The 243993-nt window shown below is 36.5% G+C and overlaps 3 protein-coding genes, 1 non-coding gene and 2 pseudogenes across 10 annotated transcripts; 3 read left to right on the top strand and 3 right to left on the bottom strand.

Moving 5' to 3' along the window:
• Positions 1 to 10361: 10361 nt before the first annotated feature.
• On the bottom strand, positions 10362 to 10435 carry TRNAI-AAU (transfer RNA isoleucine (anticodon AAU)). The gene has a single exon. It is a non-coding gene; the product is annotated as a tRNA-Ile (tRNA).
• Positions 10436 to 30525: 20090 nt separating this feature from the next.
• ZNF839 (zinc finger protein 839) lies at positions 30526 to 68478 on the top strand. Of its 2 annotated transcripts, XM_074213145.1 has the most exons (8): positions 30528 to 30902; positions 43291 to 44172; positions 45020 to 45250; positions 49255 to 49347; positions 54283 to 54432; positions 56428 to 56565; positions 59925 to 60060; positions 62906 to 68478. In XM_074213145.1, exons 1-8 carry the CDS (start codon positions 30543 to 30545, stop codon positions 63808 to 63810), a joined length of 2895 nt encoding a protein of 964 aa, XP_074069246.1. In that variant the 5' UTR covers positions 30528 to 30542; the 3' UTR covers positions 63811 to 68478. The 2 variants fall into 2 exon arrangements, with proteins under 2 accessions (XP_074069247.1, XP_074069246.1); XM_074213146.1 differs by lacking the exon at positions 49255 to 49347 and having other exon boundaries at positions 30526 to 30902.
• Positions 36268 to 37919, bottom strand: LOC141506391 (peroxisomal biogenesis factor 19-like; annotated as a pseudogene).
• CINP (cyclin dependent kinase 2 interacting protein) lies at positions 61726 to 87433 on the bottom strand. Of its 2 annotated transcripts, XM_074213152.1 has the most exons (5): positions 87135 to 87222; positions 80921 to 81089; positions 79991 to 80120; positions 76901 to 77030; positions 61726 to 69910 (listed from the first exon to the last, which is right to left on the bottom strand). In XM_074213152.1, the coding sequence occupies exons 1-5, from the start codon at positions 87139 to 87141 to the stop codon at positions 69711 to 69713; spliced, it is 636 nt and encodes a 211-aa protein (XP_074069253.1). In that variant the 5' UTR covers positions 87142 to 87222; the 3' UTR covers positions 61726 to 69710. The 2 variants fall into 2 exon arrangements, with proteins under 2 accessions (XP_074069253.1, XP_074069252.1); XM_074213151.1 differs by lacking the exon at positions 80921 to 81089 and having other exon boundaries at positions 87135 to 87433.
• Positions 87312 to 237128, top strand: TECPR2 (tectonin beta-propeller repeat containing 2). Of its 5 annotated transcripts, none has more exons than XM_074213140.1 (21): positions 87313 to 87449; positions 90892 to 91057; positions 117401 to 117681; positions 122061 to 122189; positions 124085 to 124216; positions 129496 to 129653; positions 132458 to 132770; positions 134585 to 134717; positions 140668 to 140976; positions 143075 to 144063; positions 147028 to 147211; positions 153756 to 153929; positions 163831 to 164011; positions 164635 to 164776; positions 166304 to 166544; positions 167590 to 167679; positions 173942 to 174175; positions 198707 to 198855; positions 230997 to 231138; positions 233670 to 233819; positions 234672 to 237128. In XM_074213140.1, exons 3-21 carry the CDS (start codon positions 117463 to 117465, stop codon positions 234830 to 234832), a joined length of 4230 nt encoding a protein of 1409 aa, XP_074069241.1. In that variant the 5' UTR covers positions 87313 to 87449; positions 90892 to 91057; positions 117401 to 117462; the 3' UTR covers positions 234833 to 237128. The 5 variants fall into 5 exon arrangements, with proteins under 5 accessions (XP_074069244.1, XP_074069245.1, XP_074069241.1 ...); XM_074213142.1 differs by lacking the exon at positions 90892 to 91057 and adding an exon at positions 115643 to 116072; XM_074213141.1 differs by lacking the exon at positions 90892 to 91057.
• Positions 124229 to 129471, top strand: LOC141506390 (purine nucleoside phosphorylase pseudogene; annotated as a pseudogene).
• Positions 237129 to 243993: the final 6865 nt, after the last annotated feature.

The following is a 243993-nucleotide window of genomic DNA, read 5'->3' on the forward strand; positions in this document are numbered from 1 at the left end:
GCTCTCACAGCCAATAAATATCAAGTATCTGATGCCACATTTGAACTCAGGTCCTCCTGACTTTGGAGTCAGTGCTCTATCTGCTATGTCACCTAGTTGCGCTCTCTTCCTGGGAATTTCTTAAGTCATTGCTTTTAGAATTTGCTGATTTCTAAAAAGAAAACTTTTATTCCTTTGCAATTTCTGGCTTTTAACTGACTTTTAACCATGCTAGCAAGACCCTGAAATCTTAAAAATAATGATAGCCTAACTCAGATGCTAATTTGCTACTGATTATTTTTACAATTGCCTTCTAACAATTAAATCCATAACCTAAAAACATAAAAAATGAGTTTACAATTTATAACATTCTTTCTAATAAAATTATCAGATTATTCTTAGGCATTATCCTTATGCATACATAACTAAAGTAACTTGGAATAATAATAATGAGTCCAGAATAAATTGCACTTGGATCTATTTTTCCATATGGTGTTACACAGAATCCATAGCTTACCAATTAACTTATAGCTCTCTATAATTTTTTCTTGATTTGTCATAATTTCAGTGTTCCTTAAATGATGGATGTATCAAAAATCCTTTAAAGGTGCTTTTAACCTTACAGAAATCTTTTAACAGTTTATAAAATTTGGTCTATTCAAGTTATAGTCAAGTTCTGGTATATTATTCACAAAAGAAGCGACAAAACATTTTCAAGTAACCTTTTTAAATATGCTCATCTTGTATAAATGTACTGTCAAGACACCAAAAGACATAATAGCACAGATACAAGAACACAAGACAAAGGATTTAGGAGTGATGCTTGCCAATCACATGAAGACCTGAATGTTTCAGGGTCATTCAGTCCTAAGTACCCATGGGGAACAGACACACAGACAGAAACAAAGACAACAGGATAACAACTAAACTTTTGTATTTACATTTCCTATGTATATGTCTATATGTTGAGGTAAGGGCGTCTCCTTTTTAAGGTCTTGGAGGCTGAATTTGTCCCAAGATATAGTCTAATGGCAAGTCTGTGGTACTAGAAGATTGTCCCACAAGCCCAAAACCACTAATTCCCTTTCCTAGTCACTTGTCTAAGTAGGGCATAATCCCCACTCAGAGAATGTTGGGATGGTGCAGAGTCTCTTTAGCAGACTGCAGGGACCCCTGAGCTTCCCTCATCCTATCCCGGGGCAGGTGAGCTGCCAGTTGAGTAAAGGGAATGAGCTTATCTTATGTTGGATGGAGTGAGAGACAACCTCATCCAGAGCCACAAAAAATGTTGAGGTTCAAAAATTCTTAGCTTCAGGATGTAGATCATCCATTGAAAGAATTCATACTCAGGCTTTCTCTAATTCAACTGAAGGCATTTATTTGGGGGATCACACTCCTCAGGAGCAGGGTGGTCTCCCAAAAGGAGATAGCAACTCAACTTAGGGGAGGGTGCCCTTTTATAGGGGACACAGATTTGGGAGGATGAGGTAATTAGCTCAAAGATTGTTGATAGAAGGCTTGTCCTGTACCTGGGGCAGGGATTTTCTGAGTCCTTGCCAGGGTACAAATTCCTTCACTGAAGCTCAAAGACTTCAACACCCAGGGGACCCAACTGGATATTGCATGTGACAAAGAGTTATGTCTAGAGTTAGACCTTGTAATTTCAATTTGCATTACCTCCCTCACAGGGATGTGTACAAGTTATGATTTCAGAGAACAAGCTAGGGCACTGAGCAATTGAGTCACTGGTCTCACATATACGTGTGTGTGTGTGTGTGTGTGTGTGTGTGTGTGTGTGTGTGTGTGTGTTGTATGTGTGAGAGAGAGAGAGAAAGACAGACAGAAGTTTCAAATCTAAGGCTTCTTTAGAACATGGAACTTTTTTAAATTTATTTTTATTAAAGATATTATTTGAGTTTTACATTTTTCCCCCATCTTCCTTCCCTCCCCCCCTCCCCCTTCACAGAAAGCACTCTGTCAGTCTTTACTTTGTTTCCATGTTGTACCTTGTTCCAAATTGGGTGTGATGAGAGAGAAATCATATCCTTAAAGAGAAGAGAAGTCTAAGAGGTAACAAGATCAGACAATAAGCTATCTGTTTTTTTCCCTAAATTAAAGGGAATAGTCCTTGCACTTTGTTCAAACTCCACAGCTCCTTATCTGGATACAGATGGCACTCTCCTTTGCAGACAGCCCAAAATTGTTCCCAATTGTTGCCCTGATGGAATGAGCAAGTCCTTCAAGGTTGAACATCACCCCCATGTTGCTGTTAGGGTGTACAGTGTTTTTCTGGTTCTGCTCATCTCACTCAGCATCAGTTCATGCAAATCCCTCCAGGCTTCCCTGAATTCCCATCCCTCCTGGTTTCTAATAGAACAATAGTGTTCCATGACATACATATACCACAGTAGAACATGGAACTTTTAAACTTTAAAATTAAACTTTTAAGCCAAAAGGCAAACCTTTAAGTCTATTTAATTTAATTGTTTATTAGATTCTATATGAAAATTTTTTTCTTACATTTTTTAAAACTATGCCCCCTAACATTGTAGCTTAATGATGTAAAAATTTCAATTTGTGAATAGCTTAAAAAAAATTTTTTTTAGTTAATCTTAAAAGACTGTAGAGGACCTTTATATCAGAACAGAGAGGGAATCTACTTTTCTACCATGCAAAAAAATTCACCTGGAATATCGTATTCAGCTTACATGTTTAAACAGAAGGAGGAGAAATGAAATAATTTTAAACAATTTAAAAGAGAAAGGGGATTAAAAAGGAAGTAATGATGTCATTATGTCAGTTAACTTCACATGCCTGCTTTCTCTTTAAGTGGTCTTTTCTAAATAGCTTCTAAGAAAGTACAATTGAAAGGTTATAAGGACCTGCATTAAAGTGTCAGTGAGAATTAAGAGATGGGGACACTGTTACCTCCTCAGTCCATAATGATCTTTCTACCTTCTCTGAATTTCTTAAGGACTAAATGAAGTATTTTGGCTAATCTAGACTAATTTTAAAAGTTTTAAGAGGATGTGGTTCTAGCACAAACTTTTAACACTTAACTGTATACCTAATGGGAAAAACAATTGTGAAGAAAAAGAAAAAAAGTATGCCTACCAACTCTTGTATGTATTGCAGAAGCTAGACATCCTGTCATTTGGAGGTCTAAGGTTTTTGTCATACAGCTGGATGGCAGAGCCTGGTTTAGGAGCTAGTTCTAATTCAAAGTTCAGAACTCTATATTCTACCACACTATGTCCATATAGTTAGCAAGTATGCCTAAAAACAATATGCAAATTTTAGAAATAGAGTTGTTTTTTTTAAATTCTCCTAGATAAGCTGATTGATTGCTATATAAGAAGCAATTCCTGAAAAACTTTCTGTTTTACCAGATTTACTTTGTATTGTTTCAAAGTTATGACATAATAGTACATATTGTATAGTTATAGTTAACCATTTCATTCCTTTTTAGGGAGCTGATGGGCAGAACTCAGTATTTAAGTAGCTCTTATCTCTAGTAGATTCTCTCATGACATTACACTAAAATCCAATTACAAGAATATTTTTCCTCTGACTTTTAATATATGACCTGAATGAATTACTAAATTTGCCTCAATTTTCTTCATCTATAAAATGAGGGATTGCACTAGATAGTCTTTAGGCTTTCTTCTTGCTGTACCTCCCTGATCTTATGAATATATGACTTTTATTTTGCTAATGAATTAATGGTATAGTGGAAAGAGTGTTGCCCTGGAAATCAATCTCACCTGGGCCACTTCTGTATGTCTTTGGACAAAACATTTTACTTCTTGTAGAATCTGAGCCCCAAAGTTCATTGCTTTGGGACTGTCTCTTCAAGGGTGGAGATCAATGCCCTGTGCTTCTGAGAGGGCCTAAATAAGAGTTGGTGAGAGCAGGAGAGGGAAGAGATCCAGTGCTTCTAATCTCTTCTGACTTTCAGCTTTGATGGCAACGATGGCCACTCAAACCCTTTGTTAGATCAAGAGAGGAAAAAGACTGGGAAGAAGCTGACAGAAGAGAAGCTAACAGCCTCTGGCATGTTCTTACTGAGTTTGCTGCACCAGACATTTTAGGGTTGAATAAAAGAAGTCAGAAGCCAGAGGGTACCTAAGAATTAATCTAAGGTTATAAGTAAATACTAATTTGGGCAACTACTGATAGAATGTTGGACCCAATGTCAAAAAAGCTTATCTTCCTGAGTTCAAATCTGACCCTAGACACTTACTAATTGTATGTTCTTGTACAAGTCATTTAGCTTTGTTTGCCTTAGTTTCCTCAATTGTAAAATGAGCTGGAGAAGGAAATGACTAACCACTCCAATATCTTTGCCAAGAAAACCCTAAATGGGGTCACGAAGAGTCAGATACAACTGAACAGTCATGAAATATATAGATAAATGTAATATACATATATGTATAAATAAGAAAAATAAAATTACAAAATACATGATAATCAGAAACATAAACGTATTTTGTTGTTCATTCAGTCATGAACATGTATGTGTGTATACATATAAATATATGCATTACATGGACATTATACATATATACATATATAAACATATAATAAACAGGAGGTACTCTCAGAGAAAAATTCAGCAGCAGTGTTTGGGAACCAGAAAAGGCCTCTTTCAGAAAGAGGCAGATGTGAGGAGAAGAGAGCATTCTGAGTATGCAAAAAACATAGTCAAGAGATAGATCATTATGCCTGAAAAAAAGCCAGAATGTCATTACTGCAGATCCACAGAATATGAAGAAGAGAATAAAGGTTATTTGTCATTGATGCCATTCACAGCAAAAGTACAACAGCAATATGTGCAGTATACATAGCAATAATATGCTTTTTTTGTAAAAAAAATATTGTTTGATAAGTAATTCTGTAACTACAGATTACAGGCAGAACATATTACATGGACAGATATCAGCAGCACATGTATATCCATAGAATACAAGCAAATGTATATTACAATATGCAAAAGTAAAGCTGTTAATAGCATCAATAGGACTGCAAAATAACAAAATATGCAGAAATAGCAACATATACACAAACTGCAAACCCATGCATAATTAACAGACTAATGCAGATAAAATATCTGTAGTCTACAAAATCAAACATAAACAAGAAAATATTAAAACAGAAGCATATCTAAAACAGAAATCAATGAACATTTTTAATTATAGACAAGGAACACATTACAAGCACATTACACATTGGTAAACATTAGCCTTATTGTTGGATATATGTATGATCAATTCTCCACTCTTCTTTGAGTGATCACAAGTTAATCTGGTCACTGATCAAAATGACCTCCCTTTCTTATGACCTGATGACCCAGGGGTTGGGAATAATGTTTTCCTAACTCATTCCAGGATGCATGTTAGACTAGTTTTTATTTTTCCCTAAAAGGTACTGAAACAATCCTCAAGACTTGGTTTGATCAGGAGATTGAAGGCTCAGGCTATTAACATCACACTCCAGTTACTTGAGGACAAAATTGCCACAAGGTCAGGTATACAAGCCAATAGATGACTGGTGGAACATCTCTTACACAGTAGTGGGTTGGGTTTTTTGTTTGTTTGTTTTACTGGTCTTCTCATTCTTCTTCCAATTTCAAGAAACTTCATCCTGCACTGTGAAAGAACCAATATCAACATTTCCATCTGTCAATTTCCTGTGAGGGTATTTTTGTTTTCTGAAGCTTCATTAATCTACTTTTCAGTAACAATTTGTCAGTTCTTGGCAGTTCTTCAGTTCTTCCTTTTTCTTTGTATTTTGGCACATCTGATAGGTTTGAATGAGTTTTTAAATGTTTGACTTCCCCACATCAGTAGCCATTAAAACGTGAACTTTAAGAACTACTTTTGCAAGTTTCTTTGGAATAAATATCCATTCTTTAAAAAAATATAGAAGTAAAAACACAACAAAAGTCAATAATGAAGCATAAGTTTATGAAATGAAATTTAGCCTTCAACTGACAGAAAACTGATTAAAGGTGGGGAAACCAACACAGAGGAGAGCTCTTGATCAGCCCAGATGTACTGAGTCAGGTTAGTATCAGAAGAAGCAATGTGACCACTAGGATCACAAAATGAAAATTTAAAATTTTTTAAATTATTCTTTGTCCCAAGTAATTCACATACCACTGTGTTTCTGTCCCTTAGTTTCTGTAGGTATGAAAATGTACTTTCCATCAAATAATTCATCTTATCCTTGTTTGATGCCAATATCACAAAAGCTCCTTAGAATATGAGTGCATATCAGCCTACATCTCTCTGAATGTTCTAGGAGGAAAGATTTGAGTACCAAGAATGTTTCTTTGTTGAACATATTTTTTGTGCTATTAACAAGAAATCTTGTTTAAGATCTGCTCACACTTAATGTATTGGTAAACTTTCAGAAACTATCTTGGCTCACAGAAGAAATGCCCGATTCTGGAGCTAAGGATCATGCCTCAGTTTCCTATACATTTTGGAACTCTAGCATATTCACACACCCGTACTTAATTGTGCTATGTCATCTCTTGATAATTTTATTAATATTGATCAATATAATATTATAATATATAATAATATTTCTAAATTTTATGACATAACATAATATTAATATTATGACAATTTTTCTACAATACTTCTCCATTACTGAAAAAAAGGGCTATAAACTATCTTCTAGGAACTGTCCTCTACCTGCATTTTGTCAAGTATTGTGAATGATTTTTTGTCAAGTATTTTGAACTGAGTCTCCAATTCTTAGAGTACATTGTTCAGTAAGTTAACTTGGCTTTATCCTTGCATAAACAATTCTGCAATATCTTACTTCAAGACTTTTATAACATTTATCTCTCTCTCTCTCTTTCTCTTTATCTATCTATCCATCTATCTATAAGAGATATCAGTGAATAAAAACAACTTATCCAATGATATCCAAGACTCAATAAGACCCATAAGATTACAGTACTTTTCAATTATGACACTCATATTTTCATGTTACTGATCTACAATACTAATAATTGACCTATCACCAAAGGAAAATAAAAAAAATAATGAAATTATAAATAGAATTAAAGTTCTGGAGGAAGAAAATTGAAAGGAAAAAATATTAGAAAAGAAAATGGAAAAACAAAGTAGTGAACTCCTGAAAAAAATTTTTTTCTAAAAATTAAAGAGAATGAAGGTATAAAATGTATGAAAAACAAGTGATCCAAAAAACTGATTAAAGGGAGATAATTTAAGAATCATTTCATGCCCTCAAAACTATGACCAAACAAAAAAATTGAACACCATATTTCAAGAAGTCCTAAAAGAAAACTTCTCAGATTTATTAGAATCAATGGACAAAGGGGCATAGTGGATGAAGCACTGGCCTTGGAGTCAGGAGTACTTGGGTTCAAATCCGATCTCAGACACTTAATAGTTACCTAGCTGTGTGGCCTTGGGCAAGCCACTTATTCCCATTTGCCTTGCTAATACCTAAAATAAATAAATAAATCAAGTGATTTGGAGCATCTTTTCATATGACTATAAATAGCTTTGGTTCCTTTTTAAAATTAACTTTTGGGGGATTTCTTCTTCTGAAAACTGCTTGTTCATATCTTTTGACCATTTATCAATTGGAGAATGGCCCTTAATTTTATTTATTTGACTCCATTCTACACTCATATATATTTGAATAATGGAACCTTTATCAGAGAAATTTTGCTCTAAAATTTTTTTGATGTTGCTTCATTATCTATGGTACTTTTTTTTTTTTAGCATAATGTAGTTTCCCTGATTATCTCTTTTAATTAGGTCTATTTTTGCTTCTGCTTTGTCTGGGAGCATGATTACTGTTTCTGTCTTTTTTAATTTAACTAGAGAATATTAGATTCTGCTCCAGCCCTTTACTTTAGCTGAGATTTTTTTAAAAGCTAAATGAATCATACTTTGACAGTAATTTTCAATCTAGAAATGAGGAATTAGCTAACATTTTCATAATGTTTTATGGTTCAAAATGTAATGTACTTTATATTCATCATCTCATCCAGTCCTCTCTTCAACTAAAGTTGGCAGTGACATATTATTATTCCCATTTTTCAAAATAAAGTAATGGGCTAGGAAGAGAAGTAGCATTTCCAAGGAAAGGTCAGTAGGTGTAGATGCTGGTTACAAAATATCAGAACTGAATGAAATCCAAGAAACAAGAATTCTACTTTTCAGAAAAGGAGAGTCTTTTGTTCAATTCTTTTTACTACTGGAAGGAATATTGAATAAGATCTTCTTCCATATTATTTAAGTCTCCCTAGCTAATGGATTCCTCTAACTCAGTTCTTTCTCAAAATGTAAATTAAAAGCACAGTGAGCTAGAAGGCATTCCACAAGGTAAAGGTCTGTTGGGGTCTTTGTTCCAGGGACCTCTAGTCCTGCCAGACCGGGGATGCCCAGGGAGCCTCTACCCTCCAGTGAAACTCCAACCATGTCCAACCAGCCTTACTCTTCAGGCAGCCTTGACACTTTCAGTTGCAGAGGTACCACTTCTCCAACCAACTTGGACTTTTTATTCTTCTTCCATGTCTAGGGTAGAATTAAGATTCATTTGAAAGGTTTTGGAATGGTTGTAAGACTTATTCACTCAGCTCTAGCCTCCATCCTCGGTTTGTGTTGGAGTGGAGGGAAAATAATCTTATGTTATTTTACAGTGTTTCTGCTCACTGTCCCCAATCCCAAACTTCAATTCCTGTATCCATAAACTGACACATAGAGCACCGCAAAAAAAAAATAATAACTACAAAAACAGATATATAAAGTTTCCTTGAAGCACAAACTAACATGTGAATAAACATATAGAGGCACAGCTGTGCTATTTTCAAGTTACACTATCCCCAGGAAGGTGTGTTTCTTGTTCTCAGCGAGGTAAATTCCTCATTTGGTCTTATTCCGTTTCAACTTCTGGAGACTGCCCTCTCTGTCTTCCTTATTATCAGAAAGATCCTTTACAAGGACACTCTCCACATCTCTCTTAAGAACATTGACATTATTTGCATGAACTGATGCTGAGTGAGATGAACAGAACCAGAAAACACTGGACACCCTAACAGCAATATGGGGGTGATGATCAACCTTGATGGACTTGCTCATTCCATCAACCAGGGACAAGCAATGGAGAATACCATGTGCATCCAGAGAAAGAATTGTGGAGTTTGAACAAAGACCAAAGAACCTCCAATTCAGAAAAAAAAAAAAGTTATCTTATGTAATTTTGCTATCTCTTATACTTTATTTTTTTTCCTTAAGGATATAATTTCTCTCTCAATACATCCAACTTAGATCAATGCATACCATGGAAACAATGTAAAGACTAACAGACTGCCTTCTGTGGGGGGGTGGGGAGGGAAGGAAATTGTAAAACTCGAAATAAATAAAATCTTTGTAAAAGAAAAATAAAAACAAAAAACAAAAACAACAAAAAAAAGAACATTAGCATTGATTATGCAGCATGAGAAGATGCTGCGGTCTAAGAGAAAGGCAGAATGGAAGTAGCTCAAAGGAAATAGGGAGACGCTCAGTGGGAAGAGTCCACCCCAGGTGTGCACATGGACTACTTGTGATACCACAAAAATTTCTGCTTGGTGAATATGTAGCCTATCTTTGGCCGGTGATCTCAGAGTACATTCCTAACAATACTATCTGAGTCAAAGGGTGTATTTTTTTGCACTTTATTTGCAAAAATTCCAAAATGCATTCCAGAAAATGGTTGTACCACTTCACTCACAGCTACACTCACAGTTCATTCATAAGGTGAATTCTCGCATCTCCTCCATATGCTTTCTTTGCCAATTTCCTGGCTGCCGACCATTTATTAAGCACCTACTATATGTTAAGCTCTGGGGATAAATAAAGATAGTTCCTGCCCTCAAGGAACCAACAAGTCGAAGGAGAAAGACTACATGCAAACAATTAAATTTCGAGAACATATAAGATAAATTAGGTCCTTGAGAACAGCAATTATTGATTGCTTTTATTTATCCCCAAGTTTTTATGAGTTGTGCGGATTTTATAGTATGATCCTCACAGAGTGGGGATGTTTTTGCAAGGGGGGAGGGGTCTTGGGGACTGGAAGAATGGGGCAAGGTTTCTTGTCTAATAAGGGCAATTCGGGGATAAGCAGATACTAGCCCATGCGTCCCAGGGCTGGAGATCATTCAGAAGCCTGCATGCAGGATTTAAACTTCCAGCACCTTCTTCCCCAGAGCTATTTTTAAAGAACACCGGCCGTAGCTAAACCTGGAATATTTTGCTTTTAAATTCTAGCTCTCCCTATACCTTTTCGTTCATTTCTCTTTTAGTAGTGATTTCAGAATTTTAAAAAGAGAAAAAGTTGCCTTGCGCCCGTGGCCCGTACGGGGATCGAACCCGCGACCTTGGCGTTATTAGCACCACGCTCTAACCAACTGAGCTAACCGGCCACTGCTCGCGAGCTCGCCTCTTTGGTCTTTAGTAGAAGACGCAGCCGCTCGGGTTCGGGCTTTCCGCTCATTTTTTGGAGATTTTTGTTGACGTTCTGAATCATCCCGGTCTCGTTCGAGAGTCTTTTGGAAAAGAAGCGGCTGCTCCGGCCCGGAAGATGGAAAACGGAGGCCGGGGGGGCCCGGGGAGCCCTTCAGGAGCTCGGGGAAGGCGGGGGGCAGGCTCCGATGCCCCGACGCAATGCTGCGCCTAGAAGCCGCCCCGCGCCATCCCCCTGCCCAGCGGACGCGGGCACCACGGCGTTGGAAGTTTGCAGCTGAAGCTTCGCACTTGGAAAGGTGGCACCGACTTGGCAGGCAACGAGCGCTTATTAGGCGCCTGCTGTGTGCCGGGTCTAGGGGGGCTGGCAGCCTGCGAACCAGCGGTGTGTCCGGGGGGGCAGAGTGCCACCTGTTGCCCTTCTTGTCCCTGAAGCCCCGGTGCCTACGGGCGTCCTCGGGCTTCCACCCCGCATGACCCATTGGGGGCTTTCTTGGCAAAGTCACCGGGGGGTGGCTTGTCCTTCCTAGGTCCTTTTACTTATGAAACGAGGGTGAGTGACTTGCCCTGGGTCACACGCGGTCTAAGGTCGCATTTGAACTCAGGACCTAAGAACCTGCCTTAGGTGCCTAAACATCTAGGCACATGCTTAGTGAATCTTTATTGACTGACCGGCTGGCCCTAGTCCAAGTCTCTCAGCAACTCCCTCCGGGACTGGGACTCTGATAAAAATCTCTCAGTCGGTCTCCTTCCAATCTGCCTCGGACCCAGGCCACCTTCCACCTGGCTTCTTGCCGGGCACAGCGGTGACCAGCTGCCTCACCTGTTCACAGAGCCTGGCTTCCCCTGGCCTCCAGGATTAAAGTACACACTCCTCAGCTTGACTTTTAAGCAGGCTACGAACCAAATCTGGACCTCCATCTGTTTTTGTACCAATTAAGAGCTAAGAATGGTGTTTGTTTTTTTTTTCCATTTTTAGCCGTGACCTGATTTGTCCCAAGTCCATTTTAAGGACACTAAAATCCATTAGAGGAATTACTTTGTGTTACTCTTTCCCTTAATTCATTAGTGAAGTTTTTTAATTTGGATCTTTTCTTCAGGAAATTGAGAGGAAAAGGGTCCTATGATATTCTCATCTGAGACTAATGGAAATTAAAGTTCCTCTGAGTTTAGGCTTAGGCTGGTGGCAGCAAGAGAGAAAGAATGAAGAAATCTCTTGGGATTCAGTGGCAGAAAACTTTGAGGCATCACCATTAGGGTATCCACAAAAGTCAGTCCCATCAGTTTGAAGAAGCCAGTTCAGATGACTCCTCTATGGGATGTAGTCCTTTCAAAATTATCCTAATAGCTTGTGTCTCTAATGAACTTTCTCTTTTGTATTATGTCTATATGCATATTAATTTAAACTGAGTTACACCTCTCTTATTGAATTATTCTCTTACATGGGCTCCTCCACACCCTCCACAACCCCTAGATCTTCGAGAAGATGTTTAGAGGTCATTTAAATACTCTGATACAGCTGAAGAAGACAAAAACCTGGAAAGACAAAAAGAATGACAAGCAAGAGTGATTTTATAAAACACTAGAGATGCACTAGGAGGGGCTGATAGTGAATGAGAAGCATGCTGTCCAGGCTAATAAGAATAGCAGAAATAAGCCACTACAGACTAGCCCTAAACTGACTTGAAATGGAAAAAGAGAGAGACAGAGAGAGAGAGAGAGAGAGAGAGAGAGATTTGCAAAAGAAACAAGAAAGAAGAATTTTCACAACTACCTAAGGAGATTCTTTGTGTGAATTGTGGTGTTATAGGATATGTACGTAAAATAAAAATTTTAAATAGACCAGAGGCTCTGAAGACCCTGGAAGGGGCTTGCTATAATGAACATTTCTAGCATTATATTAAATAGTAATGGTGATAACAGACATTCTTGTTTTGCTCCTTATCTTATTGAAAGAAGTACTCACCAATCTTTTTAGCTCTTAGTTTCAGATATATATTATTTATCATATTAAGTAAAGACTCACTTATTCCTATGCTTTTCATTTTGAACAGAAGTGGCCATCAAATTTTGTTAAAAAGCTCTTTCTGTATCTACTGATTAATCACTCAGTCTTTGTTTTTCAATTAACAGTGCCTCCTAATATGGAAACAACTGCATTCTTACTCCAAATTCAACCTAGTTTAAGTGTATATTTTTTGATTATATAAATATTTTGTTTTTTCAACTACATACAATGGTAGTTTTACCAATCTTTTTTTTTTGCAAGATTTTTGAGTTTTACAATTTTTCTTCCTCCCTCCCTCATCCCACCACCCCACAGAAAGCAATCTGACATAGGCTTTACATTTGTATCCATGCTAAACACAGATCGAATTTGAACATGTTGTGAGAGAAGAATCATATCCAAAAGGAAGAAAGAAATCATTAGAGATAATAAATTTTCATAATACATAAGACAACTTTTAAAAACTGAAGATAATAAGCTTTGGTCTTCATTTAATCTCCACAGTTGTTCCTTCTCTAACTACAGATAATATTTTCCATTGTCTTTAATTATTGTCTTTAATTATTGTACCACTGAACTGAAGAAGTCCATTAGGGTTGATCATCACCCCATGTTGTTATTAGTGAGTATAATGTTCTTCTGGCTCTGCTCGTTTCACGCAATATCAATTCATGCAAGCTTCCCCAGGCTTTTTTGAAATCCTGATCTTCCTGATTTCCCACAGAACAATTGTGTTCCATCACATTAAGTGTATATTTTTAATATATATATATATATATATGAAACTTTTTTGGTATTATTTTAATCAACACTTTTGCATCAATATTCATTCATTAGAGTGTTCATAGTTTTCTTCCTTTGCTCTGTCTCTCCTTGGTTTAGGTACCAAGACCATATTTGTCTCAGAAAGAATTTGGATATGATCCTTTCTTTCCATTTTTTGCAAATAATTTATGTAATACTTAATTGTCATTTGAACATTTGATAAAATTCACTTGTATATAAATAAAATGTCTTGGTATTTTTTCTTTTAGAATTCCGTTATGGTTTGTTCAAATTCTTTTTCTAAAATTGAGTTCTTTTTGTTGGCATATAATTGGCCACGATAGTTTGTAATGATTTCCTTTATTTCTTCTTCATTGTTGGGAGTTTTCCTTTTTTCCTTTTTGATTCTAGATAATAGATTCCCCTTCTTTTTTTTTAGCTAATGATTCATTTATTTTATTGGGTTTTAAGAAACATTTTGAATTTTATTTATCAATTAATAATTCCTAATTGTCTCAGGAAAGGTCTACTGGAAGAAGACCCCTCTGGCTTTAAGGGTGTCTTAGTTGTATGTGAGTAAGGAAAGAATTATTTGGTTTTGAATGAGTTTTTGGAAATTGTATTTGGGCATAGTCAGTCATTTGAGAGATGATATGAAGGATCTTAACAGAATGAAAATGCAAACCTAGGGAGATTCTAGAATTTTAGTTTTGTCTAATAATTTAAGAAATTATTTGATTTGTTTGTTTTTTAATTTGGCATCGATCATTGTGTCATGTGAATTTTATCGTGATTTTTTTAGTGCAAGACATCAGGGAAAATACTTGAAAGGACATTGTATAATTCTCATCAGAAGCCCTCAATCTTTTAAAGAATTGGGGATAGTGACAAAAGTTTGAGGCTAGACAGGTATGCTATATTAGTTTTAAGTTTCTGCTTAGAAGTAGGTGATCCTAAGCTGGACATCTCTAGTCTTGGGTGGAAGCTTTATCGGTTTAAGACATCAGTTGCTGCTGAGTTTCTCGGTGAATACCAACTGGCAGCAGGAGAAATTTCCTGCATTGTAGAGGATGATCAGTGACAAGAGAAACCCACGGTCAGGCATGCTGATCCTTTCCTTGTGGCACTTACTGACCTAATCAATTATGGTGGACTAGGCTGGGATAGTTCCACTGACTTGCAACCCCCAGCCTCCCAGAGGAGGGGACAGCCAGCACCACCTAGCCTTCCTGGTGAGCATAGGAGGATTATGGTAGCTCAGGACCACAGGCACCATTGGCATGTTGAGGAGGTAGGAGTTAGTTCTCTCACAAGAGAACTCAGACCTATTCCCACTATATATTAGCATTGAGAGAAAAGCTAAGTCACGTGTAGTGGCGGTTGTCTGATTCTCAGCACAGAGGGAGAAAAGTTGACTTTGACAGAGTGGGTAGTGGGCACAGATATAAGCCCCAGAGAAAAATAAACAATGAAACAGTACCCAGTGATGGAAGAATGGGCAGTGGTATGTGCAGGGGCAAAAGGCAGACCCCAATGTAGCCCACTACTTGTAAATGTAAAACTCATTGGTATCTGCAGGTTGCTGTCTGTAGAACACAGTGATCATTCTTCAACATCTTTCCAGGAGGGATTGGAGAACCAATTGGTGACTTGCTTTTTTTTTTTTTTTTTTTTTTGCAAAGGATCAGGGTTAAGTGGCTTGCCCCAGGCCACACAGCTATGTAATTATTAATTGTGTGAGGTCGGATTTGAACTCAGGTCCTCCTGATTCCAGGGCCGGTGCTCTATCCATTGCACCACCTAGCCGCCCGTGACTTGCTTTCTTGCAACAAGAAGGTGAAGGTGTCTAGGCCCCATAAAAGAAGGGAAGCAATTCATCAAAGGACTCTCTTAAGACAAAGGTTTTTATTCTGCAACAATCTTGGGACTCCTTGGGAAAGGTGAGGTCTTCATCCCAGTAAGTCTGCTGATGGTACAGGTCAGTTCTCCCTAATCTAGGACTACATAGGAAGTCTCATCATCTTTGCTCAAATCCTGACATTCCTGGTGCTACTCTTTCTAATAGTTATCTTTTTTAATATGAAAAGACCTATGGTGAATTATACATATTTAGCATCCCCTATCACCTGGACCTGATCATTTAGAGCAGGAGCTCTGATCTTTCTGGGATTCTCCCAGATTCAGTCACTTTCAAAGAATCATGACATTGTTATATTTTTGCTATGTTGCTGTTATTGTTTTTCATATCCTCTTAAAGTGCAGCCTCTATCAGGCTTCTTTAATATTGAAGGCTGGGATGAACAATTATAGTCCTAAATTCATTTAAGTGGTGGAGGGACCTAGTACAGAAGACCTTAAAGATAACAAATTAAAAATAGAATGTGGTAGGAGCAGGGACCCAACTCCTCCTATGCACATTAGACTGGTTTTTCCTTGAAGGGTATTGAAATACTCCTTTGAGTCTTGCTTGACTCTAGGGCTAAAAACTTAGGTTGTTGGCGTTCTTTTCTGGTTGCCTGAATACAGTAGCTCCTTAAGTTCACTGATGCTTAGCTGGTGGGAAATGATGGACACCATGGGTAAGGAAGCTTAACTTAGCTGAACCACTGCATGTTGTCTTCAGAATGTCTGCAGAATATTTTTTTCCTGTTATGGATAATTAGATCTTTTGTTAAATCTTGAATGATTTATGAATATCTCATTTTATTCCAATATTGAACCCAATTTACTAAGGGATGGGTAGAAATCTCAAAGAAATTTATCTTAACTCAATGTTTGTGAATTTCCTTATGGTATCCACAAAATCATAAAGTAGGCATTCACTCCAGAAGAAAGTATCCCAATGTGTAAGGTGCTTTCTGGGTCTTTAGCCATTACAATGATAGCCCAGGAGTTCTTGTTGATGTGTTTAACTTTTTTAAAAACATAAATGTATTTATTTAGTTTTCTAATCATGCAAAGATAGTTTCCAGCATTCATTTTTGTAAGATTTTGAGTTCCACATTTTTCTTCCTCCCTCCTTCCCTTTCCTTCCCCTCCCCCTGACAATGAGTATCTAATATAGGTTATTATACATGTATAATTATCTATATTAAACATATTTTCATATTAATCATGTTGTGAAAGAAGAATCAGAACAAGAAAAATGAGAGGGAAACATAAAAACAAAATAAATTCTAAAAATTGAAAAATACTGTGCTTTGATCTGCATTCTTGCTTTCTCTAGACATGGATGGTATTTTCATCATAATTCCTTTAGAATTGTCTGATCATTGTACTGCTGAGAAAAACAAATCCATCCTATTTGATCATCACACAATGTTGCTGTTAATGTATTCAATGTTCTTCTGGTTCTACTCTGATATGTTTATCTCTAATTTATCTTTAATAATCAGTCAAAGAGTATACTTAATTAAAAAATAATGATAAGAAAAGTAGAAATAAAACATTCCTCATAAACCTTGGGAACACTATCCAACAAATATAGATGTCATGAGAATATACATGAAGAGGAATACATAAGGGTGACCTAGGCTGCCTGAATGGAGGGCCACAGATTGAGGAAACACACAATGCACAACTACAACTCTGACTATTGGGGATAAATATCCCTACTTGTCTCTGCCAGACATCTGGTCTCTGGGAAACACAACTGCTCCCTTGGTTATATTATTTTGACCAGATTCTGCTTCGCTGGACAAGTAGTTTCTACTGAATGTTGGTAGGGCCTGCCTTGCCACGAGGCTGTCAAACTTCTTATTTCTTGTGCAGCTCAAGTCCTTGGCTACAGTCTCTTCCTGTTAGAAGACTACAATGGTCCTTTAGTTCAAAACCTGTTTTAGGACAGCAACTTCATTGGCTATGAACCAACAAATGCATGGCTTCCTTGGGAGGGGGGAAATCCGAAATCTTTGCAGTTTTTTAATAACTTGGGCTCTTCACGTTTTGGCTACAGAGGACTCTCAATTTCAGCAGAAAAGTCTTAGCCTCAGGCACTTGGGGTTTTGTAGTATTAGGTGGTTTAGGAATCTCTATCAGAGAATTCACCCTAGGTAATAGTGAGTGAACATTACTGATTTGAATCCCTGAAACCTAGACTATCCCTGATTATTACTTGAGTAAGGATATATTCCATCTGTTGATTATCTGTCCATGGCTGTTTAAACAGTATCCTGGTCCTCACTCCCTAGAAGACCAGGTAAGTTATATTTCCCCATTTTTACACCATATGCTAGACTCTTTTCTCTTGACCCCAGCCCCTACCATGGTGTTTCTTAACTGTAGGGAATGGTCCCCCAATCTCAGCTCTATTAGTCATAATAGTCAGATTAGCTTTAATATAGAAATACTTGCTTCAAAAGATAATCAAAAATATTCAAATATACCACCCCCCAAAACTTGCAGGAGGCATGATACTCCTCTCCCTGCTTACAATGCCTCAGTCTCTAGGGAAGAGAAAAGAATTAAGTTTATAGTTTAGTTTCCACTGAACACAGTCGCAGTTCCATGTTCAAAAAACCCCCTTGGTCTCAAATATTTTTAAAAAATATGGAATGCAGGTTCAAGCTGACAATGAGCATATTTCTTCATTGATATCTCAAGTGCCTCAAGTTTCTATCCACTCCAATCCAACCTTCACACAGTTGGCAAAATAATTTGCTAAATCTGGGATTTTTTTATTCTCCTAATCAGTAAACTCCAGTAAACTTCAGTGACCACCATTACCTCCAGGATCAAATATGACTCCTTAGTTCAACATTTAGATCTCTTGACAACCTGGACCCTTCTTATCTTTCCAGATTTTTTTATACGTTACTCCCCTTTCTTCATTCTAGAGTCTAACTATACTGTTTTGCTTATTATTTCTCATACTCAAAGTTCCAGGTTTTATCTTCTGGACATTCCACTAGCTGTAGTATATCTGGAATGATTTTCCCTCTAATTTCTGCCTTTTGGATTACCCAGATGTTTTTAAGACTTAGCTCAAATATTACTTTCTACAGGAAGATTTTCCTGAATCCCCTAGTTGCTAGTGCCTTCTCTGAAAGTGTCTCCTTCTTATATACAACAACTTATATTATATATGTATATGTATATAGTCTTCCCCCACTAGAATGTAAGCTACTTCAGAAAAGGTACTTTTTTTGACCTTTTTTGGGGGGACTGGGGAGAGGCAGATCTCAATCATTTAGTACAGTCAGTGCCTGGTACACATAGATACTTATAAAGTGCTTATTGATTTATTGATATTAAAATCTGAATGAAAGGCATTTTATTTTATAGCTACTTGGTTTTCTTTCAATGAGTAGTTATGAATTTTTTTTTTATTTTTTTGGCTTTTGCAAGGTAATGGGGTTAAGTAACTTGCCCAAGGTCACATAGTAAATATCAAGTATCTGGTTGCAGATTTGAACTCAGGTCTGTCCTCACTCCAGGGCTGGTACTCTATCCACTGGGCCATCTAGCTGCCTCCAGTATAGAAATTTTTTGAGTTCTTAAAGATCTCATTTAGGTTGCTCTGCAATCTCCTGGGGCTTTATATAAGCAGTATAATGTCATTTTCAAATAGGAACACTGGAGACTCTTACTGGAGACTCCATTCTAATTTGAACTTCAGTGTTCTCCATAACAGTGGCAAATACACATGTCAAATATGGTCTCCTTGTTTTATAAGCAGATGGTCAACAAAGTTATTCCTGTTGTTAAATCCTTATTTTAAAAACTTAGATAAGCATAGCATATGCATAGGAGATGTTGGAGAAGAAGAGTTATTTTTTTTTTTTTACAAATCAAATATTTTTTATGGCAAACACAGTAGAATCTTCAATTAACTACATTTTTGTCAATTGTCTGATGTGAACTCTTGTAGAATGGGCCTGCTGGCCTCCTACTTATTTCTTCATCAGGAATGGCTTGATTATAGAATGTATTAATAAAAATTTTATAGAGGTGAAAAAGGCATAAATATCAGTAGTTACTAACATTTTCTCAAATGCCTTTTAAAATTAATAATAAATGAATGTAAAAAGCATTGATTAAAAATTTACTATGTGTAAAGCTCTATGCTAAGTACTAGGTATACAAAAAGAGAACAAGATAGTCTCTGATCTCAAAAAACTTAAAAAACCCATAGGTGGTTTTTGCTGCAAGTCAGATGGAAAGGCCCAATGATTCATAGGGTGCTGTGGCAAAATAAATGGTAACATGTCTTCCTTAATGGACTTTTCATTAATAAAACTTTGCTTCCAGTATTGAAACTCTGGGTCCTGGGCTGGATCCACCAAGATCTGAGAAGTGTTTCCCTGATTTTTTCTAAGTATTTAGTATCCTTTTCTCTTATAGATACCTGATAAATTGATGGTATCCTTTGGTGCTTTGAAATTTGTATCAGCTCCATTCTAGAAACTTTTTATTCATCTTTGATCTGTTTGCATATTTGTTTACTTCTATTTCTACTTTCTCATTTAGGACATCAGTGACTGTGATATTAAGGTTCAAATATAGTAGCACCCCTAAAATTGATGGAGAAATGAGTTTCTCAGAAAAAGATAGAGAGCATTGTGAGATAGGAATAAAAAAGTGATCGGAAAAAAGAAAAAAGTACCTATGTGTTCTAAAATATTTCTAGCCACTCTTTTTGTGGTGGCAAAAAAACCTCAGGAAATTGAGGGGATACTCATCAACTGGGGAATGGCTGAATAAGCTGTGGTATAATGATGTTTGTCCTTTATTCTAGAAGACCATTACATCAGGAAGGTGATGCTGTGACAAGCAAGTGAATTGGATTTGAGTGAGGGGTCTCTGTGCTAAGTCACCAGCCTTATTTTCTCCTCCAGAGCCAACTGGATCCAGTGGCCAGATATGAATCAGGATAACTGGAGATGACCGTGGGTGTGAGGCAATCAGGATTAAATGACTTGCCCAAGGTCACAAAATTAGTGAATATCAAGTGTCCTTAGAATCAAGGGGATGGGAATTTGAATCCAACCTCAGATACTTGGCAGATCTTTTTGATTTTTTTATTTGTTGTTACTCTCCTGGATACATCTTATCTGACTCAATTAGTTTTCTTACCAAGCTTTCTGTAAACTTGTTTTTTCTTAGTATTGTAAACTTGTAAACTTGCTATTTTGGGGGCAATACAGCTCATATATTTTTATGATCTTCCTTTGGAAGATATTACAAGTGAGTTTATGCTGTAAACTGATATTGCTCTTGGTTGACTTCACCACTTGACAAGAGAGAACAATTGTTTATTGTCACTGGTTTTATCTAGGCTCTTTTGACTTTCCTATTTTGGTAGTTGATTTACATTAGTTAAAATTCCTTTAAAAATGGTAATGGTTTGTGTCAATTTTTTTAGTACACTTTTGTATTTTTGGCATAAACAACTTATTTAAATTAGTAAGGTTGGAGTTGCCTCAATTGCATATCATATCTTCTCATTTTTACTTTTATAACTTGGTATGGTTTTTATTTTTGTTCTCATAAATCACTGTCTATAAAACAGCTGACTTGAAATAACTCCCACATCTTAATTCATTGTAAGTAATACAGCAGCCTCCCCAACTGGTAAAACAAGAAGCATCAGGGAAGCTCAAAAACCCATGACAGGAAGCTGAGTTATCTTGTTAGAATTAAGACCAGGAGTACTTGACCAAAACTCATTTCATGGTAGAAGGGAGTTTGAATATCAACTAGTTTCCTATTCCGTAGGAATCTTCCCTTCCCTTCCAATAACATGAATCAGAACCAGTCCTCAGACTTTGGACCCTTATTCCCTTTCTCTAATCTCTGGTTTCACAGATAAATACCCTATATAAATCTACCAGATTTAACTGGTTTGGGAAAGGGTACTAAGAAGAGTACTCAGTTCTATTGGACACTCAGCAGATCTGATTGATTGCCTTTTCATTTTGTGAATATCTCCTTTTTTTTTTGGCAAGGTCAATGGGGTTAAGTGACTTGTCCAAAGTCACACAGCTAGGTAATTATTAACTGTCTGAGGCCGGATTTGAACTCAGGTACTCCTGACTCCAGGGCCAGTGCTCTATCCACTGTACCACCTAGCCACTCCCTATTGCATGATCTTAAATATTGTTTATTGTAGAATTAGACCTTTAAGCCTAATTTCTGCTATACTACTTTACTGTTTTCCCAGTAATTATATCAAATCGGAAGTTTTTTCATAAGTAATTTGCTTCCCAATTGATCAAATGTTGAATTAAATTTCATTTTTTCTATTATATATCTTAACTGTTTTCTTAGACTATTTATTTATTATTTCTCTTTTCTCTAACAAGCACCAAATAGTATTGATGACTCCTGTTTTAGTAATATAATTTGAGGTGTGAAAGTGCTAATCCAAATCATTCTGAATCTTTTGTTTTTCTAAGCAAATTTTGTTATTTTATTGTGTTTTATAAAGTGCCCTTTTTGATAGTTTGATATGCATTAAAACTATTAATGAACTCTTTCAGTATATCATATTCTTTTATCTTTCCATGTTTTAACTTTCTGTATACACATACACATTCTGTATATTGGTATCAATATTTCTACCTAGCTAATTTATCCATAAAAATTCCAATTTGGTCAGTGAATCCCGACTACTTTTGAATCAATCTCTTCTTCATTGGATTTATTTTCCATTGTGATTTCAGAGTTTTGTTTTTGAGAGTTTTCCATCAGTTCTAGGGAGTCTGATCTTATTTGGCACAAATGGAGGTCTTGGAGTTGCAGTATTTGAATCAAACAACTACTTTTACTGAAGCACAATGATGGATCCACATGACTCGGCCCTCCATTATCTACAAAGGTGTGACCCCACAAATCACAGGTTGAAGTAACCTATGAAGTTCGTCCTCAGACCTGATTAGCTTTGGGTAGGGCAGATGAATCAGCCCTGGGAAACCTTAGATTCAAGATTTGCCTTAGCCAGTATAATAAATGCTTAGAAGACTCTAAATGCTAATTACATCTTTATTAGGATCTTCAAAGGATACATGTACATTAGGAATTTAAGGATACAAGGTCAAAGTCAGATGCCAAGGGAGAATAATAGCTGACCAACCTTTTAGTTCCTCCAAGAGGCTCATTAGAGCTTCTCATGGCAGCAATGAATGAATCATGGAAGCTTTGACAAATCAGAAGAGGAACCATGCTGTGACCATTTCATCCTTATCAATTTTCTCAGACTATTAGCAAAATCCATGATTTGGAAGTGATATGGTTCTGATTGTTCCCTCTCCTTTGTTTTACAACTTTATTTCTGCCTGCTCTTTCAGTGTTAAAAACCTCATTTTCCATAGTTAAATTTCTATTATCTTGGGAGTATTTCCTTTTACTGATTGTATGAACACAACTGGAACTTAGTGGAAAGCATAACAAGGCCTAGCAAAAGCACATTACAAGAACAATTAAATTCTTCCTATTAGATACTAGAAGGTCTTAGTGCCTTTTGCCATTCATCTGTGAAAAGATCTATCATCAGTTGTACCTGATGTTTATTTCCTACCTCACCACTGTAGAATACTGCATCATTCTTCCTGGTCTGACTTCTTTTGAATTTCATTCATAGCACACTATTCATCCTTCCTCTAACTCTTTTAAAATTCATTTTTCTAAAATCTGTTGTGCATGCAGTGGTGCATATTGAATCTCATATATGTCTTTTTATTCTGTGTGACTTAGCCCCATCCTCCTATTGGTGGGTTCCTGTCCTTCATTATCAAAGAAGATCAAAACGACATCACTATGCTTGAGACAAATTACAGCATGTCCAACTGATCAGACCAATATTAGCTGGGAATGCTCTACCACAGGTTGGGCACAAATAGTTCATGTGAACCCCTGGGGTGGGTCCTCTAAACTGACATATCTCACATCTTTCTGATACCTCTTTGGGATCCCACCCAATGACCTCAGTTTTCTTATTCTATACTGCATATCAGTATAGGATATAGGCTGTCCATTTGTTGTTCCTTATTCTTGTTGTGTGACCTCTCTACCTCCTCTTTTGGTTGAGTATCTTTGTTTTGTTTTTGGCAAGGCAATGAGGTTAAATGACTTACCCAAGGTCACATAGCTAGGTAATTATTAAGTGTCTGGGGCTGGATTTGAACTCAGGTCCTCCTGACTCCAGAGCCGGTGCTCTATCCACTATGTCACCTTAGCTGCTCAGGTTGAGCATCTCTTGATGATATTGTTGTCATTGTTTAATATGTTGCAGTATCTTTTTACAAAGGAAGAAACTGAAGTAATCAGTGATTTGAGTGATTTGCCAAGGTCACAGAACCAATAAATATCTGTGGTTGGATTTGAATTCAGGTCTTTTTAATTACAAGCTCAACAGTCTATCCACTGAACAACCTGGCTGCCTAAGTGTCTGAAATGGTATTTAATTCATGATTTCCTGATTCCAAGTCCAATCTATCCACTGAACAAACTAACTATCCCACTAGCATTAAAGGGGAATCTGTAAAAGTTACTTGCAGAAAGTATGATTTTGAAGCTTGAAGAAGCCAAGACATAGGAATGAGAAGGGAAAGAATTCTAGTGGGGAAACAGCTAGTGAAAATGCTTAGAATCAGGAAGGAATGTCTTTTGGGAGGAAGAATAAAGAATACAATGTCACTGGATTGGAGGTTAGGTTGGGAGTGAGGGGTGGGAAATAAAGTGTAAGAAGATTGGAAAAGGGGTGGCTAGGGGGTGCAGTGGATGGAGCATGAGCCCTGGAGTCAGGAGGACCTGAGTTCAAATCTGAGCTCAGACATTTAATAATTACCTAGTTGTGTGGCCTTGGGCAAGCCACTTAACCCCATTGCCTTGCAAAAAAAGAAAAGAAAAGAAAAGAAAAAAGACTGGAAAGATAAGAAGTGAAGGATTTTAAAAACCTCTGACAGATTTTCTGTTTGATCCTAAAGATTAAGGAATCCCTGGATTTATTGAATTGTGCATATGTACGTGTGAGACGGCTTTTCTTTAAAAAAAAATCAGTCATCTTCTCCAGACCACTGGACCCCCATCCCACCCCCTTGGAATCTTTGCAATAAAAAAAAAACATAGCCAACTTAAAACAAACCAGCACATTCACCATATTTGATGCTATATGCCTCAGGATAACAGCCATCATCTTCTTCATTCCTCCCACTTTGGGTAGTGAGATCACAAATATTGTCCTGTTCCCTTGACAGTAGTAATAATTTTTATTAAAAGCTATCTATCTTTATGTGCAATTGTTGCTTTTTTGCACTATATCATAATTGGACACTGTATTGATCAGAATTTCGACTTTTTTTAATTATTATTTTCCTTTACATGTTTTTCCTGTAATCAGTATTGTTTTCTTGACTGTTTACTAAACAGTATTTTTCTTTCGGTAATTTTTCTTTTTGGCTTAGAATAATAGAACACCACAATGAGGAAGTCATTTAACCTCCTTAGGTGTCAGCTTCTTTCTCTTTAAAATGAATTTTTTTAGGGGTGGCTAGGTGGTACAGTGGATAGAGCACCAGCCCTGGAGGTAGGAGTACCTGAGTTCAAATCTGACCTCAGACACTTAATGATAATGTAGTTGTGTGGTCTTGGGCAAGCCACTTAACCCCATTTGCCTTGCCAAAAAAAAAAAAAATGATTTGTTTTAGAAAGAAGTTTAGAGACCTAAATAAAATTTGAGAAAAGTTACATATGGTTGATTTCTGGTGAATAATGAATGGAATATGCATATCTCAGCTATGCATGGAACTCTTACAAAGCCTGATGACAAGACAATGTATACACACGTTATTAGACACAAAGGCAGAAAAGCAAACACACATTACTGACCACAATATAATAAAATTTATAATAAATAAGGAATATTTTAAGAAAGAATTAAAATTTAAATGGAAATTAAGTTATTTGAGTATTAGTGAATCAAAGAAGAAGCAATTATAGATAATTACAGTAAAGAAAACTACAATGAGCAAAAATAACAAAACTTTGGATATTCAGTTATAGTACTCCCAGGTGAAAATTTAACCCTTTAAACACTTTAATCAATAACAAAAATATAAAAATACTATTCAATATTGTACTGGATTCTATCCAATTTTGTACTAAATACTATTCAATATTATAGAGAAAAAAAAGAAATTGAAGGAATCAGAATGGGCAATGAAGAAATAAAAGTTAGTTAAAACAATTAATAATTTTAGAAAAGAGGCAGAATATAAAATAAACCCATATAAATCATCAGCATTTCTGTATATCACCAACAATGCTCTGCAAGAAGAACAGTAAAGAGATTCACTTAAAATAACCATACAACCATTGATAATATAGAATAACTGAGACTATATTTTAAAAGACATACCTAGGAGCTAGATGGACACAATTATAAAACACATTTTAAAGAAATAAAGTCGGATTTAAATAGAGAAATAGTAAATGTTCATGGGTGGACTGAGGTAATATAATAAAAATGACAATTCTACCTAAGATAATATACCAATTACACTACTAAAATTATTTTACTGAGCTAGAAAATTTTTTTTAAATTTATTTAGCAGAATAAAAGGTCAAGAAAATCAAAGGAATTAATGAAAAATTATAATAATAACAATACCAGATCTAAAACTATATTATAATTTAGTAATTATCAAAACCTCCTGATGCTGTCAAAGAAATAGCATAGTGGAGCAATGGAATAGAGTAGGTATATAATAGACAGTAGTAAGTATTTTGAGCAGCCTCATGTTCAATAAATGCAAAGATTAAGCTTCTGGGATAAGAATTAGCAAAAATTGCTGGGAAAACTGGAAAGCAGTCTGGTAGAAACTAGGTATAGAACAATACCTTACACCATTTACAAAGATAATGTATCAAAATAGAAATATGATAGATACATAAGTTAGAATAGCATGGGACATATTACCTATCAAAATATGTATAGGAAAATAATTTTTGAATAAAGAAAACATAAGGAGATTGTGAGATGTATTTTTTCTTTTTTTATACAAAATTATTTTTTCCAATTAAATATAAAGTTTATCAACATTCATTTTTATAAAATTTTTCCCTCCCCCCTTCCTTAACATATCAAGTAATTTGATATAGGTTATACATGTACAGTCATGTTACACATTTTCCACAGTAATCATATCACAGAAGAAGAATCAGCACAAAAGGGAAACGAGAAAGAAAAAACAAACAAATTTTAAAAAATGGAAAAAGTATACTTTGATCTGCACTCAGATTCCATAGTTCTTTCCCTGAATGTGGGTGGCATTTTGATCACTATATTGCTGAGAAGATCCAAGTCTATTATAGCTGATCATCACACAATGTTAAAATTGATAATTTTGATTACATTAAATTAAAATGGTTTTTATTAATAAAATCAATTTAGCCAAGATTAGAAGGAAAGTGAAAAGCTGAAAAAAATTTTTATAGCTAATCTCTTGGATAATAGATAAATATTTGAGTCATACCCACAATGACAATTGGACAAAGGATATAAACAGGCAGTTTTTGGATGAAGAAATCAAAGCTGTCTATAGTCACATGGAAAAAATGCTCCTAATCATTATTGATTAGAGAAATGCAAATTAAGACAACTTAGAGATATCATTCCACATATATCATCAGATAGATTAGAATGATAAAAGGGAAAAGTGACAAATGATGGAGGAGATATGGAAAAATTGGAATTGTTGATAGAATTATGAATTGATCCAACCATTTTCAAGAACAATTTAGAATTATGTCTATACCACTATTAGGTTTGTTTCCCAAGGAGATTAGGGAAAAAAGAAAAGAACCTATTTGTTTGAAAATATTTGTGGCAGTTCTTTTTGTGAGAGCAAAGAACTGGAAAGTAGGGAAATGCTTATTAGTTGGAGAATGACTGAATAAATTATGGTATATGATTGTGATGGAATGACTGAATAAATTATGGCATATGATTGTGATGGAATATTATTATTATGCTGCAAGAAATGACTGTCTTACAGCCTCCTCTTTCTCCTCTCCTGCAATCGGGGGGAGGGGTGGGGTAAGAGCTATTATAGTCCCCATTTTACTTTTGAGGAAAGTGAGGGATACAAGGGGTTGTGCAGTGTTCAAGGTTCCACAAGTCAAATCTGAATTTACTGATTCCAGATTTAGCCCTCTTATTATATGTTATATTCAGAAAACATGGACTTTTATGAAATAATGAAAAGTGAAATAAGCATAACCATAAAAACATTGTGTTCAATAATTTCATGTTGTTTGAAAAGTAAATGTGAATGACTAAGTACTGGGTAATATGAAGATTCAAGTTACATGCACAGGACTTTATGAATGAAAATACCATCTACCTCTAGAGAAAGAAATGATATATGGAAGTATGTATTATATGGCTACACATGTGAAGCTATATCATATATTGATTGGCCTTCAGTAATGCTGAATTGGGAGAGAGGAAAGGAGAAAACTTGAAACTCAAAATATAACCAAAAAAAGAGAACAAGAACAATTGTGAGGAAGAATTGAATGTTTTGTTTTCCACAAAAGAGGATAGTGCAAAAATCTCACAGATATTTGTGAAGATAATACATTACAAATGTCAGTATGTCTGGTGTTTGTGAAAGCCAAAAGATACAAGCCTGTTTACAGGAAGGGGAAAGTGAGACAAAAGGAAAGGTGATTAAAGAAATAACTTTGAGCAATCAGTCAGGTGAATGAAGCCCCCTCACCAGACATCAAGTTGCCTTACTGGGGAGAGGTCAAAAACAAGCTTCAACTAGTCGGGGATTGACCTAAGTCTGTGTCCTTGTCCTTTGTGTCTGCTCAAGGAGGTTCATGCATATCACTGTTCACTCCCCTGTGCTCATTAGTATAATGACCAGGGTGGGAAACCATATATGGATGAATGTATCAGATTGTGACCCGACCAATGAATGGAATGAAGGGGACATATAAGACTGGACATTGTCCTACTTCAGGGCCTTCTTTCATTTAGGAGAGAGGGTCCTTCTTTGCATAGAAGAGTTAATAAAAAGCCATTTTAATCGCTCTGGACTAAGTACTTATGTTTATGACCCATTGATAGCAAGCATGCAACTTAGGTAAAAAATTGACAAAATGAAGAAAATGTAAATATGTAAAATCAAAGCCCCCTTTGAATTGTTAAATAATAACTATAGCTAGCAGCTATTATATTGGGCTTTAAAGTTTGCAAAGCACTATACATTGCTTAATATGATTTCATCTGATAGATTAAGATAGAAGCTGTTTTAAAAAGTCTAATAAAACATATAAATCATTAGTTAATCCGATTTTTTTTTGGTTGGTTTTTGGAGGCAATTGGTGTTTAAGTGACTTGCCCTTGGTCACACCAGATTTGATTTTTTTTTACAAGGCAGTGGAGGCACACACTTAGGTAATTATTAAATGTCTGAGGTCATATCTGAACTCAAGCCCTCCAGGGTGGGTACTCTATCCACTGCACCACCTAGCTACCCCGATTAATTTGATTTTTTAAAAAAGAGAGGAAAACTCAATTTTAAATATAGTACTCTGGATTAAATTATAAAGCAGGTATAACAACATATAATAATAATGGAAAGGTAAGAAGGAGTAGAATAATAAAGAATTTTAAAGGAATTTATTTTTTTGTACTTAAAGACTTTATTTGAGTTTTACAATTTTTCTCCTAATCTTACTCTCCCACCCCCCCCACCCCTGCTACAGAAGGCAACTTGCCAGTCTTTACATTGCTTCCATGGTATACATTGATCCAAATTGAATGGGATGAGAGGGAACATATCCTTAAGGAAGAAACATAAAGTATAAGAGATAGCAAGATTAGACAAAAAGATATGTTTTTGTCCTAGATTAAAGTCAATAGTCCTTGGCCTTTGTTCAAACTCGACAATTCTTTTTCTGGATACAGATGGTATTCTTCATTGCAGACAGCCCCAAAATGTCCCTGATTGCTGCATTGATGGAATGAGTGAGTCCATCAGGGTTGATCATCACCCCCATGTTGCTGTTAGGATGTACAGTGTTTTTCTGGTTCTGCTCATCTCACTGAATTCCCATCCCTCCTGGTTTCTAATAGAACAATAGTGTTCCATGACATACGTATACCACAGTTTGCTAAGCCATTCCCCAATTGAAGGACATTTATTTGATTTCCAATTCTTTGCCACTACAAACAGGGCTGCTATGAATATTCTTGTACAAGTGATGTTTTTACCCTTTTTCATCATCTCTTCAGGGTATAGACCCAGTAGTGGTATTCCTGGATCAAAGGGTATGCACATTTTTGTTGCCCTTTGGGTGTAATTCCAAATTGCTCTCCAGAGAGGCTGGATGAGTCCACAGCTCCACCAACAGTGTATTAGTGTCCCTGATTTCCAACAATGATCATTGTCCCTTCTGGTCACATTGGCCAGTCTGAGAGGTGTGAGGGGGTACCTCAGAGATGCTTTAATTTTCATTTCTCTAATAAGTAATGATTTAGAGCAATTTTTCATATAACTATGGATCGTTTTGATCTCATCTGTAAATTGCCTTTGCATATGCTTTTACCATTTGTCAACTGGGGAATGGCTTTTTAAAGGAGTTTATAAAGGGAATCATTGGAGTCTATTGAATAGGTCATACCCACTCTTTAGGAATCATTTTGGCAGTTATGTGTGAAGCAGCAGATAAATATAATCTCCCTTTAGTTTTACAACCTCCTCTTTCTCCCCTCTCCCAATATGAGAGTGCGGCGGGGTAAAGGCTATTGTAGCCCCCCATTTTACTTTTGAGGAAACTGAGGGATACAAGGGGTTGTGTAGGGGTCCGGGTTCCACATGAGTGGAACTTCCAGATTCCGGATCTCTTCTTAGAATATAATCAATTAACTATCAGGAGGAGGCAAAATGGGTAAAATGAAGGTCCAGGAGGAGGACTGTGAGAATTTGTCGTGATGGAAATGATTCAAATTTACGTCTTCTTATTCTGAATGTAGTCTTTTGGGATTTGGGTCGGTCCTCAAGGAAAGGAAGAACAAACGGGGAAACTGTACGAATTAAAATTGGGGTCCTGGGGACTCAAACCATCTCAGCAATTTATTAGTTATCCGAAGAGGACCGTCTTCGGAGGAAGCTTGTCCTTGGAGGGACCCGTAGCCCAAGCCCCGCCCCCCATGATGCCCAACAAAGTCGCCATCCGACGGCTTGGGGCGCCCGGCGATGTCGTCACTCCTGTCGCGCCGGCGCAGTCCCCGGGTGTTGAGCTGGGGCTCGTGCCGCCCCCCGCGCTTTCTAGGCTGAGCCATGGCCGAAGCGGAAGCTGAGGAGAGCGGCGAAGAGGGCGACATCTTCCGGCAGCCCCCGGCGCCAGGTGCGGGCCGCACCGCCGTCCGCGTCCCAGCCCCGTGGGAGGAGGCCGACCGCCGACAGCCCGTCTCCTCCTCCCCTCCCGCGGCTCCCCTTGCGCCGGGGGACCGCCGGCCGGTTCTGGAGCAAGTGCGGGGCGCGCCGGCCCCCGGGCCTGCGGAGCGCGGGCCGTGCGGGCCCCTCGGCCTCGGCGTCGTGCGCGATGCGGCCCGGTGTCTGCAGGACGCGGCCCAGCGGGTGGCCCAGCGGTCGGGTCCCGCTTCCCCGCACCCTCCGCCTCGCCTGCTGCTGCCCAAGGTGAGGCCCCGCCCGTCCTCGGTCCGGGGCGGTGATGGCCGCGGCCCGAGCCCTAGAGTGGGGCTGCAGAGGCCCGCGCCCCTCAGTTTGATGGCAGCACCCCGAGAAGATGGAAGCCACAGCGCGGGGGTCACACAGGCAAGAAGCGGAACATCAGATCCTCAAGCGAAGTTGCCCACTGCTGAGCACATTACAAATGCCTCATTTGATTCGCACTAATTATTGTTATTATTATTATTATTACTATTATTATCATCATCATCATCTTTGGGAGGAAGGTGCTATTGTTGTTTACAGTTGGGGAAACTGAGGCATGCAGAGATGAAAAAACTTGCGCCGGGCTACTTGAGTCAAGAAGTGGCTGAGACCTATTTTGAGCTTGGTTCTTCCTCCTAGGTGCCAAGCCCTGTGGGCTAGCAGAGCTGAGTTTAGATTTCTGTACTCTAGTCCAGTTTTCATGTTTCCGTGGCAGAATCCGAAGTGATATGACCCAACTCCTATACTTAACCACGCGGAAAAGCAGTTTCTATTTTACCATAGAAATTTCCAATTTTTTATAATTGTAATATGCTGTTCTAAACATTTAGCTGAAATACAGCAAACATTTATTGTAAACCAGCGAGCATTGATCCTGAAGCATTCCAAAGTTTAGGTAAGATTGGAATCCAAGCAGTCTAGTAGGAGCAGGTGGCACAGTCAAATACAGACAACATTAGAGTGAGTGGCAATGAGTAGTTCCATTTCTGTCTGGAACATATAATTCTTAGAAGGTAATAGTGTAAGAAAGAGACTGGAAAAATAGGGTGACCAGGTTGTGGAAGGCCTTAATTTCCAAACTAAGGAGTTTGATCTTTAGACTGCAAAATAGTAGGGATGTTTAAAGGATAAAAGTTTGATGAGCAGGACTAATTTTCCTTCTTTGTACTGCTCAAAAAAGTCTTTTGCTCAAGGTTTTCCATGACTTCCCATTGCCCATAGATGGAAGTTTTTACCTTCTTAGATTTGTAGAATGTGTTAGAGATTGAACTCAGTCATTCTTGAGGCCAAGGTAATTAAACCCCTGGAAGATGATCAGATTACAGGGAGAGTCAGATTGAGTCAAAGGGGAGGGAAGAAGGAAGACCTGAAGAGAGAAAGGGAGAAAAATTAAGGTTCTAAGACAACATCTGTGGAAATACCCGAAGTTAGAGGGTATGATTTGAATGATGAGTCAGAAAAGACTGAGTTGTTAGACAGGTGGGAAGGGAAATGGAGAGTTGTCTTACTGGATTTGAGAAGAGGACAGTCATCCTTGTCAAAGGTAGCAGATAGGTCAAAAAAGGCTAAGGACTGAGAAAAGACCATCAGTTTTGACTATTAAAAGATTGTTGATAACTTTGGAGAGCAGTTTGAGTGAAGTCAGAAAGCAGATTTCAAAAGGCTGAGTGAGAAAAATGAGAAGTGGCGTCAGTGAGTCTAGATAGCTTTTTTAAGGCTGAGAAAAGGAAGAAAGATCTTGAGGTGATTCAAATGTCCGGTGTGGTTTTTTGTTTGTTTTTTAAAGGATGTGGGAGACTTCAGTGTGTTTGAAGGCAAATGGAATGGAACCTGAGTAAAGGAAGAGGTTGAAAATCAGAGAAAGGGGGATGGTTGAGAATGAAATCTGTAGAAGACGGGAGAGAAAGAGATCAAGGGTACACATAGAGGGATTGACTTTAGCAAGGAGATGACTTTTTGTCAGAGCTGAGGGGAAAGAGGAGAGTGGGAGATGATTGCAGGATATTTTGAGATGAGAAAGCTTACTTTTTCTCAGTAAAGTACATTCTTCACTTGAGAATGGGGGTGGGTGAGGAAGTTGGGGAAGTGTGAGGAGGGAAGAGAAGGTTTGTTAACAGTTTCTCTAGGGCATATGATAGGCATTTAGTTGAGGGGGGCAGAAATAAAAGGATTGTCTTGCTGAAGTGAGGTATTAAAGTTTAGTAAGTTGAATTTGTAATGTGTCTAGTTTCAGATGTCTTTCAGTTCTATTCTGTGGCTTATAAGTAAGAATTGATTTAGATAATAGGAATAAATCAGGGCTGAGGTCTAACAGGTGAAGAGGGATTTGATAGGAACAAGAAGGCAGAGGATTCACGAACAGAGCACTGAGTAGAACCTAATTAGCTACCTATTAAGTTGATATTGGAGAGGGAGGAAAGTTAAATTACAACAAACTGTAAGGAAGTACAGACAGATTATTGGTTTCCTGAGCATGGAGAAGAGATTTAAAAGAGGGGGAAGCATAGGGAGACGTAGAATGAGGGTTTATAGTTAAATAAGAGCTGGAGTTTCTACTTAAGTAGATGTGGTTAATTGTGAGGTCAAAATTTATAACTTATCCTTATGGCTAAGGTGGAATTGAGGTAGGATATGGGATTTAGGAAATTTAATTCAATTAAGGAATTTAGGTTAACTAGGTGGCACAGTGGATAGAGCACTGGCCCTGGAGTTAGGAGGACCTGAGTTCAAATTCAACCTCAGACACTTAATAATTACTTAGCTATGTGACCTTAGGCAGGTCACTTTACCCCCATTGCCTTGCAAAAACCAAAAAAAAAAAGTTAAGGAATTTGAGGGAGCAATTTTGTGGAACCAGATGCTGAACTTCTTGAGAAAGGGACAATGACCCAGGGGTTGTAGAAAATTTTGATTGAGTGGACTTCAAAGTTGAAAAACTTGTTGAGGGATAAGGTAAAGGAAGTGCTCTTGGGGAGTAATGAGTATTCCAACTCTCCTTCCTGGACAAGTATGTCATGGGTATGAGAAAAAGTACAACTTGTTAGAGAGGAACATAGGGGAATGTAATTTGTACTAGAAAACTTTGCTTCAAGCATAAAGGAATTTCTGACACATCTGAACTGTTACAAATGTTTCCTACCTTTCTTCTCAAACTTTCATCTAGAATTATGTTTTCAGAATTAAAATGATCACCAGAGGCCATTTTAAAATAACTTTTTATTATCTTTTATTTTTACATCATTTAAATTTTCCCATACCCTTTCCCCTCCCTCTTCTTAGAGAGTAATTTTTTTTAGAAACAAGACAAAAATGAAAAAAATCCTCAAACTATCAAGACATTAAAAAAAAATTGACATCTGCAATGTTCCACATCCATGGACTATCCCAATTGGGGAGGTGACTTCTCTCTTCTTTTGGGGGCCACACCTGGTAGATCACTGTAACTTTGCCATATTTATTTCTGATCGTTTTTTCCATTTTTAAAAGGTTTGAGAGACATGATTTTATGGATAATTATTTTATTAATAATTCCAGCATTTAAAAAAATGATCATTTGACCATCTTTAGACTAAAGAAGGGGGTGGGCTCTCATGGTTTATATACCCATTGGAAAAAGGATATTCCTTAGGGTGGCAATCAACTTTGATTGGTTAACAATTAGTGAGAGAATGAATGCTACATTGAAGGGCTGTCATGAATTCTGGTTATGTCATTTTTCTTAAGTAACCACCAGCCTTTGAACAGTCTGTTCAAAGAATTTATTTCCACCCAAATGTGAATGGAACACAATGATTTACCCACTTGGGTAGGGTCTGAGCAGAGGAGATTAGCTTAATTTTCAGAGACTGAGGTCTTGAAATGAGAATATAAGAAAAAGAAATCTGAATCTCTCCAAATCATTGGTTATTAATAATCATTTCTTTCAATTTTCATTGTACATGACTCTGCCTGTTTCCCTTGCTCTTGTCTTTCCTAACTTCTCTGTATTCATCACTTTTGCTTCTCATAGTTTAATGATAAAATCATTACATTCTTGTACTAGAACTTGTTACATCATTCTCCAATCAGTGGGTATCAACTTGTTTCCAGCTCTTTACTACAAATAATGCTTCTTCAAATATTTTGGTATACTTGTATGTGCAGCTTTTTTAATCTGTGAAAAGGTTATCTGTTGAATTCCTCCTGTTAACACTCCATGAAAAGTAATTGCCTAATTTTGCTTTAAAAGATCTTCAGTAATGGAAAATCCAGTTATATCTCGTATTTAACTGGAATGTATTTGCTGTTTGGGAAGGGCTTGCTGAGCCCTTTTCAGAGCTGCTTATCCACTATTGTGTACAGTTGGCACCTAACTTTCACCCATTGCTCCAAAAAGTTGTAGCTTGCACAATGACCACACTTTGGTAAACTGTCTTGGCAGAAAGGTTAAACCAACTTGAAGGTAACTGATAGGTTTCACACCCCCCCCCCCCCCCATCTATGTGTTAGTGGGATCTCTTTACCAAGCATGTGAAGACTTGCCTCTGGTAGAATGGGTGTTTGAGAACAATTTGTCTTAGTAGTCATGAAGGTTTAGTGGGCTGCTCAGAGTTTGGTCAGACATTGAAGACTCCCAAGGTCATTGATTGCATCTTGGGCCATTACCAGTTCTCTTGATTTTTGTCTTGACTGTGGACTTTGATGAGTGAGAGAAAGAGTGAGAAGAGTTTATATAACTTTACCTCTCTTAAATTCAATTTGGGAGTTAGGACATCATCCTAAATTGATGTTATTGGTCCTTTTCAAAAATAAAGGCAGTACAATCAATAACAAGAGACACACCAACACACCTTACCACTTTGCTTAGATTGTCAGCTCATTGAGATTACTGACCTCTTGTTTTTTTTTAATGTATTCCCATAATGTTTAGGGCAGTGCCTTGGACATTGGGGTTAAAGTGGCAGTGTAAGGACTAGAACAGAGCCTTTTCTGTTTTAAAAAGGGGTGCAAGGATAACCTAGTGGTAACTGGAACATGAAGAGCGTTGTGTAAAATAGTTTAGATCATAGGAGTCAAACTTAAGTAGACTTAGGGACAGCTAATCCATAATAAGGATCCCTGTAAGCCACATATTCACTTAGTTATAAAAATGTAATATTGTCAATTTTTTTTTTTCTAGCTTAGGATGTTTTATTACACATCAGCCAAGACATAGAGGACTACAGGAGAACAAGCTGCCAGTCTTCTCCCAAGCCACAGCTATGAATCGAATCAAGGTTTAGGATCTTGAGGGGATTGAGTCTCAAAACTACCAAAATCACATAAGGAGAGAGAACACTCTCCCTTCCCCAAGTCTGTTTATATATTTGCCAGGGGATCAGCTGTAGAACTAAATAAAAAAAGGGTCACTCAGTCACAGGTCAAGGAATAGAAATCTGAACAATTAAGTAGAGGGGAAAGGAGGCACAAGAAACAGTAGTACTGTGGGATAGTTAATATTTGGCTTCTCAGATTGGATCAGAAACAGAGGCATCTATTAAATTTAGGAGAAGAGCTCACATCTCCTTTCCTCAGAAGATACAATGTAATATGTGTGTCTAGGGTAAAAGACACATGATTGGCAAAACCAGAAAGATCCTATTCTTGCCAGGATAGACCATGTATCCCCTTTCTCCATTCCTATTGTGACCAACATTTCTGCTTTGAGGGATCAGACACTCAAGATTGGGTATTCAGAGCTAAGAAATCTCCCCTAGCCCCACACCCAGAGCTGGTACATCACCCAGACTCCAGAGAAAATAAGAAACAAGGCACATAGACCCTGGGAGTCAGAGGGAAACATCAGTGTAGAGATACACAATATTATCAGGGGAAAAAGGGGATGGCAAGAAAACATGGTCCATAAAGACAGTAAGCAGGTAACTTAACTAGCAGCAGACAACTGGGGTGATGGTGGTAAAAGACTCAAAGCAACTTGAATAATCAGTCCCATTACCAGAAACCATAGCCTCAATGGCTACAGTGGGACCATGCTGGTATGAGTAGTCTTGGATTGAGTGTTAGGAAAGAAAAAGGGAAGGGGCAGAAGAGAAGTGGGACAGGCAGCTACTCCACAGGCTCACCACCCCTCCCTGCCCCCATGGCTCTGCTGACTTCAAGTGTTCACTCGTGGCTGGGGATGGAAGGTAAGGGTGAAGAATTTCACATGATCAAACACTGCTCGGCCACTGGCACTTGCAGGGCCCGACAGATTCAAGGTGTCAAGGTCAAAATTGAAGCCAGGGGGCGTTTCCCCTGCAAGCTCCTTTGGGGGATGGCCCAGATCCTGAAGCTGCTGCATGAAATCTAGCACCATCTCAAAGTGGGCCTTCTGGGTAGCCTCGCTGTCTACAGCTGTCTCTTTTTCTTTTTTTCTTTTTTTTTTTTTTAGGGTTTTTTTTTTTTTTTGCAAGGCAAATGGGGTTAAGTGGCTTGCCCAAGGACACACAGCTAGGCAATTATTAAGTGTCTGAGACCAGATTTGAACCCAGGTACTCCTGACTCCAAGGCTGGTGCTTTATCCACTATGCCACCTAGCTGCCCCAGCTGTCTCTTTTTCATACTGCTCACAAATCTTGCTCATGATGTTGTGCTGTTCCTGATACTTCTCAAATTGTTCTGGGGACAGTTCTTCATGATGACTCTGCAGCCATTCTGGGTATTTCTCTGTTATTTCTTTTAGTGATGTATATAATACATCCTTAGATAATAGGTTCCGCATAATGCTTTGCATAATGGGGAGTATATTGCCTTCTCTTTCCCCTTCTTCTATGCCTATCCCCGCCATGGCCTTATTCAGCTCCTCTTCAGTCATGCCGGAGTTCTGAAGGTCAGTGGCATTCTTGCTAGTCCACTTAGTGTTTCCTTCAGGCAGGAAGCAAACTCTTTTGGGATGTTGTATCACTGCCCACTCTCCCTGCTACCTCTGAGAGTTTCTGGAATTGCTCTACTAGATGGGGTTCCTCCTCAGCCAGCTCCTTTATAGCCTTCTCAAACTCTGCAGTGGCTTGGCATGCTAGCTCACTGTCAAACAGTTCCTGAAAAAACTCTTGGGAGGCAAAGAGGGAATCTTTAGCTGTGTCTGCAGACGATCTCTTCTGGGAACCTGAAGCGTCAGGGGCTGTGGTGATAGGAGGGGGATGCTGGGGAGGGTTTGGCTTTATCAGAATCATCAAGGGCACTTTCCAGAAGCTCGTCCATCTCCGGGTCGGCGCCGGACATGCTCTCCTCTGCCGCCGCGGCCATCTTGCTGCCTCCAGCTTCAATATTGTCGATGTTGTATTGTATTTTTATTTATTTTGTTAAATATTTAACAATTACATTTTAATCTTATTTGGAGGCACTCAGAAGTTCGTTGGCCCAGCTTGTTTGATACATTGGTTTAGATAAGATGCTGTCCCTGGTCAGTATTATGCTTTATAAGTGTGATAGAACACAAATATAGATAACTGTAATGTATATTCTTGTACAAGTATTTTTTTTGTTGTTGTTGTTGTTTTGCAAGGCAGTGGGGTTAAGTGACTTGCCCAAGGTCACACAGCTAGGTAATCATTAAGTGTCTGAGGTCGAATTTGAGCTCAGGTCCTCCTGACTCCAGGGCCATTGCTCTATCCATACAAGTCTTTTGAAAAGTTGGAAATCAGTGCAATTTGATGTATGGGAAACTGGCAATTGTATGTATGGTAAAAGATTACCAACAGGAGGATCAGGGAAAACTTCCTGAAAGAGGTGATTTTTTTGAGTTGGGAATTCAATAGGGAGAGAAGGTAGAGGGAAGACAATCCAAGTTCATTATATTAGTCAAGACCAAGAGGTGGGAAAGTGTAAGTATGTTTAATGAGGGAAAGAGTAGTGTTGTTTTGCTGGAGTGTAAGAGTGCATGATGGGGAATAATGTGAACTAAGACTGGAAAGGCACAGTAGGATCAGACTGTGAAGAGCTATGAGGCAAAGGAATATGAACATTGAATAAAATTAGAAATATGAAGCTTGAAGTTTTGAACAGAGGACTGAAAAGATTAGATCCATGTATGTAAAAAGTCATTCATTATGGCACTAGGATAAGGGGTAACTTAGAAAGAGGGGAGTTACAAATATATTTGAGATACATTGTAATGCAGCTAGTTATACCATTTTAATACTTAAAAAAATGAAGACTTGGCTTATGTTGTAATGATGTTCTTTTCTGATATTCCCTCTATACAGAGGTTTCAGATATTTTCTTTGTATAAAAAAGTTACATATACAACTGGGAAGCTTTTTAGGTATATTTATAGGCTATCAGTACAAGTTCATTATTGTGCCAAAATGGCATTCATTAATGAACTAGGTAAATATGAAATAGCCTCTACTTATGTTAGAATAATCAGTGAACAAAGTTATTGGTAGCTTTTCTTTTTATGAGTAACATATTCTCTTTGGAGCCAGTGCACCAGAGATATTGTAATCCATTTTTTGCTTACATATATACCATTAAATGGATTTGCATTAATGTTTCTGTTTATATTATTGTATCTGTATGGCAACAAAACGTGAAATTTGACAGTTCCTGAAAAATTGAAAATGAAAATCACATCAAAGGGCATAATGTAGACCACATTGTGGGAATGCTTTAGGTTTCAATGTATAATCAATGTACAATTTCAAAAAAAGAATGAGAGTATAATATATCAGGAAAATACATAAAAGATATCAGATAGACTAGTCTGGTCAGGTGATGATAAGAGATGACAGGTGGACAGTCAGAGAGCACCTTTGGTTTCCTGGATATGTTGGGAAAAAGCAAAGAAGAACTTCAGCACATTGGGTGGCCCCCTTTCCAATGAACTTTGAAGAAGACATTGTCAAGAGTTGTCCAGAATTGGTAAAGTTGGGATCTCTACTATTTAAGGAAGCACCCATACATTAAATCACAGATCTATTTGAGTACAACTCAGTGCATAAACTATTAGTTTAGCATTAATTTTGAGTATATGTTCACTGTCTTATTTGAATATAGCCAAATTATATACTTTCCTTCTCTTCCAAAAAAGCAGCATCATATGGTGTGATACTCCAGTGCTGTTTAAAGAAGTCATGGTCCACCTCAAATTGTTATCCACTCTCATCTGGGATGAGTGCTAGATTGGGCCTGATTCAGACTTGTTTTTACCAAAACAAAATGAGATATTCTTAACTCATTCAACAGTTAACAAAAGAAAATTTACTTAACCTTTGCTGGATGGTACTCTTAAGTATGAGGATAAATTTTAAGGACACTTTAAATTGTTTAGCTAAGAAAAGTTCCTTTACCTCAGTTATTCACTGTGATTCGGCAGCCTAACCTCTGACGGCTTTTAATGAGGAAGTGTCAACAATCTGACAACATTTTTTTAAAGTTTTTTTTGTTTTGCAAGCATCAAAGACTCAAATAAATGTGAAGTATTATTATTAGCTAGAGTTTTAAGAGAAGGTAGTGAAGGGCCTAGAGATCATGCCATATGAGGATTTGTTGAAGAAAGCTTGTTTATTATAGGAAGGCTAAGTTAACTGCATTTGAACATTTGAAGAACTGCCATCTGGAAGAGTGATTAGACATTTTCTGCTTTTTTACTTCTAGACAGAATTAGGAGTAATTAGCAAAAGTTACAGAGAGGCAATTTTTAGGTTGATTAAAGGGGCAAAAAATAACCCTTTTCACTTCTCACCTGGACTATTTCCATAGCATCCTAATTGGATTTGTGGTGTCTAGTTTCTTTCCTCCCCAAAGCATCCTGTCTGCTGCCAAAGAAATATTCCAAAAGCACAAATCTGATTTCACTATTCATCTGCTCAGTAAACTTCAATTACCATTCAGACAAAAATGCAAATTCCTCAGCTAGTCAATTTAAACCCTTCACAATTAAATTGTATTGTATATACTTCCTATCATGTGCTTTCAAACTAGACTTCCTATACTTGGCACTCCATCTTTCACTCTCTGAAATGCATTCCTGAGTTACCTTCACAATTTATAACCTCTAGCTTTCTTTTAGTTTTGTTTCCTAAACTTTGCCCAATCCTGACAACTGTTTGCGTTCTCTCTCCCTCCTGAAATTATCATCTTTTTTAATGTGTTTTCCCTCTAATAGTATGTAATCTTCTTGAAGGTAAAAAAGATTAGATTTTTTTTTTATTCTACTGGTATCTAGCACATAGTAAGGATTTAATAAATGTTTGTTGGATTGGATCGGAAATTTCTTGACAGAGTGGATTACTTTCAAAAGTGTTGGTTTCCTTAGAAAATTGGTAACTGTTTTACATCTGATAAATTATTCTATTTGAAATCTTCAAGCAGAGACTGAATGACTACTTAGTGAGCTTTATTGTAGAGGAGGCCAAATAATTTTATGTGGATTTTCCATATAACAGGGGGTGTTGCATCCCTAAACCCTGTGATGTGGAAGGGAAAATTGTTTATACTGTTTCTAAATTGTAAGGGAATGTTTTGAACTAAAAAGGGCTATCCTTGTAAAAGAGAACTTGATTTATTTTTTAAAGAAAACACTGAAAAATCTTCTAAGTCTTTTCCCTCAAAGTACTCTTGTTTTGTGATAGGAAAGAAAGTTGTATAAACTTTAGCTGACTTGAATTTAAAAGGCAGTTCGTGCAACCAATTTAGGCCAGGCTGAATCAGAAATTTTTATAATGAGTACTTTCACTGCATTCTCAGTAAAACTTTGCTGTTTCAAAATTGGATTAATTATTCAAAGGAGTAATTTTTAGACTACCTAATGAATAAAAACAGCTTGAATATGAGTAAAAGAGTAATAGTTGACAACTATAAAACACACTTTAGAAAATAGTTTACATAAAGAAGTCAGATTCTCATAACTAGAAACTGCTTCAAAAACCTTAAAACCATTTATTGCGGGTGGCTAGGTGGCGCAGTGGATAAAGCACCGACCCTGGAGTCAGGAGTACCTGGGTTCAAATCCGGTCTCAAACACTTAATAATTCCGTAGCTGTGTGGCCTTGGGCAAGCCACTTAACCCCATTTGCCTTGCAAAAACCTAAAAAAAAAAACAAAAAACCATTTACTGCAACCATAAGGGTTGAACAAGAGTAGTCCCTTCTCTACAGTGTCTTAGATATTATGAGAGTCAATTGTAATTTTTAAGAGACAGTTTAATAGAACTGAATTTAACTCTTATTCTGTGGAAAATACATCCTGAGAGACTAAATTGCTATACAAGAGAAATGAATTGTTGGATTGTGATTCTTGTTTGAGGTAACTTAAGTTACTGCCAGTAGTTAGATGTGACTGTGATTTTTGCTTATGTAGATATAGCTATTGATATGTCATTATTCTAATAATATTTATCTTTATATACTTATAGGTAAATTTATCTTTATTTTCTGTTGATCAATGATGTAACCAGTAACACTGTGAGAGCGGGGTTTGATGCTGTGCAAATAAAAAGAATTTATTGGAAAAAATGTTATAAACTGGTGGGGATTCAGTGCTATTTAATTTTATAAGAGAGTTGTAGTTATTTTAATTTATGAGGAAATATCAAAACATAATTCTTGATTGCCTATGAATCCAATATGAGAGGATTAATAAACTAATGAATCAAGTATTAGGTTAAGGGGCAGAGAGGTGAATATCTTTGTCCCTGACATCACATTGACTGCTACATGTGGGTTAACAAAAACTCAATTACTATTTTTCAGTAGAAAAACAGGGAAGTGTGAGGATTAAGATTTTCAGAGAGCTACTTGTTTAAATTAAATACTACTTGGGCATTATTAAATCATTTTTTTCTATCTATAATGTTGGCAGCCTTTCAAATATGTATATATTCATTCACAATTTAAAAAGATCCATGATTATGTGATTCTTCCTTTTATTGATACAGATTAGAACCCCTCCATGATTCAATTAATAGTTTCATAAATTTTTGTGGGCAAAAAAAATCAATAATAATTTCCTGAGATGATGACCCCATGCTCCATACTTATCCTCTGGTGATAGCAACAGACAATATAGCTTGACCTGTACTTAAAACTTTTCCACCTTGACAGGACCTTCCAGAGGCTGACCACACAGAGTTGGTTACTTCCATATGGTGATGAAGTATCAGGGGAGGACTTAGGTGGAAGATACATGATGCATGTGTGTCTGTATATATTTTATTAGGTAATGTCCAGGGAGACAACATGATGTTATGAAAAAAGTGCTGGATATAAAGTGAGATGACTTGGGTTTGAATTTCAAGTTTTCTGCTTACTATCTTGGGATTATCCAGCAAGTCAGTTAATCTTTCTGAATTTCAATTGCTTCATAAAAAATAAAGAAATTGGAACACATGAATCAAATAAGGCTTTTTCAGCCCTACATTATTTGAACAAAATTGATACTAACTTTAAACTTATGTGGACTTAGAAATCTACAGGTAGTAGAGACTTTGGTTATAATATCTTTGCAGTGCTTATTTGGAAGTGACATGATTATGGCATTATTTAATGCTAATGATTATGGATTATTTAATGCTAAATGTTAGATTCAAGGTCATGAGAACTATGCTGTAGCAATTTAAAAAAGAGCATAACTTTGTATTCATAACATTTAAAAAAATTTTTCTGTGTTCAAGGAACTAGAAGCCATTCGTGTCAAGGTAAAATCCGGAGAAAGGCCAATGCCACCTCTTGCTGCAATTCGGCCTAAAACAATAACTTTGAGTCAGCCATACCACGGCAATACAGATTTGATAGGATTAAGTGTTGTTAATCCTTCATTTATTCGGATCCAGCCTCTTATGAGAACTGAACAACAGGATTTGGCAGATCTTTCACCTCCACCTCCTCTTCAGCTTCTTGTGCAGAGACCACTGCCCCCTCTTAGACCAGTTTCTGTGGAGAAGTTCATAGCACATAAAATGCTGAATGGACAAAAGGCCACATTTGTTCCTTTGTCTGCCTCTAATACTCCAACAATTACGTCGTCAGCAATTATGTCCAATTCAACAAATTTACTTATTTCCACACCTGAGAATGAGTGCAATGAGAAACTCAAAAAATCTTTAAAAGTGAAAACCCGATCAGGGAGAATTTCGCGACCACCAAAATATAAAGCTAAAGATTACAAGTTCATCAAAACTGAGGATTTAGCTGACGGGCACCAGTCAGATTCTGATGACTATTCAGAACTGAATGTAGAAGAGGAAGATGACAAGAGGGGCAAAGATACGTTATTTAATTCTTCAAGTGATTACCTAAAACCTAAAACTTTTAAGTGTCAGACTTGTGAAAAGTCATACATAGGACAAGGAGGACTAGCACGACATTTTAAACTTAATCCAGGTCATGAGCAGCGGGAACCTAAAATATCTGATAAGCCTGATGGAAATGGAGAAGTAGGAGATGGGACTGTGAATATAATGGCATCAGAACCATCTGTCAAAAATGCTTTAGATATTGAAAATACACTAGCTCCATGCATGACAGAGCCAGATTCAGCATGGAATGGGCAACAGGTAACACTTCTTTTTTCTTGAATTTCCTATGTCCTATTTTAACTTCTGTTATTGTCTTAAAACAAACTATTCATTCTTGAATACTATAAATGTTAAATTGAGTCCTAAAGTCTCCTCACAGTTTTTTCCTCTAAGACTCCCAGTCGGTAAGAGCCTGGAATCTATCAAGAGTTTATATGCTGCACTTTTAGGTGCTAGATGACCTTTAAACTTTTTTTTTTTTAAGTAGATCTGTTTAATAAATATTTAGGCCCCTATAAATTTCTGTGTTGTAAGCTCCTTTGTGATAAACTCCATGATAAACACCATGTCTTTTTTCCCCAAGTAGCTGATCCCAAATTATGACAATGTATTTTGAAGAGAAAAGGCCCCCTTCTTCCTCTCTCTCTCTCTCTCTCTCTCTCTTTCTCTCTCTCTCTGTTTTTGCAAGGCAATGGGGTTCAGTGACTTGCCCAGGGTCACATAGCTAGGCAATTATTAAGTGTCTGAGTCCGGATTTGAACTCAGGTACCCCTGACTTCAAGGCTGGTATTCTATCCACTGTGCCACTTAGCTGCCTCCACTTGATGGCGATTCCTGCCCCTCCTATGCATCTTAATATTATACATCTCCAGTGTACTTATAGTAGAGTATAGGTATTTGTTTTTTTTCTGGTATTTGTTTTTTTTTTCTCTTATTCTTCTAGGCTACAAATTCCATGAGAGCAAGGATTGTACCTTATCCATATTTGTATCTATTCCAGAGCTCATTCAGACTTTGAATGTTTCCTAGTAGAAGGACATAAAGTATGATTTGTAGATTTTTATTTATTTATTATTATTTTTTATTTTGGGTGAATGCTATATAGAATTGTGATTCTGAAGAAGTTGGAACATTATTGGGGGCGGAAGAAAAAAATGGAATTCACTTGGCACGTTGGAGATCCAGGAGGACCAGAGGATCAAAAAGAAGTAGAAGGCTAAGGGCATCCATAAAGTCAAATTGTTCAGGCAAACACAGCAGGTCACTTCAGCCTACTTCATGCACAGGTGTAGAAGCAGAAGAAAATGTAATGAGGAATAAAGCAAGACTCAAAGAGGTATGTCATTCCTGGAACCTTTTATCTTTCATAAAAACTTGTGTTTCATTGGATTCAGTTTGGGGAAAAATTTCTGAAGCCTATTTGCTCTTAGGTCATTTTATTTGGTATTGTAACAATTCAACTTGTGAAATGATGTTGGAAAATTGAGCATTAGCATAAAATCAAGCAGAATATCATTTATAAATGATAATATGTGTTTTATAGGTATACTTTTAAATATATATATATATATATATATATATATATATTTAAGTACACATATATGTGTGTGTGAGTGTGTATTTAAGTCCTAACAAACAGAACATTCTTTTTCATTTGCTTGTAGGTTGTTCTGACGTATATAGGTGTATCATGTTTCAGCTTATTATACTCTTTTGGAAAAGTTCCCTCTTCAGTGTAATATAGTAAAATATCAGGGTTTCATTTCTTTGAGAATGTATCAAAACTACCTTCTCCTAGAACTAACTCATTTGCATGGTAAATTGAGCTTCAACATGTTGTTTTCTGGAAATACCATACAACATAGATAATGTTAATTTCTTGTTTTATAAGTCAATGTGCTGTCATTAATAACTCTGAGTGTCTGAAAACCAGCCTGAGATGTGGTTCTGCCATTTTTCTGAATTTCTGGCTTATAGTGGGTAAATTCTTTTACTTCTTTGAACTTTAGTTTCCTGTTTTATATGATAAAGATAATGATTACCTTAACTTATTAAAATCAAATTTTAAAAATTGATGTAAATAAATCCTTCTTAAACTATAAAGTGTCATACAAATATAAATGGTTAATAATTCTGTTAAAATAGTGAATAATAGAATTCCTTAAAATAGAGATATAATGCAATGAGTGAGAACTCCAGATAATCTTTGTGAAGACTAGTACTAATCACTTATTGGATTAAACCATTAAACTCACTGTTAATCTTTCTGAAAAATACAAATGGAAAGAGTGATTTTGATATGATATTATTTTTGGTTTTGCTTTATTTTAAGGTGGAAATTAATGTTAGTGACATAGTTCTGAATATAAATTCAGGTGAATTTTCTTTAACCATAAACATACATATGGTTGAGAAAATTACTCATACAATTAAGAAGAAGGCTAAAGGCATCTGTAAAATCAGATTATATAGGCAAACAGTAATTCAGATCAACCTACTTAATGCACACATGTAGCAGCAAAACAAAAATGTAGTAAAGCAAGGCTTACAGGTATATATAATCAAGACTTATATTAAGACCCATATTCTAACAGATGAGCAGTATTAAGGATATAAACTGGCAGTTCTTAAAAGAAGAAAAGAAAATTGCCAAAAAGGACATAAAGAGTATAGTTTCTCTTATTTAATAAATGAAAATTAAAATAACATTGAGACAGAAATATCCATTTAACAACTTATACTGTTAACAGTGCTGGTAAAACTATAAATTAATTACAGCCTTTTGGAAAACTAGGTGGAATCACACATAATAATATAAAAATATGTATGCCCTTTGACCTAGTACCAGTACTTTGCAACCACAGAACCTCATCAGGAGCATATCTGAATTAAAATGGGGAGCAGTTTGGGCTAATAGCACTCCCTAACTCAAGGTATTTTTAGTGTCTAATTGTGTAGAATAGTTCTGCTACTTCTGTTTCAGATCAGAAACTTCCAAATAATACTTCTTTGCTTATGTCATCATTAATAATAAAGTATATAGTATTATATTCCCTTTGTATCTTTCCATTGATCCTTGAGTCAACCATAATTTGGATTTTTTTTTGAGATTTTGACGTTTTAAGATCTGTGACCATAGAGCATCACAGGCAGAAATTTTGAATTAAAAAGATGGGATTTTGGTTTGGAATGTAACTTAGTTACAGTTTTCCAAACACGTCTGTCTGGTTAAATTTTGGAAACCAATTCATCATCATATTAGATATATATATATATATATATATATATATATATATATATACACACACACACACACACACACACACACACACACACACACACACTACTCAATCAGTCCTAATAGGGTAACAGGCATCTTTCATACATTTAATTTTTATAGGTTGAAATATTAGTGGATTTCATTGAGGAGGTTCTATAAAGTTGAATTTTGTGCAGTCTGTATAATATCCACATATAGGACTATCTACAGTTCACTTAGTGAAATTTTTTTACCTAACCCTTCCTGCCTTCAACCCAGAAAACCAGCTAACTCAAATATCAATTGAGTCTGACATGATATATAGGAATTTATATTCTTAGTCCTATATTTCTTCAAAGAAGAGATGGAAGACCATCCTCATATCTCTTCTTTGGGGTTAAATTTGGTTATAATTACAAGTTTATTTTCCCTCTTTCCACCCTGATTGTTGTAGTTGTGTGTATATTATATTTCTGATTCTACTTACTCTACCTTGCCTCAGTTCATAAAAATCTACTCATGTTTCTCAGTATTTTCCATATTCACTGTTACTTACCAGTTCAGTAATGGTCCATTAAATGTACCAGTTTAGCCATATCCTTTTTGATTGGAATCTACTTTGTTTCTAGCTCTTTGCTACCATAAAAAAAGTGTACAGATGACATTTATTAGCATATTAATGCTGCAAAATTATTCATATACAGTACTTATTTGAGCCTCAGAACAACTCTTTGAGTTAGGGATAGTTCTTATACCATTTTGCTCTCCATTTTAATTCAGCTGTCCTACTGCTGAGGCTCTGTAATTGAAAATCTTGGAATATCACAATCTCTGAAGAATCAAAGTTGTGGGTGACCTAAAGGTCTGGTGGAGAGATGCATGGTAATTGTAAATAAGAAGTATTTTCTTATTAATGGTGACCTAATAATAAGAAGTATAATTTAGGATATGTACTATCAGAAAAGAAAGTTAACTGATTTTGTAATGAGAGTGCTGTAGTCACATCCATGCATTGTTAAAAGACTCAGAGGTAAACTCCCAGTATGTAAGATGAATAGTTTATTGAGGATTTTTAGAAGAATATGGACAAGATTCACAGTGATGTGAAATCATAGCTACAGGTACTCTGTGCCTGTGGAGGGAAATTTCTGTATCAATGAGACATAGATTTGTCAAAGTATTATTGTCTTGGAATTGTAAGAAAAATAGAAAAAAGTCCCTTAATATATTAGATAAGAAAGTTGTGGAAGAATATGAACAGGAGTTGCACATGATGAGAAGGTTGGGCTAGGATATGATGTGGACTGTTAGAGGGAAGTCTCATGTTCTAGTTCTTTCTCTTCTTTCCAGCAAATTGACATTCTCTTTGTCAAGAAGGATGGTGAAAAATTTGAAAACTTAATCTCATACAAGGAATAATTGAATGTATGGTTAGCCTAGAGAAAAAGACCTAGGATTATAAATTATAAATATAAATTATAAATATTTGAATGACTGTTATGTTTAAGAGAGAATAGATTTCCAGTTAATGGTGAAAGTAATAGGAAGACACATTTTCCTTATATTTAAAAAAGTCATTTCTAATGACTAGAACCTTTCATAAAAGGAATGTATTGCCTTGTTAAGAATGCTGAATAGAACTTCAAAATTTGCAAAGGATGTTATATACATCATCCCATTTGATCTTAATAGCGACCCTGTGAGGTAGGTACTACTAATATTTCCCTTTTTATACAGATGAGTAAACTAAGGTTCAGGAAAGTTTTGATACACAAATTCAACACTTAGAAGTGTTTAGAGAATTTGAAACCTAAATTATCTTGACTCCAAGACCAGTATTCTTTATTCATCTTTATACTGCTTTCTCAGTGTGCTCCCTGCCTATGAAGGCATATAAAGCAGATACCATTATCTACAGTATAGTATCTCTCTGAATCTGTAGAAGGCAAATTGGACTACAATTCTCTCTGAGACTGCTTTTAATTTTAAGAATATATAAAAGAAGATTTACTGTTGGCTTACTGAATATTTAGAAGCACATTCAGAGTTTTCAAAAGTTGCTAAGTATCATGTTTTGGTAGTTGCTCCAGCAGTGTGACCGTGAAGATTTAATGGAACTGGCTTTACCACGTCTAAGCAAACTTGTCACTGTCTATGAATTTCTTCTCATGAAGGTGCGTATTCTCATCATATACAAAGTATACTGCTTCGGATGATGAAACTTAATAATTTAGAAAGTTAAATTTTGTTTTCATTTAAAATGAACTAGGGTGTTTGGGATTTTCTGTGCAACAGATTTCCGCAAATATTTATCATATCTGTATTTGACATATATAAGAAGGTGTCTGATTATCTGTACTGATTGATGCCTGCAGTGATAAGAGACTGAATGGTATAGTAGATAGAGATCAGGATTTGGAGTTGGGAGGATGTGAGTTCAAATCCCATCTCAGGGGCGGCTAGGTGGCGCAGTGGATAAAGCACCGGCCCTGGAGTCAGGAGTACCTGGGTTCAAATCCGGTCTCAGACACTTAATAATTCCGTAGCTGTGTGGCCTTGGGCAAGCCACTTAACCCCGTTTGCCTTGCAAAAACCTTAAAAAAAAAATCCAATCTCAGACACTTTTTTTTTTAGCTCTGTGAACTTGGGCAACAATCAGTCATGAAGCATTTGGTAAGCACTTATTTAGATAGGCACAATGCCAAGCATTGAGAATACAAGGATATCAGAACCCCAAATAAACAAAAATCTAAAGCCCCAAAATGGCCCATAGAGTCCTTGTGGAGGAGCCCTTGTGGAGGCCTTGAGTATTGATTGTATCCCAGATAGGTATAGAAGATATTCATGTAATCTGAAAGGGGAAGAGTTAGCAGCTGATGGGGAAGGATGAACCTCCTGCAGAAGGTAGGGTATGAGCTGAGCTTTGAAGGGAGTCAGAGAAACTAGTAAATGTGAGAAGGTGGATCATTCCAGGTATGAGAAATAGCCATTGTGAAGACACAGAGTCTAGAAATCAAGGGTCATGTTTAAGGAACCATAAGTAGGTTAGTGTGGCTAAGTCATGGGATATGTGCAGTAGAGTAAGGTGTAGGAATGCTGAAAAAGTAGGATAGAGGGCAGTTTTTGAATAACTTTAAATGCCAAATAGGATTTTATATTTGATCCTGGAGCTCATTGAATTAGGGGCATAGAATGGTCATCCCTGTACTTTGGGTTTTTGCAAGGCAAACGGGGTTAAGTGGCTTGCCCAAGGCCACACAGCTAGGTAATTATTAAGTGTCTGAGACCGGATTTGAACCCAGGTACTCCTGACTCCAGGGCCAGTGTTTTATCCACTACGCCACCTAGCCGCCCCCATCCCTGTACTTTAGGTAAATTACTTTGGAAACTGAATAGAGGATGGACTGGGGTGGAGAGAAACTTGAGGAAGGAAGGAAGAATAATTAGAAAGCAATAATGCAGTCAAGGGGTAAGGAATATCAGAACTAGGATGATGATTCTTTGAGTGTAGAGAAAGGGAAGTATACTGAAGAGGTGAAAATAAAAGAAACAAAATTTGTCAATGGATTGTATATTTAGGATTTGTGAGGTGTCAAGATTTTTGAGTATGGGTGACTAGGAAAACGTTAAGAAAGTTTAGAAGGAAACAACTTTGGGATAGACTGGGGCAAGGGTTGTTGGAGTTTTGGGGACAAGAAAGATGAGGTATTTTGTTTTGGAGAGTGGAATTTGAAACAATAATTGAATCCATGGGAAATCATCAAATGAAATAGTACAGAGGGAGAAGAGAAGGCAGCCCAGGACAGATCCTTGTGAAAACACTAGTGGGTAAGTGAGTTAGACCAGAATAAGGATCCAGTAGAGACAAGAGAAAGCAATCATATTGGGGAACCAAGAGAGAATAATGTAATAAAAACCTAGAAAAAAAGAGTGTCCAAAGAGAAAAGGGTAATTGACAGTGTCAGAGACTTCAGAAGGGTCAAAAAGGATGCGCACTTAGAAAAGATGGCTCGTATGGCAGTTAAGAGATTGTTAATAATTCTGGTTTTTTTATTTTTCAGTTTCAAGTTTTCTGAGTTACCTATTGTAGACAAGAAATTAGTCACAAAATGGGGGAGAGAACTGACAAGGATAGATTGGGGTTTTTTTTTTTTGAAGATGGAGTCAATGTGAACTTATTTTAGTCAGTAGGGAAACAACCAGTAACAGATACAACAGAAAGGACCAAGGGGGATGAATATTCGGAAAAGGCTGTTAGATTTAGTCCTTAAGAAAAATCATTGGTAACTTTAGATAGGGAAGTCTCAGTTGAATGATGAAGATGTGTATAGAGATTGCAGAGGGTTTAAAAAAAAAGAGTGAGAGGCATGATCTTTTTTTTCCTCCTTTAGTTCTGGTTCTTCTTTTACAACATGATCAATATGGAAATATGTTAAACAGATTGTACATGAATAAACTCTTATCAGATTACTCACTGTCATGGGATGTGGGGAAGGAAGGAGGGAGGGAGGTAGAAAAAATATGGTACAAGATGAAAACTATCTGCAAGAGTTTGAAAACAATAAAATAAAAATAATATTGAGAAAGAGGGAGAGATGGGGGGGGGTGGGAAGAGGAGGAGGAGGAGGAAAAGGGCTGGGGTTAGGAAGACCTGAGTTCAGATATGATCTCAGATACTTGTTAGCTGTGTGACCTTGGACAAGTTACAATTTGGACAGTTTTCTTATCTGTAAAATAGAGATAATAATTGTACCTGCCTGCCAGGGTTGTTGTAATGATATAATTATGGCACAGAGTAAGTGCTGTCATTCTTAAAGTGTTTAGTCATGAAGGAGATGGAATATAGAAGATGGTAGTAAGAGGGAATTAATAATTGAGTGAGGTTTTTTAAGAGATAGAGGAAACAGGACTGTAATTGTAGTCAGTAGAGAAAGGCCTAGTAGATAAAGATTAGAGATAATAGAATAGTTTTATGATAGTGGGAATAAGTGCACAAGTAGATTGTTTTCTCTTACAAAAAGAACCTTTTCTTCGTTTGAAATATGAACTTCTCAGGTTAACCTCAGGTCCTCATCTGTAAAATGAGGGGTTTGGATCAAGTGATCTTCATGGTCTCTTCCAGCTCTAAATCAATGATACTGAATTTTTCCATCCTCTTGTGTCCATTTTGAGTCCATGCAGGAATAGTACAGATGTGATATTGTGTTTATGCCACTGACTGGAACTTTACTCTCCTTTTCTTCACTTTATCTTTTTCTCATTTTTCTCTCCATTCTCTATCATAATCTCCTCAGGCTTAATATCTTCTAAGTCCTTTTTTCAAAGAAAAAAAGTACCCAGCAGGCGCATAAGCACCATAATTTTGGCTTTTAGTGTGAAAAGAAGGGTTATATATTCTGAGTAATTAGTAGTCCTAACTGAATTCTTTTTTTTTTTAAGTTTTTTTTGCAAGGCAATGGGATTAAGTGGTTTGCTCAAGGCCACATAGCTAGGTAATGATTATTAAGTTTCTGAGGCTGGATTTGAACTCAGATACTCCTGACTCCAGGACTGGTGCTCTATCTACTGTGCTACCTAGCTGCCCCCCTAACTGAATTCTTGATGGGGCTTTTTATTTTTTATTTTATTTTTAATTATTAAAAATTGATTTATTTTGAGTTTTACAATTTTCCCCCAATCTTATTCCCCCCCCCCACAGAAGGCAATTTGCCAGTCTCTTTACATTGTTTCCATGGTATACATTGATCCAAATTGAATGTGATGAGAGAGAAATCATATCCTTAAGTAAGAAACATAAAGTATAAGAGATAGCGAGATCAGAAGATAAGATATCAGGTTTTTTTTTTTCTCTCTAAATTAAAGGTAATAGTCCTTGGTCTTTGTTCAAACTATTGATGGGACTTTTTAATAGACATTGAAAAACTAGAACCTAACCAAGAGGGCTAATCAGGATCATTGTTGTTGACCATGGACCAGTACTGCCTGTGGAGTTTTCTTGGCAAAAATACTGGAATGATTTGCTATTTCATTCTCTAGTAGGTTAAGGCAAACAGGTTAAATGACTTGCTCAGAGGGTCATACAATTAAGTATCTGAAATTGCATTTGAAGTCAGGTTTTCCTGACTCCAGGCCCAATCCACTGAACTACATGACTGCTACCAATTGGGATCATCTGACAACTTAGATGAGGAATGGGTAAAAGAAATAGGCATAAGTTACTTGGAAGATGAGAGATTTGGCAAGGGGAGGGAAGAAGAAGCATATTTGAAATTGTCATGAAGGAAATTTTGATGAGCAAAACTAGGACCCATAGGTAGAGATGTTAGGAACAGATTTTTTTCTCAGAATAAAGGAGGAATCTTTTAATATTTATCACTGCCTTGGCAATGGAATGGAAAAAGCACTGAACTTGTAGTCAGGTGTGTTTGAATCTTGACCTATTGTTGGTGATCGTAGAGAAACTTTCTGGGCTTAAGCTTTAATGATGATGTTTAATTAAGTGATTTATGTTTATATTAATGGTGTTGGAACTAGGTGATTTCTAAATCACTTTCAGTTTTAACCCTTATGAGTGGGGTGCTTTAGGAGGTATTGAGTTGCCAATCACTGGTGGATCCTCCCATTTCTCCCCTTCCCTTCTCTCTCAGCTAGGCCTAGAAGCAAGATTAATCTTTAATGACTTGAGAGATTATTGTAGATAACCTTTTACTACCCTCCTACTGAAGATTCTGTAATGACTAATTTATTCTAATTAAAGGTAAAATACTTAGCAATTTGAATTTGTTTTCAGGGAAGAAACCTGCATTTTTAAAAAATGAACCATTATCTTGCCTGTTTTTCCTCCTTTTGACAGAGAGATGGTGAGAGACAGTAAATGGATTGAAGAATATGTTTGATCTTTCCAATAACTTGCTTTAGTTTCCTTAACTATACTTCTTTGGTACAAAGAAAAGTTCTTTGGATGGGAGAGGAGTGGTGTTTAGGACTTTATTGCAAAATAACAACAGTGTTAAAATTTATCATTTTACCATTTACTTTAATAAGAATTATTGATTGTATTTTAAATATTTTTGTTTCATCTGTGATTTTTTTTTTCTTCTTCACTAAAGGTTGAAAAGAAACACCCAGCAAAACCTTTTTTCCCAGGTGTATATAAGGAATTTGAAGAATTACATAAAATGGTTAAGAAAATGTGTCAAGATTACTTCAATAATTCTGTTTTGAGTTCTCAGCAACAACTGGAAATAAAAAATAATGAGGTAATGAGCATAGGACAGGGGAATTGTGCATTCAAGTTATTTTTAAAAATGTCCTTTTACAAATGAATATAGGCTATATTTTATTCTTAACATCTGACCAAGTTTTTTGTAGTTAGCTTTTTGGGTTAACATTTCTTGATTTTGGATATCAGGATATTTCGTAATTTGATGCTAATTTTTCTGACTTATTTCCATACTGTTCTCTGTATTATATTTTGGCCAAACTTTGTCTAATGAATATGATTTGGCTTTGCTGCATCTCTGCTTTTTTGCCTACCATTTCCTATGACTTCCTTTTTCTCATCCTGTTGAATTTCTATCCATCAGTTAATCAGTAAACATTTATTATTCAGCTTTTAAAGTCCAGCATTAATGCTACTTCATACTTGCTGTTGATATTTGCCTTCTTGGATTTCATATAGCACTTGGTTGTAATTCTGTCTAATGTTGTTGGTATTATGTAAGTTTTTCTTCTTCTCCTACTTACCATTAAACTCTTCTCCCTCACTGTTGACCAAAGAGTTCCTCATTGTTTCAGTTTAACTGAATTGATGATTGGTCTCATATCTTGTCTATCTTGGCTATGCATTTTCATTCATACTAGTGTTTTTCATTAAACTTAATTGAACTAGAAAGCAAGATAGACTAATTTAGGGGCAGCCAGGTGGTACAGAGCATAGAGCACTGGCCCTGGAGTCAGCAGGACCTGAATTCAAATGTGATCTTGGACATTTGATACTAGCTGTGTGACCTTGGGCAAGTAGCTTAACCCCATTGCCTTATAAAAACAAACAAAAAAATAAGCTAAATATTGTTTAAATGCATTATTTTAAAAATATGTGGAGAGCATTTGTTTAGATACTATCACCTTAAATTTACTAGATGCTGTTCTTAGATGTCTTAAAAAAGGTTAAATATCATATATTAAGCAATTATGAATGCTGAAAAAGCACCCCTGAAAACAAGGTGGCTTTTAACATCCTGGAATGAAATTCTGGACTTACCTGTTAATAGTAAAAATTAGAACTTTATACATTACAGTAAATTAAACTAAATTTATAACAAGCAATTTGATTCCAAATTGGATTCTAATGTGCTTTTGTCTTGTTTTACTATCAATTACAAAGTGTGGATTTCATTCTTTTCACATGCCAGAATTTGTCTTGCACTAATGCTATATACATCCATCTAAATCCATCTTTTATAGGTAGCCCATCAGTGATGTAGCCTCTATGGAGAAATGACATTGCATCAGTTTTTAAGGGGACACTGTCAAGGTTGGTAGGCTCAAAACTTGCCTGAACCCTTTTTTTCCCCCCTTACTCTATTTTCTTTTGGGTTACATTTGAAATATCTATGTAGTTTCCCATTCCTCCCTTTCTATCCTCTGGATGTGAATATGACAATGGAGAAAAAAGCTCTTTATGTCCCTGTATGCATGAATACTTTTAAGGAAATAGTCCAGTGACTGTCCCTAGAAGGAAGCATCATGGGTACAGAGGCAGCTGGAGCGAAAGAGCCCCAGTCTTGGCTCTGATTTTTCCTAGCTATGTAATCTTGAGGAAGTTATTTCATACCTCTGAGACTCAGCTTCCCTATCTGTAAAATAGATTTTTTAAAAAAATCTTTGGGCTACCTCTCAGGGACTGTTGTAAGGAGAACTGGAATGTAAGCTAATATCATTAAGGAATCTGCTTTTGAAGGAAGTTAATTTCACAATAAATTTTCAGGCCCCATGGAAGAGAACCATGAAGTCTTAAGAAAACCTTTGCAGTGTCCTCTTCTAAACTTTGCTAACACCACAACTTTAATTTTGGGGAATAACTTTTTTTGTTACTGATACTCATTCTAATCGTTTATCTTTGTTCCCAACTGATTACATAGAGGAACTTTGTGTGCCAAATTGGAGTTAGTCATGTATGTAGTTAATATTTACTTGTCATTGAAAATTTGCTAATTACTTGAATGTTTCTTTTTTTCTGCCCTAAATTTTAGGTTGCTGAGTCACTGGGAATTACAGAAGAACTTCTACAGAAGAAAGAACTAGAAAGCAAAGTCATTTTACCCCAGTATATACTCAGTGAAGTTGAGGTGGGACTAGGTGAAATTCCTGGACAAAAAAGAGAAAATGAGGTAAGTGTTTGTAGTGGAAAAGTTATGCACTAATGTAGTGTCATTTTCTACAGGAAGCCTCTCCTGATCCTCCATCTCCTCTCTCTGGAGGTTACTTTGTATTTTTTTTTTTTTTTTTTTTGCAAGGCAGTGGGGTTAAGTGACTTGACCAAAGTGATTTGTCTGAGACCAGATTTGAACTCAGGTCCTCCTGACTCCAGGGCTGGTGCTCTATCCACTGCATCACCTAGCTGCCCCTATATTTTTTAAAAATTTAATTTCTTATGTTTCCACAGCAGAATGTAACATCCTTGGGGGAGAAATTGGAATTAAAAAACCTACTTTGTATCCCAGCTCTGTTCACTTTCCAGTTTGGTAACTCAAGAACATTGCTTGACTTTTCTGAGACAGGTTTTCTTATTTGTAAAATGGAGTTAGCTTATTCGATCTATCTATAATTAATGAATATTGATTAATTTCCTACTATGTGCCAGGCATTGTGCTTAGTACCAGGGGGCAAAAAATAGTCTTTGCTCTCAAGGAATTCCACAATGTAATGGATATTAATTGAATGAATTTATTAATTCAGAAATGTTGTACTCTTAGAAGGTCAAGACTATCTAGGGAATCCATAAAAAAAATTTGAAGGAAGGCAAATTAACATGTTATTCTCGAAGAATACCATGACATCAGGGAGGTGATGCCTGAATTTGATTGAGAGGGCTGTGTTAAGTCACCAGTCTCACTCTCTGTCCTCCAGAGCCATTGGGGGTCCAGTGGCCAGATCCGAGTAAGGATGACTGGAGGTTGTTCTGGAAGTGAGGCAGTCAGGGTTAAATCACTTACCCAAGGTCACACAGCTGTATTTGAACTCCTGTCCTCTTGACTCCAAAGCCAGTGCTTAATCCACTTCAGCACCTAACTGCCCTAGTTTTTACAAGTAATAATCATCAAAGCAATAATATACTAGTTAAAAAATAAGAGTGGTGGTTCAAAGGGATGGATTAGTTATACAATACACTAATGACTATAAATGACTATAGTAATGTCTGATAAACCCAAAGATCCAAGCTTTTGAGGCAAGAATTCACCATTTGACAAAAATTGCTGGGAAATCTGGAAAGCAGTTTGGAGAAACTAGGTATGGACCAGCATTTGCACAAATCACACAGTCAGTGATGTGTAAGGGGTAAGATTGTATTGCTGTCTGACTTTTTTGACTCTAAGGCCAGCCATTTTTCAGCCCATTATATAACATTCTCTAGCTAACTCATTAGGCAGGAAACTAGCAGTAAATATATGGAATGATAGGCTTAATAATCTTAATATATTATTTTAAAAGAGGAAAAAGGGCCATTTTATTAATTAATTGAATTATTGATTGAATTATATATCCACTAGCTATAATATATTTCCCCATGTATAAGACACACCTTAATTTTGGGGCTGAAAATTTGAAAAAAAAGTATTACATAAAGTTATTGAACTCATACATCATAAAATTTCTCATCACCATCAAAACTCCCATCCACAAGCTCATCCTCATCTGTGTTTGATGATGAATCCATGTCTTAAGAGGGACTCTGACTGCTCTCCTGCCTGTGCTCTGGTCTGTAGTTGACCACAAGCTCTCCTGGGCAAGTCTGGCACCTGGACACATGCTTAGTCTATTCTGTTTCATGAATCTGAGGCACCAGTCCTTTGAGCCATCTTTGTGGACACAGGAATTTCACTGGCCATTTGCTCTTCAATCCATCTCTTCACTTCCCTCTCTAACTCAGGCCATTTTTCTGACTTGCCTCTTGTCCAGGTGTTTTCAGTAGGGTTTCTTCTTCCTGTAGCCAGTCTTAGGTTGCTTTCTCCATTGGAGGAGAACCAAACTGACCTTTAGCAGCACAACTTCCATTCACTTTTGCAAATTGGATCACTTTGAACTTGAATTCAGCTCTAAACAAAATCTTTTCTGAGCCATTTCTGTGCTGAACATGGCAAAACATAAACCTAATATACTGTTAACAAATCCAAAACAATGAGTGCAAAGACAAAAAACAAAAAAGTGGGAAATGCAAGTAAAAAAATATACAATCACTATAAGATGCTCCCAGTTTTTGACCCCAAATTTTTTCAAAAAGGGGTGTGTCTTATATATGGGGAAATATGGTAGTTTTAGGCACATTCTATTATATGTTTGCTTCTGCTTAACACTTATTTAAATTCAGTTAAGCATTTATTAAGGGGGAAAAAGAAAATTAAAAATCCCAGTCCCAGTGCTCAAAGTTTCATGGGATGATAAATTGTTTACATGGATAAGGAGAACAAAATAATATGATTCAGGGGAGAACCCTGACAAGTAAGGAGATCAATCAAATGATCCCCCAACTTGTGCTGTATAGGAAGGTAATAATTCTTTGTGAGAATAGCCATGTGAGATAGCCTGGGCAAAAGACTGAGTTCAGGCATATGCCATTTTGACTGGAATATTGAATATGTGAAGGGGAAGAGACTTGTGAAATAAAACTTTAAAATAAGGTTGGAGCCACACTGGAGGCTTTAAATGTCAAATTGTGGAGTTTGTATTTTATTCTGTAAGCAACAAGGTTCTATCTAGCATTTTTGAGTGGTATTGATGACAAGAGAAAAATATTGCCTTCAGGGGTAACTCATAGACTAACTGACTCTGCAGGTATAAAAGGCATAGATTTTAATTTACTGGTTACTGCAAAGTTCACCTGTGATTACAGAAAGTTCGCAGGTGAGGCTTTCTGGAGAGGCAGCAAGATAACTAGCTACTTATAGGATAGGCTGAATAGCAAAAGTTAATACTAAAGTGCTTTAGGGGAAAAAGAAAAGGAAGGAAAGCAGATACTGATGTGATTGGCCTTAGTCCCATGTGAATCCAGGTTGGAGGAAGGGGCCAGCCAAACTTCTATGGGGAATCTAAGCCACCTCCTGTACAGGGAGGAGTCGGGGAGGGAGTCAAGGATTGACTCGTCCATAACTAACTGCAGTCAAGGCATCCACCTTGGAAGGTTGAGAGCCAGGAAGATGGAGAAGGGATAGAGGGGATGGGCTTTCTATTGCTTTCTATTGATAAATTTGCATCTGAAAGGATTCTATTAAACAATGGAAAGGGAGTCAGAGGTTCTCAGAAAATAATCAGAGAAGCACAGATAATACTTAATATTAAAAGGCTAGACTTACTGTGTGCAAATTGCTTTATAAATCTTAAAAGCATTACAGAAACGTGAATAGTTATTACTGTGTCAGGGTTGGTTACTCTTAGAAATACTGAATTGCTGTAGTTTTAATTCTTAAACATTTGACAAGTCAGAAAAAGAACATTTTTCATGTTGTTTAATGGAGTGGATTTTTATTCAAAGATATTTCAAGAAGTGCCGATGCCAGTCAAAAGAACCAGGATAGAAAGTGGATCCAAGAACATGAATGATAATTATGCCAGTCAGAGTGAACTCAAGGAGAAAACCAAACCTTTGTGTAACCAAGTCAGCACTGAAGGTAACATTTTTGTGGTGCTCAGTTGATTTCTATTATTCAGTAGAATTTTAGACTGTTTACAAATTTGTAAAAAGTAATCAAATACCTTCAGTGTTTGAAGGCTTTTTAGGATTTTAAGAGTCCTACTTAAAATGATATTCTCCTGAGGAAATCACTCACTTCCTCAGTAACTTTTTTGTAACTCCCTATTGCTAGCAAATATCATTTTTTAGACCCATTTTGAATGCCATGTCTTATATGAAATGTACTAGAATTTTCTCTTATACAAAAGCCAACCTCTTCCCAGTATATGATGTCTCTTGTCTCTTTTCTATAATAATAATAATAATAATAATAATAATAATAATAATAATAATAATAGCAAGTATTTATTTGGCACAGAATGCTATATATATATATATATATACATATATATATTTTCATGTTATCCTCTCAACAGCTCTATGAGGTGAGTGCTATTATTACCATTTTTCAGATAAGAAAACTGATACTGAGAGATTAAATGACTTGCCCATCAGACACACAACTAGTTAAATGTATTAGGTCTTCCTGATTTCAAACTTACATGTAGACTCCTTGTACCCTTTCTTACTACATTCTGTTTAGTTGTATTCTATTTAGTTGTATATATGTCTTATCTTTCCTGCTAGATAGTAACACCCCTTGAGGACAGGGGTATTATCCTAAAGAAACAAGGTAGACCCTTGAGTTGAGTTTTGAGCAAAACTGGGAATTCTCTTATGGAGGTTAAAAATGAATTTATTCCAGCCTTAGTGGTTAAGGAGTCACAGTCTATAATTTGATTGGTTTGAGTGTATAAAGGGGAGTAATATATGATAAAGCTGGAAAGTTATATTAAAGCCAATGCCTTTTAGTACCAGTATGGGGAGCTTATATTTGATTCTAGAGATAATAGAGAGCTACTGGAATTTATGAAACTGAGGAGTGTGACCTAGTCAAACCTGTGCTGGGAGTACCCTTCGTGTTACACTCATTTTTTTCTCTGTAAAATTAGGTGGCTGGATGACATGGTTTTTAAGGTCCCATATTCTGTAACATGACCTACCAAATTAGCCCTTTGACATGATTGCAAATCGTGTATTGAAAATTTTTTTTGTTTATTATGACATTAACAAACACCTATTTAAAATATGCAGAGTAGAAGAAAAAAAAGGATTGTACATGAAACTTTGATCCTATTATGTACAACTTGATTTTTAAGTGAGTTCAGCATGTAATTTTTAAAAAATAATTTTTTACTTTAAGCTTGATTTTATATTGACTACATTTCCCCTTTATCCCTCTTCTTGCCCCTCCCAGAAAGCTATTCCATACAGATATTTTTTAGAAAAAAGAAAAAATTAGTATGATGCATGCAATTCAACATGTATCTTGTAGAACTATCTCTTTGTGATTGAGTTTAGATTTCTTTTTTGTTCCCTTGTATTTTTAAAAAATGGTTATGTATTTTCTAGCTTTTTGTTCAATTGGTTTGATCATTTTGAGTGATAACCTTGCTTTGGATTCATCTGACTGATCAATCAAAGGTTAATAACCTTTCTTTCAACCTTATCTGCTATTCTGTTTGTCAGCAGTCTGCAAGCTAATGTACGATGTAGTGCTGAATGTTTCCTTTCTGTTTTGTTTTTTGGAATGGTTTCTTCTGAGAGAGAGAGAGAGAGAGAGAGAGAGAGAGAGAGAGAGAGAGAGAGAGAGAGAGAGAGAGAGAGAATGGAGTAGTACTGGACTTGGAGTCAGGAAGACCTAAGTTCAAATTTTGCCTCTGACAATAACTGTGACCATTGGCAAATCAATTAACTTCTCAGAGTTGCAGTTTCGTCTGTAAAGAGGGAATGATACCTGTTGTACAGAGGGTTTTTGGTAAGGCTGACGTGAAATGATATATGTCAAAGTTTTTCCAAACTTTAAAGCTTTATATATACCACTTAGGATAATAATGATTAGATTCAAATTAATTACTATAGTCCTCAAAATACTACTGTCATTTGAAAACTAACCTTTTTTTAAAGGCATTAGTGGCCAACACCAGAGCTTTGAGAAAATGATTTTTTTCAGCCATAGCAGTGCAGGGATATGATCTTTATTGGTATAGGTGTACAGATGAAATCACTCTTAGCTATTAAAAATTATTCTGCAAAACAAATTTTGCACTTAATCCCAATTAGCAAGATTTCATTTTTTAGCTTTTGCTAAGGGAAGTTATTACTTAATTTTATGATGAATAATTGTTAATATAAAATCAATATAATCAAGACAACTTATTCTTTTTATAGTGAAACATTAAAAATTTAATGCATGTCTTTGTGCAGGCAACTGTGCTTGGCTCGCAGAGAAATACAGAATTTAAATAAGATCCTGTTCCTCCCCTATGGAACTGAATGTAACACAAGGATAAGACACAAGCATAAATAAATAGCATGTATTGAATTTTAATTCAGCATTTTGAGATATCAGTGGATTTATGATCTCATTGATGGGAGTACTCCTGAGTATCTCCTGTCCTCGTTCTTTGTCCACACTAGTCTTTGGAGAAGCTTTCCTCTGCATCTTTTAATATATTTTGCATACCATTGTGTCTACTTGGGTTGTCTGTCAGTTATCCTTTGCTCTCACCACATGATTTGACTACCTCTTCTGATTGTACATTTTTTGGGTGATGTATTTTATGCTCATTAATTCTTATTTCCATTGCATTTTGAGCATTTGAAATTGTGATTATATGATAAAGAATAAGTGACTAGGGTGGTTTTATTATATATGTTAAAGTTAGTGTATTGAACAATCATGAAATGTTTATAGCTTCAATTTTTTTCAAATGCTTTAGGTTTCAACCTCCAGCTTAATGGGACTACCTCTCAGTTTTCAGAAGAAACTTACAATGTGGCAGTCACTGATATTGGGAATCAAATGTTAGATGCTGGACAGATGTCTAAAGCATTAGCTGATGTAGAAGGCAAAAACGAACCTGCAGGTCCTGTCGTCCTATACCAGGCTGTTAAAGCAATACAAACTTGTTCCCAGTTAGAAAATCCAGGTAGCCTGCTTCAAGAACAAACAGAGTTGGTTCCAGAATATGTTCCTAATCTCTCCCCTGACCAAAATACTTTTGATGAATCTACCATTTCCAATTTCTGTTGTACCACGTTATCTGATAAAGATTCCCCATGGTCTGTGCATGAGATTCAGAATAGAAGAGAGAATGAAGAATGTAAATCTCATCGGGAATTTTTTCATCCAGGTAATGAGATTCATGAGATAACATCACAGCCTGAAAAGATTTTGTTTACAGATGAGTCCATAGACAGTTTATGCCACACTTCTTCAGAATTACAGCATCACCCTTTACTAGAATCATCTTTATCTACTGAGAGCATTCTTGAAAATCCTACTGAAAATTTGGACAAGTTTCCTGAGTCCTTACAAGATGTCCAAAGGGAACAGGAAAGTGCAGTTGCTGTAGGTGAAACTCTGGCCTTCGAAATTACTGATGAGAGCCAGGAGTTGTCTCAGGGACACGAACAGATTTTTATTCACACTTCAGATGGTCTTATCCTGTCCCATCCAAGTACAGTTGTATCTGAAGTTAATGACATTGTTATAGTAACAGATGTCAGTGGTACTGCAGTGCATATTAGTACACCTGATGAACTTCCTTTAGAAACACTGGAAGCATTACTAGCAATAGAAAGAGAGAGCCGGAGTGAGAGTGTTATGAACTCTCATAATTAAATAGTACCAGAACCATAAGTTTACATTTATATATATAATTGTCTGAAGAGATGGTGTATTTCAACAAATGTATATTTTTCTAATGTGATTACTTGAAACAGGTGGACCTTTTAATTTATTCATAAAGAATTATCTTGTTTCTATAATGAAATGTACTTTAAAAAAATATCTTACCTGAACTGAAAATAACTAAATATAACTAAAAACCATGCCAGTTTTTTTATTTAAAGCCTCATTTTTAAAACACCTTTAAAACTTAAGAGCTTTTGATGAATGTTGTGAAAACTATTTTACAACTTTCTATCCTCCAAAATGTAGTTTGCTTCACTGCATTTTGACAGTGTATCCTTCTTGAAGGATACATTTAAAAAAAAATTGATTGTAAGCTATTTTCCTTGAGAAATAAGTAGGGTTTGAGCAATTTCTTTGGGTTTGTTAAAAGAACCAGTGCAATTTAAGTCAGGTCTCATTGGGCTTCAGTTTCCTCATCTGGAAAAGTAAAGAGGCCCTTCATAAAGATGTTTATTTATTTAAAGGTTTTACAATTTTTTTTAACAGAATTTGCCCTAGTCTGGGGTAATATTCAACAATGAAATGCTTTAGTCATTATAATCCATTGGGGGGATTGACAAAAAGAAATTTTTGATCCAGTCCCTCGTTTTTCCAGTTAAAGACTTAAATGAGACAATCAGAATTATAAAAAGCAACATATAATTAAGTGCCAAAATGTGATACAGACTATCATAGTATTTATTTTTCTTTCTAAATATAGTTTTGGATTATCTTATTTGATTCTCACAATAACCTTTTCTCAGGGAACTGAGATAAATGTTATATGATATAGTTACCAGAATTAAGACTAATACTCAGATTTCTTGTTACTTTTTCCTTCTAAAACAATGTTTTATTAAATTTTCTTTACAGTGTTGCCATTTTCCAGTATTTACATCATCACTATCACTTCATAATAATGCTCCCTACTCCCAGTGGATTTCTGTGGTGAATAGAAATTGTTTTTCTTTGTCCTTGGTATCTCCAAGGCCCCCAGTACTGAGCATACATATTAGGTACTTAATGCTTGTTGATGAAAAACAGATAAGTTTAGTCAGGCAAAATATTACTACATTGGCCATGGTTGAATACACGTGTATCATTTCTTACCTCTGTTCCCTGATTCAAGGGGAAACATACTTCAGTGTTATTCTTTGATCAATATAGTAACTATTTGTAGATTGAAAAGTTCTAAAATCTTTTTCCCATTATATAGATTATTTTTCTAGTTCTGACTTGGTGTACTTCAGGTCATATAAATCTTCCTCTGTTTCTCTTAAGTCTTCATATTTAATATTTGTTACAATGCTACATTCATATACCTTAAGTCAGTCATTCCTCATTTGGTGGACATTACTAATTTTCCAGTTCATTAAAATTTCTTAAATTAATACTTTTCTAAAACATTTCTGAGTGTATCCTCCCTCCTCCTCCCAAGCCAAGGTTCCCTTGTAACAAATGATAAATAAGAAAAAAGATTTAAACCAAGGCAGCACATTGACCCCACTTGATAAGCACAATATTCTCAATCTCTAGTCCTATACCTCTGTAATAAAAGGTAGAAGTTCCACTTTTCTAATTTTTCTTCTAGATTTACATTTTATCATTAAATCACAGCATTCATAAGGGATTTTTTCTATTTGCCTTGTTGAGTTTTAATTTTGCTTATTTGATTTTGTAGCGGTTCATATGTCTTCCAATTTTTTCCCTTTTTTTTTTTAACTTCCAAGTGCATGTAGAAATATTTTGGTATATATGGGTTCTTTCCTTCCAATCTTGAAGTCCTAGGCATATGTGTCTATTCTAGTGCTTTTTTACGACCATACTACTGCATTATTTAATTAGAAATTATATAGTCTATATAATATAGAAAGTATATAGAAATTATATTAGTGGAATAAATGATAAACTATTTAGATTTTAATATTTATAGCAAAGAGGGACAATTTTAAGAATTTTACCTCAGAATGTCTTAAAGTAGCTAAAGTGTTTTTGGTGGGTCATACTTCTTCCTTGCAGCTTAAAAATCTCTCTTAAGTTTAATTCTTAATAGATTTTAAAATGCAAAGCACTTAAATACATTTTTATTTGATTTTTATTTTATTTTTACATGAGATAGGTTAAGTCAAATACATTAATCTTCACAGGATGGGTTGGATTATGCTTTGACTATAAGAGTCACTTTACTAGTGTCTAAAACAGGATTTGAGCATGCCAAATATTCCTGAGTCCAAGATGGTCTCATATAATTTTTGCAATATTTAAATACATTAGAAATGCTCTTAAAAGAGTATTAATAAAACAACTATCTATTATGTGGATAGAGAGTTTGAACCCAGGACTAAGTCCTGCCTTTGATAAAAGCAGTGTGACCTGGGCAAATCACTTCTTACTATTCTAGACCACATATGAGTCACATAACTCTCATCACTCCTGAGTGCTCTGAACTAGATTAAAATGTAATTGGGAAATATTTAACTAAACAAAAATGTAAATAACAGATATTCCATTTTATTTTATTTTGGGGGGGGGTTGCAGGGCAGTGGGGTTAAGTGGCTTGCCCAAGGCTACACAGCTAGGTAATTATTAAGTGTCTGAGGCCAGATTTGAACTCAGGTACTCCTGACTCCAGGGCCAATGCTCTATCCACTGTGCCACCTAGCCGCCCTGATATTACACTTTAAAACCAAGTCAGTGTGCATCTTGCAAGGATCTTTAATTCCAGTTTAGAGGCCACCATTGCAGAGAATTGCCTACCTGCTTTGGCAGAAATACTGAACTGAGAGTTCCATGCCAGTAAAAAAATAAATCTAGTTCTTAGGAAACTCAATATCATACCATTTAGCTAAAAGTGTTTTTCGTTTTTTTCCTTAGTGGGGAAAAAATGGCTTCTCTATAAGTACAGAAGTGTAACATACTACTGTAGTGTATTATTATATTGAAGTAATATACTGTTGTAGAGATGGAATTGGATTCTAATGCTGGTTCTGATACTAACTCACTATGACTGTGTAAATAACTTCTTTATTTGGTCTAATGAAGTTTCATGCTCAATATTTTACTTTATTTAAAGCAAAAGTTCTTAATGTTTTTTGTGTCACTGATAGTTTGATGAAATCAGAACAGTGTTTTTAAGTAATTGAAGGAGATGCTAAATTTCACTTAGTGAAAATAAAATTTTTTCCCTCATGGTCCTTTTATGAAATCTATTGGTGAACTCCAGGTTCACACACTTATGATTATCTCTAATAAGAGTTTATTGCAATTTGATATTCTAAAAGTATTAGAGTAATATCAAAACAATACCAAATGGAGATAAGTTAATTTAGTAATATGACAGAAGAGAATACCTAGCTGTCTGAGTGCAAACATATACTTTAAACCAGATCTATGATGTCATTGGTCTAGGGAATTCCTGGTGTGGGACTAGATGAATAGCCTGGAGTCTTAAGAGTTGACTAGTTAACTTCTCATTGAGAAGTTAAGTGAGTACTCTTGGTCACACAACCAGTTAATTTTAGCTCTCAATCCACTTTGATGTACCACCTCACATGTAGCATATGGTTATAATACTGCATACTGTAAATAGAAATTTTTTTAGAAGACCCAAGTATCAATATATAATCACAGGAATGAAAACACTGTTGTCATTTACATATTTTTAATATTTATTTTGCCTTCACTTTACCCCTTTTCCAGTTATTAACTACCTCAGCCTTGGAAATTGTTAAAAAAAAAAAAAAGTGGTGTGAGTGTGTGTGTGTTAAAATAAATGCAGACATTGGACCATGGTAGTTCTGATCACTTCCTTAGTAATTTTGTATAAAGTAGTGGCACAGTAATGTTTAAAATTAAAATTTGAGGAAAATGGCATTAAAGATCATTTCATGAGTCATGATGGACCCATAAGTTGTTGAAAAAGTAATCTGATATTATAGAGCTAGCTTTCCTTTTATTATTCATATAACAAATCAGTTAGGTATTAGGTGCCTACTATGTTCAAAGGAATTGACCCAAGTTAAAATTACAGAAGTTAGTGACCATGATTATTTGATAATTTAGAGTTATTCTGTGAGGTAGTGTAGGAAAAAAAGCTTAGAATTATAGAGCTAGATTCTGTTTCTTAGCCTTAATTTACTAATAGGCCTAGAAATATTTAATGGAGCTCTAATTCACACCTAGGCCTGTGACTATCAAAATCCAATGCTTTTCCCTTTATCTTATTCTTGTCTTATTGTGAGTTGATGATCTTTTCCTTTAATCCACTTAGCAGTGTGGAAAAAAAAGAAAAGCACTAAGATCTAAAATGATAAAGCTAAATTTAGTAAAGAATTATCAAGCAGAAAAAGTGAGAGTCTAAAAGAAAGGGAGTTTTGGCACTTTGAGTGAAAGGTAAAGGTTTTCAGGACATTAAAGGAAATAAAAATGTGTTTAGAAGTACAGGCATTAGGTACACAGTAGGTATAAATGCATTTTTTAAAAAGAGAATAATTCCTGGCATAGAACTTAAAAATTGTAGTACTTTTATGTACATTAATTTGCTTGGGTGTTAAAATAATTCCTTGACATTGGGTATCATAGGAGGTGCTGTCTTGCCTTTAATGATATAGTAACTGACATGCCTTTGGTCATACAAATAAAGTATAAAAAGCAGTATTTGAACCCAGGTCTTTCTGACTTCCAAATCCTGCAACTTGTTGACTACCCTACCTCTTTGAGGGTGTGAAAATAAGAGCTGAATAATTAACAAAAGGACTTTTTAAAATATGTTTTTAAAAAAACAGCATTTACATATTTACCTCTGTCTACTTTGTAAGAAAAAGTTGAGTGAAACTGACACTATTGACACTATTCCACATCCAAAAATCTGAGAGAAAAGGATGTTTACATCAGTTTTATGATTAATATTTTACATTAACCTGAATTTTTATCTTTTAGTATTATGTAATTATATAATAATTTTTTACTATTAAATTATATGAAAAATCTCTTGATTCTGCTTTCTTCATACAAATCTTATGTAGTTTTCTTAAAAAGTTTCAAATTGTTGGAATGGTTAGACCAGTGCCAAGTTCAGTATGTGTTAAAAGTTCTTATCTTGTATAGCTCATTCAGCACTGCTGGTTGTGGGTTTTTTTTATGTTTACCAATTTAATGTGAGGTAAAACCAATAATGTTGCAATATTCATTTCTCTTAGTGATTTGCTGTAACATTTGTTAATTGCATTTCTTAATTCTGAGTGTTACTTGTTCGTATCTCGAATACTTAACTAAGAAATGGTTCTTAGTCTCATTTTTTTAAAATCAATTTACTATAGCAGATTTTATTCTCTGTTAGTTGATTAAACTATTTTTCCCAACCTAATTTCTCTTGGTTTTGTTTCTGCAAATGCATTTTAATTTTATATAATTCAAGATCTATTTTATCTTTTATGAATAATTCTAATCTTTAGTTTAGAATTCTCCTTATAATTGTGAAAGGCCCCTCCTTTTATTCTCTTAATCTCATACCAGTGTTGTTTTTTTTAAACAGAAAGTTAAGAATCCATTTGAACTTATCATAAAAATAAGAACTGCCAAACATATACAGTAAGTTTTCCTAGTAGTTTTTGTCAAATAAGAAGGGTCATGGTTTTAACAGTAGGGACTGAATGACTAGCATCAACCTTGAAAGATACTACAAGGTATAAGAGTGCTGTTAAGAGATTCATAAGTTGGAATAATCAAAGCAACTCATTCTGAATTGAGAAAAAGTGAGCCTGGAAGAAAACATATAGGCCCACATCATAAGAAAATTTCATTCTAGTATTGGGAGTTTGGGCTTAATAATGAAATGGTTTTGGAAAAAATTATAATGCTCGATGTCCAGTTTCAAGTAGCATGCTTTCCACATCAAGCCTGCTGTTCTCAACGTAAGGTTGGTATAACCACATAGATAAGTAGCTTAAAATGAGATCCTGGTTTGTAGTATGGGCGAGCTCTTCCACAATGATGCGTTTGAGGAGTATTTCCTTCTTGTACATTTCTGAAAGTTTATGGGAAACTTCATCTGAAACATATGGAAAATTTACACTTAGTGCTTTATCATTCATAAAATGCTTTCCCTCCATTAATTCTGGTATCCCCACCTCAGTAATAAGGAAATGTTGATTCAGGTTAAGATTACTTGCCCAAGATTATTAATATTAAGAATAAATGCTAGCATGTCTGTAGGGGTTTAAAGTTTATGAAACCATTACAGTCACAATCTCCTTGGACCCTTTATAGGGTATTACACTGTATAATTGTAAAGTATCTTTCCCTACCCTATGTTTAATCTGGTTTGGACTAGATTAAAAATCTAATTGGGAAATACTTAACAAAATAAATAAAAATACCACATAATGTTAATATGTGTTTTTTCTAAGTAAATATATGGCTTTGAAGGCGGTTTCAAAGGGATTAATTTCTATTTGACTTTGACAACATTGCTATACACTGATAGTAGCTTTCACAAGTTGAATATTAAATACTCATTTCAACACCAGCTGCTAGTTAAGAATGACCAGTAGGAACCTCAAACTCTTATTTCCAAACTCTTAGTTCCCTGTCTTTCTCCCTAAACATACTGCTCTTCCAAACTTCTCTGTCAACCTCAGTCATCCTTGACTGCTCACCCAGTGTTTTGTTGTTCAGTTGTTTTCAGTCTTATCTGACCTCAGTTAGAGTTTTCTTGGCAAAGATACTGGGGTGGTTTGCTATTTCTTTCTCCAGGTCATTTTAGAGATGAAGAAACTGAGGCAAACAGGGTAAAGTGACTTGTTCAGGGTCACACTGCTATTAAGTGTCTGAGATCAAATATGTACTCAGGAAGATGAGCAGGTGCATATATCTGTCTATCTCCACTATATATCTGCTCTCTCACTCACTCCTGTATCTTGTTGTTAGTTGCCAAGCCTTATCCATTTTACTTAATATAACATCTCCTGAATTCATCACTTTCTATTCTATTCAGTTCTCTCTTTGGGGGGGGTTGCAAGGTAATGGGGTTAAGTGACTTGCCCAAGGTCACACAGGTAATTATTAAGTGTCTGAGACTGGATTTGAACTCAGGTCCTCCTGACTCCAGGGCTGATGCTCCATTCACTGCAACACCTAGCTGCTCCCTATTCTATTCATTTCTTGCCAGGACCACTGTAGCATCCTAACTGGTCCCCCTATTATCAGTTTCTCCTCTTCAGTTTTTACTCTACAATTTACAAAGCTGCTGTTCTTAAAATACAGGTTGAGAGGCAATCCAATATGATGCCTAAGAATACTGTTCAAATCTCATTTCTGTCACTGATTGGTGACAGAACTTAACCTCTAACCTAACCTCTTGGTCTCAGATCCTTCTGGAAAATCAAGGAGTTGGATTACATGGATACTGCTTGTGGAGTCCCTATTGGTGAAAACCCTAATAATGTTGGAACCCTGAAACAATGAAAGCTGTGATGTGGGCTAACAAAAGTCTTGAGCAATAAAGGGCATGAATAATGTAGGTTTCCTAGCAAAAGTTTATCAGGGAAAGGTCAAAATAATAGTAATATGGAATCCCTATCAATGAAAGCTATGAATGTAAACCAAGATTACTGTAAGCCAAAAGAAAACACATTGACTGGATCATGACCACAGTGACCAGTAGAGGACCTCATTTGCTCCGGAGTTCAGTCAAAATAGTACTGATATCGCACCCATGTTTCTGGGACCTGAGCCCAGTGATGAGCAAAGTAAACCCCCAAATACCAGCCAATTCACACTAGCATAACTCCTGCCTTTGTCTGATTCCTATAATTACCATGGGAATTGGGGGGGGGTGGTCCTTACCAGAATTTCCCTATGTTGTCTAGCCACTGCCTTCATATAAGCATCCCACTTTGATTATTAAACTAATATAATCACTCTTTGGAGCTTCCTGGCTGGCCTTTTTCTTTAGAATGACATTGGACCCCTTTTTTAGGCTGGGGGAACCTTGAATATCTCACAGAAGAATTTTTACTTATAAGCTAAGATTCTTTTATCATTCCCTTACTCAAATTTGCCTTAGAATAAGGCTCTTCACAATGCCAAGTGCATTGTGCAAACCATCTTGATTAAATGGGTCAACTTGATGTTCCTTGAACCTGACATTAGATAATCAGCCTGAGTGTCTCTTGCCTGGAATGTTCTCCTTCAGAGGGCAGGGGAAGGACATGCTCTTGGAATCCCTAGCTCCTTTCAGGCCACTTCCTAAGTTATCCCTGAAATAATCTGATTTATTAATTTGTATACTTGTCATCCATCCATTAGAATGCAAACTTTTTGAGGTCCAAGTTTCATATATAAATACAAATATAAACCCCCACCTCTCCCTAGCAGGAGCCCCTAAATATAAATGATGCTTAATGATTACTCAATTGATATGTCTCAGAACAATAAGAAGCTTATTTGAAGAAAGGTACTTTTTTTTTGGATTTATTTAGTTAGGTATTTTTTGCAAGGCACCTAGGGTTAAGTAATTTACCCAAGGTCACAGGTAAATATTAAGTGTCAGAGGCTGGATCTGAACTCAGGTCCTCCTGACTCCAGGGCTGGTACTTTATCCTCTGAGCCACCTAGCTGCCCCCTGAAGACAGGTACTCCTGATATTGGATAGGGGACTGGGTTAGACTCAGGAAGATTCCTCTTCCTGAGTTCAAATCTGGCATCAGACACTTTTGTGTGACCCTGGGCAAAATCATTTAACCCAGTTTGTTTCAGTTTCCTTATCTGTAATGAACCAAATGGGGTGATGAAGAGTTGATGTGACTTGCCTTTGATTTTACAACTAATAAATGATGGAGCAAAAGTTGAAAGTAGGTCTGTTCAAAGTTCAGAACTTTATTCTTAGAAGCTAAATTGTATTCTGACTCTACATGGAGTATTCTAATGATTAAAACCTAAGTCAAGGGGCAGCTAGGTGGCGCTGAAGTTGGGAGTACCTGAGTTCAAATCCGGCCTCAGGCATTTAATAATTACCTAGCTGTGTGGCCTTGGGCAAGCCACTTAACCCCATTGCCTTGCAAAAACTAAAAACAAAACAAAACAAAAAACTTAAGTCAATTTGAATTGGTTTATGCATTTGTATACATTCATATGCATACCTATACCCACATATAGACACATATACATATATAAAATGAACTGAAATAAATGAAAAAAATTTTTTCCTGAAAAATCTAAAGTAATGGCAGTAAAAACTCAAAATAAAAAAAAATAAATTCAACCCTTTTGTTCCATGAAAACAAAAGGACCAAAAAAATCTAAAAATGATTCTTTTTTATTTCACAGTTCAGCATGAAGAGAAACTTCAAATGGAGGTTGTGAATAATGTCCTTTGTAAAAATGTCATCTGGGGGTGGAGCCAAGATGGTAGAGTGAAAGCAAATTCTAGAGTGGTAGAACCCACAGAAAGACTAAGTGAAGCAATTTCCCAGCCTAAGACAACTTGGAAGATCCCTAGGAAAGGTCTGTTACAGCAGGGTTAGAAAGGGTCACAGTCAGCCTGGGTTGCTGTGCCGGAGCAAATCAGCTCCAGACACCCAGGAACAACCTGTGGGGTGTCTAGATCCCTGGGTCCATGGAAGTGGTGGCAGTTTCCAGACCTCTCAGGCCAGAGACTGCCAAGGACAACTTGGAAGGTCAGCAGGAAAACTCTGCCACACTGGATTGAGCAGGGAGCCCAGTCCAGAGCAAACCTTAGCACAAACTCAGCCCCTGGGGACCAGGAGCAGACTTGGGGAGCCACCTGACGGAGTCACCCAGCAGCTCCTTTCAGAGCCCTCAGTCCACAGATGGTAAGGGGATAGGGGGACTGCTCCCTGAGGCAGGATTCTGTGGCTTTGCTGGTTATTGATTTCAGGCTTCAGTCTGGGCCCCGGTCTCAGGAAAAGGAGCTTTACTGCCAGAGTAGAGTGAGGACCCTTCTAAGAGCTCTAGGGCAGAGGGGAGTGTTTATGGTCATCCACAAATCAGAGAGTAGTCAAAGCCTCTCATAAGAGCTCAAAGGAATTGAGGTCCCTGGGGGCTATCCCTAAAGACAGCTGCAAAAACCCTCAAAAGTTTAGGACAGTGCATTCTCCACCCTGGAAGCAGAGCTTCACCTTAACAAAGACTTAAAATCAAGTTATAGGCTGGAAAAATGAGCAGATAACAAGAAAAAAATCCAACCCTAGACAATTACTTTGGACCTATGGAGGATCAAACTATACACACAAAGGACGACAAAGTCAAAGCTTCTGAATCCAAAGCCTTCAAGAAAAATATGAATTGGTCTCAGGCTATAGAAGAGCTCAAAAAAGATTTTGAAAATCAAGTAAAGGGAGGTAAAAGAAAAATTGGAACGAGAAATGAGAGTGATGTGAGAAAATCATGAAAACCAAGTCAGCAGCTTGGTGAAGGAGATACAAAAAAAATACTGAAGTAATAACATGTTAAAAACCAGTTTAGGTCAAAGGGAAAAAGCAGTGTAAAAGGTCAATGAGGAGAATGCCTTAAAAAAGAATTGGACAGATGGAAAAGGAGATATAAAAGCTCTCTGAAGAAATTAATTCCTTCAAATGTAGAATGGAGCTAAGGGAAGCTGATGACTGTGAGAGATCAAGAAACAATAAAACAAAACTAAAAGAATGAAAAACTGAAGAAAATGTGAAATATCTCATTGAAAAAACAACTGATCTAGAAAGCAGACCCAGGAGAGTTAATTTAAAAATTATTGGGCTACCTGAAAGTCTTAACTAAGAAAAGATCCTAGACTTCCTTTTTCAAGAAATTCTCCAGGAAAATTGCCCTGATATCTTAGGGTAAAAAGCTGAGGGTTAGGGGCAGCTAGGTGGTACAGTGGATAAAGGCCCAGCCCTGGAGTCAGGAGTACCTGGGTTCGAATCCGGTTTCAAACACCTAATAATTACCTAGCTGTGTGGCCTTGGGCAAGCCACTTAACCCCATTTGCCTTTCAAAAACCTAAATAAAATAAAAAGCTGAAGGTAAAAATAGAAATTGAGGGAATCCACTGATCATCTCCTGAAAGAGATCTCAGAATGAAAAAGTATAAGGAATATTATAGCTAAATTCCAGGACTCCCAAGTCAAGGAGAAAATATTACAAGCAGCCAGAAAGAATTCAAATATCTGGAGCTAAAAGTCAGGATAACAAGATTTAGCAGCTTCTACATTAAGGGCTTGGAAGGCTTGAAATATAATATTCCAGAGGGCAAAAGAGCTTGGATTACAAGCAAGAATCAACTATTCAGCACAATTGAACATCCTCTTTCAGGGGAAAAAGATGGATATTCAATGAAATAGGGGACTTTCAAACTTTCCTGATGAAACAACCAGACCTGAACAGAAAGTTTGATCTTCAAGTACAGGACTCAGGTGAAGCATAGAGAGGGTGGACGGGGAGGGCAAATTATGAGGGATTTAAATGATGTTGTGCATGTTCCTACATGGGAAGAATATACTAATAACTCATATTAACCTCATTTATTAGAGGAGTTAGAAGGAGCATGTGTAGACAAGGCATAGGAGGGAGCTATATATGAAGTACAATATAAAGACGGAGTTAATGGGCAAGAAAGGAATGTACTGGGATAAAGGGAAAGGAGATGTAGAATGGGCTAAGGTATTTCACATGAAAGAGGTAAGAAAAAGCTTTTGCAATGGAGTGTAAGGGGGAAGGTGAGGGAGAATGAGTGAGCCTTCACTCTCATCAGAAGTGACTCAGGGAGAATAACATTCAATAGAGTATAAAAAAATTATCTTAACCTTACAGGAAAATTGGAGAGCAAAGGAATGAGAGAAAGGGAACAGGGGGAAGGAGAAAAGGGGTATAGGGTATAGAAGAGAGAGAGGTCGCGGGTGAGGGTAGTCGGAAACAACACACTTGAGGGGGGACAGGGTAAAAGAGAGAATAGAATAAATGGGAGTGGAGAGAAATAGGATGGAGGGAAGTACAGCGCTAGCTTTTTCTGTGTCTTTGTGTGTGTGTGTGTGTGGAATTGTTTGCTTTTACAACATGACTACTGTAGTAATGTGAAAAAAATTGAAAAAAATATAAAAAAAGTCAGCTATATTCATTAGAATTATTAGAGAAACAGTATAGTGGAACAGAAAGGTCATTGGATTAGAATAGAATCAAAAGACCTGGGTTTGAGGCCTAGATCCTTTACTTGTTGCAGAACTTTGGACAAATCAATTTATCTCTCTCTGAACCTTAGTTTCTGCATCTGTAAACTGGGTATGATAAATATTTACTCTATCTACTTCATAGGATTGTTGTGAAAATCAAATAAAATGATATGTGAAAGCACCTTACATAACTGTGATGTACCATACATGGATGGGGTAACATAATTTATCATCTGCTATAAAACTCAGACTTTATCCTAATTTTTTTTTTAAAGTAGCTCTTCTGTTCTTATGCCCACAAGTCCTGGCAGTCTAATCCCTAAAATAAATATAGGCTTTTGATAATGAAGGGGAACTCGAGTTCACTATTCTTAACCATATTTTTCGAGCAAAAAAATGGGAATCAGTTTTGTGGAGTTCTAATAATATTTGATCTTCATAGAAGATTTCATAGTTCATAAAGTATTTTTAAATCCACTACTTAATTTAATCCTCTTAAGATCTGTATTAACTCTGCCTCATTGGGCTCATCACCATTTTAGAGAAAAGAAAATTAAGGTTCAGACATATTAAATTACTTGCCCATGATCACGTTTTTTTGTTAAGTAGCAATGGCAGGATTTGAAGCTTGGAGTTTTGCCTCTACTTCTAGATTTCTATAAATTTCCTGTGAATCTTTAACTTTTAGGCAATGAAACTATTCAATTAAGTACTCCTTATAAGTTGGACACTCTCCTGTCTAAGGACGAAATCCTTAAAATAATTTCAAAGCCTAACATACTGAAAACCATTTTGAAATCGTAACCTAACATGTCCGCAATCTTATTCCTTCCCTGTTTCATGCCTCAAAAATCAGCAATTTTATGGTTACTTACAGAAATAGGCTGTAGGCCATGTATGGAAAAGAGGTGTTTGATAATTTCCATTTCCACGATGGTAATTTTCTAGGTTACAAATTCCTTTACTGGTGGATGTTAACTTTTCCATTTTCATCTGTATCATAGCCTGGGAAAAACAATTTTGTTTTAGATTTTGAGCATCTTATTTTGAAAACTACTTTAATCTCATAATAACTATTATGGTGACAAATTGACCATATTTTCATTGTTTGAAAAGTCAGAGATTAAAGGATAAACAAATGGCTGTGGAATCTTAAACTAGTTCAGTACCTATGTTTTGGCCAATCAGGCAGTTGGATCTAGCTATACCATTTTTCAAAATCTAGGTAAAAATAGAGATAATAAGAGATTGGGCTGTATCACAGTTGAGAAATAGTATAAGGCTTTTAATGATCTAAAGTTGTTTGCTATCACAAAAGTCTATCTTGAACATTGAGTCTTTTGGTGACTCCAAATGCAATGCCCTTTTCTATTGTACCATGTTGTAGAGGGGGGAAAAGGTCCAGGGACAGGATGTCTCACATAGTGAGTTAATGGCATGTCATTTCCTCTCTGTAAGAACTTTCTATTTCTTTTGTATTAACTTGAAAACATACAAAAGAAACAAATAATTTAAAACTCAATCAAAGCTGTTACCCTTTCAAAGACAAACTTTTGATTGGAAAATCATTTTCTAACACAAAGGCAGGATGTATGTAAGTAAGTTGCTATTGAATTCATTAATTAAGAGCTTTTTCAGTAGAATAGGAGAATATGGCTAATCTACAAATTTTAATTATGTTTTAATTACATGACAAATACATGAGAAAGGTGAATTGGACAAACATGGTTCGTTGAAGAGAATCTAAGAGCCTGAAGGCAGTTTCTTGAAGAAGCTGCTTTTTGAGTCTATAATGAAGGCTAAGAAGTCATCAAGAGGCAAAATAAGTTAATGACAGATTGTATTTCACAGATAAATTCTTCACATGTTTTCCTAAAATTTATTTTTAAAATTTTATTTATTTAAGGCAATGAGGTTAAGTGACTTGCTCAAGGTCACACAGCTAGGAAATTATTAAGTATCTGAGGCCAAATTTGAACTCAAATTTTGACTCCAGGGCCGGTGGTCTATCCACTGCACCATCTAGCTGCCCCTCTTACAATTTATAAAAACCACACTTGAATGTGCCAGAATTCAGAATAGCAGTTCTACTCTTACATGAAATGTTTTGAATAATAAATATATGTTGTATATCTCAGCATGTCTAATATGCAGTGCATACTACAGAAGGCTATAAGCTTAGGCCAAAGTAAAGGGAGAGTTGGTGCACAAGTTTTTGTTTAAAGATGATTGTACACTTGATGCAGCCTCTGACTCAGAGATGCAAGAGAGTATGGATCAATCATCTGCTACTGATTTGGCCTGAGACCAAGAAAACAGCCCTGCACCATCTATACATGGAACCACTGGTCACAGTAAATGGAGAAATTGTGAATATTGTGGTTAAGTTCACTTACTGAATAACAAATTGAAGGTCTACAAAGCCATTATGCTGACTTCACTGCTGTGAAACCTGGACAGTCTATCAATGCAATGCAATGCCAGAAAACTAAACTGCTTCCATTTGATTTGTTTTAGGAAGATTCTGAAAATTACTTGGTAAGATAAGGTAGCAGGTCCTCTCTTTAGCTGAACTGCCAAACATTCAAGCCCTACTGCAGAGAAGACAATAGATGGGTTGGTCACATAGCCCAAAAGCCAAACACACATTTACCTAAAAAACTTTTTCAGAGGACTCTGTAGACCTCCATTTGGTAGGCAGGCAGGCAGCTTAATATCTCTTCTCTTCAATACTTTTATTCAGTTTTCCAAATACTTAGCTAGCTCTAGCTATGTGTGCATCAATCTCATCATTTATGTGTGTACATCCCTGGAAAATATACTGCCAAGGTAAATGAACTTATCCACAGTAATCAATATTTTTCCATTTGCTGATAGTTCCACTTATGGATGGTATAATGCTGGCTAGTGGATGACTTCTGTTTTCTTGGCATTGTCAGGCCAAAATTAGCACAAGTGGTAGAAAATCGATCCGTACTCTGTTGCATCTCAGCTTTAGAAGCTGTACTAAGTGTACGATCATCTTTGGACAGAAAGTTGTGTAACAATTTCCCCCCCCACTTTAGTCTTGGCTTGTAGCTTTTTCAAATTAAATAATCTACCATCAGTACATCAGCTGATCTTAATGCCATTTTTGTCCTTGTTGAAGGCTATTTTACAGAGAACTCATACCAGGCAAGCACTCAAACTATAGTCAGAAGTGCAGTGACACTCTTGAGGTTTCTCTGAAGAATTTTAATATTAATTGTGAGACATAAGAGACTGACATAGTACCAGTCATCATGGTGATATATTCCATGAGCAAAGCAGAATCACAGTCACACAAAGGAAATGTGAGCTGTGCAATGCTTAGATAACTCTATCCCAAATGTTTTAATAGACCACTTGTTCTTGATTTATAGTGGAACCTTTCAAACTTGTTCTGGACTGATCATCCATGAATGAACACACTATACCCTGACATTAATATTGTGGTTTCATTGTTCCTCTTTGAAATGAAGGATGAACAACAAATCTACTTGATGAACTCCAATTTAGGTAATTTACAAGGCAGTCCATTTCATTGCTGGATGGTGGTTTGTTAGAAAATTCTTTTTTTACTATGAGTAGATATTTGGTTCTCTATAACTTTCTTGTTGGTTCTAGTTATCTATTTCACCAAGCAGAATAAGTGTCCTTCACCAAGAAGGATCTACATAGAAGACAATGTCTACAAAATGACATTGCAGATGCCTAAAGTTTGAAATTAATGAGCACTACACTATACAATATTTCTAATCACATGGTTAAGTAAAATTTAAAACAAAACATCATATTTAGTCATTTCAAGAAGTAAGCTTCCAAATTTATTTATGTAGAAACTCATCTTGTGAAGATATCAAGTAGGTGAAAGATTAACCTGTATTAACTAGACTAAAACTTTAGTTAATAAATTTGTGAGAATAATCTCAGCTCTAGACTCTTACCAAGTTTTCCAAAGTGTCATGAAGCTCCTTGCATAGCATCTCAAGTTCTTCATTATATTTTGGATATACTTTTTGAGGATGAAAACCAGAAGCAATACTGTTGCATTCCAATTCTACCTTGTCTTCAGAACTATATGAAAACACAGAAAGCAATTAAAAAATAAAGCATTTTAATACACTGTTCAGTAAAGGGAATACTAGAAAATCAAAACCTCAAATAACATCCTTGGAGTTAAAGGCATCTTGAAAGTTATCTAGTCTAAATTACATCTAAAACAATCCTGTTAATAAGTGTTAATAATGGGACATACAAGAATGAGGATAGGGATGTAGAAGGGACCTAATAGATGACTTGAATGCCCCAATTTTGAGATGAGAAAACAGGCTCAGTCAGATTGAGTACTCTGTCTAATGCCACAAAAAGCAGCAGAGCTAGGATCTAGGCTTGACTTCTTTGACACATTTCCAAGACAGTTTGTTGTTACCCGGCTTTTGCTTGAATACCTAGAGTGACAGAAGAATAATTCATGCAGCATTAATTTTCAGTGCTGTAATGAAAAATGTCTCTTTGTGTCTTTCACTTTTTTCTTCTTAACAAATCTTTTGAGACCAAAGAGAACATATCAAAACCATCTGTTTATGTAAATAATCCCAAAAACGTGTATGTTGCTTTATGTTATTATATTTAAAAATTTTAATTTTATTTATATTTTATTTGTTATTACTTCTCATATTTTTACATGCTGCACAAGATGAACATTGTTTTTACAATGAAAAAGTACCTAGCAACTTCTGAATAAAACTGAGTTGATCATTTCTATCTTTGTCAAAAAATCAAAAGACCAATCACTCTACCTAATCATTAACTGAAAAAAGTTCAGAATGAGGGAATGTGAAATAAACTACTTGTGTTATGAACATTATACTCACAGTGCACTGATTTTGATGTTTCCTATTTTGTTTGCAACAGAAAATCCGATATTGTTGAGAGCTTCCCATTTCGATAATAAATTATGCCAATCTGCAGCATTGTCCTTAATTTTTCTTGCACTGACAGATAAGACAGTCCTTTTGGGAGTAACCACACCAGAGGTCTCCACTATGCAAAAAAAGGGTCAGGAAAAAAAAATCGTGTTTCACTTTTATTAAAATAAGGAGAAATCAATTACACTAAAAATACTTTTACAAATTTTTTTTCTTTCATAGAATGTCAGAGCTGAAAGGGACTTAACAGTCTCAAAATACTGAATTTGAAAATATCTCAAAAACAGAACATGAAATGTTAGAGTTAGCAAGAAATGTTAGAGTTAACAAGATCTTTGAATCAAGGAAACCCAGATTAGCAGTGCCATAAAAGGCCTGAGAATTTCAAAAATGAAAAGTCAGACTTTTAAGGGACCACATAATCACAGAATATAACCATTCATCTTTAAATTGCACCTTGAATTTCTTTGATATTTACAAAACACTGAGAATCCTTACAATCACTGAAAACAAGGGAACTATTCTAGACTCAGAACCTAACATATATGGCTTCGAAGTGCTTTAAGATTTACTTAGACTTAGCTTACAACAACCCAGTAAGGCTTCGAGAGGTGATGTGACTTGCCTAAGATGACAAGCCTGGTAACTGGTAGAGGTCCATGCCCAAAAGACAGAGAGAGGAGGTAGAGTGGCCAGAGCACTTTGGTACTTAAAACTACTAAGAAGCCCTGTCAAAGATGAAAGCCTTGATTAAGTAGACAGAATGTTAGGTGTGAAGTCAAGGAGACAGTTCAGATTCAAATTCAGATAATTACTGCCTGTATAACCAACCCTGGGCAAGTCTCTTAACTTCTGCCTATTTTGGTCTGCTCAGCTGCAGAATGGGGATAATAGCATCTTCCTTCCAAGACTGTTGTATCTAGAGCATGAGTTCTTGTTAAAGTGTAAGAATGACAGAGGGAAGACAGTCACTCAGAACCTTCAGAATCTCCCATGGGCTGACAACAACTGATTCCAGAGCAGTCTACTGAAACTAAAATACACACAAGACAACAGATTGAAACTGCCCAAGAACTTGTAGAGCTCAGACCTGGAGTGAGGTGAACAGCCCTCTCCTGGATCATTTTGTGAGCATTTAAAACTCACAGGCCCCCAGGTTGAGTTGGGAAAGCAGTAGAAAGCCATATGAGTACAAAAGAATATAAAAGACATTAAAAGAGACTTGGGCCAGACCATCCCCCCAGCCCTCCCAAATGTGCAGAGCCCAGCTTGGTGAGCAAACTAAGAATCTAACAAAAGAACCATTATGCTGATAGGAAGCTTCAGATCCAAATGCAGAAAAAAAAAATTACTTGAAAACATTTATAAACAAAGTCTCAAATAAAAATGCAGAATAGACAGAAGCCCAAAAAAGAATTCCTTGGCAGAGTTAAAGATTTAAAAAAAGAAGTAAAACAATTATTTAAAAAAGAAACAAATGAGAGTTGAGGAAAAAGGCTGAAAAGAAACAAGGGTTATGGAAGATAGGAAAAGAAAATGGCTTTGCAATTAAAGTCTTACTGGAAAAAACAACTCCTTGAAAATTATAACTGAGAGGTGGCTAGGTAGCACAGTGCATAGAGCACCGGCCCTGGAGTCAGGAGTACCTGAGTTCAAATCTGGTCTCAGATACCTAGCTGTGTGGCTTTGGGCAAGCCACTTAACCCCATTTGCCTTGCCAAAAAAAAAAAAAAGGAAAAACATAAAAAAAAGAAAAGAAAATTATAACTAACCAAAAAGGGCTAAGAATTACATGAAACAATCTGGCCTCAGACACTTAAGAAATTACCTAGTTGTGTGGCCTTGGGCAAGCCACTTAACCCCATTGCCTTGAAAAAAAAAAATCTAAAAAAAAAAGAATTACATGAAACATCATGAAGTAAAAAAAATACTTCTGGAGCTAAGACGGCAGAGTGAGGCTTCCAAACAATCTCAGAATAATAACTCGAAATCAATTTTGGAACATCAAAGCAGCTTTCAAGTCTAAGACAGCCTGAAAGTTGGGGTGGGAGAAGAGTGTGGTTTGGCTCAGGCTGTGACCTAGGAAGCCAGTAGCAGGATGCACCCCAGGGGACCATCAGTAAGGCTCCACCCCTAGTGCAAGCCAGAGCTCCCAATCAGGTATAAACCAGTAGCCAGCACAAGTTAGCAACTTAAATTGAGCTCTGGTGCAAACCAACAACAAGCCCCAAATGCAATCCAGCAGCTAGGCCCTGAACCCTGGCACAAGAAACTTAGGACAGCGCCCTCTTCAAGATAGGCTGGAAAAACAGCAAAAAACAATAATGACCATAGAAAGCTACTATGGTAACAGAGCACAAGCATAAAAGAGGACAATAATCTCAAAATATCTTTAGGCAAAGCCTCAAAGAAAAATGTGAATTGGTGTCAGGTCCAAAAAAGAATTCCTGGAATACTGTAGAACTGACCAAATGAAAAAGATACAAAAACTCCCTGAAGAAAATAATTCCTTAAAAATTAAATTTGAACAAGTGGAAGCTAATGACTCCATGAGACATCAAGAAACAATCAAAATCAAAAGAATTAAAAAATAGAAAATGTGAAATTTCTCATTAGAAAAATTACTGATCTGGAAAGTATATCAAGGAGAAATAATTTAAGAATTATTAGAGGGGTTGAAAGCTATGATTTTTAAAAAAGTCTGGATATCATATTTCAAAAAATTATCAAGGAAAACTACCTTGATAACCTAGAACCAGAAGGTAAAATAAAAATTAAAAAATTCACCTACTAAAAGAGATTCCCCCCCCCATAAAACTCCCAGGAACAATATAGCCATATTCCATAGCAACCAGGTCAAGAAGAAAATACTAATAAGTCAGATAATTCAAATATCATGAAGTCACAGTTAAAATTGCATTGGATTTAGCAACTTCTACATTAAAAAATTAGGAGTGGGGGAAGTCCTCTGATTAGAATATCATATTCTGAAAGATAAAGTAGTTAGGATTACAACCAAGAATTACCCAGTGAAACTGAGCATAATCCTGCAGTGAAAAAAAAAAGATTTTTAATGAAATAGAGGACTTTCAAGCACTCCTGATGAAAAGATGAGGTGAACAGAAACTATGATCTTTAAGTATAAGACTCGAGAAAAGTATAAAGATAAGACTAAACTATTTGAATTCCTACACAGTAACTTAAGAACTTTATCACAATTAGAACAATTAGATATAGTCAGAGTGTGTGTGGGCATAAGATGAGTCTGCTAGGATGATATCCAAAAAAAAAAAAAATTTAAGGGGAAGAGATAGATAGGATGGGGAAAATTATCCTGCAGAAAAGAGCCATAACAGTTATGTAGAAGATGAGGGGGTGGTAGGCAACTTGAAGCTTACTTATTCTGATTAGAACTGGCTCAAAGAGTGAATTATATACATACTCAGTTGGACATAAAAAAAAATCTATCTTACCCTATTTGGGAATAGAAAGGGACAGAGAAAAGAGAAGGGGTGGGGAGAAAAGGGTCAGAAGTAAAATATTTATGAGGGACAAGATGAAAGGTAAGAGAAAGAGGCACAGGGACACAGAACAAAAGTAAAGAGTTGGAACAGAATCTATTATGCTTCAGCTAAAGTGAAAAAAGCAGGAGTACCAGTCATGATATCAGACAAATCAAAAGCAAAAACATGTATTTAAAAAGATGTATTGAACAGAAGAAAATATATCTTCTTAAAAGGTACCATAGTGAATGAAGTAATATCAATCCTAAATATATATATACACATATGTGTATATATATGTATATGTACATATATATATATATATATATACACATCAAATGTTATGGTATATACATTTTAAAGAAATTAAAGACTATAACAGTGGGGGACTTTCCCTTTATAAAACTAGATATATGAAATTAAAAACTAAACAAGAAAGAAAGTTGGGTAAATAGAATAATAACTAGATGTAATAGCTGTCTCTCTTGGTACTGGTTGGAAAACTAGAAAATAATATGGCAGAAAGTAGGATGAGACCAACATCTCATTCCATAGAGATATGGTCAAAATGGGTTCATGATTTAGACATAATGATATCATAAGCAACTTAGGGGAATATGGAATAGTTTACCTGTTAAATCTATGGATAAAGGAAAAATACTGGATAAAACAAAAGGAGAGCCTTTCAAAATATAAAATGGGTAATTTGAGCACATTAAATTAAAAAAGTTTTGCACAAATGAAACTAATGCAACCAAGATTAGACAGAAAGCTGGGGAAAATATTTACAACAAATACATCTGATAAAGGCCTTATTTCTCAATTATAAAGAACTGAGTCAAATTTATAAGAATACTAGTCATTTCCCAATTGATAAAATGATCAAAGACTATAAACAGAAGTTTTCAGATGAAGAAACCAAAGCTATCAATAATCTATGAAAAAATGGTCTAATTCATTGTTGATTAGAGAAATGCAAATTAAAACAATTCTGATATACCATCTTAATATGATTGGTAATATGACAGAAAAGGAATATGATAATTGTTGGAGGGAATATAGGAAAATTGGGATACTAAGATACTATTGGTGAGGTTGTGAACTGATCCAATCATTCTGGAGAGAAATTTTAAAAAGGGCTATCAAACTGTGATCATACCCTTTGACCTAGCAATACTACTACTACCTCTTTCTTTTTATGGTGACAAAAAATTGGAAAATGACCATTAATTGGGAAATGGTTGAACTAATTGGGGTATAAGATGGTTGAGGAACTACTGTGCTATAAGGAATGATGAGCAGGCTGATCTCAGAAAATGCCGTAAAAGCTTAAATGAACAATGCAGAGTGAAGTAAGTAAAAACAGAAGACTGCACACCATAACAACAATATTGTATAGTGAATAACTATGAATGAATTAGCTATTTTAGTATAATTATTATTTTTTTTTTGCAAGGAAAATGGGATTAAGTGGCTTGCCCAAGGCCACACAGCTAGGTTAATCTCTAAGTGTGTATGAGGCCAGATTTAAACTCAGGTACTCCTGACTCTAAAGCCAGTGCTCTATCCACTGCACCACTTAGCTGCCCCATGAATTAGCTGTTTTAAGTAATACAGTGATCTAAGACAGTTCCAAAAAACTCGTGATGCAAACTGCTATCCACCTCCAGAGAAAGAAGTGTTAGAGTCTGACTAAAGACTGAAGCATATTATTTTTCACTTCCATAATTTTTGAGTTTTTTCCATAAAATGACTAATATGGAAACATGTTTTATATGACTGCATAGGTATAACTAATATCATGTTACATACTATACAATCTGAAATTTTGTCAATAGTAATAAAAAATAAATAGTAATATATAAAAATATAAAAAATAATAATATAAAAATTCTTTAAAAATCACTAATAATTAGAGAAATCCAAATGAAAACAACTTCACACTCATCAGATTGGCTAAGTTATCAAAAACGAACAAATATTAGAGGTCCGGGGGAAAACAGGTACACTAATGCACTGTTAGTGGAGTTCTGAAATAGTCCAACCATTATAAGACTATTTGCAAGCAATTTAGAACTCTGCCTAAAAAAACTATTATTGAACCTTGGACCCAATAATACTGATACTAGATCAAAGAGAAGGACCCAAAAGTTAAATATATATATATATATATATATATATATATATATATATATAATCACCTTTTTTATGCTAGCAAAGAATTGGAAACCTCAAGGTGACTGAATAGGCTAAGATATATGGATAGGATAAAATACTGTAAGAAATTATGAAGGGTGGCGGCTAGGTGGCGCAGTGGATAAAAGCACCGGCCTTTGGAGTCAGGAGTACCTGGGTTCAAATACGGACACTTAATAATTACCTAGCTGTGTGGCCTTGGGCAAGCCACTTAACCCCATTTGTCTTGCAAAAACCTAAAAAAAAATGATGAAGGGGATATTTTCAGAAAGACCTTTCGTTTGGACATGGCAAGGTGGGCATCTGTTTTGTGTGACTCCATATTAGTAAATAAGTTTTATTTCTTGTCATCTCAATGGCTGAGGGTGAGGAAGAGAATCAAATAAAATAAAATCGAATTGACAAAAAAATAAAAAAGCAATTTTGGCCTTACGGCAAAACTCTAAATGTGCCTCACTCACCATCCATAACTTTGGCGCCCAAGATCCAGGCCGTAGGAAGGTTGACGGGCGACCCGGAACCAATCGGGAGCGCACAGCGTCACTTCCGATCTTGACTTTCCCACGTCAACAACCACTTGCGGCTCTTCCGCCGGGGCTCGCCCCGCCCCGAGCCGGCAGCCTTGACGACTGTTGCTACCCGGCGCTGACTGGCCCCGGGCGGTGCCGGGAACGAGCTCCCATAATCCCCTGCGTGCTGGGCTGGTCTCCGCCTCCGACGCCGGGCCGGGGGGGACCTGGAGCATGAGGGTCCCGGGTCCGTGTCACCCGAGGGAGGTGAGTGTTGTGGCACAGAGAGGCGGGAGGCGGTGTCCCTGAGCCAGGGCCCCTCAGCGCCCCCACTTGCCCATTCCCGGCTCCCTCGCCTTTCTGGGGAGCCCTCATTCGTGTTCGCGCCCTCCTCCGGTTTTACCGGCCGCCCCCACTGCCCATCCCCAGCACATCCCTCCCTGCCCCCCGCTCTTCGCGCCCCCATGGAGCCATTCCGGCCTCCTCACTGCCGTCCCTGAGAGACGCCATCCCCACCCCCCAACAGGGACCAGTCTTGTCTACCTCACTTGTGGGTCCCCATCCCCATCCGCAGCCCCCCACCCTAATGCAGTCAGGCATCTTCAGCTTCTCTACCCGTCTCCCACCCCACCTCCTCGTGCCCTCACTCCTCGCCCTCGCTGTAGCCATCCTTGCTCCTGTGTCCAGTGCCCAGAGTGGCCATCCTCCGCTGTCCCTACTGTATCAGTCTTTGTGCTAGACGGCAGAGACAAAGACCAAAATGAAACAGTCTCAACCTCAAGGACCTCTCAAGTCACAATGTAGCTCTGTCCTTCGCCCTCTCTGTTGTATGGGTTCATTTCAACAAAATGTGGAAGATTTTAAGGGATACATAAAACTTAAATGTAGCATGGATTTTATTTCATCCTAAAGGGAAATAACATTAATTAATCAGAGTTTTTGATGTGATGATTTTTTTATTAGAAAGATTTTATTTATTTTGAGTTTTATAATTTTCCCCCTAATCTTACTCCCCCCTCACAGAAGGCAATTTGCCAGTCTTTATATTGTTTCCATGGTATATACATTGATCCAAATTGTGTAATGAGAGAAAATCATATCCTTTGAGGAAGAAACATAAAGTATAAGAGATAGCAAGATCAGACAATAAGATATCAGTTTTTTTTTCTCCTAAATTTAAGGTAATAGTCCTTAGTCTTGGTTCAAACTCCATAGTTGTTTCTCTGGATACAGATGGTATTCTCCATTGCAGACAGCCCCGAATTGTCCCTGACTGTTGCACTGATGGAATGAGCTAGTCCATCAAAGTTGATCGTCACCCCCATGTTGCTATTAGGGTATACAGTGTTTTTCTAGTTCTGCTCATCTCACTCAGCATCAGTTCATGCAAATCCCTCCAGGCTTCCCTGAATTCCCATCCCTCCTGGTTTCTAATAGAACAATAATGTTCCATGACATACATATACCGATGTGATGATGTTTTAGATAAATCACCTTAGTATTTGAGTGAAAGAAGGAATAAGATGGGGAAAGATTTGAGGAAGGGGGGGGCAAGGCTATTGCAGCAGTCTAGATGAGACTTGATGATGTTCTGAGAGAGTTGTGAGAGAAAAGGATGAAATATACTATCAGTATTGTGAAATTAGAAATTTAGATGTGTAGGGTGAGTGAGAGTGAGTAGTTGATGACACAAAAATTATGGGCTAGTTGACAGGGAGTATGGTGATTCCCTAATCCTAAACAATGATAGGGACAAATGGAAATTGGAAGAAAGATTGAATTTTAACATTAAAAAGAAAATGTTTGGGGAAGAAAGATGTTGAATTCTGTTTTGGACAGGATGAGTTTGAACAGCTTATGGGACCATCCAATTTGAGATTTCCAGAAGCAGTTGGAGATTTGTGTAGCTCAGGAGACAGACTAAGGAAGAACTTGAATAAAGATTAATAATTGAATTGGAGCTGATTCAGTCATCAAATGAGATTAAGTATAGAGAGAAAGGAGCCCAGGATAGAGTCTTGGGGAAAACCCACAATTAGAGGGCATAAACTGTATGAATGTATCTCTTTTTCCAATATATTTTTATTTCATTAAATATTTCCTAATTACATGTACAAATTTTTAACACTTATTTAGAAAACATTTTTTGAGTTCCAAATTCACTTCCTCCAACTCATCCCCTGCCCCCTGAGGAAGACAGACAATCTGTCAGTTATACATGTGAAAACAAGTAAAACATTTCAATATTAGCCATGTTGCAAAATAAAACACACATCAGAAAAAAAGAAAAACAAAGAAAGGGCCAGTGGATAGAGCACCAGCCCTGGAGTCAGGAGGACCTGAGCTCAAATCTGGTCTCAGAAACATAATAATTATCACCTAGCTGTGTGACCTTGGGCGAGTCCCTTAACCCCACTGCCTTACCAAAAAAAAAACGAACAAAGTAAAACAAGCTGCTTCACTCTGCACTCAGAATTTATCAGTTCTATGGAGGTGGAAAGCATTTTTCAAGATGGGTCCTTAGGAATTACCTCAGATCATTGTCTTAATCAGAGTACCTAAGTCTTTCCATATTTGATCATCCTTACAATATTACTTTTACTGTGGACAGTGTTCTCCTGGTTCTGCTCACTTCACTTTGCATCAGTTCATGTAAGTCTTCTCAAATTTTGGATGAAGAACTTTCAAAGGAAATTGTGAAGGAACTGCTGAACAGATAGAGAAAACCAAGGAAAAAGTATCAATAATTCAATGGTGTTCAGCAGTGTTAGACATTGCAGAGTTGTGAAGGAAGGCCATTGGATGACAATTAAGAGATAATTGTAATTTCAGAGAGGCAATTTCAGCTGAATAATGAAATAGAAGATCAGATTGAAGAGAATATGAAGAAGTAGTATCTAGTAAAGATGGCATTCTCAAAGAGTTCATCTGAGGGAAGGAAAGATATAGGAAAATAGCTAGAGTGGATGGTAGGTAAAGATTTTTTAAAGATGGGAGAGACATGGGAGTGTTTGTCAGCAATAGGTAAGGAGCCTGTGGATAGGAAGAGTTTGAAAGTAAAGAATAAAGATGATAGGGCTAGAGAAGTCAGAGGGGATGGGATCAAGGATGCCTATAAAGGGATTAGTCTTGTCAAAGAAAAGTGTCATCTTTTTTTAAAATTTAATTTAACTTTTTAGGTTTTTGCAAGGCAGTGGGTTAAGTGGTTTGCCCAAGGCCACACAGCTAGGTAATTACTAAGTGTCTGAGTCCACACTTGAACTCAGGTTCTCCTGACTCCTGGGCCGGTGCTCTATCCACTGTATCACCTAGCCAATCCTATGGGTCATCTTTTTATCTGAGAATGGCGTTAAAAGGAAAAAAGTGGAAGAAGTTATCTTAATATGAGATCTGCAAAGGAGAAGGTAGAGCTTTTGGTTTATTTTATTATTTTTTTTGTGAAGATTAAGTCCTTAGCTTTGAGAGTGGAGGGAGAGACATCATGGAAAGTTTGAGCAGAAATTGGAAAGTTTGACACAACTGATGAGAATAAAATCGATATATCTAATAGATTATATAGATAATAGATAATAAGGGAGGAATAAAACATCTGCATTGTCTTGGTAAGGATCCAGTTGGGAACTCATTTCAGTCCTACCTGATTCTTCATGGCCCTATTTTAGGTTTTCTTGGCAAGGATACTAGAGTAGTTTGCTATTTCCTTTTTCAGCTCCTTTTACAGATGAAGAAATGAAGCAAACAGGGTAAAATGACTTGCCCAGGATCACACAACGAATAAGTATCCGAGGCCAGATTTGAACAGAAAGATGGATCTTCCTAACTTCAGGCCAGGCACTCTATCTACTGGGTCAACTGGATGCCTCCGTTGGGATTAGGTAACATAAATTTGTAGTTGACCCAGGTGGCATAATTTTGTGATTTCCTTCAGCTCTGTTTAATAGCACATGAATAGGATGAAAGTGAGGAGATGGTGGAAATAATTCAAGGCTGAAGCTGCAAAATTCCTGATTGTTTATAAGACAAGGGAATAAGATAATTGAAAATAGAGGACAAGATAGCGTTAGGTTGGTTCACCTAGGGTTTGAGATGGGAGAAGAACAGTATAACCATTTCAGGACTTGGGAAAGTGAGGTGTGGAATGATTGAATGGAGGTCATGATGAGGATAAAGAATGTGGATAAAGAAATGATGGAATGACAAAAAAATATTATCTACTAGAGTAATTTTAGATTTTTTGAACAAGGAAAGTAGAACACTTATAGCTAAAGGCAAAGCAAAGGTTCTGACTATTCTCTGCAATTGTATTGGAATAGAGTAGGTCATATGAATTGAAAAGGCAGAGGAACCTGGATTTTGAGTGGATATCAGTTTTTATGTTGAAGTACCTTAGTGTGTGGACACAAGATGGAGAGAAGAAAATATGAGCCATGTATTGAAGTCTTTGATGAAGTAAGGAGAGGCTGATTCATATAACCTGTTTGTTCAGGTTTAAAGCTGGAATGAAATGAAGCATTCCTGATAATTAAGAAAAGTTAGCCATAGCATAGAAAGGATCCTTCACAAGGATACTACAGCACTCTGTGTGGCTCCCTTCTCCATATGTAAACATATCTGCCAGGTATGAAAGGCCTCATCAGGAAGATCTTTTTATGCCTTCAGAAAACCAGGAAGCTATGTCAGTATTGTCAGATGCTACTAGGAAGAGATTTCAGCTTTGTTCTCCACACCAAAAAGTCCTGGGTATAGACTTTCAGAGAGAAACTAGCCAAACTTATATTGGTCCTATCACAGGCTCCTTATAGATAATAGCCTTCAGATACAGTTTGGGTGGTACATTTTGATAGCATGAACCTCAAAGGAGGCAAGGTACTCAGTGAAAGGTGTTTGAGAGAGGATCTAGAAGTGTCAGTGAAAAGAAAGGAATATTTTGACTGCCTAACTGAAGCAGTGAGTTGTGTGACAAGTACTGTACTAAGTTCTGGGGCGATACAGAGAAAGGCTAAAGACAATCCCTTTTCTCAAGGATTTCACAGTTTAAGGGGAGGAATGACATGTAAACTTTTATGTACAACAGACTATGTAGAGAGGAATGGGGAGATAATCTGTTGGGGAGGCATTAAGATTAAGGAAGAGTAGGAAAAGCTTCTTGTTACTGAGAAACATAAAGGAAGGCAGGAAAACTAAGATGCAAAGATGAGGAGAAAGACAATTCTAGGCATAAGGAAAAGTATATGGGAGGAAATTACTTGCAGTTGGGAAGTAGAATGTCATGTGAGAGTAGCAAGAAGTTACAGGATCATAGTATTCAGAGGAAAGAAAGAGTAGGATATATTTGATCCTGGAATTAATAAGGAGCCATTGGCATTTATTGAATAAGGGGAGATTTGGTGAGATTTACACTTTAAGACCAATTTAGTAGCTGTGTGAAGAATGCACAGAGGGAGAGACTTTTGATAGGAAGACCAACCAGTGGGCCATTATAATAATCCATCTTTGAGGGCCTGCACCAGGGTAGTGGCAGTGTCTGAGGAGAGAAGAGGACATTATGAGATTTCTACATATGAGATTATGTAGAAATGACAAAACTTGGCAAATGATTAGATATGGGAGGTGAGAGAGAGTGAAGAGTTTAGGATGTCCCTTACAATATTTTTTTTTTTTTAGGTTTTTGCAAGGCAAATGGGGTTAAGTGGCTTGCCCAAGGCCACACAGCTAGGTAATTATTAAGTGTCTGAGACTGGATTTGAACCCAGGTACTCCTGACTCCAAGGCCGGTACTTTATCCACTACGCCACCTAGCCACCCCTCCTTACAATATTTTGAGTCTGGATAATTGGGAAGATGGTGGTTTCTATGATATTAATAGGGAAGTTAGGAAAAGAGGAAGGTTTGAAGGAAAAGATAATAAGCTCAGTTTTGGACATTTTGAATTTAAGATGTGTTAAACACATCCAGTTTAAGATACGTAGTAGTAGGCACTGGGAGATGCAAGATTGAATGTAAATCAAAAGAGAGTAGGGCTGGACAAATATATCTGAAAATATCAGCATAGAGATTTTAGTTGAATCCATGTGGACTGATATGAATACCAAGTGAAATTGTATGGAGGGAAGAAAGGAGCTGAGGACAGAACCTTCTTAGAGAAAATGTAGCTAATCCTGGAAAAGGTGGTGTGGGAAGCATTGTAATGTAAAAAGAGTCATGTCTCAGTGAGGGCCAGACCACAGAAAGTGAGGAGAAATAAAGAGGTTTAAGATGGAAGGAATTTTGTTCATTTTGGAGTAGGCATTGCTGAGTATATAGTGCATGAAGTGGTCAGGTCTGGAGAGAACATTGTGAGGCTAGGGTGGATATGTGTGATGCAATAGTAAGCTGAGCATGGGAAATGAAATGTCCACATTGATGGATTTAAAATCACTGAATTAAGGAGATGAGTTTACTAATCATTGAGCATTATAATCCAGACAGAGTATAATTTGTTGGTGAAACCATGGGTAAGGATGAGATTGACCAAGGCAGAGGCAATAGAAGGAAAAGAAGAGTGCCAAAGATACAACATTGGGAAGAACTACTTAACCAAGCAAGGAAGAATATGATTCTCTAGCATAACAGACAATCATTAGAAAAAGACCCTTACCAGAGAAAGATGAGAATTAGGTAAATGTAGGGAATATCGTGAAGGGTGAGGAGGTATACCATTATCAAATACTAGTGTAGAGATTAAGGAATCTGAGTTCTCAATAAACACCAAGGATTTGGTTATTGATGATCTTTTGAGAAGTTTCAGTAAAGTTAATACAAATGGATACCAGATTAAAAAGAATTAAAGAGATAGTAGGCCCCAATTGAAAAATGATCAAAGGATATGCAAAGGCAATTTACAGATGAGATCAAAGCGATCCATAGTCATATGAAGAATTGCTCTAATCATTACTAATTAGAGAAATGCAAATGAAAACATCTCTGATTAAAACACCTCAAATTAAAACACCTCACACCTCTCAGACTGGATAGTATGATCAGAAAGGACCAATCATCATTGTTGGAAGGGTTGTGGGAAATCTGGGACACAAATACATTGTTGGTGGAGCTGTGAACTCATCTAACCTTTCTGGAGAGCAATTTGGAACTATGCCCAAAGGGCAACAAAAATGTACATACCCTTTGATCTAGCAATACCACTACTGGGTCTATACCCTAAAGAAATGATGAAAAAGGGTAAAAGCATCACATATGCAAAAATATTCATAGCAGTCCTGTTTGTGGTGGCAAAGAATTGGAAATCAAGTAAATGTCCTTTAGTTGGGGAATGGCTTAGCAAACTGTAGTATATGTATGTCATGGAACACTATTGTGCTATTAGAAACCAGGAGGGACGGGATTTCAGGGAAGCCTGGAAGGATTTGCATGAACTGATGCTGAGCAAGATGAGAGCAGAACCAGAACATTGTACACCCTAATAGCAACATGGGGGTGATGATCAACTTTGATGGACTTGCTCATTCCATCACTGCAACAATCAGGGACAATTTGGTGCTCTCTGAGATGGAGAATATCATCTGTATCCAGACAAAGAACTGTGGAGTTTGAACAAAGACCATTTAGAACAAAAAAACTGATATCTTGTTTGATCTTGCTCTTATACATTATGTTTGTTCCCTAGGGATATGGTTTCTCTCTCATCACATTCAATTTGGATCAATGTATATACCATGGAAACAATGTAAAGACTGGCAAATTGCCTTCTGTGGGGGGGGAGGGAAGCAAGATTGGGGGAAAGATAAAACTCAAAATAAAATCTTTAAAAAGAGAGAGAGAGATAGTAGGAAATGAATAGGAATGTTTTTAGGCATAGACAGTTTTTCCAGAAATTTAGTAGTGAAAAGGAGAAGAGAGGGGAGGCTAGGTGGCATAGTGGATAAAGCACCAGCCTTGGAGTCAGGAGTACCTGGGTTCAAATCCAGTCTCAGACACTTAATAATTACCTAGCTGTGTGGCCTTGGGCAAGCCACTTAACCCCATTTGCCTTAAAAAAAAAAAACAAGAAAAAAAAAACCAAAAAGGAGAAGAGAAATGTGAACATAGTTGGATACAATAGGCAGGTAAAGAGTAATCTTTTTTTAAGTTTGGGAAGACTTGAATATATTTGTAAGTAAATAGGAAGGAGCCATTGTCAAGGGAGAGACTGAAATTGCATAAAAGAGAGGGAGAGATTAATTGCTGGCATAAGGTCCTGAGGGATGCACAAGTGGATGAGATTAAAGGAACAAGTAAAAGGACTAGACTTAGTAAGTAGTTTTGTGATACCTTGTCTTTTAGAGGAAAGGAGGATATGAATGGGTGATTATTTTGAGAAATGTTAAGCAATAGGAAAGTGCGATGATATCTTCTATTATTTTAGTGAAGTAAGAGGGAACATTGCAATTTATGACTTGAAAAATAAAAAAATTGGGGGATTTGCCTTGGGGATAATATAGAGAATTTCTAAGACTTGTAGAAGTATCAAGAAATAGTTGGGGCAACTAGGTGGCACAGTGGATAGAGCCCTAGCCCTGGAGTCACTGGAACCTGAGTTCAAATCCAGCCTCAGGCACTTAATAATTGACTAGTTGTGTGACCTTGGCCAAGTCACTTAACCCCACTGTCTTGCCAAATAAAAAACAATGAGGACCCTGCAGAAGTTAAAAATCATACATTTGAGGTAGCTAAAGTCAGCTCAACATTAAATATTCTCCAGCCACACATCAGTCTTGGAATAAAATTAGAGAAATCTGCCCTCTGAGACAAGTTAATTGGGGAGGATTAGAGTCAATCAGTCAACTTTGTGTCAGCTAGGTTCTGAGGATATAGAGAAAGACAATCTATTTTCTCAAGGGCCTCACATTCTAAGGGGAGATTATCCAAGTGGATTTTCCAAGGTTGAAGAATAGTAGATCATAGGGGTGAGGCAATCTAATGTAGTTTTTAGATAATCATTTTACTAACAATCAGTCAACATTTATTTAGCATCTACTTTGTGCCAGGCACACAATATAAAGACATCAGTGAAAAAGTCTCTCCCTTCAAGAGGATGAGGAAAAAAAAATCATGTAAACATATAAATATTATAAAATATATAGATAAATTTGGATGGGTGAAAAGGATAGTGGAAACTTTGGTTTCATAGGAAATCAGAAAAGCCTTCTTTTGGGCTGAGCTTTAAAGGAAACCAAATATTGTTAAAGGTGTGACTTACTGCCTTAACATAGGTACAGAAAAGTGACATGGATTTTCATGTGTGAAGAATGGCAAAAGACAGTTGGCATGTATGGAAAGGAAATAGTGTATAATGACTTAACCACTTAGTATATAACTATATAATAGTAGATTGGAGCCAGATTCCGAAGATCTGGGTTTGTTAAACAGGCCCAAGGTTGAGCATGAAAACATAAAATGGGGGGTAAGTTGCTAAGAGAAGAGGAAAGGATTGAAGGACTGGAGCCCATGATGAGTGTAAAGGACAGATTTAATGCAAGAGAGACAGTGGTAGAGGCATGTGGAAGAATAAGCAGTTGGAGTTGAATGTTATTTTTGAAATTCAGGAGCTGATGCTGTTCTAAATGGTAAGATCTAAAATATAGGGGGAATTTGGAATTAAGGTTGAACAATTGTATAATCAGAGTGTTAAAGGGAGGCATCAACATGGGGCATATAATATTTTACAAATCTTAAAGTGCTATATTACAGTTATAATCATTAGCCCCATCTTCATTGTTATTATTACATAAAGGTATTGAGTGAAGAAAAGGATTGGGAGCTAGGTGCTAAAGTCATTGAAAAAAGTGGTTATTGGGGCAGCTAGGTGGCGCAGTAGATAAAGCACTGGCCCTGGAGTCAGGAGTACCTGGGTTCAAATCCGGTCTCAGACACTTAATAATTAACCTGGCTGTGTGGCCTTGGGCAAGCCATTTAACCCCGTTTGCCTTGCAAAAAAAAAGAAAAAAGTGGTTTTTGCAACAATATTGACAGAGACCAGCGTAAATGTATTTCATAAATATCAAAGGAGGAAAAGCTTTTATAGGAGGTAGGTAAAAGAATGTTGTAGAAGTCATATTGGGAAGCCAAGTGTACACCAACTTCTCTTTGTCCTATGTTTGGAGAGATCATAGTATTATTGGTCTAGAGCTAAAGGGATGTTAGAGATTTAGTCAGAACCTTTCATTTTTTAGCCCCTTTCCTAACCTTGAAGTTAGTTAATGAATCTTTTCTTTACCCCACTATGTCCTGTTAGTGATTATGCCTTATCAAAGCTCCCACTATCTACCTCCTCTGTTTCTACTCACATGCTACTAGACAGTGCTGGATAAAGTTTTGAAACTGGCTCTGTTCCCTTGAACTGTTCAAATTTATGTGATCTCCCTTGGACCCTCAAGAAAGGAAAGCAATCCTTTTTAAGCCTCTATCAAATTCCCTAGAGTGGCTGTTGTAAATATTTTTTCCTCTCAAGCCTTCTACAGCATTCTCTTCCTCCACTATTTCAACTGGAAATATCACATCTTTATTGAAAACATTCATTCAAAATGAACTTCCCTGTTCTTCTTACTGTATATTACAAAACCTTTGACCTTTTCCTATTCTCTTACTTTACTCCAGACTTTAATGAAGAATTAACTTATCTTCTTGTCAAGGCCAGTCCTTTATGTCTACCTTTGAATTCATCTCCTTTTCTCTGTCAAATTACTTCCATAATCGTGCACCCCCTCTAAACTTCTCTTTCTGTCTGTTTCTATATCTTTCTTTCTTTCTATCTACTCCTTCCCTTTGGGCTATAAATGTGCTTATTGTTAAGCTCGGTATTATTTTTTTAATTGAAATTGCATTTTTCCAATTACATGCAAAAGTGGTTTTTCAATATTTAGATACTTCTAAATTTATGAGTTTCACATTTTTCTACTACCCTTCCTTCCCTCACTGGCAGTGAATTAGAATCTGGTAAAAGTTGTTTATATACAGTTGTGTTTACTTTATTTCCACATCAGTCATGTTGTGAAAGAAGAACTAAGGGGAAAGAAAAAAAACCATGAGAAAGAAAGGAAAGACAAAAAAGAAGTTTTTTTTAAAAAGTGAGCATAATATTCTTTGCTCTGCATGCAGACCCCACAGTTGTTTTTTTTTTTTTTCTCTAGATGTGGATGGCATTTTCCATAGCAGGTCTCTCAGGATTGATCTCTGAATTGCTGAGAGGAGCTTCATCCATCATAGTTGATCATCTCACAATGTTGTTATTGTGTACAATGTTCTCTTGGTTTCTGCTCACTTCCCTTAGCATCAGTTCATGTAATTCTTTCCATGCTTCTCTAAAGTCTGACCACTCCTGATTTCCTATAGAACACTGGTACTCCATAACATTCATATATCATAACATATTCAGCCATTTCCAAATTGATGGATATCCCCTCAATTTCCAATTCTTTGCTACTACAAAAAGAGCTAAACATGATATTTAAAAATTTTCCCTTGAACCTATGATTCCCTCAAGCTACTTTGCTTTTCTGCTCCAGATTTGAGAAAAATTATGTTTACATTTGTGGTCTCAACTTTTCCTTTAAATCCTCAACTCCCTTATAGTTTGCCTTTTGACCTTATCAGTCAGTTGAAATAGCATTCGCTGACAATGATGAGCCTTTTTTCCCAACGGTAAGATTTTAGTTGTATTATTAGAGTATATTGATTTAGAAAATTCTAATGAATTTTATATTTTTATTTATTGTATTTATTTAATTTATTATATTTATTTTCTTTATTTTTATATTTTATATTTATATTTCCAATGAATTATATTCAGTAACAGCTTTAAACAAATTGTATTTTATTAATCACAAAAATATCTACATATCTTTTAAGATAGTACTTAAAGGGCTAGGTGGTGCAGTGGATAGAGCACCTGCCTTGGAGTCAGGAATACCTGAGTTCAAATCTGGCCTCAGACACTTTATAATTACCTACCCGTGTGGCCTTGGGCAACCCACTTAACCCCATTTGCCCTGCAAAAAAATCCCCACCCCCCAAAAAAAAAGATAGTACTTAAATGTGTGAGTCATTCGTCTTTGACTAAATACATTTGAATTTGCAGACTTATTGCAATAGCATTTAGGTGCCCTAGGGAGTCTAGGAAATCATTAAACTAAATGTTTCAAACTGAATGCCAGATAGTAGGCATCTCATCTTCACCTTACATAATCATTCAGTAGCCAAATCTTTTCATTTCTTTCATTACTACTTCTTTTTAATCAGTTCTTTGCTCTTTTTTTTTAAGGTTTTTTTTGCAAGGCAATGGGGTTAAGTGGCTTGCCCAAGGCCACACGGCTAGGTAATTATTAAGTGTCTGAGGCCGAATTTGAACTCAGGTACTCCTGACTCCAGGGCTGGTGCTCTATCCACTGAGCAACCTAGCTACCCCAATCAGTTCTTTTTATTTAGGCTCTCATCACCTCCTAAAAAGATTATTGCAATAGCTACTAATTGATCTCCTTGTCTCTCTCCACTTTTAATCCATCTTCCTCATGGTCACAAAAGCAGTTTTCCTAAAACATGGGTCTGACCTCAGTAACTCCAGTGATTTCTTATTAACTTTATAATCTCAAGGTTCTGTCAGTTGACACATCTAATGGACTTTTCTTAGTCTTAATTTTTTTTAACCACTTTATAATATTTGGCACTGTTGACTATCCTCTTCTGAAAACTTTCTTCTCTGCATTTTCATGACACTTCTCTCTTGGTTTTGCTTTCCTGCTCCTCATTTTCTTTAACTGGGATATGTATATCCAGCCTCCTAAATGTGAATTTATATCAAAAAGTGAGTATATACAGAGCCCTGGGTTCTTTTATCTTTTTTTTTTTTTCTAGATCCTCTTTCTTGGTAAACTTATCACCTCCCATGGGCTTAATTATCATCTCCATACAGTCACTCCCAGATGTACATATATGCAGCTCAGGTCTCTCTCCTGAGCTCCAGTCACATATCACATCTATCTGTTCAAAATTTCAAATTGGATGTCCTGGAGTCATCTCAAACTCATTTAGAAAACATCATTCTTTAAAAATTCAACCATCTTCCAAAGTTCCCTATTTCAATTTAGAATATTCCAGTCATTCAGGTTAGCAATGTGAAAGTCATCCTTGTATGTGGGATAAATTTACCCTGAAGAAAAACTATTCTTCAGAGACTTGGTCTGAGCAAAAGAAAGTTTATTTGCTTTTTGTTTTTTTCAAGGCAATGGGGTTAAGTGGCTTGCCCAATTAAGTATCTGAGATTGGATTTGAACTCAGGTCCTCCTGACTCCAGGGCTGATGCTCTATCCACGTCGCCACCTAGCTGCCCTTTATTTGCTTTTCTTGAGAAAAGGGCAGACTCACAATCTCACACCAAGTGGTGCGAGTTTGAGAGCTGCACCAAGGTAGGGTAAAGCAAGTTCATGTATACCTATACATATATTCTCCCTCCCTAGCTCCCTTCTCCTTTGACCCATAGGCTGAGTCTCCAGAGTTATCATGTATTAGAGGAACTCTACCCCAGCAACAGACACAAAGAAAGGAATGAAGTGATCTCGTAATATTTTTCTCACCAGAAGAAAAGTCCTAATGACCTCCAAAAAACTATCTTAATTAGAAAGGAGTAATGTCTATGGTTAAAATGTCTTTCTAAGTCAGTAAAAATAGTCTTATAAGACCAGTGGCTCAGAGCCTCCTTTGGTATGCAAAATTTTCTTGACAAAAACATTTCTTAACCCTGAGAGGACTTCACCAGAAACTTGACATTTTACTCATTTCACTTCACATATCCAAGCAATTGTCAAGTTTTTTTAGATTCTACCATCATAATATCTTTCAAATCTATCTGCTCTCCACTTAAACAACCACTACCATAATTCAGATGCTTAACAGTTTTTACATATTGAAATATTGAATAATCAGTCTCCTAAACTGGTTTCCTGGATCAAATTTTTTTCTTTCTCTAATCCATCTAATATAGAACTTCAAAATTATATTCCTAAAATATAAATGTGACTATGGCACAATCCTGTTCTTCAAATTCTAGTGCCTTCTTACTACTTTTGTTTGCATTTAAAGCTATTCACAGGGGCAGCTAAGTGATACAGTGGATAGAGCACTGGCCCTGGAGTCAGAAGGACCTGAGTTCCAATCCGGCCTCAAACATTTAATAAATTACCTAGCTGTGTGACCTTGGGCAAGTCACTTAACCCCACTGCCATGGCAAAAAAAACTAAAACTAAACTAAAACCAAAAACCACATCTCTTCATGATCTGGCTTTAACTTATCTTTTCAGGTTTACACATTACCCTGCATACATTTATTGGTCCAACTAAACTGACCTCCTTACTCTTTGTAACATAACCTGTCTACTTTTTTTGTGACTGTGCAGTCCCTCCTCAGCCCTTTTATAATCTTTAAATTTTTTCAAACTCATCTCAAATACTACTTTCTATATTAAAGACTTTTTTGATTTCCCCTAGTTCTTAAAAACCTATTTCCTTAAAATTGCGTTGCATTTATTTTGTATATAGTTTATAAAATACTTATATGTACATTTTGTACCCTTGATAGAATGCAAACTCCTTGTGAGCAAAAACTTTTTCATTTTTGTCTTTGTATCCTTAGAATATAACACAGAGTAGAACATAATAAAACCTTATTGATTAATTAATGAGGAAACCAAGGACTAGATAAAGTGACTTATTCAAGGTCACAAAGGTAGTAATGAGTGATGACTCCGTTCCTAAACCAAGAATCAGAGAACAGAGGTCCTCTAACTCTAGAGTGTTTAGACATGACCAAAAGCCAATTCTGAGCTAAGCCTGATTCATGCTGGTCTCCTGGAACAAAGAAAAATACTTGTAAAAGGTCTGACAGTCATCCTCTAGGCTTCATTGGCGTCAACTGGAGCTCCTCATGGCTTTTAATAGTCAGGTAGCTATGTTGATTAACTTAAATTCCCTATATATTTCTTTCCTATGTCATCCCAGAATGCTATTCTTATAATAAAGAATTTAAAAATAAGAAAAATTCAGCAAAATTAACCAATATATAGAAAAATTAGATATTATATACAGTGTTTCACTCTCATGGTTTCCCTCCCTCGTCTCAGCAAAGAAGTAGAGAGAATGTGTCTTAATACATCTCTTCTTTGGGACCAAAATTTGTTGTTATAATTTATGTATCTTTTGTGATCTCTTCTTTGTTTGGTTAAAGAATTCCCAAAGTTTCAAATAAAAGTATATGTCTGATCTTCTAGAGTACTTGTAGGTATACTCTTCAGTTTGTTAATCTCCTGTTACTTTGGTGAAGAGGGTAACCAGTTGACCTTTGTGGAACTTTATCCCATGGTTTATATCCTAGTTTGGTGATTTCTTCTATTCCTGTGGCTTGAATAGTCATTTGTACATTGATAACAGTTCTCATATCTCACCATTACCAGCCCCTTCTCAGAGTTTCAAACACATATTTTTTTTTATTTTTTTTAGGTTTTTGCAAAGCAAATGGGGTTAAGTGGCTTGCCCAAGTCCACACAGCTAGGTAATTATTAAGTCTCTGAGGCCGGATTTGAACTTGGGTACTCCTGACTCCAGGATACTGCCCCACCTAGCCACCCCAAGGCCATTAGTTCTTAAAAATTTTGTCTCTCATGGAAGATTATTGAGGATACTCTCAGCATTTTCTTCTAAACAACTTTAAAATAACACCTCACATAAAATTTTAGAGTGTCAGAAGCAACAAAAGATCATGGTAAGATATGATTCTGGCCTAAGAAAATTTAAGAAGTTAGAAGAAGTCTTTGACACCAGGATGGAGACCTTTTTAGAGCCCACATTACAGAGGTGGCAGCAGCAGCAGCAGCAGAAGTAACTTCAGGATGCCCAGAGACATGAGGGGATTGTGTAACTTGGTCAAAAAGAGATTAAGCTGTCATTGGGTACAGCTGGCACACTATTAGCAGTTCTGTGGTTCATATGCAGTTCTGGGTTGCAGTTCTAGGGCAGAGAAGAGCTCTGGTGGATAGTCTCATAGTGGGAACTAGAGCTCTGGTCACAATTCTAAAGCAAAGATGAATTCTTGTGGCTATAGGGGACCAGTGACCCTTCCTGGGTAAAGACTGTTGCACAAACCAGCAGATCTGTAACCATACCTCTCCCAGAATCATACCACCTTGGAAACACCAAAAACTTGCAGACCCATCTCCCCTAGAATTAGTTCTGAAAATATTAGCATAAGGAAACCTGAAGCTTGGTACAGGGTTTTCCCCACCCCCAAGTTGAGCAGAGCCCAACTTTAACATAAAGTTTAAAGTCAAGAAATAGACTGGAAAAATGAACAAACAGCAACCAAAACAAAAGAATTTGACGAGAAAAAACTGCTACAGTGTCAAGGAAAACCATGATATAAACTCAGAAGAAGAGAGCAATGTGGAAACAACTACAAAAAAAAGACTCAAAGACAATTGTTATTTGAACCCAAACCTAATAAGAATTCCTGGAAGGGTTAAAGAAAGAGATAAGATTGGTAATGGAAAAATTGGGGGGGGGGGGGGGAATGAGACCAGTACAAGAAGGTTATGAAAAGAGAATTAGGAGCTTGGTAAAAGAGGTGTAAAAACGTGTTAAAGAAAAGAACTCCCTAAAAAGCAGAATTGGGCAAGAAAAAACTAATGACTCCATGAGACATTAAGAAATAGTAAAACTGGGGCAGCTAGGTGGTGCAACGGTTAGAGCACTGACCTTAGAGTCTCAGAGGACCTGAATTCAAGTGCAGCCTCAGACACGCAACTGTGTGACCTTGGGCAAGTCATTTAACCCCAATGACTTGTGGAACAACAAAAAAACATGACTTAGTCAAAAGAATGAAAATGAAATAGAAGAAAATGTAAAATAGCTCAATAGGGGAAAAAATTGATTTGTAAAAAAGATAAAGGAGAGGTTAATTTAAGAATTATTATACTATGATAAAAAAATCAAAGCTATGAACAAAAAAAGAGCCTAGCCATCATATATCAAAAAATTATCAGAGAAAACTGTCTTAATATTTTAGATCCAGAGGGTAATAAGAAATCAAAAGAATTTACTGTTCACCTCCTAAGGGAGATCCCAGAAGAAAATTCTCAAGAATATAATAACTAAATTCCAGAACTCTCAGGTCAAGAGAAAAAATTTGAAATAGGCAGAAATAATTCATATGTCATGGAGCCACAGTCAGGATCATACAAGATTTAGTGCTTTCCTGTTAAAGGAAAGGAAGGCTTGAAATAAATTATGGAAGGCAAAGAAACTGGGATTACAACCTTGCAGGAGAATGGTATCTATGGAGTGCCCTTGTTGCCAGAAAATGTGGTGGGCTAAAGGTTTCAGGGTTCTAGCAAACATGAATTAATTCATTTACTTAAAAGACAACCTCTGACTCTTTAAGAATTTAGGGATGGGGCAGCTAGAGCACCGGCCCTGGAGTCAGGAGGTTCTGAGTTCAAATTTGGCCTCAGATACTTAATATACTTAATATACACCTAGCTGTGTGACCTTGAGCTAGTAACTTAACTCCATTGCCTTGCAAAAAGCCAAAGAAAAAAGAATCTGGGGATAAAAAAAAAGGTTGATTTATGCATTGTTGTGGTTAGCAGAAGCTTAGGGAGAGACTATAGGGAGTTAGCAACAGCAGCTGGAGCAAGAGCTACCTTCAGGGTATAGACAGCATAAAGAGAAATATAGGAGCATGAGAGTTTATTTGAGGGATCACATTCCCCAAGACCAAGCTGACTTCCCAAAGGAAGATGTATCTCAGTTAAGGAGAGAGTGAACTTTTAAAGGAACTAGAAGATGAATTAGGAAAATGTAGATGAGGGGAGGAGCTAAAAGAGCAAAAGTGAGGTTCTTAAGGACAGCTCAAAGACACAGTGCTTTCAGGCCTGGGCAGGGATCCATTGTTTTGTGGATTGGGGCTCATCTAATGTCTGGGGGCAGGGATTTATGGGGTTCTTGATGGGTGGAGCAAGGTATTTTAAAATTCATTGACCATATCTCAGGCTATGAGGGAAGGGTAGGTACTTGAACTATGGGTTGGAGGTCAGTGTTAAATGTAAGGCCAGGTTTATAGATTAGTTAATAGAATATTTTTCTTTAATATTTCCTCTACTTCATTAGGACATAATATTTTGAAGAACAAAAGACCTAGAATTGGGAACAAAAATCACTTGCCTAACAACTTGAGTATAATCCTGAATACACACACACAAATGGATATTTCAGTGAAAAAAAGTCTTTCAGGTATTTGTGATTAAAAAAAAAAACCTAGAACTCAATGGAAAATGAACTCAATGGACTTATAAGATTTAGGAGACACATAAGGTAAACATTAAAAGTCCAATTGTAAAGGATGACATAAGATCAAACTACTTATTATATGTGAAAATATTTTCAACACTTTTATAAGTTATTTTTTGGGAAGTTTGAAAGAAAAACTTGGACTGAGCAAGATGCATTATTCTAAAAAATTAAAACTGGGTAAGGAGAGGTAAAAAAATAGCAATTACCTCTTACAATTGAGGCACGAAAGAAAGAATTGATATAAAAGAAGCAAGTGGGGGTCTGGTGCTGGTAATATTGAGACCTTATTCTCATTTTGAACTGGGTTAAAAAGGAAACTATACATCTAGAAAGATATAAAAGTCTTCTCAATTTATAAAGTAATATTGTTGTTTGTCCTTCATTTTTTTTTTTTAAGGTTTTTGCAAGGCAAATGGGGTTAAGTGGCTTGCCCAAGGCCACACAGCTAGGTAATTATTAAGTGTCTGAGGTCAGATTTGAACCCAGGTACTCCTGACTCCAGGGCTGGTGCTCTATCCACTGTGCCACCTATCTGCCCTGTCCTTTTTCAAAGAAGACCATGACATCAGGGAGGCGATACCATGAAAAGCATGAATTGGATTTTAGTGAGTGTGACTTTCTCCTTCAGAGCCATCTGGATCCAGTGGCCAGATAGGAATCAGGACTTGTAGATGTAAGACGAAATCCCAAGGTCACCCAACTAGTAAGTGTTTGAGACTGGGTTTGAACTCAGGTCTCCCAACTTTAGGGTCCTCTACTCACTGAGCCATCCTGCTGCAAATGATCACCTTTCCTAGTCAAAAATAAATAAATAAATCTAGGAGGGGGAAAGACCCTCAGGGTTTCTGGCTAAAAACAGTAGAAATAACTTATATCTGTAAGGAGGATTAGGTTAAATAGGGTGAGAAGGATAAAAAGTGAGGAAAAGTAGCTTGGAGGGAAATCTATAACTAGTAATTGTAACTTTGAATGTGAATGTACTGAATTTACCCATAAAACGGTAATGTGTAACAGAATGAATTAAAAAGGAGAATCCAGCAGTATGTCATTTATATGAAACATTATTGAAGGGGGCAGCTAGGTGGCACGGCGGATAAAGCATGAGTCCTGGAGTCGGGACCACCTGAGTTCAAATTTGGCCTACTTAATAATTACCTAAGTGTGTAACCTTTGGGCAAATCACTTAACCCCATTGCCTTGCCCCTGCCCCCAAAAAGAAACATAATTGAAAAGGAGAGAGATATATATACAGAGTTAAAGAGCTAGAGTAGAATTTATTTCACTTTAACAAATATAAAAAAATTAGGGGTAATAATTGGGATCGCAGCCAAAGTTATAGCTAAAATTGATTGAAATAAACCAAAAAAATACTACGACACACCGTTATTCTTCAATATTGTTTTAGAATTGCTAGCAATAGCAATAAGAGAAGAAAAATTGAAGGAATCAGAAGAGAAAGGAAGTAGTGAACTGTCTCTTTTTGCAGATGATAGGATACATTTGAAAAATCCCAAGATTCAGCCAAAACCTTATCAAAAAAATAATTTTAGCAAAGTAGTAGGATGTAAAATAAACCCATATAAGTAATCAGCATTTTTATTTATCACCAATAAAACCCTGCAAGAAGTGATAGCAATCTCTGAGGTACCAACTCACACCTCTCAGACTGGCCAATATGACCAGAAAGGATAATGATCAGTGTTGGAAGGGTTGTGGGAAATCTGGGACACTATTACATTGTTGGTGGAGCTGTGAATTCATTCAACCTTTCTGGAGAGATTTGGAACTGCCCAAAAGGCAACAAAAATGTGCATACCCTTTGATCTAGCAATACTGCTACTGGGTCTATACCCTGAAGAAATGATGAAAAAGGGTAAAAATATCACTTGTACAAAAATATTCATAGCAGCCCTGTTTGTGGTGGCAAAGAATTGGAAATCAAGTAAATGTCCTTCAGTTGGGGAATGGCTTAGCAAACGGTGGTATATGTATGTCATGGAACACTATTGTTCTATTAGAAACTAGGAGGGATGGGATTTCAGGGAATCCTGGAGGGATTTGCATGAACTGATGCTGAGTGAGATGAGCAGAACCAGAAAAACACTGTACACCCTAACAGCAACATGGGAGTGATGTTCAACCTTGAAGGACTTGCTCATTCCATCACTGCAACAACCAGGGACAATTTGGGGCTCTCTGCGATAGAGAATACTATCTGTATTCAGACTGTGGAGTTTGAACAAAGACCAAAGGCTGTTACCTTAAATTTAGAACAAAAAATTGATATCTTATTGTCTGATCTTGCTATCTCTTATACTTTTATGTTTCTTCCTTAAGGATATGATTTCTCTCTTATTACACTCAATTTGGATCAATGTATATACCATGGAAACAATGTAAAGACTGACAAATTGCCTTCTGTGGGGTGGGGGGAGGGAAGTAAGAGTAGGAGAAAAATTGTAAAACTCAAAATAAATAAAATCTTTAATTTAAAATAAAAAATAAAAAGAATAAAATAAAAACATAACATTTAACAATTAAAAAAATAAAGTTAACTTAGACATACTTAAAAAAAGAAGTGATAGCAAGAGATAGCTCATTTAAAACAATTGTAGACAGTATAAAATGACCTGCAAAACAGACCAAGAACTGTAAGAATATAATTATAAAATAGATTTATAAAAATAGATTTAAACAAGGACAAAACCAATATAATAAAAAAGGACAGTTTTGCCTAATTTATTCAGCTTTAATTGGCTAATTCAATGCCTTCCCAATTAAATTAACAAAAGATATTTTACTTAGAAAAAATAACTAATTTGGAAGGACAGAGAGAGGTTCAAGAATTTTAAAGAAATTAAAAAATGTGAAGGGATGAAATTCAACAACTCAAGCTATGTCAAAAGGCAATAAATATCAAAACTGTCTGACTTTGACAAAGCTATATAGATAAGACATATTGATGTATATGATAGACATATATAAGATATATATTATACATAGAGAGATTTAAAAAATAAGCAATCTAAATCTTTATTGATTAGAGAAATGAGAATTAAAGTATCACCTTATACCTCTGTCAGAAATGACAAATGATAGAGGGAATGAGGGAAAAATAGACTAAAAAATTGTCAGGTAGAGTAGTGAACTGATCTAACCATTCTGAAGAACAATTTGGAACTCTCCAAAGGGCTGTAAAATGATCATCCAACAATACCACTACAAGATGTTTATTTCAAAGTAAAAGTTAAAGTAACTATATGTACAAAAACATTTATTTCAGCTTTTGATATGGTGGAAAAGAATTGAAACTTGAGACCATGCCATCACCTGGGAAATGACTGAACAAGTTGTTGCATATGATTTTCATGGAGTACTATTATGCTATAGGAAATGATGAGCAGGGTGGTTTCAGAAAAAAATATTGCAAGAACTCTATGAACTGATGCAAATTAAAGTGAGAAGAATTAGGATATTGTTGTGCATAGTAACAGCAATGTTGTAATGATAATTACAGCTGTGAAAGACTTGGCTGCTCAGAGCAATTCAAGACTGTTCCATAGGACTTGAGAGAGAACTGATGAACTCCTGGGTGCAAATTGAAGTATAATTTTTTCACTTTTTATTGTTTTTTGAATATGAATAATATGAAAATGTTATGCGTAATTTCAAAAAAGAAGGAATGCTAATAAAACCTTCAATTGAACTCATATCTTGCACATTAAGTTTCCTTTTTTCTGATAATATTTCTTCAGATACTTCAGTGAAGCTAATTATATGCTTATATGTACAATATGCACATTAATTCTCTTGGCTAGAATCTTGTCCTCAATCTTTATTTACAACAATGCCCACAGTATACTAAAATATATCTTTATCCTTGATATTTGCAGTATCACTTTTTTTTTGTAAAACTGCATATAAACAAAGGGATAACTCCATAATTGTAAACGTCCCTAAAAACAATATAGCATGTTCTTATCATCATTCCTTTTATATTAGTCATTTTGGCATTTCATCTGAAGATAATGATGTTTGCCAGAATGTAGTATCTGTGTTAGTAAGACTCCTTTCTTGATTAAAAAGATGACCTGTTTTTCCATTATTTATAGGAATAGAATGAGGCTATGTTGCACCAAAGTTGTATGATTTATTTTTCCCTTTCCCCTTCCAAATTCCTACCTTCCAGTATAATCTAATATCCTTAAGGACTGAAATTTTTTCTTTATTTATTTCATATTATTGCAATAATCTTTTTGTGAAAGTAAACATAACCCCCCCCCAAAAAAAGATGAGAAACCTCAAGAATAGTGAGAGAGAGAAAAAAATGTACTTCAGTCTGTGTTCAGATTCCAGTGACTCTGCTTCTGGGTTGAGTTGCCTTTTTTAATCATAAGTCCACCAGAGAAGTTGCCTCAATATTTTCCCCATAGTTGTTATCATAGCTGTATTTATCACTAGCTGTATTTCTCTCCACTCTTTCCCCCCCCCCACTCTCATATATTCGATTCTCTCTCTCTCCTTTCATCCTGTCCCTTTTCAGAAGTGTGTTGTATCTGAGTAGCCTTTCCCATGATCTTCTCTCTCTCTTCTATCACCTGTTCCCCCCATTCCCTCACTCCATTCCCCCTTATCCATCCTTTTCCTCTCATTTTTCCCTAGGGTAAGATAGATTTCCATACCCTATTGTGTGTTTGTTATTTCCTCTCTGAGCCATTTCTGATGAGAATGAAGGCTCACTCATTCCCCCTCACTTTCCCCCATTCTATTCCATTGAAAAAACTTTGATTCTTATGTGAAATAACTTAGCCCCTTCTTCCTCTCCTTTCCCTTCCACCCAGTACTTTTCTTTATCACCCATTGACTCCATCTTTTTACTATATTATATCACCATATTCAGCTCCTTCCTCTGCCTTGTCTATAAATGCTCCTTCTAACTGCCCTCATAAATGAGAAAATTCATATGGTTCATCAATATCTTCTTCCCATGCAGGAATATAAACAGTTCAACATCATTAACTTCCTCATAGTTAGTCCTTCTTGTCTACCCCTTCTGTGGTTCCCCTGAGTCATGTACTTGGAGATCAAACTTTCTGTTCAGCTCAGGAAAGTTTGAAAGTCCCCTCTTTCATTGAAAATCCATCTTTTCCCCTGAAAGAGAATGTTCAATTTTGCTGGATAGTTGATTCTTGGTTGTAAACCAAGATATTTTGCCTTCTAGAATATCATATTCTAATCCCTACAAGCCCTTAATGTAGATGCTGCCCGATCCTGTGTAATACTGACTATGGAGCCACAGTAGTTGAATTGTTTGTTTCTGGCAGCTTTTAGTATTTTCTCTTTGACCTGGGAGTTTTGGAATTTGGCTATAATATTCCTGGAAGTTTTTCTTTTGGGATCTCTTTCAGCAGGTGATCAGTGAATTCCCTCGGTTTCTATTTTACCCTCTGCTTCTAGGATCTCAGGGCAATTTTGCTATATTATTTCTTTTATTTCTTTATTTGTTTATTCTTGTTTTGTGCAATTAATTTTTTTATACATTACTAAAATATTCTTGTTTAAGAGTGAACATAATACCCCCTCCCCCCAAGAAAATATAGACCCACATAAGTGATAAAGGGGAGAAAAAAATTAAAATTGATAATAATGATGATAATAGTAACAATAGTAGTAGTAGTAGTAGTAGTAGTAGTAGTAGTAGTAGTAGTAGTAGTAGTAGTAGTAGGTATAGCCAGGTGGTGCAGTGGACAGAGCACTGGCCCTGTAGCCAGGAGCACCCAAGCCCAAATCTGGCTCCAGACACCCAACAATCACCCAGCTGTGTGACCCCATGCAAGCCACCCCAACCCCATTGCCCTACAAAAACCAAAAAAAAAAGACCCAAAATAAAATAAAATAGTAATATAATAGTAGGGGCGTCTGGGTGGCAGACAGATCACTGGTCCTTGAGCCAGGAGCACCCAAGTCCAAATCCGGCCTCAGACACCCAACAGTCACCCAGCTGTGCAGCCCCAGGCAGGCCACCCAGTCCCTTTTGCCCTGCAATACCCCCCAGAAAATAATAATAATAATAATAATAATGATAATAAATGTGCTTCAGTCTGTGTTCCAACACCATCAGCTCTGTCATGAGTGGATCACATTCTTTAGGATAAGTCCATCTCAAAAGTTACTTCCATATTTTTCCACCATTGCCATTGCTGATCACAACTCCCTCCATTCATACTTCTCTACTACCATGAACTATATTTTCTCTCTCCTTTCATTCTGTCTCTGCTGTGGGGTAGTTGAGTGGTGCAGCAGACAGATGCCTGGCCCTGGGGCCAAGAGGCCCCGAGCCCATATACCACCCCTTACCCAGCATGTACCCAGCCCTATGGTCCCGGACAGGCCATTCAATCCCAGCCCCTTGCAAGAAGTGAAAAAGAAAATGTGTTAAATCTGACCACTCTCCCCCCATGGTCCATCCTCTCCTCCATCACTCACATTCTCCCCCTTCCCCCTGTCCCCCTTCTCTCCTTTTTACTACAGATGTCTATACCCCCTTGAGTATATATGCTGTTTCCTCTCCTAGCCACCTCTGATGAGAGCAAAGATTCCCTCATTCCCCCTCACCTTCCCCCCTTCCATATCATTGCAATAGCTCATTATAATAAAGAAAAATCTTATATGAAATATCTTATCCTATTCCTCCTCTCCTTTTTCTTTCTCCCATTACATTTCCCTTTTATCTATTGACTCCATTTTTACACCACAATACATCTTCAGTTTTTTTCCTGTGCTTCATCTATAAAAGCTCCTTCTACCTGCTCTATTAAATGAGAAGGTTCATATGAGCATTATCAGTATCATTTTTCTATACAGGAATACATGCAGTTCATCATCATTAAGTCCCTCATATTTTCCTTTTCTCTTCCACTCTCTATGTTTCACCTGAGTCCTGTATTTGAAAATCAAACCTTCTGTTCAGCTCTGGCCATTCCAACAGGAACATTTGAAATTTCCCTGGTTCATTGAAAGTCCATCTTTTTTCCCTGGAAGAGGACATTCAGTTTTGCTGGGTAGTTGATTCTCAGTTGCATTCTAAGCTCTTTTACCTTCCAGAATATTATATTCCAAGCCCTATGAGCTTTTAATGTAGTTGCTGCTAAGTCCTGTGTGATCCTGACTGCAGCTCCAACGATATTTGAATTGTGTCCTTCTGGCTGCTTGTAATATTTTCTCTTTGACTTGGGAGTTCTGGAACTTGGCTATAATATTCCGGGGGTTGATTTTTTTGGATCTCTTCTTCCGGGAGATTGGTGGATTCTCTCCATTTCTATTTTGCCCTCTGCTTCTAGGATATCAAGGCAATTTTCCTATAATAATTCTTTGAAAATGATGCTAAGGCTCTTTTCCTGGTCATGACTTTCAGGTATTCCAATAATTTTTAAATTATCTTTCCTAAATCTGTTTTCCATATCTGCTGTTTTTTCGATGAGATGTTTCACATTTTCTACTAATTTTTCATTCTTTTGGTTTTATCATAAAATCATCAATCTCCCTGAGTTCTATTCTTTGTCTAAAGGATTTGTTTTCCTCAGAGAGCTTTCTTATCTCCTTTTCCATCTAGCCAATTCTTCTTTTTAAAGCATTCTTCTCCTCACTAACTTTTTGAACTGTTTCATCCATTTGACCTAAGCTGGTTTTTAGCATGCTATTTTCTTCAGCATTTTTTTTGTATTTCCTTGACTAAGCTGCTGACTTCATTTTCATGTTTTTTTCCTTCATCTCTCGTATTTCTTTTCCAAATTTTTCCTCTATCTCCCTCACTTGATTTTCAAAGTCTTTTTTGAGCTCTGTCTTGGCCTGAGCCCAATTTCTGTTTTTCTTGGAGTCTTTAGTTAGATGCAGGAGCTTGTACTTCCTCATCTTCAGATTGAGTGTTTTGATCCTTCTTGGGATCAAAGGCAAAGTATTTTTCAATGGTCCTCCTCATTTTTCTCTGCTTACTCATTTCCCCAGCCTGTGCCTGGTTTTGGGGTGCTTCCTGAGCTTTTGGGATACCCCCTCTGTCATGGGCTGAGATGGGGGCCCTAGACTACGATCAGGATCTGAATGTGGTCAGAACCCCAGAGTCCTGTTCCAGGGACAGATGACAGAGCTCGGCAGTCTCTCTCCGCTCCCTCCCTAGGCTCACCTTGCTCATGCCCTGGGGGCTCCTGCTTGCCAGCTCCGCCAGCTTCTGGTTCCTGGATCTGGGCTGCCATGGTCAAGCTGCTCGCTGTGTGCTCTGAGGGCTGGGCTTCATGTGCTCACTCTGGCAGAGGTCCCCCCCCTGCTGTTCCCTCAAGTTGTTCTTGGTGCTCCCTGGGGTGTAAGTTAGGAAACTCCCCCGCTGCTGTGAGCCTTGGCTCCCAGTGCCCTGGGGCTGCCTCCAGGAGGCTGAAGTTCCTTCACTGTGGGGGGCCCCCCCTCTGTTGGGCCACCCCTCTGACCCCATGGAGTCGAACCTTTCTGCTCTTTTCCAGATTACCTGGGGTTGGAGAACTGCCTCACTGGATCCCTCTGTGAGTTCTGTCTCTCGAAAATGTACTTAGAGTCCTTAGATTATAAGTTTTGCTCCAGAGCAACTAAGAGTGGGTCCTCTCCTGTCACCATCTTGGCTCCGCCTCTATATTATTTCTTGAAAAATGAAGTCTAGGCTCTTTTCCTGGTTGTGACTTTCAGGTAACACAATGATTTTTAAATTATCTCTCTTGGATCTGTTTTTGAGGTCAGTTATTTTTCCAATGAGATATTTCACATTTTCTAATTTTTAGTTCTTTTGGTATAGTTTTATTTCTTCCTTATTTCTCACAATGTCTTTGGCTTCCTTTAGTAACATTCTGCATTTGAAGGAATTATTTTCTTCAGAGAGCTTTTTTATCTCCTTTTCCAGCTGGCCAATTATGCATTTTAAGGCATTCTTTTCCTCATTTGCCTTTTGTGTTGCTTTTTCTATTTGGCCTAAACTGGTTTTTTACTTAATATTTTCTTCACTTTTTGGGGGGGGATATTTCTTTCACCAAGCTGCTGACTTGCTTTTCATGATTTATCTGCATCGCTCTCATTTCTCCTTCCAATTTTTCCTCAACCTCCCTTAATTGCTTTTCAAAGTTCTTTTTGACTTTTGACTTTGAGCCCATTTTCTATTGCTCTTGGAGGTTTTGGATACAGAAGCTTTGGTTTTGATATCTTCTGAATCTTCCATGGGACCAAAGTAATTTTCTGTGATCAGATTCCTTTTCTTTTGTTTGCTCGTTTCCTCAGCCTATAACTTAATTTGCCTCACTTGCAAGGCTTTGCGAGGGTTTTGGCACAACCCACAGCGACCTTAATTCTTCCAAGGTCTTATGAGATGCTCTGACTGCTCTTTTGCCTGTGCTCTGGTATGTGGATGACCACAGGCCCTCCTCTCTGCCCTGGAACTGTGAGGAAGATCCCTACTTGACTGTGGTGGTCTGGGAGCTCAGACCTGGATCTTGTATGGGAAACAGCCAAGTCCTGCCCCAAGGAGAGGAGAGAGACCTCTGCAGTCTCCCCTGACTCCCCCTCCCCTTACCATCTGTGAGCTGCGCTCTGGAGGTACAGGCTGGCTTCCCCAATTTCCAATGAGAGGCTGGCACTCACTCTACCCTCATTCGGGTGCAGCAGAGTTCTCTTATCACCCCTTCAAGCTGTTCCGGGTAATCCCTGGGCCAGGAGGTCTGGAAACTTCCCCCTCTGCCATGTACCTAGGTGCTTAGCCTGGCTGCACTGTGGCTGTGCTCACAGTAGCTTTTTCCAACCCTGGGTCCGGGTGAAACAGATCTTTCCCCATGGAACTTCTAAATTGTCTTGGACTGGGAAATTGTATCACTTATTCTTTCCTCTGGGTTCTGCCCCTCTAAATCTTGACTAGAGTCATAATTTGACAGCTTTTGGAGTATTGGGGGAATGAGTTTCTGAGAATTCCTGCCCTCATGCTACCATCTTAGCTCCACCCCTCCAGACTGTTTTTTGTTGTTGTTGTTGTTGCTGTTGTTGTTGTTTTTAATCTGTTTGTGGTTGTTTATCCTTGTTCTTTGAAGAGGACATGATATCGCCTTCCTGATATCATGACTTACGAGTGAATTGGATCTGAGACAGGACTTTGCAAAGTTACCAGCCTCACTTTGTCGTCCAGAACCAGTGGCCAGATATGGATCAGGAGGATTGAAGTTGACCCAGGATGCAATGGGAAACCTTGGCCCTTTTAAGCTAAGATTAAACTATGTGAAATAGAAAGACTCTCTGGGTTTAGGACCAGAACTACTACAATTGCTATTTACACTGACTCTGAACTGTCATAGCCCTAAAAATGACCTAACTGGGCTTGGGCTGAGGTCTATTGTTGGCCAAATTATGAGAGACTTGAGTTTACGGTATGGTCCTTACAAAGAAATCTAGCCCATAAACCCCAAGATATATTTTGAGGTTTCAGCAATCAAAATTATTTTCCTTTGGGCAGAGCATCTGCAGGTAAGGATATGATTTCCTATGTGGACATAGGGAGAGGAGGGAGGGAGAGGAAAGTGGGGGGGAAGGAAGGCAGGAACTGTGTTGCCCAGTTGGAACTGGCCAGTTGGGTCTCCAATGAGGTGACTACTACTACTCACTTAAAGCTTTTTGTCCTTCATTCTTTAAGAAGTTTCTCTTTAAGAGAACCATGGCTTCAGAAAGGTGTTGTCATGACTTACAAGTGAAATGGATTTAAGTGAGTCTGGGCTGTGCAAAGTTATTAGCCTCAGTCTCTTTTATCTTTGAATACTTAGGCTAGTACGTACATATGTACCCAAGAAATATCTGTTGAATTGAATTGAATTGAATTTTATTTCATTAAAGTATATGTGTCTATGTGTTTCTTCCTAACAGAGAATGATATAAATGGTTTGATTATTGATTAGTGTTTAGTTCATTAAAAATAATATTTTATTACAATTAAATGTTTCCATAGAAATGTGATTTTATTAATTTGGACAATCCCTGCAATGTGCAGATTACAATCCATCCTTGTCTGCCCATTTTGTACAATTCCTATATACCTTCCTCAAAACTCACCAGATGGTGAAAACTAAATAGTACCATAAAAAAATGAAACAAGATTATATTTTAATAGACAAAAAAAGACTTGTTGCTGATGCTGTAGTTGCCTCTGTAGTTGTATGTAGTGAGCTCATGATCTTATATTAATGAGTTAAGATTGGAATTAATTTTTAAAAAGATAGTAAAATATGGTCCTTTGGATTACTTCAGATTATATCTTTGAAAAAATATAGAATATAGGAATGTAGGGGCAGCTTGGTGGCACAGTGGGTCAAGCATCAGCCCTGGAATCAGGAAGACCAGAGTTCAAATCCAGCCTAAGACACTTAAAATTACCTAGCTGTGTGACCTTGGGCAAGTCACTTTAACCCCATTACCTTATATAAGCCTCTACATAGACACCCACACCTACACACACACACACGTATATATACACATATATATGAATATTATTTCAATTACATTGAAATTTGTTCTTAACCAGATATTTTCTACTCACCTAAATGTATTAAGACAGAATGATTGGTTTTGAATTCATTTTTTGTTACATTATTTGGCACCTGTCAGTTTTGTCATCCGTAACAACATTTAGTACAACTACTTACCTCAGAATTAATAAGGAGGTGAAATGAAACAAATGTTTTATTACTGTAAAAAGTTATGTAAATGTGAGTTTTCATTATAATTTTGATCATAATTTTTGGTGTTCCCCTTGGTGTTCTATTAGGAAAAATTTATAGCATTTTTTTCTGTTTATTCCCCAGGCTTCCGTGGACATCAAAGTCAATATCTTCTTTTCTAAAGATCATTGTTATTAAGTGTTACCATGGCCTCTGGGACTGAGTCAGTTATGTTTAAGGAATTTTGCCCCTTATACTATCTCCTCAATGCCATTCCAACTAAGATCCAGAAGGGCTTTCGCTCCATTGTGGTTTATCTCACAGCACTTGACACTAATGAGGATTATATTGCAGTGGGCAGTAGCATTGGAATGCTCTATCTTTACTGCAGACAGTTAAATCAAATGAAAAAATACAATTTTGAGGTAAGTGGTGGAAGGATTTCATTAAATAAAATCATGTGACATAATGGAAAAACTCTGGATTTGAATATCAATCAGTTAATATCTGAATACTGCTTTGTAGAAAATAGTGGTACGCGTAATTCATAAAAAGGATAAATACTAGAATCAGTTTGGTGGCTTATTTTTATCTATTTTATATCTAAGTAGTCTTACTAGACTTTTTAAAAGATTTCTGAGTTAATAGATATTTGATAATGTTAGCAGTTCAGAGTGAAGATTAATCTTTGGCCTACCAAATGGGCTATTTATACTATAGAAACCTCTACTGCATTGATTCGACTTTGTCAACTTATAACAGGAAAAACCAGCAATTCCCTGTATTTCATTGCTTTCCTAAGGAACAATAATCATAATGTGAAAAACTTCTGACCTTATTTTTCATTCATATTTATACTAAGAAGGCTTCCTTTTCTGAATATTATCCTTCTAGGCCTAGATTTTAAAATCATATATTGCTTGGTTTGTATCATGTTAATCAAGTATGCAATATTTTAATGGAAGCAAATTTTATGAAATTGAAATTACTAGTAAAGAAGATTGAATAATATTTATGACTACTTTATGTAATTTTTAGTCATATTTTTGAAAATACTAATTTACATTAGTAGAATATAGAATATCAAATTTGAAGGGAACAATGACTGTCAGAAGTAGCTGGAGTCTCAGATTCATGGAACCACAAAATATCAGAATTAAAAAATGTCTAAGAAATTTAGCCTAGTTTCCTTTTTATTTTTTAAAGGTAGTAGGAGGTGAGAAAAAGAAAAAAATAGATTGTTATTTGAATAAATGAATTGAAATGAGAAAATGAAATTTTTTTATGGTTGAGAAAACTGAGACCAAGTGGATCTCAGCTCCTTTCTTTCTTTTACTTAATTTCTTTCTCTCTTTTTCTCTCTTCCATCTATCTACCCTTCCTTCCTTCCTTCCTCCCTCCCTCCCTCCCTCCATCCCTCCTTTTCTTCTCATATTTGTGGGTGCTCTGCACAATGTCATGGCAAGATTTCTTGGGGTTTACAGACCCCTTGCTTGGCCAACACTGGATCTCAGGCTAAACCCAGTTGTTTATTATTTGGGCCCTGATTGGTTCAGAGTGAAGTCAGACAGTGATTGTTTCTTTTTTGTCCAGAAACCCTGACAGTCTTCCTCTTCCAAGTTTCATTTTTTTTTTTTTTGGAATATGCAAAAGAAATTCCTTGCTGCTTTTCTTTCTTATGCCTTTATTCAATGAGATATCCTGAGGATCTTATTCTCATGACACCTTTTTTTTTTTTGCCTTCTTTTTTGGAAGTGGGCATTTTTGACCTCTGTCAAGCTATGATTTGGAAAAGACCTAGCTTTAAAAAGCCAAGGGCTCCCATTACATCCCTTGCCATCCCAGTGGTCCTAATCCATATCTGACCACTAGACCGAGATGGTACCAGAAGAGAAAATGAAGCTGGTGACTTTGCATATCACGCCCCCCCCCCCACTTAAATCCAATTCACTTGCATGTCATGGCATCCTTGATGTCATGGTCTTCTTTGAGAAGGAAGGACCACAGGGGCAGCTAGGTGGCTCAGTGGATAAAGCACCAGCCCTGGAGTCAGGAGTACCTGGGTTCAAATCCAGTCTCAGACACTTAATAATTATCTAGCTGTGTGGCCTTGGGCAAGCCACTTAACCCCGTTTGCCTTGTAAAAACCTTAAAAAAAAAGAGAGAGAATGAAGGACCACCACCAACAACTCATAATAGACAAAGTGAGTTATCAAAGGTCCCATAAAGGGTTAGTGATTCAATTTGGAGTGTTTTTTTTTTTTTGGCAAGCTCCTCAAATTACAGATTTTCCTTTTTTTGGGAAAATTTGTTTTTATTGTATGACCTCAACCATAAGCAACCTTTAACAATGTAATTTGTAACATTTATGCTCTTAGTAGCCAATTTTTTATTTTTTAAAAAAACTTCTAAATTTTTTTTCATTTTTAAAATCTAACTTATTTATTTAAGGCAATGAGGTTAAGTGACTTGCCCAAAGTCACACAACTAGACAATTAAATGTCTGGGGTTGGATTTGAATTCAGATGCTCTTGACTCCAGGGCCGGTGCTCTTTATCCACTATGCCACCTAGCTGTCCCTTTTTCATGTTTTAAAAGGATATTCATAAAAGTGGTTTTCTAATTTCTTTTTGAAACAAAATTATGAATAGTAATACATTTCTTTCATTTATTTATTTATTATGTCTTTATTTTTTTATTAAAGATATTATTTGAATTTTACAATTTTTCCCCATCTTACTTCCTTCTCCCCACCCCCCAATGAAAGCAGTTTGTCAGTCTTTACTTTGTTTCCATGTTGTACATTGATACAAATTGAGTGTGATGAGAGAGAAATCAAATAGTAATACATTTCTAAAAGCGCTATTAAAAAATATAAATATAAGCAGAGTTTGAAAAGTATCCTAAACTGTAAGTCAGGCATTCTGAGTTTTAATGACAGATTTGTTATTATTCTGTAAAGTCACTTCAGCTTTCTATATTCCTGTTGTCTCATTTGTAAAGTAAGGTTAGATCTCTCTGACCCCCTTCAAGCCCTGAAAGTCTTGTCTGTCATTTATGAGGATAAATATTTTTTTAAAAAATCTAAATATTTTAATTCTTTCAGTAGAGTATGAAAGTAGAATCTATTCTCTTTCCCTTCCCCTCTTCCATTCCTTGGAGTTAATTAACACAGAAAAATCACAAAAATTTTCTATGTAGACAGAAAAAGGTAAAATTTTGAATTGTCAATGAGTAGTAGTTGAGACTCATGATAATAACACACCTTTAAATGTTGATTTATGTTTTACAAAATGCTTTAAAAAATACAGGTCGGGGGCAGCTAGGTGGCGCAGTGGATAGAGCACCGGCCCTGGAGTCAGGAGTACCTGAGTTCATATCCGGCCTCAGATGCTTAATAATTATCTAGCTGTGTGGCCTTGGACAAACTACTTAACCCCATTGCCTTGCAAAAACTAAAACAAACAAACAAACAAACCTAAAAAAATTTTATATATATATATATATATATATGTATATATATATATATATATAATAAGCAGCATACTGTAGGATTCTAGTAGGATTCTTGCTTGCTTAGAGTCATATAAGCAAGGTATTGACAGAGACTGAATTTGAATTCAAGTTTCTTAACTCCGTTTTTAAAAAAATTCTGAAGCTCCTTTTTATTTATTAAAATTTTAATTTTATTTTCCAATTACATGTAAAGGTAATTTTTAGCATTCATTTTTGGTAAGATTTGATTTTTATATTTTTCTCCCTCCCTCCTCTCTCCTCTCCCCGCCTTCCCAAGACAGCAAATAATCTGATATAGGTTATACATGTACAGTCATGTTGAACATATTTCCATGAATATATTAGTCATTTGTGAAAGAATAGTCACAAAAGGGAAAAAAACTGTGAGAAAGAAAAAAGATACAACAAATTTTAAAGAGGGAAATAGTGTACTTTAATTTGCATGGTATTTTCCATCACAAGTCTTTTAGAATTATTTTTGATTGTTGTATTTCTGAGAAGAGCTAAGTCTATTATAGTTGATTGTAACATAATGTTGCTTTTAAGGTATACAGTGCTCTCCTGGGTCTTCTAATTTTCCTTGCCAAAAATCATTTCATTTCAACAAATATTTAGTTCATTTGTTTTTTCTTGTTCATGATGCCTCTCTGCCACACTTCCATCAGTTTGATCCTCACACAGAAATGTAATAATCATTTTAATAGCTTCTATATGATCTAAGTACTAAGTATATATATATATATATATATGTATGTATGTATGTATGTATGTAAAAAAGGTATAATCTTGCTCACTAGGAATTTAACAATGATTTATTGTGTTTCTCTTGTATGCAAAATAACACATCTGGCAAAAGGGGAGACAAAATTAATAGGAAGTATTACTTCTGTTTTTTTCATCTGCAAAGTGAGGGGGTTGCCCTAGGTGATATTTACTATTCCTTCCAGCTTCAGAGTCATCTGCCCAGGGTTTGACCCTGGACAAGTTACTTAACTGCTATCAGTCTAAGTTTTCCTAACCATAAAATGGGAATAATAATAGCACCTACTATACAGGACTGTTTTGAGGAACAAATGAGATTTTAATATTTGTAAAGTGCTTTGTAAATCTTAATGCACTATATAAATTTGATCAGTTATTATTAAATGTTATTAATTAAACTAGTATAAACTGTATCAAAGTGAAGCCTTCTGTTTTGCTGGTGATCTTGGCTTACTTTTTGTCTTAAAATGCTTGGATAGATGAGTGCAATTTCCCTAGTTTGACAGGTTTGTTTTTACTTCTTTAGGGGAAAACTGAATCTATCACAGTTGTTAAACTCTTAAGCTGCTTTGATGATCTTGTGGCAGCTGGCACAGCCTCAGGGAGGGTTGCAGTCTTTCAACTTGTGTCTTCATTGCCTGGTAGAAATAAACAGGTAGGTACTAAAGCTTTTAGAATACTTTATAAATTTAAAAAAAATTTTCATTTTAAAAATATCTTTTATTTTATTTATCTTCCAATTACACTTGAAGGTTGTTTTCAACATTCTTTTTTATCATAGAAATATTTTATTTGTTTTTTCCAATTACATGTAATGGTAGGTTCTGCAATCATTTTTTGGGGGGGTAAGGTTTTGAGTTTTACAATTTTTCTCCCTCTCTCTCATTCCTCCCCTCCCCCCAACAGAAGGAAATCTAATATAAGCTTTGCAACCATGATAAACATAGATCAAAATTGAATGTGTTGTGAGAGCAGAGTCAGACCCAAAAGGAAGAAAGAAAACATTAGAGATAACAAAATCACTTAATATATAAGACAAATTTTAAAAATTGAAGATAATAAGTTTTGGTCTTCATTTAAACTCTTCAATTCCTTCTCTGGATATAAATAGCATTCTCCATCACAAGTCCCAAAATTGTCCCTGATATTGCACTAAAACAAGTTCATCATGGTTGATCATCATCCCATGTTATTTTTTAGTGTGTATATTGTTCTTCTAGTTCTGCTTATCTCACTCAGCATCAATTCATGTTAGTCTTTCCAGTCTTTTCTGAAATCCTATCCCTCCTGGTTTCTAGTAGAACAATAGTGTTCCATAAGGTATATATACCACAATTTGTTTAGCCATTTCCCAGTTGAAGGACATTCTCTCCATTTCCAATTCTTTGCCACCACAAACAGGGTTGCTCTGAATATTTTTGTGCAAGTGATGTTTTTAATCTTTTTCATGATCTCTTTAGGGTATAGACCCAGTAGTAGTTTTGCTGGATCAAAGGATATGCACATTTTTATTGCCCTTTGAACATAATTCCAAATTGCTCTCCAGAGCACAGTCTCACCAACAATGCGTTAGTGTCCCAGATTTCCCACATCCCCTCCAACAAAAATTATTTTCCTTTCTGACCATATTGGCCAATCTTGAGAGGTGTAAGGTGGTATCTCAGAAATGTTTTAATTTGCATTTCTCTAACCACTATAGATAACTTTGATTTCTTTATCGGAGAATTACCTTTGCATATCCTTTGACCATTTGTCAATTGGGGAATGACTTTTAACATTCCTTTTTGTAAGAATTTGAGTTTCACATTTTTCTCCTTCTCATGACAGGGAGTAATCTGATATAGATTATACATATAAATCATGTTAAACATATTTCCATTTTAATTCTGCTCTGAAATAAGAATCAAAGGGGGAAAAACATTTCACATGTTTTGGCAAATTCCAAATGGATCTTAAATCATTGGATTTGTTTTTAATGCTTCTTTATCTGGGAAATAAGTATTCAGAACAATTTAATAATGAATAGTTTTAAAGTGCCTAAAAATACCTTGAAGACTTGCTTAGACACTTTTCATTCCAGACTGAGATGCTTAAGAAAAAAAATTATACCTGTGGGCAACTAGATGGCGCAGTGGATAGAGGATCGGCCCTGGAGTCAGAAGGCCCTGGCTACCTCAGACACTTAATATTTATCACCTAGCTATGTGACTTTGGGCAAGTCACTTAACCCCATTGCCTTGCAAAAACCAAAAAAAAAAAACAAAACCCTGTGAAAATTAGCATGATTCTAATATTTTTAAGGACAGATTCCATTAGTACTCTCATTTCAGAGATGTGAAGACAGGTTCTCCCTCACTTATTTGGGAACTGAATGTGATATAGCAATAAGAACTTAGATATGAAAATTGTTGATTTATGTATCAGAAACAAGAGATAAAATAGAAATAAGTACCCTTTCCTTCTTTCCTCTTATCTACAAGTTCATGTCTTGGGCCTCATAACCTCAGTCTTTCTTTCTATTCTGTGTACTTTATTAACCTTTATTCACAGCTTCGAAGATTTGATGTAGCTGGTATTCACAAAAATAGCATTACAGCTTTGGCTTGGAGTCCCAATGGCATGAAGTTATTCTCTGGAGATGACAGAGGAAAAATTGTCTTTTCTTCCTTGGATCTTGATCAGGTACATATTTTTTTTAAGTTTTAAATGTTTTTTTAACCTATATGTTTTTGTAATACCTTAAACCCCAAACTCAAGATAGTTTTATTTTTAGCCAATCAGCTAATTATTCTTTAGAACGATCCCCTTCTAAACTCAAATTTTTTTATATAACAATTTACTTCAGAGTCTTTTCAAATGTTTTCAAAAACCCAGCTTCTCTGAGTGGTCTGCATCTCTGATGGAACATGGTTCTCCCTTTGGGTACACACTATTTTGGGAAGATTCCATGAAGTGATAGAAATACTCCCTAAGTTATAATTGTGGACAGGTGTCAAAGGTTTCAGTGGATTTTGAACTGACCACTCAACAAATCTTGTTAGTGTCCTTCTCCCCATTCCATTGTGAGAGCTAGAACAGCAGGGTGTGCTGTGGATAGCAGGGGAGGGAGCTGAAAGAACAATATGTAGTCCTATCTTTACTGCCAAAAGAGCAGCTGTGCTTTTTTTTATAGTGTTTTATATTTTATACAGTGCTTTTTTTTTTGGCTATAACAATGCTGTAAAGTAAGAAGGGCAGTTATTGTTTCAATTTTATAGATGAGGAAATTAAGGTTCAGAAATGAAATGATCATCCAAGGACCTAGAGCTAGTAAATGATAGAAGCATGAACTCAGATCTTCTTAGTGCAAGTCTGTTGTAATGCTGTACTATTCCCCATAGCTTTTCCATCATGCAGCAAAGTTCATGGTACCTAAACACAATTGCTGCTGATTGTGAGAATCAAATAAGATAATAGTGAAAGAGCTTCACAGACTTTAAAGTGCTATATAAATGTAAACTATTGCAATTTTAGTTAAACTCTTGTTGAGGTGCTGTGCTCAATAGCACATGACTCTAGCTGAGTGACCCAAGGAAAGTTACTTCACTTTTCATCCTCAATTTTCTTAGCTGAAAATTGGCTCATACCAAAATATTACCTGGTAATTTCCCTTGAAAGTACCAATGAGAGAGCAGTGAAGAGTAGACCTAGGTAGAGGAAGGAGAATTCCACGAGGGAGCCATGGATAATGAATTCAGATATGAGAATTATAAGAAAACTGCAGATTGGTTGTTATCCTGTACTAAACATCAACCAGAAATTGCAGTGATCTGTGGGTCTGGATTGGGAGCCTTGGCAGAGAGATTGAACCAACCCTAGGCCTTTGATTACAGTGACATACCCAACTTCCCTCAAAGCACAGTACCAGGACATGCAGGGCAACTGGTGTTTGGATATGTAAATGACAAATGCTGTGTGATGATGCAGGGCCGATTCCACTCATATGAAGGTTACCCTCTCTGGAAGGTAGCATTCCCTGTGAGGGTTTCCTGACTAATGAACATACATACCTTAATTGTCACCAATGCTGCTGGTGGGCTGAACCCTGATTATGAAGTTGGGGGTGTTATGCTGATCTGAGATCATATCTTCTTGGCAGGCCTCAGTGGCAATAATCCACTCAGAGGGCCCAGTGATGAAAGGTTTGGAGAAAGGTTTCCTCCTATGTCTGATGCCCATGACTGGGTTCTGAGACAGGATGCCCATTTCATATGGAGGCAAATGGACAAGGAACGACCACTGCAGGAAGGAACCTATGTTATGATGGGAGGGCCTAACTTTGAAACTATTGCAGAATGTCAGTTTCTGCAGAGACTAGGAACTGATGCCATTGGCATGAGCACAGTGCCAGAGGTGATTGTGGCCTTGGAGTTTTTGGATTTTCCCTTATCACGAACAAATCAGTATTGGACTATGAAAGCCGGGAGAAAGCCAATCATGAAGAGGTACTGTTGGCTGGGTGCCTTGCTACTGAGAAGTTGGAACAACTTGTCTGTCTTCTTGTGGAAAGCATGCAGCCACCATCTAAGAACACTTTTTGATCCACAGGGCACCTGGCTTCTTTTTCTTGCTGTCCACTTTGAATTCCATTCAGTGGCCAACTTTGCCTTCTTACTTAAGCCATTTAGTTTTCTGCCCTGAGGTTGTGGTAGACAAATGAGAAATACTAGAGAATATCTACTTATCCTTTCATCTCCTTCCTAATGGTACCAAATTCTCTTTTACTCTATTCATTCCTTCCTTGCCATGGAAAGCTGATCATTCCACTACAGCTTCTACCCACAGTCAACATCCTTCATGCATTTTGCACTAAGACTGCTGCTAATATTTTGAAGACTACTGATACATTACCTGAAGTCTCTGCCATCCTTCAACTGGCCCTTTGTGGTCCAGACTAGTATGTGTTACAAACTTAGTACTATGTGGGAATAAAAAGACAGAAATGTTTCTGCCTTCCTGTGCTGAACACTTGGTTTGGTGGAGTACAGTTTAGGCTGTGAGAATACATATGATATGTATGATGATCTCACAAAATGTGTACAGCCTACTTAGATAAATAAGGAATGGATATTTCACTAGGTATATATCTCAGTAAATTGTATGCAGGACCTTCCAACAGTGAAGTCAGGGAGCAATGTTTTCTTTAACTTAGGCTGTTATAATTCAGTTCAATTAAACATACATTTAAGTGCCAGTATGTGCAAGGAACTATTTGGTGTTGTCAGAGAGATAAATAAAAGATAAGTTCCTACTATCAAAGAGCATTTGGTGTGGTAAGGGCATAAGAGATATAAGTGTACCCCAATAGAATATAGAACAACATTTTAGAGCCAGGAAAGAATTTGGAGTTCACTAAATCTAATCCCTCCTTTTACAAATGAGGAAACAGAAGGAGGATTTCAAAGTCACATAGTCAGTTAGCATTCCAGCTATAGGAACTTGCAAGAACATAGAACAGAGAGGTGGGAAAAATTCAAGGCCTAGGGAATTATCCCTTTATCAGGGTTCCTCAAGGAGGATTATTTGGATAAGGCTAAAAAATCTTAAATGTCTGACTGAGGATTCTGGTTTTAATTCAGAAAAAAAAATGAGATTATTAAATTTTCAGCAAGGGAGAGATATGAGTAATGTGCCTATACATTAAAAAATTGACTAGTAGCTCTCTAAATTAGAACAGAGAAACAAGTTTAGAGATGAGTTTAAAAACCTAGACCATGAACTTATTGGTGACAGTATTGATCATTCAAGAGATGTCAGAAATAGAATTTGTAAGACATAGCAATTTACTTGGGAGGTTGGGGAGAGCCAAAAATGATCCCAAGATTCCAGTTTTGGGAAAGTAAAATATGATGGTGCTATTAAGAAATAATTAGGAAGATGATGAATTTTATGGGGGAAAAGGAATGAGTTGAGTTTGATTTGGTCTATGATGTCTAGTTGGAGCTGTGCAGTAAACAAATATTGTATCTTAGAACAGGACATTTGTGAATTATTGGCATAAGGGCTGGTTCTGGGAGTAGATAAATCCAAGAAAGGAAGGTGCAGAGGATAGGTCAAGGGAGAATTTTTGCATTTAAGGGGTGATAGGAGAATGAAGCCCCTGTAACCAAAGAGTAAAGAGGATGTCAAGTCAGATTTTGCATAAAAGGCAAAGGAAGAGGACAGAAAAGTTCACTGGGTTTGGCAATTAGGAGGTCGGTGGTAACTTCAGAGAATAGTTTCACAAGACTAATATGAAGTAGCAGTGGGGTTTTTGATAAGCTAGTAGTCAGGGAGCAGAGAAACAATTCACTTCAGAGTTAATTCAACAAAAGAACTAGAGTTCTCCAATATGTATGACATTGTGGCTATAGCTGAAACAAAGTAAGTAGTTGGGTTTTTGTTGTTGTTGTTGTTGTTGTTGTTGTTGTTGTTGTTGTTGTTTCCCAGATAACCAAAATGTTCAACCAGGGCAAAATTGTAAAACTAGTCTGGCACACTTCTACTTTTCTGCAGGATTTTCCCTACTCCTGATGAACCTTACCCCTAGGGCAACTAGTACTCTCATGCTTACTTATGACAAACCAGCAGTACTATTTGGGTGCTTCTGTTTCCTAGCCAAAACCTTCATCTCTTTCTATAAAAGCATACTTTTCCAGTTAGATATTAAAAGAAGGAAATGGTTTTTATTTTGATATCAGGATGTCTCTGGCTTTCTTGCTTAATATTACCCAGCCTTTGTTATAATGTCAGTTTTCACCACCACCACTCAAACAGTTGCTTTATACAATTTACCATTCACATTGCTTTTTCTCTTTGCCAGGACAGAAGTTCTGATTTGAGATCGCTTTTTCTGCATTTCTCTTTTCTAGTTCAGCACCCAACTATAATTTCTTTATATTAATAGGATAAAAGACAACATTAGGGTATCTGTTAAAGAGGGTGAAATTAAAACAAGATAGGCTCATTACTCTCTTTTGTATCTCTTAATATTATGACTTAGGTCTCTGATAGAACTAAAAAAATTGGAACCCTGATAAAGGACCCAAGAATATCTAAGTGACTTTCAGGACCAAACAAGCCTTAATTATTTGCAAGTGTGCAGAAAGTAATAGTATGCCATAGGAGTTGCACTAGAAGTATGTTGAGCTCTTTATGGGACAAAGTGGCTACCTAATTTCCCTGTCACTGAAAAGAAATTGATTCATTTTGTGGTGTCCCAACAAGAAGGTAGAATAAAAATTAGCCCAGGCCTTTACTCTCACTATTTTTCTGTATCCTTTCATTTCATGAAGACTTAACAACTTTTCTAAAATGTAGCCTCTTTCAGGAAGCTTGACTTAAAATTCTCCAATAAGAAATTACTTTTCTTTCCTTGGGTCTTGAATAGCCCTTTTGTACTTATCTTAATTTTTTATGTATTCTATTTTGCACTGGAGTTCTGGATATTGATTCATCACATTGTCAATTTCTATATTTTATATCTCCCAAATAATTGTAAGCTCTATGAGAATAACTATGCCTTAATGGCATTTTTATCTTCTTAATCACCTAATTTAATAAGTACTTAATAAATGGTCAATAATTGAATGGAAAAACTTAACTCTAACTCAAATTTATAATAGGATTCTGAGACTTTATAAAGTTTTTCTGACACCAATAAATTCTTTGTTTTTTTTCAAAAAAAAAAGAAAGTACCATGAGCCAAAAATGAAAATATCCATGTTCTTAGTAGCAAGAAATTTTCAAAAGAATTATTTCAAATGGGATGCCATAGTTTAAAGCATTGAACATGAAGTTCAAGGTGTGAATTATTTCAAATACTAAATTTCTGAGTTAGCAGATATGTTTTGTTTTAAGAATGACAATTTTCAGTGTTAGAATATTTTAGTTCAAGATTTATTACTTTTTTTAATAAGGGAGTATTTATTTTTTTTAATAAGGGAGTCTGCAACTCCAGCTTGGTGTTAGAAGAGCCATCTTCAATTGTGCAACTAGATTACAGTCAGAAGGTTCTTCTGGTCTCCACCTTACAGAGAAGTCTGCTTTTTTACACTGAAGAGAAATCAGTCAAACAAGTTGGAACTCAACCAAGAAAAAAGTAAGACATATGCCTTAATTCAAACTATCTCAGTTAAGTCAGAATTTGTCTTTACTTTGCTCTTTTGAAGTAAGTTATGTGTTCAGATACTTAAGTATATCTTTGATCTCAATGTGAATCCACTTTCTACCCCTACGTATGAACTATCTACTCCTCATTCTATGTGATTTTTATGCATTTGCTTTTGATACCCTTCTAGATGATTTTCCCAATGTTCTGAAGGCCTTCCCCTGAAACTTTCAATATTTTTTGAGGATCTTTATGATAGTTGGACTATTCAACTTATTCATTGACCTCTGTATGTACTAGCCTACTTTACCTACTTTTCTAATCATATAATTTCCTGGATTTTATCTTTTATTTAATTTCTTGTGTATATTTGTCTAATTTTCCCTTATTGAGTTTGAGAAGTTTAATATAGCTGTGTAATCTACAGTTGCTACATGGAGGACATGGAGTTTCTTTCCTTGTAAGAGATTGTCCTAGACAAATATTGATTTAGGAGATGCCCACATTCTCACCATCAGTTTTTAGCTGCACTCACAATTCCATTATTTCAAAAATCACACAGTTTAACTTCCCAGTTGTTAATAATTCCTTACCTTTACATAGTGCTTTAAAGTTTTCAAAGTGCTTTTCTCATAAAGTCCCTGTTCTATAGGCATTACAATCATTTCCTGATTGTCATTCAAGTAATCTTTGTACCTTGCAATGTTTTCTGTTTAGTATTGAGATCTCTTCTGTGATATTCACAGTCATGCACAATGTGAGAATTGGAAGGGACTCAGAGGCCATTTAGTTCAACTTGTATCTGAACAAGGCCTGTATATCATCCCAAAAGATGAGTTATAAAGCTGTCTTTTGGTTTTTATCTTCTAAAGGGATTTCTCCTTTGAACTCAGTGATCAGATATGATGTTGAATTGGAGGTTTGCCATTTAAAGAACTTCAGTGTCAACTCACTAAAAGTTTGTTTTGATGATCTTCATTTTAGAACAGAGTTTTATTTATAATTCTTTGTAAAGAGATTTAATTAACTAAGACTGACAAATCTTTGAGGCTGCTGAAATAAAAAAGAAGTACCTAAGTGATTTCGTCATATGAATTAGTGTTACCAGTAGAACTTAGTGGAAGGTAAAGGAAAGGGAGGAGGAGGGAGAGGAAGAAGTAAAGAGACCTGTAGACCTTTGGTAATTCTTGTGATCCTGTGTGTGCACACGTAGACACACACATACACACACACACACACACACCCCCAAGGCTCAGATGATTTAGTCTTTTTTTATCTCTAAGCCCAATACTCTTTTTTTCTTTTTTTTTTGATTAATATTTTATTTGTATTCCAATTATATACAATAGTACTTCCTACCTATCATTTTCTGTAAGGCTTTGAATTTTACAATTTTTCCACCCCTCCCCCTCCCTTCTCTCCCCTCACAGAAGGCAGTCTGATAATCTTTACATTGTTTCTATGCTATACATTGGTTGAAATTGAAAGTGTTGGGAGAGAAATTATATCCTTGAGGAGAAATAAAATATTAGAGAGAGCAAAATTATGTAGTACATAGGACACTTTAAAAAAAAGAAAATTGAAGGTAATAGACTTTGGTCTTTGTTTAAACTCTACAGTTCTTTCTCTGGGTACAGATGCATTGATGGAATAAGCAAGTCCATTAGGGCTGATCATTACTCCCATGTTGCTGTTTGGGTGTACAATGTTCTTCTGGTTCTGCTCTTCTCTCTCAACATTAATTCAACATCAGTTTATGCAAATTCTTCCAGGTTTCTCTGAAATCGCATCCCTCCCAGTTTCTAATGGAACAATGGTGTTCCATGACATACATATACCACAGTGTGTTAAGCCATTCCCCAGTTAATGGACATTCACTCAATTTCCAATTCTTTGTCACTACAAACAGGGCTGCTCTGAATATTTTTGTACAAGTGATGTTTTTACCCTTTTTCATCATCTCTTCAGGGTATAGACCCAGTAGTGGTATTGCTGGATCAAAGGGTATGCATATGTTTGTTGCCCTTTGGGCATAATTCCAAATTGCTCTCAAGAAAGGTTGGATGAGTTCACAGTTCCATAAATAATGTATTAGTGTCCCAGATTTCCCACATCTCTTCCAACACTGAGCATTGTCCTTTATGGTCATATTGGCCAATCTGAGAGGTGTGAGATGGTACCTCAGAGCTTAAGCCCAATACTCATGCTGTTACATCCCAATGGCATTAATAAGAAACTTCTTCCTTTTTTAAATTTTTATTTAAGGCAATGGGGTAAGTGACTTGTCCAAGGTCAAACAGCTAGGAAATTATTAAGTGTTTGAGTTTGAATATGAACTCAGGTCCTCCTGACTTCAGGACCAGTGCTCTATCCACTTCACCACCTAGCTAGCTACCCTAATGGGGAACTTCTAAACAAACTTTGAAACAGACTGGTCACCTGGTCAACTCAGTAATTTTGTACTTCACAATAATCCTAATATTGTTAAACTTTGAAGAAATGAAAGGACAACACTCTCCCACTTTGAGTATTAGGCCTAGAATTATTTTATATGAGGATTTTAAGAGGATAGATTGAGGAATTTTAATAAGCTAATGTTTTTGACATTTTCATTATAGAGAATGTCAAAAACATTAGCTTATTAAAGAGAACAGAGGAAAAAGGTGAACATAAATGATTAAAGGAAAGAATTACCCTCTGTTTAGACTGACCAAATCCTAGCTTGATGAAACTATATGGTAGTATTCCCAAGTCAAATTTACTTGTTTGGTTTTTTTTCCCCCCTTTAATTTTAGCACAGGAAAATTTGGAGCATGTTTTATACCTGGATTGTGCAAACAAAGTGACCTCACCTTATATGCTTCAAGGCCTGGATTACGGTTATGGAAGTCTGATGTCCATGGAACAGTTCAGGCTACATTTATCTTAAAAGATGTATTTGCTGGAGGAATAAAACCCTTTGAACTGTATCCTCGGCTTGAACCAGCTGACAAGGGAAGTTGCACCTTCTCAGAAAAACACTTAGGGCTTGTGTCATGCTTCTTTCAAGATGGCTGGGTACTGAGCTGGAATGAGTATAGTATTTATTTATTAGACACTGTAAATCAGGTAGGTAAAGGCATTGTATGCATCTGTTTTAAGTTGAGAGATTTTTTAGTATGTAGATTTTTATTCTGTTTTATTTCTACTTTAATAATGAATAGAATGTTTACTTTCTTATATCTAGTATGGAAAATTGTGGAATGCTTTACTGATTTTTCTATTTACAATTTCATGATTTTGAAGCTTTTAAAAATTAATTCTGTTGATATCCTAATTTTTTTTATTGTCTTCATTTTTCCAGTATATCCTTCCACTCTCCCCTATCTAGAGAGGCATTTCTTATATAATAAAGACTAAAAAAACAAAGAACTATAGTTTAGTAGAACCAATAGCATACCAATTCAATGGTATATGCAGTCAGTGTTTCACATTCATACTTTCCCACTTCTGCAATAAAGGAAGAAATGCATTCTCATCACTTTTTGGGGTACAAGCATGATAATTTTAATTTCATAGTATATACTTTAGACTTTGTTACTGTTCTTTCTTTTTTATATTATAGTCATTGTATGTGATTTATATTCCTGGTACTACTTATTTACTGTTTCATCAGTTTACAGAGGTCTTCCCATGCTTCTCTGATTCTTCATATTCATCTTTTATTACAATGAAATAATAGTTGATCATATTAATGCACCATAATTTCTTTATCAATAGGCATCAATTTTGTTTCCATTTCTTTGCTGTGATACAGTATGTTATTGTTTTTCTTTTCTTTTTCTTTTTTTTTAGGGTTTTTTTTTTTGCAAGGCGAACGGGGTTAAATGGCTTGCCCAAGGCCACACAGCTAGGTAATTATTAAGTGTCTGAGACTGCATTTGAACCCAGGTACTCCTGACTCCAGGGCCGGTGCTTTATCCACTATGCCACCTAGCTGCCCCTACAGTATGTTATTATAAAAATTTTGTTGGAGATTCTCCTTTTCCTTTGTTCTTGGATTATTGCCAGCTTTATCATTTGTCAAAGATTGTTGACATTTAGTCATTTTCCTAACAAGATTCTAAATTGCTTTGCAATTATACTCATTCACTGTGCCAGCAACATTTATTATTAGAAATTTCTTTGGGGGTAGCTAGGTGAATAGAGCACTGGCCCTGGATTCTGGAGGATCTGAGTTCAAATCCGGCCTCAGACACTTAATAGTTGCCTAGCTGGGTGACCTTGGGCAAGTTACTTAACCCCATTGCCTTGCAAAAAACAAAAAAAGGAAGGAAGGAAGGGAGGGAAATTATTTTTTTCTCTGTCTCAAGTTCTCCCTTGTTTGTGATTTCACATTTTCCTTTTGGGGGGGGGATTAGAGAGGGGAGGGGAAGCAGAACTTAGATGTTGGTACTACAACTGCTACTCTTAGACCTAGCCTCTTGAGGCCCCAAACCCTTCATTCCCCACCCTCCATCCTGCCTAAGAAAGAAAAGTAAAAGAGAAGCATTTTTTGTATGTTTTATTTGAATAGATGTACAGTAAGCTGGCTTGACTGGGATCATCAGTTGTTTTACCTTCTTGGGGTATATGCCAGCAGTGGGATCTGACTGGTCAGGGTATGGATGTTTTAGCCACTTTCCTGGTATGATTCCCATTTGCTTTCCACACAACATCAAGATTGGAGGGAATCTTAGCCCTTATCTGGCTGACCCTGTCACTTACAGATGAGCACACAGAATCACTGAGGTTAAGTGAGGTGCCCCTAGGCATACAGCTACTTAGAAGTCATTCAACAAATAATTTGTATAGTAAAGTATTATTATTACTTACTTATAATGAGATTCTGACAAATGCTGTTTGCTTTAAATTAATGTCTGGTTTTGCATTTTTTTTTACAGGCTACAATTGCTGGTTTGGAAGGTTCAGGTGATATTGTATCTGTGTCCTGTACTGAAAATGAAATATTCCTCTTAAAGGGGGATAGGAACATTATAAGAATCTCGAGCAGACCTGAAGGGCTAGGATCAATAGGTTTGTATTTGGAAAATGTAATGCTATTTATTCTGGAAAATCATGAGCTATATTGGTGATTGCAAGATGTAAACATTCTTCTTTTGCATATTTAAAATCTTTCACCAGTATCAGCTTGAAAGGTTTTAAAAAAAATTCTCAGTTGTGTTCAATGAACTCTTTTACTACTTTCAAGGATACTCTGTATTAGTGCTTAAAAAATCCTTGGGCTTAGAAATTATCTTTGGGCCTAGGAAAAAGGGTTTAGAATGTTGGAAAGAATCCTAGACTCGAAATCAGTGTACCCAGGTTCTATCCAACTCTAGGACTGTCACTTACTGACAAGTACTGAATAGTAAGGAGGAATCTATATTATAACCTAATGGACAAATGGGAAACCAGTCTTTTTTTTTGGGGGGGGGGTTGCTAGGCAATGGGGTTAAGTGATTTGCCCAAGGTCACCCAGCTAGGTAATTATTAAGTGTCTGAGGCTGGATTTGAACTCAGGTACTCCTGACTCCAGGGCCAGTGCTCTATTCACTGTGCCACCTAGACGCCCTGAACTAGTCTTTTCTTGAAGATCAACTTCCTTAACTCCTCAGTGAGAAAGAAAATCAGTTTTAATGTGACATTCTGCCTCCTATCTTTTGACTTTTGTGCACATCTGGACCTCTGTCACATAATAGATAAATGAAGATACAGTGCTTATCCCTTTAATACCCCCCAGGCAACTAAATTGTTTGGTTAAGATGAGTTGCTATCCTAGATCAATGAAGTTTCAATACCAGAGTACTTGGGCTGGGTTAAGAAACAAAAACAAAATAAATGTTTTCTACCAATAGAATGAAAGTTCCTGAGGACAGGGACTATTTTTGGTTTTGTCTTTATATCTCCAGCACATAGCCGAGTGCCCAACATATATTAGGCACTTAATAAAATCCTTGTTGACTGACTGATAAATCCAATACTTCCAAAGACAGTTCATTCCTCTTTAAGAGAGTTCATTTGGATAGTTTTAGTCGTTAGGAAAGTTGCTTTTTGTTTAGTTGTTGGGATAGTTGTTTATCAAGCATAAATATACCTATTTGTAACTTAGTCCTAATCTCTCCAGCCAAACAGTGAATCTTATTCCTCCTACATGTGATAGCTTTTCAAATATTTTAAAAGTTGTAAAGTCTCATCCATATTTTCTCCTCTTTACTAAATGTTCTCATTTTCTCCATTGATTGCTAATGATATGAACTCAAGGTTTTTTATACTTTTGGTTGCTTTGCTTTGGACATTTTTCAGTTTATCAGTGTCCTTAAATTGGTTCACACTGAACTGAATGTGGTGCTCCAATGTGGTGATCTAACTAGGATAGAATATGACAGGACTGGGGAAGCTATGCCTCTTTTAATGCAGGATAGAAAATCTTAATTAGTTTTTTTGGATATCATGTACATGTTGATTCATAATGAGTTTATAATTTTCTCAGATCTCTTTCAAATATACTATAGTCATGCTTTTCCTATCTTGTACTCTTGAAATCAATTTTTGAACTCAAAGATTTTATGTTAAATTCACAGTAAGTTTTGTTTAATTAGCATCAGCTCAATGTTCTATCCACTCTGCTCTGTCATGTTAGCAATTCATTCCATACTTTGTGTCATCTGGAAATTTTGTCATTGACAAAAATGTTAAATGGCACAAGACAAGAACAGATCCTTAGTACTAAAAGTTCTCAGTGAAGAAATGGAACTAGATATTAGATTCTAAGGCCCTTTTCCTCCAACTCTGAAACTTTCATTCTGTAAATAGGCTTTTGTATCTTTCATTTGTCAACAGTTTTCCTCTTTGAGAAGGTAAACAGGACTTCAAAGTCCAACATCTCCCCCCCACCCTTTATGTATTTTGGTACTTTTTAATCTGTAGGGGCTTTCCCTGTGCATGTACTTCCTACATCTTCTCTATTGTCTACAATCCCTCTCAGTAAGCTTATTCTTCTAGAGTCATAGGATTATAGGGTTATAGCTATAAAGTACCTTAAAAAATCATCTAGTCCAACACCCTCATTTTACAGATGAAGAAACTGAGACCCAGAAAAGTCAAGTGACTTGCCCAAGGTCACATGGGTTGTAAGTAGCAGAGTTGGGATTTCAGTCCTGGTCCACAAATTCCAATTCTAGTGCTCTAAAAAAATATATTTTGTTGTTTCTCATTTGTTCAGATAATTTTTCCAGGTACTTAGAAGCTCAAATTCCAGCATTTTTTTTTTAATTAAAAAAAGAATAATATTTTTAGGGGTAGATTTTGTTTTCACAAATATATAATCAACTAATTGGTGACCGTAGCAACTGATTCATTTCTTTGATTTGTATCTAGATTGATGTAGCCTTGGTTACATCCTTAAGTTTTCCAGATTACTCTCTTTCATTTTAAAATGAAGGAAGCTTTGATTTCATGATCTAAGAAGTCCCTTCCAGCTCTAACATTCTATGATTCACCTCTTTTTCTTTTTCTTCCTTCTCTGCCTCTGACCTTAGGAGTGCTGTCATAATTATTACCATTCTCAACACAAACTAATACCCAGAAAGTGGTATTATTGTGCTAAAAGCTTGGAGCAGAAAATAATGGACAGAAATGTGTATGATTCATTGCACCCACATACAAGTATAGATAATTTTTAAAAGTACTCATTTTGGTGAAAAGTTCAGCACAGATAATATCATAGTCATCATTGATTCTAAAGGATAAACTTCAGTAATTTTCATTTGCTCCCTTAAATGAATAAATTATTATAATTCAACTAAATCTTCACATTTTACTCTAGTGTTAAAATATAAGAAGGCAATTATGGCTAATAGGAAAATTCAAACTTATGGTCCTGGCATTTTTAGCTATTTGTCACTCAAATATATTGTGAAAATTTAAAGATAAAAGGGAAACAAATGGAGTATTTAACATTAAATACAATCTGAAAAGAGAGACAAGATGGGTATTGTGGAAAGAGCCCTGGATTAGGAGTCAAGAGTCTTGGGTATAAGCTTCTGCTTTCTAGTCCTCAGTTTCCTAGTCTATAAAATGAAGAGGCTGTACTATATTATCTTTCAGATCCATTCTAGCTCTAACATTTTGTGATTCAATAATTCTTTAGCCAAGGTTTTTGTAGCATAAAGCTTATGAATCTTTTGTTTTTACCTGTGGTGAGTAGCCTGCAGATGTAAACCAGTTTGAGATGGTAGCCACCTGCTTGTTCTAGCTTAGGGTTTATCTTGGTTTTGGGGAGTGCTTTGACAATCAATGTGTCTCATGATTTATGACCCAATCCAAGAAGCATTAGAGGAATCCAACCCAACTGAAAACTTCATTCTTGATTCACTCTAGGCCTTAAAGTACCTTTGCCTTTAGAGCTGAATATATAATAGGCAGGCAATAAATGTTTGCATAATTAAACAGAAAGTAGGTTTTTATGCACATGTGCCTTTGCACTGTTAGGTGTTGGAGGATATGCACATACTTCTGGGTCTTGTACCTAAATAACAAGAAGACATTAATGCATAATAGCAATGAACAAGTATTCAGTGCACCCTCTGTATTAAGCACTGTGGATATACAAAGTCAGATGAAATAATCCTTACCTCAATAATAGAGTTTACATTCTATCAAGGGGGAAAGTAGATATATATGGAACTGCATATGCAAAGTAAATAAAAATAGTTTTGTGAGTTAAGTCACTTAGGAAAGTGGAATTTTGACTAAGTCTAGTTCATTTTAAGTCTTGACATTAGAGACTTGACAGAGTCTTTTTTTACATTTTTTTTAAGGCAATGGGGTTAGTTTCTTGACCAAGGACACACAGCTAGTCAATTATTAAGTGTCTGAGGCCTGATTTGAACTCAGGTCCTCCTGATTCCAGGGCTTGTGCTCTATCCACTGTGCCACCTAACTGCTCCTTTGACAGAGACAGGAAGTAGGATGTCATGCAAAAAGAATAACAAGGCTCATGTGTTGACAGTACAGTATGTGGAATGGGGTAATATATAAAAAAGATTGGAAAGGTAGGAAGGGACCAAATTGTGCAGATCGTTAAATACCAAACAGAGCAGTTAACTTAATACCAGAGATAATGAGAACCATCAGAGTATATTTAATAGTATATTTAATGACATTTAAAAAAATTATTTTGGTGGCTGTAAAAAGTAGGGATTAATGTGAGGAAGAGACTTGAAGCAGAGACTAAAAAGGCTAGTGCAAGAATTGGGATGACAGGCAATAAGTATCTCAATTAAGCTTGCCATTGTGCAGAGGAGGAGACATAAGGGAGAAATATTGTGGAACTAGAAGAGAGATTTGACAATTGATTAGAAGTATGTGATGAATGAGCATGAGGAGTCAAGACTGACATGTTATGAACCTCAGTGACTAGAGGATCATGGCATTATTGACAGTATAAGGAGAGTTTGGCAGAGCATGGGTTTGGGGGGAAGGTGAGCTCTATTGGGGATTGAGATGTCTGTAGAACATCCGTTTAGAAATAAGTAGGCAGCTGATGATGCCTGACTGGAACTCAGGTGAGGGACTAGAGTTGAAGGTTAGGGTTTGTGTATGAGAGAGTAGTAGAAGGAATTACCGACATAAATAATGGTATTTTTACCCATGGAAGCTGAAAAAGTCACCAAGTGAGGGAGCATATAGGAAAACAAGAAGACCCAGGATACAACCTTGATTCACACCCACAGTTAGTGGGCATGACATGGATAATGAGCAAGCAAAAGAACCTAAGGATCACCCAGATAGGTAGAAGAAACAGGAGATAACCCAGGACATATGTAAGTATCAAAAGAGAAGTACAACAAAGTTGTATGGAAGATCTGAGAAAGAAAAGATTATTCAAACTTCAGGGGATCAGGGGAAACTTTGTAGAAGGGAACCTTCATGAAGTAAGCCTCTCTGATGTTCAGTTGTCAGGATGTAGAATAATTTCTGTTAATGTGTGATTTAGGTTAAATGATTTTTGAGGTTCTTTCTAACTCTGAGATTCTGTAATTTTGTGTAGAAGTGTTATTTGAATTATATCTTAAAGAGTATGTTGGATTTCATGTAGTATTTTGTACATAACCTCTGAATGTCTGTTTTTAAAATCTAACTGAATTTATAATCTTTGTTAGGTTGATTAAATTGCTCTGTTTTGATGTTTTTCCTTCTAAAAATTACTAGTTATGACTATGAAAAACTGTTTCATAAAGTTTACTTAGCAATTTTCATATTACAAAACAGTTTCTTTGCAGTAATCCTGTGATTATAGAGTGCAAGAATGATTACCCTTATTTTTCAAGTGAGAAAAACCATGATTCACATTGGTTAACAAACTTACTCATTGTCTAATTGGTAAGTTGTCAAACTGGGACTTTCATCTAGATTTTCTAACTTCATATCTTGTACTCTTTCCTCTCTATTTCATGTGGCCTCTCATTACATTTTTAATTACATTTTTCAAATATCCTTTTTATCCTTGATAGTCATATACTTTGACTTGATAGTTATATAATATTCATATATGCTATATGAACATAATTTAATTATACCAGGATCTGATATCTTGGTTTTTTAAGCTGCCCTAAATATTTTCTCAATTCATAGACATATTTCCATAATAATAATAAATTTAAATGAGATACTATGATATGAAGTTAATGCTGTCCTATTTTATTAATCAATTTACAACAATGATGAATTCTTTTACTACTTTTGACAGATTCACTGGAAATCAAAAGATTTTCTTATAACCTTTGTTTAATATTCTGCCTTTTAGCCTTTGGTTTGTCTAATTCTTTTGAGGTTACCAGCCTCCTGACTCCAGGTTCAGAATTTCAGATGCTTTGCTAGACTTCTGTCACATATCATCTCTCTGCCTCTTGTTTTGAAAACAATATAAAAATAAAATAGATGATTTTTCTCCCAGTAACAAAAATTGACTCTTCCTTTATAGGTAGAGATGGCATGGAAATCTTGGGATATCCTGAGAAAATCCATCTGCAAAGTTTGGATAAGCTAGGGACCTATAATAATGAAACCAGAAACAGAGGCTCCTCTATCACCAGTGAATCGAGAAGTCGGAGTAGTTCTGTGAACTCTGTAGACAGCAGTTCCAGTTTCCTCACAATTGGAGACCAAGGGTCCTCTGAAGTATTGAAAGAAAGCCAACCTTCTCAGAGGTTCAGTGTAATTAGCTGTGAAGACTTTGACCAAGAACTTATTGTGAAACCCATTAAAGTGAAAAAGAAAAAGAAAAAGCAAGGTATTGTAGCATCTTTTACAATTTCTGCTTGAAATGTTCTAATTTATATGAAATTTTAACTGCTTGAATGCCTTATCCTCCTTTAGAATATTGTTGAATATTTATATTGTTCCATAAGAGTTGATCAAGGTATCTGCATGTTTTAGTTTTTTAAATCCATTCATTCATGATATTTATTAAATATTAGTTGTGTGCAAAGCCCTTTGTTTATCACCAGGGAAGAAGAATGCCTTCTTCTTTATTTAATTTCTTTTTGTCCTTTAAAGCTGAATTCAAATGCAACTTCCTCTCTGAACCTTTCCTAATATTCCTGGTCAGTTAACCAGTTTCTTAATTATTTTTTATTCTTATTCATAACTCTATAGGTATTTGTTTTATATTACTGTATTGTAGTTATCTGTATGTGTGTCTTACTACCCTAATGGTTGCTACCCTTTGTGATGGCAGGGACCTGTCTTAGTCTACCTTAGTTATCATGATAGTGCTGCCATTTAAATTTTTTTAGCTGGTTACTCTGTTTTATTTTAGTGAATTATAAAATTCATTGAATAGTATTTAGGACATTCCAAAACCTGGCATCACCCTTCCTTTTGAACTTCATCTCATATTTTTCCTACAGATAAGAAAAAAATAAATAAAAGCAGTGAAGAGGGCAAGTACAGAGAGTGTTTTAAGTATTAGAATTTTGTTGAATTGTAAACTACACAGAGGGAAGTAATGTGTGATAAAATAGGATGATACAAGATTATGTAGGGTCTGGAATGCCAAGTGAAAAGAGTTTGACCTTTACTTACTAGGCATTAGAGATCCAGCAATAGACTAACAGACACATGACTGTTAGGGGCATGAGGATAAAAAAATGTCTTTAAGAAAAATGTAATAGACCTTTATATCCTTTTCTCAAAAGCTTTCCATTTCTAGCTTTTTAAAAGCTTAACTATTAAATGACATGTTTTGCAAATATTAAGTGTAGAAATTTTAAGAAACTGTTAAGACTAGTCACCTTGTATGTCAGGCAATACCTTTATTGTGTAATATAGCATGGTATATAAAAGAAATCTACAAAGAATAAACTGGGTTACTCATTTAATTATTAAGTTTGGATTTTTAGTTCCTTCCAATCCCCTTAAAAAATATGTTCAACATTCCACAATATGCTGCTGTCTTCTTTGGTCTGGACAGGGTACCAGTGTATCCTTTCTTCTTAGTAACTTGCCAGAATTACAGCTTTTAGCTGAAACCTTCCTTATGTATTTTCTCATCTTCTAGAATATGGGCTCCTTGAGAGCATGAACTGACTTGCTTTTATGTTTGTATCTGAGCACAGGTGTGAATGAGCTGGTGATGTGGATAGAGCACAGGACCTAGAACCAATGAGATTTGAGTTCAAATGTGACCCCAGAAACTTAGTAGCTATGTGATATTGGTCAAGTCACTTAACTTTTGCCTGTAAAATAGGAATGATAATAATACCTGCCTCCATGGGTTGTTGTGAAGATAAAATGAGAAAATATATATAAAGTACTTGACAAATTTTTTTTGTTTGTTTTTTGCAAGGCAGTGGGATTAAGTGACTTGCCCAAGGTCACACAGCTAGGCATTAGGTGTCTGAGGTCATATTTGAACTCAGGTCCTCCTGACTCCAGGGCCAGTGCTCTATCTGCTGCACCACCTAGCTGCCCCCTCATGCTTCACGAATCTTGACTTGAAGTGCTGTATAATTGCTAACTATGCAGTCACATAGTCCCAAGCCTATTCTCTCTTCCTCATCCAGAGAGCATAAACATGAAGGAGATGAAGAATGTGTGCCTCATTGCACAGGCATGTACTTGTAACAAAGAATAAACTTAGACAAGTGTTGGTACCCAGAACAGAATAATTTAAATCAAAAATTCACCTACACATAACATTCTTCTGTCCTGAATTGAGATAATTTACATTGCCAAGATTCTTTTCTCTTAATGAATGATTAACTGTAAATTTTAGAATATCAAATTATTTTCCCTTTTAATAGAAGCAGATATTTGCATTTCTAGCATTTTCTTGGTATTTCCCATATTCTTAACTTATTCAATATGATTTTCTTCTTTTTAATTAGAAAGTGGGACCAGGAAAACACCTAGCTCCCTTGAAGGAACTCCATGTTATGAGCATCATTTTTCTGATGAAAGTCCTCACTCAACAACCACAGACCAATGTTCCATAACTTCAAGTTTTCTGGACAGTAGTCTAGATCAGACAAGTACAGATTCTCCTGATCAGCAGAGCATTTTCAGTGGGGAATTGCATAATGTTCTACAGGAAAATAACGACTCTGAAGCATTTAGTGTTCTTGAAGTTTCAGAATCTACTCCAGACTTAGTAGATTTAGAAAATGAGAGTAAAAATGAAATGCTAAAATGCAACCATAAAAGTGGAATAGATAATTTAGTATCTAGACTACCTAGACTCCTGACTGAAGATGTAAATGTTGATGACACACCAGAACTCAAACTCAGACATTTTCTTATGGATGATGAGGAAAATAATCAAGAGTCTGTCAGCCAAGAGCAAGATGATTTTACTGAATTACAAAAAGCAGATGAAACAATACATGAATTGAAAATTCAAGTTGCTGAAAGCACTTTTTCTGAAAAAAATTGCACAGATACACAAACAGTGCCTTCGAGTCCTACTACCCTATCAAGTACTGAGAAGTTGCTGCCTGGGAGAAAAAATGATGAAAACTGGATAGAAGTGCCAGGGATGCCAGAATGTTTTTCAGTGAATGTGACACTAGAAAATCTCAGTTCAAATCCTTGCCATAGTCTCAAAAAAGATAATGTTCTTGATCAACAGAAAAACATTATACTTTCTGAATTTGATTTTGGAACAGAATCAACTCCTCAAGTGTCTGTTTCACCACCTAAGATTGAACAGTCCCTACAAGAGCAAGTGTTAACATCCAGTGATGAAGAGGATATTTATGCTCGTGGACTGCCTTATTCATCATCTGAAGCTAGTGTAGCTGAACTTGGGTGCAGTCTTTCTCTCCAGGATGTGGCCAAAACAAATATTGAGGAAACAGTGTTGTTAAAATCAGATCAGGTGGGTAAAGATTTTTAGATCACTCAGGAAAGATTTTTAGAGTTGGTGGAGGAATGATGGATTATTTTTTTAACTAGTTATCTATCTTAAAATGTTTACAAATTATTTTAAACTTAAGATCACCCTCTGCTTCTTCCAGATTCATTATAATATGAAAAATCCTGGCTTGTTACAGGCTATTCCAGTGGTACACAGAGCTAACTGAAAAAGGCTAAACATATAGCCCTGACAGTATACAAACAGAACCAAGCCAGATAACAAAAAGGTTCCAAAGGCACAGTGGACCTTGGATCCGAGGACCAGAGCTCAAATCTAACCTGATATTTACTGCTTTTATGACATTTAGCAATTAACTTAAAATCTTTGGGTTTTAGTTTCTTCAACAGGAATATAAAAGGAGTGGACCAGACACTCTAAGATCCCTTCTAGCTCTAGATCTATCCCATACTCAGAAAATTGGCCAACTGGTGGTTAAAAATCTTGTTATAGAAGTGATAGCCCATATGTAAATACAAAATATTTTCAGTTATTTATAAATTTATCCAGTGCAAATCTTTTTGCAAATACTTAGTGCTGTTGTCATTGCTTAATACATTCTTTCTTGACAAAATCTGGGTGTTTGTTTATTCTGGCTAACAGAATCTTGAAGAGTAGGTAAAAATAAGTTACTTAATTTTCCCCTTGTCTTAAAGAAAGAGTTAATCTGTTTTTTTTGTAGACTATTTTGATGTAGTTTTGCATCATAGAAATTTGTCTGTTTTAGATTGGAACTGGGAAAAAGGGGTGCTGCTTGTGAAATTATGTTAAGGATGTCTGAATGAGAAGTCAAGATAACTGACTTTCATCAGTGTCATCATACCTTTATGGTGTGGCTTCAGTATTTAGTTTGAAGTGGAGAACTTGAATCTCACTTATATTCATCTATAATTGATGAATTACATTCTAAAGCTAAATTTAAAAGATTTATTAGATCATTAGTGCTACTCTTCTTGTCTGTTCATCTATTTATTACTTGTGCTAATGAGCAATAATAATACTGAGAAACACTGATATAAAAGAAAAACCACTGCACTTTTGTGACAAAGCCGCAAAACTGACTCTGTATCCTTGTATGATAGAGAGTTGGACCTAGAATCAAAAGAGCTGGATTTAAATCTGTGATTTGCAACTTACTAGGTGTGTTGCCTTGGGAATGTAATTCAGTTCCCTGAGCTGCAGCTTCCTTATTTTAGGATGAGGATAATAATACTTATTTTGCAGAATTGTGGAGATCAAAAGATGATGTGGATGTGAGAAAGTTTGTAGCTTATAAGACCCTATAGAAATATTAGATATTTTTACTATTATGAAGTAGTTCTTTGTGTAGAAAAATGAGAAAAGCAACCATGTACTTTTCCTTGCTATGTAAATATCCAACTATATGTTTCTCTCATGGTACAACTAGAAATTGTCTATAGATTGGTATAGGCAATTATGATAAGTTAGAATTCTAACTGCATATTTTTCTCAAATTAATAATAAAGCTGTTAAGTCTTCTTATTTGAAACTTAAGAACCTCAAACATTTGAATGTAATAACCTATTTGTGATTTTATTCTTTTTGTCAAAGATCACAATACAAAATACATTTAGCTCATAATCAAACTAGTGTTATTTATCTTCCAAATTAACTGCCAGGTTCATCTTCAGAGGATTAGCACTTTTCCTATCCCCAGACTATCGTAAATCTTTCTAGCTGGGTAGGAACCTACTAGATCTCCTGTGCCAGTGGCTTAGCCTTTGAGAATCCAAGTTCTTTCTATGCTAAAGTGAGACATTGGTGGAGGAGTTGTTGGGGAGGGATAACTTAACTGTCCCAAATTTAAATACCAAAAAATATCTCAGAGAAGTTAATATTCACATGTGGAATTAAGTACTGGTGGGGAAGGGATTTTCTTTTCTTTTTTGCAAAGATACAAAATTGTAACTGTCTGGTTTAAAAAACTCCATGAAAATTCTGAACAGCTTCCAAAATTTCTGTCATCCTTCTCATTTTTAGAATGTCTTGGAATTATTTGAATACAAAATCTTCTACAATATCCTAACTCAGTCTTTGCCTAAATACTTACAAAGCAATTAGTAAGTATTTGATATGGCAGTGCTGTAAAGCTAATGTGATCTTAGACTGTATTGAGAATCATTGTGTCAAAATGATGTTCCTGCTGTATTTTACAGACTTGTCTGCATTATTGTGTTCACTTCTGGGCCCCACAGTTGAGGAGGTGGATAGAGCTGGAAAGAGGCAAATAGTAGTTTCCGTTGTCTAATTCAATGCACCTCTATTAAAAAATATTAGTAGTTCTTCAGTTTTAGTTCTTAATTTGTTTGTTCTTTTCAGCAATTTTATTTTTTTCCATCTGGGAGCTTAGGGAAGTTAGATAATATGCCAAATGGTTTCAGATTTTATTAGAAACATTGACCAATTAGTTTTGTAAATAGGGTAGAGAGAAATATTCTCAGATACTTATGTATGCATCACTTTTGTGTATACATTTAATGTAAAACATGAGTCTTTGTATAAGGAAATCCTGTATCAAGTATGGATTAAATTCTCAGATTTATTCCTGACTTTTCAAGGAACATTTATCTTGTATAGGATTAGATAGTTGTATTTTTATTGTTTTTTTAGTATATTTTTCAATATCATGATTGTATTATTAAACATTAAGAATTCCCTGATGGTAAGCATTCTGAAAATTAGAGCCTATTATAAATCATTTTCTGAACTTTTTATTTAAAGAGGTAAGATACCTGTCATTCTATAACTTAGTTGCACTGTTTCCCCAAAACAGGGAGATCTTTCATTCTCATGTTTTTTATCATTTTAAGCAAATACTGCCTATTGAAAAATATTCTTACATGTATTGTGCTATCCTGTGTCCTATATATAAATCCATGTGATTCTTTTCTAATCCCTATTCCTTAGTTTGCAGAAAGCTGGATGGGATACTCTGGTCCTGGCTATGGAATACTAAGCCTTGTGGTTTCAGAGAAGTATATATGGTGCCTAGACTACAAAGGTGGACTGTATTGTAGCAGTCTTCCTAGTGCTGGAATACGGTGGCAGAAATTTGAAGATGCAGTCCAGCAGGTGGCAGTCTCTCCTTCAGGTTAGAATCCCCAAGTCCCAGGCATTCAGCTTTCTTTACCTAATGTAGCAGCAATTACTGTCATTAACTTTATTAATGTTAATATAAATATGTGAATATGAATAAAGGAAAGATAGAAGAATTGAAAATCATATATTAAGAACATACTCTGTACCAAGCATCATGCTATGTTCTCTACTCAAGGAACTTACAGAGGAAGATACCTTGTCGAAGGTACTGTGGCTATTAAAGGGTGCTTTGGTTTGAGAAGTGATGGAAATGGTGAGTGGTAACTAGAAGGGATCAATTGACATGCACTTTCCTAAAGGACTGGTTGCATAAATTTGGTCTCAGATAGAAAGGGGAAATGGAATGTATAAGGTGCTAGAGTAGATGGCAAAGAGATGATGGGGGTAGGTTATTTGGATGTGATATAGAAATATACAAAAGTATAAGTATATATGTCATTTTTTTGTTTTGCCACAGCTTTTTGAATTATAATACTACATTTGATAGAATTATTTCTTCAGTTTTGCTCTGCTTTAAATTAAAAAGAAAACTCAGCTATGGGGCAGCTAGGTGGAACAGTGGATAGAGCACCAACCTTGGAGTCAGGAGGAACTGAGTTCAAATCTAGCCTTGGACACTTAATAATTACCTAGCCGTGTGACCTTTGGCAAGTCACTTAACCCCATTGTCTTGCAAAAAAAACAACTAAAAAAAATTTTGCTCTGCTTTGCAATTTTGTATTTCCCAAATTTGCCCCAGTTTTTCCCTTATAATCCCAGTTTTTTGCCTGATTCTTTTGCTTTCAATTTTATTTATTTTAGGACTTCAAAGGAGCTTGTTATGCCAAACTCCTAGATGAAACTTTTTTATTATTTTTTTTTGTTTTCAAATATCACTTTAAATTGTTGATTTTAGTTCATTGAATGTGGTTTATTTCATATTAAAATACTTTTTCATTTTTTGAATTTGGTTAGATTGGTGAATAGCAAGTTTTTGCTCTTGAAGTTTTGGATATATTCAGATTGAATCATGGAATTTGGACCTGCGATAGGACTTTAGAGATCACTTAGTTTTATTCTATAATTTAATAATTAAGGAAATTGAGGGACAGAGAAAGAGCAAGTATAAGTAACAGAGCTATGGTTCAAGCCCATATCCTCTGACTTCAGATCTCATTTGCAAATACCCTATGCTAACTTCTGCTCTTTTTTTAATATATAAATATGCTTAATTTTTAAATAGTTAATGGGTCAGATCCTCTGAGCAATTAAGCTGCTTCCTAACTATATATTGAAGTCTCATCAATTCTTTCAAGTCACTAAGGTACTGTCTTTGATATATTGGAGCAGAAATTGACTAAATGATGCCAAATGGTTTTAAATTACCACTACCACTCCCAATTGCATGAAGTAATTTGCTTAGCAACTTGTCTTTCTACTCAAGGGGAAAGAGGCAGGGAGTTAGATAAAACAGAATGAATCTGCATGTAGTATTTATTTGAGCTCAGCTAACATATTAGAAAGAATAAAACAGATAAATTGGGGCAGGAGAATATTAGAATGTTTATTTTAGGCCATGTCAAAAATTCTTTTTACCTTTGTTTTCATGATATAATTCAGTTCCTTGCTTATAAATTGGAAGCTATCATGACTTCCTGATAGTTCTTTTTTATTTTTTAGCATGGATTTAATTATTTATTTAATCATTTACACATTTTAAGATATTTGTTTTAATCTGCCAAGATCTGTCTTCTTACCCTCCCACCACACATCTTCCTCCTTTCCCTACAGTGAGAATACAAGAAAAATAAAGCCCACTATTAACATATATTGTCAATTGGGGCAGCTAGGTGGCGCAGTGGATAGAGCACCGGCCCTGGAGTCAGGGGAACCTGAGTTCAAATGCAGCCTCAGACACTTAATAATTACCTAGCTGTGTGGCTTTGGGCAAGCCACTTAACTCCATTGCCTTGCAAAATAAACCCAAAAAAACAAAAGCAAACTAAAAAAATAGATATAGATATAGCTATAGCTATAGATATAGATATAGATATAGATATAGATATAGATATAGATATAGTCAATCAACACATTTTCCACATTAAAAACAATTGCCTCCTTCTGTATTCTGAATCCTTCACCTCTCTCAGAAGGTGGCTAGCAGCTTTCATCATTATTCCTCTGGAATCCTGGTTGATCATTACACTGATAAGAATTTAGTGCAATCATATTCTATCACATTTATATACTATAACTTGTTCATCTACCCTCAGATTCTCATTCTTTGCAATTTCAAAAGAACTATAGATATTTTTGTACATATTTAGAGTTGTTTTGCTTAGAACTAATTCACACTCCAATCTACCCTCTTGTTTCCCTGCCCCTCTTTTCCCCTTTACCTCCTATTTTCCTATTGAATGAAATTGATTGTTCTACCCAATGCCGTGTGTGTATATGTGTATTGTATTCCTTCTTTTGAACAGTTTAGATCAGAATAAGGTTCAAATGTCAGCTGATCCTTTTCTCCATCTCCTCCTTGTTTGTTTATGTGCACAACCTTGATTTTATAAGATAATTTCCCCTAACCTTTCTTTCCTTCCTCACCCCTTCCCACCTAGGGTATGTCTCTTTTTCTTTTCTTTCCTTTCTTTTCTTAAGATTATCAAGACTAAAAAAACATTCCAAGGGCTAATTGGACTTCTTCAGTTAACTCAGATGATGGTAGGTTCAGAAGGGACAGGTGTATCATCTCCCTGTTTGTGAATGTAAGCTATATATATTAGTGTAGTTCTTTATCACTGTACATTCATGTTTACTTTTTAATGTTTGTTCTTCACTGTTTGAACTTCAGAGTTTCTATATAGTTCTGGTCTTTTCATCTAGAATACTTGATAGTCTTCTGTTTCTTTTTTTCTCCTATGGTATTATGCTCAGTTTTTCTGGATATATTATTCTTGACTGTAAGCTCATATCTTTTACCTTTTGGAATATCATTCCAAGCTCTCTGTCTGTAGGGTTGATTGCCAAGGTGTGTGATAATGACTGTGACTCATTGGTACTTGAAATATTACTGGCTGCTTTCCATAATTTTTTTTTCCTTTTGATTTTAATACTCTTAATTTTGGCTATGATGTTCCCTATTGTTTTCATTTTGTTATTTCTTTCAGGAGGTGAATGAGGATTTCCTTTTTCTTCCCCTTTGCCCTTGGTTTCTAAAAGATCTGGATAGTTCTATATTAAAGCTGTTTTAAAAGTACAATAATTCTTAAGTTTTCATCTAAACCTTTTTTGTTTTTTAGGTTTTTTTTTTGCAAGGCAAATGGGGTTAAGTGGCTTGCCCAAGGCCACACAGCTAGGTAATTAAGTGTCTGGGACTGGATTTGAACCCAGGTACTCCTGACTCCAGGGCCTGTGTTTTATCCACTGCGCTGCCTAGCCGCCTCTCATCTAAACCTTTTGACTTTGTTTTAATATTTGTTATTGCTTCATGGAGTCATTGGTTTCTATTTGATTCATCTGATTTTCAGGAAATTTGTTGCTTGGACCAAACTGTTAATTGCCCTTTCTAGTCCTTTCTTCCATAGCTCTCATTTTCCACTTTTTCCTCCTCAGGCTCACTCATTTTATTTATAAATTTTAGAACTTTTTTTAAACTTCATCTTTTCTAGGAATAGCTGTTTTTCTCTACATTTGTTCCCAAGCTGTGTTTCTCTTTTGTAAATGTTTTAGCATCATTCCCTTATGCGTTTGTGCCTTGAAGAATCCTTTTTATTGGTTTGTTTGCATTTCAACCTATTTCCTGACTTCAGGCTTGATGTTAGAGCTGGATTCTGCTATATTTATGAAGGGAATGTATGGACTAGTCCTGTTGCTGCCTTCATGGGGTATTGAGTGTTGTTACTCCAGGGAGCAGCTAGGGACCTGTAACCTTTCAGTGCTCCCAAAGTGGTTCGACTTAGGGCAAAGTCTTCTTGTTGCCTCCCTGAATTGAATTCCTGATCTGAGTTTGAGTGTGAGCAAGAGTAGATTGCTGCTGGAATCCATCCTTGTCAACAAGTTGAAAAGCTCCTTGGTTCAGAGTGGCAGAATTGTAAGCTTCCCTTTGGTCTGAGATTCTTGACCTGAGAATCCTCTGCTGGTTTAGCTCAGTGCTGGAAGCTCTCAGTCTCTTGGTTTCTGAACTTCCCCCATTTTCAGTAATATCACTCAGATCTGTGAAGATCTAAGCAGAGCAAGATGGTGCACAACCGGGGCTGCACTGATACCTGTAACAACTGCTCTGGTGTGTGTTTGGGAATAGCCTAGTCTGAGTCTGGAAGCTCCCCTGGGGCCAGTTCACAGCTTCTCCATGGGGCACTGGAGTACTTTACACCATGGTACTCCAGGCTGAACTCACTCCCCACCTCTCTGGTTCTTTCCTTTTGCTGAACCAAGATGACCAAGAACTCACTGACTTTTTCTGGATTTCCCCAATAGGGATTTGAAGTGGTGCATTTTCTGGATGTGTGTGGTGGAGTTTGTAGATGAGCTCACAACAGTGCTTACTTAGCTTTACTGTCACATCTTGACTCTTTCTCTAATTACACTGATTTCTTTATAAAAGAATTTCCACTGAGGGTAGCTTTGATAATAAATCAAATTAGAGGTATTGGTATTTATCCAGTTGACTGTAATATTTTATCTTTTTGACTAATATTTGACTCATCTAATTAAGTGTTTCTTAACTGTTTTTCCTCTTAATTTCATTGATTGAGTCTGATTGATTGATTTCATTTCTAAATTATTTTTTTCCTCTTCCTTCTGATTCATATTTCCTAAGATACACCTATGATCATGTCATGCTTCTGTTCAAAAACTGTCAGATGGCTTTCTGTTGTCTATCTTAATTCCTTGGTTTGGCAATCAAGGTTTTTCACAGTTTAGCACTTTTCTCACCTGATCTCTAAATGTTAACTTTTCCAAAACTTTTTCTCTAACTAAACTGAACTTCTCACTAGTTAAATGGAAGTTTTCCCAAAAACCTCTATTGCTTTTGTGCCTTTATTTCTCTCGGTATCTTATTTCCACTTATTATCATGTAAGGTAATTCCTTCCTTTCCCTATCTTCATCTATGAAAAATCCTAAATATTCTTCAAAACTCAGTTTAAGTTATAACCTCTTGCCTCATTTTAACACCACTGGCCAAAGGATGGAGGTAACTAGAATTGTGCTTTCTGATATGAAAGCTCCAAAGTAACTGGAAAACTGTAGCCCGGACTTTGAAAGTAACCAGACTGGACAGTGAAGAATTTAATTCAGGGCCATCTCAGGTCCAGGGGTTCTGAAGTTATAGCACTTTTTCTTAGGATACCTTAGAGGGTTTTGAAGATCTATGTCCAGGAGACTTAAAATCTACTGACTGTTTTAGTGCATGTAATCTCTGAAAGGTAGGATTAGGTAGAAATTAATCCAAGAATCCAGGTAAAAGCTAACAAAGTACCATTCCACCCAGTCCAAATCAATAACAAAAGCTAGAGAGGTAAATAAGCAAAAGACAGCCATCACTATCAAGCAGCTAGGTGGCACAGTAGATAAAGCAACAGGCCTAGAGTCAGGAAGACATGAGTTAATCTGACCTCAGATACTTCCTAGCTGTGTGACCTTGGGCAAGTCATTAATATATCAAATGACTTGCTCTGTTAATGAGGGAGAATGGGGTGGGAAGAAGAGAGAAGTCAACTCAAAGTTTTAAAAATGAATAATAAAATTTGTTTTTACATGTAACTGGGGAAAATAAAATAAAAGTGTGTATATATATATTTATATAAATTTTGTAATTGGCATTGTATACATCTATATTATATATAAAAAGAAAAGCAACTCTCAAAGACTTAAGAAATCTCCTCAAAGCACTGACCAAACATGATTCCCAAGTGACCTGTATGGAGCTTGTTACCCATCTCTTGACTGAAAGGATTAAGGTACAGAAAGCATTTCTGGATGAAGCCAATGTGTGGATGTGTTTTCCTTGACTATTTATCTGACCCAGGATTCTTTATAAATTTTTTTTAAATTGAAGTTTGTGGTAAATTGGGGATAGTAATACTGAAAAATGAAGAGGGGGACAAAAAAAAGGGTTTTTTGCAAGGTAATGAGGTGATTTGTCCAAAGTCACACAGCTAGGTAATTATTAAATGTCTGAAGCCACATTTGAACTCAGGTTCTCCTGTCTCCAGGGTCAGTGCTCTATTCATTGCACCATCCAGCTGCCCCAGACCATTGAATTTTAAATAAACTTCCCAGAACAGAAGGACATTTCCTTTTTTTGGTTCTACTTCATATATGAGAATGCTCTTTTTTTTTTTACATTCAGAATTTTAAAAATAATTTCTACTGTCTATTACACACCACTCATGGCACAAGCTTACACTTTCTCATGTTAAATTTATTTGTACATTCTTACTTATTAGATTTGAGAGCTCTTTGGAGGTAGAGTCTCATATCCATTCTTATATTTGCCCCAAGATATTGCATAGAATAGATGCTGAATCCTTTTTTATTACTGTATTTTTTGTAGGTGCACTTCTTTGGAAGATTGAGCAGAAATCCAACAAGGCATTTGCCTGTGGAAAAGTCACTATCAAAGGGAAGCGGCACTGGTATGAGGCACTGCCACAGGCTGTGTTTGTAGCTTTAAGTGATGATGCTGCGTGGATCATTAGGACTAATGGAGATTTGTACTTACAGACAGGTAACGAACCTCAGCTGCACTTTTACTTAGTAATTGTAGTCTTAGTTAAATTAAAACAGAATGTTGAAGATGATGGGATCCTAGCTCTTCTGCCAGGGTTGTAAAGTATCAAGTTTAGTTATGATGCTCTTATGTTTCCTTTTGTGATATATTGATAACTCAATGCTATTGATATACTTAATTCCATCTCCATGCCTGAAACCTATTTCTTCCTCATTTTTAGAGATCTTAGATATTGTCTAGAGCAACATTCTTTTTTTTAGAAAGATTTTTTTGGTTTGAGTTTTACAATTTTTCCCCTATTCTTGCTTCCCTCCCCCCACACCTCACAGAAGATAGTCTGTTAGTCTTTACTTTGTTTCCATGGTATACATTGATCTAAGTTGAATGTGATGAGAGAGAAATCATATCCTTAAAGAAGAAAAATAAAGTATAAGAAATAGCAAAATTATATAATAAGATAATGGGTCTTTCCCCAAAAATTGAAGGTAATAGTCTATGGTCTTTGTTCAAACTCCACAATTCTTTCTCTGGATACAGATGGTATTCTTCATCAAAGTTGATCATCACCCCCATGTTGATATTAGGGTGTACAATGTTCTTCTGGTTCTGCTCATCCCACTCAGCATCAGTTCATGCAAATCCTTCCAGGTTTCCCTGAATTCCCATCCCTCCTGGTTTCTAATAGAACAATAGTGTTCCATGACATCCATATACCACAGTTTGTTAAGCCATTCCCCAGTTGAAGGACATTCACTTAATTTCCAATTCTTTGCCACCACAAACAGGACTGCTATGAATAATTTTGTACATGTAATGTTTTTACCCTTTCTCATAATCTCTTCAGGGTTTAGACCCAGTGATGGTATTGCTGGATCAAAGAGTATGCACATTTTTGTTGCCTTTTGAGCATCGTTCCAGACTGCTCTCCAGAAAGGTTGGATGAGTTCACAGCTCCATCAACAATGTATTAGTGTCCCAGATTTCCTACATCCCTTCCAACATTGATCATTGTCTTTTCTGGTAATATTGACCAGTCTGAGAGGTGTGAGGTGGTATCTCAGAGATGCTTTAATTTGTATTTCTCTAATAAGTAGTGATTTAAAGCAATTTTTCATATGACTATGGATCGCTTTGATTTCTTCATCTGTAAATTGCCTTTGCATATCCTTTGACCATTTGTCAATTGGGGAATGGCTTGTTCTTTTGAAAATTTGACTCAGTTCTCTGTATATTTTAGAAATAAGTCCTTTGTCAGAAATATTGGTTGTAAAAACTGTTTCCCAATTTAATATTACTTTTGATCTTGGTTACAGTGGTTTTGTCTGTGCAAAAGCTTTTTAATTTAATGTAATCAAAATTATCTATTTTGTTTTTAATGATGTTCTCCATCGCTTCCTTGGTCATAAACTGCTTCCCTTTCCATAGATCTGACAGATATACTACTCCTTGATCCTCTACTTTGCTCATAATATTGTTTTTTATGTCTAAATCCTGTATCCATTTTGATCTTATCTTGGTATAGGGTATGAGGTGTTGGTCTAATCCAAGTTTCTTTCATACTAACTTCCAATTTTCCCAACAGTTTTTATTGAAGAGAGATTTTTTTAATCCCAATAGCTGGACTTTTTGGGTATTTTAAACAGCAGATAACTATAATCATTTCCTGCTAATGCACCTAGTCTATTCCACTGATTCACCACTCTGTTTCTTAGCCAATACCAGACAATTTTGATGACTGGTGCTTTATAATATAATTTTAGATCCGATTCTTTTGCACTTTTTTTCATTGAATCCCAGGAAATTTTGATTTTTTATTTTTCCATATGAATTTACTTACAATTTTTTCTAATTCATTAAAGTTGTTTTTTGGAATTTTGATTGATAGGGCACTAAACAACTAGTTTATTTTTGGTAGAATTGTCATTTTTATTATATTAGCTTGACCTATCCATGAGCAGTTGATGTTTGCTCAGTTATTTAAATCTGATTATATTTGTGTGAAAAGTGTTTTGTAATTGTTTTCAAAAAGTTTTTGAGTCTGCCTTGGCAGGTAGAATCCCAGGTATTTTATATTGTCTGAGGTTACTTTGAAAGGGATTTCTCTTTCTAGCCCTTTCTGCTGTATCTTGCTATTCATATATAGAAATGCTGAGGATTTATGAGGGTTTATTTCTTATCCTGTGACTTTGCTAAAGTTGCTAATTATTTCCTATTAGTTTTTTAGATGATTTTTGGGATTCTCTAGGTATACCAATCATGTCATCAGACAAGAGTGAGAGTTTTGTCTCTTCCTTCCCAATTCTAATTCCTTTTTCTTTTTTTTATTGCTGAAGCTAACATTTCTAATACAATATTGAATAGTAGTGGTGATAGTGGGCATCCTTGTTTCACCCCTGATCTTATTGGGAATGCCTCTAGCCTGTCCCCATTGCATATAATGTTTGTTGATGGCTTCAGATAGATATTGCTTATTATTCTAAGGAACAATCCATTTATTCCTACACTCTCTAGTCTTTTTAGTAGGAATGAGTGCTGTATTTTGTCAAAAATTCTTTCAATATCTATTGATATAATCATATGATTTCTGATAGGTTTGTTATTGGTATAATTAATTATACTAATGGTTTTCCTAATATTGAACCTACACTGCATTCCTGGGATAAATCCTACTTGATCATAATGTATTATCCTAGTGATGACTTGTAATTGTTTTGCTAAGATTTTATTTAAGATTTTTGCATCTATATTCACCAGGGAGATATACCTTTCTCTGTTTTATCTTTTCCTGGTTTAGGTATCAGTTCCATATTGGTGTCATAGAAAGAGTTAGGCAGAGTTCCATCTTCACCTATTTTTCCAAAGAGCTTATATAAAATTGGAACCAATTGTTCCTTAAATGTTTGATAGAATTCACTAGTGAATCCATCTGGCCCTAGAGATTTTTTCTTAGGGAGTTCAATAATGGCTTATTATATTTCTTTTTCTGAGATAGGGTTATTTAGGTAATTAATTTCCTCTTCATTTAATCTGGGCAACTTATATTTTTGTAAATATTTGTCCATTTCACTTAGATTGTTAAATTTATTGGCATAGAGTTGAGCAAAATCTGAATTATTACTTTAATTTCCTCCTCATTGGTGGTAAGTTCACCTTTTTCATTTATGATATTAGCAATTTGGTTTTCTTCTTTTTTTAATGAAATGACCTGAGGTTTATCAATTTTATTGGTTTTTTCATAAAACCAACTCTTAGTTTTATTTATTAGTTCAATAGTTTTCTATTTTTTTAGTTGCATATTTAGTTCATTGATTTCCTCTTTCTCTAATTTATTCATGTAACCATTTAAAGATATATCCCCTGACAGCAACTTTGAATGTTTTCCATAGGTTTTGGTATGTTGTTTCGTTATTGTCATTTTCTAGGATGAAATAATTCTTTCTATAATTCGTTGTTTGATCCACTCATTCTTTAAAATGAGGTTATTTAGTTTCCAATTAGTTTGGGGTCTATAGCAACCTGGCCCAATATATATATATATATATATATATATTTTTTAGGTTTTTTTTTTTTTACAAGGCAAATGGGGTTAAGTGGCTTGCCCAAGGCCACACAGCTAGGTAATTATTAAGTGTCTGAGACCAGATTTGAACCCAGGTACTCCTGACTTCAAGGCCAGTGCTTTATCCACTATGCCACCTAGCTGCCCCTACCTGGCCCAATATTGCATATGATCTTTATTGTATTATGATCTGAGAAAGATGTATTCACTATTTCTGCCTTTCTGCAATCAATCACTAGGTTTTTATGCCCTAGTACATGGTCAGTTTTTGTGTAAGTGCCATGCACTGTACGAAAAAAAGTATATTCCTTTCTATCTGCATTCCATTTCCTCCATAAGTCTATCATATCTAAGTTTTCTAAAAATCTATTTACCTCCTTAACTTCCTTCTTGTTTATTTTACAATTAGATTTATCTAAATCTGAGAGTGGGAGGTTGAGGTCTCCCATTAGTAGAGTTTTGCTGTCCATGTCTTCCTGTAGCTCTTTCAACTTCTCTTATAAGAATTTGCATGCCATACCATTGAGTGCATACATATTTAGTAATGAAATTACTTTATTGTCTATGGTACCTTTTAGGAGGATATAGTTTCCTTCTTTATCTCTTTTAATGCTATCTAGTTTTGCAGCTGCTTTGTCTGAGATAAGGATTGCAACCCCTGCTTTTTTCACTTCAGCTGAAGCAAAATATATTTTGCTCCAACCTTTACTTTTACATATATATGTGTGTGTGTGTGTGTGTGTATGTATATATATATATGTATATACATATATATATATATATATATATATATATATATATATATATACACACATATATCTGCTTCAAATGAGTTTTTTCTTGTAAGCAGGCTATTGTAGGATTCTGGTTTTTAATCCACTCTGCTGTCACTTACATTTTAAGGAGGAATTCATCCCATTCACATTCAAAGTTATAATTACTAATGCTTTATTGCCTTCCATGCTATATTCCCTCTGTTTATATTTTTACCTTTTTATCCTTTTATCCATATTCCCCAGTATTTTGTTTCTGAATACCACCACCTTCAGTGTGTTTGCTCTCCTATATCAACCCTCTTCCCCTTTCTTTCCCCTTTCCCTTTTCCCCTTCCTCCTTCCCTTCCTTCTGTTAGTTCCCCTTTTTCTCCCCTTCCCATCCCCCTCCCCTTTTCCCCTTTTAATACTTGAAAGGTAAGAAAGTTTCTTAACTGAGTGTGTGTGTAAGTTAACTTTTAAGTCAAGTCTGATTAGAAGATTCAGGTGGTTCTAATTTCCTCCTTTCTTCCCCTCTATTGCAGTAGGTCTTTTGTACCTCTTAATGTAATGTAATTTACCCCATTCAATCTCCTGCATCCTCCCATCTCCTTACTGTCCCTCTTTTTAATGAGGTATTGTTTTTAAATCATTCAATCTGAGTCACAGAAAAGTCATGAGTGTCTGTCACTTCTGGCTAAGTATATTCTCTCTATTAGAGTTTCAGTTCTCGAGAGTTATTAGAGTCTTTCTCCCAGGTAAGGATATAGTCAGTTTCAGCTTATTGGGTAGCAACCTCATGGATAAGTCATGAGTGTCCATCACTTCTGGCTAAGTACATTCTCTCTAATAGAGTTACAGTTCTCAAGAGTTATGAGAATCTTTCTCCCAGATAGGAATATAACCAGTTTCATCTTATTGGATAGTAGTTTTGCTTTGCTTTTTTACCTTTTCATGTGTCTCTTGAACCTCCTGTTTGATATCCAAATTTTCTTATTTAGCTCTGGTCTTTTCCTCAGTAAATGTTGGAAGTCTTCCATTTCATTAAATGTCCATCTTTTCCCCTGGAAGAGAAGGCTCAGCTTTGCGGGATAGTGGATTCTTGGCTGCATTCCAAGCTCCCTTACTCTTCAGAATATCTCATTCCAGGCCCTTCAATCCCTTAATATTGATGCAGACAGGTCCTGCATAATCCTTACTGTGGCTCCTTGGTATTTAAATTGTTTCTTTCTGGCTGCTTGCAGGATTTTCTCTTTTATCTGATAGTTCTGGAATTTGGTCACAACATTCCTTGGTGTTTTCATTTTAGGACCTCTTTCTGGAGGAGATCGATGTATTCTTTCAATAAATATTTTGCCCTCTGGTTCCATAATATCAGGGCAGTTTTCCATCACTAAAACCTGTGTTATTAAGTCCAGGCTTTTTTTTCTCTTCAATGTTTTCAGGAAGTCCTATAATTCTCAGGTTGTCCCTTCTCGATCATTTCTTGAGGTCAGTGGTTTTGCTGATGAAGTATTTTACATTTTCTTCTTTTTTTCTTTTTTGATCTTTTGGTTTTGTTTAACAGAATCTTTTTGTCTCATGAAGTCATTAGTTTCCACAGATTCCATTCTTTTTTTTTTTTTAGAGAAGAATTTTCTTCATTTACCTTTTGCAACTCCTTTTCTAATTGGTCAATTCTATTTTTGAAGGAGTTTTTCATATGCCCAAGGGTAGTTGTGAGATTTTTATTTGTCTAATTGTATTTTCCAAGGATTTGTTTTCTTGTTGTGAGATGTTAATTTTCTCTTGCAATATGTTAATTTTCTCTTGAGTTTCTTTTTCAAAATTTTTCCAATTGATTTTTAAAACTCCTTCCTGATTTCTTCAAGAAAGTCTTTCTAGACTGGAGACCAATTCATATTCTCCTCAAAAGTGCTAGATCTCTCTGGGTTAGAATCTATTTCTTCTAAGTATTTCTCCATGGGCCGCCCTTTTTGATGACTTTTCTTCATTTTCCTAGGATTGTGTTGGTAGAGAGTCTGGCTCTCAGAGGTTTGCTTTTGAAAGCCCTAGAGGCTTTGTCCACTTGACTTAGTAATTCAAGGGCTGGGCAGTAGAGCATGCTGGTTGTTTTCTCTGGAGTGATTGAAGCCTTCTCCCTATCCTGGAGGGAGTAAGGAGGTGATGAGGTGGGAGTGAAAAGGAGCAGCAGGGTTTGAGCTGGCTTTAAACAATGGACTGAATGCTCTGTAGTCCACACCTGATCCTGAGGGGGTGGGGGTTGGCTTCCATTTGTTCCTGGAAAAATGCTCTGCTAAAAGTATGGAACTTGGGTCCCCCAGACCTCCCCTCCCCCCTGGCCAAAGACTCCTAGGCTAATGTGGGTTCTCTGACCTTCCAAAGTCTCTGAGGCTAATGACAGTCCTGTGGCTTCCCCCCACTGCTGTCCCTGAGCTGGCCCTCAGGTCTCCTCTCCTGGTTCACCCACAGTCCCCTGAGACAGACCTTGTTGGTAGGTATTCTTCTCCTAGCTTCTTTTTCTGGGTTTTGTCAATCAAGTTTCTGTTAAGAGGTTTCTTTCATGTTGTTTTTGAAGGGACACCAGGAGCACTTAACACAATGCCTGTCTTCTCTCTGCCATCTTGACTGGAAGTTTAGAGCAACGTTCTTGAAGAAACTAAGGTCCAGAGCAGTTAAATAATTGGTCTTGGTACCATCAGTTAACATAGAAGTTTAGTAGGGACAGGAATTTAAACCAGACCCTCTGACTCCAATCCAGGGTGCTTTCTACTGCACCATGCTGCCTGTCAGTTCCTCATTTCCTTAAAGTTTAATTCAGTTGCCACCAGTCCCTTGAAGTTTTCCCTGTCACTCTTCTACATGGATGAAAGTCATTTTGACTTGCTCAGATTTTCTTAGAATATTTTGTGGAGTCCTTCTTTGCCTCTATCCTACTCTATTTCATCCTATACTTATTTATGTACATATTTTATTACTCTTTCCTTACTTGCTGTTATTTTGTAAGCCTATTTAATGAGGGAACTATTTTGTTTCTGGTCTTCATTATCCCTTGCATGTAGCACAGTTTAATATGTATACATGTTTGTTGAACTGAGTTAAATTTGCAGATTGTTAATTTCTTCTTAAAATGAATCCTGTGCAGATCATTTATACTGTCATTCCAGATCTAAAATGTGACAATTGATGTGAAATTAATAGAATCATTTTTCCCCTTCTTAGGCTGTATAGTGAATATACTTACTGTTCCATTTCATGTCCAGAAAACCTAAAGAGGAAGTATTTCTAATAAATAACAATTCACCTGATCCTAGGAAATCTTTAACTTTTGGAAGACTTATAATTGGGCTTGTTTATTAGTAGGAAATAGTAATGAGATTCACATAAGTTCTATTAGCAACAACTGAAATATTGCTCTACAATAGCAACTTCATTTATCGGTCTCTGGGATGGATTATGGGAAGAAGTTCCACTTAGCCTGCCCTAATGGATTTGTGTAAATGACTATAAATTTTGTAGATAGTATAAGTCTGTAAGAATAATTTAATCACTTGGATTTTCAACAAATAATGATTGATTCCCAATTTTTTTCCCCAATAAGCAACACTTAGAAATAAGTCATAGAGAGCATCTAGATCAGTTGTTAGCAACCTTTCAAAAATATAGTATCCTAAGGTTCTTACCTCTTTTTTTCTGACATAAAGTTGTTGGGATCAGGGTATTGTTAACCGAATAGGAATTCTTAAGAGAACAGTCAGCCTAGCAAGAACCAGAATTGTCCTTAAGTGTAAATAAGAGTAGGAAGTTCCTATATGGTATGAAAAGATGTCCTATCACTCTTTTTTTTAAAAAGTCACTTAGCACACTTTTCTAGATACCTTTACTTTGTCATACTTCTGGAAATTACATTAATTTTTAATTTGGTCAGTCATATGTTTGTTAAGTGCTGTCTAAATACTAGAAACATAAAAAAAAGACAAAAACTGTCTACTTTCAGTTAGCTCAGACTCCAATGTGGAAATTAACATGCAAACAGCTATATATAAATAAAGACAAATAAATTGAAGATAATTTCTGAGGAAAGGCAGTAGCGTTAAGGGTGATCAGGAAAGATTTCTTTTGAAAGTAGGATGTTAGCTATGATTTGAAGGAAGCCAGAAAGTGGAGATGAAGAGGGAGAATATTCCAGTATGGGAGACAACCAAAGAAAATACCTGGAGTGGGCAGAGTGTCTTGTTGGGGGAACAGCAAGGAAGGTGAGTGTCAAAGGTCTCAGATATTTCTAAATTGGCTTTCAATCTTTGACAACTTAGGGCAAATTAATGAAATTTTTTCATATAATGTGAAGAACACTGAGTTTGAGGTCTGGAAGATTTGAATACTTGCTCTTCCAATCACCTGAAAGACCCGATAGAAGTCTCTTAACTTCTCTGACCCTTAGTCATCACAAATGTACAATGAAGGAACAGGTCTAAGAACCTAGGTATGGGAGAATGTTCAAGCTTGGAAGCATCAGCATGGTAATATGTGATTGCCTTGGAAGCAAGTTCAAGTAATAGGGCCTAGTCATGGTCTGAAAGTAAGGATTACATAGTTTTTAGTATTACAGAATTTTATTAGCTACCAGGAAAACTTCAACTGAATTTATTAATACCTTCCTCATGATTGGGTGGCAGCACAATGTAGTGAAAACAGAACTTAATGAGGAGTCAGACTGGGATTTAAGTTCCAGTTTTTCTATGTAATTTATTAGGTTTGTGATTTTGGTCAAGTCACTTGGTACTTATAGTACATTAGAGGAGATATCATTTGTTATGTTGTGCTGTGTGTGCCTGTGGACTCATATGTAAATATAATATAAATTAATTTGTGATTGGTACTTAAGGAGGTATATAAAGTGCTATCTGATGAAAGAAGAAAATTTTTTCCCACTGAAGGAATCAGGAAAGTCTTCCTGGGGAAGGTAGCATTTGAGCTAAATTTTCAAAAATATGTAGGATATCAGCTAATGGAAATGAGAGGACATTTAAGGAGTAGACTATCAGTGTGATCAAGGGTATAGACAGGAAAATGTGGACTATATTTGGGAAAAAAGTGAATAATTCAGTTTGACTAAAGCCTAACTAAATGTTAAGGTGTAGGATTAGAAAAGTACAGAAAGATATATATCAGCCAGGGTGGCTAGATGGCACAGTGGATAGAACACCGGCCCTGGAGTCAGGAGTACCTGAGTTCAAATTCGGCCTCAGACACTTAATGATTACCTAGCTGTACCAAAAAAATAAAAAACAACCTGAAAAAAAAGATATATAGCAGCCTACATTATGGAAAACCTTGGATGCCAGAATAAGGAATCTAGTAGACCATGGAGGTTTGTTGAAGGGTTCTGGACAAATCAAGGACAGGATCAGAGAGACATAGTAGTGTGAGGGGGAATTGTAGGAGAAGAAGATCTAGACTCTGGAATATTGATGTGATCCAGGAAAGACATAATAAGGATCCAAACTAGCATGGCAACTATAGGCATAAATGAGAAATTAAAAATAATAGTGATTCTTTGGGGATTTATATCTTATTTTACTTAAAGGTTTGAGTGTGGATCGTCCCTGTGCCAGAGCTGTGAAGATTGACTGCCCATATCCTCTGTCCCAGATCACATCTCGAAACAATGTGGTATGGGCGTTAACTGAACAAAGGGCACTTCTTTATCGAGAGGGAGTGAGCAGCTTCTGTCCTGAAGGAGAACAATGGAAATGTGATATTATAAGGTAATAAAACATTAGTAAGGATTAAGAAGTAGAAGAATATTGTATATTCATAATCCAGTGTACTGAAACTGCTTTTTGTCTGAGATGCCATAAGCTTTGATAAAAGAAATTTTTTATTCAGAATCTGATTTCTTTTTATTCCCAAAGATTTCTTTTTTTCCACATTTAGGAAAACTGAGTAGAATCCACATTAGCCTAGTATCAGACTTTCAATTTTCATCTAATTCTGTTAAAATTGGGTATATAAATGTTCACAGTTCTAAGAAAAAAGTTGTTTTGAACTTCCCTAGAATTCTCAATGATTCTTTTTTTCTGAGTTGTTATGTTGTGGTACAAGAGTGAGAACTTAAGGAGACTTTGCTGCTCTTCTATCACATTGCCACCTTTCCTCTTGTTCCCTTTTTGTTCTGTGAAGTTAAACTCTGGTTCCTCCTTAGGTCATGGAGGTGATATCAGTTTCTCAGAGCTATGTGCTTTGCTACATGATGGTGATGTACAAATTCCCACACCCCTCACTTCCTTGGATGTTGTTAGATCCTTAAGGATAGGACTATGGCTCAGTCATTTTACTCAGATTTGCTTTTTTTTTTTTTTTTTCCTTTGATATTTCTAAATGTCTGCAGTGAAAGGCAAGCTTTGGAACCTGTATGTATAACACTTGGAGATCAACAAACCATATGGGCTTTGGACATCCATGGAAATCTTTGGTTCAGAACTGGAGTTGTTTCCAAGAAACCTCAAGGAGATGATGACCATTGGTGGCAAGTAGGCATTCAGTTATCAATAAGGGACACTTTCCATTCAATATGTATTCTCAGGAGATCTCAAGTTCTCTCTTTCTTTGTCTTTATGTTTCTCTTTGTTTCTCCACTCCCCTCTCTTCTCCTCTCCTCTCCTCTTCTTCTTCTTTCTCTTCCTTTCCCTTCCTCATGTAATTTTGTTATCAATCATCAAAGATCTATTGTAAAAGTTAATAGGGAATAACACTAAAAGTGAAGTTTTGGAGTATGTCATATTTTGAGGTTCAAATTTTTTCAGTCTTCAGACTTGTATTTATATTGACAACCATACTGCTTATTTTTAAATGGTTGTGGATTATATATATATATATATATATATATATATATATATATATGTATATATGCAAGGTTCTTTTTGAACCTCAGTTTCCTTATTTGTCAAATAAGGAGGGTTAGACAAGGTGACCCTTATTGTACCTACCACCTCTGAATGTATGACAGTGAGAATATGGAAAAAGAAGTCCTGTTTCATTTTTAATAATTTGCTGAATAATTTAATAATAATAATTTAATACTTGCTGAATCAGAAAAATAAAGGTTTTTCTTTTGTCTGTGTTTTATGATTTAAATAAACACATCTGTGGGCAAAACATTCTGGGGTGTAAAGAGTGTCCATTATGTAATATTATCTGCCCATATATTTTACAAAGCATTCATTTTTTTACTGATTAAGGCCTGTAATCTCAGTGATTTTTTGTATATAGTCTTTGTTATTTTCTGGTTGGATTTGAAAGAGGATTTTTACTAAATGCTTCTTCCAGGCAAACTGACTAATTTCTTATTCTTCAAATTTATTATTTTGTCTCCCACTTCCATGCCTCTTTGTAGTCTTTCCCCTTCATTCATGGAACATGCTCCCTCTATACCTTTAGAAGGATTCTATAGCTGCTTTCTAGACTCAATTCATGGCCCTTTCTTGATTTCTCCTAGGTTTTTATTTTTAGTACTTTCTCCTTATCAAATGATCACGAATGAACTTATCTATTTACTGGTTTTCCCTTGTAGACATGAAGAACAGGGGCTGATTTTCTTTTTGTTTTTGTATTTCCAACACCTAACTCAAATTTGTCTGTAACAGGTGCTTAATAAATGCTCTTTAGATTAGATTAAATAGCCTAGCATAGTGACTCTCATATTTTTTGATCTTGGGTTCCATTCATACTCTTAAAAATTATTTGAGCCCCCATCCCCCAAGAGTTTTGGTTTTATGTGTGTTGTACCTATAGATATTTATATTCAAAATTAAACATTTTAGTATTATTATAAAAATAGTTTTGACTTTGTAGACTCCCTGTTATCATCTCATGAACCCTCAGGAGTCTCTGGACCATGCTTTGAAAACCAAAGGGCTTAGGGAATGGGTATTTGACCCAGGTCATTAAGGGAATTTGAGAATAGAAATTCAGAGAGAAAGAGGCATAGGAACTAATCAGAGAACAAGCAAGTGTGTAAATGAACTCTTGGCTGTCATATTCTGTGGTATTTTCTCTAGGTAAGCATCACAGATTATGTGGTGTTTGACCAATGCAGCTTGTTCCAGACACTAATTCATGCCACGCACACAGTGGCAACAGTTGCACAGGCTCCTGTGGAGAAGGTGGCAGACAAACTACGAATGGCATTTTGGTCACAGCAGCTTCAGTGTCAGCCGAGCCTGCTTGGTGTCAACAACAGTGGCGTTTGGATTTCATCAGGCAAGAATGAATTCCATGTAGCAAAAGGAAGTCTAGTAGGTTAGTGGATTTTTTAATTCTTGTTCTAAGAGTAAATACTGAAAGATAAGCTTTTATATCCTCAAATGAAAAGGATACAAGATTTAAAGATGGTGCTTTGAGGACAGATTAATAGAAAGGGGTCTTAAAGTTGTATGATTACTTTCGATTTTTTAAAACCTGACATTACTTTTTTTGGAAGCATCAGTATGTAGGGGCAGCTAGGTGGTGCAGTGGATAGAGCACTGGCCCTGGAGTCAGGAGTCCCTGAGTTCAAATCCAGCCTCAGACACTTAATAATTACCTAGCTGTGTGGCCTTGGGCAAGCCACTTAACCCCATTTGCCTTGTAAAAACCAAAAAAAAAAAATCAGTGTGTCTTGATGTAAAATGATGAATTACTATCAGAAATGTATTATGATGTATTATGATATATTATGAATAGTGCAACTCTTAAATGACCTTTATATAAATTTTATATTTATATGAAAAAATAAATACACCCAAACTTCAAATTTTACATTAGCAGTTCTTTTGGGGCCTCAGTTCCTTATCTGTCAATACATAAGGTTGGACAAGGTATATCTTATTGTTCCCACTACCTCTCAAATGTATGACAGTAAGAATATGGAAGAAGAAGTTCTATTTTGTCTTGAATGAAGATTAACCTCTCTTTTACTGAATCAGAAAATAGTCTGTGTTCTCCCTGAGAAAAAAAAATAGTGCCACTGCTTAAAATGGAATAATTGTAAAGATTCTTCAAAGAATTTTTGAATTAAAATGTAGTAAGTCCATTTTCTGTGAATGAATTGCCTACTCTGTGAATTTGTCACAGTACTGAATCCAACTATCACCTCTCCCCCCCTTACTTTCAGAAAAAATGAGTTCATAAACATCTTTGTGTGTATCTGTCTTGACAGTGTTCTGAAGCAAAACAAGACATAAAGCTTAAGATTCATTCTTCTGTATTAGCTAGATAATCTACAACTGACTGTGAGAGAATTTGATTAATTAAAAACTAGATAAGAAGAGGAACCAAAACGATTAATTCTCTTAATTGTTTCCAGGGACATATTGGAATAATGTTGTTCCACGTGGTACTGCTTCAGCCACAAAATGGGTGTTTGTGTTGGCTTCTGCTGCTCCTACAAAAGAAGGTTGGTTAGTTTTTGATTAGTTAAGGTCAATTGTATAAATGATTTCAAGCCAAATTTTTTTTATTGTTTTCTACAATAATGAATGAATGAATGAATGGTGTCATCTTGCATATCTCTGACACATAAACAGATATGATAATGCAGTTTTAAAAGTATTATTATTAAACATTGCCATGAGCAAAATAGTACCAGCCATATGAAGCAGTTTAGATTAGATTATCCAAGGGAGCCAGTGCTTAAGAAAAGATCAATTTTCCTAAAGTATATTTATATTTGTTTGTTTGTTTTTTTGTTGTTGTTTTTGCAAGGCAATAGAGTTGTGTCTTGCCAAAGGTAAGCATGTTTATATTCAAAAATATAATATCCTTTAAAAAATAATATCCTTATCACTAATACAGGGAATAGACAAAGTTGTCTGAAAAAGGCATCAGATGATGTTCAATGGCACACAAAAATAATCTTTAGAAAATTGAGGGGTAGGTGATTTTTATCTTTCCCAAGAATTTTTGGGTACCACTTTCTAACTTCCTAACTTCTTCTCACACTTATCCTTAAGTATCCAGTGCCTTTATTTTCCCTCTGGTTATCCAAATCCCAACCCTTTGTCTTCTCCACTCAGACCAGTCCCCTAGAAATATCCTTTGCATTATTTTGCCCTTTGAAATTCCTCTTTTGAACAATAATCTCATTTCCTGTCTTTTCTTTCTTAATCTTAGACTTCTTTTCTGTCCTTAGCATTACCTTTCTTCTCTCCCTCTTCCTGTTCTGTTATCCATTGTTCTTGCTCTGCTCACTTTCTTCCCTTCACAGTCTTGGTGTAATTTGTTCATCTGTATACTATCTTCTATTCTAAATCTCTTAATCCTTTGTCTATCCTTATGCCTTAACATATTCCAATCTGGATTGCCAAACCCTGCCACCCATCTGCTTACTTTACTCCTATTCAGTTGCTTCTGAAAGCTAAAATTTACTATCTAATCTCTGATGGATCCTCACTACTGTGCTGCAATACTTAGGTTCTTCCCAGATTGACTCTTATCGCAATATTCACAGTGTATAATTCTCAGGACTCCAGTTCCATCTCCTCCTTTCCTTCTGTAAGAAACTTTGTCTCCTGTTTTGATGATGATGTTTGTCCCTCATTCTCAAGAAAGACTATGACATCAGGAAGGTGATGCCATGACAAGCACATGAATTGGATTTGAGTGAGGGGCTGTGCTCAGTCACCAGCCTCACTTTCTCCTCCAGAGTCATCTGGGTCCAGTGGCCTGATATGAATCAGGGTAACTGGAGATGAGTTAAGTGACTTGCCCAAGGTCATAGACTAAATGAGGCTGGATTCAAACTCCTGTCTTCCAGATTCCCAAATCCAATGCTCTATCTACTATGCCACTTAGCTGCCATCCTATTTTACTGATTAAAAAAGACACTATTTGCTTTGAGTGTCTTCTCTGTTCCACATAAACTTTTCAAAACCCTTCTGCTTGAACTCCTGGTTCCAATATCAGGAGAAGGTGGTCCTTTGTTTTGCCAGAGCAAATTTATGCTCTTGGTTCCATTGCTGTCTATCTTTTTGGGGAATTTTTTCCTAGATCATTTTCTTTCTGTCTGCCTAGACAAATCTTTATTCTTTCCTTGTTCACTGTCTTCTCCCTACTGCTTACCAATATATCCAGATTTCTTCCATTGCTAAAATACTCATATTCCATCCCTTCAAGCTGTTATGTTTTCCTGTCGAAATCTTAGAGTTGTTTCCGTTTGTTACTTCTAGTTCTTTGCCTATTTTTTGGGGGGCTTTTTTATGTTGAACTTAACTATAAATAATAAATAAGAATATTTCACTATATAAAGAGTATATGAAACTGAAAAATTTTTTTAAAAATTGTTTATTAAACTTAGCATGGGAGTGACAAAGTTACCTTGTTTATGTCACTTGAATTTCTCTTCATTTTATTTTTTGTAGCCATTAAATGTTTTATTGATGTTCTCTTCCTTCCTTCCTTCCTTTTCCTTTTTTCCCTCTCCTTAACTGTCCATTAATTCAAGTACTCAATTCAAGTATTCAAGCAAACAGTTCTTCACCATTCATTTGCCATGTGTGAAATTGTATGTCTTATTCTACCTAAATTAAATTACTTATTCAGTGCCATACTAATCAGACTACTAAAAAACTATTTTACAGAGCTAGGAAAAATGGTAACAGAATTCATTTGGAACAACAAAAGTTCAAAAATATTGAGGAAATTAACAAAAAAAAATACAAAGGAAGGTGATCTAGCTGTACCAGATCTACAATTGTATTATAAAATGACAGACGTCAAAACTATCTGCTACTGGCTAAGAAATAGAGAAGTGGATCAGGGGAATAAATTAGGTACAAAAGAAATAGTGGTAAAGGACCATAGTAATCTATGACAAACCCAAAGAATTTAGCTCCTGGGAGAAGAACTTACTATCTGAAAATATATGTCTTATTCTGTACCTCTACTCCAGGGATGAAGAATGTCCATCTTTGGTTTGGCCAAAGATAATGGGCTAATTTTTACATTTTTGGCCCTTGGCAGAAAGAAGTTTCCCCATCCCTGCTCTACCCCATCATCTTTCTGTCAAGAGGTAGCTGTCTTGCTTTATTATCAATCTTCTGAAGCAGTAATTAGTTACTACATTGATTAAAATTGTGTAATCATTCAGAATTATTTTCTGTTATATTGTTGTGATCATAAAAATTGTTCTCCTGATTCTGTTCCTATCCCCCTCTATTGGTTCTAGTAAGTCTTACCATATTTCTCTTAATATCATATTTATCATTTCTTATTGGGCATATTCACTATTTCTTATCATGCATTGCTTTCAACTCATAAAATCTGGTTTATCTTTTTCCTAATTGATGGGGAACTACTTTGTTTCCAAATCTATGATTCTATAAAAAGTATTGTTATAAATATTTTTGTCCTTATGGGATCTTTCTGTCTGTCTTTGATTTATTTGTGGTATGTACACCCCCAATTAGTTCTCAGCCCTTTTAATCTAGCTTTGAAGCCTAGCACTGAACTGAAACTGCTGATTTTTCCTGACTCTTTTCATTCCAACTCTGACCTTATTTGACTTGACCATTTTTTGTCACTTGACACAAGCTTCTCTTCTTGGATAGGGTCTCGTCTCTTGTCTTTCATGACTGTATTCATTCTTAGTTTTCTTACTTGTCTGGTTGCCTCTTAGCAACCTTATCCAAAGGATCATCATTCAGTTCCTACCCCACCAAACATGGATGACCCCAAGTACTGTCCTTGTACCTCTTCACTCTACACATATTCTCTCAATGGTTTCTTCAATTCTTTTATCATTAAATTCATTTATCATTGTTAAATGGTTATCAACTCCCTCTTTAAAAATCTGGCTCTCACTTTCCAGTAATCCCTTTGCTTATAATAGAATCGTCTATTATAGTAAAGACATATAACTAAACAAAAAAAAATTAGGAAATTAACTGTTACTGAATGTGAATGGCTCACTTTTCACTTTTAGTCTGACCCTTCTCCACTGAGAAGAGGGGCAGAGCGAGGGAGGAGTCACCTTATCAGCATTCTTCCAAACTCATGAGTGGTTATTTCATTGGTTAGAATTCTCAAGTCTTCTGATGTTTTATTTATTATATTACATATGTTATATTGCATTATATCACATTATTATATCTTCATCTTATTGTGTTTTATCATATGAGTCAGTTTTCTGGTTCTTTTCCTATTTCACTCTGCATCAGTTCATATTTTCCAAGTCTATTAAACATTAGACTTCTCTCTCCAGTTGCTTCAGGGTCTTATTCAACTAACCTTTCCCTTTGAGTAATTTCTAATTTTTAACAAAGACCATATAGTTATGATAACTACTGCTTTGTAAAAATGTAGTTTAAAACTTGAATATGGAAACTTGAATTTTGGAATTTTTGTCATTAGTGCATAATGCAGGATCTTACAAATAATAGGTGCTTAATAAATGTTAGTAAAATTGAATTGAACCATATTTTTAAGATTTTGTTTATAATAAAAGGTAAAAAATCTAAATAAGTTTGCAGAAAATAAAATTTATTACTCTGTAAGAAATTAATTACACACTGGAAATTCTCTAGAGGAGAGGCTTAAGTTGTCAAGAGTCTCCTGAAAAATTTGTTTTCTAAAAAACAGAGAAAGTATTTCTAAACTATTTTTAAAGAACAGAGCAAGTATTAGATACCATCTTATTCCCATTAAGTTGGCAAAAATAATTAAGACTAATAAAGTTCAAAGCTAATTGGACTGTGCAAAGATAGGATCTTTATTCCATTTGATTTTGAACTATGAATTGGAAATTTTGGAAAGCAATCTGACATTCAAAATGAGCTTCAAAACTGTGTACCCTCTCACTGACATTAAAGATGTCAAATAAAAATAGTCCTGCCATCAGAAACTGTCATGTAAAATCATAAATAACCTTTGTATCCAATAGTTAGAAAATAACAATGTCATATGTAAATATAATAAGATATCCTTGTATCATAAATGACAAATGTGAATAATACAAAGAAATGAGAAGAATGATATGAAATGATGTGAGCTGAAAAAATTAGGACCAAAAGAAAATACATTCTAAAAATAAGAATAGCAACAAAATACAGAAAGAATAAAACTCAGAAGAAAACTCTAAACTGAAAAAGAAATAAACAGTAAAATTTAGTAACTCATTTTGATAGAGGTGAATTTATAGAGAAGGTCTCAGAGTCAAGATGACTGAAACACCTGGCTGTGTGAAACCTTGAGCTAGTCACATGACCTCTCAGGGTTCCAAGACTAAGTTGAAATGCTTACCTGCATTGGTTTAGGGAGTTTCCTTGTCAGAGTTTACTATACCATTGAAATACTAGGTCCCATCTTATCTGTGATTTTTTTGGGAGATTGTTCAATATCTTATTGTTGCTTCTTTTTATGGTGTCATTTTTCTTATTAAAATTAATATGTACATTTTAAAAAACTAATAAAGTTTCATTTACAGTCTTAAAAATATTCTTGTATGTGTATTTGATTATGTTTGATAATAAGTTTATATAAAAAGAAAACACTATACTTGAGGAGGGAAGGAAGGAGAGAGAAAAAGTAAGCAGGCACATAGCACCAGTTTTTTTTTTTGTTTTGTCTTTTTTTAGGTTTTTGCAAGGCAAATGGGGTTAAGTGGCTTGTCCAAGGCCACACAGCTAGGTAATTATTAAGTATCTGAGACCAGATTTGAACCCAGGCACTCCTGACTCCAGGGCCGTTGCTTTATCCATTGCGCCACCTAGCTGCCCCACATGGCACCAGTTTTATGCCAGTCGTGGTCCTCATCCTAACCCTGTGAGATAGATGCTATCATTCCCATTTTCCACTTAAGGAAACTGAGGCAAAGGGTTTGTCTGCTGCCACTGCATATACTTTCAGATTTTATTTGACAAATTGATTGGTTTTGCTGATTTTTCCCTCTTATTTTTTCTCTTTTTTTTTTTCAAGGACTGGGGTTAAGTGGCTTGCCCAAGGCCACACAGCTGGGTAATTACTAAGTGTTTGAGGTCAGATTTGAATTCAGGTACTCCTGACTCCAGGGCTGGTGCTCTATCCATTGTGCCACCTAGCCGCCCCTTATTTTTTCCTTTTTAAAAATGATTTATTAACTCAAAACCTTGCAAAAAATGATTGATTAAATACTACTATTACATGTAGTTGGAAAAACAAATAAATAAACTATTTAAATTTTAAAAAATGATTTATTATTTGGGGGAGAGAGAAGATAGGCAGAATAATACAGGCATGAATTTTGGTGGGATAAAAAACAAAAGATATCTATAAAGTTTATTTTTAAAAACTATCCTTGCCCCCATGACATCAAATATCAGGTAGGACAAATATACAAATAATAAAAATACAAGGTAATGCATGATAAAAGTTCACTGGAACCGTGCAAAAAAAAAGCCATAGTCCACACCCTCTGTCAAATGTAAAGGGTGAAAAGGCCTTGTCATTCTAGCTATTGACAGCATTGTTTCAAATAGATTCTGTGTTTGTGTTTGAGTTAGCTAACCAATAGAAGTATAATAAGTCACCAGCTAACTTGCATTTTGTTAGTAGCTATACAATTTTTGTAGTTAGTTTACTTTTCATGTGCATAAAAGTAAAATTCTGTCTTGCTCTACATTTAGACCAGATGACTCACTTTTAAATGGTGTTTAACAACAAATATGAATTTTTTTCTCCCACAGGAAGTTTTTTGTGGCTGTGCCAGAGTACCAAGGATCTGTTTTGTGTGAGTGACCAGAATCCACAATTCCGTCCTTCTACAGTTCAGCTTCCACCTGATACTGAAATGATAGCATATTCTGCCTGCCAAGATGCCATATGGGGCTTAGATAGTTTTGGACAAGTGTTTATCAGAACATTGTCTAAAAGCTGTCCAACAGGAATGCATTGGATGAGGCTGGACCTTTCTCAGCTAGGTATGACTATTGAGTTATCTTTTTTTAAAATTATGATTTAGATCATCTACTATGCTGAAAACACATCTGATACAGAGGAAAGAATGCTTATCTTGGAATCAGGAGATCTAGTTTTAAATTTGGCTCTAAAACTTCCTAGCAAAGTAACCCCAAGTTATTTCATGTTCTTTATTTTTTTTTAATTTTGTCATATTTGTGCCAAACTGCTTCGTTGGGTTGTTTGGGGGGAAAGCACTTTATAAAACCTTAAAATATTAAACAAATGCATTTATTATTATTATTCTAATTCTCCTAGACATATCACATTTACAAGAATTTATTAAATGCTTTCTGCCAAATACTGTGTAAAAATAGTAAAAATATAAAGGAAAGCAAAAAACACAGTTCCTGTCCTCAGAGAATATATAGACATGTACATAATTAGGCACCATACCAGGCATATAGAGATTGAATGATTAGTAATTCCAGAAGGGACAACATATGTAGCTCGAGAAACCAGGAAGAGCCTCTCTCAGAAGGCAGAATTGTAACTGAAGCCAGAGAAACTAAGAGTTAGAAGTGAGGAAGGAGAGCTTTCTAGGTATGAGGGATGGCCTGGGTAAAGGCTCAGAGGTGGGAGATGATAGAGTATCATAAGTTAGGAGCTGCAAGGAGGTCAGTATGGTTGAATCATAGATAGCATGGAGGTCAGGAAAAGATAGGAAGGTGAGAAAGATGGAAGGGGCCAGGTTGTAGAGGAAAGGATTTAATATGTGATCCTGGGGATCATAAAAAACCACTAGAGTTTATTGATTAGAGAAGGATATCTTGGTTAGACCTGCACTGTAAGATAATCATTTGGACAGCCAAGTGAAGGAATAGATTGGAGTGGGCAGAGACATGAAGCAGACAGGACAAAGGAGGCTATTGCAATAATCCAAATGTGAGAGGTTATAAGGACCTGTAGTGGAAAGTGGGCAAATGAAGTGGAGAGAAAGAAAGTATGAGAGATGCTGTGAAGGTAGAAATAACAACATTTAACAACAAATTGGATAAGGGGATGAGTGCAAGTAAGGAATTGAGGAAGGCACAGGTTGTGCCCCCAGGAGTAATAGAGAAGATGGGAAGAAGAAAGGACTTAAGGGGAGAAAGAGTTCAGTTTTGTAGTTTGAGATGTTTAAGGGGCATTCATTCTGAGATGTACAGAAAAGAATATACAGAACTCAAGCTCAGAAATGAGACTAGAATTTGTAATTTAGATTAGAAAATCTTCTGTATAAAGAAAAATCTTTTGAGAACTGATGAAATCTCTAAATGAGATATTATACAACAAAAAGAATAAAGCATTCCAGACTGAGCATTGGGAGGCACTCACGGTTAGGTATAATAGTTGAAGAACAGCAGAGACTAAGAAGAAAAGGTCAAATGGACTGACTTATTTAGCCTTATAGTCTCAATGTAAAGACTGACTAAAAATGACATTATTGAGTTGCTTTACTTTGGGAAATTTCTCCTGAAAGTTTCTAAATACCTTAATAGTAAATATTTATTAGTGCTCTATATGTATCTCTGTCTACCTCTTTTAACCATCATGACCCTTCATGTACTTGAAGACCCTTGATTCTTCTCTTCTCCAATCTCAATACCTCCATTTCCTCCAAGCAATCTTTATGTCATCTTGATTTCACTTCTTTAGATACTTTCTTTTTTTTTTAATATAAATATTTTCTTTGTTTTCCAATTATATACAATAGTAGTTTCTACCTATCATTTTTTGGGGTAAGGTTTTGAACTTTATCCTTTTTCCCCCTATCTCATCCCTTCCCTCCCCACAGAAGACAGTCTGATAATCTTTACATTGTTTGCATGCTACACAGTGATCAAGACTGAATGTGTTGAGAGAAAAATCATACCCTTGAGGAAAAATTAAAATATCAGAAAGAAAAATTATGTAGTACATGAGACAACATTTTTTTTAAATTGAAAGTAATGGTCTTTGGACTTTGTTTAAACTCCACAGTTCTTTCTCTGGATACAGATGGTAATCTCCAACACAGAGCCCCTAAAATTGTCCCTGATTACTGCACTGGTGAAATGAGCAAGTCCATTAAGGTTGATTATCACCCCCATGTTGGTGTTACAGTGTACAGTGTTCTCCTGGTTCTGCATATCTCTTTCCAGACTTCCCTGAATTCCCATCCCTCCTGGTTTCTAATAGAACAATAGTGTTCCATCACATACATATATACCACTGTTTATTAAGACATTCCCCAATTGATGGACATTCACTCAATTTCAGTTCTTTGCCACCACAAACAGGGCTACTATTAATATTTTTGTTTTTACCATTTTTCATGATCTCTTCAGGGTATCGACTCAGTAGTTGTATTGCTGGATTGAAGGGTATTCAAATTTTTATTGCCCTTTGGGCATAAGTCCAAATTGTTCTCCAGAAAAGTTGGATGAGCTCCACCAACAATGTATTAGTCTCCCAGATTTCCTACATCCCTTCCAACAATGATCATTGTCCTTTAGTCTTAATGGTCAGTTTAGATGCTTTCTAGATTACAAATGGCCTTCCTAAACTGTTGCCTAGAACAATACAGAATAATTGTGTGGTCTGATGGAAGGGAAAATAACTGGTGAAGATTTTTAAACATAATATATTAAAATTGTGCATGCATTAGGAAGTTAAAGTCCAGACTATTTAGTGTAGCCTTTTAATATACTATTATCTGTCTTTCCAAATTTATTTCCTATTACTCTTCTACATATACCTTATACTTCAGTCAAAATGAACTTACTGATTAACAAAAGTGCCCACGATTTTCCTGCCTTACTGCTTTTTGTTCATGCTACATACCCCTATTTAGAATGCCTTTCCTCACTTCCTTCTTGACAACATTGCCTTTTAAATGATACTCATTCTTCAAGACCTAGTGCCAGCTTCTGTAAAGTCTTTCCAGTTCCTACCAGCAAGATATCATTGTCTTTGTATTAACATAGTTTACAACCTTGGTTATCCTTGATTCTTCAATCTTAGCTAAGTCTTCCCATCTCTAGCTACATAACATCTCTCTTGTCCATCCCCTTCTCTCCACACAAATAGGCACCAGCTTCTTGCCTGGACTAGTGCAATAGTCTCTTAATTGGTCTCCCTATCTCAAGTCTCTCTTTTCTTCATATACCTGCTAAAGGGATATTCCTAAAGCACAGATCTGACCATGTCATTCTCCTCTCAGAAAGTTCCAAAACTCCTTATTGCCCCCATAATCATTTAATTGGCAAAGCTTGTCATTATTATTTCTATGACATCTCTGCAATCATCTCATTTTTCTCACTCAGACGGCTTCCACTCTAGGCCCTTATTACTCATTTAGATAATTTCAAATATGCTTCATCTCTCCCTACTCTGAACTATCCACACTGCTGTTAAAGTAATTTTCCTAAAGTTCAAGTAAGACTCTTGCCACTTGCATCATCAGAAAAACTCTAGTGGCTTTCCATTGCCTCTAGGATCAAATGTAAACCTCTGTGTTTAATTCTGTTTTTTTCTTTAATTATTAACTTGGCAAAAAGCAACAAACATGAACTTCCCACACACAAAAAACAAATAAAAAGGATTGTATGTGAAACTGGGAATCTGTATTTATATGCAGTTGTTTTTATAACTCTATAACAAATACAACATTGTAATTTTAAATTGTCCTGCTTGTCTATATCTCCCTCAGAACTTCCGTCTGTTCTTTTCTGTGCATTTTAAAATGTTTCATTAATGTTCATTTTTCTTGTCACTATTCCTTGCTCTCTCTGTAACTCTCACCTCTCCCCCAAAATAAAAGTCCTTTCCAGTAATAATAATCAGTCACCAAGAATCATCAAAATAAATACACACATTACCCATGTCTGAAAATAGATATTTTATTCTGTAGAGTTAGTCCATCACCTCCAACTTAAGAGGTGGTAAGCATGATTCAGAATCAATCTTTTGAACTGGTCATTGCATTGTTAAGAGTACTTAAGTTTTTCAGAGTTGTTTTCCTTTATTACAATGTTGTTATTATATACATTGTTTTTCTGGTTCTCTTACTTTATTCTGTATCAGTTCATACAAATCTTCCCAGGTTTTTCCTGGATCTCTTGCTTTGTTCATTTCACTTTCTTTAAAAAAATTTTTTTATTCTGAATTTGACAATCATTAATAGTCATGAACATTCCTTTTTTTTCTGGGCTGACAATAATAAAAGTAAGTGCTACTCTCAAAGGTCAAAGACCCTTCACTGAACCAACTCAACACTTATATGCCCTTGGAGGAGGGTGTTCCTGAGAGTGGCAGTCAATTCTGATTGCTTAACAATTAATGAGAAGACTGTATATTATAATAAGAGGTAAACTTATTCTAATGAAGTACTGTGGGACATGATTCTGATCATTTAGTCTTGAGCATAGACTTCTTTTAACCAGACAATTTCTCCCTAAAAGGGATTCTATCTCTGCTCATTCCTGGATGAGTGGAACACTATAGGCCAGAATTCACCTTAAATTAAATTCTTTATAAGTTCTGTAGTTGGGTAGGACAACTCCCACCCAGGATTGAAGGGCATGTACCCCACGGATTTGAGCAATCTCATCCATCAAGTGCTGACTTGGCCTGGTAGAGAATCTAGGAAGGGAAAGATCCTGGATCTCTCCAATATTAATTAGCTATTTAGAATTAGCTATTTAGAAATAATTTCTCTCATAAGACAATTGAAAAAATATATTTGAGTTGATAATTATTCACCAAATAGAAAAATGATGGTGTGGATTTGGCTAATATCACATGTGCATGAGATAACTGTTGCAAATAAAATTGTCCTGACTACAGTGTAAGAGACTGAGGGCAGAGCTCTGAGCCAGTGATATTTTATTAAAGGGTCTATGGTCCTCTCTAATGATGTGAACCCCAGATCTTCCTCATGATCTGAGATATGCCTCCTTCTTCTGGGACTTTGTTTTTATAGGCTTTGATACACAAATATCAAAATCATATCAGGTTGATTGATATAAATTAGATTTTTAGTGGGGATTCTCACTCATTAAATCAACTTCCTTATTCCCCCCCCCTTCGATCCACAGAAAAACTTCAAAATGATAAAAATAAAAAGGGAAAATGGGCATAACCTATACGGATTAGGTTTCCTTTGATAATATATTAACTCATAAAAAATCTAACAATACTTTCTCACTGACCAAGTAACTGAACACTTCAGTAAACAAAATACAGAAAAAATAAGATTTTTTATGAAATGATAAACACATCATAAAACTTGTTTTTAAAATATAAATCATTAACAAGGTGGCAGCAACACTGCCTCTCTTGTCTATGTCCCTTTCCGAACTTCCTTTTGTTCTTTTTAATGTATTTTTTAAATGCTTCACTGAAACTTTTCATCTTTATTCATTTATAAATGGTATTCATTTATACCATCTTTATTTCTTCTTCATTACCTGTCACTGCACATCACTTTCCTCTATACTACTGTCTCACCAAATTAAAATTCTATCCTCTGTAATAAATAATTATAGTCAACCAAAACAAATTTGTGTTAATATGGTAGTTTCTACAAATGTATGTCTAATTCTCTTCCTTTAGTCAAGTTCTCCATCAAGTGGTGGGAGGCATGTTTGACCATTGGTCACTGAAGAGAATTCTTAAGTCTTTCAAAACTATTCTTTGTTCAACCTTTTAGCTCTTCTGGGTCACATTGCCAACAAAAACTTGTCAAGGACCATGTTAGTTAAGGGTTAAGCTGGTCTGAAATGTTGCTCAATGTGCTCACCTGTTCCTTCATTTTCCAGTTATACCATATGGGTTATGTGAAGGTTGAATGTGACCCTTGGTCATTGGTTGGACACAACTGCTTTATAGTGTTATCATATAAATTCTTCTCCTCATTTTGCTCATTTCAATATCAATTCATGCTTTTGCATCAATTCATACAAGTTTCCCTAGTTTTCTCTATTTATTTATTAGGGCTCAAAAATGATAGTGTATGGGGTGGCTAGGTGGTGCAGTGGATGGAGCATTGACCCTGGAGTCAGGAGTACCTGAGTTCAAATCTGACCTCAGACACTTAATAATTACCTAGCTGTGTGGCCTTGGGCAAGCCACTTAACCCCATTTGCCTTGCAAAAACCTAAAAAAAAAAGAAAAGAAAAGAAAAAAATGAATCCATACATTCATTTACCACAATTGTTAAGTCCTTACCCACTTGATGGGCACCTATTTTGTATTTTGTTTTTTCAAAGAGTGCTGCTATAAATATTTTTATATGTATAGGATTTTTCATCTCTTTGGGATACATGCCTAGTGAGGATAGAGTTGTATGCACAATTTATTAATTTTTGTGCTATTCCAGAACGCTTAATTCATAGCTCCACCAGCAGTGCTGTAGGGGGTGCCTGTCTTTCTATAGTCCCTTCCAAGGATTGTCATTTCATTTTATTTTTTTTTGTCTTTGTTACTGCTCCTCATACATGCTCCATCTCCCTATCTTTGCATTGACTGTCCCCCTTTGTCTGGAGTGTACTTTCTCTTTACCTATATGTTTTAGAATCAAGATTTCCTTCAAGATTCACCTTCCATATCAAGCCTTTCCTGATTGCCAAACTATTTGTACCTTCCCTCAAAAAAATTGCCTTGTAAATACTTTGTGTGTGTGTGTGTGTGTGTGTGTGTGTGTGTGTTTGTACGTATTTTCTCTCTAATACAATCTGAGCTCCTTGAAAGTAGGAACTGTCTCATTTTTAGCTTTATCTAGACCTTAAGTACTAAGTGCCTAACACAAGGGATACACTTAATAAACGTTTGACTGATCAATTTAGAGGAAAGGTTATGATCAGGAAAGTTTTTACAGAGGAGATAGCTTTGGAGTTGAGCTTTTTATGGAATTGGTAGAGATTGAACAATCAATATAGAACACATGAGCAAAAACACGTAGATAAATATAGGCATGAAATATGACACATTCCAGGGACATAGAGTAAGAACTTGTCTGGAGCTAAGAAATTTACTAGGGAGAATTTTTTTTTTGAATGCCATTTTACTTTTTTTTTAATTAGATGCAAAAATAGCTTTCAAGTTCATCTTTTTGTAAGCTTTTGAGTTCCACATTTTTCTACCAGCCTCTTGTCCCTCCCCCAGCAGTGAACAATCTGATATAGGTTGTACATGTACAGTCATGTTTATCATATTTCCATAGTTGTCATGTTGTGAATCAAAACTAAAGAAAAAATGAAAAAATCAGAATAAACCATAAAACAAATTTTAAAAAGTGAAAATAATATGCTTTGGCCTACATTCAGACTCCATAGTTTTTTCCTCTGGATATGAATGGTATTTTCCATCATAAGTCTTTTAGAATTATCCATTATCACTGAACTGCTGAGAGGAGCACAGTCCATCATAGTTGATCATTACACAGTGTTACTATTTATATGTACAGTGTTCTGGTTCTGCTCACTTCACTAAGCATTAGATCATGCAAATCTTTCCAGTCTTTTCTGAAGTCTACCCATTCATGATTTTATATGGAACAATAGTACTCCATGACATTCATACACCATAGGTTGTTCAGCCATTCCCTAATTGATGGACATCCCCTCAATTTCCTATTCTTTGTCACTACTAAAAGAGTGGGTACATGGGGGTCTTTTTCCCTTTTTATGATCTCTTTGGGATACAGACTTAGAAGTGGTATTGCTGAATCAAAAGATATGCACACTTTTAATTGCCCTTTGGACATAGTTCCAAATTGCTCTCCAGAAAGTTTGGATAAATTTACAACTCCACTGACAATGCAGTTGGTGTCCCAGTTTTCCAACATCACCTCCAACATTGATCATTTTTCTTTTTTGTCACATTGGCTAATTTGATAGGCATGAAGTGGCACCTCAGAGTTACTTTAATTTGTATTTCTCTAATTAATAATTTAGAGCATTTTTTTCTTCATCTGAAAACTGCCTGTTCATATTCCTTGACCATTTATCAATTAAGGAATAACTTGTATTCTAATAAATTTGTCTCAGTTCTCTATATATTTGAGAAATTAACCCTTTATCACAAGCATTAACTATGAAAATTGTTTTCTAGCTTTCTATGTTTCTTCTAATCTTGGTTGCATTGGTTTTATTAATGCAAAACATTTTTAATTTAATGTAATCAAAATTATCTATTTTTCATTTCATAATGTACTCTATCTCTTGTTTGGTCATGAACTCCTCTAGTAGGCAGTAATTTGAGAAGAAGCTATAAAAAGAAGAGGGTGCCATATTACAGAGTATCTGGAATGCTAGGCAGAGGAGTTTGAACTTCAACTCAAAGGCAGTAGAGTGCCACTGAAAGTGACATGTATGTATGTATGTATGTAAGAGCTATATGTAATAATTTGGTAATAGAAGGACAAACTTGAGTATGAAGAAGAAAAGAGCTATTATAAATTAGGTTGTACTGAGGACCTGAATAAGAATGGGAGCAATGGGAATAGATTTTAAAAAAAAGTTTAAATAAGTTTTATGAATGTCTTCTTTTTAAATGTCATTTTTAAATATTAGTTTCTTAAAAATAATTAAAAACTAAATATTTTTCATCCCTCTCCCCTCTCCCATCTCCTATTAATTCCCTCCCTCTGAACAAATCAATTGAACATTGAAATGTGTCTGATAATATATAGGATATTCTGCAATTATATTCCCTTTTCTTCCTCCCTTCCCTGATAGAATGCAAGTGATTGCTCATCTTTTTGGGGGTTCAAAATTGGTTGTAATAATTACTTAACATTCAGCTTCCTTTTAGTATTCTTTTTATTTTCATTATTGTTGTTTATTGTTCTGCTTTTTTACTTTTCACTTTGCATCATTTCATAGAAGTTTTTCTGTTTCTCTAATTACTCATGTTTATTGTTTTCTTTTGATGCAATTTATATTCTAGTACTTTTTTGCACAAATTATTTGGCCAGATAAATATCAGATCTTCATTCGTCAAATAATTTTGACTTATATTATTGAACTGTTAGAAATCAAAACAGTTACATAAATTTTTCAGAAATGAATGATAAAAGGAAAAAAACTATTAGATACAAATAGAATAGAATATAGAATAGTAGCACAATGGTGGAAGCAGAAAAATCACAGTTACTCACATTTCTGTTACACTTTTATGCATTTTTTTTCAGTTGATCCTCACATTGACCCTATGGTGTAGGAGGAGCAGGATTGTTAATCTCCATTTTATAGAGGAGAAATCAGCCTCAGAATGGTTTGTGACTTTCTAACAGGATTACAAGACTAATAGGTATCAGAACCTATTATCCAATGAAGACATTGTCTTGGCCTTATAAAAATCATGATTAAGTAAGGAAAAAAGAGAATTGTATGGAAATATAAGTAGCTAAAATGCAAAGCATAATGAGATGAGTCATTGAAAAAGTACAGTGTAGTATGGGAATTCAAAGAAGAGAAAGGTCAGTTAGTTTCAGCTTTTATCAAACTTCACCTCACCTTACAAAGAATTCTTTTGACAGTCCACTGGAGGTCACTCCTGAGCTTCTTTTATCATTCTGTAAGAAGCAAGTAGCAAACTGATCCAAATCTGGTTCTCTTTCTACCATTGTTGTTTTTAGGATACCTTTTATTTATTTTTTTTAAAGTTCCTGTGTCACTAATTTTTTCTACCATTCAGAGCAGGAAAATAGGTCTTTTGGTTTGCTTTTTGTTGGGACCAGATGTTCCCCAATCTTTTCCTCCATGTTCTTGGCACTGCTCCCTTATTGGCCATTGCCAGCCTAAAACAAGGAGGCTAAGGTCTTTGTGGCAAGAGAATAATCATGTGAGAAGTTGTGCCAGCCTCAGCTCAGTAGAGAATTGAAGTGCCCACCCCATAGTTCCTCTCCACCCCTTATCTCATCCTAGTTCACACAAGAAACAGCTTTACTTGACACTAAATCAGCTGCCTTATCTCTGGAGCCTAGTATCCCTCTTGATAATCAGAGTAAATGGGGAAATTTCTGTAGAAGGGAAGTCTACTTCTTTGGAGTACTATTATGTTTATATTCTTAAGTACAGTAAGCCTTTAATATAATCCTCTAATAAGTAGTATTAATGCATCATCTTGGTTTTACTGATGATTTAGATTTTTTATGCAGACTTTTTCAGTAAATCAGTCTTCATTTCAACAAAACTTTCCTGATCATTTGCTATTTTTCTAGCATTATACAAAGAGCAATGGGAAAAGCACAACAATACCTGTCGTCAAGGAGTCCATAATCTGATTGAGTACATCACTCATACCTTTGAAACAAGATAACTCATTTTGTGCTGGAATAGGTGCTACAGGCACTGTGGTAAGGGGCCAGGGATGCAAGAAGTCCTTCAGTCTGTAATCAACCCCATGGTAATCTCAACACAATGATACATTCTTCTGTAGCAGCACTATCTAGCTTAATATGTATATCAAAATCATTACAGTTTATCAAAAGGCTATTGTTATAATTCTTTCTGTAATCATCATCATCATTATCATACCTTACAATAATGTAGCACTTTATAAAATTTTTTTGTTCAGGACAGTCTCATGAGGTGTAGGTAGTATGATCAGTATTATCCCTACCATACAGATGAAGACACTGATACCTATAGAGATAAAGGCCTTGCCCATAGTGACATGACAAATAATTGAGTCAGTATTTGAGCAAAAATCTTATGGCTCCAGTCTCATTGTTCTTTTTAGTATATCAGAGACTTTATTATTACAGATAAAAACTTTTGTTAAAGAAAGTTTTCATATCATAGTCATTTCCAAATATACTCTTCCCCTCTCTTCTTCCATCATAAAACCATCCCTTACAATAAACAAATACCGATTAAAACCAAATTACACATCACTTAATTCTGATGACATAATTCATCTTTGCACCTCCTTTAGCCCTCAAGAAGTGGGAAGCATTTCATTAATTTCTCTGCCATCTGGAAACAATATTGATTCGTTGCATTTAATCTGAGTTCAAGCTGTGTTTAATGTTATTTTCACTTATGTATTTAGTTATTGAGCACTTTGTTCTCTTGGTTCTTCATTCTTCATTCTGCATCAGTTCATACAGAGCTCATATTTCTTAGTAATAATTTATGTAGTTTTAAAAATCATTGTGATTGCTAATAGATTTGTTATAATGGGAAAAAACTGAACTTGGTAGGAGGAAACCAGGATTAAACTCTTTATTAACGCATAATAGATGTATAACCCTAGGCAAATCTTTCTACCTAACAAAGTCTTAATTTTCTTATGTGTAAAATTGAGATAGCAAAACTTGAACTCCACTTAGTTCACCTGGTTGTTGTACTGTAGTCTTTAAACTTTTAAGCATAAACTTTAAAGCATGACCTTGTTATTATGAACTTGAACTTGCAGAAAACCAAGAAACCAATAAATGGTAAATTCTAATAAATTCTTGCTAATAATACAAGCATATATTTTTAGGACAGCATAGGAAAGTTAGTTGATCTGGGTTAAAGATTGCTTTGTTTACCGTTCATGTGTTCCTGGGCAAATTTCTTAATGTCTCTGAGTCTCTTTCTTCATGTGTAAAATAGAGACAACAATCAAATGAAGTAATGTATATAATGTTACTTGTATGTATAAAACACTAATTAATATGAATTATTATATGAGAAACTGAAATTTTATCTTAAGTCAAAATGAAAGAGGTGAGTTTTATTTTGCTTTGGGGAAAATGTTTTAAAAGCAAAACTCCACATAAACTTGTGATTTAATAGCAATTGTTCAATTGAGTTGACAAAAATTATTGTCTGAACATGTCGTTTTCTTCTCTCTTAGATATTCTCTCTGAACTATCAGTATTAGGCTCTGTGAAATTTTTGATTTGGTAACTTTGGTAACAAATAGAATTAGTTACATGATCTTTTTAACTTAAGATAAAATAGAAACATTCCTTTACCATTGTTTCTCTTTTATTATTGCACTATTTGGAAGGACATTTTCTTTCAAAGTATTCCTGCTTTGAAAATGCAAAATTAAAAAACACATTCTCCTCTGGGTGTAAATAATATCAAGCAATGATATGCAATTCTGTATTTGATTGCACTGAAGCATGTTAAGGTCAAATCACTTTGAACAGCTGGGACATCGTGACCTAGGATCATGTATATTAAGCACACTGTGATGCACAATTAAAAGAGGTCTTAAATTCTATAATCATTTTAGCTAAATGTCAAAGAAGGAACATAATTTTGACATTTGGATTTTCTCTTCCTACTCCCAAAAATAATGTAGTTTTCAAAAAAGTTATAAAGATTGAGAAAGTCATAGTGGTTCCCTTTTTTACTATTACTACATATTAGCATTACTAATAATAGCTTTGTTTCATGGGTTGCTATGGCCAAATAATTAATTACCTGGTAATGAGCCTCTTTCATGTAGGTTTGTCTCTGAAAAACAGACATAGTCTGTTGCCAGGCCCATATTCTAAGCTTTTCAAGTATGGCACAGTCTGCTACAGCTTGTACTAAACTGACATTGCCTTTGAAAACCCAGGGTCACTTCCATTTGGTATGAGGCATTAGAGTAGGATTTTATGGAATAAAGGTACATGTTATTCAAAAAGCAAAGAAAAGACATAATCTAAATAAATGGCTATGACATGTGATCAACAATGAAATTTATAAGAGAAGCAACAGAAGAGGATATCATCAAAAGGGATGTAGAACTAGAAGAGGAGGTGGACCTGATCATGCAATTAGAATGAGGGCTAACTAATAGAACTGTCTGGGTGCTGCATTGCTCTCTTTGTAATGACAAGAGATACAAGAAAGCTCCTGGCATGTTGTATGCCTCCCCTGTGGGAGATTTACAGAAAGCCATAGACAAAAGTCACACAGGATGAGAAGGCTAAAACTAATATCATGATCTGCACCATGGTAGGGAATACATATCGGATCTGAGATCCATCAAAATCTCATTAATAATTTCCTCTGTGACTGACAGCATGGAGGACCAGACATTTTCTTCAGTTTTCACGACTTTCCAAATTAAGAATTGTTCACTAGAGGTAAATTAATTGTAACTGTGTCCGTGGGCAAAGAAAACAAGACTCTTAATAATGAATTAACAGCAGAAAATGCTAATTCCTAAAACCTAATGTTCTCACTGAGTACTCATTCTCCCACCAGCCCTTATACTCTGGCAAGATAGGATCCATAAATTTGTGCTCTAAGATCCACTCAGCATTTCCCTTGCAGTTGCTATAGCAGTCTCTGCCAACACAGTCTCCTCTCTGCCCAGCCCAATCCTCATTTCACCATTCTGTTGTAATAGGCAGTACTTAACTCTCCCTCAAAGGCTTTCCCTAAGATGTAAAAATATAGAAAAGTGGAAGGTTACTCTGACTGGGGCAGCAGTATGCCATACTTCAGCATTACTTAGCCTTAGAACTAAAGAACAGAGGGGCAAGATATCAGCATGTGTTTGGGACTCCTCTATACCCGAAGAAAAAGGAATTAGCATGCTGCTGGAACCAGTTCTTTCACCTCAAAAGTTATTTGGCTAGGATTCTGAAGCCTGTGGAAAATTAATCCCTCAGCATAAGAAAAGACTGAAACAACTTCAAGATCTCACTTTTGGGGGGAATCCACCACCAAAGAGGAAAGATTCAGAAAGCAAATGGAAAATTAAAAAAAAAAAGACAGAAATTGCCAAAGACTTCAGAATGAAAACTCAATTGAAAACCTTGAACACAATTACAGATAAATCAACAGGAAAAATATTAAGAACATAAGGAAAGATGGGTCTATGTGACACCTGATGAATCCAAATATCTCAGAATAAATGTTGTAAGACAGGAAAATGAATCAACACTTGATGAGGCAGAGGAACTGGTGCTTTCCCAGGAGAGCAAGGAACCACACACAGTTGGATGTTCTTGAAAGTTTCAAAAGAGAAATAATAATTATGAAAGAATTTATGTCTTTCACAACAAAATTAGTATGGAGAATAAAAAAAAATTGAATCTAGAGTGGCAAGCCTTCCCAAAGAATCAAGAGAGATCATATGATAAAGGAAAAAAAAATACTGAACACATGATCTCTGCACAAACAGAAAGAACAGTTTTATCTTGCAATTAGAACGTTTAGAAAAAATTTAAGCATCATAGTAGAAAAAATTTAAGCATCATAACAGGAAAAAAACTGAAAATTATGATGTAAAAAATAGTACAAGAAAACTGACTAAAATGTGAACAAAGACAATCAGGTGCCATTCAAAAGAATCCGTAGATTGCCTATGGAAAAACAAATAAAGAAACCAGTGCTACATACTCCAAAATGTAGTGGTTAAATTAACAGTTTCAATGACATATAACAATTTTGCAAGTAACCAGGAGCAAGACCTTCAGATATAAAGGAAGAGAATTCTGTACCCACTGGAAACTGCAGAAAGGAATAAAATAATGTGTTCTAAAGAGCATAGGCCCTTAATAGCTTCCTCCACTATAATCTTCAAGTGCTTCATCTTGGTGCCAAGGTAACTGAATTTTCAAAAGATATGAAAGTGGAATGCAAATCCGAACAGATATGTCACTTTCTCAGCTGCTTGGTGAACCAGTTTAATTCAGCATTATACTCTACATTCAAGTACTTTGCCCCACTTATTACCAATAATTTCTTGCCAAACTTCCAACTGTAATTCCTCCCACCATCTGTTTCTATCTTTTCTTTTATTCACATGCTGCTGAATGAAACTAAAGAAAATCATAAAATCATGCTGACTATATCCAGTACAAATTTATATTGCATAATTTCAGCTGAGCCCTCACTGCAATAGGACAGCTTTTGAAATATCCCTCATTATATCATTCACCACAAGGGGTTTCCAAACCTTTTCATCCCTCTTCAAACCTCCCATGACATCCCCTTCTGAAAAATGTGCCTAATACTTCATTGAAAAAATTGAGAATATTCTCCAACAATTCTTCTTCCCTCCTCTGCATCTCACATCATTCAGCTGTCTTCTTCCATTATTTATGCTTTGTACATAGTAAATGCATAATAAATGCTTTTTTAAATTTTTTCTTTGATCTTCTTCATCCTTGTCTCACATGAAGAGGTTGCCCTCTCCTTACCAACAGAAACCCTTGATCCCAGTCCATTCCATCTTGTCCAGAAGATTGGCCCCTTTGTCATTTACATTCTCTCACTAAACCTTCAATATGTCTAGACAGAGATGCTAGGAAGTTCCTCTTCTTCCTCTCCTTTTACTTTCTTCTAAACCCTTTGAAGTCTGTCTTACAATCTCATCATTCAGCTTAAATACCTCTCTATAAAGTTTCCAATGATTTCTTAATTGCCAAATCTAATGACTTGTTCTCATTTCATATCCTTCTTGACTTTTCTGCTGCCTTTGACACTATTAGTTACCCTTTTCTCCTTGATATCCATGTTGGGAGAGTTCTCCACTCTAAATTTTTGTGGTGCTACTCTGTCCTGGTTCTCCTAACTATAACCATTCTTCTCAGTCTTCTTTATCAATGGTGTAGCCACTAATAGTAGTTATTCTACAGGACTCTGTCTTGGATCATCTATTCTTTTCCCTTTATATTTGCTTGTTTAATATATTAATCAGGTTCCTTGGATTCATTAGTAAATGATTCTTAGATTTACTTATCAAATCCTAACATCTCTCTTTTTTTTTTTTTTTTTGGCAAGGCAGTGGGGTGAAGTGGCTTGCCCAAGTCCACACAGCTAGGTCATTATTAAGTGTGTGAGGCCAGATTTGAACTCAGGTACTCCTGACTCCAGGGCCGGTGCTCTATCCACTGCACCACCTAGCTGCCCCCTAACATCTCTTTCTTGACATTGAGACTCAAATATGCAACTACCTACTGGATATCAAAAACTGGGCGTTCCATAAACAAAACATGTTTAGGACAGATCTTTTTATCTTTTCCTCTAACTTTTCTCCTTTTCCAAATTTCCCTGCAACTGTTGAGGGTACCACCATGCTCCCAATTATCTAGGTTCACAACCTAGTTCTTTGACACCTGACTCTCTACCCCACCCCCATTATCTAGCTTCTTGCCAAGTTCTTTTGTTTCTACACTAGGACTCTCTCTTATATATGTCTCCCCCCCCCCCCCCCATCCTTTGACATAGCTGTCATCCTGTTGCAGATTCTTAGCACTTCCTGCCTAAATTATTGCAATAGCTTTCTGGTTGGTTTCTCTGCCTCAAGTCTCTTCCCATTCTAGTTCATACCCTACTTAGCTGGCAAAGACCTAAATCACAGATCTAACCAGGGTTTGAAGACCTTCATAGTTTGATCCCTTCTCACCTTTTTTAGTCTTCTTACATTTTACTTGACTCTACATAATCTGTGATCCAGTAAAAACTGAACTTTTGACTATTCCTCACACATGACATTTCATCATCTCCCATCCCTGATCTTTTACTCTGACTGTTCCCCATGCCTAGAATAGTCTCCTTTCTTGAGACTGCTTCTTTCATATCTCATTTAATGTTCTTCCTTCTGCCAGAGGCCTTTGTTGGTCCCCCCTCAATATTAGTGCCCCCTGAGGTTGCCTCCAATTTACTTAGTTTTATCTTATTTGCACATGGTTGTTTGTATATTGTCTTCCCCATTAGGATGTGAACTTGAAGAAAGGAACTATTTTTGCATTTCTGTGCCTGCTATAATAGGGGTCTGGAATCTGGAAGACCAAATTCAAATCCAGCCTCAGATACTAGCTATGCGACTCAGGGCAAGTCATTTAACCTCTTTTTGTCTTAATCCACAGGAGAAAGAAGTGGCAAACCAAGAATAATACTGGTATGCCATGGTCTATGAGGTCATGAAGAGTCAGACACAACTAAACACCAAGAAGTATTTTTTGAATCTGTTTTTTTTAAAATGGAACTTTTTAATATATTCATTATAGTACTAATTTATAAATAGCACTTAAATTTTCTCACTGTTCTCTAGAGCAAAGAGAAAGGGAATGTTAAACTGTACATAAGGATCCTTGTGAGCCACATGTTAAACTTGGAAAACTACAAATTAAAATTATCTGTGTCCTATTGTATTTTTATTTATTTTGTTAAATATTTCTCAATTACATTTGAATATGGTTCCGTCTACACTTTGACAGCATGTTTGATGTCTACTGTAAAGTATAACGTTTAATCCTTTGGGAAAAGTGACAGTTGTGGGGTAGCTAGGTGGCATAGTGGATGGAGCACTGGCCCTGGAATCAGGAGGTGCTGAGTTTAAATCTGGCCTGAGACACCTGACATTAACCAGCTGTATGAACTGGGCAAGTCACTTAACCTTGATGCCTTACCTTCCCCCCCCCCCATGACCATTGTACATGTTTATTTCTCATTGCAAATAAATATGGATTATAGTAAACATGGCAATGTTTAGCAAACTCTTAATTTGTTGATTAACATTTATTAAGCACCTACCATGCCAGACACTATGCTAAGCATTGGGAATAGAAAAGGAACAAAAGAAGCTCTTCAATAAGCATACCATTTAATGGAGGAAACAACATGCATATATATATACATACATACATATATATATATAAATACATACATACATACATACATACATACAAACAAGTTATATATAGAATAAATAGGAAATAATTAACAAAGGGAGGAGACTGGAATTAAAAGAGATTTGGGAAGGTTTCCTGTAGAAGTTGGAATTTCACTTAGTACTTAAAGGAAACCAGAGGAGATCAGTAGTCAAAGTAGAGGAGAAAGTATTTTCCTGTCATGAGGAACAGCTAGAGAAAATGAGTGGAGCTGGGAATTAGAGTGTCTTATTCATGGAATAGCCAGAAGGTCAATGTCATTCAACAAAGACCATGTGGCAGGGAGTAAGATGTCAGAAGATTGGATTAGGTAGGATGAGGATAAACTAGGTAATGAAAGATTTTGAATGCCAAACAGAGCATTTTGTATTTGATTCTGGAGGTATTAGGGAGCCACGACTGTGTGTGATTGTGTGTGTGTGTGTGTGTGTGTGTGTGTGTGTGTGTGTGTGTACACATCTATACTATAGGAATATCATTTTAGCTCCTGAATAGAGAATGAATTGATTATAGTGGGAAAGGATTTGAGACAGGCAAACCCACTAGCAGACTAGTTTAATAATCAGGCTTAAGGTGATGAGAGTATGAGAGTCTATACCAAAGTGGTGGCAGTATCAGAGAAGAGTAGGGGACCTATTGAAGATAGACAGTAAAGGTGACATTGACAGGCCTTGGTAATAGCTTGGATATATTGGGGGGGAGCAGTATTTGGTGAGAAATAGTAAGTAGTCAAGGATGACTTATAGGTTTCAAGCCTGAAATATAGGAAGTATTGTTAATTGCTTTCTACAGTACTACAATACTACAGTTATAGGGAAAGTAGGAGAAGGGGTAAATTAGAGGAAAAGATAAAAATTTATTTTAGAAATATTAAATTTTAGGGTATCCACTGGTCATCTAGTTTAGGATGTCCGAAGGCATTTGCAGATGCAAGATTGGAGGTCAGCTGAGAATTTGAGATAAGATAAATAGTTTTGAGTATCAGCATCAAGATAGTGATGAAATCCATGAAGATTTTTCATTCTTGAAGAAGACCATGACATCAGGAAGGTGATGCCATGACAAGCATGTGAATTGAATTTGAGTGAGGGTATGCTGTGCTCAGTCACCAGCCTCACTTTGTCCTCCAGAGCCATCTGGGGTCCAGTGGCCAGATATCAGTCAGGAGACCCTGGACGTAAGGCAATCAGGATTAAGTGACTTGTCCAAGGTTACACGGCTAGTAAGTGTCTGAGGCTGACTGGGTGGTGCAGTGGAGGAGCATTGGCCTTGAAGTTAGGAAGACATGGGAGTTCGAATTTGACCTCAGGACACCTCCCTGATGTCATGGTCCTCTTCGAAAATGAAGGACAAACATCTTTTAAATCCATTGATTGCCAAATGAGATAGTATAGAGGGAAAAGAGAAGAATACAACAGAATCTGAGAGACAGCTATGGTTACAAGATGTGATTTGCATGAGGATCCAGCCAAGCAGACAAATAAATGATCAGATAATGTAGAGTGATAACTAGGAAAGAGTGGTGTCTTGAAAACTTAAAGAGTAGATTATCAAGGAAAGTATGAACAGAAGGATCAGTATGATCACAAGGAAAGTGTCAGAAGTTGCAGGGAGATGAAGGCAAATGAGGTAAGAGAAAAAAAGTTACTGAATTTGGCATCTAAGAGATCAGGGAATTATAAGGTAAGGAGCAAGATTTAAAGGTGCTGAGAAGAGAAAAAGTGGAGGTACCATTATAGATGACCTTTTTAAGAAGTTTACCTACACAGAGCAGAAAACATAGAAAGTAGTAGTTAATGGGAATGGAAAAACCAAATGAGGGTTTTTTCCAGGATGGGGAGGCATGCGCATATTTGTAGGCAGCAGAAAATGAATCTTGTAAGACAGGCAGAGATTGGATTCAATAAAAAAAGGGGGAATGACAGTGATGGCAGTCTATTGGAGGAGATGGAATGGATTGGGATCACTTGAACAAGTAGAGAAATTAAACCTTAGGAAGTAGTAAGTTGACTTTATCATGTGTGATGGGTAAAGGAGGAGGTAATGGCAGAAGACATCAGAGTGATAGGATATAAGAAGGGGAGAGAAAAGAAAGCTCATGGTTCATAGCTTCAATTTTTTAAAAGAAATGGGAGGAAAGATTCTCAGCTGAGAAGGTGAGAGGAGGGATGAAAAAGTTTGGAAGAGGGCGGCTAGGTGGTACAGTGGCTAGAGCACCTGCCCTGGAGTCAGAAAGACCTGAGTTCAAATCAGACCCTAAACACTTAATAATTGCTTAGCTGTGTGACCTTTGGCAAGTTACTTAACTCTGTTGCCTTGCAAAAATCAAAAAGAAAAAAGAAAAAGTTTGGAAGAGCTACTTCCAAAAAGTGGCACTTTGAAAAGTGAGTTGATATTGGGGGCATAATAGAATTGCCTAGCAGCAGTGAGGGCAGGGTTGAGATTATATGAGATAAATTTATAGTAACCCCAGAGAGAATGGTTGCATGATTTTCTCTGTCTTCAGCATCACACAGTAAAGGAGCAAAGATGGTGGGTATTGGGAGTAAAGCAAGGTTGAACTTAACTAGTTATTGACAGCATAAGGGATCCAGGAGAAGAGGACAATGTAGAATTGAATTGGTTTACCAGGGACTCAAGAAGTGGGTAGTACAGGGAAGATGGCCTGGGTGAAAACTGAAAGGTCAAGGGGTTAAAGGTCATAGTGTGGACACAGAGTAAGATTTTATAAAGGAAGGCAGAGGGAGAGACAAAAAGCCAATAGGTTGTCAGAGATGGGATTTCACATTTCTGGGTGATAGCAAGACCAAGAGTATGTTTTTTTGTGAAACTCAATTGGGGTGGAGTAGCTCATGGGAAGTTAAAATGTTTGGAGGAGGGTCAATATGTATGTTGATGTCCCCTAAGGCAGGAATTGAGGATAAGAGAAAAACTATGTACTAGTGGTTTATTATCCCACTGGTCTTCAAGAACCTGCAGTGGGTGGATCAAAACCTGTTTCAGTTTTCTTTCTTCCCTTGGTTCTAGCATTGTGCTTTGCAAAAAATATAAACTTAAATGTTTGATAAATAGTTGAACCTGATTTCTGAGTTGAGATCCAAAAAGTTAAGTGACCAGAAATCACTAGCAAATATATGCAAAACTATTATGAACATCACTTTGCAAACAAAGCTTTAGACTCTCTGTATCTTGTATTTACCTAGTTATTTACCTGTGATTCTCTTTAGAAAGTGTACCACTTGAATCAAGGGTTGAATTTTCTTTCCATGCCTTTCTCTGCATCTTTACTTCTTAGCACAATGTCTAGCATAAAAAGCACTTAAATGACTGAAACAGACCATTATAACTCTAATTGTATATAGTCAGAATGGTCACTGGATTCCCAACCAGAGAAACTGGTTTCAAATTCCTTCTCTCCTAATTTAATATCTTATGTGTGACCTTGACCAAGTCAATGCCCCTCTCTGGATCTCAGTTTCCTCTGTTAAGTAGTCAGGAGCATGAACTAGATAAATTTTCATATATCTCCTACTGTTAAATCCTAAAACTTAAGAAGTGAAGTAATGACTTGAATCTAGGTCTTTTGACTCCCAGTTCAAAACCATCTTGCCTTTAGACATGATTTAAATCCTTTGTACTGCTTTTAATTGAGAACAGGATGGTTTTGAATTAATTTTTGAAATACTGAATCATTTCCTATTTAAATGTCATCTTAAAACTAAATGGATATAAATACTACAATGTGTCAATCACTCATTACTGGTACATGTTTACTTTGTAGAAATGTTAACCTTCAAATGCTCATCTGTATATACTTTGGTAAACATTTTGTATTTGCTGGTAACTCTGGATTGCTTCTTGCATACTCCTATGTATTTTTAGTCTGTGACATACGTATTCTGTTAGTATGACCAGCTGCCTAATGTAGTTCAGATTATGATAGTTTTAAGAGAAGGCACTGAGCTGTAGGACAGAGAACACAGGATTTGAATTCAGAGCACTAGAATTTATATTAATCCCTGTTGAATTTTCAATCAACTAACATTTATTAAACACACATGACTATATGCCAGACACTGCTAAGTCTGGGGATACAAAGAAGGGGGCGGGGAAGCTCACAGTCTAATAAGGAAGACCACGTGTAGCAACTATGTATAGATAAGCTGTATACACGATTGAATTGGAAATAACCAAACAGTGGTAAGGCACTAGAAATTAGAGGAAATCTGAAGAAGTTTCTTGCAGAAAATGGGATTTTAGCTGAAACTTGAAGAAAGTGAAGGAAGCCATGAGGCAGGGTTAAAGAAAGAAAGCATTCCAGGAATGAGGGATAGCCAGTAAAGATGCTTAAGATTCAGGATATGGAATGTCTTTTTCTGAGAACAAGGAGGTCAGAGTATCCAAAAGGGAATAAGGTATGAGGAGACTGAAGAAGTAGGAAGGGACCCAGATATGAAAGACTTTAAGATCATCTATCAGATTGACTGAAGATGGGGAAGACGTTGAGGCAGAAAAATCAACCAGAAGTCACTATGAGAGTGGTTTCTGGCAGTGTCAGAGGAGAGAAGGGAACATATATAAGAGATGTTACAAAGATAAACTCCACAAGATCTGGTAAGAGATTGGATATGAAGAGAGAGAGACTGAGGAGTCAAAGATGACACCTCAGTTTAAAGCTTGTGTGACAAGAAGGTAGGCTTGACTATCTTAGGGAAATTACAAGTAGCAAAGTATGTTGGGAGGGGTAGTGAGAGATGAGTTGAATTTTGGACATGTATCATACAGTTTTTTCTGAGGGATAGGGGGAGGGAAGTGAAATTGGGCGGGGGGGAATTGTAAAATTAAAAAAACAATTAAAGAAAGAAAAAAACTTAAGAGGGTGCCGCCTACAATTAGGTATAGCCTGGCCAAATTATAGCATATGAATATGATGGAATCCTATTGAGCTGCAATAAATGTTTGAAAGGGATTTAGTTCAGTATTAACTAATGTAAAGTAAAATGAATAGGTAGAACAATATATAAAATAACATCAGTATAAAAGCATAACTTTTGCAGATTTAAGAACTCTAAAGACTATAGTGACCAAACATTATCTAATGAAATTAGCTTCTGTTTTTATGATTTATTCTTTGCCTCAACAATTCTTTAGGATGAATTTAGTTATTCTCTAATTAATACTTAATTCTTTTCCTCAGCAGCCTTTTGTAGTGTTTTAGTATTATAATTTTTATGTTATTATGGTCAGTAAAAGGTATGTTAAATATTTCTGACTACAGCATTTCCTGTTACTGTAGATAAGTCATTAGACCTTTCTTTTACTTCAGTTGCTTCATCTGTAAATGAACATTTAAAAAAATAGTCTATAAGATGATGGACTTAAAGAATTGTGTCAACTGTAAATGCTGTATGAAATGTGACCTATTGTTATGTTATGATTAAATTATTTTCACTTTTTTAGTTTCAACTAAAAGTTAAAACTATTAGGAAAGCTTTTGATTGACTAAGTAATACTTGAACAAATTTTGGTTTCTGAATGCAGTATGCCATAAAAAAAAAAATCTATTTTAGCCAGTTCTACTGCCAGCTATTTGTAAAGGGAATAGAGTCACATCTGCCTCACTTCTCTCTATTTGCCTGCAAATGAGGAGCTATGCCTGCTTGCATTTAGGTCATGTAGATAAGTACAAACTCCTAGAGACCTACTCCTAAGAGTAAGTTATTTTTTTGTCGTGGGGATTTGAGTGCCATATTTTAGGCAAAACATTTAGGTACTGCTCTAGAATCTTTTGTTCTACTGACCTTCCACTATTCCCAACTTCTGAAACTTCAAACCTAGGTAATGTTTTCTATTCCATTTCTCTTGTCTCAGGACTTCTGAGCTTCACTAGAGAAATCAATAAATTGATTTGGCCAGATTCTGACTTGGAATCTTTGAATTCAGAGAATTTAAAACCCATGTAGTCCTGCTCCCAAACTAGACAGATGAAGTCCACAGACATATTTTATCTGGTATCAGTGCATATGTGTATACTTTTGTATACTACCACTTGAATGTATCTGTCCAAATGGATAAAATCAAAGACAGAACTTGCTCAAGAAGCTAGGACTGAAAACTTGGTTTCTTCATTCCTAGGCTAGTTCTGTATTTATTGATGTGCTAAGTTTGATCTCCCTTTGGACTTAAGTGGTGATCTAGTAGTACTTTCCTCCCTTCCCTGAAGTTCTTAACTGTCTGTGAATGTGCTGCTAAATAGTGTGACTTAATGAAGATATATGGTGATTGTTATTGTTTCAATTTCCCTAGAACTCTAATTCTTACAGTACTTTTCCTCACTTAGAAGTAAGTTCATTTAGACTCTGTGAAGTAGAAAATATAAATAATCCATTTTAAATATGAGGAAGAGAAGTTTACTCAGGGAGGTTAAGTGCAAGGTCACACCCAGTCAGAGCCAGAGTTCAGATCTGAGTTGAAGTCTTCTGATTCCAAAACCAGGGTTTTTTTTATCCTGCCATGTTTGTACTCTTGCTGTATGTTTCCCTATCTCTTATACCCATCAGCTGGTCTTATGTTTACAGCAATAAAACAATACCATAGTATGGCTAGAGTTGAAGGTTGTTGACTTTTCCTTCTTTTGAAGAATAAAAGTTCACATCAGAAGCTAAACAATGTTTATTTTAAAAAGAGTAATAGGGGAGGCTAAGTGGCACAGTGGATAGAGTACCGGCCCTGGAGTCAGGGGTACCTGAGTTCAAATCCGGCCTCAGACACTTAATTACCTAGCTGTGTGGCCTTGGGCAAGCCACTTAACCCTGTTTGCCTTGCAAAAACCTAAAAAAAATAAATAATAAAATAATAAGAGTCATTATTATATATTTGAATTTTTAATACTCCTTACTTTCTGTAGGTGCTGTAAAATTAATCAGTTTGTCATGTGGAAACCAGCATATCTGGGCCTGTGATTCCAGGGGTGGAGTTTATTTCCGAGTAGGAACCCAGCCTCTAAATCCCAGTTTGATGCTTCCAGCATGGATCACAATTGAGCCACCTGCACAGGTAAACACATTTTTAAAGTAGGTAAGAAACTTATAATAATGTAAATGTAAACAAATGTACTTTCAGAGAAGTACTCTGTTCTAAATATCAACATGCTGATTTCTCACATTTTGAAAAACTCTATAACACCAAGTGATTTCCTTTTGAAAAGCCCTGTGAAGAAAGTTTTTTATGCATTATTACTCTCATTTTACAAATGAAGAAACCAAGGCTCAGATTAATTGACATGCTCAAGGTCACAGTTAATAAATCTAAGAGCTGAGATGTAAATTTTCTCATTTCAAGTCTTGTGTCCTTTCCACTATACCATATGAATTATAGTAATAGTTTGTAGTTTGTAGTTTCTATTTTTGTATCACTTTTATAGCACAAAATACCCCACAGGCATTATCACATTTTATAATCAAAATAAAGCCACCTTATGAGTTGGAAGAGACAGAAAGTATCCTTCCCATTTTACAGAAGAGGAGCCTGAAGCCCTAAGTGTTGAGATTATTTGTCTGATAAGTAGTAGACCTGAAATTTGACCCCAGGACTCCTGCCTCCTAGAACATGGACTTTCCACTATATCACACTGTACTTCTAAAACTTACACTAGGGATATGAAATAGGTTTGCAGCATAGTGAAATTTCCATAACTGAGAATAATTTGGAATTTGTAGTGATGAAAGAATTTCAGTCCTTGAAAGGAATTTAAAAGTAATCTCATGCAAATTCCTTACTTTATTTTACAATATATGTTGCCTTTTTTATAGCATCTCTTTCCAACATACTCCTACTGCTTTTCTACCACCATTATCATGGAACTCTTCCTTGTTAACAAAAAAGAAGCAATTAAACAAAAAATATAATAGCCTCTTGACCATATCTGTATTGAAAATATCAAGTGAAGAGAAATAATGTTTCATCATCAGATCCCTTGGAATCAAGAGTAGTCATTATATTCATCTTATTTCAGATGTAGAGTTTTTATTGATGTCTATTTCATTATGTATCTTCTGTGTTGTTTTCTTTGTTCTATGTCAGTTAATAGGAGTTTTTTCAAGTTTCTCCAAATTCCTGAAATTGTTGTTTCTTGTGGCACAATATTCTTCTTGCTTTTAGCTACCTCAGTTTATTTAGGCATTCTCCAATTAATAGATATTATTTTTCTTCCAATTCTTTGCTATCAACAAAAGTCTCACTATAAATATTTGTTATTATGAGACCTTTCTCCTCTATCTTTGACCTGCTTATGGCATGACTCAAAAGGATATGAAAAATTTAGTCACTTTTCTCCCCTAATCATAAATTGTTTTCAGAACTGTTGGAGTAATTCATGACTCCACCAACAATATGTATACCTTTCTTCCTAGAGTTCCTCTAACCTTTACTATTTCTGAATTTTATCATCTTTGCCAGTTTGAGTTGAAGTGAAACCTGATTTGTTTTAATTTTCATTTTTCTTTTAGCAATTTGAAGTATTTTTTCATATGGCTATTGATCATTTTCATTTTTTTTGAAAATTCTTTACATATATTCTTTGCCTCTGTCTTCTGGAAAATGACTTTTGGTCTTAATCATATGTGTCATTCCCCTCCAAATCTAGAATTTTAGACTTCAAAATATGATGGAAAAATGTTTTCTTCAACTGACAGTTTCCCCTTTAATTATGACTTCATTTATTTTGCCTGTGCAAAAAATAATTTTATGTAATCAGAATTACCGATTTTATGCTTTATGTCTTTTCTTTGGTTAAGAATATTATCAAAGGTACCTTCTTCTGTTGTACTCTGATGATGTTTGTCCTTCATTCTTTTTTTTTAATTTTACAATTTTCCCCCAAAACTTGTTTCCCTCCCCCCACAGAAGCCAGTCTGATAGTCTTTACATTGTTTCCATGCTATACATTGATCAAAATTGAATGTGTTGAGAGAGAAATCATATCCTTAAGGAAAAAAAATAAAATATAAGAGATAGGAAACTTACATAATACATAAGATAACTTTTTTTAAAATTAAAGGTAATAGTCTTTGGTCTTTGTTTAAACTCCACAATTCTTTCTTTGAATACAGATAGTATTCTCCATCGCACCCTAAAATTGTCCCTGATTGATTAAATGAACAAGTCCATTAAAGTTGATCATCACCCCCATATTGTTGTTTGAACATACATTGTTCTTCTGGTTCTGCGCATCTCACTCAGCATCAGTTCATGCAAGTCTTTCCAGGCTTCTCTGAAATCCCATCCCTCCTGGTTGCTAATAGAACAATAGTGTTCCATAACATATATATACCACAGTTTATTCAGCCATTCCCCCAATTGATGGACATTTGCTCAAATTCCAATTCTTTGCCACTGCAAACAGGGCTGCTATGAATATTTTTGTACAAGTGATGTTTTTACCCTTTTTCATGACCTCTTCAGGATACAGACTTAGTAGTAGTGGATGCACTCAGTAGTATGCACATTTTTATTGCCCTTTGGATGTAATTCCACATTACTCTCCAGAAAGATTGGATGAGTTCACAGCTCCACCAGCAATGTATTAGTGTCCCAGATTTCCCACATCCCTGACAACATTGATCACTGTCCTTTCTGGTCATATTCACCAATCTGAGAGGTGTGAGAGTGGTACCTCAGAGATGCTTTAATTTGGATTTCTCTAATCAGTAATAACTTGGAGCAATTTTTCATAAGATTGTGGATTGCCTTGATTTCCTCATCTGTAAATTGCCTCTGCATATCCTCTAACCATTTGTCAATTGGGGAATGGCTTGTTTCTTTATAAATTTGACTTAGTTGTCTATATTTTAAAAAATGAGTCCTTTGTCAGAAATACTTGTTGTAAAAATTGTTTCCCAATTTACTACATTTCTTTTGATCTTGGTTACAGTGGTTTTGTTTGTGCAAAAACTTTTTAATTTAATGTGATCAAAATTATCTAGTTTGTTTTTAATGATGTTCTCCATCTCTTCCTCGGTCATAAACTGATCCCCTTTCCATAGATCTGTCAGGTAAACTATTCCTTGATTGCCTAGTTTGCTTATAATATTGTCTTTTAAGTCTAAATCCTGTACCCATTTTGATCTTATCTTAGTATAGGGTGTGAGATGTTGGTCTAATCCAAGTATCTTCTGTACTAACTTCCAATTTACCCAAAAATTTTTATCAAAGATAGAATTTTTATCCCAGTAGCTGGACTCTTTGGGTTTATCAACCAGCATATTACTATAATCATTTCCTGCAATTACACTTACTCTATTCCACTGATCCACCATTCTATTCCTTAGCCAATTTTAATGACTGATACTTTATAATATAATTTTAGATCTTATAAGGCTAAATCAACTTCTTTTGTCCTTTTTTTCATTAAATCCCTGGATATTCTTGACTTTTTGTTTCTCCATATGAATTTACTTTTTTTCTAGCTCATTAAATTGTCCTTCATTCTTTTCATGCTGCTTTTTTGGGGGGGGGGGGTTGCAAGACAAATGGGGTTAAGTGACTTGCTCAAGGCCACACAGCTAGGTAATTATTAAGTGTCTGAGACCAGATTTGAACCCAGGTACTCCTGACTCCAGGGCCAGTGCTCTATCCACTGGGCAACCTAGCCACCCTTGTCCTTTGTTCTTAAAGAAGACCATGACACCAGGTGAGATGTGACAAGCCCATGAATTGGATTTTAGTGAGGGGATACTGTGCTTACTTTCTTCTCCAGAACCATCTGGGTCAAGTGGCCAGATATGGATGGCTAGAGATGGTCCTGGGCTCTAATGTTTTCTAAGTAACCTCATCTTTAATTTGTATTTGAAATTGTATAGTGCCTCATGCTTATTTAATCCTGTTTTTTGTCAAATTATCAAATTTTTCTACTGGTTCTTATTGAATAAGGAATTCTTTCTGTAGTAATTTGAGCACTGGCTATTTGATTTGATTGCTTCTTGGTCTTTGTTATATAGCCTGTTTTACTTATTTATTTTTTAAAATACATATTAAGATTTTTAAAAATTGATTATTATAACACAATAGTAGTTTATCTGTTAGTCCTGAGTCCCTTTCATTTTTTTCCATTATCTTCTTTGAGATTCTAGGCATTTTAATCCTTCAGACCATTCTTGTAATAATTTTGTCTCATTCTATAAGGTAAACCCTTGGTAGTTTGGTTGTAACACTGCTTCCATAAATTTTGATAGTATAAATTAATTTAGTTAAGTATTTTCATTTTTAATATGTTGGCATGATCTAACCATGAGTAATTAGTCTCTTTTTCAGCCTTTCTTTATGTACTTCTTCCTTAAGTACCTTTTTGTACCTCAGTTTAAGAAAGAAGAAACTGCTGTTAGAAGACATGAAATAATTTGACCAAATTCACATCTTGACCTCGAATCTTTAATTTTTACAGGGCATCTTTATGCCAACAACAAGGTGTGCTGAGCAAATTATTAATGTAAACCAGATTGCAAAGGTATTTATAGCATTTTTTTTAGGTTTTTGCAAGGCAAACAGGGTTAAATGGCTTGCCCAAGGCCACACAGCTAGGTAATTATTAAGTGTCTGAGACTGGATTTGAACCCAGGTACTCCTGACCCCAGGGCCGGTGCTTTATCCACTACGCCACCTAGCCGCCCCTATTTATATCATTTTAGAAGCCATAATACATAAGCTCTACAAGAGCTATATACCAGTTACAAATCATTCAATTTTAAACATTTATTAAGTGCCTATTATATGCAAGGCATATGCTAGACAGTGAAGATACAAAAGGAAAGATGAAATTATCCCTGCCTTTAAAGATCTTATGTTCTACTGATGGAAAATATATTATGAATACAAATAATGGGGGGGGGTGACAAGCTTGAGAAAATAGAAAAAAAATCATTTATTTAAGTATTATATACATATCAGGGCACTTGTGTTAGTTGCTAGGAATAAAATGACAAAAACAAAATAGCGCTTGCTCTCAAGGAGTTTATATCCTACTAGGAAGAAACAACCTGGACCTAGGTTATATATTTATATAATTATTCTCCATAATATTACATAATATTTATGTGATTATTCTCCATAATATGTAACTATGTAGATGTAAATATATAGTTACTTGGAGGAGGGGGACAGAGCACCTGCAACTCTTTTAAAGGAAGTGGTGCTTGAGCTGATTCTTGAAAGAAGCTAGAGATTCTATGAGTCAGCATCGGTAAGGAAGGGATTATATTAAAGTTGTGGGGAGATGGAATGTCATGTACGTACAAGGAGCTACAAATAGGTCAGCTTGGCTAGACAGTAAAGTACAGGAAACATGTCAGCAAACATAAATCTGTTAAGTGTTTATTATATTTCGGGCACTGGGGCCACAAATACAAAGAATGAAATAATTCCTACTCTTAAGCAGCAGAGAAAGAGAACAAGAACCTATATAAGTGTATTCAGAATGAGTAAAGAGAGAATAAATACAAAATAATTAAATATTAGGTGGGGGGGCACTAAAGATTAAGGAGATTGAGAAAGTTTGCTATCAGTGATATTTGTGCTGCTTTTTGAAGAGAAAGAGATTCTAAGAAATAGACATGAAGAGTAAATGCATTCCAGTCATTTGGGAACAGCCTCTGCATCCATGAGTTGGAAGATGGAGTGCTGTTTGGGCAGGATCATAGAGTGTGAAAGTAATGAACAGTGAGGTTAAAAAAGATAGGTTGGTTAGATCAATGCATACCATGGAAACAATGTAAAGACTAACAGACTGCCTTCTCTGAAGGGTGGGGGGGGAGGGAAGCAAGATTAGGGGGAAAATTGTAAAATTTCTCTTAAAAAAAGATAGCTTGGAGCTGGGTTGTGAAGAATTTTAAAAGCTAAAGAAAAGAGTTTGTATTTGATCATGGAGAGGGAGCCCCTAGAGTTGATTAAGGATAGGGGTCACATTATCAGAGAAGAGTGCCTTTGGCAACAGAAATGAGGATGGATGGTAGTGAGAAAGAGTTAAGGAATGGAAACCAAATTAGGATGCTTTGCAATAATCTAGGTGACAAGTGAGAGCCTGAACCAACCTAGGTGATGGTTCTCTAAGAAATGCAGAAGAGACTGGATAGGAGAGACACTATGGAGGAAGAAAAGACAAAATATAGTAAATAGTTGGGTGTGTAGGATATGGGTAAATGAGGAATCCTGAATAATAGTACCCAGGTTAATAACCTAATTGTCCGGAAAAATTAGTGGTACCTTCAAAAGAATTAAAGAATTTTAGCAAAGGGTAGATTGGGGGCAGGGGAGAGGGGGAAGATGGGGAGTGAGCTTCTATTTTGGACATGTTGGATTTGATGTCTTCAAAATATCCAGTTTGAAATGAACAATATTCAGTTCTTTATAGAGTATGGAAGCTCAGTTGAAAGACTGGGTACAGGGCAGCTAGATGGCGCAGTGGATGGAGCACTGTCCTTGGAGTCAGGAGGACCTGAGTTCAAATCCAGCCTCAGACACTTAATAATTACCTAGCTGTATGGCCTTGGGCAAGTCACTTAACACCATTTGCCTTGCAAAAGCCTAAAAAGAAGACAAAACAAAAAAAAAAAAGACTGGGTATGGATATATAGAAACCTATAAGTCATCAGTGGAAGAGATGATATTTAAATCCTAGGAGGTAAATGATAGTTGAATCCTAGGAGGTAATGAGATCACAAAGAAAGAAAAAAGATAAGGACCCATATAGATCCTGAGAAGATAAGTAAACTTGACCTGAGGAAAATCCAGTAAAAGAGAATGAGGAGTGGTTGAACAGATTAGGAGCAGAACCAGGACAGAATAATTTCAAGAAAACTCAAACTAAAGGGAAAAAAAAAACCAGGAGAATAGGGTGGATAGACAGATAAAGCAGGGAGCTCATGAAGAATAAGGAATGTGAAAAGACCATTATATTTGGCAATCAATATATCATTGGCAACTCTGCAGAAAGAAATTTCACTTGAGGGACAGAGGGACAGAATCAAGAAGCCAGATTCCTAAAGACTGAGTAATGAATGAGAAGAAATGAAGCAATGAGTATGGTCAACTTTATTCTAAAAATTTTACTGAGAGTCAGTGTAGGATATAGTGAAGGGGGTTTTTGGGGGGGTTGTTTTTTTTTTAAAGAAAGAATTCATTTATTTTTCCAACTCATGCAATGGTAATTTTCAGCTATCATTTTTTTGCAAAATTTTGAGATTCGCATTTTTTCCCTCCTTCCTTTACCTCCCCCTTGGTATAACCATGCTAAATATAGATTCATATTAATCATATTGTAAAAGAAGAACCAAATCAAAATGGGGAAAAAAACATTAAGAGAGGAAAAAACCATATTACATAAAACAACTTTTAAAAATTGAACATAGTATTTAAACTCTGCACTCCATAGTTCTTTCTCTGGATATGGATAATCTAGGTGCTTTTAATCTAGGAGCATCCTGAAAAGTAATACAGCAAGCAATAGTACTTGGAAGCAGTAGTAAGGAACAAGAAATATTCTGGCTTCCCACTCCTGGAACACTTACTCTGAGCCAAGTATTGGATATCCAAAGAAAGGCAAAAAGTATGGTTTCTATCTTCAAGGTGCTCATATTTTAATGGGAGAGACAAGTAATAAGAAATGCAAGTAACCACATACAAAATATATGTAAATGGAAGGTAATCTCATAGAAAATCTGTCAATATTTATTAATGCCTACTATGTGCTGTACATTGTGCTAAATGCTGGGGATACAAAAAGAGGCAAAACCCAGTCCTTGCCCTAAAGGAACAAACAATCTAAAGCAAATATGTACAAACATGCTATATGCAATATAAATAGAAAATAATTAACAGAGGGAAGGCATTATAATATTTCTAATTGATATTTTATTTCATTTTTTCCATTTATATGCTATGGTAGTTTTTCAGCTTTCATTCATTTGCAAATTTATAAGTTACACATTTTTTTACCACCCTCCCTTCCTTCCCCCTTTCAGTTGGCAGTCTGGTAAAAGTTGTATATGTACATTTTGTGTTTAATATATTTACATATTAGTCATTTTGTATAAGAGGAATTAAGACTAAGGAAAGAAAAAAAACCATGAGATAGGAAGGAAAAGCAGTTTTTAAAAAGAACTTAGATTCAGATTCCATGATACCCCCCCATGTGGATGACATTGTCCATAAGAAGTCTTCCAAGGTTGTCCTTGAACTCTGAGCTGCTGAGAAGAGCTGCATCCATCTTAATTGATCATCTCACAGTGCTGTTAAGGTGTACAATGTTCTTTCAGTTCTGCTTCCTTTGCTCAGCATCAGATCATGTATTTCTTTCTAAAGTCCGACCACTCATGGTTTCTTTTAGAACACCAGTACTCTATAAAATTCATATACCATATCTTGTTCAGCCATTCCCCAGTTGATGGACATCCCCTCAGTTTCCAATTCTTTGCATTACAAAAAGAGCTGGATAGTACTAGAATTCAGAGGGACTAGGAAAGCCTTCCTGTAAAAGATGGAGGTCAGTAGGCAGAAATGAGGAGAAAGAGCATTCCAGGCAAGGGGGACAGTCAGAGCAAATGCCTAGAGATGGAGTGACTGGTTCATGAAACAACTTGAAGGCCAGTGTCCCAGGATCAAAGTGTATGGCAAGGAAATAAAATAGAAGAAAAGTGGAAAGGTTCAAGGCAGCTAGCTAGGTAATGAAGGCCTTTGAATGCCAAACAAAATTTTGCATTTGATCCTGAAGGCATGGGGAGGTACTGAAATTTATTGAGTTTGTTTATGACTGGGGGAGGGATCTGATCTGTTTTAAAAATATCACTGTAGTGGTCAAATGGAGGATTGTGGAAAGACTTGAGGAAGACTATTGCCATACTCCAGACTTGTGGTGATAGGTCAGTGTCAGAAGAGAGAAATGAGCCCATTGGAAAGATGTGGCAAAGATGATATTGATAGGCCTTGGTAACAGATTTGATATGTTAGAAATTAGTGAGGATAACTCCTAGATTGTGAACCTGAAAGATTGGAAGTATAATGTTGCCCTATACATTAATAAGAAAAGTAGGAGGCAGGAAAAGTTTAGAGGGTAATGAATTCAGTTTTGGACATGTTCAAGATATTTGAAAGGCAGTTGGAGATGTAAGACTGGAGGTCAGCAGAGTTTGGGGCAGGATAGACATATTTGAGATTCGTCAGTATAGATAGTAATTAAATTCACTGGAGCTGATGAGATCATCAAGTGAAGTAGTTTAGATGAAAGAGGAAAGGGGACCCAGGACAGAACCCTGAAGAACAGCTACAATTAGAGGGAATGATCTGGAGGAAGATCCAGCAAAAGAGGCATAAAAAGAAGATCCACATAAGTAGGTTACGAGGTTAGAGTGTTGTCTTGCAAACCTGGAGAGAAGAGAATATCAAGGAAGGAGAACAAAGATTGAGAACAGGTCATTGGATATGACAAATAAGAGATCCTCAGTAATTTTGGAAAAGAACATTTCAGTGAAATAATAAGATAAGAGGCCATTTTGTAAGGGATTAAGAAGAAAGAAAGAAGATGGAAAGTAAAGGAATAGAATGTAGATGGCCTTTTCTAGGAGTTTAACTACAAAGACTAAAAGAGATATAGAATTCTAGTATGGGTAATGTTATCAATTGAGAGGTTTTTGAGGATGAGAGCTATTGGCTTATTTTTAGATGATAGGAGTTGAACCACTAGACTGAGAGGAGTTGAAAATAAGTCATATAGTGGGAATAGTGAAGTGTTTGGAGAAGACAGGCTGGAATGGGATCACTTGGCAAGGAGACAAGGCCACCTCTTCATGTGAGGTGGAATTTGTTGCTTTGGATAAAATGCTTAGCCCTTTGCTGTCACACTTGGGATTTGCTGTGCCCAGGAGGAGATAGAAAGATACAAATGATGTAGTCAGAGGAAGTCCTGGCTTCTCTTCTTCCTTAGGAAGGTAGAGATGAGGTAACAGGAGGAAACAGTAGAGTCTTCTACTGAACTGTTTGAATCCCATTTGGTCTTGGTTTCTTATCCTGGTTATTCCACTCCAGGCTTATATGTTGGGCTCAAGGTTAGAACTGAGTCCTCCACCCTTCCAATTCTTCTTTGCTCTTAGATTCAGAGCCACACATTTAGATTCAGAGCTAAGTTTTTGGAATTTGTTCCTTGCTTTAAACATAGCTTAGGGGGTCTCTCACTCCCAACCATTCCTTTCTGTCCTAGAACTGTGACCTGAAACAGTAATGAGCAGCAAAGCTATCTAATAGCATCCATTGTATTTTTGTTAGTGCTAGTTCAGGGAAGAGATCCCTTGTTCCTAGCCCTGGTGATAAGTCACATTCCCCTTAACTTACTGTTTAAAAGACACTTCTGGCAGCTTTTGTCACAGGGTCCAGCTGCCCTGGGCTGGAAAATTACTCACTGTGACTTTTTCTTGGCTCACCCAATTAGAACTCAATCTGGGGTGGGTTTTTTTTTTAATTTAATATTTATTTATTATCATTTTGTACAATTTTTTTATACATTAATAAAATATTCTTAAGAGTAAACAAAATACCTCCTCCCCCTAAAAAATATAGACTCACTTGAGCAATAAAGTAAAGGGGAGAGAAAAAAATTAAAATTAACAAAAATAATAGTAATAATTGTAGGTATGGCCAGGTGGCGCAATGGATGGAGCACCAACCCTAAAGCCATGAGCACCTGAGCCCATATCCGGCCCTGTACACCCAACAATCACCCAGCTGTATGACATGCAAGCCACCCCAACCCCACTGCCCTGCATATACCAAAAAAAAGGGTAAAAAAGACCTAAAATAAAATAAAATAGTAATAATAGTAGGGGAAGCTGGGTGGCAGACAGAGCACTGGCCCTTGAGCCAGGAGCACCCGGGTCTGAATCTGGCCTCAGACACCCAATGAACACCCTGCTTTGCGGCCCCAGGCAGGCCATGCAGCCCTATTTGCCCTGAACCCCCCAAAAAATAATAATAACAATAAATGTGCTTCAGTCTGTGTTCCAACACCATCAACTCTGTCACGAGTGGATCACATTCTTTATGATAAGTCCATCACAAAAATTACTTCCATATTTTTCCACTGTTGCCATTGCTGATCACAACTCCCTCCTTTGGTATTTCTCCACTACCATGTACTATATTTTCTCTCTCCTTTCACTCTGACTCTGCTGTAGGGTAGCTGAGTGGCACAGCAGACAGATCCCCAGCTCTGGGGCCAAGAAGCCCTTAGCCCCCATACCACCCCTTAGGCCCAACATCTACCTGGCCCTATGGTCCCAGACAGGCCATCCAATCCCAGCCCCTCGCAAGAAGTAAAAAAGAAAATGTGTTATATTTGACCACTCTCCCCCCATGGTCCATCCTCTCCTCCTTCATTCACATCCCCACCCCTTCCCCCGTCCCCCCCCTCTTTCCTTCTTACTCTAGATGCCTATACCCCATTGAATATATTTGCTGTTTCCTCTCATAGCCACTGCTGATGAGAGCAAAGATTCCCTCATTCCCCCTTGCCTTCCCCCCTTCCATATCATTGCAATAGCTCATTGTAATAAAGAAAAATCTTATTATGTGAAATATCTTGGCCTATTCCCCCTCTCCTTTTTTCTTTCTCCCATTACATTTCCCTTTTTTTCTATTGACTCCATTTTTACACCATATTTTATCTTCAAATTCAGATTTCTCCTGTGCTACATCTGTACAAGCTCCTTCTATCTGCTCTGTTAATTGAGAAGGTTCATATGAGTATTATCAGTGTCATTTTTCTATACAGGAATATATGCAGTTCATCATCATTAAGTCCCTCATATTTTCCCCTTCTCCTATGCTTCACCTGAGTCCTGCATTTGAAGATCAAACCTTCTGTTCAGCTCTGGCCATTCCAACAGGAACATTTGAAATTCCCCTGGTTCATTGAAAGTCTATCTTTTTCCCTGGAAGAGGACATTCAGTTTTGCTGGGTAGTTGATTCTTGGTTGCATTCTAATCTCTTTTGCCTTGCGGTATATTATATTCCAAGCCCTATGAGCTTTTAATGTAGTTGCTGCTAAGTCCTATGAGATCCTGATTGCAGCTTCATGGTATTTGAATTGTGTCCTTCTGGCTGCTTGTAATATTTTCTCTTTGACTTGGGAGTTCTGGAACTTGGCTATAATATTCCTGGGGGTTGTTTTTTTGGGATCTCTTTCTGGGGGAGATCGGTGTATTCTCTCCATTTCTATTTTGCCTTCTGCTTCTAGGATATCAGGGCAATTTCCCTGTAGTAATTCTTTGAAAATGATATCAAGGGTTTTTTCCTGATCGTGACTTTCAGGTATTCCAATAATTTTTAAATTATCCTTCCTAAATCTGTTTTCCATATCAGTTGTTTTTTCAATAAGATGTTTCACATTTTCTTCTAATTTTTCATTCTTTTGGTTTTGAAGTATTGAGTCCTGATTTTTAGTAAATTCATCAGTCTCCCTGAGTTCTATTCTTTGTCTGAAGGATTTGTTTTCCTCAGAGAGCTTTCTTATCTCTTTTTCCATCTGGCCCATTCTGCTTTTTAAAGCATTCTTCTCCTCAATAACTTTTTGAACTGTTTTATCCATTTGACCTAAGCTGTTTTTTTTTTTTTTTAGGTTTTTGCATGGCAAACGGGGTTAAGTGGCTTGCCCAAGGCCACACAGCTAGGCAATTATTAAGTGTCTGAGACCAGATTTGAACCCTGACTCCAAGGCCGGTACTTTATCCACTGCGCCACCTAGCCGCCCCCTAAGCTGGTTTTTAACATGCTATTTTTTTCAGCATTTTTTTTTTTGGATGTCCTTGACTAAGCTGCTGACTTCATTTTCATGTTTTTCCTGCATCTCTCTCCTTTCTTTTCCCAGTTTTTCTTCTAACTCCCTCATTTGATTTTCAAAGTCTTTTTTGAGCTCTATCATATCCTGAGACCAATTTCTGTTTTTCTTGGAGTCTTTAGATGCAGGAGCTTGTGCTTCCTCATCTTCAGACTGAGTGTTTTGATCCTTCTTGCATATCTTAAGGAGTTTTTGGGAAAATGTTTCACATATATTTTAAAGAGTTATTTAAATGTAAGGTTTTAATTGCCTATTTCTCAATGGTGTTCCTCTTGTTTCTCTGCTTGCTTATTTTCCCAGCCTTAGCCTGTTTTGGGGGTGTTTCCTAAGCTTTTGGGACACTCCCACAAGGGTCTCAGTGTGTGAGGCTCTGTCCTCCCTCCTGGTCTGTGAATGACCATAAGTGCCCCCCTCTGCCATGGGGCTGAGGTGGGGGGGGCCTGCTGTTCTATTTGGGGGGGCCTAGGCTGCAATCAGTATCTGAATGTGGTCAGAACCCCAGAGTCCTGTTCCAGGGGCAAAGGACAGAGCTTGGCAGTCTCTCTCTCTTCACTTCCCTCCTTAGGTTCATTGGGCTGATGCCCTGGGGGCTGCAGCTTACCGGCTCCACCTGCTTCTGTTTCCTGGATCTGGACTGTGGTGGCCATGCTGCCCGCTGTGTGCCCTGAGTGCTGGGCTTCACATGCTCGCCCTGGCAGAGGTCCCCCGCTGTTCCCCCAATCTGTGCCTGGTGCTCCCCAGGGCATAGGTCAGGAAACTCCCCCACTGCTGTGAGCCGTGGTTCCCAGCCCCCTGGGGCTGCCTCTGGGAGGCTGAAGTTCTTTCACTTTGGCAGACTACTCCTCTGGCAGGCTGCCCCTCCAACCCCAGGTTACCTTGAATAGAACTGCCTCCCTGGGTCCCTTTGTGGGTTCTGTCTCACAAAAATTTAGTAAAAGTCCTTAGTTTCAAAGACTTATGAGAGAGTGCCTAAGACAGGAGCCTCTCTTGTAGCCATATTGGCTCCGCCCCCCAATCTGGGGTGTTTTCTAGGTTGTTGTGGAGGTGGTGTTTTGGGTAAAAGAGCAAGAAGGCAAATTTTCACCCTGCTGTCTTGACTCCACCTCTTCTTGCACAGAATAGTGAACAGAATGCTAGATTTAAGAGTCAGAAGACCTGGTTTGACTTCTCCTTCAGTACTTATTAGCTTTAAGATTTTTGTTATTATTCAGTCATATCACTTTGTGTTTGACTCTTCCTAACCCCATTTGGGGTTTTCTTGGAAGATAATGGAGTTTGCCATTTCCTTCTAAGGCCCTTTTTTTCTTTTCACATGAGGAACTGAGGCAAACAGGGTTAAGTGATTTGCCCAGGATCACCCAACTAGTAAGGGTTTAAGAACAGATTTGAACTCAGTAAGATGAGTCTTCCTGACTCCAGCCCAGCATTCTGGGGCCATCTAGCTGCTCTATGAAATTAGCTGGTCACTTAGCCATTCAGTCCCATTTTCCTTATATTTAAATGTAAATAATAATACTTTCACCACCTATCTTTTTTATTTTAAATTTTTTTGCTCTTTTTCACCACCTTTCTTAATGAGTTTTTAATTACATAAATATTTTATTTGTTTTCAATTATATACAATGGTAATTTCTAGCAATTTTTTGCATATCTTAAGGAGTTTTTGGGAAAATGTTTCACATATATTTTAAAGAGTTATTTAAATGTAAGGTTTTAATTGCCTATTTTGAGGTATATATTTGAAAGCAATAAACTCCATTTCTTTAAAAAAAACATTGGAAATATGATTCAGGTCTTTTATTAATTACTGTAGTCAACATTGCATACCTTCTTCCTCTCTCATCTACGTTAGTACCAATTATGAAATCTCAGAATTGGAAGGGTTCATCTATTCTAATCTATATTGGAACAAGAAACTCTTCTTCAACCTCTCTGATGAGAGGTAATGACTACCTTAACCTTGAATACTCCTGGTGATTAGGGCCTACTGCCCATCTTCTTGAACCTCCCAGGTTTCAAGGTGATAGTGTTGCTGAAATTTATAACTGGATTTTTCTGTGCTAGTTTTGGTCTCTTTTACCCTCAAAACATCTTTTCCTTTAACATAAGGGAAATCCTTATAACAAAGTGGTAGGTACACTGTTTGTAGGAGTCACAAGACCTAAGATTTCAGTTATACAAGTTAACTATCCTTAAAACTTTGAGCAAGACCCTTAACTTTTCTCAGCCTCAGTTTTTTTTATCTGTAAAATAAGGAGTTTATGTGATCTCTACAGTACTGTTCAGCTTTGACATTATTATTTAGTTATGATTTTCATAAGTATCAGACAGTCAACAGATAAGACACTAATCACCTACTCTGGTCTAGATATTTTTTTTAAAAAACTAGAGATAAAAAGAAAGACTTCTTGAAAAACCCACATCCTAATGGGAGACACATCACTTAACCACCATGCATAATGAAATTGCAGAAAAGACAAAGTGGAGATGATCAGCAGATAAAAGGGAGCAGAGAAAGGCTTCTTAGATGAGGAGAGGAGGAAACCAGAGAGCTAGAAGACAGAAGTGAGGTAGGAAATTTTTATGGTCATAATGGTCACAATCTTAACTTTTAGACCTTCCTGTCCTGTTCTATAATTAAGAATCAAAACTCAAACTTGGCACATGGGGGGGAATCCTGTTTTCCAATCATTTCTCTTTATGAAGTATATTATGATGTTTTTAAAGTCTACACAGTTTTTTACTTAATTTAACCTATCTTACTTTAGAGCATGATTTAACAATACTTGAAAATGTAATTGGTTTTGTTGCTATGGTAGGTGAATACTTGCAATTTCATAGTTTGCTTTATTGTGGGATGTTTGTTCCAGGATTCTTATTGTGAAATTGTTTGGGAGCCTTTGAGGTTGCCGGGTAGAGAACTGTTATACAACTGGCACTTAAATTTTCAGTACTTTAACAGAAAAGTACAAGAGTCAGAGGGTTCATAGAATTCTGGAGCTCTGAACTTTTTAAAGCTTATAATACAGAATATTCATGGTGATAGAGTCAAGTGTTCCCACAAAACTCAACAGCAGAGAAAGTGGTATAGGATTCAATTCAACAAGATTTTTTTTAAGTGCCTACTGTGCTCAGGAACAAAGGGTTCAGTACCGTTTCACAGAAATTATGGAGAGCTAGAAGCATTTTTCAATGATTTGCATAATATGTTTGATATTCTGCCAAAATGACTATGACCTAAATACTAGGCAGTGATGATCATTCTAATTCTGTGAACATTTATTTAGCGCTTACTATGTACATAGCACTATGGCATATATTATATAAGAGAGACATAAAGTTTTTTGTTTTTTTGTTTTTTGTTTTTAGGTTTTTGCAAGGTAAATGGGGTTAAGTGGCTTGCCCAAGGCCACACAGATAGGTAATTATTAAGTATCTGAGGCTGGATTTGAGCTCAGGTACTCCTGGCTCCAGGGCCAGTGCTCTATCCACTGCACTACCTAGCCACCCCATAAAGTTTTGATAAGATGAAGTGTCTGGGATAGAGCACCGACCCTGGAGTCAGGAGTACCTGACTTCAAATGCTGCCTCAGACTTAATAATTGCCTAGCTGGGTGACCTTGGGCAAGTTACTTGCAAAAAACCTAAAAAAAAAAAAAAAAAAGAAATTACAAAAGAAAACTGCCCATATATCTTAGAACCAAAGTAAAAATTAAAGGAGTATTGAAAAAAATTCCAAAATGAACACTCCCAGAAATATTAAAAAATCCAGAGTTCCCAATCAAGGATTAAAATATTGCAAGCAGCTAGAAATAACATTTTCAAATACTGGCAACCACAGTCAGAATTACACAGAATTTAGCAGTTAAACTTACAATATGTTATTCTGGTAGACAAAGGAGTTAGAATTACAACCAGGAATAATCTGGCTAGCAGAACTGAATATACTCTTACAGGGAGGGAATGTATATTTAATGAAATAGAGGATTTTCAATATTTCCCGATGAAAGATCAGAGCCGAATAGAAAATTTGACATTCAAAAACAATTAAAGAGACAGTTTACATGTTGACTAGAAATACAGGTGGGGGGAATAAGGAGAGAGGTACAAGGGAGAAGCTAAATACTGTGTCCATCTTTCCTAGACTGTAAATGGAGCCCCCTCAGTCTGATCTGCACATCAGAGTAATTGAACTACTTGAATTCCCTTTGATCTTGGTATTCTTTCCGGGATATTCTACTCCAGGTTTATATATTGGACTCAAGGTCCATTTTTAAATGCACCTCCCCTCCTCCCCCCAACCCTCCTTTGCTCTTAGATTCAGAGCCACACAGCTAAGTTTTGGGAACTTGTTCTTTGCTCTGTACATAGCTCTCTGCTCTGGAACTGAATAATGGACAGCAGAGTTGTTTGCTAGCACCCACTCTTGTTCTTAGTGCTGCTTCTGGGAAGGAGATCCCCTTGAATTTCTTTCTGTTCTGTTGTTTCTAACCCTTGTCATCAGTCACAGGAGTTCAACAAGGAACTTTTGATCTGTTGTGATTCCAGACTGAATTAGTTCAGCCCTCCTTTAGCAACCTGGTGGTCTCCCAAAGCCTTGGGCTCCCCATATTGATGCAGGATTTTTTGCAATCAGTGGTTTGGTTTAACTCCACTTTTTAGATCTCTTGAACTCAAATAATGTATATGCCTCAGCCTCTCTGGTAGCAAAGATTACAGGTGTTCACCATCTTGCGTAGCCTTACAGGCATATTGAACAGTGTGAGCAAGGACAGAGAAGCAGTAGAACAGATGAAATATTTGATCAGGCAGTAGAGTTAGTAGTCCTTTTTGTCTGGAACTGAGTGAGGGTGTTGTAGGTGGGAGGAAGAATACAAACTGGGGAGAGGGTTAGGTAATAATATCAAATAAGGCTGCCAACTTAACTGCTAGTGATGCCAGGTTATAGAAGATCTTGAACAAACAGATAAGGAGTTTGAACTTTGCTCCGCAATCAGTAAGGAGCCTCTAAAGATTTTTGAGCAAGAGTGATAAGACCAGACCAGAAGGATGGGTCTGGCAGTGTTTGAAGAATTGGATAGTAAAATGAGTAAAATAACACTGAGGCAAACTAAGGCTTGATTTTTTTTCCAGGGCAAGATAACATTGTTTTGTATAGCAAGCTGTTAATAATGTGGGTCCTTGACCACTTCAGTGGAAGGGACTCCTTCAAAAGTCATTGGATCCTTTTTGTCTGTCTTTGATCTCTTTGGAATATAAACCAAGTAGTAACATCTTTGTGGCAATGTATAATTAAGTAGTTTTTTGAGTATTATTTCAAATTTCTTTGTAGAATGGCAACACTATTTCACAGTTCCACCAACAGTACATCAGTGTGCCTGACCTCTAATAGTCCCTTCAAAAATTGTTACTTTCTATTTTTGTCATCTTTGTCTATGTGAGTCGTTTTAATTTGAATTTTCATTTTATTTTCTTTTGATGCATGTATATCTCACTTTTTCCCTTTTTTTCCTATCAGCAACAATCAGCACTGATTGAGAAATAAAATCATGGGTCCAGGCTACAACTATTATTTACTCCCCACCCCACAAAAAAGTCATTAATATCAAGTCCTTCTTAGAAACTACCATTATCTGGGGCAGTTAGGTGGTGCAGTGGATAGAGCACCCGCCCTGGAGTCAGAAGGACCCGAGTTCACATTCAGCTTCAGACACTTAATAATTACATAGCTATGTGACTTTGGGCAAGTCACTTAACCCTATTGCCTGACAACCCCCTCCCCAAAAAGAATCTACCATTATCCTAGATTATATGTAATTCCTTCAGCTAAAGTTCTAACCTAGTTCTTCATCATGGTGTAGAGATAACCCTACCTGTTCCTAGAAGCTATAGTTTCATAGTATAAGCTCTAGAAGATCTTACAAGGACAGAAAGTAAAGGAATGTATGTCTGTCTTAAAGGATCACTGTAGTTAGTTACCTTTGGAAAGTTCATCACCCCATCCATAGCATCTTTCAAAGATCATTTATCAAGACATAGAGGGAATCTGATTACTGTAGAAAGATTATTAGCCAACTAATATTTAGTTGGTAGAGTTGTGAATTGGTCCAACCATTATGGAAAACAATTTCAAAAGACACTGAACTCTTTATCTACCAGTACCACTTCTAGATAAATAACCAAGGGAAACAAATACAGAGAAAAAAGCCCCATATATACCAACATTTTTTTCTTTTTTATTTATTTTTTTTTAAAGGAAGATTTTATTTAGTTTGAGTTTTACAATTTTTCCCCCATTCTTGCTTCCTTCTCCCCACCCCCACAGAAGGCATTCGGTTAGTCTTTACATTGGTTCCACAACATTTATTTAAAGCAGCACTTTTTATGATAGGAAAGAACTAGAAGGAAAATGGGTGCCTGTTATTTGGGAGATGTCTTTATAAATTGTGATATATGGATGTAGTTTGCCATAAGAAATGAGAATTATGAAAAATACAGAAAATTTTTGGGAGATGTTGAAGTGATATAGAACTAAGAAAGAAGATCTGTGAGAACAGTTTATACAATGTCTGCAGTAATGTAAAAGAAAACACTTTGAAAAACATCAGAACGGTGACGATAGTGACATCAGAATCCTGGCAGAGAAGCATCCCCTTCTGCCTCTTGGGAGAGGATTAGACTGTGAAGTGAATCCTTAATTGTCAGATATATTCAGTCTATTGATGTTTTGCTTAACTAAATTGTCAAAATTATATCCATTCATTTAGGCCTGGTTCTTCCAAGAATTCTTCCACTATCTCAAGTGGATATCATAGAAACTACAAAGATAGTTTTACAGATCATTCAAACTAAATCATTTCTCTTTTTATACATATGGAAACAATAATGGAAGTGAAGTGACTGGTCCAGGGTCATATGACTTTGTGACAAAGCTAGAACCAGAACCTGCATCCCATGACTGGTGACCATCACACTAGCCCCGACTGTATATGGGGCAGCTAAGTGGTAAAATGAATAAAGTCAGGAGGACCTTGGTTCAAGGACCTTGGTATCCAGCCTTGGATAGTTACTAGTTGTAGGATCCTGGTCATTTAACTTTGTTTGCCTCAGTTTCCTCATCCTTAAAATATTTTTGAAGAAGGAAATGGCAAAGGAAACCCTAAATGATATCATGAAAAATCAGACATGACTGAAACACAACTGCTGTAGGTATTAAAAGCTTGCTGATAGGAGAGCATAATCTGGCTATGACTTAAAACTCCACACTAAATTTCATTTCTTTAGAGTCACTACTCTTTTATCAACATAAAAAAATTCTTCAATACTACCATATATTTTAAGACTAAGGCTGACTTAATCTTTTAAAAAAGCTTTGGGAAATTGATTAGAGAAGGAAATCAGCATTAGAGCACAACATAGTAGAAAGTACATTAGAGTCTATGCTAAAAGACCTGAATTCTCTAGGTGCAGCTAGATGGTGCAGTAGATAGAGCACTGGCCTGGAGTAAGGAGTTCCTGAGTTCAAATCTGGCCTCAGATACGTAATAATTACCTAGCTGTGTGGCCTTGGGCAAGTCACTTAACTCCATTTCCTTGCATAAATAAATGAATGAATGAATGAATAAATAAGTGGATGAATGAATAAATAAATAAATGAATGGATGAATGAATGAATGATTGAATGAATGGATGAATGATTGATTGATTGAATGAATGAATGGATGAATAGAGTAAAAGACCTGAATTCTACTAAAAGTTCCAGTTCTTCCATTGATTTATTCTGTGAATTTAGTCAAATCTGCTTTTCTTATGCTTACACAAGACTTCAATTTTGTTTCTTGTAAAATAAGGGACTTAAACTACTGAGATGACCATTAATAGGTGATATCTAATTCTTTCAGCTTCAACCTTCTAGAATCAGTCATAAAATTACAGAGTTGGGAAAGACTTCCAGAGATCATTGAAACTAGCTCATACACAAATCTCTACAAAGTACCCACCACCTTCCACTCACTGTCTATCAAACCTCCAAGAATTCTTTGAAGCAAGTGCTTTTTTTTTAAATAGGTTTTTGAAAAGGTTACATAACTGTCTCAGGGTCATACAGCAAAGAGGTAGAGGGGACAAAAACCTGCTCACACCAAATACTCACTCTTTCAATTTTCTAGCTACCTCCTTATCCCATTAACTCATTATTCCTCACTTCCCTCAGTCCCCTACCTCTGCATTATTTCCTTTACCTGCCTTCTCATTTTCCCATTTGCACCAGTACATATACTTCCACAAAGCCTTTTCTGTTCCATTCCCAGCTAGACATTATCTCTTGATCTCCCCTTCTTCTTACTTTTTTATAATATAAGGTTTGTTCACTTGGTACTTTTCTCACAGTAATATTATAAATGAGATTATTGTTAAGTCATTTCAGTCATGTTCTATTTATGACCCCATTTGGGGTTTTCTTGGCAAAGATACTGAAGTGGTTTGCCATTTCCTTTTCCAAGTTACAAAGAATTGAACACAACTGGAAGACTGAAAAACAATCAAACATTAAAATATACCAGAAGGAGTTAATGAAGGGAAGTAAACTGTAGAAGACTAAAAAGGTAGGAAAGGGCAAAGGGGCAAAAATATGAAGAGATTTAAATGCCAAACAGAGGTGTTTATGTTTGATCCTGGTAATAGGGAGCCACAAGAACTTATTGACTAGAGGGATAAGACACATTAATGAGATCACATTCATTAAAGGGAGTAAGGAGATAGAGTGGGAAGAGACTAGAGATAAAAAAAATAGGAGGCTGTTTAATAATACTACAGATCATCCCATCAATTCTTTTCAAATAGGAAGGCTCATGAGACAGATAGGTGGCACAGTGGGTAGAGCACCAGCCCTGGAGTCAGGAGGACCTGAGCTCAATTCCAGCCTCAGATGTTAATAATTACCTAGCTGTGTGACTTTCTGTCAGTCACTTAACCCCATTGCCTTGCAAAAAGCCAAAAAAAAAAAGAACAAGAAAAAGAAGGAAGTTTCCATACCTGGCAAGGGAAAAGGATGTGATAGTGCCACTACAGGCAGATATTAGAACAAGAGTGGTATGTAGTATATTGAAAAATTCCAGCTCTTTCCCCCTTCTCTCAAGATGGTGGACAAACCCCCCCCCCCCCCCAAAGCTTCCAAAGGAAAAGGTCAGAAAGGGAAAAAAAAGGAAAGGAAGGCCAAAAAGGAAGATGGGGCTGAAAAGGTGGTGAAAAAACCTCGAAAGCATTGCAGTTGAAACCCAGTCTTGGCCTGAGGGATCAGCAGATACTCCAGGTCTGCAATGTATTCCCGCAGAGCCACGTACAAGTGGAAATATGCTGTACCAAAAACCCGTATTGAAAGGAAAAAGAGAGACAAGGTTCCTGCTACTATCTCAAAGCCAGTTGTTAGTGATAAAAATGGAGGAAACTGAGTGGTAAAGATTCACAAAATGCCCAGGTATTACCCTACTGAAGATGTGCTGAGAAAACTCCTAAGTCATGGCAAAAAAACCTTCAGCCAGCATGTGAGGAAACTTCGGTCTAGCATCACCCCAGGCACAGTTCTGATTATGCTCACTGGCCGACACGGGGGGAAGAGTGTGGTTTTCCTGAACCAGCTGGCTAGTGGTTTGCTACTGGTGACTGGACCTCTTGACCATCAATTGGGTTCCTCTACGAAGGACCCATCAGAAATTTGTCATTGCCACCTCTACTAGGGTTAACCTTTCTGGTGTAAAAATTCCAAATCATCTTACTGATGCTTACTTTAAGAAGAGGCTCCATAAACCCAGACACAAAGGAGAATTTTTGACACCAGAGAAAGAAATATGAGATTACAGAGCAGCGCAAGGCTGATCAGAAAGTAGTGGACTCTCAGCTCCTGCCCAAAATCAAGAAAATTCCTCAGCTCCCCAGTTACCTGCTTTCTGTATTCTCTCTCTCCAATGGAGTTTATCCTTACAAATTGGTGTTTTAAATGCCTTGCAGAGAACTCTTATTAAAATATTTGGAATAGCAAAAAAAAAAATTCCATTCCTGGGTTTGCCAGTGATTTTACGTCAGGCAAGATCCCTTATGAGACCTCAGAATTTTCCTGTATTTTATGCTGGACCTGTATCACCTCAAAGATCCTCTGTCAGCACTGCCCCTTTATGGTTCTTTATCAAATGAATCAGACTCCTTTTTAGTCATCAGAAGCCCTACTACCCAAACAAGTAGTATATTCAGTTCATACATTTCCATTGAACTTACAGCTGGAAAAAAAATCATAGAGGTCATCTGGTCCAAATTCTTCATTGAACAAAGAGAAAGAAGCCAGGGTGACACAGGGATTATGATTTTTCCAAGATCCCTTATGTATCTGCATTTTCAGGCAGTCCAGGGCCCCCTTTTGATTTCTGCATAAGTATCTACCCTTTGCTAACTCTTTGAAACCCTTTACTCAAAGAAAAATTAGTTACAAAAAAAAATGAAGGGGGGGTAATCTGGTGAAATACATATTTCCATGATAAAAATAGTCTCTTATTTGTCATTGCTTCTGATGTTCATGACATTTTACAGGGATAACCAGCCAAAAACACCAAGTAACAGCTGCAGCTCTGGGTGGAGAGCAGAAAAAAAATAATGCACACAAAGCTGAGTGATGGGATTGTAAGATTGGCAGAGTCAGTTAAGCCAGGGAAAGAAAAGTGAAGTTGTAGCTAAGAATGAAATATAGGTTGTCTCATGTGACTATTTTGACTCTGTACAACTTGGTGTTAATAATGGCAGCCTGTTTTTTTTTTAAGATTTTATTTATTTTGAATTTTACAATTTTTCCCCCAACCTTGCTTCCCTCCTCCCACCTCCCATAGAAGGCAGTTTGTTAGTCTTTACATTGTTTCCATGCTATGCATGCTCTAAGTTGAATGTGATGAGAGAGAAATCATATCCTTAAGGAAGAAATATAAAGTATGAGATATAACAGAATTACATAATAAGATAACATTTTTTTAAATTAAAGGTAATAGTCTTTGGTCTTTGTTCAAATTCCACAATTTTTTCTCAAGATATAGATGTAATTCTCCGTCGAAGATAACCAACCCCAAAATTGTGCCTGATTGTTGCCCTGTTGGTATAAGCAAGTCCATTAAGGCTGATCATCACCCCCCCATGTTGCTGTTAGGGTGTACAGTGTTTTTCTGGTTCTGCTCATGTTGCTCAGCATCAGTTCATAAAAATCCCTCCAGGCTTCCCTGAATTCCCATCCCTTCTGGTTTCTAATAGAAAAATAGTGTTCCATCACATACATATATGGTTTTGTTTTTTAATGATTGATTTTCTTCTACTAATAGCAATTTCTTACCCTCCCTTTTGTGTGGGACAAATGCCACTTAAATAAATTTCGGAGATCTCTCAAGGTATGAAGAGAAGGCTTTATTCGTTTCTCAAGAAATGGGCCACAATCAATTAGAGAGATTGAGGCAAAAGCAAAAGGCTCAAGAATCACATTTTTCCTAACTCGATCCCCCACAAATGACCCACCCTCGTTAATGAGGAATGTGGTCTTACAATCTAAACGCGAAAACTACCCTAGGGAAAGGAGCATAGAATTCAAAAAAAGCAAACTAATCTAGGGAAAAGAGCATAAAATTCAAACCGAAACCAGATTATCTCTTTAGTCCCAGGAATTGAATGATTCTCCAGACATCAACAGATAAGTTGAAGTCAGTTGACTCTTCAACAGTATCCCAGAAGTTTGCTTTGTCAAGGAAGGGGGAGGTATATAGCTAACCAGATTCAATCTATAATATTTTACTGAAGAAATCTCAACACTTTATCCCACACAATCCCTCCTGTTTTATTTTGATGAGATTTCTTCACATTTCTGAGTTGGCCCTTACATCTAAATAACAAGGCCCTGATCACCTCCTTACTTCCCAGGGACCCTTTTAGATAAGCCCTATATTCACCATAATAGGTATTTTTCCAAAGTTACTGCACAGGGGCAGCTAGGTGGCGTAGTGGATAAAGCACCGGCCTTGGAGTCAGGAGTACCTGGGTTCAAATCGGGTCTCAGACACTTAATAATTACCTAGCTGTGTGGCCTTGGGCAAGCCACTTAACCCCATTTGCCACTTAACCCCATTTGCCTTGCAAAAAAAAAAAAAAAACCTAAAATAAAAAAAAATAAAGGGGTGGCTAGGGGGGCTGGCAAATAAACCTAAAAAATAAAATAAAATAAAATAAAAACAAAGTTACTGCACCTCCTTCCACTGCAAGTTTTTTTTTTTATACCAAAGTCTTTTTTTTTGGTTAGGTTTTTTGCAAGACAAACAGGGTTAAGTAGCTTGCCTAAGGCCACACAGTAATTATTAAGTGTCTGAGACTGGATTTGAACCCAGGTACTCCTGACTCCAAGGCCGGTGCTTTATCCACTGTGCCACCTAGCTGCCCCTATACCAAAGTCTTTAGAAAGGTCTTCCTGGCTCCAAAATTGATCAAACTAAATTCCTGATTTTGTGTCATTGGATTAACCCCAAGAATATTATTTTTCTTGCAAATGGCCATTTCCACACTTTCCTTGCAAGTCCATACTAACTCATAATCAGTTTCCCTTAATAAATGCCCCAGTTTGCACATGTTTACAAAGGATCCAGGTACCATCATTAATCTCACATGAGTCTGAAGCCACCTATCTCTAAATTGTACAATCCAGAATATATGCACCCTGCTTCTGGATATATTCAGACATTTTCTACTCCCCAGGAAAATATTCTGGCCAGTCAGTTATAAACAATAGTCACTCTGAATGACTCAGTCATATGCCACTGGTGTTTCTCGTCTCTGGATCAGAATCCTGTGCCACAGTGTACCTCTTTCCAGGGACTGAGAATCTAGGTCAAACCCAGGGGTACTGCCACCCACCAATCTCTCTTTTTCTCTCTCAGTGCAGAACATTTTCACACTGCCTCCCCTCTTCCTTTCCATAAGGAGAAGGGCATAAGTAGGGGTGTCACACTTACAGAGTCAAGGGGAAGTTACAAATAAACAATGTACACATAAGGTGAGAGATGGTAGAGATGGAATTGATTCAGTGTCTCTCCTCTCTTCTCTTCTCTTCTCCCTTGGAGGTATCCAATGTCCTTCAGCATCCTCTGAATCTGTTCCAAAAAGTCCTCTCCAGCTCTGGTGACTACTTGTCTTCTGGTAAAGAAACTGCTTAATACCTTAATTCAGTTCAAAATGCATGTCTTCCATCACAAAACAATGAGATTCTGGAGCTTATTACAATTTACATTTTGCCTTACTGCCATATTGACACACATACTTCACTTTTAACACTTTTAACTTCCATTAATATTTTACTACATGAGCAAACTCACAAGCTTGTAACATATACATTCAGCAGTCATCTTTGTTCTAAGTACCCAACATCTGGTTTAAAATAAAACAATTTAACCTTTGTTCTCATTACAATGACTCAAACATCCTTAACCAAAATGATTTTTTTCCAAATATTCCCATATTTTCCTTTTCCTTGTGTACTTATCTAACTCACATTCCTTTCCTTAAACTAGAATTTGAAACTATAATTATTCTAAGAATTTCCCAGTCTTCTCCTTACCTTAATATCCCCTCTAAAACAAAAACTAAGGAAACTCAATTCCTACCTTAGCATGTAGCTGATAGCAGGTGTCAGAGCCAGACACCTAACCTGCCAAACACCTAACCTATCTCTGACTATTAGATCCAATTCACCTAAAACCTTTTTAGTTTGCTTGGTAACTAACTATAAAGATCCAGGACATTAAAGGAAAATTCCTTTACAGATATAAGTATTGAATGTCAGTGTCCAGGCAGGTCATGTGGGTAAGTCAAATGGGTAAGCCAGATTTATTCTTCCAGGTAAGATATTATCCAAATGTCATTTTGGGGAAATCAAGTCAAAGGGGTCCAACCTCAGTCATACTGAGAAGCCGCCCCTTCGGCTACCCATCCCTGTCACTTGACATCCTTGGCTTCAAAAACATGACATTTACCCAGTAGCATTTCTTTTTGTTGACCATCCTGGTATCTGACATAAGAGAAAATCAGTTAAAAGTCCTGTGATCTAAAATAGTTGTTTTACCTAGTTAGAACTTCCAGTGAATACAATTCACTCAATTCCAATTATAATCTTAATAGAGTCCCAATTAATGAAACCCCTACCTAAAGCTTGATTATCCTTCCTGGGTCTTTGCCTAAAACCAGGTATTCTAACTATGACTGGCCCTGCAGGCCTGTCTCCTACCTCTTACTAGAGACATCCCTTTGTCTGAAATCATATCTACTCTATTTGTAAATATAAAGATGGCATATCAGATTCCCCTAGGCTAGAGAAACCTCCTTCTAGCCTGTTGTATCTTACAACAAATAAATGCCTCCTTTGTCCAGGAGATTGCACAGAGAAATCTCAAATTATCTTGTGTTTATCTTTCCTATATTATATAGTGCTTTTACTTCAAAGCAAACAACCACTGCTTTGGAATATACATATAGATCTAAAATATTCCCAATTCATATATATATATATATATATATATATATATATATATATATATATATATATATATATATAAACTTCTATACATAAACTTGTTTACCTACTAGTCATCCTCAGCATACAAATGGTTATTTTTGTTTTGGCAAGGCAATTGGGGTTAAGTGACTTGCCCAAGGTCACACAGCTAGACAATCACTAGGTATCTGAGGCCTGACCTGAACCCAGGTCTCCTGACTCCAGGGCTAGTGCTCTAACTACTGCACCATCCAGCTTCCCCCTAACATACAAATTACTTTTCAGAATTCTTTAAAACCATTAAAACATCTTAGGTAGCTTTAAATTTCCAACATGCATTATTAATTTCATTATAAAAGAACAGCAATTAGAGTAACAGAGTAACACCCAAATTACCAGATTCTTTTTAAAGCAATCCTTCTGTTAGTACATTATTCATGAACCCACAGATCTATCCCAGAAAGGGTCATACTATCTCATATTTTCCTTATTGCCCTTCAGAGCAATTACATTAATCCCAGGCTTTAACAATACAGTATTTAAATAACATTCACAATAGATAGCTAAATATTGCAAATATAATCTCCTTGCGGTTACAAAAGAATCACATAACTGATAAAAACATCTTATTCATCAATAAGTTACCTTACAATAAGGCCCACCATTTCAATTTGTTCAGAGCCCCCATCAGCTGTCTGCAGTAAGAGAGAAGTCCACATTCTTGACTGTTTTTGACTATATATGCCCCCCTCTGCCACGGGGCTGAGGTGGGGGGGCCCTGCTGTTCTATGGGGGGGGCCTAGACTGCGATTAGGATCTGAATGTGGTCAGAGCCATAGAGTCCTGTTCCAGAGGCAGAGGACAGAGCTCTGCAGTCTCTCTTCACTCCCCTCCCTAGGTTCAATGGGCTCATGCCCTGAGGGCTCCTGCTTACCAGCTCTGCCTGCTTCTGTTCCTAGATCTGGGCTGCCGAAAGACCACTTGCTTGCTGTATGCCCTGAGGGCTGGGCTCCACGTGCTTGCTCTGGCAGAGGTCTCCCTCTGTCCCCCCACTTTGTGCCCGGTGCTCCCTGGGGCGTAGGTCAGGAAACTGCCCCCGCTGCTGCGGCTCCCAGCGCCCTGGGACTGCTTCCGGGAGGCTGAAGTTCTTTCACTCTGGAGGGCCACCCCTCTGGCGGGACACCCCTCTGACCCCAGGGAGCAGAGCCTTTCTGCTCTTTTCCAGGTTACCTTGAGTAGGAGAACTGCCTCGTTGGGTCCCTCTGTGGGTTCTGTCTCTGGAAAGCTTAGTTAGAGTCCTTAGCTTATGAGTTTTATCAGAGAGCTCCTAAGACTCATCCTTTCTTGTCGCCATCTTGGCTCCTCCCCTCGCACAATAGTATTTCATCATAATCACAAACTGCAATTTGTTCAGCTATTCCCCAGTTGATGGACATTCCCTCAATTGCTAATTCTTTGCCACAAGAAAAGAGATGCTATATAGGTCCTTTCCCTTTTGGTTTTTTTTTTTAATCTCTTTTGAAACAGACCTATTGCTAGGTGACATTTCTTTATATAAACTTTGAGGTCTAAAAGTTTTAATTTTTTTTTAAAAGGTTGATTCTACTACACAAAGATATGTACAGACTACAAAAAGCTTTCTTTACCATATTATCATTCTCATTTTAAAGATGAGAGAACTTAGTCTGACACAACTAGATTAGAGTCAGAAAAAATTTTTGAACAAAGATAATCTGATTCTCAGGCCAAAATTTTTCCACTCTATCATCATGCCTTTGGTTTTATCCACATACAGTGAACCCCCTTCTATCCAACCTCCAAAATATTGTTTCCTCTTATCATTCCCACTCTCTCATTTATTTTCAATCTGCCTCACAGGTAAAACATCATTTTAAAAAATATATAGATTGGGGCAGCTAGGTGGTATAGTGAATAGAGCACTGGCCCTGGAGTCAGGAGTACCTGAGTTCAAATCCAGCCTCAGACACTTAATAAATTACCTAGCTGTGTGGCCTTGGGCAAGCCACTTAGCCCCATTTGCCTCACAAAAACCTAAAAAAATATAGATAGATAGATAGATACATAGATAGATAGATAGATACATAGATAGATACATAGATAGATAGATAGATAGATACATAGATACATAGATAGATAGATACATAGATACATAGATAGATACATAGATAGATAGATTATTGGGAACTAAGTTCTAATACCAGCAGAACAAAAGCTTTGGCAGATCCTGCCAAGTTGTAAAGGTTTTTAAGAGCCAGACTATCATAGACCTCTTGTCTGTTGTCTGAGGATCTACCTAGCTAAGTGTAAACTACAGATGTTGTACTTGACTTCTGGGTGATGAATTTTTCAGCCACAACCACTCATGAAAATCATAAAACAGAGGGGGTTGAAGCTTAGATGGTAGAAAGAGGATCCACACTGGCAAAGTCCTAAATCCTTGTTGTATTAAATGTTGACTCCAGCTTTGGGCACAGTAGCTGTCCAGTAGGTATGTGTTTTTATGCTGTATTAGCTCCAAATAGATCATCAGAAGCTTGCTTACTTTGACTGATAGCTTCTTCTCAACTTCCTATTTCTGTTGAGGGCAGTGCTCTTCTCTTATTACCTTGATTCATTATTTTGGAATTGTCCTTAACTCTCCTTTCCGTTACTCCCCACAACTAGATAAAGATGACTCACTGATCATAACCTCTATGGAATCTCTTCCATCTATTCCATTCTCTTTGACTGCATATCTACCACCCTGGTTCAGACCTTCATCTCTTCTCTCTAAGACTATTGCAATAGTTTCTTCATTGGTCTTCCTGTTTCTAATCCTTTCTCTTTTCCAAGCCAATCCTCCATATAGTTGTGAAATTGATATTCGTAGCTGACTACACTTGTATAGACTCAACTGGCTCTAGGATAGGAATTTTAAACCATTTGTTACAGTCTTCTTTGTAGAATGGTGAAGCCTATTAACACCTTATCAAAATGATGGTTCTAAATGCATACAATAAAATCTTATCAAAATAATGATTTTAAATACATACAAAAAAAATTAAAAATAGTTTTAAATGCACACAAGGAAACAAATCATTGTGAATTATAGTTATCAAAACATTAAAAACAAATCCAACAAACAATTTTCTTCACATTTTAAATCCTCAGTTTGGATCTGTTTTACATTTCCATACTTATTTCACATTATTCTCTTTCATGCATTTTCCATTTTAGCCAGACTTCTACAATCCCATCTCCATGCTTTTTCACTAATTGTCCCCTATTCCTATAAAGCACTTTGTCTTATCTTCTACTACTTTTAAGTAGTTTAAGAAATCTCTAGGAGCAGCTAGGTGGCGTAGTGGATAAAGCACCAGCCCTGGAGTCAGAAGTACCTGGGTTCAAATCCGGTCTCAGACTTAATAATTACCTAGCTATGTGGCCTTGGGCAAGCCACTTAACCCCATTTGCCTTGAAAAAAAAACCTTAAAAAAAGAAATCTCTAGATTTCCTCTGGGCTCTGGGTACTACCTTGTGCATGAATTATACTAGAAATTCAAAGAAAGGAAGAATCATGGTCCATATACTCTAGGAGTTCATATTCTAATGGGGGAGAATAACATTCAAACCACTATGTACATGATATATATATATATACACACACACACACACACACACACACACACACACACACATACGTACATACACAGTATAATTGGAAGGTAATCTCAGAGGGGCTGAGATTGAAGTGTGCTAGAAAGAGGAAGAGGTCTCTTCTAGAAGATGGGATTTGAACAGGGGTCTTGAAAGAAGCCTAAAGATAGAAACAAGGAGGGAAAGCATGGGGTTGGGGAATGAATTTGGAGAGAATCTCAGAACTGGAGACTGAAGCCAAGCAACAACTCCAGTACTTTGTAGATGTGCACCTTTAGACAAATCCTCTGAACTTTTTGTGCTTCAATTCCTCATTTTTAAAGAGGATCACAATGATATCTGACTTTAGATTTGATTTTCACAACCCTCTGAGGTCATCAAATCTCAGAATAAAAATTAATTTCCATCTTGAAGTTCTTAAGGGTTCTCTTTTCTGACCCATTCACATTATAGATGTGGAAATCAAGACCCAGAAAGATTATGTGTCTTGCCTAAGGCAGTGTAAAGAGTATGGACTTGGAATAACAAGATTTGAATTTGAACCACAGTTCTGCCACTGTTAACCAGGTTACCTTTAGCAAGTCACTTAACTTTCCTAGGTTTAAGTTTCTTCATCAGCAAAAGTGAAGAGGTTGGAGTAATAAATAAATGACCTCAGTCCCCTTTTAGACTTAGCTGTGATCCTTTGATTTAAGTATAATAGTTGGGATCTGATATCAAATCCAGCATACTTTCCACTGTATGGAAAGCACTGAATATAATCTCCTTTTTACAAAAAACAAAAAAAACCCACCAAAACTTAAACCCAAATAGTAAATTACCAGTGGGTTACCCAGCTAACCAGTGTCAGAGATATATCAAGACTTCTTAAATCCAACCCTATGCCAAACTGCCTCACAGGACTAATGTGATGAAAGCATTTTATAAATCTCAAAATTCTATTGAAATATGAATTATTATTATTCCTTTCTCTTATCATACTAAATGTTATGCTTCCATCTTTAATTTAATATTGCCTTTTGTTTTGCAGTGGGTCGTAGCCTAATCCTGCTATTCTTCCTTACCATAAGCTCTAATAGCCTCTGTGTAATTCTTGTTTATGCTTCCAGCCTGTGGGAATCAACTTAGTTAGTGTCCATTCCAGTCCTAATGATCAGATGTTATGGGCAATTGACAATAAGTGGAATGTCTATGTCCGAATTGGAATCACTGAGGAGATGCCTGTGGGCACCGACTGGGAACATGTGCCAGGTACTATAAAAACCAAATGTTTTTACCCTCTGATCCAGTTCCTTCCACCTTCACCCTCCCCACTGTCCTTCAGTTCCTCACTCACTCACCACTATGGCCCTACCACTCTAGCCACCTAGGTCCTGCCCCCTTGTGACCTTGTGACCTAAATCATCCAGTAATCACTTTTCAGACCTTTTAAGGTTTCTGATGCTCAAGATGCTGAACAGCTGCAACAGAGCCTGACACCCATGCAAGTTTTCCCCAGGGCTGCAGCACACAATGTAAATCCCTTATGAGTTCTCAAAGCTTCTCAAAAAAAATGCCTCACCTAACTCCCTGCTATTCCTCCTTATTTCCAAGCTGTGTAATGGCAACAAATAAATGCCCTGGCCATTGCACACCTGAAGATCTGCTTGGTCTCCTGCCTGCTGGCAGCCACTGAGTGAGAACAAGGTGGAGAGAAGCCTCAGGGCCATTGTCAAGAGTCACCTTGTCCTGCTTCCAGGATTTGGCTGCCCTGGCTATGGTAACAGCTAGATTTTCTAGGATCACCTGCCAGGTTATTTTTAACACACTTTTAACATTTGTAATACAAATCCCTGTGTTCTGAATACATTACTGCTATCCTTCTCTCCCTTCACCCCTACTTTCTCCCTCGCCATGCCTCCCTCTTATTCTCTCCCCCACCCCACCCTTGCTGCTTATAATCTGCCTCTGAATCAAGGCACAGCTATCTGAAGAAATAACTGTTTGTTTGATTATCATAGCATGTGTCATCTAATAAAATTCAGTTTGTTATTTTAGGAATCATGGTTATATCTGTTTACTTTTGTCTCATTTGAAAAAGTTATTCCTGATTTTATATGAATGTTGAAAAAATCATAGCTTCCCAAACTGCTCAAAAAATGTAGCATTCTAGGGGTAGCTAGGTGGTGCATTGTTGGTGCACTGACCCTGGAGTCAGGAGGACATGAGTTCAAATCCCGCCCAGACACTTAATAATTACCTAGCTGTTGTGACCTTAGGCAAGTCACTTAACCTCATTGCCTTGTGAAAACAAAAAAAGTTGTATTCTTGATAGAGTTTTCTGAATAGTTGAGGATGTAGAAGCATCATAGCCTCCTATTATTGTTTTTGCAATCATAAACAACAGAAGTATAATAGGATCTAGAGCTAGAAAGAACTCTGAAGATCACCTAGTTCATCTCAATTTACAGATGAGGAAACTGAGGCATAGAAAGGTAAAGCAGATTACCAAAGTTCACATAGTATAATAGCTGAGCCAGCATTTGAGTTCACTTCTTTTTTTTTTAGGTTGCTTTTTTTTTTTGCAAGACAATGGGGTTTAAGTGGCTTGCCCAAGGCCACACAACTAGGTAATTATTAAGTGTTTGAGGCTGGATTTAAACTCAGGTCCTCCCGACTCCAGGGCCGGCGCTCTATCCGCTGTGCCACCTAGCTGCCCCTGTCAATCCACATCTTTTAAAAAATATTGGTAATGAAAAAAAACCCTAAAAAATATATTGGTAATGGCAAAGAAATGGATAAAACTTTTGGCTCATTTAATGAGGCAGGTTCCTAGATTTAGAGCTGGGAGGGGCTTCAGAGCCTTATTCTGCTCCTGCTGCTGCTGCTGCTGCTGCTGCTGCTGCTGGAACTGAAGCACAGGGAGTAACTGACTTATGCAGGCTGAGACTGACAGGCACTCAAGGCTTTGACCAGCACATTTTTCATGATGTAGATGAGAATCTAAGAAGCTAGCCCACAAATCATACACGTGAGATTTAGGGATTTTATTAGCTATTTTAGCTACAGAGTAGCCTTTTTTCCTTCCTTCCAAAACTGACTCAGTCTCAGATACTCTAAATTGGCTAGACTCTTGAATTTTTAAGTGACCTCTTTCTTTTGGTAGTAAATGAAAAGGGAGAGGGTTTCTTATGCTCTTTGAGGGCTAGGATCACAGCTTTTTCTTCTAATGTATTGCCTATAGCTCCTAGACTAGTACTGGGTCCTTAATAAGTATTTAATGAATCTCCTAATTTTTTATTTACTGGTTTAATCAGAAAGACATTACCTAGGGCAGCTAGGTGGCACAGCGGATAGAGTGCCGGCCCTGGAGTCGGGAGGACCTGAGTTCAAATCCAACCTCAGACACTTAATAATTACCTAGCTGTGTGGCCTTGGGCAAGTCACTTACCCCCATTTGCCTTGCAAAAAAAAAAGACATTACCCTGAGTCAGGAAACATTTGCAGTATGACTTTGACTCAATGGATTCTCTTAGTTTCTTGTCTTAGTTTCAAATAAGGTGGTTGGAATAGATGATCACTAAAATCTCTCTAGTTCTGATATTTTTGTCTCCTGTGATACTAAGGTCCCCCTGATTTTGAAATGGTATGGTTCTATGATTGAGTAAAAGACATGACAGTGAAGAAGTCTAAAACACCAAAAATATCTTTCTGAATTTTATGTCAAAGGGAAACTAGTTCTTATAGAAGAGAAGTAATTCTTACATTCCCAAGTAAAATGTCTCAGAATATGTCTGCTTTAGGATTACAGGCCTCTCATCTGGCAGTAAGTACAAGGACAGTTTGGGCACACTGTGCGAATGGTGATGTGGCCCGTCGATATGGCATTACTGACAAGAACCCTGCAGGAGACTACTGGAAGAAAGTTCCTGGGAATATGTTACGTTTGACAGGCAAGTCATTGTGCAACTGTTTAACTTTGGGAAACCTCATTAAAACACACATACACAACAGTGGGTCTTTTTTTCCCTTGAGTTATTGGAGTACAGATGGGGGAAAAGCAGAAGAAACTCCCATTTATCCTTACCAAAGTCATCTTACCAAAACAGCCTCATTTGGATATCCAAGTTTGTGTCTCTCTTCCTACCTCCTATCTCCTGCCTTCCTTCCTTCCTTGTTGTTGAGTTTATAAAGCCATCACCCTATAAGGAGTCTATCATCAAAATCTAGATGGCCTTTTTTTAAGTATGAATAAGTAAGTTTGTAGATTGTTAGAGCTGGGGAAAACTTAAGCTTCAAGTTCTAATTCCCTTTGTGATTGTGTTTGGTCCTCTATCTCACTCACTTTCCTCATGTTAAAAGCTAGGGTTCCTTCTGTCTCTTAAGTTCTACAATCCTTCTTTAAACCTCCATTAACCTATCTGCACAAGGAGTATCTGCTCTGTTAGCTTCATGGGATTATTGTGAAGAGCACATTTATACAATTCTTTAATATTTACAAATCACTTTCCTTATAACAGTCTTATGAGGAGGTAGGAGAAGTGTTATCCTTGTCTAACAGAAAGTAAACCGAGACTCAAGAGACATAAAAGTGATTTTCCCATAGTCATACAATAATTAATAAGGGTCAGCCAGGATTAAGACTCTAGTCTCAACTAAGTTCCAATGCCCTTTCCACTATATATTTGATCTTTCTGAATCAAATAAGGAAATGTGTCAAGCATTTAGTACTTGATGTTTTATATGTATGACTTCTTAATATTACTATTAGACTTCAAATTAAAACCCAAGTGTTTTCTTTTCAGTGACCCCTTTAGATGAACTATGGGCTATTGGCCAATTAGGGTATCTTCTCCAGCGTCTTACAAAGACCTTCAGCCACTCCCACATCTTGCAGAAAACTGGCAACAACACTTCAGTCTTACTTCATCCTGATGACTTTGAAGATGAATGGGAAGTTATCTGAAGGAACCTTTGTGAGAAATTTCTCATGAATTCCTCAAATTGGCACAACTGGTTTCAGTTCAGCTACCTTTTGACACATGCCCTCTTAACATCTGACCATCCATCCCAAGTGAATCCACCTTTCAGTATTTCTTTGGAAGCCAACAACTGTGGCAAATTGAAATTAAACTCTTAATTGTAGCAGCTCATTCTGAACCATTAACTGAATTAATCTCATTAGTTGTGACACCAATTACTTTTCAAACCTCAAGCACACTAACATCATAAATATGTAATATCTTTGTGAAAGGGGCTTCTGTTGTGTTCAACACATTGTCAACAAAATCTCATTGTTGGATAAAGTGAAATTATCTCAAGTTTCCCTGATTGAAAGTTCAGGTTAGACTGAAACATAAAGTCTGTGTTCATTAGATAAAATTTCAGCTCCAACAAGATATAGTAAGTGTAGATACTGAAGAAGGGTTTGTTGGTTTTTGGATTTTTTTCCCCCCTAAAATGATGGATTAGGACCAGCATGATCAGTTTCCTATATAAACATGTGATAGCCCCAGGGCTAAATGGAGGATCAGGTTAATGCTCTTTGACCATCACAACTTCTTTGAATAATGGCTTCAATTACACTCATAGGAGTTGATTCTTTTCTCCTCAGGCAGGCAGACAGTCAGAGCTGTTGCAAAATTGATGATCTCGACTCCAGAAACTCCAGAGGAGGCAGTGAGTGGAGATGAGAGGAGCAGACTAGGAAGGGTAAATGGACAAAGGCCCAGGAGAGTGTTCTCCCTGACTGCACTCAGGGCAAAGTAGTGTTCTTCTCATTCCCATAATATAAGGCAATTGAAATAATAATTAAGGCATACAGACGAAAACAAGATACACACGTGTATGTAGATACTTGAGATGGTAGCCCACAAGCTGAGTTAGTGATGAGAAGGGTGAGATGTTATCACTACTGGGAGTATAGCTATGTTAGCTAAATTTAGCAGTGTCTTTAAAGTTATATTTAGCACATGTCTGTGGGCTGGATGAAAACAGGCAGCATCCTCAGTCAATTAATCATTGCCATTCTTTTGGTTTTGCTGTAAACCTCTCTGAAATACCTCATTCTTTAAAAAAGTCAGAATTAAAGATATGTAGTTAGAACATATATGTTCAAAAATCATAGTGGACTTTTCCCCTTCTACTTTAGATTTATCTTGCATTTGTGCTCCTGTATCAGGCTGCAAAGGAGCCACCTTTAAGAAAAGCAGAGGGAGCTCAGTTGTCATGCAGTCAGCTCAGGGAGAAGGGTCTTGTTATCCTCACAACTAGGCCTCTGCCTGGGCAGCAGGTTGCTTCCCATTCAAGTCCACACATCAGCACAGTTCCACAGGAATCTTGACAGCCCTTGAGCATTTATCCTGGGGAACTTCCCAAACCAGCCAGACTTTAAAATAGCCTTGTGTCCCACGTAGACCCAGAATCTCTACTCCTCCCTCTTCCTCCACCTTTGAAAGCAGCAGTAAACAGCAATCCCAACGAAGGGAGAGGCTTTTTGTTGGTTTTGGTTTGGGGCCTTACCTATAACTCAGTTCCTTGATGCCTACCTTCATGTAAGTGTGCCAGGATGTGTGGGAATTGTGCTCTTAGCTTGTGGAGATATAACCCCAAGGTTTACTCTAGAAGGACCCAGTTAGGGAGAAAGGAGTTTTATGTTTAACAGCTGAGGAGGAATCTCAACCAGAGGTATCAAACATGTGGCCCACTACTCCTCAGAACCAGATTCAAATGTAATTAGAAAGGTGGCTAGGTTGCACAATGGATAGAGCACCAGCCCTGGAGTCAGGAGTACCTGAGTTCAAATCCAAACTTAGACACTTAATAATTACCTAGGTGTGTGGCCTTGGGCAAGCCATTTAACCCCATTTGCCTTGCAAAAATCCTAAAAAAAAATGTAATTGGAAATTGTTTAACAAATAAAAATACAATAAAACATGTTAATTTGTGGTTTTCTAAGTCAATATATAGCCTACAGGGATCCATTTCTATGAGTTTGACACCACTGGTCTAATATGTGACTTTTATATACTTTGTATCATAGCCCCAACCCAGGTACAGAACTTGTACCATATTAACTGTGCCTTGCTTGGTTCATAATGGTTATGGAAGCCCTTAAGTCATGGAACTTTTAGTGCAATTCAAATTGAGTCTCGTTAATAATTATAAAAGTCCTCCAGCGTCTTTGCTCTGAACAGAATCTTTATTTGGGTTTTAACTTTTGCTTGTGCTTTGAGAGTGCAATAAACCAGACTTTTTCAAAACTCTGTGTCAGATGTTTCCGTTACGTGGTGGAGACCCTCACATTGAGCCTACACACTGAGCTGAGATTGATGGATTTTCCTTAATATCCTTGGGAATAAACTTCTAGACTTTTCCTCACACTGAATGAAAATATATTTTTTTTAAGACAGGAGCATGGAAAAGTAGAGGGGACACTGAACCAAGGGGAAAAGAGACTGTGGGTCCTGATCCTGGCTCTGCTTATCTTAGCATGTGACCTCAGGGAGTAATCTCCTTGAACCTCACTTTCCTTATCTGAAAATGAGGTGATTGGTGTCTTAAATCCCTTAATAGCTCTATTTATTCTGTGACTTGACAATTCTAAAGCTCCTTCTAACTCTGACATTCTTTGTTTTTATCATTCTCAGGCCCCTTTGGTACTCTAACCTATATTAAATGGTTTCTAAAGAGAAAATAAAGTTCATTGTTGGCTGAAGGGAAGAGAGAAGCTTGGTGTTAATGTGGGAATGGTAGTACCAGAGCGGAACTTTTAATCTGGTGTTTTAACACACAAAGAGAATTCATACAGAAGGCAAAACACTCCAAACATTGTAGATAGTCCTGGCTCTAAAAGCATGCCAGGCAGATTCCCTGGAGGTCAAGCCAGTGCAATGTGATAATAATAATAGCTGACATTTATATGTCAGAGGCAACATGGTATCCTGGAAAAAGAGCACAGGACTTGAAATCAGAAGCCATAGGTTTGTGACTGTGAAGGATTCTCAATCTCTCTAATCTTTCATTTCCTTTTCTATAAAATGGAAATGATAATTTTTCACTACCTCCCTAATTGGATTGTCAGAAAAACACTTGGTAAATCTTAAAAGAATTGTATAAATATGAATTATTCTTATGTAGTATTTCATAATGACAGCATACTTTTCACATAGATTCATTTAATTCTCACAATAAACTTTGAGTACAGGAGTTATTATCCTCATTGTACAGATGAGCAAACTAACTCAAAGAGGAGAAATCATTTGCTAGTAAGTGCCGAGTTTAGGCTGTAAACCAGAAGGCAGATGTGAAATTGTTCTGATATTATCCAATATTGCTTTCAACTATCTTTTTTTAATATTTCTGATTCTAATGAGTCATGGCAAGTTATTTATAGCTTATGTCTGTTTCTTCACCTGAAAGAAAGATGCAATAAAATTCTTGTATATAGGGACTGTTGCGATGCTCATAAAAGAACACAAAAAAATGAACTTCGCTAACAAAAAGTGCTAGGGCATCTAGGTTGCTCAATGGACCAGGTATGGAGTCTATAGATAGACTTAGTTCAAATCTGGCCTCAGATATTTCTAGTTCTGTGACCCTGAGCAAGTCACTTGACCCTGTTCACCGTAGTTTCTTCATCTGTAAAATGACCTGGAGAAGGAAATGGAAAACAAGGCTAGTATTTTTGCCAAGGAAACTCCAAAGGAATTCACAAAATCAAACTCGACTCAAACAACTGAACACAATAGCAACTTGTTGCAATCTAGTGAGCACAGGTAGATTCTGGTCATTGGTGGGGATTAAATACCTGGTGATCGTAAATCCTGAACCAATCTCTACATAAACTTGACTTCAGTTTACCAGCCTTATCCAAAATTGATACAACGTAAGGCACACCCTGGGGATATTTTTCAAACAGTGTACTTTGCTCCTAATCTTTGAGGTCTTCAAGTGCCACTGACTGCCTGGAATTCAATTTCTCTGATGTTTTTGGTACATCTTCCTCTTCCCTCCAACAAGTTTACAAAACTATTAGTCCTAGACCAATTACTTGTACACTGTACATTGCCCTGTATACTCCCTTATTAAAAAAAAAAAAAACTGATTTCTTAGCTGTTACCTTGTCTCTGTCTTTATATGTCTTCCTTAACTTGACCTGACCTGGGTCCCAAATTTTATCTGTGTTCTGAAAACTAAAGCTGAGTGCCCAAGCATGGAGAGATCCAAATGTATTTGCCTATCCAGGCCTTGGGGAGGTGGAAATAGTTAAACCAGTTTGGCTGTAATGAAGAATTTATGGAAGGTTGTAATGTGAAATAAAACTTGAAAGGTGTATTAGAACCAAATTATGGAGGCCTAATTCCAAGCTAAGGGCTTTATACTTTATCCTAGAAGAAATAGTCGCTTAAAGTTTTTGAGCAGAGGAAGCAGTGGGCACTAATTGGAAGATCATTTTGACAGTTTTTGTGAAGGATGAATTTGTGAAGGGAGACCAAAAAGGGTGCTGTTGAAATGGGCTATTTCAATAGGAGAAAGGTAGCAGGCAGTGATATTGGGGAAAGAGGGTCTTCAGTAGGATCTACAGATCTTTAGAGTCACCTATGACTGAAATTTTAAACTGGATGACTAGGAGAAAAAAGTTCAAGATTCAGACCCTGCCAACCTTTTACCATGAGTGGTTTTGATGGTCTAGGTCTGAGAAGTTCAGCAGTCCCTAAAGATGATTTCTGAAGATAAGGGGAGTCTAATGGCCTATTTAATCGCTTCATGTTTCTGTATTTCTTTGTGAGCTCCTGTGAGTTCTAGTATTTTAGACATTTTTTGTAGTAAATGAAATAAAGTTTGCCTATACCTAATGTCCTCATTGTAAATTTATTATAACAGTGGGAACCTTTTTAACTTCATCTGGGGAAATCTAGGGACAAATCATACTTAAAACTTTGTTTTGGAGATAATCATGAATTAACCTCGGATGCAGGTTAAACATTGAGAAAAGGAAAAAAATTGACTACTCTGGGGTCAGTCTGAAGAATTGAAAGTGATTTACATGAGCCCAGAGGCCTGGAGGTGGAGGTGGGATAGGGGAAAGAGCCATGAGTGATACAGGTTTTGTGTAGGAGTGGTGATCTGAGCTAAACCTTGAAGGAAGCTAAAGGATTAATGGAGAGGAGGAAATGCATTCCAGCAATGTTTATCTTTGCAAACAGAGAATATAGAAGCTAAAATGCCAAATATGAGTGGGTGAGGAAGAATCATGTAGTTTTCTAGAAGGTGGGAATGACTGGCTCATGGTCACCCTGCACTAATTTGTAAGCTCAAATTTGAACTCCAGTGTCCTGACTCCAAGTCAATAATCTGCATTTCTGGATTACTTTTAGGTTTGGCAAAGCACTTTACAAATATCTCATTTGATCTTCAGAACAACTCTTGAAAAGTAGATATTATACACATTTTATTGATAAGGAAACAGGTTAAAGGACTTACTCAGGATCATACATCTATTAAAGTATTTGAGGCTATATTTTAACTCAAGTCTTACTAACACCAGTTCTATCCTGTTCCATCTAGATAGTTGTCAAAGATGGGTGGGATTTGGATGGCAATGGTTAGAAAAAGAACTATCCAAGAGAGATTTTTTTTTTAGGTTTTTGCAAGGCAATAGGGTTAAGTGGCTTGCCCAAGGCCACACTGCTAGGTAATTAAGTGTCTGAGGCTGGATTTGAACCCAGGTACTCCTGACTCCAGGGCTGGTGCTCTATCTACTGTGCCACCTAGCTGCCCTCCAAGAGATTGATTGGTTTTCCTATTTAAATTCATATCCAGGATCCTGAAGTGGGCAAGAGGAGCTGGGTTGGTTTGCCTTTCCCAGGAAAAGGAGATAGGTGGTACTCTTGAGCTAGCTGCCTGATGAAGAGATGAATACTCTTGTCCACCTCATCCTGACTCAACCTGAAGTAGGCTTGAGTCATCACCTTATCCTTCTTTGCCTAGGCCACCCAGCCTACAACTGACCTAACATGGTAATAGCTACTTGGGGCTGGACTATGGGTGGGACTGGGGAATAGGCTTCCTGGCTCAGGTTCCATTAAGGAAATATGCCCAGGTGCTTATTGAGGAAGTATTGATCACAAAGGTTGAACCAAATGGGAGAATTCACACTCTATCCTGGAGGACACTGATGGACACTCTCCCCACACCCATCTCCCGACCTTCATGTGAAGTTCACCTAACACTCAACAAACAAATCCTTGAATCCCAATTTAGATGAAAATAACAATGAGGTGAGACACCTGGTCACCTCAAAAGTTGAGACTACCAATGTGTGTAGGGTAAGCTACACATTTCTTCCCCAGGCTCTTGTGAACTTCAGCCTCCCTCTTGAATGCCTTACTCTCTGCAGTCTGATGTGGCAACCTTTAATCATAATTAAGTTTAGTTTAAATAGACGGAGAAAGGATGGTTGGCAGTACTGGAGGAATGTGATTTTAAGTTGTTTGAATCAGGACACCTGCTTCAGAATTAGCCCTCTGCATAGAATTCTAAGTATGCAGATAGTTTTTTGCACCTAATCATATTCTCTGACCCTAATCACAGGTGGGAGTCTAATTCTGGTCAGACTAATTGTTTCAGACTGACCATGAACCTGGTCATGATCCCATAATTTTGACACACTTATGAGCCATAATCCTAACCAGAGATTGAACCCTGATTCCAGCCAACAATCTTATAAAAGCAGACATTTAAGAAACCAGCTAAGTATGAGCAGATCCCATGTATCCTTTTCCCTCTCTTTCTCCCCTCCCCTCCTTACCCTGCAATGAGGTTTAAGATTTCTATGGTATTCCAACTTCCCTCTGACACCTACCACCTTGAGTTTCCTTGTCTTCCTCAAGGCCTTGTCTAATTTATACCAGATATGTCTTAATGTGCCATCTGTCTCATTTCAACTTATGAAATTAGAACATTAGCCTATCAGAGCTGAAAGAGAACTTGAAGTATGGCACATTAGAATGTCAGACCTGGGACATTAACCTTATAAAATGTTAAGAAATAAAAGGAATCCAGAGATTATTAAGTCAACCTGGTCTCTGGTGTGGCCTCCTATTAAGAGCACCTGCAATCTTATGGCTAGAGGAGCTTAATGGCATTTCCCTGTGATTTTAATAAATCATTTCTTTGTCCAGTGCCTTTTTCCATCTTTACTATAGATTTTCTTAAGAGTAGCTGCACTAGGGGCGGCTAGGTGGTGTAGTGGATAAAGCACCGGCCCTGGAGTCAGGAGTACCTGGGTTCAAATCCAGTCTCAGACACAATAATTACCTAGCCGTGTGGCCTTGGGCAAGCCACTTAACCCTGTTTGCCTTGCAAAAAAACCTAAAAAAAAAAAAAGAGTAGCTGCACTAGACTGTAACCTTTCCTGTCACCATCTTTGGCCAAAGTCTTATGTCATTCTTCCATTACAACACTTTTCACTGGTCCCTCTCTGCCAACAGTACAAAGTTAAAAATGTCTGGCATACAAGTCTTATATATGCTAGGTTCCAACCTATTTTTTGTTTCTATTATCCCTTCATGAATTTTACTTAACCAGCTGGACATTTTACTGGTCCTTGATCTTGTCCTGCCCCTATTCAGCTTTAATACTCTTGAGTTCCACCTTTCAATCCAAAAAACATTACTTTCAACTCTTGACATTTTTCCCTTCTTTCAAAACCCAGAGCAAGTACAAATATTTTTTCCAAGTCTTCCCTGATCCCTTCATCTAAAATGAGCTTTATTAATCTCATCTCTACCACTGAGGATTTTCTTACACTTTAAGTCTTATGTCATATTTTGAAGCTGGAAAGAACTTGAGAATGATAGAACATAAAATGTTAGGGCTTTAGAGATTATTTAATACAACAGCTTTCCCCCAAACAAGGTTAGGAAAGTCGAGTCAAAAATTGAGATCCAGAGCCCTCACCATCCTATACTGTTTCTCTTTTAGATTCCTTCCCTACTATTAGACTTTTTAATGTGTCTTGAGTATATGAAGTGTTTTTCTATTTGTATTTCATATTATACAATGTAGTATTTGTGGAATTAAATTGGTTGGGGGGGCAGCTAGGTGGTGCAATGGATAGAGCACGGCCCCTGGAGTCAGGAGGACCTGAGTTCAAATGCAGCCTCAGGCACTTAATAATTACCTAGCTGTGTGTGACACTGGACAAGTGACTGAAGCCCACTGCCTTGCAAAAAAAAAAATTAAATCGGTTGGGAAGACCTCATCATAGACAGAGTGAGAGGAATCTACCAAGTGTTCCATAAGCCTTAAGAGTTATAGAACAAGAGGTGGCTAGAGCACCAGCCCTGGAGTCAGGAGTACTTGGTTCAAATCCGGTCTCAGATACTTAATAATTACCTAGCTCTGTGGCCTTGGGCAAGCCACTTAACCCCGGTTGCCTTACCAAAAAAAAACCTAAAAAAAATTTACATATGTGTGTGTATATACATATAACAAATTGAACTAATATCCAGTTCTCCTGGTACTAGAATCCAAAAAGCTAAATGACCATAAAAATAGACTGGGGTCTCTGAAAGGGCAGCAGGATATAATGGATACTGCATGTGAGTACAGAATAATTGGGTTTGAATCTTGAATCTCCTTTACAAAACAAAATACCCCAGCTTTGTCCTGGTTACTACTCCAAGCCTAGGGTTGTCTCCCTCTTATTAGAGTGTAAGTTCCATGAGGGGAAGGACTATTACATTTCCATATATACTCCTAGTGTTTGGCACATCAGTGTATACCTTGTTCCCCTCCTCCTTCCACAAATAAATTCACATTATTCCTTTAAACAGATGCCTACCTTTCTGAATCCTATCTAGCTTTTTAAATTCTCAGAGAGTCAAGGTTCTCTTCTGTGGCCAGGTAGTGTCTAATCCTTGTTATTCCCAAAGCATGACTAACTTTTGACTTGGAATTGAGCGCACATCAACTCTTCCTCCTCCTGTCCCTCATAGAAGACTTAGGAATAGGATGAGCACATGCTGCTAGAAGGATGGGGGAAAGCTCAATGAAGACATTTTGGTTTTCATCAAATGTAGAACATGAGTGTCATAACTGGAAGGCGCTTTAAAACAATAT

The sequence above is a fragment of the Macrotis lagotis genome, chromosome 1 (assembly GCF_037893015.1).
Source record: "Macrotis lagotis isolate mMagLag1 chromosome 1, bilby.v1.9.chrom.fasta, whole genome shotgun sequence".
Classification (NCBI taxonomy): Eukaryota; Metazoa; Chordata; class Mammalia; order Peramelemorphia; family Peramelidae; genus Macrotis; species Macrotis lagotis.

Excerpts from the sequence above, each read along its gene's own strand:
- TECPR2 (XM_074213140.1), top strand. The coding sequence starts at position 117,463 with ATGGCCTCTGGGACTGAGTCAGTTATGTTTAAGGAATTTTGCCCCTTA. Across the intron at positions 164,012-164,634 it reads TGGAAATGTGATATTATAAG|TGAAAGGCAAGCTTTGGAAC; the intron begins GTAATAAAACAT and ends AAATGTCTGCAG. Across the intron at positions 164,777-166,303 it reads ATGATGACCATTGGTGGCAA|GTAAGCATCACAGATTATGT; the intron begins GTAGGCATTCAG and ends TATTTTCTCTAG.
- CINP (XM_074213151.1), bottom strand. The coding sequence starts at position 87,418 with ATGCTCCAGGTCCCCCCCGGCCCGGCGTCGGAGGCGGAGACCAGCCCA. Across the intron at positions 80,121-87,134 it reads GGGCGCCAAAGTTATGGATG|TTCTGAAGACAAGGTAGAAT; the intron begins GTGAGTGAGGCA and ends GTTTTCATATAG. Across the intron at positions 77,031-79,990 it reads ATGACACTTTGGAAAACTTG|GCTATGATACAGATGAAAAT; the intron begins GTAAGAGTCTAG and ends TGTTTTTCCCAG.
- ZNF839 (XM_074213145.1), top strand. The coding sequence starts at position 30,543 with ATGGCCGAAGCGGAAGCTGAGGAGAGCGGCGAAGAGGGCGACATCTTC. Across the intron at positions 30,903-43,290 it reads CTCGCCTGCTGCTGCCCAAG|GAACTAGAAGCCATTCGTGT; the intron begins GTGAGGCCCCGC and ends TCTGTGTTCAAG. Across the intron at positions 60,061-62,905 it reads TAACCAAGTCAGCACTGAAG|GTTTCAACCTCCAGCTTAAT; the intron begins GTAACATTTTTG and ends CAAATGCTTTAG.